Raw genomic sequence first — 256,396 nt, 5'->3', positions numbered from 1 at the left:
AAGTATAGGGTTAGCATGTGCAGTACTTGTATGTGCAGATTTACCTGTCATAGAAGCTCATGCTAATTACATTGGTTTTTGAGCTGCCATGTGATGAGAATTTGAATTAATTACTAATCAGCTTTCTACTGTGACATTTATATCCTATATATGCAGTATATTGTGAATTGGTCCCTAAGCTCAGTAAGTGACAGCGGTACAGAGCATGTGCAGTGAATTAGCAGAAAAGAAGATGGGGAGCTACTGGGGCATTTTCAGAGGGAAAGATCTTCACTGCTAAAGGACTGTGGCTGCCTTGGGCTGGTATAGACACCACAATCATAATGTGTACTACTTATTTTCTTATTAAAGGAGACTTAAACCTTAAAAAAAATTACTTTGATGGGGTTTCATCCATTCAGCAAATTGCTAAAGATGCTCATGCTCATAACCAAAAAGAAGAGTACTCTGATGCTGTTCTGTGCAGACATTCTAGTGTTCGTAGAATGAAAAGGAAGACAATTTTTTTTGAATAAAGGAAAAAACAGCATTATTGGAAGAAGGGGAGAAAATGGGGGCTTATTAAAGGAACTGTTCAGTGTAAAAATAAAAACTGGGTAAATAGGCTGTGCAAAATATATAAAATGTAAATATAAAATATATAAAAAAATGTTTCTACTATAGTTACTTAGCCAAAAATGTAATGTATAAAGGCTGGAGTGATTTGATGTATAACATGTCAGAACACTACTTTTCAGCTTTCTTGGTTTACACTGACTGGTTACCAGGCAGTAACCAGTCAGAGACTTGAGGGGGGGGGGCACATGGGTCATATCTGTGGCTGAATGCTGAGGATCAATTGCAAACTCACTGAACAGAAATGTACCATGTGGCCCCCCTTCAAGTCGCTGACTAACTCAGCGTTATAGAGCTTAAAAAGCAGGAAGTTGGATTCTGGCTGTTTTATTAGACATCTGTTCACTCCAGCCTTTATATATTACATTTTTGGCTAACTAACTATATTAGAAACATTTTTTTATTTTGCACAGCCTATCTATTTACCCAGTTTTTATTTTCACACTGAACTATTCCTTTAAGATAAAGGGTAATGAGAACATAGATGGTAATGGTGGGGAGAATGCAGAAGGAAAAAGTGAGACAATAAGTGAAAGAGGGTGTGAAAGGAATTGAAGAAAACAGAAAGAAGACATGGAAAACTAACAGAAAGGAGAATGAGAGTAAAATGGAGGACGGAAGAGAAGGAGTCCAAAGAAGAGAAAGGGAGGTTTAGTAGGAACACAATATACTGTTTCACAGTACACATATCTTGAGTTTGATGCCATGGAAGGACTCTATGGGACTGAAACCAACCAGCAAATACATCACCCACACCTAATGGCCACCAGTCAAAGTACTTGTTAAGGATCTAGAAAAGCAATTCCTATTGTACCTTCTTTAAAAAAATATGAATATGATATGAAAAAAATCAAAAATTGTCTGAAATATCAACTGTCTGATTATAAACCCTGTTATTGGGAGTAATGCAAAATCAGTAATGAATAAGAAGGAGGAAAAAAGGCAAATACTATATTCATTTATAATTGGAATAATGCAATTAATCATGGAATTAATCATCATCCGCACCCCAAGGTAGAACTCCCAAGTTCACAGAGTTGTAGTAGTTTTAAGAGTTTCCCCTTTCACAGCAGCAAAAGCTGGTTTTGGGTGTGAATGCTGGGTTACAACAAGGTCTTGGTGAAGGATCTTCCCTTTATTAGTTTCACTATCTGCATACTCCATAGTTACCTGAAATCTCACACTCTTGTTGGATTTTATTGAGTAAAGGCAGAAGATCTCAGGGACCACTCTCTTAAGCAAGTCATAGTTTTCAGGTGGTCACATATCAATCGGCATCTGGGGTATTATCACTGTGAAAAGAAGACTGGATGAAATTGTAAAGAAACTAGCATTAATATATCATCTTTGCTTTCTGAATCCCAGACTATTTTATTTTTTTGGACAAGAGTAGAGCTCCATCCAGGACTCATGTACATTGGCCACACTCACAGGATATTTTTTTAATTGTGCATTTTGTATGTGCAAATTTGATTTTCAGCAAATGTTATTATACCTTTAGGTGTCACTTGCCTAAGAATCTATGCTGTGGGCACAAAACTGGCACTTTGCTGATACTGCAGCTGCTTCTGGGCTTCTTTTTGGCCCACCACGTTTTCATAGTTAAATAATTTTGGAAAGACCTGCACTGTACAGAAATAATGGAGAGATGTATTACTCTCTTTTCTCACCTTGTGTATAAAAGTGCACCTTTTAGTCCCCCAAAGATACCTTGGTTTGAGTGGCCTGTATAGGCAGCACTCGCAAACTGCGGGTAATGAGTGTGCTGGAGAGAAAGGAGGATTAGGCAGTGTAGGCAAAGGTGGCCTGGGTTCGAAACAGTTTCCCCTGACGTAACTGCTTTTTATGCAGGATGATGAAAAGTAATATGTTATAGATGCTACAGGGCATTGCACTTACATGGGAGGTATAATACACAAAGGCCCTGCACAGCTCCATGAATGAAGGATTTGCAGAAGTCCTGATATAGGGGGCACAAGCTCTGTAAAATCTACAGGCTGCTCCAAAATGTCTTCATCCAAGAAAAAAAGAAGGGGAGCCTTTACAATGTCACATGTCCCATAGCAACTTGTTTGGATGAAAGCATATCAGATTCTGACAGGGGCCCTATGGAAAGAAAAAGGCAGGTCGCTGTCAAACAGCCCAATACATACTCACACATTCAGAAATATACCAAGCGGAAGTCATTGAAATGGCCCATTTTGATAGAAGAATGTGCAGTTCCTGTGGAACGATGCAGCTTTTTATACTTTTTACACTAGGTGGTGCTATTTACATAGTCACTGCCAGATTTTGCATCTAAATGTCCCTCTCATACATATAACACATGCCTACAGAACACTGACTGTGTGCATTCATAAATGATTTGCTGCTCAACCAGCTCACAGACAAATTTCCCATTCATACTAATTTCTGAAGCTCAGTAATCGGGTTTCATATGTTCCTGAGATAACTAAACCTGACAGTGGACAAGTTTCCTGTGATGTAATATCATCCTAATCATCACAAAACAGCAAACCAAACTCCTGCTGGTCTTTTGGCACTAGTAAGGGCAACACCCTAAATACTGATACCACATTTATACATTCTGTAATAAAGCTTAGAAAAATACTAAGGTTCAGTACCCTTAAGTATTTGAAATGGAATTATGATTTTTTGTTTTAAAAAAAATCATAAATTATGTGCCATGGTATTTAAAAAGTTTGGCACACAGCACAAAATGATATAGCCGAATAAAGGAAAAGAAAGCTACAAACAACCATCCCATTACTAAGCTAGTATATTTAGCAAGGACTGCCACAAATAACTTGCCCACCAGCTAAGTACAGAAAAACAAAATAATCAAAAAATATATGGGAAATGATCTTCTGGATAATGGGATTCCAGATCCCATACCTGTACTTTTGGTGACCTGGATTTCCTGTTCATAGCAATAGTAAGATGGAAATTAGTTCCAGAACGCTCTGTGGACATTCCTTTGATATGCCTGATGGAGTGGCAAAGAGACCAGGTTATCCTTAGCAACTAGGGTTGGTGAAAGCACATGCAACTCTCACTATCCTTCCTACAAAAAATCCCTCTATATCAAATTATGTGTTAATAAAACCCACACATTTCATTCCATTGCACACAAATGTAAATATGTTATATACATCAGTTCTTTCATGTAAACCACTTTAAGAAAGATACTGTAAGTTTAGATTCTATGAAAAACCTGAATGCGCTTTCCCATGTAGACTTTCTCATAGACCTAGGCCAAGTTTTCTTAAAAACCTTTTATAATGCAAAACATGACCTGCTGGTAAATCTATTCTCCTACACTGAAAGGCTACAACGCTGCAAGCAATCTCTGATGTAAGGTTATTTCTATCAAGCCTTTCCCACTGTTAGAAGTTCTGAATCAGGTGGGATTCACAATTACCATTTCTTTGTGTGTGTGTCCCTGGCTCATTTTTCTCCTTATTAATTTAAATCAGCATTTTATAAACAATGTCTTGTACTGTAGGGCAGTGGAATTTCAGACTCTTTGGGGTTTAAGCCCCCTTTGTGGTTCAATAATAGTTAAAGTCCACCCTTGCCTCCCAACAAGTACATGTATGGGACCTTTTATCCAGAATTCTCGGGATCTGGAGTTTTTCAGATAATGGATCGTTCTGTAATCTTCCTACCTTAAGCCTATAACTCTTGTATCAGTGTTAACCTGGATGGGGAGCAAACAGCTCCTGTGGTGTAGAAGTCTGTAAATCTCATTCCTTATGCTCCCATCTTATACAAGTTAGAGGTGAGTGAGGATGTATGTCCATAGCATCATAAGTCACCATAACCCATGTCATCTGCTAAGATAAGTATGATGTTTGAGGCATTAGCGCTCACTTTGGAATGCATGAACCCCAGGAAGAGTAGATCCCGAAATCCAAGGATGGAACTGGATTTCTCTTCTTCATTTTTTTTGATAGTGCTGAAGAATGTCTTACAGGGAGCCCCCAGTTTATGTGTGTTTGTTTCAAAGCTGGAGGGCAAGCTTACACTTGAGTGCATCAGATACTTAGAACCCTGGTCACTGATATAACACAAGCGCATCCCTTCCCCATGCACAGGGTAAAGTGCGCTACTACAAATCGGGGCATTTAACTGAAACAACAGGGGAAAATAAATTTGTTTTAGATGAAAACTATAAACATTCTGCAGTTTTCAAGCATTTCTAGTCAGGTTATCCAGCTTCCAACCTATCTGATGCTCAACTACCAAAGTTCATTAAAACTACAAATTATGCAATAAATCACATAAACACAATACACAGCCAGATTAAAGCAAGAGATAAAGAAATATGCCTTTAGGTATGGCCTTGTCTGTCTGTGCAATAACATGGGCACTATATATCTATAGTGAGTGTAATTAGGGATACTCCTGCAGTGAAGGTCTGTGTAGTACTATTGGTAATTACACATTTGAGCAGATAGCACACCTCAGATAGGGCTCACCTCAAGCTGAATAACCAGTTGGTTAGTGGCCTGACTCAAAGGCAGGAATGCTGAGAATCAGTAGTACCTTTTCTGGAATTATACACAGAAGGATTAGAAAGCCATGCCTTGAATATAAATACAATTTTCCCTCTCCAGCTATAATGAATGCTGCTGAAACTCAGAAACAGCACTGGGACCTGCTGGTTGATAATATATCAATTATCAGCAAAAATCACAAGTTTGCTGATGGGGTCCCAGGAGATGGGAGTGGGTTATGGTTGCCTGCGCAGACATGCCCACCTAATGTGACTGCAGAAGGTGGTTGGCATGGCAGGTAGCTCCTGTGTTGGTTGGCAGGCATTCCAATAAAAAAGGTGGTCTTACAAAAAATGTTTGATAAGTCTAGAGAGAGACAGATGCCTAGAGAGCAAATTTACAATCACAACTGCAGTAGTGGCCACACGAAAAAAGAGTGCAGTTCTTGTGTGAATTGATACCATTGATTAAAGGTACTTGCATTCAAAGCCACTTATTGCACCTCTGCACAGTTGTGCTTGGCGCCATTGTGTCTGTCCTAAGAATTTTGAATTCTGACAGGCTACTGCTTACCTCCATCTTTGGGGTGAAGACACACAGAGCTACTAGTAGCAGCTACTTGTCACCGACACAAAAATAGTCAATGTTGAGAATTTACTGGTAATTGTCTCAATGTGAGAGGCAATTCTAAATATTGTCAATGGCAGGGTATTTTCTGTTGTGACAAGTAGCTGCTACAAGTAGCTCCATGTGTCTTAACCCTTAGGGTAAGGCCAGATGAGGAGATTCGAGGAGATTTTGTTGCCTGGCGACTTATCGCCACGTCTTTTGCGCGACTATCTCCCCGAACTGCCTCAGCGTCTTTTCCCCATAGGCTACAGGCAAAATTGCCTGCGCTAATGCACACGCGCAATGCGTTTTCAATAGTCGCCCAAAATACTTACTCCCCGAATCTCCTCGTCTGGCCTTACCCTTAGGGTTCCCATGGCTACATGCAAACTACATCCCACTTTATTTTTTTTAACATTTTTACATTGGATACAAATGCACCATGCACATATACTCCTCACTGCAACAATTACTCGGGGGAAAATACTACATTCTAGGTCAAAAAACATGGTGATTGGGCTTGAAATTACACTAGTGACTGAGAATGTCCCTTTAGGTGTGGCCCTCCTATACAGGTTATCTTTTTCCCCAGTAATAACACTGGCATCTGCTTTTTCTTACATCTTTTATTTTTTATATTAGATATTCATGGCTAATAGCAACATAATGCATTATCTATAGGTTTGTGTAATTGCTTTATTATTGGATGATATGCATTTCATTATACTCTAGTAATGCCCTGTTGCACTGAATGTTGCAAATCAGTAGCAAATTGAGGGGGTATCTGTTTACTATAATATGAATATTTTATTTGAGAGATTTGAAAAATTATAATTTTGTAGTGTGAGTATTGTGCATTACTTTTAATTGTGCCTCTGGCACACTTTTGGTCTGGTTGTTCCAGTGACTAATAGGAGAATGACAAGAGCCATGCGTCTAGATAACCTGAACTGAATTTACACTGGGAATAATGCTGCAAATTGTGGATTAGCAATAGCCACAAGCTGAAGATGATTGCACTTGCCTTTGTGTAATGCAGGAACCTTAATTTGATGCTGAGTATCAGTGACTGTCAAGGGGGCATGTAAGACAGATGTGTGTCATTAAACATGCCAAGTAATATGTGTTCACTGACCAATGAGGGCTAGTCTTTGCTACCAGTATTCCCTTATGGTGGTCAGTGTGCTGAAGGGAGCCAGTAACAGAAAATGGAAGCAGGCAGGCTTTCTTGTGTTGTATATTTGTGTATAGATTTATTACATAGTACATATATATATATATATATATAGATAGATAGATAGATAGATAGATAGATAGAGATATATAGATATATAGATATATATATATATATATATATTGTGAAAATACTGACTGTCCTGGTTAGCTATGCATAGTTTGGGATCTGACTTTTAACAGCTATCTGTTTTGTGATATGTTTTCATGGAATAAACCACATTTTTCTCCTGATGTGTGCCTTGTGTGTTCAAGTTGCCATTTATGCAGGAGTAAATTTAAAGGGTGCCATACACATAGCAATTACGATCTTTCCTGCGACCATTGGAGTGGTGAGGGTTCTCCTTACAATGTGCCCCCAAAGTCAGATTTCTGTTTACGTTGCATGAAACACAGTGCATCTGGCTGCAGTTGTTTTTAGGCAGCAGCTCCATTCACAGTCTTGCTAATCACAACTGCTGCTTATATTTAAACATATAAATTATGGCTTAAAAGATGATGGGGATCTTTTTTAAGTGCATACAAGCACCCATGGTGGAGGAATATATACACTTGTAACTAGGGAATGAAGAATTGTGTGGTGTATTTAGTGAGATATTCTTTCAGTACTTCATGTTCAATAGGGTGGATCTGCTAGTCAGGTTGTACAAGTGGATTGGAGACTGAAGTCTCAAAGGCTGTGTACACATTTCTTTCAGCACAGAGCAGTCAAAGAAAAAAAGCTAAAGGCATGAGAAAGTAGTGAGAAAAGTTGGTGTTGAAAGGAAGCAATTTGGAGAGCAGAGAAGACAACAATGGACATACAGTATAAAGACACTATGGCTGAGCTGCATGGAGGTACATCTGTCTGAGGGCTTTTTAAGTAAGACGATTTAAAGTTAATATGGTGGTTTATGCAGAGCTGAAAGAAATTTAGTTAGTGGGCAGGAATTTGCAAGGTGGAGTCTTAATATTTGCATTTAGGATGGCCTGTAGATTGGATGCCAATGCTCCTTTAAACAGGCAGAGCAGTTACAGTAGGAAATCAAAGAAAAAGTGAGCCTTCCATAGTCATTATATAAATGAGCAAAGACTTGTTATTTGTTCAATACAACTGGGGAATAAACTATATGCTGTATGTGATATAATTAAGTCCACTTAAAAGTCTTTTGGGGGGAATGTAATCAAAGGCGCAAAGAGAAAAGCAATTTGCACAAACAAGACTAAAAATGTGCATTTCGCAATGTAATATTGTTCCTTAAACGGTAATTGCATTGTAAATTTTAATGCCACATTGCACACTTAACAAGTGCTTGAAGATGTCGTATTCTTTTAGAGCAAACATAACTTTTTCAGTAAGAACTTTTATTACATTCACTGCGCACTGGCGCAAACTACAAATTTCGCAAACCTTCTTCCACTGTCGGAAGAGGTCGCTAAACAGTTTCCAGGTACGCAAAAGTTATATTAAGTTCGCACAGTGGAAAATTTGTTCGCTCAGAGGCATACCTTTTCTTACATATCCCCATCAGTTTTTTTAAACATTTCCTATTGTGAGCCTCACTACTTTATGTAGAGCCTGTTGGGTAGGTGCACAAGTAGATTAAACTTCCCAGTTAGCCAGTAGGACTTATTTACAGCTCCTGCACTATACACTTGTGCTTGTTGCACATTTGATAACAAATCTAGTGTGTAAGGCACAGGCTGCAGCAGTCTGCACTCAAGGGGAATGCTGTCTAAAGCAAGGCTTCACTTTCCATATGCATTCACAAAGCAGCAAAGTTGGGAAAGTCCAAGGGGAGCCCACATCCATCTCATGTTTCCCCCCTTCCAAAGCAGGCCCAGGTTGCTAGGCACTTACAGCCTGGAGCAATTCTTTGAGTTTCATACCAGTGTTGCACATTGCAGCACTGTGTGAAGAACATGGGGAGCAGTGCTTGTGGGAACTGCTGTCTTACACCACTTGGGTCTTCAGTCTGATTCATGCTAGGACTTTTTCTGCTCTCCCTGTGTCTGTGTAGGTTCCCTTCAGATGCACTGATTACCTCTAATATTGCAAAAACGTAAACTCTGGTTTTCAATGTATGGGTGTAATAGTGACTGTAAGCTTCACTAGGGCAGGGACTCGTGTAGAATGGGCAGTCTCTGTAAAGCCCTGGGTAATCACACATGTTGGTGCTATATTTAAAAAAAATATATATATAATAATAGGATACAGTGGCAGCAATGAAGTATGTATAAAAGCAATAGCCATGGGGTTAGGACAGGCACAGATGTGTAAGTTTAAGTGAATTCAGCTGTAAGCAAAGATACCTAATGTTTAGTAGCGTATTATGTACAATGACTTCTCCTTCTCTTTCCTGTTCTGTACATGAAGACAGCAGTGGGAACCCTAGAGTGGGCAGTGTATACAATGGTATTATTATTATGATGATGATGACGGCTTACTGTTAATTGTTCATGGAGTTCATGATGCAAATACATCATTTTTTAAATAGAAAAAGACTGTTTTCAGATATTTTTCAATGTGCAGCTAAATCATTTTACTGTATGCAAGCTACATTTTTAATACTAGTCCCTAAGACATAGCTCACCAGTTGTGCAACTTTAATTTTAAAAAGTTAAAGACATTTATTTATATTCACTTTTGAGTTCCTGGATATTTGCTTTTGCAGTATATATTTACAGGGGCCATAAATTACCATACTTAAATGAACTATGTTAGGCTCTTCTACAGCCAAAAATACACTGAGAGGATTGCGGCAATGAAAATAGCTAGTGTGCCACTGCTGTTGTGTTCAGTAACTGAAGCCTATTTTTAACGAAATGCAGTTCAGAACTATAGCTAATTTAAAGACCAAAAAGTTGTATTAGCTGCAACCTGTCAGTGGTTTAAGGAGTACAATTATAATGGTACCCTTGAAGTGTTGGCAATTGTAATGGCGAAGGATTGATGAATAGCACACTACTTAAATGAGTAATATTTAGGCACCAGGAGTTCTTTTAAGTAAAACATAATTATACTTATTTATAGCACCTAAATGTTGGACATATGAAACAGTGACAACCCTGGCAGTAGACACTAACACGCACACATATATATCTATATTATTTTAAAGTTATAAATATATTGCAATTAAGGTTTAAAAATATTAAAAAGCTCTTTAAAATATTATGGTCAGTGGACATCTGGTGCTTAAAGGAATTGTTCATTGTAAAAAACAAAAAAACTGGGTAAATAGAATGTGCAAAATAAAAAAAAGTTTTCCAATAGCCAAAAATGTAATGTTTAAATGCTAGAGTGACTGGATGTCATAATAGCATAATAGCCAGAACATTACTTCCTGCTTTGAAGCTCTCTTAGGGTAAGGGCACAAGCAAAGATTCGGAGAGATTTAGTTGCCCGGTGACAAATTTCCTATTCTTTCCGAAAAGCCTTCCCGCCATCTAGAATCTAAATCGCCAGACGGGATGGCTCTCGGAGCGCTTCGTTTACCAAAGTCGCCCAAAGTTTCCTCATGAGGCAACTTCAGATGACTTCGGAAAATGAAGCACTCCGAGTGCCATCCCGCCAGCGATTAGATTCTAGCCGGCAGGAAGGCTTTTCGGTGAGATTAGTCGCCCGAAGAAGTGGCGATTTGTTGCTTGGCGACTAAATCTCCCCGAATCTTAGCTTGTGCCCTTACCATTAGTTTCTGAGATAGACATTATGATCACTGTTAATTTGTGGAAGTGTACAGCAAACATTTGTTCAATCACTGTGGCCTCAAGACTTTTTACTCATAAAACCAAACAATTTTCCGTAGCAGTTTGTCCTTGTAATCAATATTTCAGATAATTTCCATGATATTGTGTTGTTGACACCCAGTTAGCAGTTAGGCCAAACTGCACATGCAAAATGGTCAAGTGTTATTGTGTTATTGTGCACTTTTATAACTTGTTACTTGTTCTTTTACACAGGAACAGTTTAATCTGAAACCTATGGTAGGGTGGGCACAGACATGCCACGGGATTTAGTAAGGATTAAAGTGGTTGTTCACCTTTAAATAAATTTTTAGTATGGTGTAGAGATTGATATTCTGAGACAATTTGCAATTCATTATCATTTTTTATTAATTGTGGTTTTTGAGTTATTTAGCTTTTCATTCAGCAGCTCTCCAGTTTGCAGCAGTCTGGTTGCTAGGGTCTAAATTATCCTAGCAACCATGCATTGATTGGAGACTAGAATATGAACAGGAGAGGGCCTGAATAATAAAATGTAGCAATAACAATTAATTTGTAGCCTTACGGAGCATTTGTTTTTTGTATGGGGTCAGAGAACAAGGCAAATAATGAAAAAAAACTATAAAAATACATAATGAAGTGGCTATTCTATAACATACTAGAAGTTAACTTAAAGGGATACTGTCATGGGAAAAAAAAATGTTTTCAAAATGAATCAGTTAATAGTGCTGCTACAGCAGAATTCTGCACTGAAATCCATTTCTCAAAAGAGCAAACAGATTTTTTTATATTCAATTTTGAAATCTGACATTGGGCTAGACATTTTGTCAATTTCCCAGCTGCCCCAAGTCATGTGACTTGTGCTCTGATAAACTTCAATCACTCTTTACTGCTGTACTGCAAGTTGGAGTGATATCACCCCCTCCTTTTCCCCTCCAGCAGCCAAACAAAAGAACAATGGGAAGGTAACCAGATAACAGCTCCCTAACACAAGATAACAGCTGCCTGGTAGATCTAAGAACAACACTCAATAGTAAAAACCCATGTCCCACTGAGACACATTACATTGAGAAGGAAAAACAGCAGCCTGCCAGAAAGCATTTCTCTCCTAAAGTGCAGGCACAAGTCACATGACCAGGGGCAGCTGGGAAATTGACAAAATGTCTAGCCCCATGTCAGATTTCAAAATTGAATATAAAAAAATCTGTTTGCTCTTTTGAGAAATGGATTTCAGTGCAGAATTCTGCTGGAGCAGTACTATTAACTGATTTACTTTGAAAAAAATGTTTTTTCCCATGACAGTATCCCTTTAAAGGTGAACCACCCCTTTAATGTAATGTTTGCTTTTATGCATGTTATCATTAAATGCAAGCTGCTACTTGGTTACTATAAGTGATAGACCTGGAGCAAACATTGCTACTTTTATTTTTTTATTATCTCAGCAGCCAAACGCTGGCGAATTTTAGCTAGCGTTACTTCAGCTGGGCGAGCATTTCCTAGCAAATTTTCGCTAGCGTTCATTTCTGCTTAGCAAAACTTTACTAGCACTCTTGTAAAAGTTGTATGGACGTCTTTAATAGTTATGTTGGTGCAAATACTTGAAGTGGCCTCTTTTTCAAACACATGTCTAATAAGCCATAATAAAGACAGAAGAGATCCTCTAATACCCTAGACATGAGGCCACCCTTAAACAAATGTAGCATGCCCCTCAAATTAGTTTTAAAAAAATTCTTCACACATAAATCTTTAATAGTTTTGACTTTTGAAGGCAATCCTTCTTTAAAAAAAGGAAAATCGCCAGCATTTTTTGCAATGCCATACAGTTCACAAGACTTTAGGGGTGTGAACTGTTAACAATAGAGGTGTTACAGGTGTGACCAATGCAGGAGTTTACAGTCTGAATTTAAAGGGGAACTATCGAAAATATGATATAAGCTTCAGCATTATGAAATAAGAAACTTTCTAAATACAATCAATTAAAAATTCTGTACTGTTTCTAAAATAATCAAGTTCATCTTCACTGTTCCTCTCTCAGCATCTGTTTTTCTTCATTCTGTCTTCATTCAGGAATTGGGTGTCAGATATTCATTGACAGTTAGATCCAATATATCTTATAGGGGTGCTCATTTTGCCTAGAAGATGTTTTAGAGCTCATTCTATTAAAATCACCAGACATGATGTCTTTCTACATGCAGAATTTGTGCAAAAGGCAATTATTTTGTTAGATTTTGTTTGTACTGTCAGTTATTTGAATGACCTCTAATACATCTGCTAGGAAAGGAAGCCCCCCTATACAATATATTGGATCTAACTGTCAATGACCATCTGACACCCAACAGCTGCAAGAAGACAGAATTAAGAGAAACAGATGCTGAGAAAGGGATAGTGAAGATGAACTTGATTATTTCAGAAATGATGCAGAATAATAAAATTCATTGTATTTACAAAGTTTCTTATTTCAGTATGAATCTTATATTAAATTTTCATTTGCCCGATAGTACCCCTTTAAGGTGTAAATCTTAAGCTCAGTACCGATGCCATTTAAATTCACAGCAGGCAGACTTTAATGTTGGAGGCCACACAAGGGGGGTCGCTAGCCAGATGTGGCCTGAGGGCCACCAGTTGGTCAGCACTGCTTTAAGTGATACTTTTTATACTAGGTTTTTACCCTGGCAGAATCACTCCTGATTTGGGCCTTTAGTTCTATACTATGATCATAGTTACAATATACTGTACATTGACAGTTACTGTACCTCTACCATGTCAAGTTCTATTTATATTTCTCATTGTCAATGGACTATCTCAGTCCTATGTTAGATGTTATGATGAATAGAGTTTAAAAAATCACTGTAAGGTGCCATGTAGGAAGAGCCATTGTGGGTAAATGAGATACAAATAGAATTTGTCTGATTTAGATTTAAAACATTTGTTAATGTCCTAAGTTCTCCTCTTCTAACAATTGACAAGATTTAGCTATGTAAAATAATGGCAATATGCTTATGAAAATATTCTGGATATTACTTTCTATAATTTAAACTGCTTTGAGATGGAGTTTAAAGAACATGACACAATATAAACAAACATTTTATATTATTTAGTATGTCAGTATACCATGTAGAGTGGGATAAGCTGATTAAAGTTAAAACACAGGACACCTTGGAAAAATGTATACTGATCACATAAACTTAAGTTAGAACTGCATTCCCTTTGGCTATATGTTTTATTTAGTTTACATTTATTCACAATGTGGCTTAATAAGCAGGTGAGTATCAGCAGGAAGGAATAAGTGGGTGTTTCTTTTATTCAGGACAGAAAAGACAGAGTTAGCATTCAGAAAATACATGGCAAAATCTGCAGAGGTATAACAAGGCAAACTAAAATAGAACAGCCAATGTCTATTGCAGATAAAATGCAAATAAGGGGATTTGGCGAGAATATTTGAAAAAATGATCATTTACAACAGCTATATAGAGCAAGGATAAAAAGTTGCACACCCTTGGGAATTGGTTGCCAAAAGATTTCATAAAACTTTGAATGGGTTTAGTATGTACTGTCTACGATACACCAAGCCCAAACAGTATGATGAATTTTAATGAATTGTACATTTAATTTAAAGAATTAGTCATGTTAATGAAAACTCTGATGCAGGTATAATTTATGGTCAGCAATTCAGAAGGTGTCATGCCACAACTTCACACACTTTCAAATGCAGTAGAGGGCATTGTTTAGTAAGGTACTAACTGCACAAGAGAGGGTGATGTTCCACCTGATACCCAAGCCTGTTTTGCCATCAAACGTCACTATTTTAGTTTTTTTTATTCTTTTCAAATGTATTAATTAGGAAGGCATTAAAGTTCTGCATGTCATTATATACATGCATCTGCTAAATTGTTAATGCTTTTTGTCCTACAAATTAAACTTATTAGCCTTTATGCTCTCAAGCAAGCTTGCTCCTATGTGTTATATGCATACTAGCAGTAGGCGGAGAGAATGCAGCCAGTAGTACTGCAATGTGTGCATCCTATTATTATTAATATAATATTATCTATCTTATCACAAGTCATTTGTGAGTGTTGGAGGAAACTGGAGAAAAGTCTGTCTGGAATCAAATCTAGGATCCAAGTGCTGCAAGGTATCAGTGCTAAACATTGCTCTGCTGTGTTGCCACATTGTTTTCTTCTAGTAAAGACTGTTGTGACTGCAATCTTTGTGGGACCAATACATAGCTTGTTGCATCTTCTTACAACATTTGTAGTCAGATTGGGTGCACGCAAATGATGCTTCTGAATGCCACTTATTCCCCTTTGCTTTAAATGGATGTGATTATTGTCAGGCTTGCCAGACCAAAAAGCAATTAGTAAATTCTGTTGTGAGCATGATCTGCCTGTCACTCTAATGATCCCACATCATTTTTCTGCATCACTTTCAGCCATATCCTTCTAAAACTGACTCTCTCTTAAACTGTGAAGCTGTTCGTCAATATTTATCTTTTCTTGAAGAAATAGCAAAAGTCACTTGGGAAACCCAGGCTAAAGCATTCCTTATCATCTGTTTCAGGAAATCTTGCATCACACTTTAAGAGACATTCCCATTCAATAGTTTTCTCCAGTATAAGTATGAAATTTGGGGACTCTTGGACATGAGGGCCACTGAAATGAAATGGTCGCTATAATTGTACTATATATACCCCTCTAATCGCTGCCATGGCTTACAGTATTGGTGCAAAACTCAGCTGGTAGTCTATTATTTATACAGATTTTTGACCATTTTTGTTTTTTAGAACTTTTGCAACCAGTTGATTTGTCAACTTAGATGGCATAGACACATATTAGCTACTTCCTGGCTGTTTGCTATTGTATTCTGGTGCATAGTTTCACCCATGTTTGTGAAACCAGTTATCCATAAAGCATTCCGTTATAAGCAAATAATTCTAATTTCTAAAAATGTTTTACCCTTTCTCTGTAATAATTAAACAGTGTATTTTACTTGATCCCAACTAAAATGTAATTAATCCTTATTGGAGGCAAAACAATCCTATTAGGGTTATTTAATGTTTAATTATTTTTTTTTAGTAAAATTATAGAGATCCAATTTATGGAAAGATCCCTTTTCTGGAAAACCCCAAGTCCTGAGCATTCTGTAGTATTCTGTACTAGCTTACCTATACTAATTTATGGAGCTTTCTTTTGATAAGCACTAGTGCTGCATGAAAGTACTGGCAATCGAATTGGCTTTGCGTGTGTGTAAAACAGGCTGTTATAATGCTTGATCTGATACAAGGTTCTAAATGTGTCTGTAATTCTAAATGTGTTACACAGTCTAAAACATCAATTATTTTTCTATGCCAGAGCATATTCCATGTTGCTGCAACTCTTTTGAAAGGTTGTGCCGCATATGTTGCAGATTGTTGTGCGTTTCAGTTTGGAGAACATCAACTCTAATATTAGTGAAGAGTGAAGCAGTGGAGTGTTGTGTGGGTGTCTTCTTGTAAAGATGCTGCAGGATTGATGACTCATGCCAGGAAGGATCTATAATAAGTAATGCTAGCCTTCTGCTCATTGTTGTAGCAGCTCATACGCTTACTATATGGTAGTGGTAGACACTGAGCAGCAAATGTGAAATAATAAATGTTGAATGATAGTTAACGATCATTTTAATGCATCCTTTTGTTGCTGTTAACTGATTGTGTTACTTTTGTTTTCCACCTCAAGGAATCTGGTTCTTTAGCTTGTGATTGTGACTCAGACTATCGGCATTCAGTTACCAGGTGCACGGCAAACATTTTCATGAAAAAGTTAAAGTTTTCATTGGAATGCATTCCCTATAAAAGACATGTAGTCTGTAGACATGTAGTCAATGACTTGACTAAAAATCAGTTCATGAGAGGCAGATACATTGTTTCTACTGAAAATTTATATCACCAGCAAGGGACTTTGCTGATTAAGACATTCAGAAAAAGGGGGACATGGGTAATCACTAAAAATAAAAGGAAACTTGGTTGAATGAATAGATCAGTCAGAATTCAGAACTAAAGAAAGAGCAAAAATAGGAAAGGCCTCCATGTGAACCAGGTTAAGAGAACAATTACTATAATATATATATTAGGAAATCTCACAGAATCATAGACAGTATTGTATTGTATAAGGAAACCCCTGTTCATTCAAGAGGGGTAAAACAATTAAAGATAGAATTTCCAGCAGTATTAGAAAAAAGTAAAGAAGCAATGGAAAAATGACATGACATGTCCTAGTGCAGCTGTGGGCACTCTACTAGTACAGGTATGGGACCTGTTATCCAGAATGCTCGGGACCTGGGCTTTTCTGGATAATGGATCTTTCCATAATTTGGATCTTCATACTTAAGTCTACTAGAAAATCATGTAAACTTTAAATAAACCCAATAAGCTGATATTGCTTCCAATAATGATTAATTATTAGTTTGGATCAAGTGCAAAAATTTTGATTATTTTATTATAATAGAGTCTATGGGAGATGGCCTTTACATAATTCAGAGCTTTCTGGATAAAGGGTTTCTGTATAACGGATCCCATAACTGTATTATTAAATGGCAGCACTGTACATATACTTTACAGGGAACACAAATAAAATGCATTGAGTGGGTTGAATTTGATCTGAAATGTTCACATTGTCATGTATATACTGGCCATACTGAATGACTAATCCAGGTAAGAATCAGTGAGTACAAAAACACAAAATAAATATGTAAACCAGAGGATAAACTAAAACAGCAGGAGAGGGAGACAATTTAAATTCTGTTTGCTAAATGTTTTTTTTAATATAAACCAGCTTCCCAGTGAAGGTGGCAGGTTTTTTGACAAATATTATACACATGCTCACCAAGAGCCAAAATCGATTAATAATGATCATAATTGATAGAAAAAAAAATTAAAAAGAAAAAACCTACTTTGCAGAAGAACCATTTTTATATGAAAACATATGTTTCTCCAAAGGGACAAACAAAATATTGATCTTTATTTTTTATTTTGGTAATTATAGGTGCTGATAATGTACAATATATTTTGTTATTGTAGGGCATTAATGTATTAATTCCATGTGATGCTTTGATTACAAGAACTACAGTATATACAGTATATAAAATGTATATATTGACTTCTACATAATGGAGGCTTGTGCTTCAAACTCTCAGCGGTTATTAGGCCAAATTATGTATTTAAGTCTTAGTTTTACAATTGGTGCAGTTTCTGATATGGCTAGACTTTAATTATCTTTACAATTGACAAATATGTGTGCTCTTTATGTACTCAAGCAGGAACCTCTCCTTTTGTCTGCCTCCTGTAACTTCCAAAGAAATCTCAACCATAAGGCTGGCCGGAAGGTATCATTTCCTACTCTAGCATCACACTTATTTTAGTACAATTGTATGTTACATAGCATGCTACAGAAATCCCTAGAGACTACATAAGCATGTGTAAAATATGCTGCATTATATTGTGCTCTGTATTGCATCATACATAGTGAAAAAGAACACTACAAAGCCGATAAAAGTTACCCATTTATGGTAAAAGATCCCTCATCTGGAAACCTGTTATCCTGAAAGCTATGAATTACCGAAAGGCCATCTCCCATACATTTCATTTTAAACAAATAATTGTAATTTTTTAATGGTATTTCCCTTTTCCCCTAAATAAAACAGACCCTTGTGCTTGATCCTAACTAAACTGCATGAATCCATATTGGTGGCAAAATAATCCTATTGGGTTTAGTTAATGTTTAGATGATTTTTTTGAGCAGATAAAGGTGACCCAAATTAGGAAAAGATGCCTTATCTAGAAAACCCCCAAGCATTCTGGATAATACATCCATTACCTATACTTTGTATAATTGTGAACTGTTACCTGTGCTATATTGGTTTCTATATTTATAAAACACCAACACTACACACTAAACAGAAGGAAAATTGACACTGCAAATTAAAGGGATGATTTGTAATATTCACAGTAACTTTATGTTGCAGGACTACATTATGGGCAATGAATACACAAGCCATATGGAATACATGGGGATCTCACAATCAGGCCGCACCCATTCGGACACGCTGAAGTTATCCGATACGCAACAATAGTGAGTGGAATCATCTCCGGGAAACAGGAAAAGCAGCCACTTCCTACAGAGGAAATGTAGGGAGGTCAAGCATTTCTCGCCAGTAGAACAGTACATGCAGGCTTGTTCAAAAGAACACATACTTTCCATCCCTTTCTCTAGTAAACATATACCAGGATCCTGTGAACTCGGAGCTTGAGATTTGAGGTATGCTTAAATACTATTACTGCTAATATTCCATAATAGTACGTATTCACTGTATAGATTTTAGATTAAAACTAGTGTAATGAGATGGTATAAGACTGTTGCTTGTTTTATTGCCTGTATAGTTGGTTTCTCTTTTAAATTAAAAGAAAAACAGTTTTTCTACAAACAGTTTATTGTAAAGAATCCTTTATGTTGCAAAAGAAGCTCCAAAGGTAAGTATAGGACTGTGCTATCAAACATCAGAGAGGCGTATGTAAATGAAGAACACAAGACTTATTCTAACAATATTTTGCAAAATCCTGAGTTTCTATTAGATTTCTGTCTTGGAAAGGGATCTGTGCCAGGGATGTATCAATACATTATCAGAACCATGAGCTGTTTCTGTTTGGGCCTAGGAATCAGGATCCATAGCATTCTGACTAATGCACAATTTCAGTATATATAAAAATATAGTTTTTTCTCCTCTGGTTTGTGTGACTTGGGGGGCAGATATAGATTTTGCTTTAGGTGCCTCAGATTTCTACTTACACCACTACTGTGTGTTTTTAAGGCCCAGTTACATACAGGTATATGTACTTTCTGTGCCTTACAGTTTTGCTTTTTTCTCACTCTACACTTTTGGATAAAGGATGTAGGCTTGTACAGTCAGAAATGTATTTTAGGAGTAACTGAGCTCCATCTGGCAGCGTGGTATTGGCTAATGTTTTCATTACCGAAATCTCAAATTGGAGCAGGCACTCAAGGGCAAAAACTTCCACCAGGCAGATGTTCAAATGTGAAGAAGTTTATTGTGTCAAACAGGCTGTTTGACACAATAAACTTCTTCACATTTGAACATCTGCCTGGTGGAAGTTTTTGCCCTTGAGTGCCTGCTCCAATTTGAGATCTCGGTTTATCCGCCCCTTGTGCTGAGGGCCCAGGGCGGTGCACCTGGGCCACTTCATTGACGTGGTGAGTAACTACTATCAAGTGACCCTACTATATAGAAGCTTTCTTAATGTTTTCATTACCAGCCATATATTATTACAGAAAGGGATAGGTGGATAGGTTTGTTAGTAGGAGTAAAGTACATTTCAGTTGGCAGTCATGTTGCTTACTACAAGTGTTAGTTAGGCTTGTCACATTTTCTGGAAATAAACATCTTTTTGCTGGTTAGGTGGCTTCCTTAGTGAATTTGTGTATTTATGTTTGTGGCAAGCGGTAGTAAAATCTACAGTACATAAAATGTTTTGATATATAAAGTAGAAACTCCCCATTTATATTGTAAGTGAATTGTTAGTGTATAGCCTAATTGAGGAGTATATTTATTAGTATTATAAATTAGAACTACCTAAGTCCAGCCAGAACCAAAACAGATCCTTCTTATCAGATGATCCCTGGACAATATAGTGGGTTTAGGATCCCTTAGCTGGCCTAGATGTATACGAATATAGTGATCTATTTAGGTAGCTCTTTTATATACATGTTTTATAGTTGAATTTTCTGACAAGTTTATTGTACCTTGTAAATGCATTCCCATACTCTAACTACAAATGAAAGAAAATATTGGATGTGAGATAGTTTATAGTAACATACAATTTACACATGTAACTCCTGTGGTGCACATCAGGAAACTGTAAAATGCACAAGGGCAAAGCATAAGGGGGAGGTGGCATAAAACATGTAGTGTGTGGTTCTTAAAGGGATACTGTCACCGGAAAACATGTTTTTTTCAAAACGCACCAGTTAATAGTACTAATCCAGCAGACTTCTTCACTGAAATCCATTTCTCAAAAGAGCAAACAGATTTTTCTATATTCAATTTTGAAATCTGACATGGGGCTAGACATTTTGTCAATTTCCCAGCTGCCCCTGGTCATGTGACTTGTGCCTGTACTTTAGGAGAGAAATGCTTTCTGGCAGGCTGCTGTGTTTCCTTCTCAATGTAACTGAAGAGTCTCAGTGGGACATGGGTTTTTACTATTGAGTGTTGTTCTTAGATCTACCAGGCAGCTGTTATCTTGTGTTAGGGAGCTGCTATCTGGTTACCTTCCCATGGTTCTTTCGTTTGGCTGCTGGGGGGGGGGGAGGGGGTGATATCACTCCAACTTGCAGTACAGCAGTAAAGAGTGATTGAAGTTTATCAGAGCACAAGTCACATGACTTGGGGCAGCTGGGAAATTGACAATATGTCTAGCTCCATGTCAGATTTCAAAATTGAATATAAAAAATCTGTTTACTCTTTTGAGAAATGGATTTCAGTGCAGAATTCTGCTGGAGCAACAACTGATTCATTTTGAAAAATATTTTTTTTCCCATGACAGTATCCCTTTAACCCTTTGCCTGCCAAGCACGTACACCGTACGTTCTGGCAGGCAAGGGCTTTAACTGCCAAGCACGTACATTGTACGTTCTTGCAGTTTTACATGCTGTACTCTGCATCAGCGGCTTTAGCCGCCTCTGCAGAGGTTTAGCAGCATTGACAGCCCCCTGGGCAACGAGGCTGGGGGGCTGTCATGTCGGTCCTGCGACTGGATTGTCGCAGGGCCGACCTAAAAGAGGCAGACACAGCAAATCGCGTGTCTGCCTTGCTGCTCTGCTTCCTCCTGCTCACCTCGTGTTCCAGCGACGCCCACACACTTCCTGCTTGCTGTGAATCTGCAGATCTCTCTTCTCCAGCTCTTAGATCAGCCAAAAACGGTAAGTGCCCTTTATTTTACACACTTGCATACACCTACCTACATTATACACACATACACACATATTTTAGTAAAAAAAAAACAAAAAAAAAAAACGTTTTTTTTTAATTTTTCATTTTCCACTTATATGCACTTATATGCATTTATATACACTTATATGGACTTATATACACACTTATACACACTTATACACTGTCACACAATTCTTGGAAGTGTACACACATGTATACACATTTTATTTTTTTTACTTTTTCATTTCACCAATTTGTGTTTTTTTTACCCATAAAAACTGTTTATTATAGCAGCGTGACTATTGGATAATCGATTTCGGCCACTAATTACGCTGTCGGTGCAGTTATTTTGTTATTTCATTGATTTGCCACAATTTTTGTGGTTTTATTGCAATTTTATCCCTGGATTATTGTTCCTTATGTATCTTTAGTATAGTTTTGCTGTTTGGTGCTTTGGTATATTATTTTACTTAGATTGATCCGTCAGAATATATGCTTTCCAAAAATATATGGTTTTCTGGGGTCTTTTTACAGTTTGGGGGTCTTACGGCACATAACGCACAGTTGGGGCTCTCTTTTCTGCAGCTTAGTTGGCCAGCGTGAAAATTCATATGCACATTTTACATTTGGGGCCGTACACACCATATACTTTGGTAAATCTATGCATATTGGGCATCAAACTATTCAGTAGACCTCTGATGTCCATATTTGGGGTGATTTTTCTTTGTACGTAAAACATTGTGTGAGATAAATGTGGCATACTTCAACATTTTTAGGCGATTTTCAGAAATGTAAAAATCTATGTTTATAAATGTTTTGCAGTTTGGTACTTTGCTGTAGAAAGACGTCTTTATCTTGGTTGTTTTCGTCAGAATGTGTACTTTCCAAAAACATATGGTTTTGGGGGGTCTTTGCTGTTAGGAGGGTCTTGAGGCACATAATATGAAGTCAAGGGTCTATGTTTACAGAAGGCGAATCGGCAGCAGAGAAAACTCATATTCACTATTTACATTTAGGGTCCGCACATGCCAGCTGCCTTGGTATATCAATGCATATTGGGCATAAAACTGTTCAGTAGACCCTTGGCATCAGTATTTATGGTGTTTTACAATTGTATGTAAGAAGTTGGGTGAGATAAATGCGGCCAATTGCAATATTTTTAGGCGATTTTCAGAAATGTAAAAACCGTTGCTTTTATCGCCAAATTTAGGAAAGGCTTGCGACTTGGTACTTTGGAGTACAAAGACATGCATACCCAATTTGGATTCGCGGGAATGTGTAATTTCCAAAAATATATGGTTTTCTGGGGCGAACATACTTTTTTCTACCTTTGCCCCCCCAAAACTATGTAAATGTGTTGATTTTGCAGTACCTGAAATGACAGACTATATGGGGGTCTTCCTTTTGGGGCCCCTATATGCCAAGTGCTTGGGTACACCTATACATATTGGGCATCAAACTGTTCAGAGGACCCTAGGCTTTCATATTTGGGGTGATATCTCTTGATACCTAAAAGTATGTGGGTAATACGATGCTGCAGGGTAGAAATTTTGAGGGGATTTTTGGAAATGTCGCCAAAATCATCAAATTTAGAAATGGTTTGCGGCTTTGTACTTTGGAGTACAAAGACATCCATACCCAATTTAGATTCGTGGGAATGTGTACTTTCCGAAAATATATGGTTTTCTGGGGTGAAATAAATTTTTTCTGCCTTTGCCCCCCCCCAAAACGATGTAAATGTGTTGATTTTGCAGTACCTGAAATGACAGACCATATGGGGGTCTTCCTTTTAGGGCCCCTATATGCCACGTGCTTGGGTACACCTATACAGATTGTGCATCAAACTGTTCAGAGGACCCTAGGCTTTCATATTTGGGGTGATTTATCTTAATACCTAAAAGTATGTGGGTAATACGATGCTGCAGGGTAGAAATGTTGAGGTGATTTTTGGAAATGTCACCAAAATCACCAAATTTAGGAATGATTTGCGGCATTGTACTTTGGAGTACAAACACATGCATACCCAATTTAGATTCGTGGGAATGTGTACTTTCCAAAAATATATGGTTTTCTTGGGTGAACTTACTTTTTTCTACTTTTGCCCCCCCCAAAACTATGTAAATGTGTTGATTTTGCAGTACCTGAAATGACAGACCATATGGGGGGGGGTCTTCATTTTAGGGCCCCTATATGCCACGTGCTTGGGTACACCTATACATATTTGGCATAAAACTGTTCAGAGGACCCTAGGTTTTCATATTTGGGGTGATTTGTCTTGATACCTAAAAGTATGTGGGTAATACGATGCTGCAGGGTGGAAATTTTGAGGTGATTTTTGGAAATGTCACCAAAATCACCACATTTAGGAATGGTTTGTGGCTTGGTACTTTGGAGTACAAAGACATGCATACCCAATTTGGATTCAGGGGAATGTGTACTTTACGAAAATATATGGTTTTCTGGGGTGAACGTACTTTTTTCTACCTTTGTCCCCCCCCCAAATAATGTAAATGTGTTGATTTTGCAGTATCTGAAATGACAGACCAAATGGGGGTCTTCCTTTTGGGGCCCCTATATGCCAGGTGCTTGGGTACACCTATACATATTGGGCATCAAACTGTTCAGAGGACCCTAGGCTTTCATATTTGGGGTGATATCTCTTGATACCTAAAAGTATGTGGGTAATACGATGCTGCAGGGTAGAAATTTTGAGGTGATTTTTGGAAATGTCGCCAAAATCACCAAATTTAGGAATGGTTTGCGGCTTGGTACTTTGTAGTACAAAGACATGCATACCCAATTTAGATTCGTGGGAATGTGTACTTTCCGAAAATATATGGTTTTCTGGGGTGAACCTACTTTTTTCTACTTTTGACCCCCCCAAAACGATGTAAATGTGTTGATTTTGCAGTATCTGAAATGACAGACCATATGGGGGTCTCCCTTTTGGGGCCCCTGTATGCCACGTGCTTGGGTACACCTATACATATTGGGCATCAAACTGTTTAGAGGACCCTAGGCTTTCATATTTGGGGTGATTTCTCTTGATACCTAAAGTATGTGGGTAATACGATGCTGCAGGGTAGAAATTTTGAGGTGATTTTTGGAAATGTCGCCAAAATCACCAAATTTAGGAATGGTTTGTGGCTTGGTACTTTGGAGTACAAACACATGCATACCCAATTTAGATTCGTGGGAATGTGTACTTTCCGAAAATATATGGTTTTCTGTGGTGAACATACCTTTTTCTACTTTTGACCCCCCAAAACGACGTAAATGTGTTGATTTTTGCTGTACCTGAAATGACAGACCATATGGGGGTCTTCCTTTTGGGGCCCCTGTATGCCACGTGCTTGGGTACACCTATACATATTGGGCATCAAACTGTTCAGAGGACCCTAGGCTTTCATATTTGGGGTGATTTTGCTTGATACCTAAAAGTATGTGGGTAATACGATGCTGCAGGGTAGAAATTTTGAGGTGATTTTTGGAAATATCACCAAAATCACCAAATTTAGGAATGGTTTGCGGCTTTGTACTTTGGAGTACAAAACACATGCATACCCAATTTAGATTCGTGGGAATGTGTACTTTCCGAAAATATATGGTTTTCTGGGGTGAACCCACTTTTTTCTACTTTTGACCCCCCCCAAAACGATGTAAATGTGTTGATTTTGCAGTACCTGAAATGACAGACCATATGGGGGTCTTCCTTTTGGGGCCCCTGTATGCCACGTGCTTGGGTACACCTATACATATTGGGCATCAAACTGTTCAGAGGACCCTAGGCTTTCATATTTGGGGTGATTTCTCTTGATACCTAAAAGTATGTGGGTAATACGATGCTGCAGGGTAGAAATTTTGAGGTGATTTTTGGAAATGTCACCAAAATCACCAAATGTAGGAATGGTTTGCGGCTTGGTACTTTGTAGTACAAAGACATGCATACCCAATTTAGATTCGTGGGAATGTGTACTTTCCGAAAATATATGGTTTTCTGGGGTGAACTTACTTTTTTTCTACTTTTGACCCCCCCAAAACGATGTAAATGTGTTGATTTTGCTGTACCTGAAATGACAGACCATATGGGGGTCTTCCTTTTGGGGCCCCTGTATGCACGTGCTTGGGTACACCTATACATATTGGGCATCAAACTGTTCAGAGGACCCTAGGCTTTCATATTTGGGGTGATTTTGCTTGATACCTAAAAGTATGTGGGTAATACGATGCTGCAGGGTAGAAATTTTGAGGTGATTTTTGGAAATATCACCAAAATCACCAAATTTAGGAATGGTTTGCGGCTTTGTACTTTGGAGTACAAACACATGCATACCCAATTTAGATTCGTGGGAATGTGTACTTTCCGAAAATATATGGTTTTCTGGGGTGAACCCACTTTTTTCTACTTTTGACCCCCCCAAAACGATGTAAATGTGTTGATTTTGCAGTACCTGAAATGACAGACCATATGGGGGTCTTCCTTTTGGGGCCCCTGTATGCCTCGTGCTTGGGTACACCTATACATATTGGGCATCAAACTGTTCAGAGGACCCTAGGCTTTCATATTTGGGGTGATTTCTCTTGATACCTAAAAGTATGTGGGTAATACGATGCTGCAGGGTAGAAATTTTGAGGTGATTTTTGGAAATGTCACCAAAATCACCAAATTTAGGAATGGTTTGCGGCTTGGTACTTTGTAGTACAAAGACATGCATACCCAATTTAGATTCGTGGGAATGTGTACTTTCCGAAAATATATGGTTTTCTGGGGTGAACTTATTTTTTTTTACTTTTACCCACCCCAAAAAGATGCAAATGTGTTGATTTTGCAGTATCTGGAATTACAGAACTGATAGCTCAAATGAGGTGTCTACATTTTAGGGCCCCTATATGTCACATGCTTGGGTACACCTATACATATTTGGCATCAAACTGTTCAGTGGACCCCAGGCTTTCATATTTGGGGTGTTTTACATTGATACCTAATGATGTGTGGGAGATACGATTCTGTAGATTGGAAGCTTTGAGGTCATTTTTCAAAAAATTCACCAATTTCTATAAAACATTATAACTTTAGGAAACAATTGCAACTTGGTAGTTTGGAGTACAACGATATGTTTACCCATTTTTGATTCACCAGAATCTGTTCTTTCTAATAATGGGTAGTTTTCTAGGGTAAACCTACTGTTAGTGGAATGTTTGGCCTTGAAATCAGAGTATGCCGTTTGGGGAGCGGTGCTTTGGACATTTGCTAGTGTACTGCTTGTAGATTTTGATCTATACAAGTGAGAAATCTCCATAAAACTATATATATTTGGTATTGCCGCGTTCAGGAGACATAGACCTTTCCAAATCAGCTGTGTTCTCATACATAAAGTAAATAATGTTTCTGATATATGTGATTGTTCTTTGTGAAACATGATTTTTTTCATTTTATTGGACACTTAGAAGCCTATATTTTTTTACAGAAGTAGAATTACACCAAAATTCTTGCATATTTTGAAAGTTCAGGTTGTCCTGAAAAAAACAATATATTGTTTTCCTGGGTAAACTAAAAGACCGCCCCAGGAAGGGCCCTTAAAGTGAAAGAGTGCAAAATATCTAAAAACTGCTTGGCAGTAGATGTTCGCATCTAGGACAAAACGGCTGGCAGGGAAAGGGTTAAACTACCAGTATGAGCATTGCTCAATGGCTGTTCAAGGGCACAGAGAGATTGCATGTAAGCAACAGCTGAAACACAGCAAGGCAAATGTTAGTCCAGATTAAACACTGCTGTAGAATCAATGACTAATACATACTACTCCTACTGCTACTGAAAACCATGCCCCAAGCATGCAGCATAAAGATAACATAATATTATATAATATATTACATAATATTATGTTGTGGTTATTTGCATAGAATCTGTTTTGTACTTTACTGACAAAAACAACAGTACGATATAGAATGTTCCTACTGGTGAGAAGTGTATTTTAAGCACCTTCTACTGTGCAAGCTGGCTTACAGGTAAAAAAAAAGGTAACATCTCTAGTTGTGTCTTTTCCCTGGAGTATATTTTATAATAATAAGTAATTTGTGTCATTGTGACAGTTGTTTCCCAAGCCAGGTTTTCTTTATACAGCCTATAGAACATTGAGTTGGCATTGAGAATCCACAATCATATATCTTAGTCATGTTTCTGTATCACTGCCACTCATTATTCTATATCTCACACCTCCGGAGAAAGGAGTGTCTCTATTCAAATCCTTAATAAATGCAGCTGCCAGTCTTGTACACCTCACCAATTTCTGTTTCTCTGCTATGCTACTCCAAGAGTCCTTACACTGGCTTTTGTTATGTGTGTGATGTCACTTCCTTACATTGGGGACATTTATAAATAATAATAATTAAAATCTATATAGGTTTAAAATAGAGAAAGTATACCAAAAGAAAACACAATAAATGCCATACCAGTGGCATTGTATTGCTGTATTGTTGGATATGTGATATTGGAACTGTAAGATCATATAGGGAATAATGTTAAAAAATATTAATATTAGTAGTTACTAAGACATTCCACAAGTATATAAAATCACTAGACTGTATGACATGACTTACCAGAAAGAAAGTAAGAGTGCTTTGGATACCTTACCATACCTCATACAGGGGGGTTGAGCACTCTATCCCCAAAAGTGTTATTGCACCTTTTCCACAACTCATGGGTTAACTCCATTCTGCTTCGAGGGGTGAAAATTTGCTTTTTAAATGTGTTTTCTTGGTAGTATTTTTTTCTTCCTCTGTCCCTGTTTTGTTATAAGGTGACCTGTAAAACCCTTATATTTTGAAGTAGATAGCACATAATTCTTTAATAATACTTCAAGTAGGAGACATGTGATACAATCAATACCATTAGTAATCCATCATAATGAATTTGGCGACAACTATTGATTAATTCCAGTCTGTGTGAATGTGCATTGTGTGTAACATGGTTTCCAAGATTTTTAATTTTTCACATTTTTAATCTGAAGACAGAACAGTGTTTTCTGGTATGAATCAAATCATTTTATTATGATGATTGACCCCTTAATATTTATAGGGCAGCATGATAATTAGAGTAGGTCTGATTCCACAGGAGCTCACAGAGCAGCTTACCATACATTATATAGATATAATAGTATTTTAACATGATACACAGTAGAAAAAATTATATCAAAGATATTGTGCAACATGATTCATGTGAAAATCTACTTTGGGTTGGTTTAGCAACTCAAAAATTTTTCTTTGTTCCCATGTGAATTTTCATGCTTGTCTCAGCAGCAGTAGATTGTTGCAGTGGCTAGCTAGTTCCTTGATCTTTCCATCTTGATCAGTATCTTTTTTTTCCAGGGACTTTACTAACAAGACAAGATGTGAATCATATGCTTCCGTCTCAAGAGTATTTTATTGATCTCCAACAGCATATATTTTCTTTGTCTTTTATATGTATTGTACAACACAGCACTAAGTAGGATTTACTTCACTCAAAGAAGCTGCAGAAGCTCTTATTGGGCATGATTTGAAGAGCCCATACAAATGTACTTTTCAAATATGGGTGGCTTGCTCCATCATATATTCTTAGATTTTTCACTTTTTGATATCAGAAAGTGACCAAAATGTATTGTATAACATTGTTTTTTGGAATAATCTAACTTCTAGAGTTCTTGGAGTTGTCTTTCTACAGGGTTGGAAATTACCCCAAGTAGAAGTTCAACACACTCTAGTGCTGTTGAGGCAGTGATAAATTCATGTACCTCCCAACTCCCAAAACACTCTAGTCTATATATACTGTATCCAATACAGCTAACCTAAGCAAGAACTGGGGTATAATGCAAGATGCCAGTGTTCCTCTTTTCCTTAGGGTGACTATGTGGGTTTGAATGCTAAAGAGGATGATGTGATGATGACAATTACAAAGCTTTAGAAGGAGGCAATATAATTCAAGGGGATTGACAAATGGGATCCTGGTAGTTGTATAGCTCTGCAGCAGCTGTACAAGAACGGTTCTCTTGATATATAGAGGTTTGTGTGTCTGAAGGAAGAGCTTATTGTAGGGATTCCTATGAATCACCTAGAAAGAAGGAATGATATTGGCAATTGAGCCTAAGCTTCTGACTTTTTTTGAGGCCTTAACAGTCTTGTAACATTACAGTTTGGTTCAGCAATGCATAGTTACAAGTACATCACCAATTAGTTGCATTTGTAGAGGTTGAGACAGCTGTACTTGTTGCTGTTAGTGACCACAATACAGTATGCAAAAAAAGAAGCTCTAGTGGGCACTCTATAAATGTTATTGCTAGTTTGGGGTGGTGCCTCTTGTGCCTAGAAATTGTAGCTGTAAGACAAATTTCTGCCTGTGAAAATCCATATTTCATATAGCGAACATATGCATCTGTTTCATAAAAAGAATTGGATTCACTTTTCAGGACAGGAATTAACAACTGTGTTTTGGCACAGATGCTGACAATGAACAACCATTATCAGAGGTGGCTTGTTTGTAACTTCACACACATTTACAACTTTAACGATAGATGCGTGTGTTGGTTTTTGAATATCCAATGTTTTCTGTTTTCATGTATATAATAGTGTTTGTCTGTATTATTCTCTTTGAATGTGATTGTGTACTGACCAGAGTCCCTGTGGATTTAAAACACAATCCACAGGATGTTTAACAATATGACTGCAGCAATCAGGAACTTCACTAGAGAATAACAGCACTTGTTATATAATCCCACACTATCTTTGGTCTACACTATCCTCCACTTGTAATAATATTCTTTCATCTGTAGGCCCCAGCTCGCAGCCTATAGCACGGCAACCCTGGAAGATCATTTTATCATTTTTATTATTAACTGATCATTTATTTATACAATTCCAGCACTGTACGTAGGGGAATGACAGTAAAATACATAACAAAGCAACTTGCAGTGCTTCTAATTGTTTTTATCATTATAGTTTATTTATAAAGGAACAACAGTTTCTGCACGTCTGTACAAAAAAACAAACATTAAAGCACATAGTGCAGTATCAGAAGGTCTGAAGACTTTTTTTATTTATCTTTGCAATGTAGAAATTTGTCTGTCCAGCAAAATAGCTGCCACTGTAGTTAAGAATGAATGAAGCACCATCTGGTTGTTTTTGAGTTGACTAGAGGTAGGGTCTATGGTATCAGGCTAGAGTATAGCATTGGCTACATTTCAGACAAGGCAGGGCCCACAATTAAGACTGTGAAGATCTCTGTTCAGAATTGTGCAGTTACCCTGAACATAATTATGTGAGGAAGTGCTGTACAAGCCTTTCAGCATAAAACAATTTATTTTATGTATGTTAGACACAGTTTTGATGCAAACCTCTCTCTTGCTCAGATTGGTCCATAGTTGAGTCCAATATGGGATTCCATATGAAAGACTAGCAGCTGGCTACACTTTAAGGGACTCGTTTAAACGTATACTATACCCCCAGAATAAAAATGTAACCGCCAGTTTATATCATATTTAGTGACCTATTAAAGAATCTTACCAAGCTGGTATATAGATATCAGTAAATATTATCCTTCATATCTTTTACCTTGAGCCCCCATTTTATGATATTCTCTGTGCTGCCTCAGAGATCCAGAAACAATGCAGCTCTAACTGTCACAGGAAGACATGTGGGCGTCTTGTCCATTAATTGGCTCATGTATGTATGTATGTATGTATGTATGTATGTGTGCCCTTGGTTTGTTTGTGTGTATATTGAATCATATGGTCTTGAGGGTGGCACTTAGTACTTAAAATGGCAATTTTCTATTAAGGATTAGCCATTGATACATACTATTATGTATCAATCAAGAAGTATCTTCTTACAAAAATTAGTTATTTAGATGAAGCAGGATTTTACATATCAGCTGTTTTATGTGATGTATTTTATAGAGGCCTACATTGTTTGGGGATAGAGTTTTCCTTTAACTAGATCTAGGTGTTATGTAACTGGGTTGCAAAACATCAGATATCCGGCGAATAAGATCCACACTCTCATGTCTTAAAAATAATAAAAAATTATTGTTCAATCACAGACTGACGTTTCGGCCCCCTCCGGGGCCTTCCTCAAGTATATATATGTAGGGACCTATAGGATATCCTATCCCTATAGAGTTAATCCCCTACCTTTCTATCTAGTTTCTCTTATCCCTTGTTATTGGGCCAAGTCTTTCTAACTGGTTAAGTGTAACATCTTCACCTATTGGACAAAGAGTGTAATGACACTCCCCTGCCACACTGCTATATAGTGTTGTGCAGGGAGTGGCCTCTTCCTCTTTGGCTCCTGGTGTCTGTGCTGCTAGGTGTTTCCCATCGAGCCTGGGATCACCAAGGCCCCACCTGATTGATCCTGTTTCACACTGGTGACTGGTCTTTGAGAATGAGATATTCTGCCTACTATTTGACTATGGGAGTGACATCTGTGCATGCTTCATCATCATCATCATGCTATCCTTCCTCCTCTGTGATATGCTAAGTCCTGTTACAGCTCCTGCGTGAGTAAATCTGTGGTCAGTTGCCTTTGCATATTTGTGTTTCCAATAAACCATCTCTCCTGTTTCACTATTTAAGAACCTCCTGGCGTCCAGTTTATCTATTTTAACACTAATTAGCCTGTGGGTTGTAGTTTTACGCCATCTTAAAGGGGAAGCTTCCATTTAGCGAAGGCTCCGCCCTGAGTGTAGTTTCGCAGTGTAACTCATGCTCACTACTTAGCTGGACACCCTTAACTCCTAATTGGCAGGATAGCCCAAAAAAGCGTTGCATATATTTTTTTTTGCAAACACTCCCTTTGTTAATAGTGAATAGTAATAATGAATAAGATAAGTATGTGTCTGCCTGAGGAGATGATGGATGTTGGATGGATGAATAATGTACCTGCATTTCTCTACTTTAATAAAAAATAAATCTAAAATATAATTTGCTTTTTGTGTGGTAAAATTCCAGAATCCAAAATGAGTAATGCCATACCTCTCACTGGTGGTGCACATCTCCTTTCACGACCAGCACAGGTCAATTCAACAATAGAAAAAGCTTAAAGGGATCCTGTCATCGGAAAACTTGTTGTTTTCAAAATGCAGACACCTAGCACACCATGTTAAAAGCAGATTACCCTTTCTATTGTGACTTCATGTGCATTAATGTTTTGGTGGGCTCAATCCATGTTGGCATATAACATGGTGTGCTGTTTGACTTCTTTAGGTTTTTATACTGTTAACGCGACAGAAGTTTATAAGGAGAAAATAATTCATAGATAAAGCTTGAACTGAAATGGTGGCAATTTTCTTATGCACAGATTTCCTGTCACTTAGCCTACTGAATGGCACTTCAGTCAGCCTGTCAGAACCCAAAATGGCTGAGCAGAGCACAATAGCTTTCAGTGAAGTGAATAGCAGTTTCATCATGCTGCTTACTGTGGGCCCTCTGAGACCCAGTGCTTAACGTGACTGCCCACCAACTCCTGGCCTCTTTAACATAAATACTAACTTCAGTGCTAGTCCTTCTCACTCTAGTGGATACCAGCCAGATAATTGAGCCACATATGTCTCTTGCAACAAATAAACTTCTTTATTTACTCCCAGGCAGGCATCTTCTGGTGGTATCAGTAGTAATTCACTCGAATAGCATATGAAGCATAACAGAGCACAGCTTGTGAGTTATGAAAGAGCATGCAGAGTTAACCACACTCTTGTGAATGAATCCCTCGCTGGAGGTGATTTACCACCTTCTGCTAATCCTATTCCCAGTATTGGCAATCCTGAAGGTGGGGTGTTGCTCCTTGGCACCATATCCCGAGCTCATCCTACACTTGTGATTTGATCACCGTGGGGTCCTAACGCCACCAAACTCCTCTATGGAGCAAAGAGCTGCTGAGCTAATTTACCCTGAATCTATCTTTTTCTCATAGAGCATCTATAACCATAAACTGCTCACTAAATGAATCCTAACTAGGCCTAGCAGCCTGCCCAGACTCAAACCCACCTAGTCACTAGGTGGAATCAAGGAAAAGAGCCCTGAGCGTGTGTGCTCTGCCTTTTATTTACCTTAATGCTGCCACCTACTAGGAAAACACAGAATTGTATCAGTTTTACCATCAAAGGAAATAAACACCCAGGGGTTACAGAGGGAAAGCTGCCTGAGAAAAATACAGCTAACTCTCAGGGTTTCTACAAGTGCTGTGCCCACACCTTAATGTTTTTAGGGACCAGCATTATGATATTCATTACACTACAATTTATATGATTGTACTTTCCAACAATGGGCATTTAAGGAATTGGTGGGCAGGGGTAGAAACAATATTGTCGGATACGGTATCTAAAAACTTTGCACACTGCTCTGTGGGTAAGTGCCTTCAGGATTTGCACTCCAAAATGGAAATGAAGGACCTGACCTTTCCCAATGTATGCTGTGATGGGCTCTACAGTACTCTTATCATGAAAGACTGTCTGGTGAGTCCCATAAGTATCTCTCACCCCTACCAGTATCCTAACTGACACATCATTCAGCTGAGGCCACCTTCTGCACCTTGTGTCGGACTGCACCTAGAAGCAAGTGCTTTTAGGATAAGCACTCATACTGTATAGCTTTCCATTTTCTGGGTTCTTGCCAATAACCTTAGAGCTCAGCTCTCAAGTCGTATGTATTTAGCATTCTCCTCTCAGCATGAGGCATTAAGGGACTTTATGTAAATTTTAGCCATGTAACCACACTATAGCCTATGTATCCACGCTGCTTATTGTTCATTGAGGTGCTTGTGCCTATACATGACCCTCTGCATGCTCTGATAAATCCAACATAATTGCAAACATTAACACAAAAGAACACTGGAATTAACAGCTCATTGACACAAGAGAACCCTGAAATTAACACCAGATTTCATGTGCCACTAACTCTAGGGTTCTCTTAGAGCAGGTTGTATCTACACACACAACTGATTGAACACAGTGGATAATTTAAGTCTGCATTGATGAACCTCATGGAAGTTGTGGTACACCCACAATAATGCTAAAATTTGAGGAAACCTGACTGACGACGGCTGTTGGAGGATGCTGGGAGTTGTAGTTTAACATAAGCAGATGTTCCAGAGGTTGGACAGCATGGATTGAAATAGGTTTTTTGTCTTTAGATTGGGGCATTGTGTAGTCTTCATGGCTTATCTGGGACCATCACTTCTCTAACCCTGGTCCTGTCTGAGAGTTGCCCACATATGACCCATATCTGCTATTAAATATACAGTGCTCCCCATTAGGTTCTCTGACTTGCCTGCACTTGTGATTCATCCTTACTGCCCCCCAAATCCCTAGGCCAAGGCTCTATGCTCATATCTCATCACAGGACTGCTCTATTCAAACTGAGAATCTCCAACATGATACACACAGTCCATGCAAACAGATGTACACACAGCCACCCAACATTGCTATAATAATGCCCGTATAGTGCACTTCCCTATATAGTACAAGCTTTTCATTCCCTACCAATACAGTCTTCTTCCTCCATCCCCTCAGCAATTCACTCAATGTTCTCTCTAAACACACGAATAAGCTCCTGACACCCTTGTACACATCTTTCCTGCCTACACAATCAGCTCCCAATAAGAACACACCATTTGGACATTCACACAGTTCCTAGAACACATTCCCTTCTTTTCCCTTCATAGCAATGTTTTCTTAAGTCACATACATTCTAATACATACACCCCCTCTCTGCTATCACATGCAACCTCTCCCCCTTCTGCGCAGCAACATTTTTCCTCAACCCCCAGACGCATACACACATCATCACACTCACTCTCAGTCTAACTGATATCTGCATCACATTTTCACTCCACTCTCACTTTTGATATCTTTTACCATCTCCTTTTAAACACACACCTGCCCCCATTCCTGGCATCACCTTTACTTTCTCTTTCCCCATCTCTCGCTCTTTTTTCTCACAATCCCTATATCCTTATTACCATGGTGATGCCGCTCTGAGCCTCTTCCTGATACCGGAGAGAAGGTAAAAAGAGAGAGAAGAGAATGAGAGAGAGGTAAGCAGAGAGCAAGCGACGGGTAGAGAGGGCATGAAACAAGAAGGGGTAAGAAAAAGGGGAGAAACATGGAAGGCTGAAGGAAAGTACTGCTAAAATGTTGCATGAGAGTACCCATAGACAAGAGAAGACATGCATATGTGATATAGCTTGAGTTTCTGTGCTGAGTTCTAAAGGGAAGCAGTTAATATGTGGCAATAGAGAGAATCATGGCAAGATATGGAATAGCAGGCAGAAGCAGAAAGATCTGAGCGCACCAGATGCTTCTCCTTCTGTCGCACTATGTGGTATATTCTGCATGTGACACTGTGAGATGAAGCACAAACTTGTCCTAATTTGTGTCTACTGTGGTCCTTTACACGCTTGTGCAACTGTAAAAATGTGTGTATGAGAGCATCTTGGCAGCGATTTCTTTTCGTCTGAGTGGGAAGGAATAGTATGTGGCAGTCTTATCTGTGCATGAGGAGGTGTGCAATGCACTCTTTTATCCAATACTGAATTTTATTTGCACACCAACGTGCAATTTTAACTGCAAGTATACAAATTATTTCATCAGTAGATGTTGGTCCACTAAGCTGCTATTATAAAGCATATTTATTCCTCCAGCTTTTAGTAGAACAAAAAAGTATGTATTGAGAAATCCATCCCATTAAGGCACAAATAATCAGATAATAATTGTTTAATTCAAAGGGAATATATACTTTATTAATTATTGCTGGGGACCTGGGGAAATCCAGATAAAGGGGCTGTACACTTTTTTTATATGCAAATAGTATTAACTTTCTGTATGTTTTAAAAGTAGCTACGACATTGCTCTTTGCAGTTATGTCCTTCTCCATAGAGTTGCATGGATGTGTGCATTTTGTTTAACAATAGATAGCATTGTATTGGATTACTGAGCATGGTTCTATCTATCTATCTATCTATCTATCTATCTATCTATCTATCATCTATCTATCTATCTATCTATCTATCTATCTATCTATCTAATCTATCTATCTATCTATCTATCTATCTATCTATCTATCTATCTATCTATCTATCTATCTATCTATCTATCTATCTATCTATCTATCTATCTATCTATCTATCTATCTATCTATCTATCTATCTATCTATCTATCAACACTCAAGTGCTATGGCACACCAGGAAATTAATCGCCAGCGATAAATCTCTGCTTAGGTTATTAATCTTTTTTCCCACCCGCAATAATGTGAATCGCTGGTGGTAAAACCCATGTGTCACTTTAGTCTTCTAAAATCTCTTGAAGTTGCCAAGAGGAAACTTCAAGAGATTTTGGGCGACTGAAGCGACATATGGATTTTACCACCAGCGATTCCCATTATTGCAGATGGGAAAGCTTTTATAAGAGATTAGTTGTCTGCAAAAGCAGAGATTTATTACTGGCAATTAATCTTCTGGTATGCCATAGCCCTAAGGCTAAGGGTAAGGGCACACCTGGAGATTCGGGGAGATTTAGTCGCCCTGTGACTAATCGGCTCTTCTTTGGGGCAACTGATCTCCCGAACTGCTTCCACGTGTCTTCCGTCTGCTTCAATGAAAAAATGCACTTGCTGCGCTTCGATTTCCGAAGTTTCCTTACGGGTAAAATCTGGGCGACCTCGGAAATCGAAGCACCACAAGTGCGTTGGCGCAGGCGTTTTTTCATTGAAATAGACGCAAGACACGGGGAAGCAGTTTGGGGAGATTAGTCACCCAAAAGAAGAGGTGATTAGTCGCCAGGCGACTAAATCTCCCCGAATTGCCAGGTATGCCCTTACCCTAATGGCACATGAGGCCTCCTTATAAAAATCTGCCCACCTTGTTAGGTTAACCCCCACAATACTTCACTGTACCATACCTCCCAACATTTGAAAAATGGAAAGAGGGACAAAAACATCAGCCATGCCATGTACGTGGCAAATTTTGTTTAACCACTCCTATTTTATGGCCACACCCTTAATTACCATGTTCAGTTTACAAAATGTGGCAGGTTATGAAAGTTTGAACACATTTCTGGGAGTTTTAGGGCCATGTTTTATGTATTATAATAGTTTTGCGAATGAAAGTGAAATTGCCCTTTAAACTGCTAGTCTCACTTCTCCCAAGAGACTTGTTTATCTTAAATAGTTAAAATTGTATCTTTGCTCATCTTACATTGTTACAAATGTGCATAAGTGCAGCTGCTCAGTTTTCTGGGCTCTCTGCCAAAAACCCTCTTATTTTAATTAAGTTTCAGAAATGTTGTATTTTTTTCTAGCATTAGTGCAGGAGATCAAAATGAAACTCCAGACTTTTTAATAAAAAATTGGGACTGCAAGCTGAGCTGTCAAAATCAGGACTGTCCTGCAGAAAACAGAACAATTGGAAGGTTTGCTGTACTGAAGGCACAGATCAGCTATTTCAAGCAATTGTCTCAAACACATAGCCATAGTTGAATATATAATTGCCCAGTCAAAGCCCTGATCTCAGTACAGCTGAGCATCTATTGAACTATATTAAATCTAATGTGCACAAGTCATCCAAAAAACTAAACAACCTGGAAATAATCAGATGGCATAATGGAGCAAAATTAATCGCAAACAGTGTTTTCTTCAGTGCATACAAATAAATATATAGAGGGAGAGATTTTTTATTCAGTAGAAGAAAAAAATTAGTCAAAGGCAAGGTATTATAAATGAATGTAAATATGCAGAGAAGGAAGGTTCATGTTTCTGCATGCCCGGTAAAACTATCAGATAATGTAGCTGACTTATAAACATGATATATTTTCCCTTAAAGGGGACCTGTCACCCGACATAAAATCTATATAATAAAAGTCCTTTTCAAATTAAACATGAAAACCAAATGATTTTTTTCATTAAAACGTTAATTTAAAAAGCCCTTTAAAAGTCTCAGCTGTCAATCATGTATTGCCTGTCCCGCCTCTATAACTTAGGCTCTGAAAGAAGGTCTTTAGGAGAAAGTATGGCGTATTATATGAAAAATAAAAAAGGAAAAATAACCCTGCAGTTCCCCTAATACTTTCTTGTCCTGAACATAGGACAGTTTGTGGAGTTTTCAGACACAAAAGATCTGCCTTATCTTGTTTTGCTTTTCTAATCATAGCCTTTCCCATAACCCCATTAACTGAATAAGGAATACTCAACTGTACAAAGATATGCTATATGCTGGATATTTGTTTCTCTTCCATGACAAAGGGTCACCTCTATCTGAATAATTCTTTGACAAATAACTTTGACAACAAACTGGCAGATGTGACCTAACATAAGATTAAAATGAAATTGTAGAAACTTCACAGTGTTTCTTTCACAGTTGTTAAGGTGAATCAGTGACAACAGGAAAATATTTAAGTTGAAGTGTAGAAAAATTCCAAAGTATGCTTTGTAATTATGTTAAATGTACATTTCAGCATGCAGTATGATTACAATGTCTCAGAAAGGCCATCACATTGAATGCACCATAAATCATAGGTCTTTGAATACCATTGACATATTATTATTTGAGTTCAGTCTTCTACTTATCCTTCCCAGTCCAACACTACATAAGTCCTTGTTGAGTATTAAAACTCAGTGAAAAGCAACTGACATAAAAAAGAACCATGCAGATGGCAAGTAATCATGTAGTAACCATGCAGATGGCAGTGGCACACTAACTTATCTCAATTATTTTGTATTACCATGCTTTGGCAATTATCAAGGCCTATATCATGTGTATTTACATTTTACTGTATCAGATGTAGCCAATGGCATTAAAAATATTTTTTTGTTATATAAAATCTTCTGTGCCAATTACTATTAAACAAGTGCAAAGTGCCCATTAGGCTTCAGATCTGCAACGTACCCCTTTATTTTTCTGACATGTTATTGTTCTAGCCTATGCAAATAAAATACACAAATGCATACTTTATGTCACTTGTAAGACTGTAAAGCTTACATGAAACAGCAAGGAATGTATTAGCTCTGGTTTGCTGTCAAGCTACATGTTCTGTCAAAGTATGTAAGAACCACTCTTCCTGAGCCCCTGAGCTTCCTCTGTGTAAATGTGGAACAGGAGGTATGTGATGAAAGCTAGAAATAAAATATTTCAGGTCTTTAGAGGCAGGTACTTAAAGGAGAACTAAAGCGTAACTAAATAAGTAGGCAAAAATGTTTATTATGTACCGTATGTATCATTATGTTTTGGGCTTCTGTACCAGCCCAATGCAACCACAGCCCTTTAGCAGTAAAGATCTGTCTTCAATGACACAGTAGCTCCCCATCTTCTTTTCTGCAGATTCACTGCACACGCTCTGTGCTGCTGTTACTTACTGAGCTTAGGGACCCACTCACAATATACAGTACACATAGAATATAAATGTCACAATATAAGGCTGATTAGTAATTAATACACATAATTACTACATGGCAGCAGAGAAACCAGTGCAACTAGCACCAGTATTTAATAAATAGCCCTGTAGCATCAGCTTATATTACAGACCAACCTCATTTTCTGCTTGATAATTTGTGATAACCCCTAAGCTTAGCTTCTCAACAGCTGCTCAGAACCCACTGAGCATGTGAGTGTCACAGACACTTTCAAAGATGGTGACCCCCCTGTGACAAGTTTGAAATCCTAGCTCATTGTTGCTATTGTAAAACTGAAACTTTAGGCTGGTGCAATAAGTTCAGTATATAAAATATGCCATTTTATTCATTTTTAGGGTTTAGTTCTCCTTTAAGTGCAATGTAGGAAGGTCATCCGAAACCAAACAAATGTACCTTGAGAACAACAATAGTTTAAAAAACAAAAAAAGAAATGGCAGATGTGTTCAGTGGTTCAATAGAAAAACCCAATGGCACACGGGTCTGCTGAAAGACTTGAAGTGTTTATTGCGCAGAGCGGACCCCTTTGTCAAGCATGCTTGACAAAGGGGTCCACCCCGAAAAGTTGCACCGGACTCCGCAATAAACACTTGAAGTGTTTCAGCAGACCTGTGTGCCATTGGGTTTTTCTATTGGACTACTGTTAGGAGGTGGCCAAACCTCCACCTGTGAGCACCAGGCATCTCTGTACCGTCTATTGGGTAGGGTGTGTGAGTTCCTACACCGTTTGTAGATCAGTGGGGTACATAGAATTCATGTCTCCTATTGAAAATAAGACCAAACTTTTTAAAGATAAAATAATTTTTATGCCTTGATAAAACTCTGTATGAAGACTGGGTAAAAACTGCTTGTATGGCTGCTGAATCTTCTTCTAAGATCCTTATAACACTTTACCTTTCCACCAATAAGTTTAAAAAGCATTCACTGAAATTACCTTTATACTCCAACAATTTCTTCCTCAGAAAATGAGCACCTAGAAAACCCACTGCCGCTAGGGTTTCCTCTCCTTGTTATTATTACAACTTGGGTCATTTAACCCAGGGAAAGCAAAAAGAATAGCACTACCCTAACTACTGTTGCTTTATTAAGCCCTTAGGGTGTTACAGTAATACGATCACTTAAAAAGACTAAAAAAGAAAAAGATTGCTGTGTCAAAAGCACATAACCTCAGGATATTGTAATAATATGAATAGTTAATTGCATGATCAGCTGGTTGATAAATTACATATCTTGCATGAACAGAGGTGAAGCATTAATGAATTTATATTCAACCATTTCAAGATATGTAATCTAACGTCTGGTTGATCTTGGAGGAAATGAGGTAGGCTTTCTTCTCTCTCCCTGTTACACAGTCACAGTTCTTCCACCTGCTTCATCTTTATCGTTTCACTACTTTGCAGTTCACTTCATTTGGCTCTTTTCTGTATCATTTGACATATGTCAAATGATACAGACCAACCTCTCATCTTTACAACAATGCTATTTTACTTTCTTATTTAATTGCTCAGACACCTGTAATGCCTATCGGTGTGCCAGGACCCAGATACTTCTGCACATGCGTATCTCTGACATGCACCATCCCACAGTTCTGTGATGTGCAGTGTTTCTTCAGATGTATGTATCATAACCTTTGTACAAATTTTTATGCCAGGGCATCATTTCCTTGTGTCAACCTTGGGTTTGTTATTATTAAAAATATGGGGGAGTCTATGCTGTGGCAGTAGGGTAATAGGGACGTGCCCAGTTCCATGGCACCATAATTCAATTAAACAAAATATTTGCCCCAAAACCCATAACTGGTAAATAATACAAAATTTTTATTCAATATTACTTCATGGCATATTAAAAATGAGTACATACTGACCCCATATAACCCACCTTACATGTTTCGTACCCTCCGGTACTCAATCATAGGTGTTCATGCCTTTTGTATTTAAAAAGTCAGTTTAACCAATATTTATTTTCTCAAGTTGGATTTTGTTATCAAATCCTGCTCACACCTTTGTTTATTGTGTGCCTTTGCCTCCTGACCTAACCTCTAGCTTGATCCTGACTGCAACTCATCCTTGTCTGTACCTTGTCTATCTCTGGAAAGTTCCAAGGCCCCAAAAGATTGTTGGTGAAGACCAGTTCCAGCATGGAAGAGAGCTGGTTTATTCAGCTGCCTCACAGATTTAATTATTAACAGACTGTTAACACCCCTTCCCTCATAAAAATGACTTAAAAATTCCCATTAACAATACCTGCTGACTCTAAGCTCCTTTAGGTGACATCATCCCTTGTATCTCAGTACTCTTATTCCTTTACTCATTCTGGAGGTAACTCCCTAGAACTTATATTCTCTAGATTCTGTTTCCACATTCACCAGCACTGGCCACTTTCCTTGTCAAATTGTATCCCGCTACCCCATCCCACCTCCTCAATTACATTTTCAGGCCCCCTACACAATTTTGTGTGTTTTGTGGGTGTGCTGTAGGTAATCCGCAACCACCCCATGTGGGCCCTATGTTCCCTTGCCCCCTCCTCCACAGGATCTGCCCCCCCATAGTTACATCACTATCCTAGATACACACATATCATGACTTACAAAATCTAGATAAAAAGCATTTTGCATTTATTTATCTACTCTAACATATCTACCAACTACTGTCCTAATTTATCTAATTTACAAGACACAAACCTCTGCCCTTAATGAGCTTTCTTCTACCAAGTTACAACCCATAACAACAACTCTAACCTTGGCATACAACTTAAACCAGAGCTTTCCAAAGATGGTCACAAACTCTTGAGTGCTGCTGACAGAAGTCAGAACTAGAATTTTGCAGGTATAAATCTAGTCCATGTTTCTATATTACCAGCCCTTTTTTCTCAAAACAAGCCTACTTTAATACACTCATAAGGTCTTTAGTGGAGTAATTGCCTTCCTTACTCTTTCTTTTGGATTTCTTTAAAGCTCTGTCCTATGTCCATTTTATCATTCTGTTTGAATGCTTTCTCCCTTGGCCAGTATGTCAATTCATATGGTTTCCACTACCAGGTCTACGATGATGACACTCAAATAAATATATTTCTTTTTGGATGTACATTTTTTTGTCTACGACAGAAACTGTCTTTTTACCATCATGTTACTCATCTTTTACCCATCAAACATAACATCCCAGATGTTAACTATATAACAAATACTAACTATCTAACCAGGGCTAGTGCCTTGGCGTTGCCAACAATATAAAACAGTATAAATGTAAATATAAATAATATAATATTAATAATATAAATATATAATATAATATAAATATATAATATAAATAATATAGAATGAAAACAATATGCAACAAAAATTCTAAAAAAATCTCTTTTAACATCACATATTGACCCATCTCTATTTATCAACCTACCCCACTGAAAACTATAGTCCATAATGCATGCAGTTTTCAGGCACATACACCTCATCGGTCTTTTTCTGCCATGCCATTTCATAGACTGGCTTCCTTACCATTCAGGTCATCTGGCTCACCCGGTATCTCTAGACTTCATTTTTTCTGAAGTTGACCAAAGTTTCCACACAAGGCAACAGTGGGTGACTTCAGAAAAAGCAAAGGTTTTCCCACCAGTGATTTACATTATTATACGGTGGGAAAACATTTTTGGGAGATTGGTCACCATCAGTAGAGAAGATTTATAGACTAATTGGTCTTTGCTGGAGTATACTGTATACATATTTATATATATATGCTGGAGCACTCTAGGTTGCGGAGAGCAAACCATTGATTATGTGACATGTATATATAAAAGCATTTAGCCTTACTTTGGACCTTAGTTTGCCAAAGGGCAAGGTCAACCTGAAATTGCCTACACATATTATGGGAGCCAATAAACACTGTTCCCTGCTGCTGTATAAATATAAGTATATTAAAGACTGAATTCAATTTTCATCATGGCACAAATAATATAACAAAGGGTGTAGCCCAGCAAAATTCCATATGCCAAATAGTATAAAAATATTTCTCTTTGAAGATCAGAAATGAGGCAAGGAAACAATCCAAATGAACAGATGATTCTAAAGGCATCCAGGATATGCAAAGATGCCAAGAGGATATGCAATAATATTCATGGAAAATCTCTAAAGACTGAAGAAAGAAATAGGAGGATGTTCCTGCATTAGAGACCCACAGAAGGTGGGTTGCCAAGTACCTAACTGGCTGATTATCTAACTGGCTGATCTGTCAGAGATATAAATATAAGATCCATCCAGTGTATCAAATATGTATAGCTCTGAGAGATCAACCTGTTATTGTATTCCATTGCTCAGAACTGAAAATAAAGTCAGCTAATGGTCTCTACTGGTATGTGTGGGAGAACAACAACTAGTAAGAAAATGCAAGCGGGTTGTACTTTTCCAAGGATACATACAAATTACTCACCAAAAGAGTGAGTATTTGTTATCCACAAAGGTGGCAATAGGAGATAAGAAGATTAAAATGGAATTGTAAAAATGCCTTACAACATGGTAATTGGTAAAACAAAAGCCACAAAACCCCTGGCAGAGCAATCACTTAGCTGCTGCTGGATTGGTATAATGCTGGATATATTAACACTGAATATAAATGTATTCATTTGGTTTACAGTGATTTGGGTAATGCACTGCCTTCGTGAAATGAGAACTATAGATACAAACCGCCATATTATTTAGCTTTATTTATATAAAGCTATTTATATGTGGTTGTTTTTTTTGCCTAAATAACCCCAAATCTATCTGTTAGCATAAGCAGGGCGGTCCAAACATTAATCATATATACAGTGTATACATTCTTGATATAAGCTTTAAAACCAGTTATGGTTGAGATTCAGGATAAATGGTAATTTAATTTTCTAGGAATTCCTAGTAGTCTTTTCTAAAGTTGAAGATTTGATATGAATATCTACTCCACTCTCCACCCACCGGAGTGGTATGATTTTCTGTTGCTTTTAAAGCAGAGTGTATAAGCTTTAGCATAGTTGCTTTATAAAAGTAAGTTATGGTAAATAGATCTTGGAGTTAAGTTGTGGCCTGGGCTTTTCCCATGTCCACACAAGCCCCACCCATGAGCCAAATGTTTCACCTGTTTCTTTTTCCAACTACTTTCCTCTATTCATAGTTGTAAACTTTATGTCAGGGTATATGTGCATGTTTTGCAATCCTTCCATTGGCATTTATTCCAGTATATAATGGGCCAGTGCCACTCATTCTGTGTTCCCCTGTATATTGTTGTTATAGGGTTGATGTTGGCATGGGTTCAGCAAGAATGCAAGTTATGCAGTCAGAGGAGTCTTCTCACTTGCCACTATGCAGTTAATGTTGAACATAGTAATCTTATGGCATAAGTGGACATAAAAAAATAGAAAGTCACCTTAGGATTTGCTGATTTGTAATGTGCATGTAATTCGTACAAATCAATCTTTTTAATGGAAATTGTCCAATATGTTTGCATTCAATCACAACAAAATGAATCATCCTTAAAGGGGACTAAAACAAATTACAGGCAAATAATTTCACAAGGCTACAATACAGGCTGAAAGATACACAGCATAATGACAATAAGTAAGGTAACAGCCAGCTTGTTATCCCCTGCAGTTTCATATCCCACTGAGTCTTTCACAAGCTTAAGGCCACTAGGCAAACAATTTTAAGGGCTTGTAGCACAAGCTGAAACATGCAACGACCCGATGGACACTAAGATACAGGGAACAGCATTGCAGGTTCAGCTCTTCTGTCATGGGGATGTTGTACTGCAGGGCTGGTTGAGCAGCCCTGTGTCCCAGATACAAAATCACTTGCAGTTTTCTTTTTATCACTTACTGCTGAGCCATTTTATATTGCTTTACAAGTACATAAAAAAGCATGTCTTCTAATGTCACTTGTGTGCATTTTGTATTTCATAACTATTAACTGATTCGCTTGTATGGTGCCCAACCACTCCCACCATGTCATGTTACATTTATTGTTGGTCATTTCACCAGCAGATGGCTTACTCCGTGATTTTATAATAAGCAAACGAAAATATCAGTTTTATATATTTTGGATTTGATATTTTATTTGCTGATTTTAATGAAGCAATACAAATCTATAAGGAACTTAAATCTTTAAATATTGCTTTTCAATTTTATAAATACTAGGAAAATTTTTGTTATTCTATATCGAAACCTCTATACTATTAGTTTTCCTTATATGATAAAATGAAAATGAAAGCAATGAAATTGCAGGTTGCTATGGGTAACTTCTCTTATGCAATTTAGTACCTATGATAGTACATTAGCCTCACTGACAGCAAGGTGGCATTGTGCCAAATTGCCACATTAGCAGAATAAATGGTAGAATGGTTGCTTAACTTTACTAAATGCAATATATAATCTATTTTTCTTCAGAAATTTTAACCAGTCATTATAATGCTTTATGGCAGATTTTTTTTTACAGCTCATGCAGCTTTGGTAACAGTTTATGGGAGGGTTATATGAAGGCTATTTTTACCTATATGTGGACCTTGCTAAGTAAAGGAAGAATTATAGAGGTGTGTATATAGTGCATCAAAATAAAATAATACATATCCAGCTCAAAGTCCAGTAGCTTGTGTTGAATAGTAGGTAGTAGGTATGGATAGTAGACAGCAGAATACAATTGAGTAGCAGATTATAACTGGATATTGTGCACTGCAATGTATTTAACTAGAGCCAGCCCAGGTTCCTTAATCTCAACTACTTTCTATCTTAACATTTAAAGATTTATACTCACTTTAAAGATTGGTACTCAGTTGTAAGTGAACAATTCTATGTTTTGATACCTTTAGTTTGAGTAAGATAATATTTTGGAAGCATGAGTGACCATGTTTGCACCTGCTATATTTTTTTTCTTTGATTCTTATGCTCTGTCAGCTTGTGGCTCAAGGCCTTTTTTGCCATGAACTCAAACATATGTCCACTTGCAACTGTATTTCCTCTGTCAATGCTGTGTATGTCTCTATTCTGTCTATATATGCATTTATGTAAAGCTGTTAGAATTACACCAACTTATTGCTTTGTGTTCATGTTTTTGGTTTTGTGCAGGGCCTTAAACCTTTCATGCGGTATATATATCTAGCCTCCTATTGAGTTTGTGTTTCTATTTGTAATGCAAAATAGCCATAATGAAAGATGGCATTTAGTCTCATGAAGCCCCGCTCACGATGTGTATAAAGAAAACAACTTTATCCATATTATAATCAACCACTGCTTGAAGAGACATACCATGTTCTCCTCCATACCAATAACATATGTTCTGTCTGCTTAATCTGGAATTGATCCAAGGACAGAGATTTCAGCCAAGTTTGCATGCATGATTTGTGTCACTTTAATAATTGACCCCTTTCTTTTTCTACATTGCATTGTTTATTGTTTCTTCTGGTTGCCTGTACAGGTCCATACATCAAAGCCAAACCACATACGTACTGGCTTCTTTCATCTTTCAACATTCTCTCCCAATTCTTCTGACCTACACAATACGCTTCTCAGCTGTCCTCACCAAGAATTGCCATGGGAGGATGCTCGCAGTGTGCTCCATAGTTTATGTGCAATGCTGATGCTAGGTCCAAATGGGACATGACCACTGACATCATTTTTGAGTGAAAAGGCTATACTCTACCTTGCCACATGGAGTGTCAGTTTAAGGTTTCACCAAAAGATTGCAACACTGCTGTTATTGTTAGTGATAGACTATTGCAATGGGTTGGTGGTGGTTAGTGGTCCAACATTTAAATAAAGTTATGGGGATATTGTATGTACAAATTTGTAAATGGGACAGTCGCTTTACACAAAATGACACCAGAAATATTTATATCTTAAGCTGGCATTAATGGTGTGTTGGAGGTGGACAGGAACCTGTTAAGCAGCATAAAGTCTGCTGGTGCTGCTGCTAAGTAATGAGTAGGAGGCTGGCACAACTCAGTTTGTTTGTAAATGGGAGGGCTGGCAGCTTGACTAAAGTGTCATTGTTTTCAATGGAAAGAAGGTAGTCTTGTAAAGAAATCTGCAGATAATAGGGAATAGCAATACTGTCACTGTGGCCGACTCTTTTATAGAAATACCTATACTTTTTGAACAATAATTCACGAGCGTGGGGGTATGTAGTAAATCATTACTTGATATCAGGTTGCTGCCTTGTGTATCATAGATAAGAATCCCAATAACAGACTCACTCATGAACTTCATAATATTGTGGAAAAATTGTGAAAATTCTTGTCTATGTTTTAAGTTTCTTTTGGGTGTCTCAAGACAAACCAAGGGAAAGGGGACCGAAATGTTGAAAAAAATTTTTTACCGTTTTTTCTCCATATTATGAAGTCCAGAAGTATGTCTGTTACTGGCATTCTATACTTTATGTATAGATAACTGTTGCCACATGGGGAAGGCAAGGAGTGGCTTATTGATACTGTCATTGTGTGGGTGCCTCTTCTGTTACTATACAGTATACTGACTTGTACAGTTTATGTCAATATAACTGCTTCTGAATGGTAAAAAGCAGCAGACACTGATTAGAGTGCCACCCACGCCATATATTGGTTAGCAGTGTGCATGAGATACGCAACAGTCACTGTGTGCATACCTTTACTGTCCTGTATAACTAAAAGTATATTTTCTCTGACTTTCAGGAACCAAAGTCCAAACGGCTGTGAGCGGGATCTGCAAGAGGTACACAGCTGTGTGTGTCTCTCTGTGGACTTTATATTTCCTCTGTTGGTATTTCCGTGTTTTATTTTGGCTCAGGAGAGTGGCTTCATGGTCAGTGGGTCAAGTCACATGTTGTTATTCTGTCACGTGTCAGTGGAAAGTAATGATAAGTAGCAAAGGTGAGCGCAGTCCCATTTCTCAGATACATAAGGATATTGGTCCTGCTTAATAAAGTGTAGTTAGATTGTCATGTGCTGCTATAGTGGTAGGTGCAGATTCTGTCCATTTTTTCAGCTGCTGCTACATTGGGTCAATAGATATAACATAGCATGAATCTTGCAACATGCAGTTTCAAACACAAAGTAATTGTGTTGCTGTGCTTATAATATATATATATATTTATATATATATATATATATATATATATATATATATATATATATATATATATATATATATATATATATATATATATATAGTATAGTATAGTACCATCAAATTTCAGGAGCCTGTATAAATTGTAGTTCATCACATTTCTGTCATAATGTTTACTTTAATGAAAGGGCATTTTTAATTTAATCACTTAACCTAGTGCAATCTATTTCTGCAAATACTGCTAACAGCTAATACTGTGGGCCCCTAGGCTAGGCTGCAGTTGGAAACCATTGGTCTAAATACACACATAGTGGGGGACCTATAGTCAATTTTGCAGATGGAGGCTGGGCATAGCATAAACGTAAATAATAATGTGCCATCTGAATGCATCTTTCAAAAAACTATAATAAATGAAAAGTGAATTCCAGTTATGGCTTTGGAACATTGAAGCACCCACGATTTCTGTTCAATAATGCAACTTTATTCCATTTTCAGCAGCAGGAAGCAATTCTCAGAGATTAATCCCACTAATGTGCCTATAAAAAAGAAAATCATTTTAAGATCATTTTTACCTCTATGGGAACCTAAATTCTATGAGCCTCAGTTCACAGACAGTTGCTGCGTCATTAACGGATCCAATCATGGCAAGTGAACTTGATCAAAATACTTGTGAAGGAAAAGGAGGTTCGCCCCCATATTTAGTTGATTTCTATGTGTGCTGCTCCAGAAACTTTCTCTTTTAAAATACCAAAACTCTGATTGCACCCATCACTGTCCTTAAATGTGGCCCGCAATAAACATGCAAAAGATAATAAAGCCTTGTAAGTTACACCCCTGAGAAACATTAATGCAAAAAGAAAAACACAGAACCTCTAAGCCATTATAACAACCATAAAAGCTATTTGCCAGCATCAGCTACCAAGTACTGTGTTATTGCAGTGAGGTTTGGGATGCAAAACTACCCAAAAGGGACAGCAAGCTTCAAAGAGTATATGTGCCTCTATCTTTAAAAATGAGCTTGATGTTAGGGGAACAACTCCCTTGTAGTAGGTGGAAATAAGAACTAGGCTGCTTAAATCTGCTGCTTTCTGTTTAAAACCCCCCCTATGCATGTCCAGTCACAACACAATTTCTAACATGTTAAACTGCTGGGTATTTGCAGGATGAGAGTAAAGTGCAGGAAAGGGCACTAACTTAAGAAAAAAAAATAGGGATATACTCTTCTTGCTGAATGATAACACCTGTGCTACCATTGACAGATGCAGAGGAAAATGCCTGTAGAGAACCAGCAACTACTATGGCATGTAAGAAAACAAATGTTTTAGTTAATGGGGTGATTGGTAGATCCCCTAATTATCATGTACTGTAAGTATTACCACAGTATTCTATAAGCCCCTTGTATTACTCCTAAAATAAAAGCATAAGGTAACAATAAAATAACCACAGGATAGGGCAGTTAGCTGATTATTTTAAAAGCAAGCTAAAAGACAAAAACAGATACATCGAAAACTGTGCTTCTGAGTGTCAGCTGTTTGAAAACTATGGGACCAGGAGGAAAAGATGGGAGGGGGGGGCTACATTCTTACCTGCAGTTCTGCATAATTCTGGAACTGTAGCAGCGGGATTGTTGAAATTATATTTTTATAAACTCTGTTGTTACAAAGTTAAGTGTTAAAAAGGGCCTGACTAAAACGCTGAATCATAAAGAAAGATTTGAATGCAAAAAGTCCAAAAACCTCCCTGCCTCAGAAAAATACAAGAGCACCAAATAGTGTCCCTTGCATAACATATACAAAAAAGATATATGCTAATAAATTTTGCCTAATGTAAATGAAACCCCCGGGAAGCTCTAAATGTTTTTACAGAACTTTCAGCCCACTGGGTAACACTGTGATTTGCCCTAGATGAAGACAGATGTATCTAAACTGGACCTACTTGCTACAGCTTTGTTTTCCATGTTACTATGATGTACAGCCCTATTGAACAAAAGGAGCATAGCTTAAAAAGTTCATTAAAGGAACAGTAACACCTAAAAATCAAAGGGGCAAATTTACTTACCTTCAAAGTTGCACTTTGCCAGGCGTAGATTCGCCAGGGCTGTGCAAATTCATGAAGATCCGAAGTTGCGCACAAGTTGTGCGAAGTTGTGCTAGCGATGTTACGATCAACGGTTCGAAGTTACGATAGCGATCGGAAATTTGCATACAGCACGAAATAGAAGTTTGAATGGACGTGTATGCTGCAGCAAATAATACTGCACAAGCCCAGGGAAACTTAATAAAATTATATAGAGGAGTTCTTATGCCCTACACATGTGCCCACAGTATAGTTTAGGTTCCATATGTTAACAAAAGTAGGGGGGAAGGAGGGTACCCTAAAAAAACGCCAGTGTTTTTTGGGACTTGGAAAAATCTACTCTATTGCACTTCGCCTGGTCAGACCTGGCGAAGTAAACTCTGGCGAAAGAGGTAACGTTCAGAAAAAAAATAATAGTAAATTCGCGTAATTTTGCCCCTTCGCCAGAGTGCAACTTCGCCTTGCGTTAGGCTGCGAAGTTGCGCTAGTCTATCTACTTCGCTAGCGAATTTTCGCCCAGGACACTTTTAGTAAATTGGCGAAGTGGCAAAATGACGTAACGCTGGCAAATTTTTGCTAGCCTTAGCCACTTCGCCGGTTAGTGAATTTGCCCCAAAGTGTTTTAAAGGAGAAGGAAAGCTACGGAGGCATTTTACTGCCAATGGATTAGCTGCAATAGTGGAAGCTAGAATGCTATATTTATTCTGTAGAATGTTTTACCATACCTGAGTAAAAATCTCTAGAAGCTCTCTGTTTGTTTAGGATAGGAGCTGCAGTATTAATGTGGTATGACATCACTTCCTGCCTGAGTCTCTCCTTGCTCTGGGCTCAGATTACAGTAGAGAAGGGAGGGGGGGGGGAGAGGAGCAAACTGAGCATGCTCTTGCCCAGGGCAATGAAGTTTAAGCTGAAGGCAGGAAGTCTGATACAGAAGCCCATGTGTACACAATAAAAGGAAAGAAATGCTGTGTTTCTTTTGACAGGGGACTCAGAGCAGCACTACTTTGGGGGATTACTGGTATATTTAGATGGACCTTTCTGATAAGGCTTACTTAGTTTTTACCTTTCCTTCTCCTTTAAAAGAATGACAATATAATGTACTGTTGCCCTTCACTGGTAATACTGGTGTGTTTGCTGCAGAAACACAACTATAGTTTATATAAACAAGCTACTGTGTAGCCATGGGGGCAGCCATTAAATTACAGTAGACAACAGAAAAGTTCTGAAGAATGCTATTGTATGCTACTGTGCTTATCTGCTGAGTATCCTGTGCTTTTTCTCTTTTTTCAGCTTTGAATGAAAAAGAAGTAGCCTGTGTATTGGTGACATTTGGAGGTCTGTCCAAGTTGCATATTTTATCTGTGGCGATCTTCCTCAGCCTATGGGTAGATTATTACCAGATAAGGAAGTGAGAAGAGCCATAGCTATTCCTCGCTTCTTGTCAGGTTCACTCATTGGTGCTGTCCCCACAATCTTGGACTTCTTCCTTAGACCCCAAAATGTACTTCTCTTGTTGCTTACCTCAAGGTGGCCACATCATGAAAAAAATCCAGCATCCAGATGTTTCAGTGTATGGCCATCTTAGCACAAGGTTAAACCCCTTCATCCAAAAGAAACCTATCTATGCTGGTGGCATTAAAATTTCCAGCACTGCATTCAAATGAATAGAAAAGCATGGTGCTAGGGATCACCAGCAGTGAAAGGGTTAAAGTTATTTTTGAAAATAATGGACATCCTGAATACAAATGCAATTAAAAAAAAAGCAGCAGTATTCTTCTCCAGTCATCACTCTACAATACTAAGGGGCAGATTTATCAAAGGTCGAGGTGAAGTTTCGAAGTGAAAAACGTCGAATTTCGAGCTATGTTTTGTGTACTTCAACTTGGGAATAGTCATACTTTGATTTGAATTTGAAAAAACTTTGAAAGGTCGAATTTTTTTGAAGTACTGTCTCTTTAAAACTTCAACTTCGACCATTCGCCACCTAAAAGCTGTTGAAGTGCTGTTTTAGCCTATGGGGGACCTCCTACAACCTGTATGGAGGCAATTGGGGGAGTTTGGGAGATTGAAGGTCGAAGTTAAAAAAACTTTGAATCGAAGTACGAACGTACGATTCGAAGTAGGCCAAATTCAGCCCACTTCAACCCCCAAAAAACTTCGACCTCCATTCGATTCCATCAAAGCTGGTGTTTTCAGGCATTTCAAATGTCAATACTGGGTCATTGACCAACATCTTTGTAAGAATTACTTTTTCTTGATAGCATTTTTTTCAGTTGAATAGTTTGCAAACAGTACATCAGTAACAATAGTAATACTATTAAAATACCACTTTTCTAAGATTTAAGCTTAATCTTTAATTATCCATCCTCTTATATGTCCCAGGAGCTGCTTACTGGTGATTAGAAGGTCAACAAAAAGTCAGTCCTCTTTAAAACCCACAACCAAGCTTACCTGGTGCGTTGTCATTATAATTTAATAATATAAACCCACACTGCCCCTCTCTGATGTCACCGAAGGGGGCTGGGCAAGAGTGAGTATATAAATAAGCATGCTCCCAGGGCTTTTAACAAAGTCAACTAATGTAACAAATTGTAGCATGTTAAAAAAAAAAAATTAAATAAATAAAAAACAATTGCAAAACATCAGAATTTCCGGGGAACTTAACTGAAAAAATATTTGGAAGATGAAGTACTCCTTTTAGGCGTTTTCTTTTGCTAAAGAGACAGTAGGTCCCATAACAGAGGAAGTTCCCTTACTAAGATTATACAGACTGTATAGTTTGTATCCTGTGCATAGTTTGTAGTCATAAAAGTAAACTATGCAGCACCTAATTGCATCCAGGGCTTACCTCATATTAAATCACAGAACTAAAAGATACACATATTGTACCCGTATTCTGAAAATATTCATTGCCTTTTCGCAAATGTTTTAATAGCAGGAGTTATAAAGGGGTATACTGTGTTTTTTTCTTGCCGTTCCTGCTGCCTGTTTGTTCTGAATTGTTATAGTGTAGCAGGATGACACAGTATAGTGTAACTACATGAAATATGTAATTCTCAATTCACATGGGACCATTCTGTTCAGGGAAGCTCCGATTTCCCTTTCATAACATGTATCTTAGATTAGTGGGATCTTCTTACTGTATAAATAAACCACTGGAGATTACTCCAGTCCTCATTTGGGGTGTCAGACCACCACGTGTTCTATAGTTTGCCTAGTGACTTGCTATCCTAATGAGAGCTGAGCACTGATGGTACAATAGAAAGCTTTAAATAATGCAGAAGTACTCGCATTACCAATACAACAACTTCTCACATCTCCTTTATGCAGATATGCTCTACAGTAGGATGATAGTTTATTCCAACTGTTTATTCCAACAGAACAAGGTTAAGTTTAAGTAGTGATTTAGGAAGTGTTGTATAATATGGCAACAGCAGACACAAAAATATATATAACTATTATACATGGTAAAATGTAAGTAAATCACATAGGCAACAGTACAAGGTACATTAGGAACTCAGGAACTTTGGTATTCAGGAACTTTGTCATTTGTAGGACAATTTGCTGTGGGAGACAAAATACACTGCATGCCATTGCCCTTAGAGCTATATTCTAATTCATATTCACAACTGTTTGTTGTAAATGTTAATGAAAGTTTCAAAAATGATCCAGTGTGGTAAACATGAGTTGATCACTATTTTGCTTTAATTGGCGTAGTGCAGTACCCCAAATCCTTTGTGAAAGATTCTGCCGAATACCGAACTGAATCCAAACCCTAATTTGCATATGCAAATCAGTGAGGGGGAGGGAAAAAGAGAGCCGCGCACGAAAAATGTTTTACTTCCTTGTTTTGTGACGAAAAGTCACGTGATTTTAAGGATTCGGTTCGGCCAGGCACAAGGATTCGGCCGAGTCAGAATCCTGCTGAAAATGTCCGAATCCTGGCCGAATACCGAACCGAATCCTGGATTCGGTGCATCCCTAATAACTACTATGAATTGTTGCATGTACATAGCCACTATTTTCCCAGCATGCCTTCTAATCAATTATTAAAGGTAAATCTATTCCCTTCTAAACTATAGACATAGCAAACACATCACAGTGGTGGATTTATTCCTAGTGATAAAGCTCCCCATAGACACGACGATTCTTCTTTGGTGAATGACCGATTTCAGTGCAGTCCGACCAATCCATCAAATTATCGTGCGGTTAGTGGGATTCGAATGATCATACATCTTACAATTTTTTGGCCGACATCTGTCAGAAAATTGATCGGGCAGGTTTAAAAATCTTTATGGTCCCAGTGCAATCTATCTATTTTTGCAGGGCCAAGCAGCAGTAACGTAACTAGAGGGGGGCGGGCCCTGGCATGGGACGCGCAGCTGGGGCCCCCGCCCCCCTCCGTACGCCCGGAATCGCCTGGAAACGGTTGCGTGCTAGCTGCCGGGAGGGCCAATTGTGTAAATTGGTTAACACAGTATGATAAATAAACCCCCTTAGTGTACAGTTCTGTAAACAGCAGTTTGGGCAGTCTGCCATTTTAGCCAAATACATGGGCCAATAAGTTTCCAATTTGGTCTGGAGTGGATTGAAATGTTTTGATTTTTTTTTCTCTCATCCAAAAACTTTTTACAGCAATTGAAGAGTTTGTTTTTACCGAAATGCATGGAAAATTGTCTACGGTCCATGAAAACAACCAAAACGTGATTTGAGTTTGGTTTATTAAAAAAATTATGTTCTGATAATGACAAATAACGTTCACATTCCTTTGGTATTCATGGACTTCTTTAAAGTGGTTGTTCACCTTCGAGCAAACGTTCAGTATAATGTAGAGAGTGATATTCTGAGACAATATGCAATTGATATTCATTTTTCATTATTTTTAGTTTTTGAGTTATTTGGCTTTTTATTTAACAGCTCTCCAGTTTGCAATTTCAGAAAGTACCCTGGCAAGTCCAAAGTACCCTAGCAACCATGCATTGATATGAAGAGACTGGAATATGAATAGGAGAGGGTCTTCATAGAAAGTAATAAAAAGTAGCAATAAAAACACATTTGTAGTCTTAGCGAGCAATTGTTTTTAGATGTTTTTAGTGGTTAGTGACCTCTTTGAAAGCTAGAAAGACTCAGAAGAAAAAAGCTAATAATTCAAAAACTATAAAAAATAATTAATGAAGACCAGTTGGAAAGTTGTTTAGAATTAGCCATTCTATAACATACGAAATGTTAACTTGAAGGTGAACCACCCCTTTAAATGCTTTGGAATCTATTGAAATAGAATATAATCCTGTTTCAGACATGGGTTCTGTTTATGTATTCTCTAGTCCTAGCAATATAAATACTTAAAGGGGACCCGTCACCCAAAAAATTATTCAAAATCCTATTTTATCACATTAGTCAAGCAAAATGAACTTTAATAACACTATATAAATTATTTGAATCTTGCTTCCTTCAGTCTGGGATTTCAAAATTATAGCAAGCAGGCAGCAGCCATTTTGTGGACACTGTTATTAAGGCAAGTCTTGCATCATCTCAGAATCTTGTTTGTGCACCAGAATGGGGGACCCGATGTCCATCTCCATGCACTGACTACACAATTAAATGTTAAAGAGAACGGAGGAATGTGTGGAGAGCAGTGACATCTAGGAATTGAAAGTAATTGTCTGTCCCGCCTCTATGCCACTGGCATAGAGGAGTGGCAGACAATATTTGATTGACAGCTGAGATTTTTAAATTATCTTATAACAGCTATGAATGCTTTAATAAAAAAAATAAATTGGATTTCATCTTTAATTTGAAAAGGACTTTTATTATACAGATTTTTGTGTCTGGGTGACAGGTCCACTTTAATTAAAAGACTCATTGCTGGTTATTTACTTGTACATTAGTGATGTGTAAAACCTGACCCGCATCTGACCCACACCTGCCCAAGCCCGACTTCCAGGTTCCTTTTATAGACTCGCACCGCCCCGCCGATGATGTCACAAAAGGGACGGGGCGAGCTGGTGCACGGCTATAAAAGCAGAAGCCGGAAGTTGGAAGCCGGCAGTTTAAAGTGGTAGGTGGGGAGAGCAGGTAGAAGAGCTCGACCCGGACATGCCCTCCACCCGCAAATGGGGGGGCCCGAACTCGACCCACCTGCAGCTCCCGTGGGTCTTTGGTCGACCCGCACATCACTATTGTGCATCTATTTAGAACAATACTATTGACACATGAAAAATGTAGCCTCTTAAGATACTAACCTCATCAAAGCTAGATTTGGTTTTGCAGAGTGCCTGCTTACTTTGTGTTCTCCCTTGAAGGGAATTTTTTTTCTCACGCCTAGGTGCACTTTATTTTCTTTGGGTATTGTGAGCACTTCAGTTTAATCCTTACAGTCTGCAGTCTTAACAATTTTCAATTAAATATAGCACCGCGCAGGGTGTTTTTCTTTTGTCTTACAATCTAGATGTACTGTGACCCTACCCTTCCTTCCTCATGCATACACCTTATCCAGTACCTTAAATCACCCTCCTTGCTTCTATTTTTCTCTGAAAAGTATTCTTTACTCAATATGCACCACCATGTTGCCAGTAAATTCAGTTCCAAGATATATTAAGCAGTGTACTTCACAAATTTGTGGTGGCAAACTCCACTGACAATGCAAACTATTCTGTCAGCTCAGTATAAGTCAGCTGACTAACATTCTAAGACTTATTGAGACTGATTTCAGTAATAGTGCTTACTTGTGTCCTGCATGTTGCCTGTCCCCTAACCACCAATCACATAGGCAAGCTCCTACAGCCTAGTGCTAGCCTCAACTCATTATTTTAGCTTCTGCATGAATGTGTGTGGCTAGTTAGATCCTTGCAGTTTATTCAAACCAAACAGGCACATAAACCTCAGTGTCTCAGCCTCTAGGTCAACTGCTTAAGTGTCCCATCACCGCTTTGCTTTTATTCAATATATTTTCCTCAACTGACAACATAATTTTTCACCTGGAACTGAGCCCACTCACCCAGAGTCTGTAATTTTGCTTTCATTCATATTCTTTCATACTGGAATAAGCAGTTTATTATAAATGAATGTACCATCACCACTTTCTTAAAAGTGGGCAATGCTAAACTATAATTCGCAATGCAATAACAGTTTAAGGAAGATTATTATATTGCAAAAGACAAATTTTTATTCTTATTTGTGCAGATTGTTTTGCTTCTTGTGACTTTTATTACATTCCCCCATTAATATGCAGTTACAATGGATTTCACAATGTTTCCTTATACTAAGGGGCAGTTTTATCATGGGTCAAATAGCAAATTCTAATTCTGATTTTTGAGGGTCAGAATTCACATATTTGAATTTTAATCCCCCTATTCAAATGTAAATTGGAATGTGAGATTTATCACATCTCGACCATGGAAACAGTCCTAATTTGAATATTCGTCACCTAAAACCTGCTGAGTTAAAGTACAAGTCAATGGCAGATGTTAATAGCCTTCCTGACATTCAAGGTTTTTTTTCTTGGGTTTGGAACCATTAGATCGGATATTATACATTTATATATTATACAATTTTTTTTCCAAAATGAATCAGTTAATAGTGCTGCTCCAGCAGAATTCTGCACTGAAATCCATTTCTCAAAAGAGCAAACAGATTTTTTTATATTCGATTTTGAAATCTGACATGGGGCTAGACATTTTGTCAATTTCCCAGCTGCCCCTAGTCATGTGACTTGTGCCTGCACTTTAGGAGAGAAATGCTTTCTGGCAGGTTGCTGTTTTTCCTTCTCAATGTAACTGAATGTGTCTCAGTGGGACATGGGTTTTTACTATTGAGTGTTGTTCTTAGATCTACCAGGCAGCTGTTATCTTGTGTTAGGGAGCTGTTATCTGGTTACCTTCCTATTGTTCTTTTGTTTGGCTGCTAGGGGGGGGAAAGGGAGGGGGGTGATATTACTCCAACTTGCAGTACAGCAGTAAAGAGTGATTGAAGTTTATCAGAGCACAAGTCACATGACTTGGGGCAGCTGGGAAATTGACAAAATGTCTAGCCCCATGTCAGATTTCAAAATTGAATATAAAAAAAATCTGTTTGCTCTTTTGAGAAATGGATTTCAGTGCAGAATTCTGCTGGAGCAGCACTATTAACCAATTTATTTTGAAAAAATTTTCCCATGACAGTATCCCTTTAAATAACCTCCCAGTTGAATTGTGAGTATATTCGAATTAAAAAAAAATTCACATGAAATCAGAATTCAACCTTTTAAAAAATGGGCCTCTAAGTTGCAGGTTTATTAAGGGTCGAACAGTAAATTAGAATTTTTAAAAAAAAATTTGGTGTCAAAATTCACACATTCGAAGTTTAATCTCACTTTTTCAAAAGTTAATTCAAATGTGAGATTTATCACATCTCGACCATGGAAACATACTAATTTCAATATTCGCCACCTAAAACCTGCTGAGTTCATGTACAAGTCAATGGCAGAGGGCTGTTGAGCCATTTGGAGTTGTTAATGACCTTCCTGACATTCAAGTTTTTTTTGGAGGAAAAACTCGATTTGTATTCAAATTTTCATGTCGGAAATATTTGATTGAATATTAGGCATTCAATATTTTACTTAAAGGTTAAACTATACACATATAGAATATTCTGACAAGATCTCCCCTTTAACCTAGAAAATAAGTAAAACACAGGGATGCACCGAAATCCTTTATTTTATTTGCCTAATCGCCTTTTGATAAATAGGTGGCTGTTGTTGTACTGCTCAGAATGGCACTTGATTCTGGGAATTTTAGTACCACTACATCTATTTGAAGCCACAGGTCAATAAGCCCTGATATAGGTCACACTGCTGCCCTGTTAATATGCACCCACTTGACCTCTTTTAAATATTACTGCTGTAACTGTAATCCCACTTCTGAAATACTGGTTGTCCTTTCGCTAACCACCTGTCACTTGGCTTTTATGCAATGCTTTGAGCACCCACCACCCCCAGTTGCTGCCAAGCTGCTTTATTACTGCCTCCAAAATGTAGCCAGACATTCTGCATACAGCCAGATATTCCTTCCTTTCACCTCATGGATTAAAATGTGCAGCTCCTAGTGTTCATCTCAGCTTCTTTCAGCACAAGCTATTGCTTCTTATAGTGTTGTGCTGGCTTCCTTCTCCTCCTTCTCAACACTTTATAATAAATCTATACCTGCTCTCTTCTGCATGAAGTATGTTCCCATTCCATTGATATAAATTCTATCTCCCTTTCTGAAGGATGAAATCCATCTCTCTATCTATTTGCACATATAATATGCAAACTGTTTGCTTCCTAGAAACTGTTCTGTCTATCTATTTTAGATATTAGCTATCCCTGCTATATTGAACATGCAATCTATCCATACTTGCTAGTGCAAGGAATCTGTCCTAGTTTATGCATCCCTTTCACCTATTCTTGCAGTAAATCATCATTTATAGAACTTGCATTTTCACTTTATAGAGCATGCAATCACTTCCTACCTCATAATTCTTGCATTTTATATCCTCTTTATGCATCCCCGCTTCCTAGTGTCTGCATGCTGAACATCTGATCTTCTTGATGCCTGTATGCTTTATATCCACCCAACCTAATGCCTGCATCCTACAAATCTGACATTCTTAGTACCTGCATGTTGTATAGCCACCCTTGTTACTGTCTGCATGTTTTATAAGCACCATGCCTAGTGCATGCATGGCATATATCCACCCTGCATGGCATATAACCAACCAACCTAGTGCCTTCAAACGTTATATCCACATTTCTTAGTACCTGCATGTTGTATAACCACTCAGCCTAGATCCTGCATGTTGTATAAATTGCACAGCCTCCTGCATGCAGCATATTTGCATGTATGTCTATAGCAGTGGTCCCCAATAAGTGGCTCATGAGCAACCTGTTGCTCACCAACCCCTTGGATGTTGCTCACAGTGTCCTCAAAGCAGGTGCTTATTTTTCAATTCCTGGCTCGGAGTCAAGTTTTGGCTGCATAAAAACCAGGATTATGGCCAAACAGAGCCTCCTGTACTGCCAAATCACACAGGACTAACAGACAACCAATTATATCCTTTATTTGGCACCCCCAGGACCTTATTTCATGCATGTGTTGCACCCCAACTCTTTTTATATTTGAATGTGGCTCACATGTATAACCAGTTGAGGTGTCTCTGTTTATAAATGTGAAATTGTAATACAACAGTGAGAAAAAAGAGAGACTTATTCCCTAAGTAGTACTGTATATTAAGTACTCCATGGTGTATAACCACCTAACCCATGCAACACATCATGTACCTTAGTTCTGTTCCCTCTATTTCCCATTACTAGTGCCTCAGTCTGTTCACCATCTGCATTTTATTGCTGAATTCAATTGCTTGCGAATTCTTTCATATACAGTTTCCCCATTTTCTAGCTAAAGGTGGCCATACAGGGTAAGATCCGCTCATTTGGCGAGGTCGCCAAACAAGCGGATTTTTCCCTGATATGCCCACCAACGGCAGGGCGATATTGGGTTTATAATGAAGACACTGGGCGCGGACAGAATGAGAGCCGCATCAACTAGGCGATGCAGTCCTCGATCGGCAGAAAAACCAAACCTCCCTGATCGATATCTTGGCCAAATATCGATCTGGAAGACGTATCAGAAGACCTCATACATTGGCAGATGAACTGCCGAATTGGTATAAAGGACCAATATCGGCAGCTTTGATCTGCCTGTGCATGGCCACCTTTATGCAACATATTTCCACCTTCTAGTACATCATCCATAAGGAGACTGGCACACTGTTTTTCTGAGAGTCACATAACTACATGTGACATATAGTAGCTTTCTATACACTTCCCAGATGTCCCGTCACACACACATACATTTATACATGTTGCATTTAAGTTTGCTGACAACCTACCGTAAATACATGCAGATCAGTAAATAATAATTGCTGCAGTGCAGGCGTGAGCAACATTTTATTTGGATGCATTGAAGTATTAGTGGGTAAGTTTTTAAAATACAGAGAGAGTTTATGTCACCATTGCAAGCTAATGACTTTCTGTGGCCCTAAATATGTGGACCCCCGATGACGAGCTGAACATTGCTAAATATTTTAAGGTCCTAGAGGTAAAAGGGTTCATTAAAGCTTTGCAGTTACTTAGGAATTAAAAAAACCCAGAATGGCTTTGGCTGGCGAGTCCTCTCCTGTTACTAGCAGTACTTTCAGGCTAATAATGCCCTTAGCTAACACACACTATTTGTCATTCCAGGCACACACAGTCTGTGCATTGCAGCTCATGCAGTGCTCTTCTCTAAGTTCATGTGCATGCTACTGCTGTTACTACTTCTCTCCCCATTCTTGCAGTTATTGGCTAAGCAGTCTATTCCCACTTCTAGCGTATAGTCTTATCCCACTCCCACTATCCCCTAGCACATGCAGCCTGTTCCCATTCCTAGCACATGCTTTCTATCCCCACTTCTAGCACATGCAGTCTATATGACTCTGTCTCTTTCCTATGACACCTAAGCAGCATGAGATAAGAGGACAATCACTTCTCCCCTATTGTATCAGTAGAGGTTTGTTCCCTCCCCTCCCTATTAAATGCAGGCTATCCTCTCTCGCCCACACTCCCCCTTCTATCTATTACATGCAGTCTCTCTTCTCACCCCCCCTCTCTCCCCCTCTCTCTATTAGATGCAGTCTCTCCGCTCCTCCCCCTCTCCTGCTCATGTTGTGTCTCCGGTTCCGGAGCGGCCCGGACCCCCCCCACCCAGCCCCCCTCAGGGGCCCCCGAGGGACCACGGGGCTCCCGGCACCCCTCGCCTCCCCGGGGGAGACCCAAAGAGCCCGGAATCAGAGAGCCAGTCCCCCATCAGAGGAAGAGACACCCCCACAAGGTTCAGAAGCACCAACTTTGGATATCCCCCTGATTCCGGCAGAGAACCCCAAGGCACAGAAAAACTCGCCCCAGACAGAGATATCAGCGCCCAGATTAAAGAGCGTGAGCTTCCCACCAGCCCTGATAGAAACCACCACATTGAAGACAGAAGCATCCCGATCAGAGACACATACCCCACCTTCGGAGGCAGAGATAGTAGAGACAGGGGGTCCCCCGTCAGTGACAGAGTCTCTGTCAGGTCTGCCAGCGATCTCAAGATCAGAGACAGAGAGCTCACTGTCAGTGACAGAGACCCCCACGGCTCAGACAGAGACCCCCCCGGCCGGCGGATGGAAGAGACAGCGGGGAACGCGGTGATCATCAGGATCGGCATCCCGGACCTGCAGCAAACGGTAACCAGCTCCTGTCTGTCCACATGTCTGTCTGCATGTAGTGTCTGTGTGTGTTTAAATAGCATGCTACCGCTGCAATAGCTAGCTTTCAATAGCTGCACCTGTCTGCTTCTCTCTCTCTCTCTCTCTCTCTCTGTGCTAGTATATGTGCATATATATATGCTATGTGGATTCATGCTACATGAGGATAAGAGCCATCTTATTACATGCTGTGGCTATTAATAATCAATACATCCCATACATATATGATCCATATATCTATCTATCTATCATCTATCTATCTATCTATCTATCTATCTATCTATCTATCTATCTATCTATCTATCTATTATCTATCATCTATTATCTATCATCTATTATTCAAATACCCTTCAATATATGCACTGTTATTTAAATAAAGCTATAGATGTATATGCACATATTTATACATGGAAGAAAATTTTTTAGTATGCATGTTCACACAGAGTATATAGTCATCTGCCATTATATTGCACACATTCAGATGTGTTCAGATCACACACACACACTATGTAGAATACAAACTACCTGCAAAACTGCTTCATTAGCCGGTAATCTGAACAGCTTGACAACATACATATGGCTGTTTCATGTGAATGGTAGGTTCTGCATTGGACTTTTTGGACCCCATTCAGTAGGGAAGACACAGAGACACAGAGAAAAAGACTACTATATATTTGAGGTTAGATGGAGCTCACATTACTCTATGCACAGCCCTCATTACATTCAGCCATTACCTAAATATTATGTCTGATTAAAAATGTGCAGTACATACAGTAAGCCAGTATACACACATCTTCTCTGTATCTGTGTGTGTATGCATATATACCCACACATGTACATGTGTGCTTTAGTATACCTGTGTTTGTGGTAAGTTTAATGGATGGTGCCTTGGTGGGTCTTCTTTATTGCTGTAATGTGGATCCAACTCTTATTGACTGTTGTGTGGGCTGATAGATACTATAGCATAGATGTGTAATTGGTGGTGGTCAGTATGACTCATATTGATTTAGAATTGAATACAACTTTTACAGTGTTACAGGCACAGCTTCTCTGGAAAGGAATTTTTTGGATTGAGTGAGGTGGAGGAGGTACTGCCAGCTGGTCTCCCTGGTTGGGAGGGGTGGGCATTTCAACTTGAAGGTATTTAGCTTTATATCTGGGGACAATATCTGTTTGCTTTCCTAGATCCCTTGAAAGCCTACATAGGTCAATTAGGGTGAGATTTTGGGAGAACACAGTTTTTCCTCTCAAAGATATTATTGGAACCATGGCTGAATTGTTTGTGCATCTATGTTTTCCTTTTTTGGTACCCCCTTTTATGAGCTGCGGGGGGGGAGGCTGAACAGAATACTTACAAAGTACAGAGATGGAGTACTAAAAGCAAAAATCCAAACCGTTATACCATCCCAACAAACCAACCAGGACACTGATAATGTGTAAAACATAGCTGTGATTACTAATGCTGAAATAATTTAAGCAAAAATCAAAATCCATGCTGATCAAAAGAAAATGTGGTATACAATCAAAAATAAAAGGGGTGTATTATAAGAACAAAAGGAGTTATGTAATAAAGGGCACCATAGCAACTAATGAGTAGGAAACATTTACTAGTCACCTGTAGGGCCTTTAATTACACATGGGGGAGCCCATAATACTCTTCTAGTATAGTTAAAGGAAAAATTCAATAAGTTTCTAAAAAGGGCTTCCCTTTTCACTACCTCCCATAAAAGAAACTTGCACTCACATTATTATATGTAAAATGTGAAAGGCAATCTATCCCATTTTTATACATGGGGCAGAGTGCAAAATTAAAAAAATCAGTAACAGTATTGGGCCCCCTAAGACACAAGGCGCAGATTGCAGCAAAGACTCAGATGTTTGGGGATTCAGTTTCAAGGGGCACAAAAAACCTGTAGAACCTGTTGTTCTTCTAGGTACTGTAAATTATTTATCGGAGATTGACCTCCAGTGGGCACAGGAAAAGACCCCTGTAGTTCTTCTAGGTGCTGTTGAAATTATTGATTTAACATACTTAGTATTCTTATTTATACTAATCTACTCTCCTACCTAAATGAATGGTTTATTTAGTAAACGCAGATGTCTGCCCATTATGATTTTCTTTCTGTGTAGGTAGTAGTGACTCATAGAAGTGATAAGAAGTCAGCACTCACCAGAAAGGCACAGTATAGTGACTCAACCCAATGTTGGCAATACCTGACTATTGTGCACAATTCATTTGTTATATTATGGTTACTGACCTTGATGGATGCTTCAGTCAGAAACATCAGTAGCTGCTAATTTACTGGAGATTGCAGAAACTGATATTAAGTACAACATGTACATGTGTAGCTTCAACTACACAGTATGGTAAACACAGTGCCAGGCGATTAGCAGACAAGTAGTCAGCACGACAATCACTTTCTTCCTTAAGCAGGTGCATGTTCGCCAATGGCCACTTTCCACTGGCAGTACTGGTAGGAATGCCAGAACAGCACCAAATACACAGTAGTTTTCGGTAAATAAAGCCTTTATTGGTACAATGGCATTACAGCACCGTTTCAGGCCATGCAACCTTTTATCAAGCTTGATAAAAGGCTGCAAGGCCTGAAACTTTGCTGTAATGCCCATGTACCAATAAAAGCTTTTTTTTTTTTTTTTTTACCCAGAACTATATTTGGTGCTGTTCTAACATTCCAAACACAGTGCCAGGACCAGAACTAGGGGTAGGCAGAAGAGGCAAGTGCCTAGGGCACAACATTTAAGGGGGCACCAGACACGTATCTCTTCCAACTACTTACCCCTAGTCCAGGTCCTATTCTGCACACTATGTGCACTCTCTGGCGCCCCATTCCTGACGTCAGCATGTGATGTAGCATGTGCACGTGTGATGGTGAGATGGCCGGCCGGGTTGCCCAGGGTGCCTGGCCGACTTGGCCCGGCTCTGCACATAGCATGAAGTAGTTGGCCATGATGAACATTTGTATTGTAAATTTTTTGACCCCACTATTGCACAGCTAACATCTTTGAAATAACGGGTAGAAATATAGTTGCTAGTTGTTTCTGAATGTTGTTAGCTGCTAATGGTTTAGATGGAGGAACCTGAAACATATAAATTAATTGCACACAGTAAGCTAGTGCCTATATACTGCGAATGCAAATGATAGTGGCTCGCTCTGTAGATATTTTCAAGGTGAAGTCACTCTCATCGCTCTAATAAGCGATGCGCTATTTATGAGATACAGTATTTATTTTGTTTAGAGGCACTGTACCTCAGAACATGGGAGGAATGCCTTTTCTGCCCGTTGAAGCTAATAACCATATTTGCGATAACTGAAGCACAGTAGAATAATGTGACTTACCCAAGGTCACACAGGCCTAGCTTCTCATGCAGGCAGATGTTTATCTTTTATACCAATGATAAGTTTAAAAAAGTAGATTTTTTTCCCCCTTTTTGCTGTCACTGTGCAATTTTATGTTATTGAGTTTAATTTAAAACTTTGTGAAAAAAGTTCAGATCAGGGTTGGACTGGGGCTGTCTCAAGGGCCCCCCTGCCCCTGCCTCAAAGCCCCCTACAGGCCCCCCACCGCTGCCACAACTGGCGTCCCACAGGCCCAATCCAATTCTGGTTCAGATTACAGGAGGTAGGGCATCTTAAATTTAAAGGTATACTCCTGCCATGTCACCATCTTCTTCCTTTTTGTGGATCCTTTGTACAACCCTGTGCCAAGGTACACACACACACAGTTGAGAAAAATGCCAGCCTTTTGACTCGCAGGTGACTCTTTTGCCTACCCCTAGTTCCAGCCCTGTTTAGGAGACAAAAGAAGATGGTGAGTTACTGCCCCTACAGTAGTACCCTGGGTCAGCTTTCAGCAAATCGGAATATTTGCCTGGGGTCTCGGGTAAGCTATTATAATCACTGGGGGTGCCTAAAAAACTGCCACCCCCCGTGATCAAGTCTTTCCAACACTAAAATGTAGATAGTTTACAGTTGATCTTTTTTGTAATTGTTGTTATCTAGTTGCCCTTTTATTGCCCTTTTATTCTGCCTTTGTCAATCCTGATATATATAAAGGTGGTGCTCACCTTCGAATTAACTTTTAGTATAGTGTGATATTATGAGACAATATGCAACTGGTTTTCATTTTTTATTATTTATTGTGGTTTTTCAGTTATTTAACAGCTCTCCAATTTGCAATTTCAGCAGTCTGGTTGCTGTGGTCCAATTTACCATAGCAACCATGTATTGATGGCCTGAATAGAAATATGAGAATTACTGAGCATTTGTTTTTTATCTGGGGTCAGTGACCAACATTTGAAGGCTAGAAAGAGTCAGAAGAAAAAGGCAAATAATTCAAAAACTATAAAAAAATAAAAAATGAAGACCAGTTGAAAAGTTGTTTAGAATTAGCCATTCTATAACATACTAAAAGTTTACTTAAGAGTGGTGGCAGACGGGCAGATTAGTCACCTAGCGACAAATCTCCCCTACTCCGGGCAACTAATCTCCCCAAATGCCTTCCCACCGGCAAGAATACGAATCACCGGCGCATGGCATACATTTCCGAAGTTGCCTCACGACTTGTTCGTGAGGCAACTTTGAAAAACAAAGCGCTCTGAGTGCCATCCTGCCGGCTATTTAAATTCTTGCCGGTGTGGAGGCAGTTTGGGGAGATTAGTCGCCCGAAAAAGAGGCGATTTGTCGATGGGCGACTAAATCCCCCCCAATCTTCTCGTCTGTCTCTGCCCTAAAGGTGAACCACCACTTTAAAATGCTAGCTGTAGCTCGCTTTACTGAAACTTGGTATCCTGCAAACAGAATAATCAGGAGTATGTTTGTATAGTTTTTATTGTTTTGTATTCCTTATCTTCCTTGTCAGGCTCTCTCCTATTTGTCCTAGTGACTGTTTTTCAGGCCTCTGTCTGGTTTCTATGGTAAGTGGGACCCTAGAAGCTAAATTACAGTTTAAATTCTAAAGTGAAGGAAATAAAAAGTTAAAGCGGCCATACAGTATATGGGCAGATATAAGATGCCAATTGAGCCCTCTGACTGACTCACCTGATGTTATCTGGCTGAAAATCAGTGATATGTCAATTGGACAGGTTTGATTTTCCTGTCGGATTGAGGACCGCATCAGCTAGTTGTTGTGGCTCCAACAGCTCCTATTCCCACCTTAGGTGGACATATTGGGGTAAAGATATGCTAAAGAAAGATACACAAAAGAGCAGATCTTATAGTGTAAGGTCAGCTTTAGTTAACATTAATAATATAAATTAAATAAATAATCTACAATTGTGGATGTGATCAAAATGTATGTATATTTGTATCTATATAGAGCTACTTATGCACAAACCACTGTATAGCAGAATAATAACTTAATAGAACAAATGGGGGTTGTTACAATAATAAATATAAATAAATACAAGTAGCTTACTGTCAAAGAGACATGAGGATGGAGGTCCCTGCCCCATTGAGCTTACAATCTAAATGTGACAAAGAAAACTCTCAGTACTTGGCTGGTATGATTTGATTAACTAGCTGTAAATCATTTATTGTAACAGATGCCATTTGGGATCTCAGAAGAGATCTTGGGGTTAGATGGTCATACATGAGTAGGTTTAAACTGCTGATTCAGCCCCTTCATGCTTATATCTATGGGGCCCACCAATACGCCTGGTTAATAAATTGCAGAAAAACAGGCAAATAACAATCATGCAGGTTTGGAAACCCTGTGGGAAGAGAAGTCCTTTGGCATGTTTATGCAGTCCCTGTCTGACAGATCTCCATAGGCCTCAACGGATGATATGATTGTTGCCCATACTGGACGATGATTGGATGAGTATGATTTGGCCCAGCATTTGGGTGACCGAATTGGACCCAACTCCACTCAACTAATGAGTGGATTTTCAGGGCAGCTTAACTTTGGTATTCTTTGCCTAGAATTGTCTTAGAAGTAAGGATGCTATTTTAATTGCAGGACATTTCCATTTATCAAAGAGAATCAGGGCGACCCATCCCAACGAATATAGGGACCTAAATAGGGTTCTGGTTTATATGTAAATAATGCCCTGATCTAAAATGATTAAAATATAATTAAAATTCATGACCAGTATGGTAGAGAGTAAATGATCTGCCAGGTAGGAAACAATGCCTGCATTAAAAATTGTTCTACTAAACAGTTTGTAACAAGTTAGTAATATAGTACAGGTATAGGATCCCTTATCCGGAAACCAATATCCAGAAAGCTCCCAATTATGGAATGGCTGTCTCCCATAGACTCCATTTTATCCAAATAATCCAAATTTTTAAAAATTGTTTACTTTTTCTCTTTAATAACAATACAGTAGCTTGAACTTGATCACAACTAAGATATAAGTAATCCTTATTTGAAGCAAAACCAGCCTATTGGGTTTATTTAATGTTTAAATAAATTTCTAGTAGGCTTTAGGCATGAAGACCCAAATTACAGAAAGATCCGTTATCCGTAAACCCCCAGGTCTCGAGCATTCTGGATAACAGGTCCCATACCTGTATCTAATGTTGAGTATAAGCCGAGTATAAGCCGAGTTTTTCAGCATCCAAAATGTGCTGAAAAAGTCTACCTCGGCTTATACTCAAGTCAGTGGGCAGTAGCTGAGATTGCAGTCACTTTTAATCATTCCTATACCAACAGTTCACTTGGGGAGAGACTGCAATATCACACAGCGCCCTCTGTTGGTTATATGAAAGAATAACAGTGCGCCCTCTGTTGGTTATATGAAAGAATAACCGTGACTGCAATATCACACAGCACACTCTGTTGGTTATATGAAAGAATAACAGTGCGCCCTCTGTTGGTTATATGAAAGAAAACAGTGACTGCAATATCACACAGCACCATCTGTTGGTTATATGAAGGATTAACAGTGATGGCAATATCACACAGCGCCTTCTGTTGGTTATATGAAGGATTAACAGTGATGGCAATATCACACAGCACCCTCTGCACATGGTAGTGGGACAGTGGGACAATACACACAGTAATCCGTTTGGCAGTTCTCTGTCACCATTAACTTTGCAAAGAAGTCCGGTTGATCGCTGGGGGGTCGCTTTGGTGGAATGTGCGCTGCTGGGAGACAGGGCTGTAATTGTGTCTAGGCTTATACTCGAGTCAATACGTTTTCCCAGTTTTCCATAGGTAAAATTAGTTACCTTGGCTTATACTCTGGCCGGCTTGTACTCGAGTATATACGGTAAGTCCATTTTTATAGTCATTGAGAGGAAAACTTGCAAAGTAAACCCAATAGGGAGTTGTTCACCAGAAAAAAAAAGGCCTTTACCCTTATAGGAGTTACTGTACCACCTGTTTTAAAATATAAATATATTAATATAAAGTAAAAAGGCATGGACACTAGTGCTTTTATTTAGGTCATGGTGACATCTAATCTCTCCAAAAAATCAGGGTGCACATTTTTTCTATGAATCATGTGGCACAAATGACATCACTGTGCTCCACTGATAACTGATAGCATCTCTAAGCACTATTTATAAAGATACATTTTACAGGCTACCTGTGGTTTTTGTTTATTGTAAGTATTCTCATTATGGCTCTTATATGATGCTTTAAAAATTTTTATGACATATTAAATTGTGTTTTACTTCAACAAAATGTTTTCGGAATCTTTTACATTTTATTATCTTTTTAGTTTTTTTGTAATGCAATGGAACGTTTCTATATATGTAGTAATTGTATGGACCTATCACTTTGCAAGTGCTAAGTAGCTATTTTTGGGTAATTAGATTCCTGTATGAAACCATGGCAGACAGTGTCGGACTGGCCCACCGGGATACCAGGAAAACTCCCGGTGGGCCCAGGTGTCAGTGGGCCCTCATGCTGCTAAACATTTGGCCTATTTCATGGTCATTCCCTATTTATATAAGAACAAAGAGGCCAAATAGATGGAATAATAGATTATAGTATGTAAAGAAAAGAGACTAGGAGAATAGAGGTTGAGTGAGGAGAGGAAGAATATTAGTACTGAGAGTGGCCCCCATGGTCTAAGGTTTTTTGGTGGGCCCCTAATCTAAGGCTGTAGGATGGGCCGACACTGATGGCAGATGCTTCGGTTCGGGTCACATATGCAGTTTACCTGCACTGTAAAAGCCTTGTTATATACTGTTCTATCACGTTAATGGTTAACATCAATGATATCTCTGATTATTTGGTTAGCAAAACTGATAATTGCAAAATCCCAGCCTGTAGAGAAAGCAGGTACAATTCTGTAAGGATCCATTATTAAAAGAAAAGGAGAAGTGGGGCACTTTACTTGAAACACTATAATAATAATATTTAAAATTAAAAATTAAAGCAGATGATATTGAACAGTGGCTGGTAGACTGAAAGGGTTACACCTTGTTCCTGAAACACCAGCTATTGAGTTTACAGTTAAAGGACATGTAAACCTACTCCACAAAAATGTAATCAGTGAACAGCCTCTTTGAAATCTTTAGAAACCTGCCACTCTGGAATTTGTTTTGGCTGTTGACTTATGAGCATGCTCAGATGTTCTCAGTTTAGATCACTAAACACACCCTCCAGTCTAACAGCCAATGAAGAGATAGCATTGCTGGTTCCCATAGAAACTCTAGCTGTCTGATCCTATTTCTTTTCTCCTAACCACCTCTACTGAACTCAGCTTAGCCATTACAGTGGTAAACCCCAGCAGAACTTTTTATCAGAGTATGTTGTGCTAGTTTAAGGGCTAGTCCACACAAGGATATTCGGGGAGATTTTGTTGCCTCGTCTTTTGAGCGACTATCTCCCCGAACTGCCTCAGCGTTTTTCCCAATAGGCTACAATGAAAAGTCGCCTGCGATAATACACACGCGGTGATTGGTTTTCTATAGTAGCCCAAAGTTGACAGTAACACCGACAAATATTTTAAAGTAATGAAAATATCATGTACTGTTGCCCTGCACTGATGAAACTGATGTGTTTGCTTCAGAAACACTACTATACTTCATATAAACAAGCTGCTTGTATAGCAATGGCGGAAATAGAAAAAAAGGCTATATGACACAGGTTAAATAGTGGATAACAGATAACACCATTATGTTCTCCAGAGCTTATCTGCTGTCTGCTGTGTAACTTGAGCCTTTTCTCCTTTGAATGGCTGCCCCCATTGCTACGCAGCAGCTTATTTATATAAACAGTAGTAGTGTTTCTGAAGCAAACACAACAGTTTTAGCAGTGCAGGTCAACTCTGCATTATATTTTTATTACTTTAAAATGCTTTAATTTTTTGATGTTACTGTTCCTTTAAGCCTGCATTCTGCATTGCATGAACTTTACAGCATACATGTCCCAATGTTACTGATGATGTGTCAGAGAGAAAATGGCTGCCGGGTGAAAACTGCTATTTGTTTTAGGAAAATTTGATGGTGCTTGCAAATGGAGGTGGTATATGCAGTACAAATGATGAGGCTTGGGTGGGGGAGATATGCCCAACTTATATACATGGTAGGAAAATGTAGGCAAGGTGCTTCAGACTCTGGCTGATAACCTGACATTCCCAACCCATCATTATTTATAAATGCAGCAATTTCTGAGTATCTTCTGAGTACATACTCCCAGTACATACTCCCATTGGTACATACTTCTGAGAATCTTCTGAGTACATACTCCCATTGGTTGTGAATAATGTTTAGATTTGTGCTCTTATTTACTAAATGCTTTTCTAAATTAAAGAGGCCACTTTTTGTATTTCCGGAAAGGAGAAGGCAAACATTTAAAGAATTTAAAAAACTTAAGGCAGGGTATATGCATTTATGAATATTACTTAAATGTAATAAATATTAACTTTTAAATGTACTCATATGAAAAACTCCAAAGTTCCAGTGTGCACGTGTTTTAATATTGTCCCTATCTTTATGCGGCTGGGGTCCCAGTGGGATCTCATTAACAGCCCACTAGATCGATGACTAACAGACTAGTAAGTGATTGGTCAGACAGAACCGTCCCTCACTCCTGCAGAGAAAATCACTAACATCTTCACACGGTATCTGCTACTGAAAATAAAAACATTGGGCAAGCTATATAAAAGTACATAATGGTGTCCTTTTCTGGTGTGCAAATATTTGTTTTGCAGTATTCGCTAAGAAATTATGCACAAAGTTATTCTTTTTGGTATTCAATATAGTGTTATAATTTCAGAAATGCAACTATGATTTCGCATTGCTCAGATTTTTATTTTGGTCACATGTGTGGATGGCCAGATTTGTCTGATATAGAAATACAGTTGGCTCTCGCACACCCAATTAATTAATGCGATGTCTGGTGCTCAGTGGTAGAGGTTCGGCCACCTCACAAATCATTCAAATAGAAAATTATCCATGGCACACAGGCTGCTGCAAGCAAGGAACCCCTTGCACGTTTATTGCGGAAGTGAGCAACGTTTCGGGGTCACACCCCCTAAGTTAAATATCCAATATGGAAGTACTAACCACTGCAGGACTTAGGGTAGAACTACACGGACAACTTCTATGCGTTTTCGGCAGCAACAGCGTCTGCATCCGACAGTCGCATTGTGTCGGATGAACGCTGTGACACTATCCGACATTGCTATTGCTTACCTTATTCTCCGTCGCATCCAATTTGATGCCTACGTTTTAGAGCAGTGCATCGGATCTGCCGCGAAAAGCATAGAAGTTGTCCATGTAGTTCTACCCTAAGTGCAAGATTCAATTGATGAAAAAACTTCTCAAAACATTCAAATTTCAAATTCATTCCAGCCCTAAACTATGCTGCTGTAGAAGTGCTTATAGAGACGTGTACCCAGGCCCGGACTGGCCATCTGTGGGTTCAGGCAAATGCCGGTGGGCCGCTTGCTTTAAAATATAAACAGGCTGCTCACTTAAAAATGCAAATGAGGTCTGTCTTTAAAGGAATAGTTCAGTGTGAAAATAAAAACGGGGTAAATAGATAGGATGTGCAAAATAAAAAATGTTTCTAATATAGTTAGTTAGCCAAAAATGTAATGTATAAAGACTGGAGTGAACAGATGTCTAATAAAACAGCCAGAATCCAACTTCCTGCTTTTCAGCTCTATAACTCTGAGTTAAGGTGGCCATACACGGGCCGATAAAAGCTGCCGACAGACCGAGTCGGCAGCTTATTGGCCCGTGTATGGGGGCCCCCGACGGGCTTCCCCGATCGAAATCTGGCCGAAAGTCGGCCAGATCTCGATCGGATGGGATTAAAAATCCCGTCGGATCGCGGCCGCATCTGTTCGTTGATGCGGTCCCGCGATCCGACCGCCCGTTTGGCGAACGCTAGGATCCGATCGTTGGGCCCTAGGGCCCACGATCGGATCAGCCCGATATTGCCCACCTCAAGGTGGGCATATCGGAGGGAGATCCGCTCGTTTGGCGACATCGCCAAACGAGCGGATCTATCCGTGTATGGCCACCTTTAGTCAGCGACTTGAAGGGGGGCCACATGGTACATTTCTGTTCAGTGAGTTTGTAATTGATCCTCAGCATTCAGCTCAGATTCAAAAGCAACAGACATGACTCATGTGGCCCCCCTCAAGTCTCTGATTGGTTACTGCCTGGTAGCCAAGGTAACCAGTCAGTGTAAACCAAGAGAGCTGAAAAGCAGGAAGAAGTGTTCTGACTGACATGTTATACATCAAATCACTCCAGCCTTTATACATTACATTTTTGGCTAACTAACTATATTAGAAACATTTTTTTATTTTGCCAGTTTTTATTTTTACACTGAATAATTCCTTTAATATGTAAATTAGCTGTCAGTAACAGACACCCACAGCTAAACTAAGATAAACTAAACTAAGCCGATGCCTGTATTTGTTAGAGCACATACAGGTGCTATGGGACGGGACCACTAACTCTGCTATCTACCCAATCTCCACACAGTATGGCTAATCCAACCCTTTACCTATCTAAGATCCAACAAGCAGTGCAGCTTTGCCTGCCCCTTAGGCTTAGCCTTAGTACCCAATTGGAAAAGAGCATACTATACCATTATTTTTGGGGTCCATGCTGTATGGGGCGAGTTCCTGCTGGGTTGATGCAGTTGCATTTTGCTGATCTGGCTTCCCAATCACACAGGCATGGAACTGGGGCCACATTTTTGAGACAGGCTAGATTCTGTGGTTGAAAAAAATGCTGCTTTTTTTTATAAGAGTGACTGAGGGAATAAACTGTAAGCATAGTACTACTAATCCAATGAAAAGAATAGCCATGATAGAAACTAAGGTGAGATATTTGGGGCAAGGGCCAGTTTCAGCACATAGGGTGTATAATAATGCTCGGGATTCTATGCTAATGGGCCCCGCTTGGTCCAGGAAATAAAGCTCTATTTATTAATAAACAATAGTTCTAGTTAGCCTTGTTAACCTTGGGATTAAAAATATTTATATGCGCGTGAATACATGGGCTGCTTTGATACCTTTGCCTGGGCCGCACTGGGTGTACCCTATACAATTCTAGTTATACATTTTTTTGCTAATGTACAAACAGGTGCTGTATTTCCTAGCAGCCTTGTTTCTCAATGTACAGTCTCAGTTCTGGGACAAAAAGGTAGTAGTCCATTGGGATTTTATTAGAGCACATCAAAGGCCTTTTACCTGACATAGGGGTTCTAAATGTTGGTTTCATTATTTTCATATCTCAAATAATCCTGGAATGCATATTTGGGGGAGGGCTAGGAGTTTGAGTCTTTCCAGTAATGTGTACTCACCCCCATCAACACCAGGTTGTGTTCCAGGAACACAAAATATATCTTTTATGTACTACATGCCAGTGCCAGATGAGGGGAAGCAAAAAAAGGATCATAGTGATTTGAGTTATAATGCTATCAGAGAGAAATGCTTCAAGTAGAAACAATATATACCATTCAAGCACATCTGGAATGCACACTCAGTGCAGGACATGCACATGGCACATGGCACCTCAAAACCCTCTCTGTATTCGGCCCATATTGAAACTCTGCAATTGACCTCAGTCAAATCCTCATGCAATTCTCTTAATCCGATTACTTTTATTTTACCATTACTGTTATTTTATTCATGAAGTGCAATGCATGAACTTAATCATTATATGGCTCACTGGTGACACTAACAAGCATCTTATATTCATCATAACCGATACAATATATGTAGCTCCTGTGTTGCTATGTCTAAACCATAATAACCACAATGTATGTTGTACTATTGGGTGCAGTGCATTATCTTAATAAATATATAGCTCACTGGTGACACTAACAAGCATCTTATGTTCATCAAAACTGATACGCTATATGTAGCTCGTGTGTCTAGACCGTAGCAACCACGATGTATGTTGTTCTATTGGGGCAGGGCATAGTGTGTCTCACAAGTGTCACTATATCTAAGGGGTTTTACACTCCAACTGGTGTTGTTTCTAATGTGTTATTAAACATTTTACTAATCCAAAAATTGCAAAAACAAACAAAAAAAAAAAGCATCCTGTCAAAGGAACACATAATGTGAAATTTCCCATTTCCATATCCCAAGTGTCTATTTACTCAATGAAAAAACTAAATATTAAAACAATGGCTATTTTTATCGCTTTTTATCCCAATAATTATGCATTTCCCAGTGATAGATGAACCTGATTAATTTCTCCTTAAAAACTCAATCCATAAAAATGAGGTTTAATAAATAGCTCCCCTACAGTTAGCAAGTTATTTATTTATTTAGCAATGGTCCTTTTTGCCAATAGGGACAACATTGGGTAATCTTTAAATAACTTTGTATTGCAGTATCATTTAATTAAAATAAAATACACAGATTTAGCCAAAAGCATATATATATTTTCTTGGTATACATTGCCTCAGTCTGACTTGCCCCATCCCTGCTCATCATTTCCCATAGCTATAACATTGTTTTATAATCACCATTTTGCCTAATATGCATGGTCTGATGCCATTATGAGCATGGCTAAGCTAATAGAACCATAAATAACAGAACAATAAATAAAATACTTTACAGTTGTTATGACAACTTCCAGTGCTTTTACAAAGCCTGTCTACATAGACACCATTAAACTATGCCAACATTGGAATTCCCATGATTGGTACACAGCACAATTAGGCAGATTCATTTTACGCTATAGTGGTTTTAAGGCTAAGGCCACACTAGGCGATAGCGCGGAGATTTGACTCGCGGCGACTTTTCGCCGCGACTTTTAAGCCGCAATCGCTGGGGAAACTTTTGCGCTGGCGTCTATGGGGAATCGCGACAAATCGCCAGCGTAAAAACACACGCGGCGATCTTTTCTCTACTGTCGCTCGAAATTGCCTCGCTAGGCGATTTCGAGCGACAATAGAAAAAAGATCGCCGCGTGTGTTTTTACGCTGGCGATTCCCCATAGACGCCAGCGCAAAAGTTTCCCCAGAGATTGCGGCTTAAAAGTCGCGGCGAAAAGTCGCCGCGAGTCAAATCGCCGCGCTATCGCCTAGTGTGGCCTTAGCCTAAAATCATATTTTATTTAGATGTTTATATTTTATTGAGTGTGTATATTGATTACTGTGGGAGCCAAATTATTGTACCAAGCTGTAATGGTAGTTACCTCTCAGTAAAATGTTAAAGAGACTATGGGATCTAAAAACATTTTTTTTAAATTTGTTCCAGCAAAGCATATAATTTGAAACTTTTTTCATGTATGCGGCCATCTTTAGGGTTTAAGTATTCAGAATTATCCACCAAAAAAAGTAGTAACCCCACACTATCTTAATAGTTTATTTAATCCAAATTCATTAAAAACAATTGCTACCATTTAGGTGTATCAATTAGTGAAAGTGCTTAGTGCTTCTTATACCGTGCATTAATATGTCATTAAATAATTGTTAACACACAATCAATAGATATCAATTAATTTACAAGTTGATTAAAACCACTTAAGGATTAGTTTCAGTCACCAGTTAAACTCACAAATTCATTAGTTAAAGTGCCCTGCACTGGTGATACTGATGTGTTTGCTTCAGAAACACTAGTATACTTCAAATTCACTTTTAAATTATTCAAGTTACCATCCTCATGCAGTGAAGAAATCACTCTGAGATTGAGACATAACTGTTCCTCTTTTTCAAGGAGCAATCCAAAGATTTAAAGTTATGATTAAAAGAAAGGGGGAACTCAGGCACATTGGTTAAGAAGGCCTATAATAGAGCCCTATTTACCAAACAATCACAACTGTTAAGAATGAAAGAAAAACCTGCAGGACAAGATACAGTGAAATTTATTACGAAATAGTAAACGATGAAAGGCTGGCACATACCGGACCACACTCCAAAAGTTAGATGTAGTAAAAAACTTGTTTATTATAGCAAAAACATCTTGTTGTGATGTTTTTGCTATAATAAACACGTTTTTTACTACATCTAACTTTTGGAGTGTGGTCCGGTAAATTGTTACTTGATTTCCCTCATGAAAGAAATGAGAATATCCACTTATGTTTTCCCTATATATTGACTATTTATAATCCCTATATATTGACTATTTATAATTAAATCCCTGGGTATAGTTTATGAATTAAAAAACAATCAACGGGTATGACAGCCACAATGCCTCAATATGGACTGTCATACTGATATAATTCTATATAACACTTTCCCTTAGAATGGGATGATAGAATCAATGTTGGTAACGCCCCCCAGTTAGTGACGTGATGGTGAGTGACATGGCAAGGAGTTCCTCTAGAAAAAAACTTCATTTAGGAGATTTTGGTACAGCTCCACCTCTACTCTCTATATATAGTCTTATATGGAAGCACTAGCACTAACTATTGAATTTGGGAGTTTAATTGGTGACTGTAACTAATACTTAAGTGGTTTTAATTAACTTGTAAATTAATTGATATGAGTATGAGTGTTAACAATTATTTAATGACATATAAATGCACTATAAGAAGCACTAAGCAATTTCACTAATTGATACACCTTAATGGTAGCAATTGTTTTAAATTAATTTGCATTAAATAAACTATTCAGATAGTGTGGGGTTACTACTTTTTTGGTGGATAAATTGTTGATTAGTAATTACACCTCTATACAATCTGATTTAACCTTAGTGATAATTTGAGGAACAATCCCTGTTTTTTTGGTATTCAGATAGGTGTTAGTACACTGTTGGGGAAATATTCTTGTAAATATTTCTCTGAGCTTTTTTTGATAGAGCATACTGGGATTGAAATTAAAGGTGTGCTTTGTTACTTGAGTGCTTAATGTTATATCTTTTTTGTGTGCTAAGATCTAGAAATTGATCTTTTCAGTTCAATGTGCCTGGCCGTTGAGAATTATTTACTTACCTATAATGCTAAAATTGGACCCTGGAATGTTAGTTCTCATGACCCCCAGTATTGTATGCATTAGATATCTTTTACTCTTAACACACTGGCTTTGCCACTAGCACAAACACATAGTTAAAGGACCAGTAACATAAAAAAAAAAATTGTTTTAAAGTAATAAAAAAATAATGCAATGTTGCCCTGCACTGGTACAACTGGTGTGTTTGCTTCAGAAACACTACTATTGTTTATATAAATAAGCTGCTGTGTAGCAATGGGGGCAGCCATTCAAAGGAGAAAAGGCTCAAGTTACAAAGCAGATAGCAGATAAGCTCTGTAGAACATAATGTTATCTGTTATCCATTATTTATCCTGTGCCATATAGCCTTTTTTCAGTTTCCACCATTGCTACTCAGCAGCTTGTTTATATGAACTATAGTAGTGTTTCTGAAGCAAACAGATCAGTTTTACCAGTGCAGGGCAACACTACATGATATTTTCTTTACATTAAAGCACTTTAATTTTTTGTTGTTACTGTTCCTTTAAGGATGACCTAGCCATGATTGATCCAGCTGACACTTGCAGGGATCAAATGATGTGCACCAGTGCCGTGTTATTCCAATACATTTCTAGGTGATTTAAAATCCCTCAGTGATAATATGACTTAGTTGTGTTTTTCCATTCCATTTGTAGTAAGTCAAGTGTGTTTCTAAGTTCTAATGTTTGGCAGTCCTGTATTAAACTTAATATTTATCCATGGGACCATATTAATTATATATGTACTTAAAAAAAACCTCTTTACTATAATAACAATATTAAAATTCTTTGGTGATATTGGCTAGACAAGGCAGTGGCCTGTCTAAGCACCAAACAGAGCAAGGGTGAATACTGAAGGGGAACTTTAACTGTTCTATCTGTTTCACATGTGATCATTTGTATTATTATTTTTTTATTTCTTATTGTGTTTTATCTAGTTATATATTTATATGCTCACCCAAACTTTTTTTTTTTTTTTTACAATTACAGCATAAACTCCAATACAGTGAGTCACTGGCAGGTTTCACTTGCTCTAATAGTCTGACTCCAGCATGAGAGCTATTTGCAATGCACTAGTGACAAACAGCATGGTTGAGTTGTTTGCAGTACGCTGATGCATGTTAGGTTGGATAAGCAAAGTAATATTAATACCTAGAAAAGAAAAACAATAAGAACCTATTTCTCATTATTATTATTATTAGGCTTAGTGGATTTTTAAAAATACAGGTATGGGACCTGTTATCCAGAATGCTCGGGACCTGGAGTTTTCCGGATAATGGATCTTTTCGTAATTTGGGTCTTCTTGCCTTAAGTCTACTAGAAATTCATTTAAACATTAAATAAACCCAAGAGGCTGGTTTTGCTTCCAATAAGGATTAATTATATCTTAGTTGGGATTAAGTACAAGCTACTGTTTTATTATTACAGAGAAAAAGGAAATCATTTTTAAAAATATTATTTGGAAAAAAAAAGAGTCTATGGGAGACAGCCATTCCGTATTTCGGAGCTTTCTGGATATCGGGTTTCCGGATAAGGGGTCCTATACCTGTATTGCATTTTACAATTGTACAATTTTACAATTGTAATAGTTTCCCATTATGAGTTTACTGTATATTTTTTGACAGAAGATTATAGATAATGTAGAAGATCCTGTAGTTAGTCCCGTACGGAAGTTCTGTGACTTAGAGGCTGATTCATTAACTTTTTTCAATGGTTTTTTTTTTTGGTTGCATGTTTTTGATTCAATTTGTGTTTTTATAAAGATAACTAGAAAACAAGTTGATGTGTAGGCTTTAGAAATCAGGAAAACATGAACATGATCACAATTGAGACAATAAAATTCATAAATTAGTCTTTTATGTGACATTGTAAAATACCACTAAAGGCAATTGACAGGTTTGAAAGTATTAATCAGTCATTGGCAGAAATCTGTCTGTTAGTCTAGAGCAGGACAGAAGCAGTAACCTAACTAGAGGGGGGTGGGCCCTGGTGCGGAACGTGCAGCCGGGCCCCCCTCCCCCTTCGTGCGATATTTTTACGCGGAATCCAGTGGCGCACAAATTCCGGGGGGCCCGGAGGGGGTGCGGGGCCCTGGCCCAATCACACCACCTGCTCCCCCGGTAGTTACGCCACTGGACAGAAAGCTTGTGTATTGTTTGAGCATGTTAAAAGACTTCAACCAGCAGGAGAGACCAATAGATTGAAATATAGTGAAAATATAGTAATTGTTTTTTTTGGTATTGACTATTCCAGTAGTAATATGTTTCTGTTTGCCAATATATATAAATTTTGTTTTCTTACTTTTTATTGCAACGGTTTGTACAGTATCTATTTCACATCTGCATTGTGGTACTAGCACACCCTTTATATGCAGCTTTAATGTGTACTTAATATATCCTTTAAGGAATATTTACTGTCCCCAGGAAACCATAAATGGATTCTGTAATGGGAAAAACATGTTTTTTTCCAAAATGCATCTGTTAATAGTGTTGCTCCAACACAATTCTGCACTGAACTCCATTTTTCAAAAGAGCAAACAGATTTTTTTTACATTTCATTTTGGAATCTGACATGGGATTAGACATATTGTTAGTTTCCCAGGAGCCCCCATTCATGTGATTTATGCTCTGATAAACTTCAGTAATTTGCAGGTTTACTGCTGCTGTACAAGTTGGAGAGATATCATCCCCTACCTTTCTCCCCTGCAGCCTAACAGGATATATAGAGATATACAGGAGATGGGTGCTTACACACCAATATTACAAGTAATAAAATATATACTTGTTGGTTCAGAGATAACATTTTAGATGGTAGAGTGAATTATTTAAGGTGTAAACAATGTAATTTAGAAATAAAAACTACACCAACAAAAAAAAAAGAAAGGAAATAGAAATTAAAATGTGCTACATACAGTATCTAGCTCTGCTTGTGAAGCGGATTCTCCAATTTACTGTATGTTCCCTGAGAAAATGGTGTAGAAATCGTGACTATCACTCTCATTTCTGATATCTTACATATTCTGTCTTTTCCTCTTTGACTGTTTCATATTTATGAGAATATTTCACCAATAGAGCAACCAAATATAAAATGTCTTTAATAATTATGGAAATGAGCTCAGGGAGCTTATTTGCCAGACTTGGTGTACTGGTGCACATGACAATAAGGATGATATTGTTATTATAAAATGTAGCATTTTTCTAATCTATCTGAAAAGGGAACTCATTGATAGACTGATAGAGATAGATATTAGTTTACAATTCTTTGCTGAGGCAAAACAGAGCATGTGCATTCCAGCAATCTAAGAAATGTGGAGATGAAGTCACTCCAGAATATCTTGAAGCTGTATTTCATTCTAATGAATGTCAACCATCTCTACTTATGGCACACCTGGGCATATTTATTGAAGGGTGAAACTAGAACTAACCACAGAGAACATAGGGACATGTTTATCAAAGGAGGAAAGTCAGAGTAAATATATACTTGAAAATGCCATGCCAATTAAGAGTGGTCACAATTGTAATCTGGTGGATTGTGGTGAGTTCTAGTTAGAGGTGATTCTGCACTGTGTGTGTGTGCTGCCCTGAAACACCTTTCAGTTGCCGTTCTTACCTTTCCAGCATCAAATGGAGACTACATGGGCCTCATCAGTAGTGCAGAGAGTGCAATTATATAGTGAATAAAGTACCCCCTCTTGTAAAATATAAGGATATTATAAGTTACCGAGGAGTTTCATGACCGTATAAAAACACTCGGCCTTCGGCCGAGTGTTTTTATACAGGTCATGGAACTCCGAGGTAACTTCTAATATCCTCATATTTTGCAACTGGGGGTACTTTATTAATTATAATACACAATTTTCAATGAGTCATGTGACAGAAATGACATCAGAACTCACCGTTTATAACTGATGACATCAGAACTCACCGTTTATAAGGATATAATTTACAGGATATTCGTGGCTTTTGTGTATTATATTCTACTATACTCTGCACTATACTCTGCACTAGTAAGGCCAAAGTTCATGTAGTAACTGGAATGGCTTTTGGCCACAACTTATCTCATGAAGCTTACTTGCTCTAGTTTGACTCTTTGATAACTATTCACTTATATGTGAAATATCACAGCAAAAACACAAAATTCCCTGTTTCAACTTGACTAGGCTTCAGTGTGCTCCAAGATCTAAACATAACAGGACCCATTTTCATCCACAAGTGCAGTTTTGGTCCCTGCACTCTCCCCACAGTCAGTTATGTGTAAATCCACTTTCATTAAAGGATGTGGCGATTTGTCACCACAACTTTTTTTAAAGCCACCATCACAGCAACTGATCTTGATGATTAGCAGCCATAGGTTAGTGTGCAAGTAGCTGCGAAGAATCTCAGGGCATTTGCAGTATGGCATTCATTTGCCATGATTTGTTTCTAAAGTTGCGGCGACGAATCACCACGGATGTCTTTGCCCTAAAGATACCTGCATCACAATGCACTCCTCACACTTCCCTCTATTTCCCTTCTTGCCTTCTGTTCTGAAGAGTTGCTGTTCATATTGAAACAGGGAAACCACAGAGCTACTGCCACCTCCAGACCAGGTGGTAGCTCCAAGGTTCCCTCAACACCTTGTGTCATGGTTGAGTTCCACTGAAAGGCATTTGTCATATGCAAATAAAACACAAAAAGTGGCATTCACAGCAAAAAAATATCTGTGACGATGTAGTCCTGTCATGTGTGAATGGGTTCTGCTTCTATATTGAGTCTGGAGAAGTAGGGTTGTGCTTGAGAAATCAGGAAGGTAAGTCCTGTCAGAACAAAGTGATGTAAGTTACCAGACACAGAGCTGCTTGTCATGGGAAATGGCATTCTATCTTTATGTCCAAAATAAAACCATTGAGATGATCCTTAGTTGCCTTGAATTTTTGTCTTTGCTTATTCTTGGGATGGAGTTATGTAAAATTTTTGTCATTTGTAATTCAAAAGAACATAAAATATCAATGTATTTAAATTAAAAGTACTGTACATTTATTTATTTGTTTCTGGTTAAAGACCTGTGCACACTGAGGGGCAGATTTATTAAGGGTCAAATAGTAAATTCAAAGTCTAATTTTCAAAGTCTAATTTTTTTTGTGTCAAAATTCATACATTCAAATTTTAATCCCCCTATTCAAATGTGAGATTTATCATACCTCAACCATGGCAACAGTCCTAATTCGAATATTCGCCACCTAAAACCTGCCTCCGTCAATGGAAGAGGTCAATTGAGCCATTTAAAGATGTTATTATCCTTCCTGACATTCAAGTTCATTTTCGGAGAAAAACTTGATTCGTACGATTCCATTCAAATTTTTCTTAAATAACCTCCCAGTCGTATTGTGAGTATATTCTAATTTATTAGAGTAATAAAAATTCACATTAATTCGATATTCAAAGAAGATATGAAGAAAACATGCATGACAATTCTTACTTTTAATTACATTTTTCTCCTTATTGCATTAGGGACTTTACAAACCAAAATTTGATATTAAATTCAGTTCTAAAGCACACTGTGCATCTGCCCACCATAGATAGGCCCAAAGCTGGCAAGCTGGAATGAATGTGAGAGCTGGGGTCATGCTTACTTATGTAGACAGACATCCAAAGATTCTTGGAAGCCAATATGCAAATATTAACCTTGTAATTTTTGGGGATGGTTTATGTTTTATTTCTCTTTATATTTCTCTAAATGCTAAGTTAATATATAAATCACAATGACAAACAAATCACATGTTGTGTATCCAAAGGCAGCATTGTTTTTTCAGCACTTCATATGGATTCTCTTTGACTACCATGATTATGTATAAAGCTCTTCCTTATATATGTTAAAATGCTCATATTTATAAAGTTTAAGTGGTTTATCCAAAACGGAAACACTGAAAAAAGTCAGTAAATTATCCAAATTCAAATCAAGCATTACTAATTGTGATAGTGCAGTGTAATCATATAGTAATGCTGAAGTGGAGATGGGTCTACTGTACTTGCAATTCAAGCTCTAAATAAGGGTTGGGAAATCCTGTTAGAAAACTTTGCCATGATTATTTTCACAGTACAGGAGAATGATGACTTTCTGACCTATAGAAAATAGATGCGAGATGGTCTATAAATATGTTAACAGCCGAAACATGCTGTTAACAAGGATGTTAGTTCCAGTGGCACAGATCTCAGTCAACTGAAAGTAAGACCATCAAAGGGATTCTTTGTGTCACATTGATTAGACGCCAGGTCCCACTGGCAAAGCAGCTTCCTGCTCGATATTACAAATCTACAGGGAACTTATGAAAACCATAACATTGTCCATAAAAGCTACTGTAGCAAACATCCTGGAATACTCCATTCATATAATTTTATATTTCAGTTTTTCAGGAGATGTAACAAATATCTTATTGTTTTCAGGAAGTACAATATACAATGGGTCATGGGCACTGGATATTAAGTAACTTACAATTTAAAAATACTCTTTCCTAAAGTTTTTTTTTTAATCTATTATAATTAATATTTAGGAGAGGGGGCATGATATATTAACATTATTTTGCAAGGTACTGTGATGAGCAGGCTAGCCCAAAACCACAGGACCAGTTTGGGTTGATATCTGAGCATTCACAGTGAGTGTGGGCCAGAATAGGCAATTGCAATAGACAGTACCTTTAGTTAAGGTTGGGCTCCATTTCCTTGACTACTGATTGGTGGAAGGCTAATGTTGGGCAGTGCCTGCATACCTCTGACTTTATCACCAGTGAGGGCAGGTCAGGTACAGGTTGTTTCACTTTTCTGCCTCTGATATTTTACTAGAAATAAAAATTGCCTTTCATGTTTTATTTTTTACCTTTTTTCTAAAATGTAACTTTAAAGTTTAATGTTTCTGGTGTTTCAGTTGGGCAGGTCAGATATCCAGCTGCAGATTCTGAAGTGATACAATTTGCTACATTAGTTAATACATTTCTCAGCAGCATCTGTGTAATATTAGCAGCTATTGTATCAATTATAACAGCTCATTTATTGAATCTCTGGGATTCAGCGCATCAGGGCCAAAAATAAGAAATGAATCAAATTATGTATCAATTTAGAACATTTTACAGAGCCTGTGACCCCCCATTCCATCTTGGGATGGAGTTATGTACAATTTTTGTCATTTGTAATTCAAAAGAACATAAAATATCAATTTATTTATATTAAAAGTACTGTACATTTATTTATTTGTTTCTGGTTAAAGACCTGTGCACACTGAGGGGCAGATTTATTAAGGGTCAAATAGTAAATGACCCCCCATTCCAGAGCCGCTTTAGAAAGACATATGAAAAATAAAACTTTAAGCCTCAGTATTATAAAAACGGTTCTGATTCAAATTCTATATTAGCTTGGTATCTATAACCAAGCTGCATCTTGGCACTCTTCTTACCTTTCAAACCAATCATTCACTGTCTCTTTTGCTAACAAAACCTCATCTCCAGTTCCACTTAGGGGCAGATTTATCAAAGGTGGAATTGAAAATTCGAATTTTTAAATTTGAATTCTGAGTTTATTTTAGTGTAATTCAATTAGGGAATAGTCCAAATTAAATTAGAATTTTGAAAATGTATCATGTACTGTGCCTTTAAGAATTTGAATTTGACTATTCGCCATCCAAAACCTGCAGAATTGGTGTTTTAGCCTTTAGGGGACCTCTTACAATCAATTTGGAGTTGGTGGACTTTTGAAAACCACATTTAAAAAAAAAAACTCGAATCAAATTCAATTACAGTTTGCAGGTCGATCCTTTTCACCCGAATGTAACATTTTTACATTTTTTTACAAAAATTTTGATTGGTCGTTTTTTCTCGAATTTTGAGTTCATAGAAACTCCCATAAACTCTAAATTTGACCCTTGATAAATATGCCCCATACTGAAGGGGTGCTACAAGGCTCTGCACTTGGTCTGTTGTTGTTCTCCCTGTACATTCTGTCTTTGAGAGATCTCATCCTCTCATCTGGCTTTAATTATCATCTGTATGCTGATGATATCCAAATATAATTATCCATCCCTTCATTAACACCCAAAACTGAGACTCATTTCTCTAACTGCCTCCTAGCTACTGTATCTCCAAATTGATGAACCAGCACCAACTCAAACTCAACCTAACAAAAACAGAACTAATCATCTTTCCACTTTACTCACCCATTTATTATCTCTATTGATGACATGCTCATTAACCCTGTCAACTCGGCACACTGTCTTTGGGGTCCGTTTACTAAAGCGAGGTAAATTTGACTATATGTTTCCGAATGTTATCGCTGCGAATATTTTTCCACCAAAATATTCGCAGCGACTAATCTTACTAAACAGCGATGCACTCAGATGTCATTGTGATCAATTGCTGTAACTACGTTAACGAACCAGCTTACGTTAGCGGTAATTATAGTGAGCTGCGAATTTTTTGGCAACAAATTAAGTTTGCAAATATTTATGCTATAAAATAGTCTTGTTTTATGGCGGTTATTATGGCAATTTTTACTGTGACATTTATGGGCAGAAATGCATCTTCAAAACTCATAAACTTTATTGACTGATGATTATACCATCCAACAACATTACCAGAGTAACACTAATCAAACATGTCTGCATCATATAAACTGATACTTCATCCATCCAGTCACAAACCCTTCTGCCAATAGAATAATATGAACAAGAAATCATACCAGACAATCTCTTTGCATCATATAAATGAAATGAAAACCAAATCCCCGCCAATAGGAGCATAAAGTTACAGAAATCAAATATATACAGCCATTAGACCCTGTCATTTCACACAAGAAATCCCAATGTTTGATTGGTTATAAGTAGCCTTGGCATACAGTGAATCTTTGACAGGAGTATCACTAGGAGTGAAGAGACAGTAGTAAGTGAGAGAGAGAGTTGGAGATGGCAAGCATGTCAAGCCCTGACTACCAAGATATCGAGCCCTGACTACCAAGCCAAAACACCCTGTCAGCAATAGCTACAGATCTCTCTCTTGTCAGCAATGGCTACAGCAAATAATGATGGGTAAAAAAAAGTATTATGGGATATTTACCGCCACTATATAGATGGTGATAGAATTTTGCAAATATTTTGGAGTTAATTGTGTCTTTTGCACATTTTGCTGTTTAGTAAACCGGCCATTAATGTGTATGTAGCGCAATTTTCAGCAAAATGCGATAACTGGCGAACACATTTTCATGCGCTAGAAAATTCGCAAGTTTTATTTACCGTAGGTTAGTAAACTGCCGAAAACATATTCAGCGATAAATTTGTCTATATTTTGTGCTTATATTTTACCGCACTAAACGGATCCCTTTGACTCTTTTCTCTCTTTCTCTGCAACAGTATTTTGCACTGAGAAAAAAAATTCAGCAACCTTTATTCCTTATTTAACACAATAGTACAGTTTCTTTCAATGTTTAACCAGACTTCTTTTTCTGTTATGACTCAACTGAAAAGGCTTACCTGCTGAGAAACAAAGACTAAGCAAACAGGACATTGAGCTCACAGTAGCTTTTTGTCAAAAAAAGACTAAAAATGGCCCTTATAGCCTTTGTATAAGAACTAGTACAGTACAACAGCAAAAAAGATATTTGCAGTTTTTAGAATGCTGGACAGAATTTCCATCATACTCACAGCATGGGAACATTACAGCGGCAGAACTGTATTGCCTCACATAACATTTGTGTTCACCACTCCAGCACCCAAATGCAATACTTTGTATATTATAAGATAATCCTTCTTCATACTTCATACATTCTACATCTTGCCTTTGTTTTATTCATATTAAAACAAAGTACCATCTTTACACTCTGTGCCTTATTTTTCCAAATAAGGCCTAACCAATCTATCAGAATGTATTTCTTAGCTATCCTACTGAATTTGACTGCTTGTTCAGAATTAGAATTTTGCACAAAGCTTCTCCTTGAGTTAAATTGAGGTATATGTCCCTCTATACCTCAATGGCTCTTGTTTGTTTTTTATCCCACACCCTGGCTTATCTCTTCAGCAGGCTTGACTGCTATGTGAGCTCTGCTGGAAACCTCTGGCGAAATTCTTATAACGCTTTCTCATTTCTTCCACTGTAAATGCCTCATTCTACTTTCCTAATCTCTTGACTAAACATATTTTCTGACTAAGAACAGTTTATTCTTTAATAAAAATATTGATTTTATATTAATATATAAGAATTGTAGTATTCATAGCATATGTAAATGGGTAAATTTTTATATAAATGCATAATTACAGAGGACACTAAGGGGCCGATTCACTAACTTCGAGTGAAGGATTCGAAGTTAAAAAACTTTGAATTTCGAAGTTTTTTTTGGGCTACTTCGACCTTCGACTACGACTTCAAATCGAAGGATTCGAACTAAAAATCGTTCGACTATTCGACCATTCGATAGTCGAAGTACTGTCTCTTTAAAAAAAACTTTGACCCCCCTAGTTTGCCATCTAAAAGCTACCGAAGTCAATGTTAGTGGGGAAGGTCCCCATAGGCTTGGCTAACTTTTTTTGATCGAAGGATATTCCTTCGATCGTTGGATTAAAATCCTTCAAATCGTTCGATTCGAAGGATTTTATCGTTCGATCGAAGGAATTATCCTTCGATCGTTCGATCTAACTATCTGCGCTAAATCCTTCGACTTCGATATTTGATGTAGAAGGATTTTAATTCCTAGTCGAATATCGAGGGTTAATTAACCCTCGATATTCGACCCTTAGTGAATCGGCCCCTAAGGGACATATTTACTAAAACTCGTTTTCCTATCATCTTTTCATTAAAACAAATCCAACCAAACTCCCATCCATGATCTGTCTTAATTTACTAACAATTCAGATCGAAAAGTGTCCGTGCACAAAAAGTCTCTGCGACAATTCGAATTGTGCGACACTTTGAATTTATCAGATTATAGAATGAAAACCAGCACCAAACTGTCCGAAACTTTTGAGAATCATGAAGGCAAAAACATGTTCCAATTTTTAAAGGGACCAGGCATCTGCCATTGACTTTTACATTATTTTGACAGGTTTTAGATGGAGATTCAAATTTTTTATCGGACTTATATTCTGAAAAAATCTAGTTCTAGTTTTTCTAGGAAAATGTAAAATTTTTCCGTTTAAAAGTCCAACTCGAAAAATTCGGAGCTTACTAAATAACCCCTTAAAAGACAGTTATGACTAAAAACATCAGTGGATGAGGAAAGTACCTTGACACTGTCTAGATAAAACTACAATAGCACTGAGATGCATGAAAGCATTATGCTAAGGCTTTTTAGGTCTATGTCACGCATGGTATGAAAACACTGGTGGTGAAAATGCTAATCTGCTCTTATCTGTCACAAGCATTTGAAGACATTGCCAGTAGGACATAAGTAGGACATATTGTATTATTTCAGTCTGAGTCCCATGTAGGTATTGACACGATAAGGATGAGTAGAGGAGAACAATTCCGCACACCAGGCCGTTCAGTAAAAGTTGAAAATCTTTATTAAATCATGGTTAAAAATACACGCTGTATCTTGCGCTTGACGCGTTTCGGGCTCAGCTGCCCTTAATCATAATGTAGGTATTGACACGGACAGATCAGGGCAAATTAAATTTTTGCCAACAGAGAAAACACCATGTGTGAGATTGTCCCAAATGCATTAGGGGGCGCAAGTGCGAGATTGTGCAACTTTTTGCTCATAACAGAGCACTTGCCTATCAGGACTCATGTAGGACACTGAATAAAGTGCAAGGTACTGGGTGGGTAAGGGTAGGGAGAGGGGACACCTGCATATTGTGTAGTATATTCTAGTTAGCTATGATGTGCTATTATGAGGTAGGAAGTATGCATTTTCTTCTCTTTTCCAAAGTAAGACATTATTAACTTTAACAGTTTAAAGGGATAGTTACCTTTAAAATAAAGTTTTAGTATAATGTAGACAGCAATATTATAAGGCTACTTGTAATATGTTGATATAATGAAGTTGGTCTTCATATTTTATTTATTGCGTTTTTTGTGTTTTTTTAAAATTATAAATCCAGTTTATAATTTATATGATTGCTCTGGTCCCATTTAACTTAGCAAAAAGCCAATTTCTTGAATGACAGATTAACAGAAAGCTAAGCAGCAGAAGTAACAATCAAACTAGCATCACAGGGCAACAGTTTTTTTTTGTTTCGGGGGTCAGTCACCTCTGACATTCAGATAGCATTTTAAATTGGAAACATTTTAAATAAGACAGAGTTGAAAGACAATTAAAATTTTTATTAAAAATAAAAAATGAAGAAAAAGTAAATCTGTAACATTCTACTTGAAGATTAACTAATCCTTTAAACAGATTGTATAATGAAAAGGATACTTATAAAAAAGAAAACAAACTGCCTCGGTTGACGGACGGGCCAGGATTACCAAGTGTCAGAATTACATTAAAATCATTTTATATGCCACTCCTTATTGGAGATTGCTGTATAATATAAAGTAGGATTTTTTTTACATTTGACTGACTGCGCCATGTACAAGTACTCAGTGCCGAACTTGGTCCTATTCCATTTATTTATTAATGAAGATAGATGTGGAAAGTAAAGTTTCCATCTTGGTACGTAACATTAAATTATGTGGCTAATTAACATGAGGATGATATTTTCAGAACTGGGCAAGTATATATCAGATGAATTTCAATGTAGTAAAATAACAGGCTGCTCCTTTTAGAATTAAAGCGTCTGTAAATGGATGAAATGTAATAAACTGGAGAAGTTAGCTGCAGATAATGACATAATAATTTTCAGCATTTACCTGTTGCCTAAAAATATCTTCCCCAACCAAAGGTGCAGGCTAATAGAGCCCCCATTGTGGTGGGAAATAACATTAGTTTTTTTTTTCAACTGCCCTGCCAGCGCTAGGCCACCCACAACGGGAGGGAGCTCCTGCTTCGAACAGCCATGTTGGGTCACATGCATGCACATAATGAGCGAATGCTGCATCTTGCTAATTATGCTCATGTTCATTACAAATTGTGGACATTTCTATAAAGATCAAGGACACCAGGTTTAGCTGCCTTTACCAAGATCAAAGTTGCCCTAGAAAAAGATTTGGATAGGAATGTTAGTAAAATATACCCTGAGAAGTGGCAGAATATGGTAAGCACAGGAAATAGGTTTACCATTTTTCATATATACAGTAAAGTGAGGGCATTGGCCTTAGCAAAGACATTCTCCACAGACCCTGTAGCAAGAGTTACATCTTATTCTGTCTAAGATAAATTGTGCAGTATCATTGTACAGTCTCTCTCAAGCAAAATAAATAGACAATTCATATAATTTACCGCCAGTATGTTTAAATATCTTATATTCTACTAAGTCAAGTTAAGGTGTATTACTTTTACAAAGCCAGTCAGTGTGCAAAAGCACACTGCCACTCTCTCACCATTCTTTATATCCTATGCTTCTTTCATACAATCCTACAAGTGGATCATAATTCCCACTGACTATAGTAGGAAGCACCATGAACAATTTTTGGCTTTGATTGCCTCAGGAAAATGTTTAAGTGGCATTTCTACCAGTCAAATAGAGAGCAGCCAAATATATTAACCTTTACAAAATGTTGAACATATGCCACTGTTCTACTAAACTGTTCACCATAAACCTACTTAAAGATCACCACCTTGGTGCTGGTGGGAGCATATTGTTGTATAGATGCTTTTTACTCACAGCAGCGTGTCCTTTTTAAGTGCCTTACGTACAAGACACCCCGGTTCATCATCTGCACCTGAATTTCGAGTGTAGGTGACAGCTAGGTCTCCAAAACCCTACATGATGCATGTACTTCAGAAAATACTACAATAACATGTATGAAGGTGTTTATTTACATGAATATTTCGGCCCTCACTCCACCTGCGCCCAACTTCCGGGTTCCTTTTATAGCCCTGCGCCGACCAGCCCCACGAGGCGAGCAGGCGCGCTTCTATAAAAATTGAAGTCGGAAGCCGCCAATGTAGGAAGGGGGGTGTGAGGTCGGCCTGAACCCACCCGACCTGCAGGTATCGGGCCGGCCCGCACATCACAATAAAGCACCATTACACACCAATGCCAATAATCCAAGTCAGCGAGGTATTCAGACTACTAAACTCCTGAAATCACCAAATGTGAAAACACTCCAAACACTTTGCACTTTCTTTCAAGTAATCAACCAGCTATGTGTGAACCACAGGAACTTTATGTCACCAGTTCTATGCTCTATTTTGTTAAAGAAGGAGAAAATATTTCTAGTAACTGTACTAGTTTCTTTATCAAAAGATCTCATACCTGTTAGGCACTTCAAGCAATAATTTTTTGGAGGTTAAAAATGTAAAGCAACAGCAACCAGTCTTTGGTATTACTTTTGCTATCAGCATATACTGTATTTACTTCGTGTTTTTAGAGTCATTTTAACTACTATCCTTTTCTGCATCTTTTTTCTCTTTAGCTATTTTCATTTCCAACTTTAATAGCCATGTTCTCCCCATTACTTCTAATTTTTTGGCCTTCTTTTTTACTTGTAACTTTTTGTCATCCACTGTTCTCCCTCTCTTTTGTGCTCTCCTTTGTGCTACTTTTCCTCTTGTTCTTAAATGTATACCTTTCCCATTATTTGTAGCTTTTTATTCTAACTTCTTAATTGTCCCAATCCCATTTTCATGTATGTTTATCTCTTTTTTTCTGCTACTTTGTCACTTGGGTAGTTATTTTTAGGTTACAATTCAATCTTAGACTGTTTCTGTGTGGATTGGGATTTGTGTCGTGTACTTTGCTGTGCTGTATTTGGTAAGGGGAGTATGGGGAAGATGTGTGCTTGATAAGCCTTTAAGAGAAAGGCATGGCACAACAAAAGCTATTAGCAAGAGCTGCCAAAAATGTATTGCCTGGGGCTGCCACTTATGTAGACACATGGATATAGGTGTAATTGTCCACCAAACACAGCAAAGTGTTGCACACAAGAAACCTTAATGTGTTGCACAGTCTTGGATCTGGACAGAGTTATAGGAAATTTTAGTTTTGGTATTTGTATCTTGTCCCCATGATCCCAACCAATATCTATATATATAATGGATATCTGCTGAGAGATTATCAGTATTTTTCCTGGGGGGGGGGGGTCAGCAAGCACAGAGACAGGCCATTATTCATGGTTTACATTTAATCTGTGCAATTAGATACAGTATGTCTGTGTAAAAAAGAGCTTTTTAAATTCATTTCTGGAAGTTAGTTAGACAGTGTTTATGCGCCTTCTAACATAAGTCCATGGAAATTAAATAATGTCCAAAAATAGTTATTATAGTTTCCCTTTAAAACTTCATTAGCAGAAGTGAGTGCAGTATTAGCTAATGGCTTTCAGTGTATGCTTAGATTTATACTTGTATAACAACTGGAGAACAGCAGGTTGGATTATAAATAAAAGAGACCTACATACTGTATTTTGCTTCAACACCCCTGCAAAATGTCTTGGTGAATGTGTTCTATATATTTATTGTCCCAAAATATATCTATATAGAGTACAAGCATAAACAGTATATCTTGTGCAATTTTACATTCAGGATAAATATTTATGTTAATGTGGACTATATACTCTTTTAGGGCACTTGTGAATGGAATAAAAGGACAATTTTTATACTTTTCAATAAATCTAAACCTGTATGTGCATGAGAAATAGCTGAGTTTCTTTGAATAGATACATTAATATACAGTATGTACTGCACATCTAAATATGCTCTAACATACGTAGGAAGATGATTTTTGCTACTTTTCCTAAGAATGAAGCATATTATGCAAATCTTTATATGATGACGTATAATGTATGTGAATGGATTTACGCATGGTCTCTTTTTCATGTAAGATGGTGACGTCTGCTTGTAATTCTGTAAGCACACATCTGTTTTTGTGCACCCTCAGGTGGGATGAGCTATTATTTAAGTATAACAGACCTGCAAGTTTAAGTCATATGTGCAGGATGAAGCATACCGTGTAGAAATTCTGGTGGATATCTTTTTGGTATCTTAGCCTCTGTAGATGCATCTATTTCAGGAGTGATTGATGGATGGGGGTGGGAAGAGAGCAGCGAATTCTTCCTCCTGTTCTCTGTGTGTTACAGAGGCGTGTGAATATGAAGTATGTCATTAAGTCATAATAAAGAGTGTATACCGTGACACACGCTGCTTGCTACAGGAGCATTGTGCTGGTGAGGCTGCTGTTTCCTCAGGTGTGTGGGCGTTTGGAAACCTTGCTAATCTGGGGAAAACTGAGATTCTTGGTTCTGAAATTGGAGATGGTGCAGAGGCTAAATTTTATTGACAGGACATACAGGGATATATTGTACAAGGTAAAGGTTAAAAACATATTGAGCATAAAAACTGGTTTTAAAACAATTTACACTGAAAAAATAAGCATTGACATGGAAGACTAAGAAAAAATTAACACGATCAAAGATATTAGGGCTCATATATAATCTAATCCAGAAGTGCCCATACTTTACTAATGCAAGGTCTTCTTTTAGTGATGTTGTCCCATTATGATCTACATCCATAAAACCATTGTTAGCATTCTGTTCCTCGGAAAATATTACTTACATATTGATTGATGAGAAAATGTATATTAGTATATTTAACAAACCACTATTTCTTAAGTGACCTTAACATAATAACAATCTGAATGAAAAACATGAAATAGGAGGGCGATTTTAGACAAGCTGTTTGTTGTCTTGAGATCTACTGCTCACAAACCAAAGGTCTACTGCAGGGGTCAGCAACCTTTACTATCAAAAGAGCAATTTTGCCCCCGCTTCCACGAAAGAAAAATAGTCTGGAGCCGCAAAATATAACACCGCTTATAATCTTTTAAAAGTTTTAACCTTTTTTTAATTTTAACTGTTACAACAACAAAAGTGCAATGTGTAGGCCTACTTTGAAATACATTAAACACCGAATATCCCTATTAAATGCTATAGACGTCATTAAAATATATGTCACATCCACATCTATAGCCCTCGCACCTGCTGCAGCTGGATTCTGGAGGCTTGTCTCTTGTCTTGAGTGTGTGACCGCGGTAAGGACCAGGCATGATGAATCATCTTGCTGCGGCTCGGTCTTGCCTGGGGTGTCTATCCAACCCTCGCACCTGCTGGCGGCTTCTTGAGCCGCCAGAAGGTGCGAGGGCTGTATAGACGACGTGACAGGCAAAGCCGCAAGACTGAGCCGCAGCAAGCAGGATAAAAAGCTGCATGAGGCTCCGGAGCCGCAGGTTGCCTACCCCTGGTCTACTGGTAGATCCTGATCTAACCCCCTCCCAGAAGCCTACCCAATTGCCTTCAGGCATGCAAACTTGATTGCGATGAGATGCCATTGCATCCCCTGTAGGCACCAAGGGGATGTGGGTCCGGGTGCAATCCCCCTAGTAATGATTCCACTGACGATCTGTTATAGAAAGTAAACCATCCCCACTGTGAATTAGTGTGATATTGACACATGATGTGCAATTGTGGTGGATGCAACTTAGAGTAGATCTGCTTTTACGATCTAATTCTGTGGACAAATGTTGCATTGTGGGGAAATAACAATTTGTGTGATAAGTCCACTTAACATTATGCACAGCATTCATAAATGAGCCTTATTGTAATGAGAATTGAAGTCCTAAAGTAATAAGGCAAGGATTGAAGTGTACACACATATATCAGGCAATAGCAGGGTTGAGAGTGAATAATTGTATCATATGATGAATTAATGGAAGAAGTTACAAGGAAAAAAGGAATACTAAGCAGTAGGAAGAGATATTACAACCATTGGATCCATTTAGGGAATTGTTATATAAAGCGACAGAGAAAGGTAAATGGAGAGATTATGTAGAACAATAAGAAGAATTAAAAAGTCATTCAGATGGAGCAGTGTGAATAATTCTGTGGAACAGCAGGAGCTTTCATTTTAACACTTAACATCTTGTGATGTACTAGCTTCATTTTAAAATGAATTTTAAAATATGTTTTGTTAGCCAACAACTTTTTGTTGTTCAGAATGTGTCAGGTACATTGTGTTTGTACCTAGGAAAACATGAAGTCTAAATTTATAATCTTATTTATAATCTTAATTTGTAACGTTTTTTGCTACAAGGAGACACCATGTTGCTGGCATAGGAGTAGAAAAATATTTTCTCTATATTGCATACTGAGAAGCTGAGTGGTCTCAACTATGGAAAATCTTTTCAGCAGACTATGCAACCATGGATTGAATATAGGTCCCAGAGCATCACTCCCAGACACCTACCAACCTTACAGTGATGGACTCAAAGAGTATAAGTATGCAACACCTTTATAAACATAAGATGTCAGGGCAAATGATGTAAAAAAACATTCTAGTGAGGTAATTGTTTAATCCAGGGGTGTCCAAACTTTTGGCTCGCAGGGCCACATTGGAAAAAGAAAAATTGTCTGGGGCCATTCATGAAATACACAAAAACGTTTGATTTAAGTAAAGGAAATACACAGAAAAGAACTACAATATTAGTTGGATAACCAGATGGAGCTATACACTGGAATATGAGGCACCTGGATATTAAATAGACTTAGTATTATATCATTATTACATACCTCCCAACTGTCCCTTTTTCGGAGGGACAGTCCCTCTTTTGACAGCTCAACCTGCAGTCCCTCATTTGTACTGGAAAGTCCCACTTTTCTCTGCACTGAACAGCCAGAAAAAGAAACAAAGTTTCTCACTTAATTGGCTTTTAGCAGAGAGCCCAGAACAGCTAATAAGATGCAAATAAGATACTTTGTAACAATTTTAAGACAGAAAAACACAGTTTAGATAAGGAGAAATATTTTCAAACTTTCATAACCTGCCAAATTTTGTAAAACAAACATGGTAATTAGGGGGTGTGGCCACAGAAAGGGGTGTGGTCAAAGAAATTGCTGTGCTACGTGCGGGAAAAAAATTTTTGTCCCTCTTTTTACTTCCAAAATGTTGGGAGGTATGTTATTACTAGGGATGCACCGAATCCAGGATTTGGTTCGGGATTCGGCCAGGATTCGGCCTTTTTTAGCAGGATTCGGATACAGCCGAATCCTTCTGCCTGGCCGAACCGAATCCGAATTTGCATATGCAAATTAGAGGCAGGGAGGGAAATCGCGTGACTTTCTGTCACAAAACAAGGAAGTAAAAGATGTTTTCCCCTTCCCACCCCTAATTTGCATATGCAAATTAGGATTCGGTATGGTATTCGTCTGAATCTTTCGTGAAGGATTCGGGGGTTCGGTCGAATCCAAAATAGTGGATTCGGTGCATTCCTAATTATTAATAACTGGGCAATGGGCAGAGTCCCCCCTCCTCCTATATCCATTGCGACATGACGTTTCCTTGGGAACCAAGCTGGGCCGCATTCATATGCATCCTGGGCCGCATGTGGCCCTCGGGCCGCAGTTTGGACACCCCTGGTTTAATCTAATGTTTATTTCAGTTATGTTTTGATTTATGTTTTATTTTTATTTAAATTGTAACTTACACGTTATTATTGCAAAATTGTCAGATGACTGTATAGCTATAGGATCAACCTCATGTAATGTATATGTAATACTATTTTATATTATGAAGATCTGCAAACAAATTTGAATATTGTGACAAGAAACTATGTAAATGGAAAACAGGTCAGTTCAGTTGCAACGGATATGCATTTTCTGGTACAATTAGCTAGCAGCAAGGGATTGGTTATTATTATTATTATTACATAATAATATGCAGTGCTGCAACTAAGACTGCAAAAAAAAAAAAACAATTGTGTATTATAATAAATAAAGGACCCCTTGTTGGAAGTAACCTCGAAGTTCCATGACCTGTATAAAAGCATTTTATATGGCCGTGAAACTACTCTGTGACTTATAATATCCTTATATCTTACAATAAGGGGTCCTTTATTCACTATATATACATTCCCCTGCTGCCACAATACTAGGTTAGAGCAGTAATATAGGAGACAAGTAGGCATTTGTAGTGACAAACACAAGTGACATGACAATTAACTTTCAGTGGTGATGTTCAGGAAAACACAATATATGTCCCTTATTTTATTGTACAGGAATGGGTTCCATTATCCGGGAACCAATTATCCAGAAAGCTACAAACTATGGAATGGCCATCTGCCATAGACGCCATTATATTATATGCAAATTTGTAAAAATGATTTCCTTTTTCTCTGTAATAATAAAAAAAGTAACTTGTGCTTGATCCAAACTAAGATATAATTAATCCTTGTTGGATGCAAATCCAGCCTATTTGGTTTAGTTAATGTTACATGATCTTCTAGTAAATTTAAGGTACGAAGATACAAATTACAGTAAGATCCGTTATCCGGAAAACCCCAGGCCCCGAGCATCCTGGATAACGGGTCTCATACCTGTATTTCCAGAATCTGCTAGAGCATCCCTCTAACATTGTAAGCTAACATCTCTGGAGTATTGGTCATCGTTTTATTATATGGCGTATTCTACGGCTCGGCAGGCTTAGTTAGTAATACTTATTAGGTGTTTTAACTAAGTCAACTGTTCCTTGGGTTCCTGTAGATTATTGATTGTACCGACATGAGATGGTTACATAAGATATTTGATGATATGAGTTTGGAGAGAGCAGCTTGGGTTAATAAGGTTATTGGAGTGGTTAACATAGCATAGATGTAAAAGTCACAAGATTTTCGTGAGATTTGCTGTGTCAAAAGACTGGAAGTGGAGCAATCAGAATGATTTTTTTAGTGTAGTATATGATAGCATAGCACCTACACCATCACCAAACTGATTCAAGGTTTTGATTTCTAGAAAAGGGAATGCTCTTTAAATGTAAATCGAGAGGTCAGGTAGAATCTAAGAACAGTAAGTTTACAGTTTTAATATTGCATCTGATGTTATATAATAAAATAGTCTGTCATCTCTTATTGAAATCGCTGATCCAATCCAAAATAACACTTGGATCATTACCAGGACGTGTATTCTTTATATTAATAACAGTGTGTGTAAACCTGAATTCTTATATATTTTTAGAAAGCGGTCATATCTCCCTCAAGTACTTAGACTGGAACACATTTGAAATAACAAGGTTATTCAAATAACATGGTTTTTTTTGCACAGTAGATCTTGCCAGACAAATTCAGTTGCCTTTTATGAGGAGGTTAGCAGAAACCTAGACAGTGGTGTTGCAGTGGATGTCATCTACTTAGAATTTGCTAAAGCATTTGATACAGAACTTCACAGAAGGTTACTCGTTAATAAAGGAATATTGGCCTGGAACATAATATTTGTACTTGGAAAGAGAACATTTTCTAATTGGACCGATGATGTTAGCTGAGTACCTTGGGGATCTGTCCTTATTCCTATGCTTTATAATGTTTTCATAAATGATCTTTACGTTGACATTGTAACTATAGTCTATGGTGGTTATGTAATAACAGGCACAATGTTTGCTGCAAGTCAAATCACCTATAGCAACCAATCAACAAATAATAATTACTGGTCACCTTTTATGTTATTGGTGCTATGGGTTAACACACACACACACACCACACACCATACACCACACACCACACACACACACCAGATCCCGACAGCATGAGTGCACACTGGGATTTAGTTAAAACACTGATGTTTATTAAGTTACATCAAGATGGTCTTGATACTGGTCCTAGAGGCGGACCGAAACGTTGACCAGTGTAACTTAATAAACATCAGTGTTTTAACTAAATCCCAGTGTGCACTCATGCTGTCCGGATCTGTTAGGCTTTTTCTCATATGAGTGGCACCTGGGTGTCTTGCTGATTCCAGTGGAGTGCGGACTACCAAGGATTTTATATATATATATATATATATATATATATATATATATATATATATATATATATATATATATATATAAAACAAACAAGGGAAAGTTGTGCTCACCACTAAAGCTCCCCATAGACGCGACGATTCTTCTTGCCGAACGACCGATTTTAGGGAAGCCCAACAGATCCTTCGAAATTATCGTGCGGTTAGTGGGATTCGAACGATCGTACATGTTACGATTTTTCGGCCCGACATATGTCAGGAAATTGATCGGCCAGGTCAAAAAATCTTTGTCGGCCCCAGTGCAATCTCTCTATGTTTGCAGGGCCAAGCAGGCAGCTGCACTTTGTTTTACTGGCAAATTGGTCTTTTTAGTTGAGGCTGTGACCACAAAATACATATAGTCAAATACAAGAGTCCTCTGCACTCAACCCATTATCAATATATTTAAGACAGAGACATTATCTTAAATATATTGATAATGGGTTGAGTGCAGAGGCACACACACACACACACATTTTTAATTGTTACAGGCAATGGCCTGATATCCAGCATATTGATACTCCCTAAAATCCTTTCTGTTTGCGTGTCAAAGAGCTCAGAATTGCCCCTGAATTTACTTGAATTGTAATTGACTGAATCCTGCCTTGTCAAACACTGCCCAAAATGTGCCAGTGAACAGTTTGAGCAGTTATCATTTCACCGGTGAGTGCACAGGCATGGTCCAGGGGATTATCATTCAAGTCAAGGGAAGTGCACTTTTGTTTCTGCCCTAAAATTGATTTTAGATATTTGCCCAGCAACGAACTGGATGGGGGTTAGGAGGTTACATGAAAGGAACTTGATTTCTTGGTGTATGTATGTATTTGCTTAATTTAGTAATTTTTGGCAGGAATTATTTTGACTGAAACGTAGAAGGAAAGTAATGGTAATTACAGACCTGTGAGGTTGACATCTGCACTATGAAAACTGATGGAAACAAGAGAAAAGGGAGGAAAAAAGTTGCATAACTTATGAGTAATGATTATTATTATTATTAATTACCAGAGCATACCCAAGGCAGCAGGAATAGAAATGTTTGACAGCATAACTGAATGTGGGATGTACTGTAGCTGTGAATTGTCTTTATTTAACTACATCTGAAACTCTTCCTCACATATCGTTTTTTAGGGAATAATATTCTTGGTGCTGTAAATCTATTCAAATGCATCATTTATTAGTCCTGCTCCAGGAGACTTTTTTTTTTTTGTAACTTAAATTTTTTATTAAGCATAAAGAAAAAAAAATATGGTTGTACAGACAAAAGTTATAACCAAGCAACAAATTCTTACAAATGGTTTGCATTAAGAACGGCTGCCAAAAAAAAAAAAAATGATAAGGTTATTCTAGACATCAAGCGTGTTTTTTTGTATATATGGTATATAGAAGCCAAAGAGACAGATCCGAACCACGAAATACGAGTTATGTGGGTAAGAGAGACCAAATTCAGTTTTCCGAGGCTAATAATTCCCAAGGTGTCCATATCTCTAAATGATGGGGGAGTTTGTTACGTATTTTAGCAATACCATACTCAAACCTCTTATTGATATCTATCCGGCGTCTAATCTCTTCTAGGGTTGGTATGGTGCTAGATTTCCAGTGGGCCGCAATCGTAATTCGAGACGCTGTTAGTATCTGATTTATCAATGCCTGGGCATTTTTGCCCACTCTAGGAAATGGTTTGCCCAATAGGAAAGTACACATGTCCGGTGGAATTATACTCCTCAAAATCTTGCTCAGTAGACCTGCAACTTCAGACCATAGTGGGGTAATTGCCGGGCAAGACCAAAATATGTGTGGTAAAGTGCCTATTTCCCCGCAATTTCTCCAGCATAAGGGAGAATGATCTTGAAAAAAAGTGTGCAGCTTGGCTGGGCTCCAGGAGACTTTTGCACTGAAATCCGTTTCTCAAAAGAGCAAACAGATTTTTAATTTTGAAATCTAACAATGGGCTAGACATATTGTCAGTTTCCCAGCTGCCCACAGTCATGTGACTGATAAACTTCTGTCACTCTTTACTGCTATACTGCAAGTTGGAGTGATACCACCCCTCCCTTTACCCCCCCCCAGCAGTCTAACAACAGAATAATGGGAAGGTAACAAGATAGCAGCTCCCTGACACAAGATAACAGCTGCCTGGTAGCTCTAAAGCTGGCCATAGACGCAAAGATCCGATCGTACGAATCGTGGATTCGTACGATTTTCGGACCGTGTGTGTAGAGTCCCGACATTTTTCGTCCGTCGGAGATCGGTCGTTTGGTCGATCGGACAGGTTAGAAAATTTCTGTCGCCTGCCGATAATATCTCTGCGTGTATTGCCGATCATACGATTTTCAGAGGGAGACTGTCACTAGTGTTGTCAGACATAAGTATCGTACGATTGCTGTCAGGGGCAGAACATTGGGTGATCTGTTCTTATTTGATCGGAATGGTAAAGACTTTGATCTGAATGGTTAGTGGAAGGTCGGGAGATGGGAAAGTCCGATCGTACGTTGATTCGTACGATCGGATCTTTGCGTCTATGGCCAGCTTAAGAACAGCACTCAATAGTAAAATCAAAATGATTTAAATCAAGCAGGCAGCCTCAATTTTGTGGCAAGCTTTGTCACATCACAAAATCTTGTTTATTTGCCAGAATGGGGGACCTGGTGCCCATGCACAGGCTACACAATTATGGCAATGAGGAGGGCATTCATGAGTGCAGAACGGAAAATGAAAAAAGTAGGCAATAAATGATTGGCCGCTAATATTTTTAAATACTTTATAACAGGTATGGGTGCTTTATTTAAAAAAATTATTTTGGTCTCATATATATTATATATTTGAAAAGGACTTCTGTTATACAGATATTTATGTCTGGGTGACATGTCCTCTTTAAAAAGTAGTTTTTGCCAAAGAAAAATCAAATCGGTATATACAGTTACTGTATGTAGTTATTTTGCCTGGAAAAAAACCCAACTGTACCCCAACTTCAACCCATCTGTGTATCCTCCAGCATTACATTGTATATTATATACTACACATATACACATATATATGTTTAGGAAATGAAAGTAGGTGTCAAATGAATGGAATACCTTAATTTCATGCACTTCCCCATGATAAAATAACATTCTTGAACTAAAAATTGCAAGGTTTTAGGAGATAGGCCTGATCTGCATAGATCATCCCACTACTCGCATTCCACTGAGACTGAGCTTGTCCTGATGAAGAATAGAATTTTGTCCAGAGACCGCTCCATCAGCGCACACTTTATTTAGATGTTCAAAACCACATGGCATAATTGATGTTAATGTAATAATAATACAGGTATGGGACCTGTTATCCAGAATGATCTGGACCTGGGGTTTTCCAGATAACTGATCTTTCCGTAATTTGGGTCTTCATGTCTTAAGTCTACTAGAAATTAATTTAAACATTAAATAAACCCAATAGGCTGGTTTTGCCTCCAATAAGGATTAATTATATCTTAGTTGGGATCAAGTACAAGCTACTGTTTTATTATTACAGAGAAAAAGGAAATCTTTTGTAAAAATTTGGACCATTTGGATAAAATGGAGTCTATGGGAGCCATTCCGTAATTCTGAGCTTTCTGGATATCGGGTTTCCAGAAAAGGGATCCTATACCTGTATGTCTAATATTTTGTCTCAGTGTTAATATTAATCTGTTACATATTATGCAGTGCTTTGTGGTGATATCTATTCATTTAAATCAACCACTGCCCCAACAGATCTTACAATCTAATCCCTATCACATTCAAAACACTGTACAGTTGATTTCATCAGAAGCCAGTTAACCTACCTGGGCTAAGATACATAGCCACAGATGAGTGGGAATGAAGGCAAGATATACACCCATTCACTGGCATGGGTTGGGAGTAGCTTTTCATTAGCTATGTTTTATAGTAAAGGTATGGGATCCGTTATCTGGAAATCTGAAAACTCGAAATTATAGAAAGGCCATCTTCCTTAGACTCCATTATAATCAAATAATATTTTTCCTTTGCTGTATCATCATCAATATCATCACATGTAACATAGCAGCACTGAGGTCAATAAAGACACATGTCCATGAAGTTTAACTCTCATGGCATTCTATTTATCATCTGCTTTGTACTGTTAATACGAAGAAAACCCACCCAAAGAAGTTTCCACTTTGCCATGAAAGGTATAAAAAAATTGCTCCCTGACAAATGTAGTAATCGTTGGATCAATAAAGTACAACGTAACCTACAAACGGCAACATTACATTTTCGGCCTCAATAACATGTATTCTACACTCCATTGCAATTATATATTGCAGCTACTTGTATATCCCCCTTCAGAGTATGCATTTCTCAGCTTTACTTTTCTGACTATAAATAGTAAATATACTAAAAGTGAGACCTAATTTGTTCATGCTGAAAATGATATCCTTAGCCACTTGAGTTCTTTGTATGAAACCTTAGTATTTGTATATAGGCTTTAATGTAAAACTGCTACCAACGTCATAACTGCAATGAAAGTATGCCAGTATTTACAGTATATCATTATGCTGAGCCATAATCATTTTTTACTTCCCATAAAAGTATAATTAAAGGGGTTGTGCATTTTTAAATTAACTTTTAGTATGGTGTAGACATTGACTACTTGTAAATGTTTTTCATGTTTTATTGTGGTTTTTGCATTATTTAGATTCTTGTTCTGCACATTTAAATTTTAGAATTTCAGAAGTTATTAACCAGAAAGTAGTTTATATGAGAACATGGGATATGAATAGTATAGGTCTGAATAGAAGTAAAAGTAACAAAAAGTAGCATAAACAATAAAATTATAACTTCAAAGAGCAACAGTTTTTTAGCTGCTGGTGTCACTGACCCTCATCTGAAATTCAAAAACTATTTAAAAAAATGAAGATCTTTTGAAAAGGTGCTGGGAACAGTAACATACTTTAAGTTAACAACTCCATTAATAGCCCAGCTGATATTCTCAGCTCAACAAATGAACAGGTTCAAAAATGTCTATACTGCACTGTATAACAGTCACAAATGGTAACATATATCTCTGGCATTGAGGGCCTGGGTGCAACTACCCTATTAAGGGAGATAAAGTTATCAAATTTTTCCAGAACATGCACACCAGACTTTTCCGTGTAGGATGAATATAGAAAAAGTAGATTTTTAATTATTCATAATTTTGTAGCAAATTGTATCTGGTATCTGTAACCGTTTTGGTCCATTCTGAGGTGGGAGATTTACATCATCAGGCTTTAGCTTTCAGGTCCTAATGTGAAAGGTACATTGTGCAGACCTTTAACCAAACCTGGGGTTTTATTTTTTTGCTTATTTACAGTCACTACTGATGATTGTATGTTATGGTGGAGAGTGGCATGGTATTTATCCATAGCTACTTAATGGGTTGTATTACGTTCTTGTTGATTATTTTGTATTATCTACAAATTCTCGATCAGCACCATTTAAATGGATATCTTCTATAGTTGGCATAGTTCTGGTACTTGTATGTATGTATTTATGTATATTTTTATTTGTAAAGCGCTTCTCGAGGGCAAAGCACTGTACAGCAAAACAATAAATTAGTAGTAACAAACAAGGGGTCATTGGAATAAAAAGTAACAATAAGTGCATTATTTGAAATACAATTCACATAAATATAATTACAATACAGATTAAGTGCTCAGTGTCAAGGAAACAAAAGGCTAGAGGACCCTACCCCGTAGGGCTTACAGTCTAAATGGGAGGGTAACAGACAGACACAATTTAGAGGGGTATTAAGGTGCTGTGGGTTACAGTTTATTACACTGTTATATAAGTGCCAGTTCAGGTGTTATCCAGGTGCTCCAAGAGGTAGTCTTTGAGTTTTGTTTTAAACACACTTAAGGAGGATTCTCTCCTGAGAGATTCAGGAATGGCATTCCAAATGTAAGGAGTCGCAAGAGAGAAGGGTTTGATACGGGGGGGTACAACCAAGCGGTTGCTCTGAGAGGAGCGGAGGTTTCGGGCAGGAACATATAGAGAAACAAGAGATGAGATGTAGTTAGGTGAAGAGGAATGAAGGGCTTTGAAGGTTATGAGGAGGAGTTTATAAGTTATTCTTTGTTTTATAGGAAGCCATGATAAGGACTTCAGCAGCGGAGGGGCCTGTACCCTTTTGGGTGAGAGGAGGATAATTCTGGCAGCAGTGTTTAATACAGACTGTAGAGGGGAGAGATGGGAGTTAGGGAGGCCAGTTAGTAGAAGGTTACAGTAATCTAGTCTAGTATGTGATTATACTTACTTACCAGGGTATCAGGATCAGACAAATCCTTAAGGGAAATGAGACTGGACCTGAAAGACTGAGCTAAGGCTAGAAGGTCAATGTCACGTGTATTCCAAACTAAGACAGTGGGGGAACAAGCAGGTGGGCACTTAAACTTAAGTTTAAACTTAAACCGGATTTCAGAAGACACCACTTATAACTGTAATCCAACCACTGAACTACCAACACTAAAATGTGTCTGTTATCCCAAATGGAGACATAAGATTTCACTATAAACTTGCATGGCTGTCTAACTGATACTGTGACTGGGGGTTGTGAAATTCAGGGCACAAACCAAGAAACAAATTTATTTTGAGCCTGAAATGAAAAAAAATCTTACATGAAGTTGTCACTTACATACACATTTCAAATGTTTACACCAGGTCTAATAACCAGTCTAATAATCAATAGTTAGTAGTTTCTGATCACTTGCGTGAAAGCAATTATCTCATCAGTTGCTGTGATTAGCATACCTGGTGCAAACGTTGTGACTTTTATTAGATCACACCATTGCGTCGTTTTAATTTTCCAGTTCATTTTTGTGCTGAAATATAGGTTACAGAACATGTAGAGTTTTTTTCAACAGAACATTTGCAGCTTCAGGTTTCTATGGCAACTGAGTGAGTGGCAGGTTTAGAAACTATGGAAAGTCTGTTGGACTAGCAGCATGAAACAGAAATTGCTATACTAATGGGGTAGAGATAAAGCCTACGGGAAGCAGAGGAAAAAATCAAGGCAATATTTGCTCTTTAATTTGAGAGATGTTTGCATTAATAGACAACCGTTACTTGTAATAATTATATATCAAGGATTTTAACTACTATTGCTTACAGTCTACGGGGCTATGGAAATAAACCTATAGGCAGGTATAAGACAAGATGTATGTGTACCAGACAACAACCCCATAATTATGTATACATTGAACATTCCGCTGCTCTCTTGTTACTAATTGCACACCTACACTGTTACGTGAATGCTCTGTGCATGCGATTCAAAGGGTTAGAGGAATATAGAAGCAGCTCTTACCTTCCATAAAATGGCTGGATCATGCATAAGAAGTGGAAGCAGGGAGGTCTATGTGGATAGTGTAGCATAACAGGGAATCAGTTGAGGAAAATACTGCAATATTAATGAAATAGAAAATGCTCACAATATGCTTTAGTAGTTATGTATTTATTTTTACAAAAGAGCATACTGTAGAATTTGTTTTCTATGGGGTGCCGTTTGTCCCAAATACATTCTGTATACAAAACTATCCCTAATACACAGAATGAATGTCTCTCATGTTATATAAGTATTTGTGACCATACACAGAGAAAGAAAATATACAAAATACTTATTTCTATTAAAGAATGAGTTAGTGCACAAAAGGATGTCATTATATCACAAACTCCATTCTGTACAGTTTGACAAGCAATCTGTCGCACAAATGAATAACCTCCATGTAACGACACACTTATGTGCAAAGTTACTTACAGAATGAATTATGTAAAAACAAAGTTGGACATAATATATAATAGTGTAACTAACTAGTGCTTGTCAAGCTAGATTTGACTGACAAAATAGATATCTGTGACAGAAAGCAAGATTTTATAGTACAGGATCCATTCTTTCCACAAAATTACAGTTTTGTTTCACAAAACAGATAAAATAACCATTCTGTGAAGCAACACTGTCAGTCACATTCCTGAACCAATAAGAACAAAGCTTATTGCCATATACAAACAAGATGAGAAGTGGCCAGCACTGCTCCACATGGCTAAGGCAAAGTATCTGACCTGCTATAGAGGGCGCCCTCTAATGTCCCCTGTGCTGCTGTGCTGCTGTTAAACACTACAGGTTCATAAATGGAAGTTTTTACAAATGGCTGAGAAATATAATGCTGCACTTATAATGAAAGAAAAGTATGCAAAACTTATATAAATATGATCATTTTAGGTGATATGGCTATTCTTATTGTTGTAACCTGCTTGTGTGGCCATTTTGGTTAAGGGCATTCCTGCTGTTTTGCCATTATCTTATGACTCACTCCTGTTCCTCTTCCTGTCTAAGCTGAGAGTAATAATGGGACAGGCCACACCCACCTGCGATGTTGTAGCTTGTAGTAGTCTCTTAATAATGTGCTTAGCTATAGTTCAACTACTACTTAATAGCTTTAGCCAGAGACTTGGGACTGATCATGTGCACACATACCTCCCAACTGTCCATTTTTCAGAGGGACAGTCCCTCTTTTGACAGCTCAACCTGAGGTCCCTCATTTGTACTGGAAAGTCCCTCTTTTCTCTGCACTGAACAGCCAGAAAAATACACAAAATTTCTGACTTAATTGGCTTTTGGCAGAGAGGCCAGTACAGCTAACAGGTGCAACTAAGATGCTTTATAACAATTTTGAGATACGAAAATAAGTAATTTTAACCGTTTAGATAAGGAGAAATATTTTCAAACTTTTATAACCTGCCAAACTTTGTAAAATGAACATGGTAATTACAGGGTGTGGTCAAAAAAATTTGCCGCGCTACATGACAAAACATTTTTTGGCCCTTTTTACTTCCAAAATGTTGGCAGGTATGACCATGCATTCTGTATAGTATGATGTGTAGGTTATATGAGCAGCCACTCCTGAGTACTGTGTGTAAACAAAAGGGTGTCCATTTAGGCAGGGGCAATTTTAGGGGATCATAATCTATTTATATAGAAGCAACAAGCTGCACAATGCTTTATATTTATTTATAAGAAAAGACTCTAATGATGCCGTCCCCTTACCTGCCCAGTGCTTAACCCTTTCACATCAGAGTGGGTCGAGGGGGGCACAACACTAGAGCAGAGAGCACAACTGTGCCCATGTCACATGCATGTCCAGGGCCGCCAGCAGGGGGGACAAGTGTTCCGGGCCTGAAGGGGGGCCCAGAAGTGCTGCATTTTTCAAAGAGCCGGGTCCCCTTTACGAGTGCCCAAGCCATGCGGCCATTTCGCATATTACAGAATGCGGAAGTGCCGAAAAGACGAAGCTGAAGTCCTGAAGCGGCGAAAAGACCCGAATTCATGAAAGGAGGTGAAGTTGAAGTCCTGAAGCCTTTTGTTTACACACAGTACTCAAGAGTGGCTGCTCATATAACCTACACATCATACTAAACACACTAATGTGTGTGCACATGATCAGTCCCAAGTCTATGGCTAAAGCTATTATGGAGTAGTTGAACTATAGCTAAGCACATTATTAAGAGACTACTACAAGCTAATTGGTGCAAGGTTACAGCTAGGAGGAGACATTGGAGTCTAACTATCATATACAAAACTTTTAACTGACTCTGAGAGTCAGGCAAAGCAGCCAGACAAGCACAGTAACTTCTGGTACATTTAATACAACATCACAGGTGGATGTGGCCTGTCCCATAATTACTCTCAGCTTAGACAGGAAGAGGAACAGGAGTGAGTCATAAGATAATGGCAAAACAGCAGGAATGCCCTTAACAAAAATGGCCACACAAGCAGGTTACTACAATAAGAATAGCCATATCACCTAAAATGATCATATTTATATAAGTTTTGCATTATATATTATATATTGCAGCATTATATTTCTCAGCCATTTGTAAAAACTTCCATTTATGAACCTGTAGTGTTTAACAGCAGCTCTTTTAGGAAAGGTTTGTTCATGTTTATTACTATGCAGCACAGGGGACATTAGAGGGCGCCCTCTATAGCAGGTCAGATACTTTGCCTTAGCCATGTGGAGCAGAGCTGGCCACTTCTCATCTTGTTTGTATATGGCAATAAGCTTTGTTCTTATTGGTTCAGGAATGTGACTGACAGTGTTGCTTCACAGAATGGTTATTTTATCTGTTTTGTGAAACAAAATTGTTATTTTGTGGAAAGAATGAATCCTGTACTATAAAATCTTGCTTTCTGTCACAGATATCTATTTTGTCAGTCAAATCTAGCTTGACAAGCACTAGTTAGTTACACTATTATATATTATGTCCAACTTTGTTTTTACATAATTCATTCTGTAAGTAACTTTGCACATAAGTGTGTCCGTTCATGGAGGTTATACATTTGTGCGACAGATTGCTTGTTAAACTGTACAGAATGGAGTTTGTGATATAATGACATCCTTTTGTGCACTAACCAGATTTTGTTTTCATTCTTTAATAGAAATAAGTCTTTTGTATATTTTTTTTCTCTATGTGCATTCACAAATACTTATATAACATGAGAGACATTCATTCTGTGTATTAGGGATAGTTTTGTATACAGAATGTATTTGGGACAAACGGCACCCCATAGTTTTCCATATATGAAAGCTACTGTTTTTGAGCTTGTCAATGAAAACAGCTTTACCTGCACTTTCCACATGTCGGGGGTAATTTAATAAATAGTTAATTTATTTTATTATTTAGTAGCATTTATTGGTAACCTGCTATGGTTTACTGCACCTTTGTGCCTTAAGTTTTCCCTTTAATATTTTTTTGGAAATACTGAATGAGAGTCCGTTGTATTTAAAAGCACATAAATCTTTTTTCAATATTAAATATGGAGTAATATAGCTTTGTAAGGGCAGCACTCCCCCTTAGGAACATGCCTCGAGTGCACGGCAATAAAGTATACAAGCAAAAAGAAGACCAGCATCACCGAGATAACTTGTGAAATGCTCAAACTTGTATTGTGAAATTACATGCAAGCTGACGTGACATTTCAGTCCACACAGGGAGAAAGGTCCCTTTGTGGACCGAAACGTCACGTCGCTATATATATATATATATATATATAAGCAAAAAGGTAAAAATAACGTGTAACATAGGCCTTAACTTATTTACAACCATTTCAATTAGAGTTGCCATACATTGCTGTATTTTAGAGTTTTCTGGATAACTGATTTCTGTATAATAGATCTTATACCTGTAATTAATGGATTGGGCTTACTTATCAAGCAGAATATAGCTGGAGATAGGGTTGCCATCTGTGTGGTTTTGAACTGGGCATCAACACTTTAAAACATTGAGAAAACTGGATAGAAATCCAGCCGGTTGCATCTAAGGGGCCCGTTTACTAAGGGTCAAAGTGAATTTCAAAGTGAATTATTGAATTCAAAAACTTTCGAAGTAATTTTTGGGTACTTCAATCGAAAAGGCCAAAATTCTATTTGATTTGAAAAAACGTTGAATATTCGACTATTCGAAAATCGAACCTGTCTCTTTAAAAAAACTTTGACACTTCGCCACCTTAAACCTGCCGAATTGCTATGTTAGCCTATAGGGACCTCCTAGAACCTATAGGCAGTATTTGGCTAAGTTTTTAGAAGTCAATGTTTTTTTTGATCGATTTGAATTCGATCGAAAACGACTAAATTCACTCAAAAAGCCAGTAGATGCTTACAATGCACTTTAAAACTTAGACTATCGAATTTCTACAATTCGATGGTCAAATTTCGAAGTTTTACCACTTCGAATTCCGACCCTTAGTAAATGTGCCCCTAAGTGATGCAATAGCCTCACCCTGGAGTCATAACTCCACCTACATCATTGTGCCCACCTCTAATTTCCATATGCTCCAGAAACAGGTTCTAGCTTAACTAGACGTGGCATTTTTGCGGCGTTTTTACGTTGCGTTTTTAAAAAAGAATAGCCAGGCATAAATACGCCACTGAAACCACATGCGACCGTCAACATGCGTTTTTCATGCGTTTTTCAGCACGTAGGATTCTTTTCCCAACATGCACTTCTAATTGTTCTCATTAAGAATTTGGACGCCATATTTAAAATACGCTGCATATTTACACAAAGTGTGGTTTCAAACATGCAGCTCCCATTGAGTCTATTGATTTGGTAGTTTCTTGACGTATTGGTGTTTCTGCTAAAAAAACGACAAAACTGGAGTCGTGTGGCGGATTTCAGCTTGCAAGTGCCCTGTGTGAATTGCCATAGTGCGTTTTCCATTAGTTTCAGTGGTAGTGCAGTTTATGCGTATTTACGCCTGGCTGTTCTATTTTAAAAACGCAGCAAAAACGCCACGTCTGGCCTTGCCGTAAGAATTATACAGCTGTGTGTTTTCACTCACATTTCACTCACAGTTCCCTTGTTATTTCTCCCTGCTCTCCAATCTGTAAAGAAAAAAAGAAAAAGAAAGTCCGACCAAACTAGAATCCACAATGTAAGCTTATTTATTATTTAAAAAGAACGATTTAATCGGATCAGGGACAAGTTTTTCCCCCGAATCACTCCATTTTTTTGGGCTTTTTCCCGAAAAGAATTTTTCAGAAACATTCAAATAGGATAGGGACTTCTCCCATTGACATATACAACCACGGTAGATCTGAGATGCTGGATTTTCGGATTCTGACTTTTTCTATCCTCGTGGGAATAATAAATCTAAATAAAAATTCAGATTTTCTTTATCCGACCTATTGGCGAAATGGAGTTCGCATCATATCTCCTGGATAGGGAGGATAAATTCGGTTAAAATGACAATTTTACCAAAACTATTATATCTGTTTAGAACTCTTCCAGTTTTAATTCCTAGAGCCCACTTGGATCACTTTGAGTCCGCAATATTAAAGTTTGTATGGGCAAAAAAAAACCCCAGGGTGAACAAATCCACTCTCTATCGGCCTAAATGCAAGGGGGGCTTGGGACTTCCTAAACTTTTATATTACTATAAAGCTGCTCAACTGTCTCAGATTTTGACTCTTCACACGGTAGATGACAGTCCTCATTGGGTTTCCTTGGAAGCTACCTTTACCTACCCTGTCTCCCCTGTAGCCTTGATTTGGTGCTCTTTGAAGGCGAGTCCTACGAAAGCCAGTAGATGCTTACAATGCACTTTAAAACTTTGGGACTCATTGCACACGAAATTAAACCTGAGATCTCCTCACACACCGGTGGCCCCGCTATTTGGCAATCCGCCGTTTGCCCCTGGTATCCAGATTTCTCAATTCCAATGGTGGGCCGACCAGAATGTCCGGTTTATAGGTCAACTTTGTTCTGCCTCTGGGCCATATACTTTACAACAACTTTTGGAGAAGTTCTCTGTCCCTGAACGTGAGCTGTTCCGTTTACGGCAAATATCCCATTTTGTCCACTCTCAATGGCACCCAGTTAATAGTCCAGATAAATTTGAAACGTTTTTTGAGAGATGGTGCCTTCGATCCCCTAATCCTCCGAAGGCAGTTTCATGTCTATATAGTAAATTTTTACCCCAAGAGCTACCGTACATTTTAGCGTGGCATAGGGACTTAAATAGAGAATTAAACCCTGAGGACTGGGATCAGATTTGGACTACAGTTCGGAAGTCTTCTAATAATGTGTCCTTACAGGAGGCTAATTATAAAGTACTTTTTCGTTGGTACCTGGTCCCAGCTCGAATCACGAAATTCTCCCCCTCAGCTAGCCCCCACTGTTTCCGAGGGTGTGGGGAAACAGGTACTATGATTCATGTTTGGTGGACGTGCCCTAACGCCCGGAGGTTCTGGATCAGAATTCTCACTATGATGTTTTCTGTTTTTGGGGTTTCCATTCCCAGAGACCCTGGAATAGTTTTGCTAGGCTTACGACCCCAAAACCTAGACAATGCACAGTTTCGTCTTTTCACTTCCATTATGACAGCAGCTAAGAGAACTTTGGCTGGGGCTTGGAAAAAAAGACTGATTCCAATTGATCCAGTTAAAAATAGGGTAGACTGGATGATGTCTCAAGACAAAATGACAAGCATTTTGCTAGATTCTTATGAGAAATTTCTGTTGACATGGGGTCCTTGGTTGGTATATCGACACGGGGTCGATATATCTAATATTCCCTTTTCTCTGTAAATGTCTACCAGGGTATTTTCAAAGTCAGAGTTGAAATCTTGCTTCTAAATTTTATTTTAATTTTATTTATTTACTTATTTCATTTTTGTCCTGTCTCCCTTTTAATTTTTCAATCATTTATGTTGCTGAACGTTTGTTTGTATCATACCAGATTTGTTCTTAAGATTGCAACTAGATTTTGTTTTCAAGATGTTCATTGTTACAAATTGTCTTATATATCAATGTTGTAAAACAATAAAAACTTATTGATATAAAAATTCAGATTTTATACAAAAAAACCCTCAAATTTTTCGAGTTTTTGGCATTTGGACTAATAAATAGCCCCCTAAATGTTATAAACCCTCTACAACTATGGTAAGATAGAGATAAAAAGCTACTAATAATTATAATCATCTGTATGAGGGATTGAATGTTCTTTCCTTGTTTGTGTGGATTCCCTCTGAGGGTTGCATTTTATTCCTGCAGTTCAAAACCATGCTGATTGGCTTGATATCTTCTGATGAAAACCTATGCAATGCATGTTTGTCTGTGACTTTGATACAGAAATTAGGTTGTTAGCACTGCTCATGTGGGGGTTTGACGTAAACAAACATTCTGTAAAGAGCTGCATAATATTTTATTGGTTTATTTATAAAGATATTATATTAATGACCCTTCTTAACTAACTGGGCAATGACTTACTTTCTTAGCACCTACCCTCCATCTTAGGATGAACGGTCCTGTTCCCAACATACATCATGTCATAAACTAGAATCTAGAGGACACTACAAACATCTCTAAAAAAAAGAACATATTAACATGTCATTTCACAGAAAGGCAGAAGCAACCTGGACCTGTAAAACAGAATTCTAATGTGATGAATTTTGCTTGGCTAGACTGCTCAGTGTATTGCACCTAGGATGACTCCTGGATCGTAGTATTCTCCAGCAGCATGACCTTAAGCATGCAGCAATGATTGAGCAGAGTTTCATACTGCCCTGAACCTCCTTGTAGCTTGCCATTTGCTGCATTAAGAAATGATGTAGAAAAACGAAAGGGATTTTAATGTGACTTCTAATAAAATATTTATCTTTTAATCTTTACTGGAGAACCCTGTACAAACTAAAAAAAAATCACTGAGCATTTTGTTTGATGTCAATATCAGTGATCAAGCAGTCCCAACTTAATCCCTGGGCAGAATTTTTTCTTTTATATCTGTAATATCTGTTTTACAGTACATGTTCTTACTGTTCTTGTGCCATGGAAAGGCTATTTGATGCAAGTAGGGTAATGTTGATTATACACTAATTTGTGTATATTCTTTTGAAACAGACATGGCTATATTATAAGATTTCACAGAAGATCACTGGTTTTAATTGAGAACACTATTCTGTTGCCACAGGCAAATATGTAGATTGACATCTTTCTGCGATTTATTATCCCTTAATCTTAGCATGTCTATTAGTAACAAGTAGCTTCCATGGTGTTTATTTCTGCTGTTCATTTTATATAGCATAGTTTAGCAAATGTTCTCATTTCAGTGCAATGTAATAACTATAGTTTGTCTCTTTCTGGTGATCTCTAGAAGTGCCTCCGGCTGAACCCTGATGCCCCAGTGTGGGTGGCCAAGCAGCGGATCCTGTGTACACTAAATCATAGTCTAAAGGACGTTCTGAATTATGGGCTCTTCCAGCCTGCTTTCAATGGGAGAGCTAGCAAATTTCTGGATGAGGAACGGCTTTTGCGGGAATACCCACCTTCTTTGGCAACACCTGTTCCTTACCTGGAGGTAATTCTACTCATTAATCCAGATAGCAAGATTTAAAGTAAATTATTTTTCTTATATAAAATGTTCAGAACTGTATATGCAGTTTAGAACAGTTGCAGATCTAAAAACGTCTCATTGCTAACGCTCTTTGTTTGATCCTGAAGCAAAATCATTCCATTTTCTGGCTATTAATTTATTGGGGTGCACCATATCCTTACCAGGAAAAAATTGTTGTATGAAAGGTAAACTATTCTTAAAGGAATACTGTCATTGGAAAAAAAAATATTTTCAAAATGAATCTGTTAATAGTGCTGCTAGACATTTTGTCAATTTCCCAGCTGCCCCTGGTCATGTGACTTGTGCCTGCACTTTAGGAGAGAAATGCTTTCTGGCAGGCTGCTGTTTTTCATTCTCAATGTAACTGAATGTGTCTCAGTGGGACATGGGTTTTTACTATTGAGTGTTATTCTTAGATCTACCAGGCAGCTGTTATCTTGTGTTAGGGAGCTGTTATCTGGTTACCTTCCCATTGTTCTGTTCTTTGGCTGCTGGAGGGGGAATGGGAGGGGGGTGATATCACTCCAACTTTAAGTACAGCAGTAAAGAGTGATTGAAGTTTATCAGAGCACAAGTCACATGACTTGGGGCAGCTGGGAAATTGACAAAATGTCTAGCCCCATGTCAGATTTAAAAATTGAATATAAAAAAAATCTGTTTGCTCTTTTGAGAAATGGATTTCAGTGCAGAATTCTGCTGGAGCTGCACTATTAACTGATTCATTTTGAAAACATTTTTTTTTCCCATGACAGTATCCCTTTAACAGGAATGCACAGAATTCTGAATTTGGTTCATTATTCACCCAGCATTTGGCCTTTTTCAGGAAAATTCTTGTCCCTAACAGAACCAAATCCTTAAACTCGTGACTTTTAGTAACACAAACAAAAAAGTAAAAATGTTTCTAACCAGGTGTGTTTTTTCCCCTTCCTACCCCTGTTTGGAATATGCAAATTAGAAGTTGAGTTGTGAATCTTTCACAAAAGATTTGACCAAATCCCAAAATAGTGGATTCAGCGTATGCCTAATTCTAAATCTCTACATCTGACTCATAAGAGTTGTCTTACTTGTGTACATTCTAGGGTATATTAGCCAATACATGGACAGCAACATATTTACAGCAACAGTATCCTGTTTCAGATATCATTCTCTAAGCCCCCTCAAACCTGGCATAACCTATTGCACTCAATGGTACACGGTCAGTTTAAGAATAATTTCTAGCTGGAAAAGTGATTCTGGAAAGTATAAAAAGCACTGTCATTCATCTCAATGTTTACCTGTGTTTTCTCTAGCTATTTTCACTCCAGAATTTTATAACCCACTACACATTACACAGTATGACAAAATATATTACATAGCTTTCTTACAAGTGTAAATGTGAATTTAGACCTTGTACTGTGGCAAACAATTGGCAATGTGTAGAGTATAATTAATGTTTTTTTAATATACCTCTTTAAACATATCCTGTAAAGTTCTGTTCTGAAAGGTTTGCTATAACAGTTGACAAAGCTATGAAATGTTATTTAATTTTCTCAGTTTCGGTACAAGAGGAGAGTTTACACACAGACACTGCTGGATGACAAACAGTTTGCCAAACTTCATACAAAGGTAAGCAGAAAGAAAGAACATATTTCAATTACATAAATTACCTAAGAGAAGTGTGAAAACTACTGTTTTAACAGCACTGGTGTCACGTTCGGCACCCTATATCCAGAACCCAAGCTAAGCTCCCTGGTCTCAGCTCTCATTTCTGCCTTTAACTGACGCCTTTCACCTCAGAGAGGAGCCCTCGGATGCCGCCAGGTCTTAATTGAGGAGCTAAGCAAGGGGGACGATTGTCTCGACAGGATACTGGAAGGAAGAAAACCACCAGGAACAGGCAGGCTGGGCCAGCACAAGCAGAGAATCGTCAGACAGGCTGGAATCAGATTAGAGAGCGTAAAATAGTCGGAGAACAGGCAAAGGATCAGGATGCGAGAGATCAGGGTAGTCACAGACAGGCAGGGTCAGGATCTGAAAAGTCAGCATAATCAGGCAGGCAAAGGTCAGGATTGGAGAGATCAGGATAGTCAGGCAAAGCAAGGGTCAATATACAGAAGATCAATAGACAGGATTCAATATACTAAAGCACCTGCACCAGGAACAACTAATTGAACCTAACAACAGGCAGTGTCCTGATATCTGAAGGCCCCTTTAATACATTTTGAATTTCGCGCCATGCTTGATACGGCGGACGCCCCCGGATGCCAAGGGGCGCAAAACTGGACCACCAGGGTAAGCGACTGTTATTACAACTGGTATGTCGCCTCTGCTGAATTCAACAGGCAACAGCTGGTGGCTAGCTGGAGTAATCTACAGTATTTAGGGCAACACTGGGTGACCTTGTTGATCATATGGTCCCAGCCTGTAGTGGCTGTGCCAGTCTGGCATGCAGAAAGGACATCTCTGATCAGTTGCACTAATGACTAACAGAGGCCCACTAGACACCACAGAATTCTGTATGTGATATTAGCATGCCCATGCCATGCAAAACAACCTTTAAAGCTACACTGATACCAATGTTACTTGCCAATTAACTACTCAACTTTAGTGACGATCACTCTGCGTAGGTCCTCCTGGTACTTGTTTGCTGGTCTGTCCCTGCTTGTATGTTGCCTGCCCTGTTTGCTGATCTGATCCTTGTGTTGAAACTTGCCAGCTTAAACCTTTCTAGTATCCTGCCTTTGTATTATTTAATGTTGAGAGTCATAGTGCCATTTAATGCTACATACCAGTGTGTGATTTAAAGAATTAGTACAGGTATGGGACCCGTTTCCAGAAATCTCTGAATTATGGAAAGGCCATCTTCGATAGACTCAATTTTATCGATATAATCCAAATTTTTCAAATTTTATTAACTTTTTTCTCTGTAATAATAGAACAGCACCTTTTACATGATCCAAACTAAGAAAAAAATAATTCTAATTGGAAGCAGAATCATCTTATTGGGTTTATTTATGGGTTTATTTGTCCAAATCCTAAATTTTCTAACTATTTCCTGAAAACCACACCTCAATGACTTTTCCTCCTATTTATCAAGCATGAAAATTTCCTGTGCGGGAAAAGACTCAATAAAAATGTAAAAACATCAGAATCTTATGTTTTTTTTGGATTTGGTGCTCAATAACTTTGAGTTTTTCAGATTATTGCCTGAAAACCATGACATTTTTGGATTATTGAATGAAACCCAGCTCAGATCAGGATATCTTCAAAATATCAACGGGATATCTGCCATTGACGTCCAAAAAAATTGTGTTTTTCCCTTTAAAAGTTTGACCAGAAGAAATCTGATTTTAATAAATAATCCCCACAATGATGTGGGCCACTTTGCAACTAAAGCAATGAGCCATATTTACTGTACTTGTATACATTTTACTTGTGTGAATTTTCTCCTTGTTCTCCTCAATTGGGCACATTTACTAAAAATCTTAAGTATGTTGTTAAGCGGGAAAAGCAGTGAATTCTCTTCTGGCATAAATTCTGTAAAAATGTGTCAATAAATTCATACACTTGTAATTAGAGAAATTTTACATAATAAAGAAATTATATATGCAGGATAATAGCATGGAGGAGGAAAAATAGATAATGAGATGCAAAATTGGTTACCATTATCTTATAATTTCTCTGAACCAAGAGAACATTTTCACGTGCTCTTAGTAAACTGGTGAATAATCACAGTAAAAATTTCACGTGGAGACAAGATGAGAAGTTCCGCCAATGCAAATGGACCCCAGCACTACAAGGCACAAGTGCAAGCTATATATTGCCTCCGCTTCCTATGGGGCCCTGTCCTTACTGCCTCCCCTATGGCTCACCTGTGCCTCTTGACACAGTGCTGCTCTTTCAGTCTGCTGTGAAGAGCAGAGTGCAGCATTCCTGGGGGCACTAGTTAGAGGAGCACTAAGGGACACTTGCGCCTCTGGGAAAAGTAAATGACCCCTATTGTTATGCTGTGTGTATAAAATCATGATCTACTCCCCTGTTGTTTATGTAAACTGGCTGCATGTTAAATGTTGTACATAATCATATGAAATTAATCTGGAATCTTCATTGCAGAATTAAACAACAGTTTGACATTAAACGCTAAATGTGTGCAATGGACAGGTTTGTTTTTAAATGATTATAAAAGGCATTGTATTAAAGCGTGTTTTGATTGCTACATATATTTGTCAGCATAATTACAATGATCATATTCCAAAAATCATTGATCAGTGGTCTTTTCGTGTTTCTTATTGCCTTTCTGGTTGCTATTCCAGACAACCTGAAAACCAAAACCAGGTCTCCTGTCTATTAAAAATATTACTTTTTTTATATTCTCTAGAAAGTGTCTAAAATTAGGGACATTCGCTATAAATATTCAATGAAGCTGAGCTGTGACAGTGGATTCACACTTTGTTTTTTTCCATTTACCAATCTTAAATTGTCCTGTCCTCTTTTTCTCTCTTTTAGGGTAATCTAAAAAAGTTCATGGAGTACATTCAATTACAGAATGTTGAAAAGGTGGCAAGACTGCTAGAGAGAGGTCTAGATCCCAACTATCAGGATCCAGACACGGGAGGTGAGTATACCCATATGTAAAGATGTGTACTTCTTCTCATGCCCAGCAGCATTTTGGGGCATATAGGTGATCACATGAACACAAAAGTAGACAAAAAAGCAAAGTTTCGGGCCACACTGGGCCCTTTATCAAGCCTCTTGCTTGATAAAGGGCCATCATCTACACAGTGTGCTGCAGTTGAACTTGAACTCCATATTTTATATACTGAACTTATTGCACCAGCCTAAAGTTTCAGCTTTTCAATAGCAGCAATGATCCAGGACTTCAAACTTGTCACAGGGGGTCACCATCTTGAAAAGTGTCTGTGACATTCACATGCTCAGTGGACTCTGAGCAGCTGTTGAGAAGCTAAACTTAGGGGTAATCTCAAATTACCAAGCAGAAAATTAGGTGTGCCTGTAATATAAACTGATGCTACAGGGCTGAATTTTAAATTCTAATGCTAGTTGCACTAGTCTGTGCTGCCATGTAGTAATTATCTGTATTAATTACTAATCAGCTTTATATTGCGACCTTTATATTCTATGTGTACTGTATTTGTGAGTGGGTCCTTAAGATCAGTAAGTGACAGCAGCACAGAGCGTGTGCAGTGAATCAGCAGAAAAGAAGATGGGGAACTAAAGGGGCATTTCAGAGGCACAGATCTTCCCTGCTAAATGGATGTGGTTGCCTTGGGCTGGTATAGAAGCCCAAAACATAATTTAAAACCAGGGCCGGGCCAAACCGACTGGGTGTCCTAGGCAACCCGGCCGGCCAGCTCGCTACTTACTGTGTGCGTACCCGAACACGCTCGCAGTGAAGGCGGGAGGGGAGGGTGGGCAAGGGGAAGCAAGGGGGAGGAGGGAGGGGTGGGTGAAGGAGAGGGCAGGAGGGCGGGCAGTGAATGTGGACTACGGGTAGGCAAAAGACGGTTAATAGGTACCTGCCAAGCACCCCCTAATTGTTGTGCTCTAGGCAGTTGCCTCTTCTGCCTACCCCTAGCTCCTGCCCTGTGTACAACATTTCTAGCCTACTTCTTTATTTAAGCTTTACTTCTCCTTCAAAAAATATGGATATGAGCCTTTTGTAGCTGTTATCCTTAAGTGTGCATTACCTAGGCTGTTCACAACATCTGCCATATCAATTTTTAACTAATTTCATAAGCAGTTGACTGATATTTGATTAAATTTTGATTGATTTACTTCTGGGTTTAATATTTTTTTCCCTTGAAGCAGGTAGCTTTGATTTAGTATTTAACATTTAGATCAGTAGTTTTGTTCTTGATTTTCATTTATAATTCAGTAGTTCTGTTTCACTGTTCCTCATCTAGGTCAAACAATTTGATTCAGTGTTTAACATTTCTGGAGCTGTCACTGTGCCATCCTCTTGGGCACAAGAAGGCCAGGTCTAAGTGCCTTAGTATAATGCTGTTTTTGGGAACCTGACATTGCACAGTGTACCTAAATAATTTGGTTCAGTTGTTCCCATCATTAGTTATGATTTTATATTTTTAGCTGATCTAAAAGGTTATGCACAACAAGCCACCATGGAAACAGAATCTATCATCTTGTATGACACTTCATAAGTTATAGTCACACTATTGCATCTACTAATATGTTTTAGCAGGCCTTATATGGCCAACATTTACCCCTAACAAAGGATGCTAAAGCTAATAGGCATCGGTATTGTTTACAGACTAACTGATGTGACGGTATGGAAAGCTGGATGGAGCTGATACGTCAAAAACTTGTCAGAATCTTTGGTGTCCACTTGCAATTTGCATCAGTGTTGTTTAATGAACAAGGACATTAACTATACATGGAAAAATACAGCTTGTTGATTTGTTTTGTTGACAGAATATTGCATTAAATTTGCTCCATGTGTCAAACCCTTTGTCACGGCTGGCACCCAATACCAGAACAGGTGCCAAGTACCCTGGTCTCGGCTCGGCTTCACCAGTAGTGTGACCACCGTTGGGCTTCGGGAGGAGCCCTCAGCTTACTTGGGTGCCACCTGGACTTAACGAGGGGTACAAGGCAAGATGTTCTGGCTAGCAGAGGGGCACGGCAGGTAGCAGAGTCTTTTGGGCCGAAGGTCACGGTACAAATGGAACAGGCAACAGAATCGTCAGACAGGCTGGGTCGAGGCAGGCAGATAACAAGAAACGTCAAACAGGCAAAAGGGTCAAAATCGGGTGATCAATCGAAGGGTTAAACTGTAGAGTAGTCGTAAGCAGGCAAGGTCAGAATCCAGAATTCAGAATAGTCAAAATAGCCAGGCAGGGGTCAAAACAGGAATCAGACAGGTTCAGAAGGAATCAGACAATAGCACAAGGCTCAGGAGCACCAGGAATACAATCCTATCACGGGCAAGGTGCTGTGGACAAGATGGGCTTTAAATAGTTTGAATTTCGCGCCCTTGCGCGCTGACGTATGACATCAGCGCGCCTTTAAATGGAACGCCCTATGGAGGAGCCGGCGCCAGCGAAAACATGCTGGCGCGGCTTAAGAGGGAGGAAGGTGCGGCGGGCGTCCCTGCCGATGGCGTGCGTCCCTGCCAATGGCGTGCTGGACGACCCCGCCGCACAGGTATCCTCACACCCTTATGCCAACAGTTTCAACAAGTGCAAAAGTTAGCTTAGATGTTACTTTATCTTCCTGGATGCTAAACGCAGAAACAGAAGGTTCATACAATACATAGTGCAAAGTGCTTTATGTATGTATTAAGAGACATTCGGGCCCCAAAAGATATGATCAACGTTTGTGTGAACCCACTGAATATTATTGGCACAGAAAATTGATGCTTCAGATTTTTTTTACCAAGCTATAATGCCTTCCCTATCCCTTGGGAAAAAAATATTGAGCATTTAGTGAACATCTACATGAGGTCAACTTGAATTGATTTCTTCCTAAATGGAAAATGCAGTATGTTAAGAAGAGTTGATATTGTATGTTGTTGAATACCAGGTGTCTAGGGCTCTATAAAAGAGAAATTATTCCATAAACCCTTATCTTTCTAATTTGGTCAAAACAATTACATTATCCAATGCATTTTAATTACGGGTACCACAACAGTATCTCTTGTCTTTGCAGTTTTTAAAATTTATTGGAATATCTTGGTGCTTTTTTTAAATTTTTTATATGGCTTGTGATGAAAAGTGCTGCTGAGAAATTTTTGAACTGACAATACCTTTGTTTGTATAATTGAATAATACGATACTCATGCTATTAATGCTCATGTACATTATACATATCTAAACATCTGCAGGATTCTAATGGAGACACATTTACCAATTTCATTTCTTGCTCCCAGGGGCGATCCTGGCCCCTCTGCCGCCTGAGACAGGAGCAGTTGCTGCTGCCCCCCCCCCTCCCCTGGAAATTCGCTCTTAAAGTACCAGGAGCAGCATTTTTGCTGCCCCTGGTACCTAGTGGGGTGCTGCTGCCTGAGGCGACAGCCTCAACTTGCCTCATTGGCGAAGCACCCCTGCTTGCTCCCTTCTTGCTAATATTTTAATTATTTTTCTTTGTTTGATCTGATTCTCAAAATCTCAAAGGAGTGACCAAATATAAAATGTATGCTTTTTGCTTGATAAAAACCTCAGTGGTTGTTGTGGTGTGTCCTGTCAACAATGACATCTCAATCCTTTATCATCATCATTCTCAAAATATTGTTTTATAATACTGTACTTTATAACTAATAGGCTTATTTCTACTCTCAAAGATGCCTAGCCTCATCTTTTCTATGTCAAGTCTCATCTACAATTTGCAGAACAATCAATCTAAATCCCTCCAGAGACAATAAACATACCGAGAAGACTTTATTACTCTATGTATTTAGTGTAATTGGTAAAGGCAGACCCATTGATTTCAAAACCAGCCTCAAGGTCATTAATTGGAGCCCATACCTGAACCCTGAGGTATTCCACTTGTTATATGTGACTTTCATAATGGCTTCCATTATCAAATCTCTGTGGTCTATATTGCAACCAGTTTTCCTACCCAAAGCAACATTTTATTCACTTAATGACACTGTTTGACAGTGTGTAAAATGCATCTGTATTTCAAATGATGTATTGTAGGATTATATAGTTATTAAGTTATTTTAGATTACTCTGTCTTTTGTTGATTCTTTTTTAGAGATCATTTGTCGTTGTATTGGTCAAGTACAGTTAAGATGGTGTTTAGGTATTTTACATAACAGATAATATTTTACATATATATTGTTGCAAAACATTAGAGGTAATTTTTCTTTTATGCGTAATGAAAGAAATTACATTTTAAGCAGTTTTCCAATATACAAATATTACAGATTTTCAATGGTTAGGTATTTGTAAATGTAACTGCTGTTGAAACAATTTTGCAAGGCAACTGATTAAAAATCAAAGCGGTAGAAATTAACAGATTAAAATACACTGCAGTTACATTTACAAATAACTTCTAAAACCATTTTAGATTTGTATTTAATGTATCTTGGAAAGTTGCTTAGAATTATATTTTCTTATGTTATGCAAAAAAAAAAAGAGGCAGCAGTGATACTTGGGCTGGCCATACAGATACATTTTTGTATATATGAGAAAATGGTGAAAGTGCTAAGCTTTCATTTTCGGTCAATTTTATGTAAATTACAGTAAGAATTTCTGTAACGATGAATGTATCAACTAAACGTGAAGATAATAAGTATATGCAAAAATATTATAAGTTCATGCTCTCTGATCAAGCAGATTATACCTATATTTTCAAGTACAAAGTACTGGAAGAGAAAACTGGCAATATATGGTTAAAGCACACCATAACATTCCTTTAATAGTAATCTTATGCTTGTAATAAATTGTAATTGGTCTTGGAGATCTTACCTCCCAACAGCATATGGAGGGGAAAACCTTAAAAGACGTGTGTTTTGATGAGGATACCTTTTTCCCAGGGAATTGCAGCTGCAAAGTGAGGTGCCCACCTGTTCAAAATATCATTTCAGTTTCTTCCTTTAAAATTTTTGGCCTGAAAAGAAAATTATTAAGATGGTGTTATCCAATTTTTAATATGGTATCAATGACTATAGCTTGTTTTCCTATTTTTATTAATCATGAAAAATGAATGTTTTTTGCTGTTGCTTAATCTAAGCAGGAAAAACAGGGAAACTGAAGCTACACCACTGTTTGGTCCTTGCAGTGTAGATAATTCATTTACCAGGGAACAGATAACCCCCCTACACAATGGATGTGTGTTTATGTGTGTACTGGTAAGCGGGTACCAATAGGTCTGAGATTTTCCAAATTTTTTTTGTACTGAGAATAGTTCAAAAAATGAGTTGTGTTTAGTTTATTATGTTTCCTTTACTATTTCTTGTTTCTTCTCTTGTACTTCACTAGCTACCTTTGGTAGTTGATTTGGCAGCTATATATTGACATTGTGGATAGTGATATCATTATTGTTTGTAGAGTGAAAGACAAGCATTTATAAGCTTTTGCTCTTATAGTGTTAGATGTTGCCATAGTTGAGTACAAGCAAGTTACTCTTCATTTACAGGATTAAATGATGTCGTCATATAGCTCTAGATTACTTGCTCACTGCCCTTTTAGATATTTGTATTGTCTGGATATACCACTATACATTTATCAGTTTTCTTTCAATTTATTTAATAAAATACAATTAATGAATTAATAAATTAATAAAATTAAATTAATGAATTAATTAATGAATTAATAAAATAGTTTTAAATATTAAACCCATGTAATTTCTCTTCAACTGTACCTGAGGGCTATGTGTAGCATTTGTTTATGTGCTTTGGAGAGCATGCTGGTTTTATATTGAAGTTGAACTGCCCTGATTTATGGCAAGTTATATTTGTTAATGTGGACATCAAAGGTCTTGGTTACACAACATTACTGGGAATTTTCAAGTCTCTAATCACTTATAATTCATTGCTTATGTATTTTAATTATAACAGTACATGTATGTTGTTTGCTTACTCTTGTTATTGATATTCAGATCAATTATATCCATGTTTAATATTCATAACGATTATGCATGTCAGAATGATGCATTTTTAATTAATGAGTATCAATTTTGCATCATCCAGTTTGCGTGAATATTCTTCCTTGAGTGAAAGCTGGGAAGATTATAGCTTTACCACTATTTTTATTCAATTAATCTGTCACTTTGGAATGTATTAAAGGGATACTGCTATCTATTAATAATAATATATAATAAGGATTTCTGACCAATAGCAAGGTGACAGTTAAGATTATATTTCCATATATCTGTAACTTTTTATGAAGAAAGGGAAGAAATGTTTATAGATTGAAAAACACTGGGTTACTGCACTAACTAAACAAAGCTGTGCCTCTTTCCTGTTTTCTTTAACATATTGGATTACATTATCTATTCATTATTTTTGTCAGAGTTCAAGGACTGGCATCATCTTAGTGGTGTCTGTCTTGTATTGATAAATATGATTCTAAAAATCCTATAGAATGAATAGAACATGGGTGAGTTTTTCTGTTGTAAGTTCTAATCTCACATTTTGATAAATCTGCCCTTTGAAATGTCTGTCTTGACTGCTGATGGTTGACATTGATGCAATTTGTATATAATTACTATTATGTTTACAATATATACAATGGAATAATGATCATGAATTTCTACCACCATTTTCTTGCTGATACTGGGGGGCAAATGTATCAAGGGTCGAATATCGAGGGTTAATTAACCCTCAATATTCGACTGGGGAATTAAAATCCTTCGAATATCGAAGGATTTTGCGCAAATAGTTTGATCGAACGATCGAAGGAATAATCGTTCGAACGATTCGAAGGATTTTAATCCATCGATCGAAGGATTATCCTTCGACCAAAAAAAGTTAGCCAAGCCTATGGAGACCCTGCAAACTAGGGGGTCGACGTTTTTTCTTAAAGAGACAGTACTTCGACTATCAAATGGTCGAATAGTCGAACGATTTTTAGTTCGAATCATTCGATTCGAAGTTGTAGTCGAAGTAGCCCATTCGATGGTCGAAGTAGCCAAAAAAACACTTAGAAATTCGAAGTATTTTTTCTTCTATTCCTTCACTCGAATTTAATGAATGGGCCCCCAAGTGTCCTAATCCAGTGTGACAGTGCATGACATGTGTAGAATGGTTAGAACTGTAATAAATAGGGTATGCACTGCCTGCATTACAAATTGGCTAGGTGTCTTATTACCAGTGACCGTGCACTACAAATGTATTTCTGAAATGGCAAGCAAATAATGAGAATATTAAACATAGCAGGTTGCTCTTTTTCAGGCTCATAGTATTGTAATGCAAATTAGGGCCTCTAGAATTACTTAAAAGCTTGTATCTATAACTGCTTTGTTACCATAGCAAACCATAAAAAACAATAGTGAATGATAACAGACAACTATGAATAATAGTATGACAAGGGTTCATAAAAAATTTAAGGACTCATCTGAGAACCCGAATACTGTATGCAGAGTGCAAAAAAATGCCACAATGTCATTGTTATCATTTTGCAGACTGTGCTTGGGGGCGTGGGTAAACAGCTGCAGGCCTCTGTGCTCCATTTTGCTGCACAAAGACCTGCGACTCCCTTAGCTAATACTCTTCCGACTGTGTTAGTCAGAGCTGGGCAGATCGGGGAGGTACGTAGGCATCAAGTCTCTATTATGTGAGGCATGTCTAATATGATTTTTGAAGACATAAATCCTATAAATCAAATCTGGAAAATGCATGCAATTTATGCATGAAGCCCTCTCTAGAAAATGCAAGATAGATTCTACTCTGATAACACAATAGCTGCTGCCTCTAGTAGAACAGATACAGTATATATCTCCCTCAAGTTTGTTGGATCACTTTTCTCTTCTCCTCTCCCTTAGGTAGTACCTCCATAACCCAGACTGACTGTGGAGGCTAAGTACCCTTTGGCCTTATAATTACACAGTAGCCATTTTAAACAAACACGAAATACTGGTAGTTATATACTGGCACTGCCCCTCTCACAACTGTTGCCTCTAAAGTATCAAGTTTAAATAGGGGGAAGGGGAGCTTCAAAAAGCAGAATGGAAAAAAAATAGGCTTACAACCAATACCTATGAAAAGATCTATGGGTTTACATGCTAATCTCAGCTTTCTTGACAATAAAGCACATACTGTATTTGTTTCAGGCCTTAATAGTGATTAAAAAACACAACTTCTGGCTTTATACCAGGAAGGGAAGGTCCGCTAATATCATCCTCCACAGACTTTTTACAAATCTTTACATTTCTCACCAAGAAAGTACTCCAGAGTAGTGATCGGCGAATCTGTATCATTTCGCAGAAAAATTCATAAAACTCTGGAGAAATTTGTGAAATGGCGAAACATTCACAAAACACATTGAAGACAATGGGCATCAAAATTCTTTTGATACACAACAACTTTGACGCGAGTGACAATTTTTATACGCGCGAATCTTTTGTTTGAATGCATTAAAGTCAATGGACATCAAAATAATTTTGACGCAAGAGACAAATTTAATATGCGCGACTCTTATGTCAAAATGCATTAAAGTCAATGGGTATCCAAATAATTTTGACGCTTAACAATTTTTTTCCACTATGAATTTACGGAGCAGTTTCTTAGTTTACCTTGCTGACCCTAGAGACACCCTAGTCACATTTTTCTAAATTTGTTAAGTCAGTGATTTTTGCAACTGACCCTGAATGAGTCAATTTAGAGTGGGTCCTTCAATATAAATATCCTGGAGTAATAATATACTCTGACCTAGATATGTACTTCTCTTCTAACCTTGACTCCACTGTCTGCTTCCCCTCTCCCAAAACCTGATACAGTGGACCAAGTTCCTCTTAACAATTTAGGGTTAAACTAATATAAAAAAAGGTTTCCCAGTTTCCTCCATAGTTTCCAGTTTTCATTCCTAAGAACTATTTTAAAAAGCTAAATTAAATCCTGATCCCATTTAAATGGAACAATAAAAAAAAAAAATCTAGAATTTTTTTCAGATGAGATTATTGCCAATTCTCTACACACTCCAGATACTGTGTACATAATCCATAAAGGTCAAAACCTTTCATCACCTATATTTAACTCTCATCAGACTTAAAGCAATAGGACTCAAAACTGTTGACCTTTCAAACCTAATGACTTGTCAAATGTGGTGAAGCAGCATAGTTTTCTTGTGATCATATGATAATGTTCTGCCCTGGACTGCATATTAGCACAAGTTTAAGCGAAACTCTGATACCACAAGATAAATGTTGCTGTGTTCTGAATTGGTACCTCACCACTACCTATTTTGCTGCAATCCACCTGTTTAAGTTTACCTATGATATCAGAGCTTTGCTAAATTTGACAAGGTCTGGGTTAATGGTGTGATTTGGTTATAAAAAATTCCCTTGGTTCCACTTCTTCCATCACTAAGAATGAACAGACGCCTAAAAAGATTTTACATGTATTGCATTATCTCACAGATATATTTCTGTCTTTCACTGCTACCACTATATTTGATGTACTGACTATTTATATTTATTTTGTAGATTTATTTGTTATAATTAAATAAAAACATACCTTTAAAGAAAACAAAAAGAAATGAAAGGAAAATACAAATCAGAATATTTTTATGGTTTGTGTTTGAAAGTCAGGAACTTGGTGCTGTTTTGCTATTTCTCTCCAGTTATCTCATATATTAAGATAATGTACCTATTGATGATGGCCCACTAATAACCCTGTGTCATCTGTCTCCGACAGAATGTCCTCTAACCCTTGCAGCCCAGTTGGAGGGTGGAGCAGAGCTGGTAAAATTTTTACGAAATGGGGGAGCACATCTTGACTTCAGGACTCGTGAGGGACTAACGGCTCTGCACAAAGCGGTTCATTACCGCAACCACGCCGTACTGATGGTGAGTGAAATCTAATGTAGTGTTAGGGCAATAGGTGAGAAAGAAAGCCCAGAGGTAACTGAGTATGGTAATACTTTTTGAGATTTATCTTCTGCATGCCCTTTTAATTGTACTTGTCTGTTTACATCTTTGGAGATGCTTGTTAATTCTGCAGTATATACCTATACATTTTCTGTATCCTGATTCAGACCCTCTTGGATTTGGGTGCTTCACCTGACTACAAGGACAGCCGTGGCTTGACACCACTCTATCACAGTGCTATGGTTGGGGGTGATCCTTACTGTTGTGAACTGCTACTCCGAGACTATGCCAGCCTCGGGTGTGAGGATGAAAACGGCTGGCAGGAGATTCACCAGGTGTGTTCTGTGATTTGGTGCCTTAACAAAGGAGGAAAGCAGAGAACAATCAGAGGGGGACAAGGGTAGTGTCATGGCATTGTATAGGACTTCTCAGATGAGCCAAGTAGAGATAAAAAAAAAATTTAAATTAGCATTAAAGACATTTACAAGAGCATGTCCCTCTTGTGGACTAAGAACCAAAACAATTAGCTGTAAGGGGCAACTTAAAAAGCTTACATGAAAGAATGGGTATACGTTCTAACTAGGGATGTAGCGAACTGCCGATTTGGTGTTCGCGAACGCCGTTCGCGAACACCGGCAAAAAATGCGAACGTTCGCGGACAGTTCGCGAACTTCGAACACCCGCTAAAATCGTTCGATTCGAACGATCTAAGGATTTTAATCATTCGATCGAATGCTTTTCATTCGATCGAATGCTTTTCATTCGATCGAATGCTTACAATCGTTCGAACGAATGGAAATCGTTCGATTTTTAGCGGTCGAAGGAATTCGAATGGTCGAATGGTCAAACGATTTGTATTCGAATCGAACGCGAACTCAAAATGCGAACGTTCCCAAGCGTTCGCGAACATCCGGCGGACGCGAACGGTCGAAGTTCGCGCGAACTAGTTCGCGGGCGAACAGTTCGCTACATCCCTAGTTCTAACATAATACAAAAAAAAAGTGACAAGAAGTCTCTGAGAGCTTCTGCAGAGCAAAAGAGAAAAATCGTACGAAACAGAAAAATAAGAAAGACACACAACCACAGAATGGAGAAGCCTTCAACATAATGGCACTCTACTCATGGAATTTTGGTTTCCTTGTATTTATTTGTTCCTACCTCTTTTTTCCCTGATATCCATTTTCTTGTTTTTTCCCTGTTGCTTTTTATTTTTACTTTTTTTTTTTCTGGCACTGCCTTTGGTCTATCACTGGTTTCCGTTCATGTTTTTATGGCGATCTGTTTCATTTTATTATGCTTTATATCATGTTTGGCTCTTATTCACTTTCTCGTAATCACTTACTACCTATCCTGTTTTGCCTGTTTATGACTTCAATTTGCTTTTTGTGACCTTTGGTTCTATGGCTATTCACACTTTATATGTCTATATTTTCATTCTGGCATTTGCTTAATACTTCTATAACCTCTTTCAATTTTTCCTGGTTCTTTGTCTTTAACCATAATTTCTTTCCATGATTTACATATCTTTGCCACATCTCTGACCTGGACTCTTTCTGTCTGTTTCTCCCAACTTTCTGTCTCTATTGGCTTTCCTTGTTCCTCCCCTGTGGCTCTTTCTTGGCACCTTTGCTTTCTCTGATTCTCAGGCTTGTCGGTATGGACATGTTCAACATTTGGAGCATCTTCTGTTTTATGGAGCTGATATGAGATCACAGAATGCATCAGGGAACAGCGCTCTGCACCTTTGTGCACTCTACAATCAGGTGACACAACTATGCATAGACAGCTGGGTCAGACAAGGAAGTATCAACACATAACAATGTGTTTCTAAATGTTCTGAAAAATAAGCACATGAATTTCAGATTTAGATTGGTGGGCAAGGTAGAATTTATTGAGAAGTAATTATATAACAGTAAAAGAGAGAAACTGAAAATATTTCAGGGAAAAAGAACTTAGGACATTAACAAAACAACATGTGAGATACAAGAATATACATCAGGTGACATTCAATTGGTACCTGTGGGAAACAGATGTTAGTTATAACCAGTAGTCAGTGCATAGCATTATTAAGCATAACTATTTAGAGATCCAGGACTTGTTAGCAGTCTGCATGTAAATTAATTGCAAGGAAATATGCATTTTCTAAATAGTGATAGTGAGGTGATGGCAAGGGGAATCTGTGTCTAGTCTGCATGCTAGCTGATGTTCCTGACCTAAATTTTCGCCTCCCAACAGGAGAGCTGTGCTCGGGTTCTTCTCTTTCGTGGGGCATGTAAAGAGATTCGGAATTTCAACAACCAGACTGCATTCCAGGTACAGTAATGAAACTTGAAATAAGACCACTTACGTGTTGCTTTAACAACAGCTAACTATGCCATCTAATCTCAGCTAACACTTGAAAGAAACACGTGGAGGCTCATTTATTGGAGGTTGGATTTTAGTGGTTTTAGAGGTTTTTGAAACCACAACTAAACTCACAAACACTACGACCACAATTGTCATTGAATTTATTAAAAGATCCAAATATAGAAAGTAGGAACGTAAAGAAAAAGCCCTGAACGATTTGCTAAAAAATACCTTGAAGTCCTCTAAAAATGTGAGGTTTTTGGACAATTTCTAGTGGAGAAAAAATCTGAAAAACGTTAAAAGTCCGAAATTGTTTTAAAGTGCACAATAGGATCAGCTCAGCTCCCATTGAATTAGAGGTTTTCATGTTTTTTAAACTTAATAAAACTTTAGATTTAGAGTTTTTAAGAAACATAATTTTTTTGTGAAAAAAAAAAAAAATTCTATATGTTAGTAAATGGGTCCCTTAGTCTTCAGCTAAACTAAATACAACTACACCACACAACCTATCAATGTTCCATGCAACATGAACCTCTAGATATATTCCTGCACTTCCACATATGCCATACTTCCCATGGCTGCACAGCCTCTCTAACAAATCCTTGTGCATTAGCTCAACCCTCTTCCTAATGACCTGTGTAAGTGCCAGAATCTGGAAGACCAGTAAGTGCAGTATCTGGAAGAATAAATAATAAATCACTACTATTGCATTCAGGCCCAGATTTGTGGTGATTTTGTGGCAGAGTTCCCCAGCGTTATGGTGCATGGGCATGCGCTTGCGAGGGGGGGGGGGTTGGGTTGCGAATGGATGGCAGGTGCTCGGACCAGGAGGCCTCAGAGCGACGCAGACAGAAATCCGGCCCTGATTGCATTCACCAACTTTCTGGAGTGCTCTGGATTCTTTACTCTGTAGTAAAACAGTGGCTATATTGCAGCTTACCATGGTCTATGCATAGAAGGTGTGCATGTTTAGCTAGGTTACCAAATAAGTAGACCTTTGAGAAATATGTTTACCCAAATGGTGAGCCAAATCGAGCTGACCTTATTGTTTTGTGTGTGGGCCAGCAATAAGATTGCATCTAATGAGAACAAGATCAGGTCCTATTGTTATAGGATTTGACAGCTTTCTCTATCAATATCTGAACACACTCCAGTCAAATGCAGATTAGTAAATCCATGTTTCTTGCCCTATACACAAACTAATTAGGTGCCAAGTTAGTCAGGTGTGGCCTAGTCATCAACCAAAAATTGCCCACCTGCAAATGACACTAGCTCATCTGGTTGCAACCTACCTACAATAACTCAAGAAAACTGAATTGAGTTTTTAGTGACTTTCTATTACCATGTTTGAATTTTCAATTAATCTCCTTTTTGCCACCAACCTAAAGTTGTAGAAAATCCAAATGCAGTTTAGATGATGTGTTACGATAAAAACATACTGGCACGATTCAGGTTCCTGTACAGATCATATAATTTCTGTGCTAGCAAGCCTTAATTAATTCTTCACTTGAAGATACAGGGGGTTCTGTTTAAATTCTTCTATTAAAATGTACAAGGGCTTTGCAAGCCTGCTGATGAATTATGTGTGTACTAACGCAAAATAAACATTGAATTTTTGGTTACCAGCCTTATAAAAAGATTTTACCAACCTCAAATGTGACAATTGCAGTGGCTAGTAATATCACGTGCTTATGAAGGAATTTGGATAGTAATATAGAGACAATCACAAGTATAACTTTCAGGTCATTTATTCCAGTTACAGCCATGTTTCTCTTCTTCCATTATCTCCCTGTATGTCCTACCATAAAACGCTTTATTTCTTGTCCCATTGGTAAAGCAACTTTTGCCAATTCAAAAAAGTACACATGCATTTCTCCATATGCAGCCCTTTTCTAGCAAGAGAACTCTAATTGACCCCCAGCTGGATCGATTCCTATGCTAGAAGCAATATATAATGTGTATATACCACGTACTAAAGCAGAATACATTTCCGAAAAAACTCAGTGTACTTGCTATCAGCTATTAATGTAGTGTAGTGATGATAATAATTTCATGATGTATACAGCATGTGTAAGCAAAGATTTCAGAATGCTTTGTATTGGCTTAATAACTTGTAAATGCATTTAGAAACACACTGCTTAAATCAGGGCCTTCCAAACTATGAGAGGGGAAGAACAGCAATTAGCATAGGATTTTGGTAAATATAAAAATGTTTGTTCTGTTTACTCTTGGGCCACTATAGCAGGGTGGCTGTTCTGGTAATAATGTATGGACCTCTATTGCACTGCAAGGGTGGGTTTGATGCCAAAAACAAATCTGGCTTTTTGGAAAATTATTTCCAGATAGTTTAGGATGTTACTAAATTTATATACTGCATTGGGGCCCACCACCAAGCCCCCGGGCCCACCATCCCAGATGCAAAGTGCCCTCTAGCCCCCTCTCCAGAGCTGCAACCCCCCTCTGGCTCCCGCACCTATCTTCTTTTTCTTTCAGCCACACTGGGGGCCAGGGAAGAAGTTCGGAAGCCACTTCCAGCTTCCACGCAAGGACCAGACCAGTCCGACACTGTTGCTAGTTGCTCATGCCCTACTGTTTCTAAATACATAGATCTTCACTTCTTCTACAGTGCTTCAGTGTTTCTAATTCAAATTGCTATATAGTCGTAACTGAAGTTGCTTTATAGTTTGTACCTATGCTTTTCATTGGTAGAATGGCTAGTGTCTATATCATTGCGGAAACTTGCTGTGCTTATTATACAGTATATACAGTATATACCTTCACTGAATGTCATGCAATACTTATGCCTTTTGGCAACTCTTTCTGTATACTGTATGTATCCCTATATATTCTGCTATTTCTGCAGTCTTACTGATAATCTACATCTCCTGCTGAACTTGCTAAACTGCTGTGTAGCCATGGGCAGCCATTCAAGTTGAATAAGGCAAAAAGGCAGATGCTTACTCAGCAGATAGTGAATAAACTATCTAGAATACCATCGTTTTACTTCTTACACAGAAAGATAAACAGAGGTGACAGTGCTCTAGGATTACACAATATAATATAAAATATTTTTTACCATGAAAGTTGTTTATTTGTAAGTGTTTGATCAACAAATAAAAACAAAAACATAAAGTTACTAGTCCTATAAAATATTATTGATCTTTCAGTGGATGATGAAATGTTTAACGATTCTATTTAAAAATGCAGACGACAGTTTCTGACCTCATTTAAGCTGTTACCTAATTTAAAGTACTAATTCAGTGAGTCCAGTTATTTCTGACCATGTGCAGGAATTGAATTATAATGGGAGTGGCAAAGAGCCACTTGCCCACATGTCCAAGTGATGAAAAGATTATCTACATCTATTTTGATGGTCCCTTAATCTGGATTATTGTTAGTTTGGTGTTTGCACTTCCCCCTCTCAAACACACAGCCATCTGTTAGCATGTCTTACATACCTGTATGTCCATTTGTGTGTATACATGAAAACATAGTGCATGGTATTATTCATATGTCTTTTAGCACAGTAAATAAGTATTTCATTGTATCTAGTAAAGCAGGACAAATATGTGTTTGAAAGAAATGAGCATCTGAGATCATCTTTGATTAAGTCAAAAATCTAATAGCACACAGAATTGAGCTGTCCCATCATCATCTTCATCACTCATTCTTCATTTACATGCCTCTGTTAAATAGCAATCCCAGCAGCCTCATTCAGGTTATGTTATGAGTGTAACACTTCATTGCTTTCATTGCTTTCTTGTGGGTTGTACACTTCTCTGCCTTTGCCCTTGCTAACTATTGGCCTACCTTCCAGTAAAAACTTTTTGTTTCATTTGTTAATGAAAACATCTAAATGTGATAGTTTACTACAGCATTGCCATATCTCAAAAGGAACTTCTTGAATAGCTGAAATCCATATCTTCTAATTGTATTGCAATTTAATGATGCCGTTTTAGCAAGTAATTGTAGCTGGTTACACCAATTTTTACAGCAGATCATGGAAGAATTTCTCTTTTTCTGTATCTGAGCTTTGTCTGTATAAATTAGGACCACGTGTCTCCCCAGCCCCCTTTAAAGGGGACCTGTCACCCTAAGAAATAATTTCAAATTCTTTTCAATCATGTTAGTTGAGCAAAATAAACTTTACTTACACTGTATTTATTATTTAAATTTTGTTTCCTTCTGTCTTGGAATTATACAATCACAGCAAGCAGGCAGCAGCCATTTTGTGGACACGGTTATTAAGGGAAATTGTGTATCACCCCAAAATCTTGTGTATGCACCAGAATGGGGGACCTAATGTCCATGTGCAGTGCCCTACACAATTACAGAGCCTGAGGAGGGAAGGGGGAATGGGAGGAGAGCAGTGACACCTAGGAAGTGCTGAAAGGAAAGTGAAAGTAATTGACTGCCCCTCCTCTATGCCACGGGCATAGAGGCGGGGCAGGTAATATTTGATTGACAGTTTTGATATTTAAACACCTTTATAACAGGTATGGATGTTTTAATGAAAAATTTTTTGGGGGTTTCATATTTAATTTGCAAAGGACTTTCATTATGCAGCTTTTTATGTGTAGGTGACAGGTCCACTTTAAGACTGATGAAATGTAACCACACCAATGGGATTGCCTTCAGTAGTTGTCATCATCTTCAGTAGTATTGGCCTCAGTAGTTGTCAATATAATCTATATGTCAGCTAGTGAGACAGCTCATTCTGTACCTTGAAATCTATTTGGCATGATTCTGTTGGAGCAGTCATGTCACATCAAGGCAAATGATACCCAGCTATTTGATGACCATCTGTAACTGAAGTATCCTCCCAAGTGTAGACAGTGGAATTGAATCTAGAAAATAATCATTGCCTCTTTTGTGACTACAAATAAAATTATAACTTCATAGAGAGCTGTTAACTTGGTGCCTATCCCCACTATTTTTTCTTTTTTATGTGCTTTCTGGACCACAGATGTGCTTAGGAAAACTGACTACAATGCCCACCCTTCCATTTGTGGAAGTCTAGAACAGGACAGTGATTGGTCTCATTCAACTTCAAGAAGAATTACAGTAATAAAGCAGTGTCCAACCACTGCGAAACAGAGCCACCGATAAGCACTGCAAGGGGAGAGAGCTGCTGCAGTATTTTAGGTACTACAGGAGGAATAGTATCTGCCAGACTGTGGAATGCAATCATAACATAGATTTAAACACAGCAAGCTGTTGTAATCCCTTCCAGCATTGTTACTTATAACGGGAATTGCCAAAAGATGAAACATGAATTAACTATTGCCTACCATAATATTTAGAAAACCACCAATGCTCTGAAAAATTCCACTGTTATGCATTTAAGATTCCCAGGCTTAAGCATTTGCCTCAAGGAGGATTCATTTGATGGGTAAGTTCAAGAAGTCCAATTAAGGCAGTGGATTCTGGACTTTTTCAGGGCAAACCCCCATCAGAGAAACAATATTTGACCAGGTCCCCCTTGGGGAAGAGTGGTATCATCAAGGGGCATACTTATCATTAGAGTTTACCACAGAAAAACTCACTCACTTTTTAACCATTCCTATGGGAATTCACAATTTGATAAATATGCTTTTAAAAATCACATAGGAATGAATAGAAAGTTTTTATTCGGTAAATGCTTGATAAATCTGCCCCCAAGTTTAGAATTGTAAATGGGGTCTAAAGCACCAAAAGTAAACGTTTCCTTCATAGAATTTGGTAGTTTTGAGTATGGGTAAAAAGTACACAGTTACTGCATGACAAAATAAGATGATCAACCTACAGCATAGCCAAATAACTAAGAATATTAATGATATAATATATTTTTTCAGTAGCAATGTGTGCAAAGTGCAGTGCTAATGTGGTGGTGTCAGAACTTTCAGCATCATCAAAAAGGTTTATGCATTATTCCACTTGCACAAGTAGCTATAATTACCACCTGCTTGAGCTGTTGTAAAGTACAAGGTAAGCATGTACCAAAATGTTCTGCACCGTGTACCTAAAACTAAGAACAATCCGACTCCACAACTCTGACTCCACAGCTCTGGTTCTCGGGCCTGATTGAGGTAGGTTGAAGTGTAGCCAATAATTTTTTTCTGTTTAATTTGTTCTGTTTTGGTTAACTGATAAGGCCTACTTCCCAGGGGACCCATTGAAGTAGTGGACTAATATTTGGGCCACCTGGTCAGTAGGGCCCTTCTAACTAACAAGTATTAGACACCATGATTTCTGATGGTGGCCCTAGTAAGTAATCTTTAATAGTGATCTGTTTTTTTTCCAACTCTATGAGAGTTATTTATTAAAGTATTATTTTTTCTGGTCAGACTTTTAAAAGGGAAAAACACAATTTTTTTGTAGAAAAAAAAACTAAAATGTTTTAAGATTTATTAAACCCCTATTGTATTGAAAGTTAAAAAAAAAATTACTCAAGTCAGACCTGCTGAGTTCATTTAGAAGTCAATGGCAGATGTACCATTAACATTTTGAAGATATCCTGATCTGCACCGGGTTTCGTTCAATAATCTGAGATTTCGTGGTTTTGGGCGTCCAATCAAAAAAGTCACAGGTTTCGTAACAAATTCGAAAAAATTGTATGATTTGGATGTTTTCACGATTTCATCGAATCTTTCCCGCACAAGAAATATTCGTGAAATTTCATATTTTGATAAATAACCCACTTAGAGCTGTAGAAATACGTCAAATAAACTGGACTTGCTGTGTTTTTTCCTTGAAGATTTTTCACCAGTCATCCAACTTCAGAATAATTCATCTCAATTCAGAATAACTGTAAATCCTCTGGAATGTTGCTCCTATCAGCATAAACTGTTTATCATAATCCGCAAGGATTGAAGTTAGGTGTTGATTGTATTACATTAAGAAAGCCAGTTGGATGACCTGGATGAATGTGAGTGTTCACAACCCCCTTAGATTTTGAACAAGCTTTCAACACCAACTTATTCATTTGATGGACAGTGGTGCTCTGCTTACCACCATTATTCCAAGCCAACCACAGATGTCATTTCTTGTAATTGAACAGCAGAAATTTAGCAAAGGGACCTGATGAACAAGTGTGTTGTTTACTAGCAGGAAGCAGTTAAAAAAACTGTGGCACCATTGAAATGCAACCACACATTTGTCAGTATTCATCAGATGCAATTTTTGCAGTGCAGTGTGAATATTTGGAAATACATCTTGGTACACTATATTATAACTGCACAACTGGACAGTCCAACTTTGCAGTTTAACTGGAATTCTGATACTGAGTAATGTAACTGGGAACTTTACAAGGCAGAGTAGTGTAACAGGACTACATGGGATGTGAATACATATTAATTTGTCTAAGCTTTCATTGTTCATATATACTTGCATGCAAAGAGGGTGGAGGCTGCCATCTCATGCTTTAGCACCAGAAAGGCTAAGATTATCTCTGCATAGCAAAGTCGGATAATGATATAATAAATAAGAAGGTAATACAAAGGCATTGCTTTACTGGGGATTACCTAGTTAGTTAAGAGAATCTGTTTAGAATGCAACTATTCTCTATCTGCACTATATAACACAACTGTAGTTTGTATATTCATCACGTATATACTTAAGATTGTTTTCAATGCAACCCATATTTCTTGTTGTTAGTTGTATTGAATTTTCATGTTCTCTTCAAAATAACATTTGACAGTTCTTTCTATTTTTCTTCTTCTTGTATCTTCATCTTCCTATTCTTTCCCTTCCCATAGAAGCTGAAAACAGTATGTGCTTTGATCTATTCCACAATAAGAGCTCACAGTGAGAAACAGGATTATTGTGACCTAAAACCTGAAATGTAGGATTGTACTTGTGAGATGGAGACCCCTCACCTCCTCTTCTTAGATGACCCCATTATCTTGGTTTCTGTGTTGAAATTCTCCAATATATGATATTGTAACATTGCTAATGCTTTTGCCGCTTTGCTGTATTGTAGTGTGATTTATTTGGTTTATTACTGTGTAATTGCCTGCTCATGTTGTACTGTGATTCGATGTGTGCTAAACTAAGTATTCCCCTGTGAGGTATTTATACTGAATGTTATATAGCACCAGTACTCCTTCAAGATAAGTGTAGATAACATTAATTGCCAACTGTACTATAAAACAGAATAATGATAAAGTAACCACTGTGGCATCATTTAGAGAAAATAAATAATTATTTTTTAGAGAAAATAAATAATTATTTTTTAGAGAAAATAAATAATAATTTTTAAGAGAAGAAAAAAAACAAAAAAAAACAAGTGAACACCATCATGTATTCTACACCTCTGTTCACCTACTAAAATATATACACTATATAAGCTTTATGAAAGAGGTGTTATACATAAAAGCTATGTGGCCTAGCTGCAGCAAAATCCATTATCTCTATCACACCTGGTGATATTCCTTCAAGGATCACAGTGCGTATTATTGTTCTTTTTGCCCCTGTTCATCCTCAAGAACTCTGCCAAGATAATATTAGCCATTTCCAGTACTAGGGTATGTCTCTAAATCAACCTTCCTCCTCTTAACAAATCTAAAATACCATTTAAGGTAATAAGTAGGATGTTACTTGATTGCCTTACTGGGAGTACAATTGCCAGTTATTTGGCTACCTTTCACTTTTCAAAGCACATGTTTACTTTCTTCCTGTGAAGATCTTAACCAGCTGCTATTAAAGGGATGTATGGTTCCATAGAAAGTTGCCATAGAGTGGACTGGTCAGATGCTGTTTGGGCTGGTAGGGGGCTGTTTGGGCCTCTGCGCACTTGGAATGGCAGGGCCAATTTTGATTCCCAGTCCAGGCCTGACATGCGGTTTCCCTCCCCACCCAGAAGGATTCAGCCAAATCCAAATCCTGCTAAAAAAGGCCGAACCCTGGGCGAATCCCAAACTGAATCCTGGATTCGGTGCATCCCTATCAGAAAGGTCTATATGAATACACCAGTAAACCCTCAAAGCAATTCCTTCTATTGTGTATACATGGGCTTCTGTATCAGACTTCCTGTTTCCAGCATAAACCTCCAGGGCTAGGGCTTGAACATGCTCAGTTTGCTCCTCTCTCCCTCACCCCTCCCCTTTCCCCCTCCCTCCTCCCCTCCCTGCTGTAATCTGAGCCCAGAGCTATGAATGAGCAGGGAGAGACTCAGGCAGGAAGTGATGTAACACCAAGCTAATATGGCATCTGCTATCCTAAACAAACAGAGAGAGCTTCTAGAGCTGTTTACTCAGGTATAGTATAGCATTCTTCAGAGTAAATATAGTCTTATAGCTTGCACTATTGGGGCTAATCTATTGGCAATATACTGCTTCGGTAGCTTCCCTTCTCCTTTAAAACAGTTTTTGTTTGCTTTTGTATTTAATCGTGTATGTTTGCGTAAATACCTATTTATTGTATAGAACCAGGGGCATAACTACAGGGGAAGCCAGCCATATGGTTGCAGGGGGGGCAGGAGTGAAGAGGGCTCAGTGAGGCTCTAAGTAATGAGCAATTCAATATATCATAGTAGAAAAAGTCAACCAATAGTTTGGGGCCCTAGACTGAATTTGCTGTGGGCACGATTACATCTAGCTATGCGACGGTACAGAGCTGTGGAATATGTTGGCATTTTATAAAGTGTATGTGTCGTTAATAAAAAATAATAATAATTATAGGGCTAGGTGTTATGCCTATAAAACCCATTTGCTGTGGTCTTAGCATTTCATAGAACCTAAACGTATGTGTTTCAAGGACAGAAAATCCCATGCATATTTGGTAGACTGCTCAGAATGTAGTGACTTTTCTGTACAAAGTTAATGCTTATATCTGTTACAAATACTGAATTCTATTTCTGGTTTTCACATTCAGAGCATCAGCTCAAACAAAGCAAATGGATGACCTCTAAAGGTAGAAGTAACACACTGCAAGAGCAAATTAACTGGTTCTAAGAAATGATTTTATGAGGATAGATTGATTTAAAGGGAAATAAAAGACAGTTTTATAATGCAATAGAAAAAGTGCTATGTACAGTAAGAACCCTTTACTGGCCTTCCCTCCACTTCTGACAATAAACTTTGAAGTCCAGCAGAATACAATCTTCTTATTGGACTTGGCTGTTGCTCTTGTGAGGCAAAGCAGGGCAGCTGTGCCAGACAAGTAAAAACCATGGGGCATATTTACTAAAGGGTGCAAGTGAAAATTTGGAGTAGTTTCACCAAAAATAAATATTCCCCTCAACATCGCCAATTTGCTAAAAGGAGAATACATCAAGTTTTTGAGAATTAACTTTGCATTGGTGAAAATTCTCTATAGATTGGCATAAATGTACCTCTCTTCTCCAGGTGAACTTTCTCCAGTTCACTAAGAGCACAAGAGTGTATTTTCGCCCAGAGAAATTTCTCCAGGCTCAGGCTGACCAAATACCAGTATAAAGATAGAACAGCCACTTTTAAATCTCATTATCAACATGGCCCTTTCCATGCTAATTTTCTTCATGGTGAAAATTCTCTAGAGAAATTCCTCTTCCACAAGGTCAAGGTGATATGACCAAGCTAGCTTGAGAACAGAATCCATCCAAGTCAGGAGGGTTCTCTGGTGCCAGAGGCCTTAACGTGAACTTCCATTATTTGGTAAAATAATTACCCTGTTATATAGAATATAGAATGGTAATGGTTGTCTAGAAATGCTCCAGAAAATTGTTGATGCTCCTGGTCATATGACAGTCCTGCCTCATACAGATCCTCCATGGCAATTGGAGCTTGTATGCTATTGAATTCAGGATTCTAACTGCAGACCTGATTGAAAGAATAAGGCTATGATGGCAGTTTTCTGCCAGAGACTGTCAGATCGACTTAGGAGCAATTTAGTAGCAAGAGACTTTCCCTAACAGTTAGATGATCCAATTTCTCTGTACATCTAGGTGGATGATTGAAGCAGGAAAAAACATGAAAGTATTTTTCAATACTTCTATATAATGTCTAGCTATCTTCCACAAATTGTCTGAAATTTTATAAGGATCTAAGTGGCTGTCTTGGTCTTGATGTGCTCTAAAGTCTTAGATACCCATCCTCTAAGTCCAGCAAGTTCTGGAAAGATTGAGGAAAACGTCTTTGCACATTAAACTTGAAAACGGTTTCCAACTTCCTTCTCCTAAAGGTACTCCTAAGCAGAGCACAAATATGGTATTGGCAACTGTGGATTGATAGCTATTCATTTAGCTAGGAAGAGTGGCACCTCAGCATAATACTGTCTACCCGATCATGAGAATATGAAAAAAATATTCAGCTTCTAACAAAGCTATTGAATTATTAAATTAGTCTGTCTGATAGTTCTACCTTCAAATTGAATTTGTTGCTTCGTGTAACACCTATCCTTCGTTAATGGCATGCTCTGATAACTTAAACTCTGCTGGTTTCTTCACAACCTTGGACCCATAAAGCCATGGACTTCATTGTTGACTTTATTGTCAGCTTACTCATTTTCTAATTGTCACACTTTCATATGAGTAGCCAATGACATTACTAAAAAAATATTTTCTATACATGCTTACTTGTGCCCTATTGTTTTCTCAGTGAGAGTCAACTGCACTGTCTTTTGAGATTGTCTCAGATAGAGGCTTATAACATGGCCAAACAATATTTGTAAAAGTGTCATATGACCATCTTTCATGGGTAATGTTTGCTCTCAGCATCGAAATGTTTGTACAGTTTGTATAGATTGCACCGTGAATCCTGTCTTTCTCGTACTTGATGCTTATAATTAACAATGTTGCCCATATATCTTCAATCTGGTCTGTTACTAAGAACATTTTGCTGAAACCTTGCCTAGCAAACATTTTGTTGACAAAAAAATGTTACCACATTCTTCAAAGTTGTTAAAGAGAGGCTCTGTATCAAGGACATTCATCTTATGGTACCTCCTCTTAAAGAAAAAGGAAAGTCTTGATCACTGGGGGTTCCAAAGGCATCTCACACTGTCATTGTAATCTCTTACCTGATACCCTGGGTCTGTGCTAATCAATCCAATTTTCTCTTTAAATGCACATTTATTAATGTTTTCCACATTTTTCTTGTTAAGTCTGTGATGTCCAATCAATTCTCTTCCAATTTGCAGCTTCTGCTCCTATTACATCAGATTGTTCAGAGGGATGCTACAATATATTATGCATTGTAGAAGCTTTGATCCCAAATGTTCCTGGAAAAACACACTCATCATCCTTCTTATCTATTACAAGGTTTCTTCAGAAAGTTCCCTATTAAGCAACAAGGGTCATATAGAACTTTGTCTCTAGTGCATCAAGCATGGCATCTAGATGGGCCTTTCCAATCCTTATTTCAATCTCTGTCTTAGAAAATGCAGCCCTAGCTTGGGCAACTTCAGCCTTAGAGCACACACTAGCTGCTGCCAACACTTATGCTTGAAACAGCCAAAGATCTGGACAAATGGCTTGTAACAAATCTAACTTCCAGCTCTTGGGTATCCATGCTATCTCTGCTGTACTGAATCTGTAGTGTCTGTAGACTTCAGGGCTGCTCATGCCATGAGGCAATGTGAGATCCTTGCCTCAAGCTGCAGCGAGCGGGCAGTTACAAGGGGTGGCAAAAAGAGCTGAATTTCCTAGTTTTAACCCGGAATATCGACTTTTCTAGTGCAGAGAGCGATGTTGCCCTCATTGCACTAGTGGTGCTGCCCCCCTTTGACCCGCTCCGACTCAGATTTTTAAGCATGCCTCTGTCAGCAACAGCCCCAGAATCGCCCCTGGTAGACTTGCACAGATTAATGAAACAATTGTGCATGAAGGCATTCCCTTTTCACTATACTGGCCTTGCTTAATATCCTACTAAATTATACTCTCGGACCACAAAGTTATGTTAAAAGTATTAAATCACGGTATAAAAATGGTGTGAAACTGTAAATACAAATTCATAAAGAAAATACAATTTGGCATTTGAAGAAATGACAGCAGAATTATGAAGATGGCTAATCTAATATAAGCAGCATCTCACAATCTGGATGTGCAATGGACTCTATAAACTAACTAGGATAGCATTGAATATTGTGTAGGAATTTGAGACAAGTATGTTGAATACTGAACTGGGGAATCTGGAAGGACAAATCTTGTTTTCCTTATGAATAACTTTAAAACTGCTTAAATGAATTAATGTATATTTAAAAAGCTTCTTAGAGTTAAAATTTCTTTCATTATGCACAATATTTTGTCCACCTCTTATATTTTCAGCTTCCAAATGCTTTCTTTTCATTATGTAATTTTTCCTCTCTTGGTGTCTCTTCAGGTTGCCATTATTGCAGGAAATTTTGAACTTGCAGAAATAATCAAAACTCACAAAGAATCTGACATTGGTAAGTTGCTAAATCATAAGCAAAATTATATGAGGAAGGAATACATACAGACTGTGTTTGACTTCTGAAAGCAAACCCTAAAGCTTTTGGGAGTTGTTAATCACTGTGCTCCTCATATTCTATTTCCTTTATTTGACACTTCTACTTGTTTCCTCTTCTTTCTTTAAGTTCGCCATTTATTACTTTTTCATCTTTCTCATTCTTAAAGTGCCTTTTCGGGAGACTCCAAGTTACACAAAGCGCAGACGTGTTGTGAGCTCTGTGGGTCTCTCATCTCCACGCTTCCTGCAGCGCTCTGCCAGTGACAACAATCTCAACTCAGATGGAGCTCACTATTCCCCCCTGCCCTCGCTCCGTGGACTGCCCACACAGTTGCTTTCCCAGGCACCAGAGGTCTCCAGGATAGTAGCTATAGGGGACAGCAGTCTTGCGAGCACTACTAGCTCCCGTAGCACACACAGCCGATCCCCATCACTGCACCGTGCCAGAGAGGAAAGAGATATTGACACCCATACCCTTCGAAGAGGACGAGGAAAGAGCAGGTAACTGCTCATATGCCTATTTTATGACAATAATACATACATTTTGCATTGGGGACAAACAGTTAAACTGATGGTTAGCAACAGTGGGATAAAGGACATATGTGTGACTGAATTAACAGTACGGTACCTAGCAGATAACACCCGGTGGGACCTGACTGACCAGTGATTGCAGGTAACTTTGGAAGATATACACCTGTTCAAAAACATGGTAGCATAGCAAATATGGTATTTCTGCTAAGGGAGTATATATATATATATATATATATATATATATAAAGTTCAAAGAAATTCAAAGTGTATGAATGGTGCATCATGCATCATGCACGAATAAATACACTTTGAAATATATCTGATGGTCAATGCCGTGAGTGCTTTCTTTGAACTTTTATTGATTTATTGGTCAGCACCCGGCGAGAAAACTATTGAATGGTGAGTGCCGTTTGATCCCATATATATATATATCTATATATATCTATCTATATAATGTTCAAAGTGGACCAGCACACCAAATCTTCAATCAAAAAAGGTTTATTTCAATATCACTCATGTGATTGATTGAAGATTTGGTGTGCTGGTCCACTTTGAACATTGTATACTTTGACTGACCAAGCACCCACGTTCGACCTACAAGGAAGGAGTGCAGGTACTTTGTGAACATTTATCTATCTCTATATATATATCTCTATATATATATCTCTATATCTCTATCTCTATATCTCTATCTCTCTCTCACTCTCTCTCTCTCTCTCTCTATATATATATATATATATATATATATATATATATATATATATATATATATATATATATATATATATATAGATAGATAGATAGATATAAAACTAAGTTTTGTCCTATGAGGACCCAAACTCTCAAAACATCAACATGCACTGCTGCAAATTTCCCTTCCCTTAGGTATGTGTCCTCCTCTGATATCAAGACTTATAACAAGGAGTTCCATAAGTGTCCACAAAATAAAACTGTTATAGAAGGTAGAGGCTAAGGGAAGAATAGAAAAATACAGTTTAACAGACATAATTGGATCTAAATGAATATCACAGAAAGCTGCAGTACAGGGTAAAAACAAAACAGTACTGCAAGGCCGTAGAGCTAGTAGAAGCAGTAGAGTAAAGTAGAAAGTAAAGTAGAAAGACACAGTATAATCTAGGTTTGGCCAAAGTTTAACAACCTGTAGTGAGAGCCATTAGTAAATACCATGCTAAGGAATACATATTAGAAATGTTTACATCACGCTAAATATCTCATTAAAAGAAGGGGAGGGGATCAAAACTATGTCATATCAGTGGCCCCTGTTGGGTAAATGTTAGGGATATACACACACACATTATTGTGGTTTGACTTAGTATCTAATAATATGCCTCTTCTTTTAATGAGTTTATGTTTTGAACTCATAATGAATTTTAAGAAATTAAATAAAATGTATGTCTTACAGGATGCAATGTATAAAACGTTTGAGTTAAAGTGAACAGAGGGGAAATGGTGTGCTGAATAAGTCTGTTTCTTTCTTCTTTTTTGCCATACTTGGAAACTGGGCCGTTAATTATACCTGTGGGTGGAGTGTGCAACTGTATCAAGCAGTAATAGACCTTTGCAGAGAAGTATAAAGAGGTGCTTTCCGAATAAGCAAATTTAAGGGAATCATTCTAAATATAAATTTTTTATTTTCAATGGTTCTAAAATTATTTGTAAAATGTAATTGTAAATGTAGCTGTTTCCCTTTTTGTTCTCTGAATCTGACTCTAACTCTAACACAATAAATTTTAAATCTAAAAATAAAATACAAATTTCAAAAGGTTTGAGAATTGAAATTCTGAGCAATTATACATTATTATATGGGCGAGTATATGTCCCTTTTAATTTAACAAGGCCCTAGAACAACCATGAATTACCTAGATACCTTAGTTCAATTTTAGCTGATGACTTTGTGTGATTGTCTCTTTTTTTGTCTGTTATGTTACCAATAGAAAGCTTGATGTATTTACAATACTTAAAAAAAGCATTGCGATCTCATACTGATAGACCTGCAAGTTAGCTGCAAGGAAGAAATTAAAATGGCTTTATGAAGGACAGATCATGTCAAAACATGTAGTTTCTTTTTATGATATACCTGTAATAAGTAGGAATTAATACAGTGGGATTACAGTAGATCAAATTTGTTTGGATATTTATCTAGGATTTTTGCTTTAAAATGTTTGTCTTGGTAATGCTGTTTGTACATAAATTGGCTAAGGGATCTGTTTATTATTCTGTGTAAAAAGTGAAGTGGACCATTACTGGTGATGCTGATCAGATCTTTGCTTTCGTTTCCTTACTGTTAAAATCGAATTGCTGATTGGTTGCTATGGGCAACATCATTGGTAATTAGTGAACTTCCGGGTTCACTACATGTAACAAACGCATATGGCATGGTTTATTCATTTTAATGTGGAATACAAAGCATCCAGATATTATCGGTTGGTGGTGAGATTTATTATTAGCTTTGCCTGTGTAAGCTAGTAGTAATATATATAAACTATACTGTAGATGGTATTTATGGTTCAACAGCAACAGTTAGAAAGTGTAGTTGTAGATACCATTACTATTCGACCAGAGGTAATGTCAAAAATCACATACATGTTTTTAAGAAATTGGCAACACGGGAGCCTCTTTTTCTGTTGAAAATCAGTTGTAGCATAGCATAGATAGCATAGATAGCAATGTAGCAGTATTATGAGTGAAAAATGCATGTGATTTTGCCCTCCCAAAGCAGAAACAAGCTGTCACAGAAAAAATGCATATAAAGTCTAATGTAGTTCACTCCAAAAATGACGTGCAACAAAAGAATTTTGCAGCACAACAAATGAGTTTGGCCAATTTTTCGCAGTTTACAATTTTTACTTTTTAAACATCCATAACAGATTATATTGTATATTTATATTAGTTACATTTACCCTTTAAATAACTATTCACATCAGCTATTCACCCTCTATAATTCCAATGCTGTTGTTGTAAACTTGACCTTGGAATTCTTCCTTGGTTTATCATTTAAACACACATTCGTTATTACTTTTTGCTGTCCAGCACTCCAGATGTTGAGCAATAAATGCTATCATACACACAACATATTATTATCACTGTGATCAGTTATACACCTTAAATACCAATTAGCTGAAGTACTTGCTACCCGAGTGGAAAAGAAATCTGCATCAAGGAGCACAGATGGCATCCATAGTCTGTTGGAGGACTTTCCGGTCTTAAAAGGACAGTATCCTGGGTCCACAACCCCCTTTCGGACTACACAGGGCCAAACACTGGTACTCAGCACACAGGACACGATTACAAATTTAACCACTGCTTTATTCCTCTGATCACCAGAGGCTTTCTATTCAGGCACACATTACACACATCATCGTTCTTTTACTTTAACATCACAAATACATTTCAATTCCATAGAACCAGTTTTTCCTTGGGGAGGTACACCTTCTTTTAATTTACTTTAGGACTTTGGATCCCACCTAACGGCCATGTGGTCCAGTATATGCTACACCCGTATCCCTCCACTCTCCAATAGTGGTCCAATACCTTCAGGGTGACACCCCTCCACTCTTCCAGGGTAGCCCCTTTTTATCCAAATCCTGGCCTGAAGCCTTGGTGTCCTTCCTACTTAGTCCTAAACTTTCACTGGTTCCCTAACTTCCTCCTTGATGGGGCCACAACTGCCATTACTAAATACCCTCACTGCCTTGCGCACCTAGTGCTCACTCACTTTTTAATCTTTACTGTTCTAACTTTTCCTTGTCTAAGCCGATGGGTCCTCATCCTGCCAGGAGATGTTATTCCGGCCACACCTTCCTATCAGGTTGCTTCACTTGGGCAGTGCACCTTCTTTTATACCCCTCTGTGTCCCACAGTGACCTCTGGTGTCTGGGGTACTACACTTAAAATTAGATTACACAAATTACACCCAACACATTTCACACACATGCACATTTTGTAACACAAAAAGATTACAACATTCCTGCACACAACACTCTTCATCACTTTCCACCCCCTAACAAGTCCACTGACTCATCTCTGAAAAACAACAAATATATGAATATGTTTAAATTGCACATATTCAACTGATTGTGTTATAATATTGGCTTTGAGATCTCCGCTGCCAAGACAGCTGCAGAAGGAGCAGAAATAAAAGCGATCATAAATGCACTGAATATTCAGTCTTTTTTTGGCCACTGAATATGAGAAGTATAAATCATGTGGAGATTACTGGGCACAACCTACTGAGCAAACTATCTATTCTAACTATACTTAAAGGACAAGGAAAGGTTAATACATTGGAGGTTGATGCAATTAATACTGAACAGGAGGGAACATGAAAAAAGATAGCAATTTAATACCCAGGGGATTCCTAATACCTTAGTACCCCCTAGTGTAATAGCCTTTTCTCCTTCTTTAAAGGAAAACTATACCCCAACTATACCCCAATGTGAGAACATGCTTTGAAAGTATGAAAGGCTGAACTACAAAGCTAACAAAATCGCTGAAACTGATTTATTTGACACTGGTGCTTTATTACACCACCTGCAAACAATTAGCAGTTGGCTAACGACACTTGTACACTTATACACTTATGTTAATAACTCAGCCCCAGCTGTGGGGACACAGAATTCTGTTTACTTGGTGTGACTTATGAAGGTGCACTAACAACATAGCACTATGAGCTCTTCAGCAAATCTATTGTGGAATCTTATGGTACTTTGGAATTTGCAGGCAAAGCTGTTACATAGAATTTATAGCTGTCGGGAATGTTGTACATTCCCCTATCCTGTATATGTTAACTTTTGTGTGAAAATCTTAGCAACTGAATATATATATATATATATATATATATATATATATATATATATATATATATATATATATATATATATATATATATATATATATATATTCAGTCCAGATTTTTTTCCAATGGGCAATAAATCAGTCATAAATAGCAAGCCATGGGTAACTGATCATGTAATAATGACTCCTTTGTGCATTGCATGCACTCAGGGTCGGACTGGGCCAGCAGGACATCAGGTAAAAACCCGTTGGGCTCCGCTGGCTCATACCTGCTCCAGCGTGGATGTCAGAGCTGCTTCCTTCCTGAGGGGACGGAGGAAGATTTGCCCTAGGGCAGGGGACCCGTGGGGGTAGCAGATAGGGTTGCCACCTTTTCCGGAAAAAAAATACCGGCCTTCCTATATATTTATCTTTTTTCCCTATTAATAACATTGGGATAAACCATAATTTATACCGATCAGGTGGCAATCCTACTAGTGTAGGGGGGGCGGGGGCCCTTGTGGGGGTTGCAGGCCCATGATATGGCAGCCCAGGTGGGTTCTCATAAGTATCTTCTTTTACATATTCACTTGAGGAAAGATCACTGGTGAAATACAAATGCAAAGAGTTTACGTAACAGCTTACTTCAGAGTCTCTCTCTCTCTCTCTCTCTCTCTCAGGGGCAAATTCACTAACAATCGTAGTTTCGCCAGGCGCAACTTCGCCGCGATTCGCCGCACTTCGCCACACTTCGCCAGGCGTAGTTTCGTCAGCGCTTCGCAAATTCACTAAAATCCGAAGTTGCGCACAGGGGTAGCGTAAGGTTGCGAAGTTGCGCTAGCGTTGATTCGCTAAGTAAAGCGAAGTTACGCTAGCGAAGGCTAATTTGCATAGGGCGCCAAATTCAAATTTCAATGGAGGAATACGTATCAGCACTACAAATGCCTAGAAAACCTTCAATTCATCAAATGAAATTTTTATTTTGCCCTACACATGTGCCCACTGTCTAGGTAAGTTGCCATGAGTCAGGAAATGTAGGGGGGAAGGAGGGGAGCCCCAAAAAATTTTTCGATCTTTTTCAGCCTATCACCCATAATGTAGAAAACACGCCAGCGTTTTTTGGGACTTAGAAAAAAATTTTTTTGAAACAATCCCTATCTACTCTATTGCGCTTCGCCAGGTCTGAGGTGGCAAAGGAAGTCTAGCGTAAAAGGTAGCGTTCAGTACACTGCGCGCGTTAGTGAATTTGCGTAGTTACGTCGCTAGCGAAACTTCGCCAGGCGTAAGGGTGCGAAGTAACACTAGCGAAACTACGCCAGCGTTCGTTAGTGAATTTGCGCAGTAACGAAAATGACAAACGCTACCGAAGTAACGCTAGCGTTCGGCGCTTCGGCGCTTAGTGAATTTGCCCCTCAGTATCTTCCAAGAGTTTGCTGTCAGAGGCTACTCTCTACAATCTGTTAGAGATTAACAGCAGTGATCCTTTTTAAGAAGCTTAGTAGGACATTCCAAACCTACTCTGTGGCTTAAATTGGGGAATGTTGGGGATGCTATAGAAAAATATCTTATTAAAATTATAATCTACTATAAGGTTGAATTTACCAGTATATATGTGCAAAACTAAGTGCACATGCCCCAGACCTAAGAGAACTAAAACTTCTCTAAATAAGTAGGCAAGAAATGTTGTACATTATGTTTTTGGGTCTGTACCAGTCCAAGGAAACCACAGTCCTTTAGCACTAAAATCTGTGCCTCCAAAGATACCCCAGTAGCCTCCCAGCCTATACAGTACACATAGAATATAAATGTCACAATATATGGCTCATTAGTAATTAATACAGATAATTACTACATGGTAGCACAGAAACCAGTACAATTAGCGTCAGCATTTCATAATCAGCCCTGTTGCATCAGCTTATATTACAGGCCAACCTCATTTTCTGCTGGATAATTTGTGATGACCCCTAAGTTTAGCGTCTCAGAATCCACTGAGCATGTGAGTGTGGCAGACACTTTCCAAGATGGTGACCCCCTGTGAAAAGTTTGAAGTCCTGCTATTGAGAAACTGAAAGTTTAGGCTGATGCCATAAGTTCAGTATATAAAACATAGCATTTTTAGCTACATTAATTTTTAGGGTTTAGTTCTCCTTTAAAGCTTAGCAAGCAAGTAACCAGCAGAGTTCCAAAACAAGCAGGCAGGCACACTGGAATACGTTTGTAGATGGATGCAGAGAAATTTAGAAATACAGCGTTAGCATAGAAGATTGTTAATGAATAATATATGAATTTGACTTAGTATTTGGAGTTTTTGTGTTGAAGGTTGTATAGAGATGAATGGTGGTACAGTGAGAAAAAAAGTTGTGCGCAGAAACTTGATGTAAATGTAAAGAATACAGTTTTCAATTACAAGGCAGTGTTTCTTGTGAAATGAATACTAGGTGGCAGTACTTCAAGTCATTGCATTGTTGTATTGATGCCTGTTAAGAATATTTCTGTTAAGGAAATACGGCAGTGTGCAAATGGAGGATAAACATAAACAAATATGGAATATTTTCTCATGAAATCTTTTTAAAATGTTTTTATTTTAGTTTTTGGTGCAAACAACATAACATAAATATAGTTTATATAAACAAAAAGAAGAATACATTTATGTGACCAGTAATGAGATGATGTTCACCATGCAGTACTCCGGAGAGTCACAGGGGGTGGATAAATACTGCAATACTGTTGTTAGGTATGCCTTTTGCAGGGTTGGTTTTGGATTCAAGGATCATGGCATGATTGGCATCTGTTCCAAGCAGTTTGTATTAATGTATTAGTTTAATTACTGGGGGGGGGGTGATTTAGTTAATTGCTGTACACTTAAATTTATTGTCTGTAAGGGGCGTTGTTCTGTCTCATGGACAAGTGGGTTGTTTAGAAGGAATTCTGTGTCATACCAAGTGGTATTTGGGAATTGTTGTCAGGTGTTTAGTTGGTTGGGATAAATAGGTGATACAAATGTTTAAGAATTTTTTTAGTGTTTTGTTCCTTGTTTGTTAAAGTTTGTATCTTATCCGGGTGAAAGTTTTAAGGGAGCCATTGATGAAGAATAGCCTTTGTGACTGCTGCCGACAGCCATGGCTTTCTCTGGATGTGTTACTTGTGTATTTAAGGAACATTTGCTAAAAATGTTGCAAGCTGCTCTGACATGTTAATGTTTTTCCTGTTAGAATTTCCCAGTATCTGGGGAGTTCCCTCTAGAATTTTTGGGTGTAAATACAATGTTTAAAGTGGACCCGTCACCCAGACATGAAAATCTGTATAATAAAAGTCCTTTTTAAATTAAACATGAAATCCAATTTCTTTTTTTTAATAAAGCATTCATAGCTGTTGTAAACTCATTTAAAAATATCAGCTGTCAATCAAATATTGCCTACCCCGCCTCTATGCCTAGGCATAGAGGCGGGGCAAGCAATTACTTTCACTTTCCATTCAGCACTTCCTAGATGTCACCGCTCTCCCCACATTCCCCCAGCTCTCTTAACCATTTAATTGTGTAACCAGTGCATGGTGATGGGCATTGGGTCCCTGTCCCCTGTTGCACAAACAAGATTCTGAGATTATGTAAGGATTGCCTTAATAACAGTGTCCACAAAATGGCTCCTTCCTGGTTGCTATAATTTTGAATTCCCAGACTGATGGAAACAATATTCAAATAATTTACACAGTGTAATTAAAGTTCATTTTGCTTGACTAACATGATAAAATAGGATTTGGAATAATTTTGTTTGGGTGACGGGTCCACTTTAAGATCAGCTCTGGGCTGTAACATTTCAAGCATTTATTTGAAGAGGCTGTACCTATACAGAAAGGAATGGTTTACCATTTGTAAGGTCATCTTTTGTTGGTTGTCCTATGTCCTTACCTGCATCAGTTAGTTGATATATTGCCTGTTTAGCAAAGTGCAGTGGTTCTAATAAAGGAACGACTTCTTGTGTAAGAAGAGGTATTTTTTATAAGGTTTTTGTTGATAATATTGTTAGTTTCTCAATTGTTTTGTAAACCCAGAGATTGCCACGTTTGGCGCATTGAATTTATATGGAGACAAATCAAATCTCCAGCAGATTAAATGCCATGTAGGTGATTTTGTGTTTTTAAGAGGAGTGTGAAGGAGATGGTTCATGCGAAGGCCTTCTGTCAGAGCCTGATCTAAAGTAATCGTGTTGAAAACCAGTTTTTTTTAGATATTTAACTAAAGTAATCGTGTTGAAAACCAGTTTTTTTTTAGATATTTAACAAAATCGCATTTACAAAAACCCAAATCACATTTATAGCTGTTAGCATCTATCCTCTTTCAAAGTTATTTACCTTTTAGTAGTCTAGTCATGTAACAAGTATACAGTAGTATTTGATGACATCTCCACAAATGTTGAGGGGGTTTTGGTGGTGTTATGTACATTAAGCCACCTTAAATTAAAAAGGTCCTTTATGTTTTGAAAAAAAAAAATTGCAAATACATATAATTAAATATGTATTTTTTACTTTTAGTCACATTTTGAAATTATCTTAGTGCTTGCTCATAGATAATCTGACAGGAATGAGCAAAATCAATTAAGGAATGAGAACAAAATATACTAGTCAAGAGAGCCTTTGTGTATTGACTGGGGCAACAGTACTGACAGGACAGTTAATGGGAAGATGTTTATTAATTTGTTGCATGACAATTTTATGTCACAGTTTGTTGAGGAGCCTAACAGAAATCATGCTATACTGGATCTAGTGATCTCTAATAACACAGAACATATAGCAAAAGTAATTGAACCACTGGGTAATAGTGACCATAATGTGATCTCATTTAAAGTTTGGTTCAAAAAACAAATATATACTGGGGCAACAAAAACCCTGAATTTCAGAAAAGTTAATTTTACCTCTTTAAGGGCTGCATTCAGAGCATATATTGGGGCATTTTGTTTTCAGCTAAAAACAGAGAACGGAACAGAAACTTGTTGTTATTTAAAATTATATTAAGTTGTTACTATTCTCAATTTATAAGAAGTAAACATTGAAGCATTAAGAACCACCCTATGTGGCTTAATACATAAGTACAGTAAAGAAGCAAAAGGCATGTAAAAACAAGTCTGTGGGACAGAAGCTGCATTTAAGAAATACAAACACTATAATAAGGGGCAGATGTATCAAGGTTCGAATATCGAGGGTTAATTAACCCTCGATATTCGACTGCCGAATTAAAATCCTTCTACTTCAAATATCGAAGTCAAAGGATTTTGCGCAATTCGTTCGATCGAACGATCGAAGGAATAATCGAAGGATTATCCTTCGATCAGAAAATTGTTAGCAAGCCTATGGGGACCCTAAGGGGTGATATGATTACTATGTATTAATATATTTGGGGGATGATATAATAATCTTGTTAATGTTCTTCTAGCTGACACCGGGCCCCCATTCCAATTAGAAGAAAGGTGCAGTTAAAATATTTGGAAAGGGTTTTTTTTACAGTGAGAGCTGTGAAGTTATGGAATTTCCTCCCTGAATCTGTTGTACTGGCTGATAAATTAGATAGCTTTAAGAAGGGGTTAGATGGCTTTTTAGCAAGTGAGGGAATACAGGGTTATGGAAGATAGCTCCTAGTAAAAGTTGATCCCAGGACTGGTCTGATTGCCATCTTGGGGGGAAATTTACTAAAGGGCGAAGTGACGTCATTTCGGCACTTTGCCGATTTACAACAGTAGCTGGCGTAATTACGCCAGGCAAATTTTCAGTCTGGCGAAAGAGCGTTACTACGCAAATTCACTAAGTTTTTGATTTTACTGACCGTTACCTCTATCGCCAGACTTGCCTTCACCCCCTCAGACCAGGCGAAGTGCAATAGAGTAGATAGGAATTCCTCAAAAAAAAAAGTTGAACATTTTTCTAAGTCCCAAAAAACGCTAGCGTTTTTTCCTATTTAAAGGGTGATAGACTGAAAAAGATTGTAAATTTTTTTTGGGGGTACCCTCCTTCCCCCCTACATTTGATAACATATGGCACCTAAACTATACTGTGAGCACATGTGTAGGGCAATATAACAACTCTATATAATTTTATTAAGATCCCCTGGCCTTGTGTAGTGTAATGTATTTGCTGCAGCATATACGCCCATTGTACTTTAACTGCATGCCGTACGCTAATTAGCCAACGCTAGCGCAACTTTGAACTGCTGAGCGTAATTTCGCTGGCATAATTTCGCCAGTGTTCAGTACCCTGTGCACAACTTCGGATCTTCGAGAATCAGTGTTGTTCAGGCAAATTTACGCCTGGCAAAGTGTTGCGATGTGCGCAAAGCCATCGCTGGCGAATTTTGTCCCCTTGGAGTCAAGAAGGAATTTTTCCCCTCTGAGGCAAATTGCAGAGGCTTCAGAAGGGTTGTTTTTGCCTTCCTTTGGATCTACTAACAGTCTATATAGACATAATCTACTAACAGGCTATATAGACATTAAGATTGAACTTGATGGACATGTGTCTTTTTTCAAATTAACTTACTATGTTACTATGTACTGTATAGGCAAACAACTTTGCATTTTGGCATAATCCAGTGTGTATTAAATATATATATTTTATACATACCTGCAGTGTTAAGATATTGTTTCCCATTTAAGAGGCCCCTTTGATTAAAAACATAAATTGTGTAAAAACTTACACTACTATAAAAAATAGAAAGTGTGAGGTGTTGTTAATTTATAATATTTACAGCAATATCTATTTTTCTTTACTACTTAACTACTTAAAACATGTTTCCTTAAAATGTGATGTATTGTACAGAGTAAAGCAAAAAACTGTATATTGAGTTTAGTTGTGAGAGAGCTTTAGCCACCCATCCCTGAGCTGTTTGTGCTATAGAAGTCCCTGCCCTGAGTGGAGCAACCAGTGAAATATCATCCTTAGGTTTGCTTTGAAGGTAAAATGTTGCCTATATATTGCTACTGAAACAAAGTATCTTCTGGAGAATGCCTCTTAATCAGTCAAACATTGTCTGGTGAAGGTACCTTGGCTGCTCCACTTATTTTATTTCAAGCATGTGCAGGCGTTAAACATCCTCCCTAATTTGTTGAGATGTTTCTTTCATTGGCTTAGCATTTCTATTATCCTTTACACCAGGGAATACTGTAAAGCCTGCACTGTCTTGTTCCTTCAAATTGCAGCTTGACATCTGTCCAAATAGCTAGTTGCCCCTTAGAAACTTCTTCTGTGTGGTCAAAAATATATTTATTTGGCCCTTCAATTATATTGCTTTTGTGCGAACACTAGCATAGTCATTAGAAAGCAAAAGGGAAATGTAACAGCTTCCATATTTTGCATTCATGGCATCGAGTCCTGAGGCTATATTGAGATTGAGTGGCTTTTTCTCTGAACCATTTCGAACATTTACCTCTATTTGTTTTGGTTGCATCCTCTGACTTTATGGTAGGTCACAAAACTCTTTCCAGACATGCAGTCAGAATGTAGTATACACACTCTACTGCAATGTCCTCACAGTCTCAGAGTGAGTGACCACCTAGAGGTCTCTCTAGTAGGATGGTCTCTTTCTCTGTCACAAGCTTGCATTAATATTCAGCTCCCAACACACTCTCCTTCTCTCTGCAGTAATTCAAAATCTGTCAGCCAGCAGAGAGAGGAGGGAGAGAATGAAATTGCAAGAAAGTCACAGTATTGTGTGAGAGGAAGTGGTGATGATAGATGGATAGATAGATAGATAGATAGATAGATAGATAGATAGATAGATAGATAGATAGATAGATAGATAGATACTGTAGATATGGCAGGTGTGCAAAAAAAGTGCTAGTAAAAAATAGAGCTAGAGTAGCTGAACTGGAAGGAAATAAAAGTCAAACTGTGAATTAATGAAGAAGGACATATGGGGGTGTTTGACTATATGAATACAGAGTATCTTGATTCTAATACACATACATGAAAGCAGAGACTGAGGGTAGAAAAGCATCAGAAAGATTTAGGCCGATACAGAAGTGAAGACAGAGAGCCTAACAGCAAGAATGAAAGATAAGGGAGAACAAAATGGAAATTCAGTATAGCAAATGAGGATGAGAGAAATAAATCAGGTGTAGAAAGACTGAGGTAAAGGGAGAACTGAGAAGGTAGCCAGGAGTGATAAATCAACAGTTGAGATGATGCAGGGGAGAGAAAATGAGAGGATGTGGTAGAGAACAGGAGAGAGGAATGGAAAGAGTCAAAGATTAGTCAGGGAAGAATAGCAGTAAAGGAGAGAGAGGCCAGAGCGATAAGGCCATTGATAGAGGGTGGGGGTTGCTTATTGATCAATCTGAAGATTAGAAAGTGGTGGTGGGGAGGGAGGTGGAGGTTAGTGGATCTGGGAAATGAGTAGAGAGATCCAGGGGGAAAGAGAAGCATGAATGGATACCCCCTCCTTCACTTGTCCTCCCTCCTCACTCTCCCCCTCCTCTTCTGCTGACAGTTTAACTGAAACGGCAAAAGAACAGGAAGAACTGCATACAGCCGTGCTTTCCCTTCTTCTCCTCTCCATCTCTTTGCTGGTTCTTCATCGTCTTTATATCCATCATTGTCTTTACATCTGCAGCTTTTCACTTGCCTTTCCCATTATTGCCCTTTTTCTTCCCCTACATTCCGCTGTATTTTTCTTCTCCATCTTTTCACCCTTTTTGTCACAGTATCCTCCAGAACCTCCCTCTTTCCTCTCCCTGGCCTCTTTATTCTAAACTTCTTTTGCACATACCTATTTTTCTCCTCCATATCACCTTGTTGATTTCTTGTTTCCTTTTTAAATCTGTTTTGTGGATTTGCTCACCTGTGGCAAGGGGAAAGGTGATCTGAGGACCCTTAGCTTACACAGGAGCCCTCACTCGGTCTCTCACTGGGCAGCTGATACTTAAACAATGATTTGGCAGCAGTGTTTCGGGACAAACATGGAGACTTCAAGGTCCCCATCAACCGCTAAATGCCACTGTCCTCCTCAGAGCTGAAATGTCTAAGAGACTGTGGGGGGGTAGTAAGCAGCCAGTCAAACAGATGGCATGTCCCATCCCAATCAGCACCATCACTTATGTGTTTGTTTACAGCCCAGGGCCACTGGATATGAGGAGTACTGGCCCTCGGGGCCCCAAAAGGAAGCTGTACAGTGCCGTCCCAGGAAGAACATTCATTGCAGTGAAATCATATGAACCTCAAGGACCTGGAGAGATCCAACTCAACAGAGGAGAGAGAGTGAAGGGTGAGTTTTACACATATAATTGTTCTTCCTATGGGTCATGGAGAACTGCAGATTAATAGACAGGAGAAGCACATCAGCAATGGGATACTATATTCTGAGAGAAAATTAATAAAGCTTCAGTATAAGCCTTACATTTACATAATTTTAGGACCACAGGAGTTTGAACTTTATAACAGCAATCATTTGTATATAATAAAATATATACTCACGTACCAACACATATTCATTTATTATACACAATTATCTCTAATGCCTTGGGAGTCAAAAATACCTACAGTTTTATACAAAGAAGCAGTAAAACTGATGTAACATCACAACTACATAAAACAATCAGACTGATAGGTAAGTGTGGTGTAGAGTCTGGGAGTAGTATGTTCCCCAGTCTTATCTGAAGTGTGTCCTTGTTTTGGGGTTTACTCTCAAAAGTGCCTGTGACAGAGCTGCCTGTGGGATGTATGCTCATAAGACCGATTCTTAATGTAGAACATGTGTATTTTAGCATCTGATACTTGGGGTGTGTGTATTACAGAAAGCCCCACCTGTCATGTGTATGCATTTCAGAAGCCACCCATCCCTGAGCTGTTTGTGCTACAGAAGTCCCTGCCCTGAGTTGTGTGGTTATCAGGAAACCCTTGGCTTTGAGGTGTGTTTAGAACAGATGTACTACTGCCCCTGTGATGTGTATATATCAGAATCCTCTCATCTCATGCGATATGTGTTTAATGATGAGATCTATCGATGTGGGATATGTGTATTACAGAACATCTGAGGTGTGTGTTTCAGAAACCAAAATTCAGTTTATTAAGACAGCCTCTTGCCTCTGAGCTGCATGTACTGTCCAAAATGTAAACTGTTAAGCCCAATGGGCTTTTAGGGGTTGGATTTAGTAACCTGGTCTGAGCTTTCTGTGATGTGAGTTTATTAATCTATTTCCACAACACACTCCTCTGAGGTTTCTTAGTTGAACAGGCCATGGTTTACATAACATAGGTGCAAATATTAAAGCCATGCTAAGACCTGTAATAAAAACCAATAACATAATTGCTTTCGATGTTTCTACTAAACGTTACCTTTCTGGTTGATAGGGGTTGCTGCAAGGCTGCTGACTTGCACCTCTGTTAGTAAATGAGCCCTTGAATGTTTATGTGCACTATGTGATGTTCTTATATGTGCTTTAATTGTTCAGTTTGTGATATGTGGCACTTGTTCTTTTGGAGTGCTGAACTGAGCTGATCTCTTCACTGCTTGTGTTTATAATGCTGTGTGTGCGTGTGTCCTTCTCTCATATGGTTGTGTCTCATTGGCTGTTTTATTCTCCATGCTCCATTCCAGACACACTCGTTCATAATGTAGGTAACTATCATTCTGGCTACCTCATCAATTCTGTCTCTCTCTCATCCTATGTACCTTTCTGAATGTTTTCCCCTGTTTATCCTTTTTCCTTGTGTTATACTCCACCTCCCCTCCTCAGCACAGAGAGCATATTGATGTTATGAAAGAAGACCAGAGGAAAATTACAAATGGATCATGGTGTCCTGGCAGCGCTTTAACATCAGCAACTGTTACAAATAGCAGAAGTAAAAAGTAGTGAGGGACTAAGACTAGTCCAACCACTGTACTCGATAGCCGATTATTATAAATACATTGGTGCAAACGCTCAACCGAAATCTGGCATTTTCCATGTCTCTCTCTTGTTCCTAGTCTGCATTGGCATTGCTGTATAATGTTTGTATGAGTCACTTTCTCACATAACTATGTACAGTATCTTCTGTGTGGAAGTATGCTTCTGTGGCAGCTTCATCCAGTGGCTCATAAAACAAAATGTACAGGATAGGAAATTTCCTCACTGTACAGTTTTTGATATGTTCAGAACATCATTTTATCCTTGGCTTATTTGTATCCATCATTATGAGCTAGTTATAGTGTTTACTGTATCTAGTAGTAGACTGAAACTTTATCTATAGATTTTAATGAATCTATGGACTTAGAATGATTGTTATGGACATTATTACGTTAGTGGACAATGTAATAAGGTGTAAATGTTTTGCCCAGCTTTAATAGCCAATTGCAACCAATTAGCTGACAGATTTGCTGTTTGCAACATAAATACACATACCGGTACCTCTGACTAGATTATTACTTAAAGGAAAACTATACCCCCCAAACAATGTAGGTCTCTATAAAAAGATATTGCATAAAACAACTCATATGTAAAACCCTGCTTCATGTAAATAAACAATTTTCATAATAATATATTTTTCTAGTAGTATGTGCCATTGGGTAATCATAAATAGAAAATTGCCATTTTAAAAAATAAGGGCAGCACCCTGGGATCATACTATTCACTGTACTCACAAATATACCAACAAACCATACTTGTTAGGTCACATGAGCCAATTAACAGACAGAGTTCTGTCTTTTTCTTCAAAACTTCTTCCTGTTACAGTTAGAGCTGTAAAAAAATCTTTTCAAAATGAATGAGTTAATAGTGCTGCTCCAGCAGAATTCTGCACTGAAATCCATTTCTCAAAAGAGCAAACTGATTTTTTTATATTCAATTTTGAAATCTGACATGGGGCTAGACATTTTGTCAATTTCCCAGCTGCCCCAAGTCATGTGACTTGTGCCTGCACTTTAGGAGAGAAATGCTTTCTGGCAGGCTGCTGTTTTTCCTTCTCAATTTAACTGAATGTGTCTCAGTGGGATATGGGTTTTTACTATTGAGTGTTGTTCTTAGATCTACCAGGCAGCTGTTATCTTGTGTTAGGGAGCTGTTATCTGGTTACCTTCCCATTGTTCTTTTGTTTGGCTGCTGGGGGGGGGAGGGGGGTGATATCACTCCAACTTGCAGTACAGGAGTAAAGAGTGATTGAAGTTTATCAGAGCACAAGTCACATGACTTTCAAAATTGAATATAAAAAAATCTGTTTGCTCTTTTGAGAAATGGATTTCAGTGCAGAATTCTGCTGGATCAGCACTATTAAATGATTGGTTTTGGAAAAAAAAATTTCCCCATGACAGTATCCCTTTAATCTTAAAGAAATGTTGCATCTGTCAACACACTACCCCTAGTGCTGGCTTACTCTGACTTCTACAAATATTTGAACACATCATTTGTGTCAAATATCGGAGTACTCAATAAGAAATTCCAAAATTACCACTTCAATGAAACATGTAGCCAGCCCTATATGAATGCAATATTCAGAAATTACTGTTTAGTCTCTCTCTTTAATCTGGGCTTAAACTCACTCCTACTGATCATGTATGTCTTTATTAGCAATTAGAATGGTAGCTCTTCAGGGCAAGTCTTATTATAATTGTATTAATATTGTCTTATCCAAGTTTGCTACTGTTCATCTGAATTGTTATTTATGGAATTATGAAGTGTGAATTAATTCGCAAAACTGTGGTGACAATTCGTTGGCGAAAAATTTGCCACGACAATATTGGCGCTCACATAAAAATTATGTTAAAATGATTCTGATGCCCATTGACTTTAATGCATTTGGACCAAATAGTCACACAGGTTCAAAATTGACGCACATCAACATTGTCTTTACCCCCATTGACTTAAATGCGTTTCCCTAATTTTACATCGTTTCATGAATTTTGCTGTAAATTCACAAATTTTTAGGCGAAGCAAAACAGCACAGATTTGCCCTTCACTATTTATGAGAAATCTGCTCCCAGAGATGTGAAAATGTGGTATACTTCAGAGCCCAGGGAGTGAAGTAACAGTGCCCATTTCCTCTTAGGGAAGGTCTCATCCAGACCAGATGCCAGTAAGTAGATAGAAAACTGTTTATACCAGAGATCCCAAGGCACTGCTGGTTCTCCTGGGTGCTGCAGAAACTTTTCAGGGGGATGCACAGAGGGTTCAGATGTCCTTGTCACCATTGTTATATCACTAATGCGTGCAGGCTGTTATCAATTTACCATCTTTATTTTTGCACACCCAGAGAGAGAGACTAGCTACCAGTCTCCTCCCACTATTCCCAAGGTTGCAATATTCTGACATCCTTCAAAAGCAAGTAACTTTATAAAATTTAACACAGTTTATGCAAATACATACCACTAGCTATATATATTTTAGCATTAAGTTCTCCTAAATGTGACTAGCCAGCCTTTGAATTCTACATAAATTGATGTCACAGTTGAATCATGCTGATCTGTCCCCATTTACTGTTTGCATGTGGATCCTGTTTTAAGATTGCAATGGAACATTTGGATTGGCAAGTATTAGTGGCAGTAACGGAACTTCCCGGCGTGGGGGATGGGTGCAGGCTATGCAGCCAGACCCACACCCCTCTGGAAACAGTGATCACGGTGGATTTGTAAGCACACAAACTGCAGACTGGCCCCTTGTATGTTAATAAACATACTAGTTTATTAAAGTGGACCTGTCACCTACACATAAAAAGTTGCATGATGAAAGTCCTTTGCAAATTAAATATGAAACCCCATAAATTGGTTTCGTTAAAACATCCATACCTGTTATAAAGGTGTTTAAATATCTAAACTGTCAATCAAATATTACCTGCCCCGCCTCTATGCCCGTGGCATAGAGGAGGGGCAGTCAATTACTTTCACTTTCCATTCAGCACTTCCTACATGTCACTGCTCTCCTCCAATTCCCCCTTCCCTCCTCAGGCTCTATAATTGTGTAGGGCACTGCACATGGACATTAGGTCCCCCATTCTGGTGCATACACAAGATTTTGGGGTGATACACAATTTCCCTTAATAACCGTGTCCACAAAATGGCTGCTGCCTGCTTGCTGTGATTGTATAATTCCAAGACAGAAGGAAACAAAATTCAAATAATAAATACAGTGTAAGTAAAGTTTATTTTGCTCAACTAACATGATAGAAAAGAATTTGAAATTATTTCTTAGGGTGACAGGTCCCCTTTAACAGCAAACTTCCCTTTTAATTGATTTATAGCTTTGTTTATCGATACAAGTGGGTTAGAACATTGATTAATGTTATTCTGCTAGGCTGGATTATTGTTCTTTATGGTTATTATTTTGCTTAAGTTTTGTGTTTTTTTCTGTATTTAACCTTTCTGTCCATTTAATCTTATAATCCACCTCACCTACATTTCACAATATTCCTGTGCCTATTGCTTAGAAAAATAATAACTGCATAACATGGCACTCTAATCATGCTTGCTGACTTTTATTTAACTCGTGTGGAGATTTTGGCTTTATTGAAGCCGAATCTTTATAGTGTCATTTTGTCCCACATTAAATATTTGGAAATTGTGTTCTATCTACTATCTGCTGGTACTTTGTTCATTTAAATCAGCAGAGGTTGAAACAGCTGCCTGGGTCATTGATGTTTTTTGTGTGATAAGAAGTAGATTTTGTTACTGTTTCAGACAACCTGTATCCAAGCATAGAGAACACTTGCAATTTGCAGTTCAACTTTTTCCATAAGTTGAAAACTTAAAAGGGAATGTAATATGTTTCCCTAGTACAAAAAACGTTTGCAAAGACGATTGTGAATGTTAGTGTCCATGTTTGCTCAATCTGTGACTGATTAAAGTCCTCAACAACTTCCTCGCAAAGTTTGCAGCCAAATTGTTCTTGCGAAAGTTTGCAATGTATGTAGTTAAATTTCGCAAACACAAACCATTTTTTGTAACAAAATATTAAACTAAACTGCAGAGCAGGTGTTAAAGGCTTGCAATACGCAATTAAGATTCACAATGCAAATCTTTATTGGCAAAGTTTTGCTCTTTGCAAATTTTATTACATTTCCCCCATAGTCTTCTAACTTGAAATTGAGGGGCAATTTAGAAACTTAGATGCTAAAAAAATGCAAGTACAGTAAGCAATTGCAACCAGTTTTCATCTAATGGAAGTTAAAAATAAAACAAATGATCTGGTTGGTTACTATTTGCAACTGCCATTGTGTAAATTAGTGCCTGTGTTATTAAATGAACTCTTCAGTCTTGCTGATAGAATGTTGATAGTAGTTTGATTGATGCTCAAGAATAGATAGAAGAAGAGTCAGAATAAAAATAGTGGTTTGTTTATGAAATCCATTCCTGTGTTATTCTTCATTTACTGTTATAGTTTATTTATAAACGCCAACATATTTCACAAGACTGTGCTGTAGATTGTAGTAAAATATAAATGGTATATATCTATAATAAAGGATCAAATGAAAGAAGCATAAACAATAGGAGGACAAGATAGGAGCTACACACACGCAAATTGCATTTGAAATGGTGCTCTACCCATGTATTAGTTCACAGAGTGTGAAAACAGAGAAATAACATTTTGGGTGTACAAGCATAGCATTAAAGAAGACATAAGGCCACTCCTTCAGGAGTGGAACAAATCGATGATTCAGTGAAGTGCTCACGGACAGGATTTTCAGCCCAACCAGATCTTTAGTCCACTGAGTAATGCCAGTTATAAACAGTAACCCTGCACAATCCTGCCTGTCCTTTTAGAAATACTTTGATCAGTGCCTTCTCGTCTGCTCATCCTCCCTGTCTGCACATCTAGATTTGTACTTCTACAATTCAGGCCTGGACTGGGAGTCAAAATAGGCCCTGCCATTCCAAGTACACAGAGGCCCAAACAGCCCCTACCAGCTCTGTATATGGTAACTTTTTATGGAACGATACAGCAGCCCCTCTGGCATTTGCCAGAACCCACAGATTGCCAGTCCGAGCCTATTCTACATGCAGGGTGAATTCCAGTTGGGTGGCCTACATAGAGTACTTGATACAAAAATACACAAAACAGGTGTATATTGTATAATGAGAAGACTAAGAAGTCTGAAGAAAAAATAGATACGTTTATAGAAACATCGAATGAGAGATCAGAGGACTAAGGGAGGAACAAAACAAGAAGTCAAATGTGTTATGGTGTTAAAGTATTTATTTAGCCAGCTCTTTTGTTTCTACTTACTATAAATTACTTACTGTTTGTGTCCTGGTGCTGCCCAGTAACTCCCGCACTTTCATGTCAAACATTGCATTGCATATTGCTTAAAGGACAACTCAAGTCTAAAATAGAATAATGTTAGAAATGCTGTATTTTGTATAAAAAATATAAACATGACACTGCACCAGAAGCTCAATTAAACAAATGATTTATGTTTTCAAATTTGGCCGCAGGGGGCTGTCATCTTGTAACTTTGTTAAAGGAAAACTATACCCCCAAAATGAATACTTGAGCAACAAATATCAAATATCAAATTAAGTGGCATATTAAAGAATCTTATCAAACTGCCCTTTTACATCTCTTGCCTTGAACCACCATTTCGTGATGGTTTGTGTGCTGCCTCAGAGATCACCTGACCAGAAATACTACAGCTCTAACTGTAACAGGAAGAAGTGTGGAAGCAAAAGACAGAACTCTGTCTGTTAATTGGCTTGTGACCTAACAAGTATAGTTTGTTTAAATTGGCTTGTGACCTAACAAGTATAGTTTGTTTGGTATGTTTGTGTGCACTGTGAATCATACGATCCCAGGCGGCGGCCCTTATTTTTTAAAATGCCAATTTTCTATTTATGATTTGGCACATACTACTAACAAAGTATATTATTAAAAAATGGTTTATTTACATGAAGCAGGGTTTTACATATGAGCTGTTTTATGCAATATCTTTTTATAGAGACCTACATTGTTTGAGGGGTATAGTCTTCCTTTAAACATCTTTGCAATCCCAAGACTACGCACATGCTCAGTGTGGTCTGGGCTTCAGTTGGAAAGGTTAAGCTTAGGGATCGTCATAAATGATTAAAATAGCACAGGTCAAATAATATCTGCCAGAAGCCGAAACAGCAAGACTATACAGACTGTGGATAAAAATCTACACAGTTGTTACAGGGAAACAAAAAAGCTGCTTGAGTTCTGGGAAGTAAGGTGGGGGGGGGGGCTCACCTGTCGTTTGAAAGTATGATTGTTTCCCTGCACTGCAGTTAGGGACCGTCTGAAGCTGCTGTCAGAGCAAGTAAAACGAAGGTTGAATTTCACTGCATACAGTCAGGTTTCTTATAAAAATGGTAGACATTTTTTAATTAAAGTATATAAGACATAGGTTTCTTTTTCAATAAAGAAAGTAAAAATGGGGTTTAATTTTTTTTCCTTTACATACCCTTTAAGCTCATTGTGGGCACACAAAATATGATGCTTTGCACCTGTATTTAATTTCATTTTGCATCCTGATTTAGTTAATATGAACTTGTATCTTTACAAACAACATACACAATGAAAGCTCTGGTGTGCAGAGTTTCAAAGCATGGGCCTGTAATACAGGCTACAGGTTGCTCATTTATACGGAGCATTAAATCTCTCATTTGGAATCTGGGCCCAAATGTTGCAGGTATATATTTGCCTGTGCCAAATTTTGTGTAAGACTTTTGTGAATTTTGTGCATTGGAGTTTTTTCCTTTTCCGCAGTGAGCATTTCAATACCCAATCTAGTGATGCTGACTTTGGCCAGGATATATCATTTACTGTGTTTAAGATACAAAAAAGTAAATATCAGGTTCTGTCCTCTAACAATCTATGGGAGTGGATTCATGAAAAAGGATAACAGAGAACCTAATTGCTTTTCATGTGTGTTAAGCCAAACCTGCAACCATTTTAATGGGAAGGGCATGTACCCAGCTAAAAATAGATCCAACCAATGTACACAAAGTATAGGTTATACCTAGCTATTCATGGATAAAGTTCTTTTTTTACAAAAGTAACATTTATCCAACTATGAATTGTTATTTTATATGCAATGCCTTATTTTAAAAATTGACTTCTCAATAAGACATGAATGAGCTGCTGTATGAGTGTGTCTGTATACAGTACATGGGCATGGTATTAGTAGTTAAAGAAGGGCACAAGTGTGCGAGAAATGTATTTTCATAATGTTATATAATGCATAAAGGAACTGTACTTTTAAATGGAATATTTTATATTCTGGATGATTAACTATCAGCTACAAGCACTTCAGCATCAGTTCTCATTTTCCCTGCCATACTCACTTATATCTTTCAAGTGCAGCATGTACTATATATAGCCCAACTCTATTAATAAGCAAAGGAGAATTAAAAAGCAGTCTCCTTACTTCCCACTTCTGTTCCAGTGCTTTCCTAATCCAGGGATGTTCAACCTAAAGTCTTATATTTGTTGTTGAGCTATATTTTAAGCATTTGTCAAAAGCTGATGGATTCCACAGAATGCCACTTGTAATTGCACTTCAACAGCAGCTCAAGGACCCTGGTTGGACATCCTGGTTTTGTCTAACCTATTCCTTACACCTGATTTCATTGTTCCTTTTTGTGTTGTCTTTTTTTTTAATAATTGCTGAATTTCATGCAAGTGGGTTAATGCCCAATTAACTGGTAAGTGGCATGTACCTTACTTTTTCTCCCAATATTAATTCTTGCCTTTTTTCACAGTGTTGAGCATAGGTGAAGGGGGCTTCTGGGAAGGCTCCGTGAAGGGCAGAAGTGGCTGGTTTCCAGCAGACTGTGTGGAGGAGGTTCAAATGAGACAGCCAGATCCAAGGCAAGGTAAGATAAACTAACCATAATCCATAAGTATGTGTGAACATAATATATATTCTCGTGTGTAGCACTGGTTACATGCATTAGTTTTTTAGGTCACTCTTGGGATTTAGAGTTCAGTTGTAGAGCTGACATTATGAAGAAAAAAACAGTGGCTTGTTGATAGGGTTCTTGGTATAAATAGCAAAACTTTAGGAAAAGATTTGCAGACCTTAACAAGTACATCTTAAAAAAAGAGAAGGTTACAAGTGTATATTCTACCGATTTACTCAAGATTTACTCAACTCTTAAAGGTTCCAACAAAATGCTATTACTCATGGCAATAGAAAAATAAATTAAAATATGAAAACTATTTTAATGCATACAGTATTTCATCTATAAATTATTTATTGGGCCCCATATTTTTCTCATTCCATCTAAAGCACAGTACACATTTGTTCTACCAGATTAAACATGTTCTATCCCAGTACTACACTTCTGTAGGCTAATTTAAAGTCACATACTTTACCATAGAAACCCGTGAAGATCGAACAAAGCGACTCTTCAGACATTACACAGTGGGATCCTATGACTCTTTCACATCACACAGGTAAGATAAGTGTACCATGTTCAGGCAGAAAGAATGGTCACGGTGTTGGACTGAGAGCCACTGTAAAGAAAGTATGGCAGACAGTGATAGAGCAAAAAAAAAGACATAATAAGACATAATAAAGGATAAACTATTTGGATAAGTGGGCTGTAGCCCAAGGTTACTATATTGGCTCCTGGGACACACAGTAATTAGGCAATTGAATACAACAAGAAATAAAAGAAGAAATAAACAATATTGTGCACGCATTAATGACCTAGAAAGTAAGATTACAGAGTGAGGACTAATACAGTATGTGAGAAAAGTGACTTGCAATGTGATTTTTGCAGTGACTACGTCATCCAGGAGAAGGTAGCACGGTTGCAGAAGAGAGAACTGGAGGGATTTGGCTTTGTACTGCGAGGGGCAAAAGGTAAGGACTTTAAAGTCTCTAAAAATAAAGCACATAAAAAATAAAGCAAGATCTGTCTAAGAACCTAAAATCCAGCTATTCATCTAAAGTCAACAGACCAGGAAACGAAGGGTACTTTTTTTTGTGCTGCTTACAAAGTCACACAAAGTTTCAATGACTCAATTGAAGCTTGCTGCTATTGAACCCTTTCTAAGCAGAACTCATCATAGGACATCATTTATTCTGTAGCATTTATGTCTGCCAATGACAGGACTAGTGTCTGATACAACTAGGCATGGTGTACCATGAAAAAGCAGCAGGCACTCACAGATTTCTGAGACAGGCATAGTAAAAGATCTGGAATCTTCATTTTAGGAAAACATTTGACATAGCATGGCCTTATGCGTTTCGTACTCTAGGCATCATAGACTGAACAAACAGATACAAGATAATGAATATATACCCTGATCCCACCAATCAGTGTAAGCCATTAATTAACCAATGGCACATGAGGGGGAGGGACACTAAAAACAACTAAAATAGTCATTACTTTTTATTGGTTAGTGTACCACAAAGTAAAATAACTGATAACAGTGGGTCATTATATCACAAAAAAAAATCTGTATTTCAATTAGAATCCTGTAGTGTTGCTGTAACAGTATAGTATTGTACCTCTTATGTCTTACTAGCAGATTTCTCCTTGGTATAACTCTTGGCTATATAGTGAATTACTCTCACATATCAGTAGGCTGATAAGTGTCATATTAAATTAGGGGCCCGAGCCTTACAATAAAGGGGAACTAGTGAGAGTGAGTGCAGCGGAGCTCACGGGCGCCATCTTCTTCTCTTCAGTAATCTTCGTGTCAGTTGTCGCGAACCGGAAGTTTGCTCCAACTGCGCATACGCCAATACGCCGCTCATCTCATGAAGATTACCGAAGATGGCAACCATAAGCTCCGCTGTGCTCACTCTGCATGTGCGGTCGCTATTTCTAGAGGGGACAGAATTCAGGGGTAAGACTGTGCAGGGGGGAGGCAGGAGGAGGGCCAGTGGAGGGGGGCCAGTGGGGACTTATAACCATAGGAGGTTTAGTTCTCCTTTAAGGATTAAAAAGCAAGCTATGGAATGACATATAATAATATATATAATTATGCTTTCAGAAAACAAAACTAAAATAATTTCATGGTGATTAATGCCTAGTAGCAATATACATATATTTTTATCATAAATGTCTGCTGATGATTGACATACAATTAATGATTTAAAAGAAGCAGTGCAGGACATTCTCACTCTCTGTACATTAGTGTGATTAAATGGTTGGTTGGCTGGTTGAAATAGGGTGTGAGTGTCAGACTGGAAGCTCATGCCTGATGATAAGCATTCCATTCCCGTGGAACGGGTAATTGCTGACTATAGATACTTTGCCTGCCCCTCGGTGCTACATTAATTGGCTATTCCCTAGTAAGTATTGGTTATACCTAACCTATGGACTCTACTGACAATACTTTCTTCTGGGTGCTACAACGTAAAATTCTCTATATTTTTTAATTTAAGTACTTTTATGCACTTTTGTCCTGGGTCTTGCTGAGATCTGTATCACACACTGGTCCAAAAGGCAGGGCTGGCAGGTGCACGGCAGCCCAGTCCTTACCAATTGGCCAAAGGGCAGGGTGTGTGTACCGGTCTACTTTGTAGACTAGACCTTGGACAGAGACTTTAGTGCAGGGATCACCAACCAGTGGCTCGTGTTGTTGTTTACCATTTTTTAATTCCTTGCTTGGAGGATACTTTATTTGCAACAGGTGCACTGCCAAACAGAACCTCCTGTAGGCTGCCAGTCCACATAGGAACTAACAAATACCCAATCACAGCCCTCCCCCCTTGGAGTTTTTCATGCTTGTGTTACTCCCAAACGCTTTTTACATTTGAATGTGGCTCACGGATAAGAAAGGTTGGGGACTAATGCAAGCACAGTGTGGAAAGTGCAGTTTCAGCTGTAACTGGCCATGTTTTTTACCCAAATGTAGCACTTATTCTTAAAATTCCAGCATTATTGCACTTGCAGTGTTTTGTCTGAGGTATCAAGACAAGTGCAAAACTAGCGCAATTGCACATGCATGATTTGATAAAAAGAGAAAAGATTGCACGGAGCTCAGTGTCAAAATGATGGTCACACATGATTCTATAATTTTTTAGGGGCAAGTCTGCTGTGCCTATTAATAAAGTCCAGTGCCGACTTTGGAATTGCCACCTTCATGGTGGTGACAGTTGCATGGTTCTCCTACATGAGGAGGTGCACTTGTGCAATTCATCAGGACTGACCTGGTGACTTGGTGGGTGCAAATATATGCTAGTAGGGGTGTGTACAAATCTTTAATATATAACATCTATACATGCACTACATGTGTTCATCTTTGTGCAACCACAAATGTGTTTGCAATGAACCCTTTTGTTTCCATCCTACTTCCTTTTCTTGGCAATTTGTATTATAATACACTGTATAAATGTAAACAAATGTAGGGGACATGAGGAATCCTTCCCCTGTTTGTCTGCCTGTGACATCATCCAGCCCAGTTGCATGCTGGATAGCGATCTGATTGGCTGGGAACCCCAGTGCATCCTTGGGAGAAAGGGTGTGCCTAACTTTAGAGCCAAATGCACGGGGTCTCCCAAGGGTAGAGCTGAGAGAACCAGCGTGAGTAGCTGTAAGACTGTAAGGTACAAAGAAGAAGCTGCTGAATCTGGGGAGATTGAGCCCAGCCTGTCTCCTGCCAAGCTGCTGCAGAAGGAGAAATGTGCCACTAGTGAGATTGATTCTGCTGCAGAGCTGTGTGTGATCTCCAGTGTGAATTCCTCTGAGAGCACCCCAATGAGTGAGCCACCAAAGGGAGGATACTGGCACGGATACACATACTGAAGACAGGTTTTAACCATTTACCTGCTACGAGAGTGCTGCTGCCAACTTTAAAAGGGAGAGGTACTTTTGGGGAATAAGGTAGCGCTACCTGGGGAATAAGAGCTCTGGGGAAGGAAAATCCTTTGAACTGTGTGGGTATTAACCCCTTCCGGAGGATTGGGACTGTGATATATACCGGGACTGTTTAAAGCAACAGTTACGCACCTAATAATGGTTTAGGTAGAGTCCCACGTGTCCCCAGTGTAGGAGTGAAGTCTGTATTAGTTGCCCAAGTGTTTACTACAGTTTATATAAAGTTTATATTTGTTTATTTGCAAATTGTGTGTTTGATTATTCCTAGTGGAACCCCCCTGAGGTGTGTTCCTCAGTGTTCAGGCACTGCGCTGTAATTCCCAGTTCCCAGTACTTTTCATATGCAAAAGGGACTCAGAGCCCCTGGATTGCCGAGGGTAATTTGCTATTTAAAGAGACAGTAACCAAATTAGTGTCATACAATATATAAATGCCATGTGTTTCGTGGTGACAAGGGATTATTTAGTGTTTTGGACATGCAATCGGAGCCATTGACCTATATTTTGTTAGTATAAACCATTCAAATAACACTGTGAAACACTTATGTGCTTATGTAGCAGAGACACCAATTGAAGAGTTCACACCCACACCTGCCTTCCCTGCCCTGCAGTATCTGGAGTCTGTTGACGTGGATGGAGTGGCCTGGAGGGCTAGCCTTAGAACTGGGGACTTCTTGATAGAAGTATGTATCCTGTAACCATCACATCTTCCCTCTCTTTGGAATTTTAGGTCCCCTATTCAGAAAAAAACTATTTGTTTGTCCTAGACCAGTGATCCCCAACCAGTAGCTCGTGAGCAACATGTTGCTCCCCAACCCCTTGGATGTTGCTCCCAGTGGCCTCAATGCAGGTTCTTATTTTTGAATTCCAGGCTTTTGGTTGTACAAAAACCAGGTGCCCTACAAAACAGAAGCTCCTGTAAGTTGCCAGTCCACATAGGGGCTACCAATAGTCAATTACAACCCTTGCTTGGTACTAACCAGGAACATTTTTCATGCTTGTGTTGCTCCCCATCTCTTTTTACATCTCAATGTTGCTCACGGGTGGAAAAAGGTTGGGGACCCCTGTCCTAGACTATCCTTTTATATCCCAGATGTCCTTAACATCTTCCTGCTTAATTTATTCAGTCTTATATCCCTCCAAATATTCCCTCTGTTTCAATTTTGTAACTCTTTCTTTCTCTTTTTATTTACTTATTTTTATATTTAACAGGTGAATGGGGTAAATGTGGTGAAGGTCGGACACAAACAAGTGGTATCTCTAATTCGACAAGGAGGTAGCCACTTAACCATGAAAGTTGTATCTGTGAGTCGAAAACCTGAGAGCGAGGAGTCTATGCGCAGAAGGGGTAAGTGTACATGGATGGATAAGAATTAATAAGTGATAGAAACCATAAACTGTAACTTACATGAAGTGGGTGGGAGTCTTTACAGGTGTTTTAATGAGTTGTCACATGCATTCTGTACGTAGAAAGTAAAGAAAGCTGTAGCAGTCACCAATTGAAACAATGAACTGAAAAGAACTGCAGGGATCAAATAAAGTTTCTGATGGAGTAGTAAATTTATTGAACTTCTATATTCATAATTTACAGCCAGGGTTTAATTTTAGGAATTTTTCACTTCCCTCGGGAATGTAATATGTTTCATTAGCGCAAAAATAATCCGCCAACATCTTTGTTTGCTTCATTTTTGACTGATGAAAGACCTCAACAACTTCCTTGCAAAGTTTGAGACCTAATTGCTTTTGCGACCGTTCACAGTGTATGTAATAAAAATTTCGCATTCGCAAACCATTATTTTGTGACAAAATATTTAACAAAACTCTCGAGCAGGTGCTAAAGGTTCACAATGCACAATTAAGATTCTCAATGCAATAAAAGTCAATCAACAAATACGTATTTACATTGCAACAGGTGCATTTTTTTTTTGCTCTATGCGATTTTTATTACATTTCCCCAGATATCGATAACATTTCGGCCAGATATCGATCAGGGAAGCCCCAATACATGGGTCAATAAGCTGCCGACTCAGTCTAGCGGGAACTTTTATTGGCAAGTGTATGGCTTTAAAACAATATAACTGATGCATTTCAATTACATGCTATATCAAGTCGCTTCCTGGTTCTGAGGATCCTACATTGGGGCTTATCCGGCACTCTTTACTGGTACTACCCTATAATCATCCCAGTAGTAGTTATTAGTGAGAGGTGTAGGAGAAGCTACATTTCTCGACTCCAGACTCCCATCAGGTACATGACAGTATCACCTCATCCTACAGTTCCAGTTGTTACAGTTCCTGGATCCCCACCAGAACCAAAACTTCAAATGCCTAAGCCGTTTTCAGGGGACAGGAAGCATTTTTATCAATGCCTGTCTTCTGCTTTTCTCCATGAATCCCTGTACGTAAGCTACTGAAGAAGTTTCTGTTTCTAATGCTAACGGACTACTGCTGCACAAATATCGCAGTCCCCTCAGAGAGGAACATGGGTCCAGTGAAGTATGAAACTGAACCATTAACAATAAAGTTATGTGAGCATACTGAAGTCTTGTCCTTTGACGTCTCTACTCCATCTATCCAGTAATCTTGAGGTACTCCTAGTTGTGAATCCACAATCCTGCAATTAACTGGCAACCCAATGAGAGAATGTCAGTCCCATGTGTCAGAACCTGTTCCTCCTGTATCAAGGATCTTCCAGGTCTTTTGGGAGTTAGAGATGTTTTTAATGAGAAAGGGGCTGAGGTTCTGCCCCCTCATAGGATCTACGACTGGCCTATCAACCTACTTCCTGGTGCCAATATCCTTTTTGGCAGGAAATATCCCTTGTCATAACTGGAGATGAAATTCTTAAAGGAGTATATTGATAAGAATCTCCAAAAAGATTTCATTAGTCCTTCAACATCTCCCACCGGCGCAGGAATCTTTTTTGTGGAAAAAAAGATGGTTCCCTTTGCCCATGCATTGACTACAGGGAGCTCAACAAAATTACATTTAAGAACCAATATCCTCTGCCTTTGGTCCCTGAGCTTTTTCAAACACTCCACACAGCAAAAGTTGGATCTTCAAGGTGCTTACAATTTGGTCCGAATAAAGGATGGCTGCTTTCCGCACCCATTATGAACATTTCGAATATGATGCGTTTTGGACTTTGTAATGCTCCCACTACCTTTCAACACTTTGTAAATGATATACTTAGAAATCTTATAGATAATCTTTTGTGGTTTATCTAGATTATAATTTAGTCCTCTCCTCTTCATTATTCGAGCTTTGTGACTATCTCAGAAAGGTATTCTCAAGACTTTATTTGCATCAGCTTTACGTGAAACTTGAGAAATGCAAATTTGAAAAATGTTCTATTGAATACATGGGTTTCAGAATTTCCCTCAAAGGCATTTCTATGGTCCCTCATAAAATTTCTTATATCTTGGATTGACCTGTACTATCCTACCACAGGCGGTTCAAGGCTCAGACTGAATTTGAAGATCTTAAAAGACAATTTACTTCTGCTCCTGTTTTAATTCATCCAGATCTTTTCTCTCTTCCATTCGTTGAGATGAAGGCATCTGAAATCTCTATTGGAGCAATTATTTCTCAGAGAACTGGTTCTACTGCATTTCTTCATCCAGTGGCTTTTTCTCCTGGAAACGTTAATCTTCTAAGAGAAATTATGATGTGGGCGACCAAGAACTCCTAGCAATCAAATGTGCTTTTGAAGAATGAAGTAATTTTCTGGAAGGAGATTATCACCCCACCCCGTTCTTGTGCTTTCTGATTATAAAAATCTGGAATATCTAAGATCAGCTAAAAGGCTCCTTCCAGGCAAGCAAGGTGGGCTTAATTTTTCCACAATTAATTTTCATGTAAATTTCAGGCATGGTTCTAAGGATGGTAAGACGGATACCCTTTCTTGTATGTTCGAGGAATTTTAAAAACTTGTAGAAGTGGATGAAACTATTCTAAAGTCTTTTCACTTCTTACTTTTGTTTTCTGGACTATTAACAAAGATTAAGAATGCTTCCAAGCAAATTCAGTTTAAGGATGCCATTTCCCAACATGCATTGTTTCTTTACAAAGACAAGATGGAATTTCCCGAGATGCACTTTTTCTTTACCAAGATCTTATAGCAGTGCTATGTGTATGGTGTGAGACAAGTAAATACCTTCTGTTTTCAGAAGGCTTCACTTTGCATGTAATTGCTTGCGAAGGGCTTTTTGGCTCCTTTTAACCCATCTCACCCTAACCAGGTTTGGTTTTCTTTATTGCTACTCTACAAGTCCTACCCCTTCAAAAGCTATGTTCTGATATCTTGCACTGATGAGATCTAACAAGATCAAAACAGGCTGTCTGCAAGTTTGGATATATGGCTCTGAACCATTAGGCTGTATCTGTGCTATACAAGCAGCAGTTCTGGATGCATTGTTGGCCAAAGGGATATAAAGGAGTGATTTGCATGTCTCCGCCCATGATGCCGTATGGGAGAATAAAAACTCTCACTTTTGGTATTTAGGCAGTGCTATGTGTATGGCATGAGATAAGTAAATACTTTCTGTTTTCAGAAGGCTTCACTTTGCAAGATCTTATCCTGAGTCCATTCGTATTGAGGTTAGAAGTTTGTTCATGTCCATATACTGACAGTCATTCTGGGATCTCTAAAACTATTGACTTAGCCAGATGTTTCTTTTTTTGGCCTAAACTTTCTAAGGATTGTGTGTCCTTTGTAAAGTCATGTGAGGTCTGTACAAAAATAAAGACTTTTATTATTGTCCTTTGGGTCTGTTGCGACCACTTCCTGTTCCTGAGCATCATTTTTAATCAATCTCCATGGACTTACCTATATCCTCTGTATTTAACACTATATTTGTGGTAGTAGACAAACTTTCTAAAGTGGCTTAATTCTTTCCGGTAAAGGCACTTCCTTTTGTTACTGCTGACATTTTCATCAAAGAGATTTTCAGTTTTCATGGCATACCTAGGGAAATAATTTCTGACCAAGGAACTCAGTTTACCTTTAAATTCTGGAAATCTCTATGTCATGGATTAAATATTAAATTGTCTTTGTCAACTGCTTTTCATCCCCGGACTAATGGTCAGACGGAGATAACCAATCGGATTTTGGAACAATTTTTAAGATGTTTTTCTATGCATTTACAAGATAATTGGAGCACAATTTTAACTTTAGCAGAATTTTCTTACAACAATTCTATTAATTCTACCACAAAGCAAAGTCCTTTTTTTTCTCTAGTTTCTGGTTTTCTAGTTGCTGATAGACTTTCCTTTCTAAATTCTTATTTTAAGATGCTTCAGAAGACCCTTCAAATAGCCCAACTTAGGCTCAAGATATTTTCTGATAGAAGACAAATTTTTCTGTGGGCGATTCAACACAGTACATCAATATGACTATTTCCTCTAAAAAAATGTGCCTAAATGTTTAACGGTCAATTTCAAGGGAACCTGCTTTTAACATCCTTGCCCCTTGTTTACGCAAATCCCATCCTGAGAAACCTGGACTAATGCACGCCTGGAGAGAGCACATTTAGAGGGCGATGTAATGTGCATCCCTGTCCCAGAGACAAGGTGCAATCTACCTACTGTTGGCACTGCTTTTAAGACCCCTAATGCACTAAAATAATGGACTGGAGGGGAACTGTGTTGGTTGTTAGAAAGTGTTATTTTGTTCTAAAGACTGTTACTGTCTGGGGAGATGCTATGGGGTTAAATGACCCTCTTGAAGGCATAAAGCTTAAACTGTTCTTGACAGTTATCCTGGATCAGTGTTGCTTGCTCAAGCTGCTAGTGTTCATTCTTTTGATGAACTGCTGATGTTGCTGACTGTGCCAATAAGCTAGTGCAGCTGGAGGAACCAGCAGGTACCTCAACATATTCTCTTTTCCTCATCTGATGTCCTTGTGCAGTGTGATAATTGAATTTCCAGGTCTGAGTGCTCATCTCTTGATAAGCATTCACTACTTTCTGAAGTAGCATTTAAATCTCTGTCTGGGAGTAAATATGTTCCCTTTCAGTCTCTCTTGTAAATTGATTTATTAGTGTAGCAGGGCAGATCAACAGAGCAAATATGAATATTTCAGTTATCCATACTCAGAATACTGGTATATTCAACAGCCAGACATTACAATGTATGTTTCAGGATTGTAAAGAAAGGCTAGAATATCTTTGTGATTAGATTTCCTTATGCAGCTCCAAAGCCATTCCTTTCAGCTGCATCTGGATAAACTAAATTATCCAAACAAAACATATGCTTCTATTGCCTTTTTTGACATATGCCATGACTTTTATAGGCTTTGCAAATACATTGGTCTAACACAATGCTAAAAAAATCCAGTCCTTCTTATTGTAACACAGAAGTAAGCCAACAATAGTAGGTCATAGAAATACTATTTGGTTGCCTCAGTCAGTGTTAGTGGTTTATGACATAGCATTGTGTAAATAATTTGTATGTTTTTATAAAGAACTAGTCCCAATATAGTACAGTAATAGGATATTCCAAAGAGAAATATTAATATTTCTCATGTATACTGCATCATTTTTTGGTATCTTGTTTATCACTTTTAGAACTCTTCTCAATGATGCTATGAACTGTTTTGTAAACTTAAATGATTTTATGGCAAAGGGGCAGCAAACAACACAAGCTACACCACTGGAAGAGTGTGTTGGCTAAACTGTAAAGTACACCAAACCAAACAGTTTCACCAATCTCTTACAGGGAATTTAATTAATATTAATAAAAAATGAAAAAGTGAATGCCAACCAGTTCAGCGATATCTTACTTATCATTACCATTCTGAGCTGTTTTTTATTGAATCTAAATATGTTGTAGGATACATTGAGAATATGGGTGACATTTTATGATTGAAGTACCTAAATCTCTATTCCCACATTTAATTGTTGGTTTCAGCATTAATTCACTGTTTTATTGAGGTGCTTTAGGTAAATGAATGTTATACCTCAAGTACAAAGATTGCCACCATCATAGATCTTAAAGAATTTCTCCTAAACTGCAAGTTATTCTTTCTGTTAATTTCTCTTTATCCCTGCTTGGCTCAGACATTCTAGATTAGTGCTTTTTAAACATTCTCAGCATATACTAGAGTTTTGCATGTCTTCAAGAAAAAAGAGAGAATTTTGGAAACCTGGTTCCTTTCATGGCTCAGCTGAATGTACAAGTAAAACTAATCAGGGGCGGACTAGGTCAACAGGTCACTTTACTTTGTTACTTTGTTGACCATCCCTGATTTGTATTGCTCATATTAGCTAAGATACTATATGTATGTGGACTGGATTTTATCAAAATACTGATGTCTTACACAGCAGTCCATGCAGCTCATAAGCAGGCATGAGGCTTTAGTAGGAGCATGAAGGGCCTCATCTTGCCACAGAGCTTTTTTTAGACAGCCCTGGTTTGAATGTGATGTCTGTCCCAAATCAAGACCTCACATTCAAACCAGGGCTGTCATTTAAAAACCTTACATCTTGAGGGATGCACCTAATCCAGGATTCGGTCCAGGATTAGGCCTTTTTCAGCAGGATTCGGCCGAATCCTTCTGCCTGGCCGAACAGAATCTGAATCCTCATTTACATATGCAAATTGCGTGACTTTTTGTATTAAAACAAGGAAGTAAAATTAGGGTTTGGCTTCAGTTCGATATTCGGCCAAAATCTTTCACGAAAGATTCGGGGGTTCGGCCAAATTCAAAATAGTGGATTCGGTGCATCCCTAGATAAAACTGTTACAAAACCTGCTACGATATCTGCTTCTGGATGGCAGCAGATCAAAAAACTAAAAGGATGTGAAGGATCATCCACTATACTAGATACCTTACGTAAACGTCTCTTGTTAAAAATCTTTTGAATTGAAGGTAAAACTCTCCAATAATTACACTTGCAGCCTCTTGCAGTCACTAGCACTACAGTTGCCATACCACACCTTGATAGAATTTGTCACTACACTCTCAATAACTCCTCTGTAAAAGGGCACAAGTACAGATCAAGGGAGATTTACCTTCCTCAACTTACTTAAAAAGAAAAGCCGTTGTTGTGCTTTACCAACCAAAGCAGAGGAATTTAGGCTCCATGTGAGTTCATTAGAAATTTCCAGTTTCCATCTAGCTAGTGTCATCTCTCTGACTGTCATGAACCTGTCTCTCTCTGTAGAGCAGCTTACAACCTTTGGCATTAGAAGTGTTGCAGGAGTACATTTGTAGTGCCAAACACCCAGCAAAGCTTGATGGGAATGCTGAAAATTGTAGTTCTGCAGTAGCTGGAATGCCAAAGGATGCATGTCATTACTGCAGATGGTCCTTGATGGCGGCTGTCTTTTTGATTCTTATTTGCTTTTAATTTTTTACCTGTTTTTTTGCCCTCTGTAAATGTTGCAAGCTTTCTATCAATGTTTGGTGTTACCCGTTCTCTCAAACTATAGATGGTGCAATCTCTTTTTCTATGTCTCGATGGCGATCTTTCTCTCTTTCCCCCTCCTTCGAATGCATGAAGCGAGAGTAACCATGGAAACTCAGCAAGAGCTGAGAACTGCATCCCTGAGCTTCTAGGATAAAGGAAGGGAGGGAGAGAGAGAGACACGGATTCACACACTCACATAGAGAGCGAGAGAGAGACATGATGCCCAAAAAGAGCAAGAGATAGGAAATAGAGGAAGGGGAGAAATAGGGAATTTAAATAAAAAAAATGACAAAAAGGGAAACAAAGAACAGATAGCAGGGGGAAGAGAACAGAAATTATCTGGCAGTAGATGAGGGACAAGTGGTGAGCAGGTGCAGGAGACGCAGTGAATCTGCATTATATTTAGGAAGCTCCTCACACTACAGGCTGCTAAAGGCTTGAGCAAAATTAAGAAACTGCACAGACCCTCAACCCCGCATGGCTCTGCCTGGGGTCCTAGTGCCAGGACCCCAGGATGAAGTCACGCCGCAGGGTAGGGAAGCTGCTGGCGCAGTGTGACCCTTCATCTCGAGAGTATGAGGAAATGGTTGTGGAAAAACGGCGGTTCCTTCCAGACCCCAGACGTCTGTTGGATAAGACCTGTAAGGTCACTTCTTTTTTCTTTCCAGCTCCCCCACCACCGAAGAGAGCGCCAAGCACCACACTTACCCTGAGATCCAAGTCCATGACAGCTGAGCTTGAAGAACTGGGTGAGTTTACTACAAATAAGATAAGGGGCGTGACAAGGCTGGATGTTAAACCCTGAATAAGGGGATATTTTCTATATACATTCTGTGTACAAGTGAGTATTACCAGATGCTCACATTATAGAATCTACAGGTAATTTTCGGCTTAACAGAGGGTCAGTATTAGAGACCTGCTGCTTAGAACTGAATAGTTTGTGGTAAGGCAGTGTAATAATGACTCGATTTTGACCAAACCTTTACGCTAGGATAGTGTTACAGCATATGTGTAGGCATTGCAAATGTACAGAAAAAGGTTTCAATGACTGAAGCTGTTGAATGGTGCATTATCATGCAGACCATGCCTGGGTATAAAAAGGGGGAGCCATAATTCTGTGGTCTAGGAGCATGCGTCTCCAACCACACTTGATTTAACATGCCTGGAAGGGAGTGGGAAGTATTAAGGCACTTTATGGTTGATGAGGGTAGAACAGAATAGTTGTTTGCGACTAGAATGAAAGAATTGGAAGGTGATTGTGGCCAATTTTATTTGTAAGGCAACATTAATCAAATATAAATATTGTTATAGAGCAATGTAAATAAAGTTTAAGGACAAATTTGGCATGACATTAGGAATAGGTACAATTTTGCTTTTATGTGAGTGTGATCCCTGGAAATGTGTGGTAGACAGAACAGCCTTCAAAGAAAAAAAAGTGTGGTCAGAATCATACAGTGTGAAATCCTAAGAAAGAAATCCTTTTGATTGTCAATATATTTAGTATTTATCAAGATGAATGTAATAGAAAATGTGGATGTTGGAAAAAAAATGGGTTAATAAGCAGAAAAAAACATACAAAGGCTTTTAAGGCCACCAGCTTTATCTTAATTAAAACAACTGTGTGTAATTTCTACTTTTGCATGAAGTGGAAATGTATATATATTTCTGTCATTTTCAATTTTCTACAAAATATTTTTGGTCAGAATCTTAGGCACCCAAAGCTGGGGAAAGATTATATATTGCACACTTGAATTGAAACTGGTCTAAAACATATTGGCGAGGAGGTTAAAAATAGGCAAAGTGGAATAATGACACAATTATTGAGTTTTAGCCCAGAAAGTTTGGTTTCATAGTTAGAGGTACCTACTGCCCTTGCATGTTTTCTAGATTATTACAGTCCCCTTACTTTAGCCATATGTACTGACATATAAAATATAATTTTGTTTGTATTATTTTAAGTGGGAAATGGAAACGGTCAATGTAAGGTGTTTTAAGTAGCTATACAGAGCAGCATACCTAAGTAGCTATATAGATAAAAATATACAAACATACATTCCTAGGCGGAGGGTGGTTTGTGTGTTTGGGGAGGCTAACAAAAAAAATCAAGGATTACTTCTAAAATTGTTTTTACGTTGTTTTAAATATCCCAATGCACATAAAAATGCATAACCAACATGGTACATATTTCCCACAAAAGAAAGGGCAGGATACAACATCAGCTTTAAATACAATATCAAGAACATATTAGGGTAAATAAAGTGCCAGTTTAACAGATTACTAGCCAGAACACATAGCTTGTACATGGCAGGGTAAATGCGGTGAATATTTAATTTGTATCGTACACCAAGAACTCATGATAGGGTAAATTCAATGTTAATTTAATAAAATCAAACATAGAACACTTGTCAAGGTAATTGCAGTGCCCGTCTGTGAATTATACACCTAGATCACATGGTAAGATTATTACACAACCCCATAGATAATCTACTGGAAACCTGTTGCCAAAGTTAAAAAAAAATCAAGAAAACAAAATAACTTTGCCTTAAATGTTACTTTCTGCTAATTATATCAGACTACTGTTGTTTCTAAAAAAAACAGTTTCCTTCGGGTGACTTAGCCTCCCCAAGCCTTCATTAAATCCGACCATGCATACATTCATACGATTCAAGAAGGCTCACTTATGATAAGCAGCATCAGAAAGGGTCTGGTGGTAGTGTCTGCTTTTTTGCCTCACTATATGTCACTTAAAAGAGAAGTCCTTTTTATAATTAGTTTTTGAATGAAAGATTTGTATTTTAAAATATTCTTCTATTTTGCCTCTCATCTAAGAGTTTGATTATATATTTATTATTATAATACTTTATTTTTATTCAGACCCTTTATTTATATCAGATGACATTTCAAAAAGATGAATAATACAAAAACCACAATTAAAAAAAGTCGAGTTAGAGTACAACAATCTATATCATACTAAAAGTAGCCATCTCACATCATTTACATCCAGTATACTCTATATTAAATGCACACAGATTATAAAAACAAAAAAACAGTGGTGTATTGCCAAACTAGTCCCATGAAACAGAGATCAAATGTAGTTATAATGAGTGTGTGTGCATTTTCTGGTGATAATCATGAGTTGTTCTTTTGAATAGTTTAGTTTGAATCAAGATACGAAATTGGCAGCACTCCCAGTTGTGGTATAAAACCGCCTTTATTCTTTTACATACATCATGGCAACAACAGCAACGTTTCGGACCTACAATGGTCCTTTTTCAAGCTGACAAAAATATAAATGATTATTTCCACAGCTTCCTTATATAGCAGCAAGAATAATGCCCTCTAGTGGTCATAACATATCATTTCAAATACATGTGTCAGGGTTACATCAAGATTTTTTGCATTAGCTACTCAGATATGTATAAATGTATAAAGCTGGAGCTCACTTAGCTTTGTAGCCTATAAACTCCACTTGCTGATTTAGTTTGAATGGCAGTACTTCCAAAGGGTCCTGTCACTGTTTTTTTTATTAGAAAATATTAGTATTTAGGATGCCCCATGCACCAAAACGCTAAAGCTATACATATTATGGTTTTACACTTTGTCATTTTAAGTTTATGATTTTACGTAACATATTAGCGGCCATGTGGCCCAGATTGTATGGAAAATTGTAAACTTGGAAAACCCAATAAAAAATGATTGTTTAAAAAATTAAACATATTAATTGGGATTTGTTTCTCTTGTTCCACACTTGCAGAAAGACTTGATGAAATCTTGGTGGCTTCTGATCCCTCCTTGTGCCCAGAAATTGCTGAAGCTGATTCTAGAGCTGCTACTGTGAAACAAAGACCAACAAGCAGGCGCATCACCCCAGCTGAGATCAGTGTAAGAGATGAGCATTTATACAATTCTCAGCTGGGATCAATGACATTAAAAACGATTTTTTTGTGTTTTTTAATAAGGATGGTTAACAATGTGTTTATCTAGCTAGATTATGATATGCTTAAAACGATTATCTGCAATTTTCTATGATAAGTAGAATCTTACAACACTGAATGATATTAAAATTCACTTTTGATCTTTTAGATTTTAAGTTCTACAGTCTAGGGAGCTCCTTATCTTGTATCTTTTATACTCAGCTTTTATACATTAAACTTATCTTATTACACATTATACTTATCTTTTATACATTAATCTTTAATTGAAATGTACTTTGTATTCATTTTGTATTTATTGTAATGACCCCTATCTAGTTCTATTAATTTATTGTTCTGCACAGTGTTGCATTATAAGTAGTACGATATAAATAAAAATATATACACATTTTTATGTACAAATGAAGGAACTTTGTAGAATATTTGCACAACATTTTTTATTTCTTGAATCTAAGGCCTCCTAAAAAATGAATTGTTGAAATTATATTTAGTCAGAGTTTAAAAAGCAATAATAATCCTGTGATGTTACTACAGTAGGTGTTTCTGGGTAAAACATAGTTAAATCACTTTTTTGAATTATATGCAAAGAGAAGACCTTATTGTTGTCTTTTACTCACTTCTACAGTCACTGCTGGAGAGACAGGGGATTCCTCAACATGCAGTATCCCAGTTCCCCATTGAGAAACATCATTTTCCTCTTCATCATGGAATGTCTCGGACAAAATCTGTGGGTAAGAAACACAACATTATAACCTTTATTTAAAATAAGCTGCAAACAAGCAAGGAATCTGTTGCATCTCAATAAGCAGTAAAATATAAGGGACTTTTAAAAACCACAGTCTGGTGATTGCTATCTGAATGGTGATGGCTCAGTATTCAGATCTCCATCTTTAAGTTAATTTATATAGTTTGAGTAGCTTTTGAGTCCCAATGGGTTGGAATGTTATTATTATTATTTACTGCTTATACTACCAAAAGCTTTCCTTATTGTTAACATTGTTTAGTGCAAAGGGATTTGTGAACAGAATCTCTTATTAGAATGGTTATTCCTGCTACATGTACTTTGCAATTATAAGGTAGTAGATCATTGTGGTTGTTTAATTTTAATCTTGTGTTTCTTACCTTAGGTGAGGATGAGAAGTTATCAGATTATTACTTTGATGGCCGTTTTCCACGTAGCACATCCATGCAGGATTCATTAAGGGAAGGTCCTGGAATCCCACCACCACCACAAAAAGCTGCTCCCCCTCCTCCAACTCCATATTATTTTGACACTGGACCACCCCCAACTTTTTCCCCACCTCCTCCTCCAGGCAGAGGTTATGATACAGTGCATTCCAGCTTTAAACCAGGGTTTGAAGCCAGGTTTCATGGGCTCCAACATGGAATGGGTTCTGCTGAGCTTTTAAGCATGGATCGTGGTCTGCCTCCTCCTGATCGACAAAAGAGAGCTCGCTCCATGATAATCCTTCAGGATACATCTCATCTTCCAGTGGAACCCACAAGTATTTCACGAGCAGGTCCATCTCCTATTCCTCCAGAGAAACTGAAAAGAAGAAGTCGAGCTGTAGAAAATACTTATGCCAACGTGGGTATTTTTACACCAATGAAGCCACAGAGAAAGAAGAGCCCCCTTGTAAAACAGCTTCAAGTGGAAGATGCCCAGGAAAGAGCAGCATTAGCCATGGTAGGAAGCTTTTCTCGTGATCCTTCACCATCACAACGCAGTCCAAGGCAGAGCATGATGGAGCTTGGAACAGCTCACCACGATCCACTTAGTAGCCCTTTTGCAACAGCACTTGCAGGAGTGATGAAGGAACGCGAAAGAAGGCTGGATGAAAAGCGTAAATCCACAGTCTTCCTCTCAGTTGGAGCACTAGAAGGCACTTCTCCATGTCAAGATCTCCCATCCCTGCAGCCTTCACGATCTGTTGATGAGCGATTATTAGGGAGTCGTGACGTTCTCCTTCCATCACCTGGATCCTCATTAAAATCATTAATGTATAGCAGTTCTCGTTCCACTTTCATCCACCCACTAACTGGCAAGCCTCTTGATCCAAACTCACCCCTTGCTCTTGCGCTGGCCGCAAGGGAGAGAGCACTGTCTGCTCAGGCACCTTCTCCACCTCCTCCGAGGACACCTACCCCAGTAAGGAGCCCCGAATCAGACAGAGCTCCTCCACTCTTCCTGGAAATACAAACCAAAGAGGGGGAGATGGGAATGGAGTTGGAAGGGTCAGCATCCCCAATTTACAGTCCATCAGGGGCACAAATTAAAGGTCAGTGGGTAACACCTCTACGCAGAGGTGGAGAAGGTCAACCAGATAAGAGTCCAGAGAGACCAGAAAGCAAGATGGAAGAGCGAAAACCTATGATTCTAAGCATTGTAGACACATCTCAACAGAAAACTGCGGGTCTCATCATGGTGCATGCTACAAGCAATGGGACAGAAGAAAAAGAACAAGAGCCACCAACTACCATTGAGAAGCAAGAAGTTGTACAACCCCCAGATATTGAGGAGAAAGCCCCTTCCAGCTCTTCATCTGACAAGACACTTAACCAGGGAAGCTCAGAAGAAGATGTTGAACCCTTTGGAGGCAACTTGCCACCTGCCATGCTCTCCTCAAGTGATGAGGAGACAAGAGAAGAGCTGGCCAAAATTGGACTGGTGCCTCCTCCTCATGCATTTGCCAATGGAGTCCTGGTCACCAAACTTGGCACCCCCATCAGCCAACTGACTCGACCTGGTACTTTGGCTTTGCCATCTGCCAAGCAAGCCAGCAGTACACCACCCTCAGGGAAGCCCTCGGATTCACCACTTCCCCACCCGGAGTCAGCTACAGATTCAGGTGTGGAAGAAGTGGACACCAGGAGCTCGAGTGACCACCACCTGGAGACCACGAGCACCATCTCTACTGTATCTAGTATGTCCACTCTTTCCTCTGAAAGTGGGGAGCCCACTGACACCTACACCTCGTATGCTGACGGTCAAACTTTTATACTCGAGAAGCCACCAGTGCCTCCAAAGCCCAAACTCAAGTCTCAACTGATGAAGGGCACAGTGACCTTCAGGGACCCCCTGCTCAAGCAGTCCTCGGACAGTGAGCTCATCGCCCAGCAGCAACTTGCAGCGGGCCGTCCACGCTACCTCTTTCAGAGAAGATCTAAGCTATGGGGAGACCCAGTGGAGAGCCGACCACTTTCTCATGGGGGCCCTGTGGAAATAGAAAAGCCGTCAGTTATTGGAGAAATCAGTTCCCGACTCCAGCTGCTGAACAAGGACACACGATCACTGGGGGAGGAGCCATCAATTCCGGGAATGGACCCGGTTAAGAAGTCTCCCGTAGTGGCAGCTCGGTAAGAGAAAAATAGTTAAGAGAGGTCATGTTGTAAGGTAGTGCTAGAATCAATACAATTAGTGAAAAATAATGGACATAATGTATAGAGGGTCTCATTTAATAATACATGTGTCAAGTACAAATATGGATGCTAATCTCCATGCTTTTAACCAACAATGCATCCAACTTGTGCATAATTTCCCAATGTTGATGTTTATTAGCATTTTCATTATTAATTTGAGTATTTCTGGTGTGGATGCAACTGATTTATTTTCAGGGTAATTCATTATGTGCAACACACAGGAGAGCCCTGGAACTCATTTCCTCAAGGCAAGTGTAAATTCCAGGGCTCCTTTACATCCATGTAGCTGGTGCTCTACACTATGCACCTTATGCAGCACAATCACTTTAGTGCAAATATAGACGAAACTGTGTAGGTGCAAGTACGTGTGAACGTTTTTTTAAGGTATGCAATATTGTGCTTTACACTGCAAATTTACATGAACCCTATGGTGGAGAGCTAAAATGAACATAGATAGATAGATAGATAGATAGATAGATAGATAGATAGATGATAGAAGATAGATAGATAGATCATTTTCTTCAGGACAAATAAGACATGTATTAAAAATAAATATTTTAGAAATACAATAATGTGCATCTCTGCCTTTCATACAATCACCTTATATGGGGAATTGCATACTATACTTTACTATATCATATATTCTTACTGCGATGTCCCTCGTCTTTCACTGTTACTACACTACCAGTTCTTTCACTTCTGTCTTCCTTAAAAAGTTGACCTTTTTGATTAAAAACACTGCTTGACAGTTTGTTTTTTTAACCAGACAATTTTTTGTTTGTTTTCAAATCACCTCTTCTTCGGGCGACTAATCTCCCCGCAATGCCTTCCCGCCGCTATAATCAAAATCGCTGGCGGGAAGGCATTGTAGGGAAATTAGTCACCTGAAGAAGCGACTACTCTCCCTGAATCTCCACGTGTGTCTCTGCCCTAAAAAAGTTTCCTTTTAAAACTTTTAAAAATTGTAATAAGGATTTCCTGGCTGTTAGGTGATGCTCTGCAGTCAGAATCAGTTCAGCAACTCCCTGTATGGGGTCAATGACTACAACTGCTAGGTAGAGGCTGTGCCTTAAATGTTATCCCCAAAAAGGATCAACTACCTATGTAAATTAAACTTATCTCGCTGAATTGTTCTGAAATTGTCGCAACCTCACAATTAAAATAGAATTCTAATTTTGACAACGAATCAGAGAATTTGCAGAGCTGTGGCAAAAACTATTAAACGTGGGCTAAAGTGCCACTCTATCATGTGTACTTTGTTTTCTACCAATAGAATGGTTTTCTGTTCCTTGGTATAGTATACAGGAATGGGAAAGCTCCAAATTACGGGAAGGCTAGCTCCCAATCCAAGCAAATAATACTAATTTTTAAAAGTTATTTTCTCTGTAATAATAAAACAGTACATTGTACTTGACGGTCACTAATCTGCATGAATCCATATTGTTGGCAAAACAATCCTATTGAGATGCAAATTGCAGAAAGATGCCTTATCCAAAAAAACACAGCTCCCAATCATTCTGCATAACAGATCCTATACCTGTATTAATCCCTCAGCATAATTGCTATTGACAAATCCATATTATTGGCTTGCTCTTAGTAGACCGCTAAGGCGGTTACGCTAGGCTGTAACTCAAGTCTGGATATTGCTCATGGAGTGTTATTTTTGTGTCTGCATTTTGTTTTTTGTCGATTTTTTAAATACCGGTAGGATAGATCAACAGTGATCCAAATCCTATTCTCAGGAGAGAGAAAAATGAGAGGTGTTTAGTAACACTCCGTGAAGAGATGAGGGCATCGCTCAGTATTCACAGTATGATTCCTGAAGATTTTGCAACTTTGTTTGGCAGAACTCAACTTCCTTTAAAGCATAAAAATAAGCAAATACCGGTCAGCTGATTGACTAACCCAGTGGTCCCCAACCAGTAGCTCGCGAGCAACATGTTGCTCTCCAACCCCTTGGATGTTGCTCCCAGTGGCCTCAAAGCAGGAGCTTATTTTTGAATTGAAGGCTTGGAGGCAAATTTTGGTTGCATAAAAACCAGGTGTACAGCCAAACAGAGCCTCATGTAGGCTACCAGTTCACATAGGGGCTACCAAACAGCCAATCACAGCCCTTATTTGACATCCCCATGGACTTTCTCATGCTTGTGTTGCTCTCGAACTCTTTTTACATTTAAATGTGGCTCACGAGTAAAAAAGGTTGGGGACCCCTGGACTAACCCATATCATGAGGTTTCATTGACTAACCTTGTATACACACTTGAGTTCTCTCATCATACCTGCTTTGTTTAATTGTGTAAAAGTGGAGAGATTTAAACAAAGTAGCTTTATGGTGCCTCCAGGTAATTTATAGGTAGTTCACAGGCTATTAAAGGCAATGATCATTTCCCTGGCCCAAGGGATTAGAAAATTGTGCTAGAAGACTTATAAACAGATGGCTGAGTTCAGCCATCTACTGTATGAAGCATAAGACAAAAATGAAAATTATTTTCTCTGCACTAACTCTGAAAGCCGTAGCATCAGTTTATTTAGAAAGCCTCACTACTATACATACTGACTATTTTAGCCTTATATACAATATGGATCAGGGTTATGGTTTCTTAGCTTTTTGGAAATAGACCTTTATATGTCATTTAGAACCTGCATTTCAAGCTGCAGAGTACAGACAGTGATGCATCTAGATTGTATTGGGCTCTACAGCAAAATAATTTAAGTCTTTCCTAATTTATGGGAATACGACATTTTTACAAATTGAAACTGTTTATCAGTTGGTTTCTTCTCTGGGCTCCCTTTAACTCCTGGCACCCTCAGCATCTGAATACAGAAGCTGATGCACTTGTTTATTTTGTAAATTGGAAGTTGTCTTAAGCACTAATGCAGTGGTTCCTAAAAATGTTGCTTGATCCAATGTTAGTGATAGGGAAAAACAGTCCAATAACCACTGCACTTTTGTAGTGTATATCTTTATATTTCTTTTCAGTCTCTATAACCAGGTCTGTATCTCCTATATAGGCACCCAAGGGTGCCCAGGGAGGCAACTTTAGGTTTTAACTCTTCCCAGCTGGCACTGTTCAGCATTTAGAATTACAAATGCCAATTTGTAAGCAAGTGAGTAGCTTCAGTATGGAAACACTGTAGGTTAGGGCGATCCTGGCCCCTCCGCTGCCTGAGGCTGCCCCCCCTCCCCCGGAAATTTGCGCTTAAAGTACCAGGAGCAGCATTTTTGCTGCCCCTGGTATCTAGTGGGGCGCTGCCGCCTGAGACGACAGCCTCAACTCGCCTCATTGGCGAAGCACCCCTAGGTTAGACTGAAAACAGTATTTATTCTACATTCACATTTGGGGGTGACTGTGTAACCAGCCAGTATTTGAGGTGGGTAAATGATTCCCCCAAGTGCCTCCTACAAGTGGGTATAATTGCAGATATGAGCTAATGATATAATAACTAATGAAGGTAAAATCATTTCTAAGCAAATACAAAATAGCTGAGTATGCAGTCACAACAAGATAGAATTATTGCACATGCATTGTTTTAATTGTTGCCACAAAGGCCTAGATCATTTCCAATTCACGTGACTAGGAAGCATTCCAGAGTATTAAAATCACAAAGATAGCAGCACCAAAAATAAAACCACCTCTATTCCAGCAATGTTTTGGACCTGCCAGGTCCTTTTTCAAGCTGACAAAGATTTTAAAAGCTTAAAAAGCACCTTGCAGGTCCAAAACTTTGCTGGAATTGTCATATGTAAGAATAAAGGCGGTTTTATTTTTGGAATAATGGGAATGCAGCTATTTTTGTGATCTTGAGATGCAAGGTATGTGAAGGTGAACATATTAATTTGCGTGCACACCTTTGGGAAAAGTTTGCAACATGTGCTGCAAGACTGTTGCAACAGCATTGCAGGTTTTGCCAGCAAACCAATTGTCGACAGCTAGCAGTTAAGTTGCTTAGAATTATGTTTTCTTTTATCAGTGGCTTGAGTCTAAGAATTCGTGGTAACTAATTTAAACTAACAATATAATGTAAGAAATGCTTGAGAAGGAAACACTGACAAGTGTCTGTACTGCCACTGCCCAGTGACTTGTGTTTAAAGTAATATAAGCTTCATCTCACTGTAATAACTTTCTAAAGATATTTTTTAATTATCAATTAAAAATTCTGTACCATTTATGAAATAATCAAGTTACTCTTTAATATCTCACTCTCAGTAACCTGTCACTATCAATGTTGTCTTCATGCAGAGGTCTACGTCAGATTTTGATTAACAGATAGGTCTAATATGTCTTTTAGGGGGGCTTCCTTTTCTAGCAGATGTTTTAGATCTCACTCAAATTACAACTCCAGTGCAAACAAAAGCTAACAAAGTAATGGACTCTGACACACCTTGTATGCAGCAAAACAGGATTTGCTTGCAGAGTCGGTTATTTTAAAAGAGTGATCTCTAATACATCTTTTAGCAACCCCCCAAAGTATGTATTAGACCTGTCAGTCAAAAACTGACCATCTACTGCATGGTACAGTGAAGAATATCATGGTTATCGTATAAACGGTACCGAATATTTAATTATTCTATTATATTTATGTTGATTATGTTTGTAAAGTTTTTTTGATTTCAGTGAGATAAAGCTTATATTAAATTGTATACTTTAATGATAGATACCCTCTAAGGAGCTTATTTTTGCTGATATGTGGCCATTGTTGGGAGTTTCCTTAAATGAAAAGGATCTAGGGGTCTTTGTAGCTAACACGTTGTCTAATTCTGGGCAGTGTCATTCTGTGGCTACTAAAGCAAATAAAGTTCTGTCTTGCATAAAAAAGGGCATTAACTCAAGGGATGAAAACATAATTATGCCTCTTTATAGGTCACTGGTGAGGCCTCATCTGGAGTATGCAGTGCAGTTTTGGACTCCAGTCCTTAAGAGGGATATAAATGAGCTGGAGAGAGTGCAGAGACGTGCAACTAAATTGGTTAGAGGGACGGAAGACTTAAATTATGAGGGTAGACTGTCAAGGTTGGGGTTGTTTTCTCTGGAAAAAAGGCGCTTGCGTGGGGACATGATTACACTTTACAAGTACATTAGAGGACATTATAGACAAATAGCAGGGGACCTTTTTACCCATAAAGTGGATCACCGTACCAGAGGCCACCCCTTTAGACTAGAAGAAAAGAACTTTCATTTGAAGCAACGTAGAGGGTTCTTCACAGTCAGGACAGTGAGGTTGTGGAATGCACTGCCGGGTGATGTTGTGATGGCTGATTCAGTTAATGCCTTTAAGAATGGCTTGGATGATTTTTTGGACAGACATAATATTAAAGGCTATTGTGATACTAAACTCTATAGTTAATATAGGTATGGGTATATAGAATTTTAATTAAAATGTGGGAGGGGTGTGTGTATGGATGCTGGGTTTTCATTTGGAGGGGTTGAACTCGATGGACTTTGTCTTTTTTCAACCCAATTTAACTATGTAACTAACTAACTAACTATGTAATTATAATTAATTAATCATTAATCCATTATAATTAATAATTCAAAAGTATTTTTTTTTCTGAGTTTTTGTTAAACATTCCAAATGCTAAAAAATGCACCTAAAAGCTGCCAGTTGCTGATTGCTGAGGTTTTTTTCCAGCACAAAACCTCATGTGATAAGTAAACTCACACATTTGGTCCCCTAGTCTTAAATCTATTGTAATCTATTAAATCTACTGACTATATATACATTATCCTACTGACTGGATAGAATAGAATCTAATAGGTAGACTATGATTCTTTATCCTTAATACCACCAGGTGCCTAAAGATCTTTAGTAAATACTAGGGCCGGAACTAGGGGTAGGCAGAAGAGGCACAATGAGGGGGGCACGGGGCAGGTACCTGCAGAAGGGTCTTCTGCCTACCCCAGGTCCGGGTTTGTGTGCTACCTGGTTCGGCCGCTCTTGGCCCTTTTCTTCCCCTCGGGGCATAACATCACTGCGCATGTGCACAGATAGGAACAAGGGCACCCAGTCTGCTTTGCCGCCCCTGGTAAAGACTATCCAATAGTTAAGATAAAAAAATGCCAGTGAATAATATCAACTATATCCCCTAATGTGCTTGTGTAAAACTTTCATCCACTGGATAGGAAATAGAGCAGCAGTTACTATGGGGCCACACTATTGTAGATATATGAGAATTATTACTCATTTGCCCATACTGAACGCACAACATTTGACTTGCACTGTTGAGTACACATTTGTGTGGATGATTGCTATGTATAAACTATTTGCAGAACACATTTTTGTTTATTCATACCCATCTGATGTTTCGGTAGTTTGACTTTTTTACTAGTCTACTCAATCTAAGGAGTCTGTCATTATTTATTTGGTCTGGATACTGTAATGTTAACATCTCTTTTTCCCATCCCATCTTTCACTCATTCTTTTCCTTTTTCTGACATTCTATATTTACTTTCTGTCTTCACTCATCTTTCACCATCCCTTCAAAATCACCCATTATTGCCCAACCTTGCTTTACTGAAAATCTTGATATTGCATTGCTTATTGTTCCATCACTGTCTCTCCCCTATATCTGGCAAATATCCTTTCTTTGTTTCTTTCTCTCTCTCTTGCTCTCTCTCCCTCTGTCTCCCTCCTCTCTTCTTCTTTCCATACATGTTGACCTGTCTCAGACACTGAGATGTTTGGAGCTGAGCAAACTGCGTAAGTTTTAAGTCCTAAAATTGGGGTTGGGAGGGGGTGTAGAGTCAGCAAACACTAACAAATATGTTTTTTCCCCCTACTCCTGTATCTGCAAGGTTATTAATTATTATTAGATACATTTTTTTAGCAGCTAAACATTTCTTCTGAAGACACTATGGGGCAAATTCACTAAGATGCGAAGTTGCGCCAGGCGCAACTTCGCTGCACTTCGCCAGGCGTAGTTTCGCCAGGGCTCCGAAAATTCACTAAAATCCGAAGTTGCGCACAGAGGTAGTGTAAGGTTGCGGAGTTGCGCTAGCGTTGATTCGCTATATAAAGCGAAGTTACGCTAGCGAAGGCTAATTTGCATACGGCGCGAAATTCACATTTCAATGGAGGAACACGTATCTGCACTACAAATGCCTAGAAAACCTTCAAATCAGCACATAAAAATTTTATTTTGCTCTACACATGTGCCCACTGTCTAGGTAAGTTGCCATGAGTCAGGAAATGTAGGGGGGAGGAAGGGGAGCCCCAAAAAAATTTCGATCTTTTTCAGCCTATCAGCCATCATGTAGAAAACACGCCAGCGTTTTTTGGGACATAGAAAAAAAATTTTCTTTTTTTTAAACAATCCCTATCTACTCTATTGCGCTTCGCCAGGTCTGAGGTGGCGAAGGAAGTCTAGCGTAAAAGGTAGCGTTCATAGTTCTATGACTAAGGGATCATTTCCCGAAACGCGTCAGGACATACAGCAGTAATAAATCTTCTCCAGAAGTGCCGTCTATTTGTTCCTCAACTTATTGTAGCGTTCAGTACACTGCGCAAGTTAGTGAATTTGCGTAGTTTCGTTGCTGGCGTAAGGTTGCAAAGCTAGCGAAACTACGCCAGCGTTCGTTAGTGAATTTGCACAGTAGCGAAAATGCCAAGCGCTAGCGAATTAACGCTAGCGTTCGGCGCTTCGCGGCTTAGTGAATTTGCCCCTATGTATCATTTACTAATATGAGGCATACCTGCAGCTGGCTGCACAAAGCTTACCACTGGTTGCTATAGGTTATTTCCTAGGCACTAATTTGCCCACAGTTAGTAAATGAGTCACATTCTGTATCCTTAGCTTTTTACTTGCATACATGACAACATATAGGATATGCATTTAAATGTAAGGTAGCCATAATAGAAGCAATCATAATATTTGTTTCTATTTGTGTAGCAATATTTATCTCACACAGCACATATTTACTTTTTGGCACATTAAGTTAAGTCATGAAATACATTTAGATAGAAGCATAGTTGCTAAGTTTCACCAGTGCAGTTGCCAGAAGTAACCATTCAGCAATTTGCTAGAACAGTCTACTACAAGAACATTGAGACTGAGTAATGAACTGTGAGGGCATGGAGACTGCTTAGGGGTTGGAACAGAGGTCTGTTAAAAATTTGGGAAGAAGCTTTGAGAGGACATAGAGATCAGCGAGGAAATGAAGAGAGCCACACAAAGGGGCACATTTATTAAAGGGTGAATTGTGTTTTTTTGGCTAAAATCTGCCAAAATAATAAATTCTCAACAAAATCTATTTACTAAAAGGCAAAGAAGACAATATGCTAGCAAAAACCTCATCAAACTTTTGCGCCATTTGACGGGTGAATTTTCACTTAGGCAAACAATCTAATTCCCCTTATTTCAGTCTCCATGACCTCCCTCCATTCTTCTCCAATTATTTCAGCTCTTAATTCACCCACTCAAAGTCTGTCGGTTTTCTTTCAAGTGTAATGACATAAAGCTGTTGGAAGTAAAGTTTTACAGGCTACAGATAGTATATATTTTCATGTTGCAGTTCTTCAGTACTTGCCCCCACTCACTTTTTCTGTTTTCTTCCCTCTCCTATTTTGTTTTTTCTACTTCTACTTTTTATTACTTTTGTCTAATTTGCTTTTAACTTGACTCCTCCTTCCCAACTTCTAGGTTTCCTTTTTTATGACCTATAGTAATTAGAATGCCTCAGCTCCACATTATTTCTCAGCATCCTTCCTGTATGTTCATTTCTTTACTTTGCATTTTTCCTTAATATATCTTACTCTATGCACACATTTATTTTCCTTCCCTGTATGCACTTTTCCATCTATTTCTGACTCTGCTCTAGCCACCGTCCTTCAATATTCTATATATTTCTTTCCTCCCTTCTCCTTATATTTTCTCTTTCCCACACAGCTTGTTCAGCAGTCTTGGAGAGCTGCACACTATTTCCCAGCGCAGCTATGGAACATCCTACACCGTACGCCCCGGGAGCAGACACCCACTGACTCGCCGGTCCCCTAGCCCTGTACCATCTTCCTCTGAGAGAGTGGAGCCATTAGGAGGTGCACGATCTTACACACTTACGCCTCCCACCATCCTGAAGTCCTCCAGCCTTTCAATTCCTCACGAACCTAAGGAGGTGCGCTTTGTAGTGAGAAGTGTAAGTGCCCGAAGTCGATCTCCTTCTCCATCTTCTGGGCATCCCCTGCATCCTGCTCGTCCATTTATGCAGAAGCCCCTCTCACTATGGAATAAGTATGATGTGGGTGACTGGCTGGAGAGTCTAAACCTGGCTGAGCATCGCCTCAAGTTCCAGGACAATGAAATTGAAGGCTCTCATCTACCTGCTTTGACTAAGGAGGATTTTGTAGAATTGGGGGTTACCCGTGTGGGCCATCGTATGAACATCGAGCGTGCCCTTCGTCAGCTGAGCACCAGCTGACCCGGCCAGGAGCTGCGATCCCAACCCCCGGGAGAGCAACTCTGCACCGCTTCAGGGGGAGGAATGACTTTGCATACACAAAGTGACAGGCACTGCCCTGAACACATAGAACAAATACAAAGGGAAACAGACAGCGCTGTACCAATACATACAATTCAACAGTGCCCAAAACATACGGAGCAAAGCTCTTATGTTCCACACATCCAAAGTCCAACACACTGCCCTGAAACTGCACACAGGAGGACAGCACACTGCACTGAGCTCATACCCAGGGGAACACACTGCAGTTCACACACTGTCACAATAACATGCGCAAGTGTAATCACACTTGGCCTTTCACAGGCCGACACACTTACGTTGACACACACTGATACCCAGACTATAACACGCACATTATCTGAGTAAAATGTATTTTAAAAGTACCCACCAACTTACAGTATCCCAACAGACACAGGCATTAATAACACACGTATATGTAGAGCGACAAGTTTACATTTATTGTAGCTCAAAACACACATTCCTCTCCTTGTGCGATGCAATGGGGCCAAGTCATTGATCCCCCAACTTTATTTCGCTCTCTGTGCCATGGAGTGCAGGAGGGGTCAGTCACGGGGTCCCAGGGCCAGGCCACTGTGTGTGTAAATTCCAATTTTTTTTTTAAGCTGAGCAACAAAGGGATCGCAGTCAGACACAGAATGGGGCAACTCCATTCTAAGAGCTGACTCATGGAGAGAAATCCATGGATTGGGCTGGAAGAATCTGTAGGTTTCAGCCACCTCCACTGTGGGACGCTTTTTATGCATCTTTTTAATTAGCTATATATTTGAAGAGAAAATGACTTTACCTATATATATATATATATATATATATATATATATATATATATATATATATATATATATATCCATATATCCATATATATATATATATCCATATATATATCTATATCTAAATATATATATATATATCTATATACACACAATACCCTCTCACTGGACTTTTTATATACAGCAGATTTGGGGATGTTTAGAGGTTTTTGCGTGTCCTGCGCTGCCTCATTTTGGGATTTGAGTTTTTCTTTGGACTTTTTGGTTATGTTTATTTTTGATTTGTTCAAGTTTTTTTAATCAAGGTTCTGAGCGTTATTTGAATAAACCCCTCACCATGCCACCAGCATTATTTGCAATGAGACATGCATATTTATTTATTTTATTTATTTCTTTTTGTCAACATCTCACATAGGGTAATCATTAACTTGGAGTACTCATTATCATTTTATATTTACGTGCACATTGGGGCTCATTAAAATCACCCATCCGTGTAGCCAAATGAAAAATTTGTATTTTAGTTGTGAATTCTATGATCTGGGATAACTCTTTGTTATGTTTGATTGATTTCATCTTTCATTTATTCCAATATTCCATGAGGGTTTTCTTCTGACACTGAGGTAGGGTTTTCCCGTTGTTTAAATCCCTTTCGCTGGACATTTTAGTTAAATATTATGGGGGGAAAGAACATTTGGATAAGTTGTTTATATTTAATTTGGAGGTAATGTTGACTTATTCCAGGGTTTTGTCTATTCAGGTCTTCAGAATTAGCAATTATTTCCTCACTACATTGCTTTTCATGGTTGAGCCGGAGAAAGAATAGACCCCTCTCCTTTGAACAATGTACAGCACCCTGACAAATGACACCCAGAATTCCTCTCACATTGCAGTTATGTCCCAAGATATTGCATGGCATGCAGTAGACTGTTGATATCTAGGCAACAATCTCATGCACTGTCTTGCATATTGTCATCTGCTTGTGGATATTTACTGGAGATGAGGGAGGATCAAGGAGCCGGCTGGGTCCTCTCATGTACTATGTCCCTGTGCTCCTTAGGATACATTACCGGGGGTGACCGACCTGGATCCGGTGTGCCTTATTGCCATGATAATCACTTCAGGTCCCTAGTGGGGAGAAGCAATCTGATGATATCCCATTTCCTGCAGTGCCTTATCGCCATTGTGGAGCTTAGACAAGACCCTCTGACTGTGCTACATGCGCTGCTCTTTTAGAGCAGGAGAATATACAGCCCCCAAGATGGAGCGATCGCTGCTGCTTCTCTGACTGGAATAGCCCATACCCCAAGACCCAATTGAACCTCAAATACAGGGCTATAATCCAGCTCCCTGCTTGCCAGAGGGATTTCACTGAGCCAGGTTACAAGGCAACACAATACAGCATGGAGAGTGGATACAAAAGAATAAAACTGCCACCTTGTTTATTGTGTGAAGGTTAACACAGCAACAGAAATGTGTGTGTATGAACATTTATCAAGTGTATTTTTGAAGCACTGAATGAGCAATATTACACAATTAATGGCTGAGCAGTGTGGGATTATTAGGGTAACAGTGTGAATCTGAAAAGATTTTTCCGATGTTTCAGGCATTGATACTGTCTCCTTTCTGCCTGGTTAGAGTAGAAATCTTCTATCCTGTCCTGCCATGTGCTGTAAACTCAATACAGAGGCTCAGACATCTTACAACCAAGAAACATGGCTTTGTCTTTGTGATTTATGATATCACAATATAACTGCATTGTAAAATATACTATTGTAACAGACCGAGACCCTGCATCATTAAACAGATCTAGTTATGTGCAAAAACAGTCTTTACCTGAAACAGGATATACAGAATCTACTGCGAAGGCAACAGCCATTGATATAACCCATATTGTATGCAACCTCCTCCTCTTCATGCATACTGGGGTTAATAACTAGATATATAGAAATATATATATAATATAAATATATAGTGCGGTTGGAGACAGTTATCTCAAAGAGCCTTGTATAAATTGGCACAGAGATTACTGTACTTGCCATAATAGCTTTCAGGGTTTGGGTAATATATATAAAGCAGGACAGAAAGTAAAAGGGAGAGATTTTGGAAAAGGTGCATGAAAACCAAACGATAAAAAGTTAAAAAAAATAATTTGAAAAAAAAACCATATAAAACATGTAAAACTTCCACAAAGAAAGGTGATAAAATGTCTGGTAATAAAGATGTAAACGAAACAAATATTAATATAGGGGAATATGTGCCAAAAATAGGTATGAACATGCTATAAACGTTATATGTTTCTGTCTTCTATACGCAGCTTCTCCATTGACATGACTGCTGATATAATTCAAAATATATATAATAATTCAAAATCTATTTATAGCCACATTTTAATCTTGAATTCTCCACACGAACTCTTTATGAATATCCCCCCCCCCCATTGCCCTATCATGCCCAAAATTCATTCCCATTATTCTGTAAATTTGTAGCAGAAAATTACTCTCTTCTTTTTCCGGCTTTTCCAAAGCTTGAAGGGGGGGCTGGGTGTTAAGGACTGATTGGGTTGGGGGGGGGGTCTGGGATTCCGCCATGGGGTAATATCATCTGGTGCTAATTAGAGGGGGTGTAGTTTTGCCTGCCCCTCTCATATCTTAATGTTTTTAAGGCTTTCATATGGAGTGTGTGTTCCTACAGAGCATGGCACAGCTAGTAGGGCAGATATTGGGTGTGTTGAACATACAGAGAGCAGGGCTAGAGATGGAGGAAATGGGAATATATATATATATTATGGTAAGTTCAGCCACAGGATATAAGATTTACCGAGTTTTTATTCCTTTTGCTTCTTACTTATGTGTAGATTCCTTGGAAGGGGAACGTGGGTCTCACATTGTGATTTGGGACTATATGACCAAAGAATATATACTAGGGTATTGCTGCTAGTGTCATCACAGGACGTGACGGGAAGTAGCATGAAACTGTGTTAAACCCTTTTGTGGTGCTCAGTCATTACTAATAAATTCTACAGTTTTCTATGCCACACGTCTTTTCCTGTAAGTTTAAGCTTAGGGACTCAATCTTACTAAACCAGCTTCATAATGCTGCTGTGATTATTATGAAGTGATTGCCGAATAAGGGTGCTTTTCTGATCATGGTTAAATAGCAAAGAGCACAATTAATGACATCATTGAAAACTATTAAACTTTGCTCATCTCGGCAACAACTAACACCTACATGAAAAAATACAGACCAAAGCGTTTGTGATACTTTACCAGTTACTGTTAAGTACGTTTTTTTTCCACCAAAACCTTTCTGCAGGTATGAGATCTATTATCTCCTTATTACAATGTCACAGAGGAATACCTGTAGCTTTGATTTATGACTGGTTTGCTTTTCTCTCTAGTAATAAGTACTAGTAATAAGTACTTTGTAAGAATCCATATTGGTGGCAATATAATCCTATTGAATATTTTAATGTTTAAATATTACTTTGAAGCCTTATGGCATGATACCCCAAATTATTGAAAAGTCCTTTATGTGGAAACCCCCAGTTCCCAAGTATTCCAGATAATAAACCCCATACCTGTATAACGGCTAACAGTGACTGTTAAAATAGAAAGCAACTTATAAAGCATACAGTACATGTATGAAACTGTGAATTTATATCCTGTTCTAGGATGAAATTGACAGGAGATAACGTCACCCAATGCAAATTTTTCAAATTCAAACAAAACCTTTAGAATATCTAATCCTTGTAGTAGTACCCTCCTTCTTGTTTAAACTTACAATGCAGAAACCCTAGTAACAATAACAACTAGTACTATAGCCACTTAAAAAGTGGTCACTGTCCCATATATGTGATACTAATTGACTGTAAAGGATTTCTAATTAGCCTGCAGCCCAAACACCATACAAGGTCCTTAAAACAATGCTCCAAAATGACCCGATGCCAAATTCATATCAATAGCAAGTCCTAGTGATTGCTGTAGTTAGCTGTGTTGTGATGATCAGTACTTGACAACATTGCACTTATTTGCCCACTTGTTTGATTTGCAAGATAGGGTTATGCAGAAGCATGGGAATAGTTTGCCCAGTCCAGTTTGAGGACAGTGCATTCTATAAACTTGGGTGCATTTGTACATATTCTGAACCACCCATTAATCTGTGATAAATTAGAAGCAACATTTGGGTATTTGCTTCAATTATTCTAACTGCACTGGACCAGTAAAAGCTAAGGGTCAAGAAGCTACTATTGCCCATGTTCCTGCATAAGCTGCAGTGTACTTTCATGTAATTATAATTCCACATAAAATACAATTTTATTTTTATGAAACCTTAATGTAATCCCCCCCAATGTACTGATAAAAAGTTCTATACTATTAAAATAATACTCATATTTGTAGGTTATGGATATTGACATACAGACACACCTAAGAAATCTGACCCATTTACCATCCATCATATAAAGTAAACTTATAAATGATTGTATTTACGCAGCCAACACTCCCAGCTATAAGAAAGACATAGAGAATCTTTTCCCCGTGGTGTTTACCATTAAGTTTAGAACAGGTAACGGAGTAGCCCCAGTGTCGGTTTCGGAAGATCCATTTTCTGTACTATAGTATTTGTTTTAGGCTCTTCGGTGTATGAGCTTGACAGTTCTGAGTTAATAACTTCTTCCCTAAATAAATCACGGACTGTAATCAAATGGCAAATTTTGGGGGGTACTTTTTATAAAAGTGCCTTCTCCTAATGTTGCTCTATTTTCAGAAAAACATCACAAGTGCTGGATTTCTTGCTGAGTAATTGTCTGTGTAATGTGCAGGGCTTTCAAATGGATGGGTTTCATCTGGGTGGAATTATGATAGAAGGGTGAACCATATAGGTATTGTCAATAGAATATTTAGTAGAGAGTGCCTTTTATGAATGCACATGTTAAAAATCTCAAAATACAAGTTATTTAGGGCAGTGGTTGCTAATGTTTTGTTTGTGTGATGAGAGGCATTGAGAAGGGGTTGTGAGGATGTTCCATTAGGGCAGTGAGGTGGACTTGGGCATTTTCAGCGTAAGGTTGTTGAAGTTAGCATAGTCAAGCAAGCTTTGTCTGGATTACAATGTAACTGTTGTATCTGGACGTTCTTTGGTGCTTGAAAGGGAAATATGATGTGCAATGTTCTCTGTGCTTTAAGGGATGGCAAATGTAGAATGTTCTGTGAGCTGGAAATGTGTGGCATATAAAGATGTCATCTGGGGGTATAAGTTTGCCATACTACCCCTATGAATGTGGGAAAGGACTGAATATATGTGTGTGGAAATGTCCCCTGCAATTACTAATGGGTACAGTCAATGGACGATAAGATGATGTTGATCCTGGGGATTGCAGAAAGTGCTCTAGACATAATTGTGGTAATTTTAAGGGCGGGGTATCTGGGTTACCTCTCTTACCCCTGCATCAGGTGTTAATTAGTGTGCTGGATGACATAATAAATTTATAAGAAATTCTAACTTTGTCAGAGTTTTATTCTTGAAAATGTCAAAAATCTAAATCGCTGAAGATCTGGATCTAAAATGTGAGCTGCACCATGATAAAGGAAGTGAAATGCTGGCAGTATATAGTGCATAATGTACCCCCTATTGTAAAATATAAGGATAGTATAAGTCACCAACGAGTTCCATGACCATATAAAAGCAGAAGGCCGAAGGCCAAGTTCTTTTATACGGGACATAGAACTCCGAGGTGACTTCTAATATCCTCATATTTTGCAACAGGGGCTACTTTATTTATTATAATACACAAATTTTAGTGAATCATGTGACAAAAATGACATCACTAGTCACCATTTATAAGGATATCATGTACAAGATATTTATGGCTTTTGTGTGTTATATTGTGTATTATAGGGATATGAAAATCATTAATATGGAGTATACAAAATGATGGCACCAAACAAAGATGGGTGTTGGGTTTGGCTAAAGCAATCAGAGTTTAAAGCAATACATAAAAAGGAATTGATTGTAGCAAAACTCTTACATCATTAAAAAGTTTTCTTCAACTGCAAGATAAACATTCTAAGCACAAGAGCTCTCTGCACCAGCAATGCAACCCCATAGACCCAGTTGTAGTGCAGAAGACCCCAGGGTATAGGAGGGCCTGGACTGCAGGTTCTGCTTCCTCCATAGCCACTTTACTACAGCTTTAAAATTTGAAAGCGAATGTGGGGGGGGGGGTTGAGCATACATATTGCCATGCGCCTGAGGTGTGCAGCAAGTGTGTTAGTCTGGCACTCTGAAAAGGTAAGTGAGGGAGGATTAAAGGGGTGGCATTAGGCCATCCACCTCAGTTGGCATGGGGTTCAGAAACACCACTAATTGTCTGCTTGTCTCCATGAATTCCTTAGTTAACTCACATGGGGTATATTAGCTTTTTTGGATACACTGCATTGCATTTAAAGCCAAACAAGTTCCTCGGATGCCCTTTGCTGGTAATAAAAAGCTCTTTGGAGGATTAAGAGAATATGTCTTCGGAATTCAGCACAACCCTAAGGGAAATTATTTTCTCCAGAGTTGGGAAATACACTGAATAAAAGCATATCGGAATCATAGCTCTTCATCTAGTCAATATTGGGGTTATTGCACCAGAAATGCTGAAGGCCACTCAGCGGTTGAAAGAATTTTTGTCAGTAGGGGTTAGGTCTGAGTTTTTGCTTCAGAAAGCTTCGCGCAACTATGTCAGACAATATGATCAAAAGTGACAAATATTTACAAATGTCCCAAGTTTAAAAATGCTGGTCCTGTTGGTTTCCTGCTGTTCTCTCTGCAGTCTTCCCACTGCGCATAAAAGTCCCAGGGAAAAGGAAAGGAATTTCCTGTGTAGAGATCAGCGCCTGAGGCAATAGAAATTTAGAAACCAATATAGTGTAATATGTTTACGTAATAAGGGAATCACCCAGTGCTCCAAAAAATAGATTTGTACGGGAGTGCTTCCTCTTCCTTTTGTGTTGCGTGTGCCCCCTTTTTTCTATTTTAGTTTTAATCCTGTGTGTGTGTGTGTGGGGGGGGGGGGGTTGGTAAGCAAAACAGTTGCTTTAATCCCAAATTTAACATCTTTACCGGATGGCCAAAGTGCCTACTCACAAACCACTGCTGTGGTGTAGCACATGTAATGGGTCCTCGTGGCAATCCCACTCTTAGTGCTCAGGTTTCACGGCCTCCAATGTAAAGATAAAACCAAAAATAGTGTAATACTATTTTAATCATAAAACTTCAAATAAAAACAAACATCGCACTCACATTTCTCTTATGGGGTAATCGCATATAATAGTCCCAGAGGGTGATATAGCCGCTTCCACCTTCATAAATTTGCGGATCAACAATCGTTCTCCTGAGTGAAATTTCACCTATTGAAACAGCGAAAAAGTACTCTAGCTCTGAGCTTTATCACTAGTAAATAGGTGATGTCTTTGCAAATTGTCATTTTGGTGAATTTTCGCCAAAAACAACAAAGCGCCCTTTAGTAAATATGCCACATAGACTCCTATTTTCTCCAAATAATCAAAAATGTTAAAAATGATTTCCTTTTTCTCTGTAATAATAAAACAGTACCTTATGCTTTTTCCAAATTATGATATAATGATTCCTTATTGGAAGCAAAACAATCCTATTGGGTTTATTTAATGTTTACATGATTTTCTAGTAGACTTAAAGGACAAGGAAAGTCTAAAATAGAATAATGCTAGAAATGCTGTATTTTGTATACTAAACATAAGCATGAACTAACTGCACCACAAAGCCTAATCAAACAAATAATTTATGCTTTCAAAGTTGGCCACAGGGGGCTGTCATCTTGTAACTTTGTCAAACATCTTTGCCTGACCCTGACCCTGCACATGCTCAGTGTAGTCTGGGCTGCTTAGGGATCGTCATAAACAAAGCTGCTTGAATTCTGCATGGCTGGTAAGTAAGGTGGGGGCTCCCCCTGCTGTTCATAAGTATGATTGTTTCCCTGCTCAGCAGTTAGGGACCATCTGACAATTCCTATCCACAGCAGTAAATAAAAGGAAAATTTCGCTGCATACAGTCAGTTTCTTATAAAAACGGTACACATTTTTTAATTAAAGTATACTGGAGATAGGTTTCTTTTTCATAGTAAGTAAAAATGGGATTTTATTTTTTTTGCCTTTCTTGTCCTATGGTATGAAGATCCAAATAATGGATCTGGAAAACCCCAGGTCCCAAGCATTCTGGATCTGTTCCCAAACCTGTAACTAGTTTGCAGGTATAGGATCCGTTATCCAGAAAGCCTCGAATTATGGAAAGGCCATCTCCCATAGACTTCATTATAATAAAATAATCCAAATTTTTAAAAATGATTTCCCTTTTCTCTGTAATAATAAGACATTACCTTGTACTTGATCCAAACTAAGATATAATTCATCCTTATTGGAAGCAAAAGCAGATTATTGGGTTTATTTAATGTTTACATGAGTTTCTAGTAGACTAAAAGTATGAAGATTCAAATTATGGAAAGATCCGTTATCCAGGAAAACCCCAGGTCCTAAAGCATTCAGGATAACAGGTCCCATACCTGTACAACAAAACAAAACCACCCTATCAACCTCAATATGGAGCAAACTGTAGAAAGGTCAATTTTGTGTAATTTTCAGCTCAGGTGTTTCCTTCCTTTTATATCTAGAAACAATAGAAACATGGGCAAAAAGCAGGATTATCTGAAAGTGCTTAGAACCAAGGAGGATTAAACATGAAAGCAACAAAAAGAATTGCTTAAAAAATGCGCCTTGGGCTTTTCAAAGGTGCTGAGCTTCAATCTGCAAACGGTTTACTCCAATATATATTATAACAAACAAGGGAAAGTTGTACTCATCATTAATTTTAAAACCATTAGGCGGGAGTGCAATGAGGCTGTATTTGTCTATATATATATGTATATATATCCTTATTTATCTCATTCATGTTTCCTTAGGAACTGTGAATTAATATTTAATTACCAAAAGTGTCTGCCAGCAAATTAGGCATGTGTATAGGATTTATCAAATATAGATGATTCATTCCCCCCTCCCCCCTTGAACTTGACAATGTGAAAAGCTTCAATGCATCAACTTCAACAAGAAGCTGTGATTCCTTAAGTAATTACATGTATGTTACATGGGAGGCCCACGCATCATCACTCACTTGTCTACAACCCCCCCATCACCGCTATTCATGCTTGCGCTGGTTACACAAATGATGAGGAAATCGCATCCCCTGATATGGCATCTGCACAGTTTTCATATAGATTGGTTTATAAATTGACTGGTAATTGCCTTTTACAGAGATTTAGAAAAAAGTATTTCTGAGGTTTCAGGAGACGGGTGGGGATCATTCGCAAGCCACAATACAGTATGTTTGGACTTTCCTTGTCCTTCAACAATTATTGTAGTTTGCATGATGCTGAGGGGTTAACACAGATGATGAGTTATTTATCAATACACTCTTTCTACAGAGTCAAGTTCTCCAGCAACGGAACATTTGTATTTTGTTGCCTAGGAAACCTGGCCTTAATAAAACATAGGAAAAGCAATGATCCTGCATTTCCACAATTGTCATGTTATAACCTCAACACAGCACATTCATTTGCTCCATTTTTTAAGTCACTATGATCTGTGCAATTGAGATCCACAGATATCTAGTCTATTCCCGTAGTCACTGTGCTTTAATTAGCTTAAGTGACACATTCATCTACATCTTTTATCAAGGGGATATGCAGTATTGCTTAATTATATATTATATTGATATGTATTAAAATGGGGTGCAGGCTACTTAGATTCTTGGCGAGAGAATAAAATATAGACGAATGACTTTTGTTTTGCCAGTGTATCGAACAGGTAAAATGAATGAGAATAGAATAAAATTATTTTACAGCTCTGCTGCAGATACTGTAAGTTCATTCTTAACCTCAAGCTGATATAGGTTATTATTACTCCTCTGGATGCTTTACAGTGGCTATATATTGTATTATTAAGTGGGTGTAAGTACATAACCCACCCCCAGGTTATTTACCCCATGGCCAAAAAGTCAATGGTCCCACAAGGCATAATATACAAGTGTGCAAAGCTTAAGGGAGTAAGGGAGCCAATTGGGACCAAGTGAAAAACTCTTAGGGGCCAATTCACTAACCGGTGAAAATTCGCCAGCGCTGGCTTCGCACACATCGCAACACTTCACCCGGCGTAAATTCGCCTGGACAACGCTAATTCACGAAGATCTGAAGTTGCGCACAGGGTACCGAATACTGGCGAAATTACACTCAGCAGTTCGAAGTTACGCTAACGTTGGCTGATTAGCATACGGCGTGCAGTTAAAGTACAATGGGCGTATAAGTTGCAGCAAATACATTACACTACACGAGGCCAGGGAACCTTAATAAAATTATATAAAGTTGTTATATTGCCCTACACATGTGCCCACTGTATAGTTTAGGTGTCATATGTTAGCAAATGTAGGGGGGAAGGAGGGTACCCCAAAAAAAAGTTACGATCTTTTTCAGTCTATCACCCTTTAAATAGGAAAAAACTCCAGCGTTCCTTTTTTTTGAGGAACTCCTATCTACTCTATTGCACTTCGCCTGGTATCCGGTGGCGAAGGCAAGTCTGGCGATAGAGATAACGGTCAGTAAAATCAAAAACTTAGTGAATTTGCGTAGTAACGCTCTTTCGCCAGACAAAATTCTGGCGAAAATTCGCCTGGCGTTTGAGTGCGAAGTTGCGCCAGAGTCTATCTCCTTGGCAAAATTTACGCCAGCGAATTTACGCCAGCTACCCTTAGTAAATCGGCAAAGTGCCGAAATTATGTCACACTGGCCCTTTAGTAAATTTCCCCCTTATTCTCACATACTAATTAGATGGCAAGAAGAAGTAAGGCATGGTGCCGAAGAGAAGTATTCCTTTAGTTTTGTATTATACATGTGAAATTGGGTTGTGTAAATGCAGGGCAACACCCATCAAATGTTAACGGGGAACTATCATGGAAATGAAAATTTAATATAAGCGTCAGCATTCTGAAATAAGTTTATCTTCACTATTCCTCTCTCAGCATCTGTTTCTCTTCATTCTGTCTTCATGCAGGAGTTGGGTGTCAGATATTGACAGTTCGATCCAATATATCTTATAGGGGGAGGCTTCATTTCCTAGCAGATGTATTAGAGCTCACTCAAATAACTGATTCCAGTACAAACAAAATCTAACAAAATAACTGTCTTTTGCACAAATCCTGCATGTAGAGAGACATGTGATGTCTGGTGATTTTAATAGAGTGAGCTCTAATACATCTTCTAGGCAAAAGGAGCCCCCCCCCCTCCTATAAGATATATTGGATCTAACTGTCAATTAATATCTGACACCCAACTGCTGCATGAAGACAGAATGAGGAGAGAGGGATAGTGAACATAAACATGATTATTTCAGAAACAATGCAGAATTTTTAATTGATTGTATTTAGAAAGTTTGCTATTTCAGTTTGCTGAAGCTAATCTTAAAGGAGAATTCAACCGTTTTGTAAAAAAAAAAAAACCTACCCCCCACCCCACGTAGACCCAACTCCCACCTCCCCCCCAGCATAGCTGCCCCCCGGGGAAATGCCCCTAACTTTATATTTACCCCTTGGCAACACAGTCAGGCATCGGAGTTCACCGCAGCCATCTTCCGGGTCTGTATATATGTATGTGTGTATATATATATATATATATATATATATTTATTTATTATAACATATAATGATCCAGCTATAAGGTTTTGACATGCCCTGTCACATCAGCCCCAACAGAAATGAATGGCTTGAGTTTATTCAATGTCTCCATGGTGTGTATCCTAGTACTTACATCTTAATTCGTTTACATTTCTAAAGTCTTAGTTTCACATGTCATATACTGTTTAAAAGGTTTCAAAAGTGCCATAGGTTTCAGTGAACTCATATGACACGCATGCCCATGCCACCCTCCAATCAATACATGGGATGGCCTTATTTATAAAAATCTAAATTTTTTATATTTTTTTAAATTAAAAAAAGTCTGACCAAACCAGAATCCACAATTGGACCTTATTTATTATTAAAACAGCACAATTTAAGCGGATTGGGGGACAAACTCAATAAAATTGAGTGAAAATTCGAATCGTATGATTTTTTTCTGATTTTTTTTTTTTCACAAAAACTCCGAATTTTTTGAATTTTTGGGCTAAATCCGGCGCAGACCAAAGAAGCTTCCAAATAGGATAGGGACCTCTCCCATTGACTTATATACAACCTCGGCAGGTCCGAGATTCTGGATTTTCAGATTTGGACTTTTTCCATCCTTGGGCATAATAATAAATAGTTTTTATTTTTTCACTAAAAATTCTGATTTTATAGTAAAAAAAACTTTTTCAAGTATTTTTTTGCATTCAGACTTTAATAAATAACCCCCTAAATGATAGCGGTAATGAAAATGATTGTTTGAATAAAATACTTCACATAAGGTGATTCAGCTCAAACCTTTATTTAATGCAGAAAGAAGATGAGCCATAAAATGAAAAAATAAAACAAATATATTGAAATATAGAGATTCAATTATAATGTGTTCAAAAGATAATGCCTCACCTAACGCTAACATTAAACTCCTCTGCTCCCATCATCATTTAACTCCTCAGTAACCATCACTATAAAGTACATCACTTTCTCTTTATGTCTAGCTAAGTCTTTGAGTAAATGCTTAAAGGAATAGTAACCCTTCTTAGAAAATTAGCAAATGCAATCCCATGACAGATTGTATTGATAAAAGCAAGTTGCAAGGCTTGCCTATATCTCTTTTTCCCAAAAAAATGGTCCCCCTGTTCCTCACTGAAGCCCATCCACTGTTCTGGCAGGGGCCACTCTCCAGAGAAGAGGCTTCTTACTGAACTAAGCTAAATAGGACTAAGAGCATTCCTGTGGTTTTTCCACTTTGTTAATGAACTATAGCCTTTGGCATAAGCATCCGCAGCAAATGTAATCAACCCAAGTAACTTCTTCTTGTTCAGAACACGGATACTTTATTTTAGGTATAGTTTTCCTTTAATCAATAAAACTCCTTTTCCCAGAGTATGGCCCAGATTTACAAAGGGTTAGGAAAATGGAGGAAAAATATATACGCATGCAAGCATGCTTATGCTTTACTATCACATGCCTTGAAAACATATTGCACACCCAGTTTCGACACGAGGTCAGGGTGCCCGTACTGCATCCCTCTAGGCACTGTTAAACTAGAACTACCAGCATCAAGACGTGGTGCCCACTGCTTCTAGATCATTTTAATTACCATTGGTTTACACATTACTGGCAGGCACATTGAGGCCAAGTCAGTACATTTATTGCGGATAGCTGTGTGTTTTCTAGAGATTGAGGAGGAGTTTATACCATAGTAACTAAAACGAATTATATTCTTATGAGATTTCAGCATAAAACCTAGCAGTACTATGAACTGGAGTAATGCAACAAGACAAATTCCAGAAATGTGCACTGGCATACGATTTATTTTTTAGCTTTTAAGTAAATTTGGGCCTGTGTCGTATTGTATTTTATAATTACCTGCACAGCTCTTCAGGAAATTCTCACCTTGTTTGCATTATATTCTGTGTTTCCACCACTCTAGAAATTAGCCTTGAACCATATTAAACCATATTATACATTCCTTTATTATTTCTAATAATATATAAGTCAGAAATAAAATGTCACTATATTCTCTTAGATACCTAAGATGGCTAGATTTTCTCTCCATGTTCACCATGGTGTAGATCCTAGTGTCAGAGCTACAGTAGTAGGAGAATTATATGCAGCTCCTATAGAGGTGAAATCATTTGAAGATTTCAACTGCAGCGATGCTAGAGGGGCAAAATGACCTACAGATCAATGAAAGGAACTGTAGTCTTGTGCAATGAGCTCACCAGTGAGGGTTTTTTTTAAACAATGAGCTGCAGGTGACATATTACACATGGGAATAGTATTGTGAGGAGCTTCCAAACATCACAAATGGAAGAGTAATTAGTGTATAACTTAGCCAAGCTTGGGCAAACAGTTTAACAGGAGTTTAGGAGTTACCAAACTAATAGCAGAGTCATTGTCTATGGTGTGGTGAGGTGCAGATCTGTTTGAGCACAACTAAGGAAACTGCAAAAAAAAAAAGACTTTCCCCAAAGCATTATCAGCTCAAACAAGGACTAGCAGAGTGTGTGTGTATAGCAGTTATGGTGCAATGATCTGCAATAATCTTCAGTTATAAGCAACTGAATCATGGATAATGGTTTGAGGGTTGGTAAGGGAGATGGCCAGTGGATGTTCTTTACATCGTTTGCAGCCATTGAACATGTGAGGGGCTTTAGTGCTTTGTGAGAGTGAAGGAGTGAATATGCACAATATGCTGGTAGGAAGAGGAGGGCTAAATAACAGTAGATACCCTGCTGTTTATAGCTGGAAAGGAAGGGGATTGACAAGCTTTACAGTCTTTAGCGATAAAGAGAAAGGCTAACATGGGATGCTTTTAGTAGGAAACAGATGGGGTAAATGAGAGATGCTTTGTACCACTGAAATAATAATTCCTTACTAAAGGGACTGGGGGAAGTCTAAGTTGAGGGTTCATGCAGGCTCACTGCCCCTGGTGTTCTTGCTAAAAGAGTATGACATTATAAATTATCTCAATATTGCCCTGGATTCCATCTGTTTATTTACAAGCCTCTGGTTACTCCAGATAAATATCTTCTGTTGGACAACTGAACTCCACATTTTCTTGATAAAATTCTTGGAATGCACGTCTGGAAAGGGAAAGAGAAACTGTGTCAGTATATGCTATCAAAATAGTGACGGGCTCAGACAAGTGATTCCAGAATTCGTGAGAAATAACTCACTCCAACTTAATATGTAACAGGTTGTACAATGTGTAGTAATGGTCTCTTTAAATGGAGTGGCATAGTGGAACATATTCAAGGCAAATGTCTACATAAATATCGAGAACAGCATGTCAAGATTTTTGAACCTTCTTACAGAAATCATGTAACTGCTGAACAAGGCTGTGACTCCCATAGATTTTGCCCAGAGGAGAAGGAAAGGCCTCCACTGTACCTGCATGTATATTATAGGTGCTACTATTTCCCTTCTCCGCTATTCATTCCCTGTTACTCCTTTCTGTCTTTCTCTTCTCTTTACTTATTTTCAACCCTTCTCTCCTCTTTTTTCTTTACCCTTTGGTTTTCTCTCTTATCTTTTTTCAAGTATTTTTTTTTCTCATTTTTGCTCTACTCCTATCCTGCTACCCACTTTTCCATGCCTTTTCTCACTCCTTTTAGACCCTATTCTCTCCTACAGTTCCATGATACGTTTCTGCTTCTCTTCAGCTCTCCCCTTCTTAACATGGCACTTTTGCTCACACACTTAGGGGCACATTTACTATTGGTCGAATATTGAGCGTTAATTAACCCTCGATATTCGACCATCAAAGTAAAATCCTTCGACTTTGAATATCGAAGTCGAAGGATTTACCGCAATTCGTTCGTTCGAACGATCGTAGCAAAAATCAAATGATTCGAATGATTTTAACTCATCAATCGAACGATTTTCCTTCGATCAAAGAGCTTATGGGGACCTTCCCCATAGGCTAACATTGGTGCTCGGTAGGTTTTAGGTGGCGAAGTAGGTGGTCGAAGTTTTTTTTAAAGAGACAGTAGGGGGGGATGATATCACTCCAGGTGGTCGAAGTTTTTTTTAAAGAGACAGTAGGGGGGGATGATATCACTCCAACTTGCAGTGCAATAGTAAAGAGTGACTGAAGCTTACCAAAGCACAAGTCACATGACTGGGGGCACCTGGGAAACTGACTATATGGGGCATATTTATCAAGGGTCAAATTCCGAATTGAAAAAAAAAAATTGAATTCAAAAAGACCAACTGAAATTGAGTCGAAGTTTTTTTTTTGGTCGAATAGGTCAGTTTTCGATCGAATAGGTCAGAATTTGAATCGTACGAGTTGGAGGAATAGCGCATCTGATCAAATTAGATTCAAAGTTTTTACAAAAAAAAAAACCTTAGATCTTTCAATTGACTCCAAATTGACTCCAAATAGGTTCTAGGAGGTCCCCCATAGGCTAAAACAGCAATTCGCCAGGTTTTAGATGGTGAATGGTCGCAGTCGAATTTTTAAAGAGACAGTAAATGATAAATTTAGAAATTCGAAGTTTCGCATTTTTTCTAGGTCTTTTGGTGAGGAGTTTATCAGATAACATGATATTTAAATCTCCACCTGTTATGTCCAACACAAAGGCAGATACACTTGGAGGACAGTTAGTAAGGGCAGATCTAGGTCCAACAACTAGTCATGTTCAGATGACTCTGAAGAAACATAAAAATTTTACTTTTCTATGGGTGTGGGTGTAGCCATTATGGTAATGTATTGAAGGGTGCATGGGTATATCACCCACTGAAGGGCACCCGTTTTCCAAAAAAGGGTTTCTACACATGCTCATCCACATATGTAATCTACAGTATCAAATGTCCATGTGAAAAAACATATGTAGGAAAAAACATTCAGAGTGTCACGGATAGGCTGACTGCACATAAGTCAGATTTTAGACTCTGTATCAAGGAGGAGACATGGGGAGATCGAGACAAGGAATTGTTACGTAAAGAGGCACAATACACAAATTAGGAACTATGACTTAATCACGAATAGGATCTAATTCTGTTTTTACTCAAATATATTTTAATTTTGTATTGATCTTATTTCTTGTAGGTTGTCACAGGAACAAATTGCATTTTTTTTCTGCAGGAATAAGTTGTAATCTCTATTGGACATTTGGATACTCAGGTAAGTGGTTGCTTTATGATACCATATGGATATATCTAAATATGTTTGCACTTATAATGGACATTGAAATGAAGTAATGTAATATGAGGTGACACTAGGGGGCAGTGTGCCCCATGGTATATAAGATCATGTGATTTTATGGTGTTTTATGCTTGATAAAGAGTGGAGTGCCACTCGAAACGTTGCATTTTTTAGTGCCATGACAAATAATTATAATAATTGAGATAATTAAAGGCAATTTTAATGAAAAAGAAATTGAGGTGCTGTCACTGGGAAGATACATGTATATTATGGAAGAGCTCTTATGAACAGGTTTTATGGCGTGCACCCGAGCCTACAAGTGAACTGAATAGAAAGTGCGGTTTGATTGGAATTGTAAGAAAAATATTGCAAACTGATTTAAGATTTCACTGTTTATGTCATGCTAAAATTAAGTTTACAGTGAACATTCCTTTTAATTAACGATTTTAAAAAAGAGATGGAATGTTGTTTATTTTAAGTTATGTTAGAAATCAAGTTTCCATTAGAAATATAGCATTTGATGATAGATCCCATTCTGCTTCACTTCTGAGCTGTTACACTAACAGGATGTTATATCTGTTCATCTACTCACCCCAAACACTCTGCCGCACGTCGCATGGAATCCTGGGACACAAAGACGTGACAGGCAAAGCGATTCAGCATAGGATGTTTTGTGATAAAGCCGAAGTAACTTTAAAAAAACAAAATAAAGAAATTGCATTTGAGCACAGGAGGTCTCATTCAGAGAAATGGCAGCCATATGTTTTCAATGAAAAATAACTACAAACAATCCTGAAGATACAAGGGGTTTCTGTGGGAAAGCCATGTGCCCACTGTTCAGAAAAGCATTTAGCCAGTGTCGGACTGGCCCACTGGGAGACCAGGAAAACTCCCGGTGGGCCCAGGTGTCAGTAGGCTCTCATGCATCTAAACATTTGGCCTATTTCATGGCCATTCCATATTTCTATGAGAACAAAGAGGCTAAATAGATGGAATAATTCATTATAGTATGTAAAGAAAACAGAATGGAGAATAGAGGTTGAATGAGGAGATGAAGAAAATTAGTACTGAGAGTGGGCCCCTGGTCTAAGGTTTTATGGTGGGCCCCTGGTCTAAGGCTTTTGGGTGGGCCCCTGGTGTCCCAGTCTGACACTGCATTTAGCAACCTGGGCTTTGCCCAATTTTCCAAGTTGAACCCACATTTAAACCATGAAACTCACCACAAGCTTTGTTTTCAAGGATAGTCTTGCCTTTGACGCTCCATCTCTGGATTTTAAGAACCCACAGAAGTATTTTACTGATCAGTTCTCAATATTTGTAAAGTTTGTAAAAATTACAGGTAGGTGACTACAGTGGTGCTTGAGCCCATTCAAATTTTCTATATCTTTATACTGTGTGTATGTGACCTAAATCATCATCTGATTTTCAAACAAGTCCTAAAAGTAGATAAAGAAAAACTAGTTAAACAAATGAAACAAGAATGATTATATTTGGTCATGTATTTATTGGAAAAAAAAATCCAATAACATACCTTTGTGTGGCAAAGGTAAGTGAATTAGGATTCACGTACTTTTGCTCAGTATTTGGTGGGACCCCTTGTGCAGCAATAACTGCAATGAAACATTTGAGGTAACTGTTGATCAGTCCTGCACATAGACTCAAAGAAATTTTAGCTCATTCCTCCATACAGAACAGCCTCAGCTCTTGGATGTTGGTGGGTTTCCTCACATGAACAGCTCGCTTTAGGTCTTTCTACATTTCAATTGGATTCAATTCAGGACTTTGACTTGACCATTCCAGAACATTCACTTTATTCTTTTTTAACCATTCTATGGTAGAACAACTTGTGAGTTTAGGATCATTGTCTTGCTGCATGACCCACTGTCTCTTGAGATTCAGATAACGGACAGATGTCTTGACATTTTCCTTTAGAATTCTCTGGTATAGTTAAGAATTCATTGTTCTATCAATGATGGCAAGCAATCCAGGCCCAGATGCAGATAAACAGTCCCAAACAAGAACACTCTCACCAGGTTTCACATATGGGATAAAGTTCTTATGCTGGAATGCAGTGTTTTTCTTTCTACAACGTAACGGTCCTCATTTAAGCCAAAAAGTTCTATTTTGGCATCATCGTCCACAAAACATTCTTCCAGTATCCTTCTGGGTTGTCCACATGATCTTTTTTGATATTTTTGGGAGAACAGTGGCGTTCTCCTTGCTACCCTGCCATACACACTATTGCTGTTCAGTGTTCAGCTGATGGTGGAATCATGAACATTAACATTCGTAGACCACTTCTGGATAGGGTAACAACGGTCTTTAGAGAGAGTCTTATATCCTTTTCCAGCTTTATGGGCATCAACAACTCTTTTCCTGAGGTCCTCAGACTCCTCCTTTGTTTGAGCCATAATGCACATCCACAAATGTGTTGTATATGTGATCAGGCTTTGCTGGATCCCCGTTCCTGAAATAAAACAGGGTCTCTCACTCACACCTGGTTGTCATCCCAATGGCTAAAAACACCAGACACTGATTTCACCTTCAAATTATATGATAATCCTAAGGATTTGTTTACTTTTGCCACTTGCAGATCATTTTTGTTGAATAAATACACAAGCAAATATAATAATTTTTGTTTTCTTCGTCAACTTTTAGGACTTGTTTGAAAATCAAATGATGTTTTATGTCACATTCATATAAAAATATAAAAAATGTTTAAGGGTTCACAAACTTTTAAGCACCATTGCTACATACTGTAAGTAATAATAGCAGGAGCAGCAGTGTATGTGGTGAACCTAAGTACTAAACTATCCTGCATATAAGGAGAGAAGCGAGAAACCCTATCAAGCACCCAAACCCTAGGTTTCTCACCAGCTGTTGCGGGGATGACACCCACAGAAGGAAATATTCTTCATTTGGAAAAAGTGACTGCAGCGCTCATCCTGTAACACAATGAAAGGAAGAACATTTTTGTGTGAAAACAACTGTCTAAAATCACAAACAACAGACATGAGTGTGGGTTTACCTATGGGGTAGTGCAAGAGTATATGAGTGTTAGAGGAAGTATAGGCTGATTTTTTAGATTATGTTCTTCAAAAAGTGTTTTGTTTTTTTTTTGTCTGAAATTAGTGAGCAGACTGTCAGTTTGGTGAGTTGTTGTTCCACTGGGTTAAGATTGAAAGATCAATTAGGATCAGATTTAGTAATATTAAACTGTAGATACAAAAATGAGAAGTGCTAAATGTGTTAAATATGCATAAATGGTACCAATGAACTGAAGAATAAATGGTTGAATATTTAAATAGGGATTATGATTTCAATCCTTATTGGGGTTGTAAATTGGACTTTAGTGGACTTTAGTATTAGCAATCCAGGCTAGTAAGGTAAATGTGTGATTCAATGCTGATAAATGTAAAGTCATAAATTTGGCCTTTGAAAATTTGCAGCTGGTCATACATGGCTCTATATAAACTTCAGTCAGCAGCTCAATCAGGCAGGTTAAAAAATCCCACTTAGTAAAAACCCAATCAGCATAGATCTACACTTTTGGGCCAAAATGACTCATCAGCTCATTTTGCCAATACATTTATCCATCACATAGATCCAGAGCTGCCATCAGAAATCATGGGGCCCCGTACAATAACATTTTCTGGGCCCCCTTGTCCCCGCCCCAACATGACCCAAAGCCTCACCCCAGATCCCGCCCACTCCACATCACATTAAAAAAAAGCCACACATTCATCCTAGCTTAAACACCCCCCCCCAACAAGTTATAAAAACAAGTTATACAAAGCCATTTGTGGTTAGGACGTCCCTACAAGTTAACAAAAAATAATTGGTGGCCAGCCCCCCTTCCACAAGTTATAAAATGCTCCCTATAAGTTAAAAAAAAAAAAACATTGCTGGCCAGGGCCCCCCCTTAAGTTAAAAAAAAAACATTGGTGTCCAGGTTGCCTCATAAAACTAACGTAAAAAACATTGGTGGTTAGGGGTTAAAAAAAAAAAAGACCTGTTTTCAGATGACTGCTAGCAGAGCTTTGACATTCCCTCACTAGCATTCCACCTGTCATTGGACACGAGGATAAGCGCCTGGTTGAATAAGCAAGTGTGACACACCTATTGGTCAGTGTGTGGTCTCACACAGGCAGGCAGAAATGCTGTGAGACCTGTGCTGCAGAAATGGCCGCGGAGCCGGGCCTGTTAACTCTTTTCCGGCTGCGGCTTTTGAATATTCGCTTAAAGGAAAACTATACCCCCCAAACAATGTAGGTCTCTATAAAAAGATATTGCATAAAACAGCTCATATGTAAAACCCAGCTTCATGTAAATAAACCATTTTCATAATAATATACTTTTCTAGTAGTATGTGCCATTGGGTAATCATAAATAGAAAATTGCCATTTTAAAAAATAAGGGCCGCCCCCTGGGATCGTAGGATTCACTGTACTCACAAACATACCAACAAACCAGACATGTTAGGTCACATGAGCCAATTAACAGACGGAGTTGTGTCTTTTGCTTCCACACTTCTTCCTGTTACAGTTAGAGTTGAAGTATTTCTGGTCAGGTGATCTCTGAGACAGCACAGAAGCCATCACGAAATGGTGGCTCAAGGCAAGAGATGTAAAAGGGTGATATTTACTTAAATATATATTCCAGTTTGGTAAGATTCTTTAATATGCCACTTAATATGATATGAACTATCTGTTACTTTAATGTTCATTGTGGGGGTATAGTTATCCTTTAAGGAGGGCCCAGAAATCCAGGTAGTGTAGAACGGCCAGGCCCCCCTTCATACTTCCAAGACCGCCGAGCCCGGTACAGCTGTACCCGCTGTTTCCTCCTGATGGCAGCTCTGCATAGATCAACTAAAAGGCAGATTTGTAACCTCATATATTTAGCTGTAGCAAACAATGCCAGACAGGAGCAGGACGTGCCAGCTATATTGAATGGGGTATGGATTAACAAGAGAAAAGGGTAAATCTTTCCTTATACAAAGCACTAAGAGAACATCTAAAAACAGTAGTGCAGTTTTGGTCTCAAAAGGGACATTATCAAAATTAAGAAAGTCCAGAGAAGAGCAACTAAGCTGCCATAAGGTATGAAAGTTCTCAGTTAAGAAAAAAATGGCCAAATAGTGCTCAATAATATGTATAGATACAGGGATCATTACAATAAATGCTCTGATGCTCTATTAACAATTAGATTCCATGCGAGAGTGCAAAAACATACTTTACACTGAAGTTGTGTGAAGCAAAGACAGAAAGCATTGCTCCTTGTTAGAAAATTTTAAGCTACCTGGTCATTAGGATCTTGCCCAATATTTTTCAGCATTTTGTGCTACATCTGATGTGTATTTATCTCATCAATAAAGAGCTTTGTCTTTTGACCTTTAAATTGATTTGCCAAAATGGGGTGGTCTGCTCACTTGAGTACCATATCTACACTTTAACATGCTGATTTGTTTAACAATGACCATGTCACCAAATCTGTCACAGCATGGCCATCTATAGAGTAGATTCTGTGCTAGATGTAATGGGTCATATTTTGGGTTATTGGGACAAACTTTATGGAATTGAGTTTGGCAACTTTCTAGAAGGGTCTAGAATTTTCTGTCAAGCTAGGTAATGGAAACCTTTTCTGAGGTAAGGTATGAAGGTAGAGGAAGATGAGGCTTGCTTATATAAAGGTGTATTGTTCAAATGAGACTGGTATCTGGTTGATTTATGATTGATATGGACATCTTTTAGAGATTATATTATACAGGTATGGGGCCTGTTATCCAGACTGCTCGGAACATGGGGTTTTACAGATAATGAATCAGTAATTTCAGTAATTTGGGTCTCCATACCTATTATCTACTAAAAAACTAAAAAATATTTAAACTTTAATTAAACCCAATAGATTGTTATGTATTCAATAAGGATTAAGTAGGTATTTATCATTACAAAGAAAAAGGAAATCATGTTTTAAGTTTTGAATTATTAGATTCAACGAGATGGCCTTCTCATAATTTGGAACTTTCTGGTAGCGGATTTCCAGATAATGGTTCCCATACCTTTAGTTCACATACAGTTCAACATTTATTAATAAGTGTTATAACTGTTTAGTGATGATAAGTAACATGTAAGCATAGTGATTTCCTGGTTCATAATGTATACCTCTGGCCGGTCATTTCCTCTCAGGATAAGTTTCACCCCACGAGAAGAGATTTCAAGTTCACAGCTGGCAGGGGGCCTTAGGTGAACTGTTAGCTTCCTTGCAGTTGCAATCTGTAGGTAAAATAAAACATATCTCAAGAATCAGGAGTCAAGAGTGAGTTTACTGTCATTTCATCCATATGCGTTTGTACAGTACACAGTGAAACGAAACAACGTTCCTCTAGGACCATGGTGCTACACAACACAACATAGATGTACCGGACAACAGACAAAAAGTGCAAAAATATGCAACTCCTGAAAGACAGGACAGCACAGTGCAGGGACAGGACAAGACAGTGCACACTCAGCAGGGCCATCAATTCATACTAGACTGTTATATGGTGTGTGTAAGGTTATTGTGGGATAAAGCTGTAGGCCTTAGACTACATTGTGTTCTATGTTACCTTCTGCATGGCTGCACAAAGGATGCCATTGCCTTGATGATTTGGTACCTCCACAGATCCCAGAAACTGAGCATCAAACATCTGGACCCAAGGCGAGTTTCCTCTGAGCACTTTAGAAAAACAGGACAGGAAAGAAATAGAAATAAAGATCGACAGTGAAAAGCCCGAAAAATTGAAAACTATTTATACATAATTGAGATAACAGTGCTTTTATAAGCAGCCTCTCATGCAGCCATTACACAACAGTAAGCTTAAACTCTAACACTCTCAAGCTGTACAGAAAGTCCTGTGTATGCACAGTACAAGTCCGGTGCACAGTGACACCTGCAGGCCATTTGTATAAACACCACACAGTCCCTTTTTTGGTTCTTGGCATCCAGCTTTAAGGGAGTGCAGCTTTCAGATTGTTCTCGCTCTCTCTCTCAAAGATTTCAGAGATTTCCCAAGCTGTTTATGCCTGCCCTATCAATTCTGATAAAATATGACAAATTCTACATGACAAATCATGGTTGGTATACAGAACTAACCAGTTGATTTTCTATTCAATAAAGATGTACTTTTTTGGAAATGCACCTTGCTACTTAATTAACCCAAGAAAACGTTCCTCGGAATTGGAAACAGTGCACATAGAACATACCCATATTTTATAGAAAACAACCCACTCAAAATTTTCACCCACAAATGATTGTGGTCACTGGCAAAACACTTTATTCTTTCTTTCTAAAGACACCGTGGAAAAATGGCTAAATTAAGCAAAAGTTCTCTCAAGGTAATTTTGGTCTTACAATCTCTACACTATGGGGAAGATTTATCAGTATTCAAGATTGTGTTTGTGTTTTGAAAAAAATTATTGTGAAAAAATGTGACTGTGAATATACTTCAGAATATGTGGTGAATACTCAAAAAAAAACCTAAAAAATGAAAATCACGTGAAAAAACACAAGTAAAAACCACAAAATAGAAGTCAATGTAAAGTTTCACTGAAATCTGAAATAGCAACATTTTATATTGTTTTCCCTTGTTTACTAAAGAAGCCAGCATTTTAGCCTCTTTGAAAACAAATTGAACAATGTGTATGACTTGTATTTTTCCCTGACAAAACATGACTATTGTGTTCTTTTTTTTTCTTGAATATGCTAGTGTTAGAGAATAAAAAAATCCGGTCTCGTAAAGTCACACCCCCAGATTTGAAAACTGATATTTCTGCCTCCAACTGTGGGGGTTCCCTTAGCAGTTACAAGATTTCGGCCATACTTGATTAACAATAGAGAAGAGGCAGGCTGCAGAGACGGCAGTGGTTGTAAACAAACTTGAGCCAAGGACCAAGGGGGCCAATTGGGCATAAATACTATATTTGTTACTTTCACCAGAAAAAGTAAAAAAGTAAAAAAGTGTTTAATTTCAGTTCACAATCCCAGAAGTAGCAGATGAGATATGTTGGTTGAATGAGGAAGTGGAACTAAAAAAACTTTCAACAAGTCATTGTCCTGTAGGTTCCTCATTTTCCCCTGGACAGTCTTAAGAGTACAGGGATGCAGGACTATCCCCAACCACCACACAAGCGACCATTCATATTATTTTCTTTTCTGCTAATCAAACTTTTTTAGGAAATATTTGTACTTTTTTAAAAAGTGAGTTTAGTTGTGGTAGAAAAAAGGCAATAATACAAATGTTGCCCACACTATTCCCCTGAGCATCACAGCCTAATAAATTAATAAAGGTAAAAGGAGGGATAAAAACAATTACAGTAGCTTACCAACAGTCTCCTTCACAGGACACACAACCTCATGTGCATAAAATGAGGGGAAGATTCCTCGTTCTCCTGTTCTCATGTTGTATCCACGACACCACGATCCATCTTCACACTCTACCAGCAAAGGATCATCTATATCAAGTTCCAGCTCATCTTCATGACGAGGGATGAACCTGTAGAAGAGATTAACAATGACATCACTGCTGACTCAATCAAACAGAAAGTGTAGCATATGTTACAAATGAAGATGGCCATGTGTAAATGTACAACACAACAACAAACAGGCAAACAAACAAATAAATAAAAACAAAAACAGGTGCTTAAAGCTGCCCATAAGAGATAAACCATATTTTCCCAAACACGTTGAAGCCAAAATATAAAGTTATATGATGACAGTTATGCAGTGATTTAATAACTCCACTTTTTTTGTTATTATAATTGCTTTTATTTTCTGTTTGATATTTTACTGTGTGTGTGTGACTATAGTTCAAGACAAATTTATTTAGTGTAATAAATGACAAGTCTTGAAAAAACGCGGTTACAAATAAAGATCTGTGACATGTAATGAGGGGGGGATGAATGATCTTTTCCAACCCAATTTCACATTATTAGTGACTCAAAGGGGATATTCTGCAAAATGACCAATTCATTATCCTTGCAAAGTACACTTTGATAATGATTTTATGAGGCACATTGTTCAAAATTAAAATTCATATTTGCATTGATGAAACTGCCAATTTTTCTGTATTGAGACATCTCTTGTGAGAACACTGTATGAAGGCAACAGTTACGGAGTCCAGGTTATAACCTGCTCTATGAAATACAGTAGCCCAATGGATGATCATATCCCCCTATGGGGTTTATACCCCACTGCTTCATTTTTAGACATTTGAAATCCCTGCTTCAATCTACAGCTCCCGATTGCAGAGATGGCATGTATTATTCTGTATTGTCAGTGTGTTACATTGACCTGAAGGTGATATAGGGGTGCATGTTAGGATCACAACATGTAGCTAACATGAGGCCAAAAATGTTAATTCACTTAAGGATATTGATGATTGACAATGTGCTTATTTGTGCTACACCAGTTAGGAAAACTCTAGTGTGAAAAATAGGTTTAAAAGTGTCCCTTTACATATGCTGCCATTTACAGTGTTTCTTCTCTTCCATTTTACTGCACTGTAGTTACGGTAACTTTATGTCAAACTGTGCCCACTGCTTGCAACATGTAATGGCACACTACTGATGAACATGCATATTTCTCAGCTGATATGCAAGTGGGTTTGGGAGCTCTCTACTACATTCCTATTGGCATTAAATGCCATAAGATGTTGCATGTCTATGACATAGTCTGAATGTAGATATTGTATTACATTTATAGACTCTCTGTTGCTATATGGTGACAACAGTCCCTCACCTGAACACAGCTCTGTGTGTCTGTTCTCGTTCTTCACCATTTATTATACAGGAAAATAAACCAAAGGAATCTGTGCCTGTAGACAAAAATAAATAACTCTTATGATAGACTGATCATTAGTGAATACACAACACATAATAAAGGACTCAAATAATAGCATATTCATATGCATTGCAGCTAGATATATGTCTCATATTTCTGATACTGATTCTAACAAACAAAAGTTACTCACTGGATGACCGCGATGTGCTGTTCACAAACACATTGAGAAATTTCTTGGAAAAAGGCACGTTGGGTTCTGGAGATGAATCTCCCGATGAAGACTCTCTTTCTTGGGCATCAACTTCATCACCAAAATCATCTTCTTCTAAGTCACAGGGGTTGCATGTGGTCAGGAGGTCACTGCCATCACTTAATATGGATGTACACCTTTGAAGACTAACAAGCTCCAGCTGTGTGTGCTCATCCACTACTAATGTGTATTTTACAGAGTCATAAGCTAACGAGTCATCTATGAAACGTGTTTCAGTTAAAGGAGGTTCCAAGAAATTTTCCTCCACAACACAATTCTCAAAGGGAGAATTCTTTAAACTTCTGTAGTAAGGAATCTCATTATCTTTCTCCCCAGGGTACTCCAAGTTAAAGCCTCGGTTGGTTTTAGCTGTGGAGATATCCAAGCTGGTTTGGTTTTGGTCCAGTTCTTGGCAAAGGTCATCACAAAGATCATTGTCCACAAGAATGCCAGAATCCAGATCATGATCAATATCCCAACCTTCTGCTGGCTCCTGCATAGTTTCTTCTCTTCCATTCCATAATTGTTGTTCAGATCTATGTACAGGAGATTGTATTCTGCATTTAGCTGTGTGGGATAATTTCTCCAAGTGAGGTGGTAGTCCTTCAAAAATGGGAGTGACAGTGTCACAGGAGTCATGCATAACATACAATGCAGGGCCTGAGTCTTCCTTTTCCAGGTGGTTTAGGGAATTCTGCAGGGTTTCCATATCGACTAACTCTATGCTTTGTTCTGTTGTCTCCAACTCTGTAGACATATCTTTAGAGACACTAAACTCGGTTTCAAGTTCTGGCTCAACTGCCTCGGGGTCCAAATCAGAGGCAGGTGAAAGTGTGTCGCAAGAAGGGCTGGTCTGCCTCTGGAAACATTCATCTGGGCAGTTAATCGGATATGAGCCCTCGGAAATCATTTTATTTACAAGGTTGCTGAGCAGCCAGGGGGAATCTGAATCTTCACTTAAATCAGCCTCTGATTCTGAGTCTGAGTCATACTCACTGTTTGCATCTGGTTCTGAAATCAGCTTTGGCCCAACAGGCAAGTAGAATGAGCGCCGTAAACTTTCCAGACTGCGTTCTGTGTTTTTTGCTGATTCTTCCTGGGGTGGAGCTTCCTCATCTATATTCCAAGAACTGTATTTTTCTTCCACTTCTTCCACTCCTGGGTCAATCTCATCTTCCTTGTCCAAGAGGATGGCTTCTTTTAAACCTTCACGACCACCATCTAGCACATGGTCTAGTTCAGGATCAGAGGTGGGAGTGCTAGCCTCTTCAATAGAGTTAGTGAGATGAGAAGATCGTCCACTGCTTGACTCACTGGTCAGATCCAACTCTGTTTCTGAGATAGAGGAAATCATATTTCCTACCAGCCTACCAGCTTCACATGCAAAGGCTGCTTCAATCTCCCCTTCTACATCTGAATCAGAGCCTGGGGAGCTAAGATCCTGGCTGCAGTGCCCAGAGGGAAGGAAGCGCCCACGACTTGTCAAATCAGCCTCAATTCCAGGATCTGAAGAAGGAGATGTAGTTTCATTGGAAGAATTGGAAGGATGACCCCGTGTGCTTGCTCTCCTGTCAGGACTCAGATCATTATTCTGATCTCCAGAGGGTGAGGATACTCTCAGCTCTGAATCTCCTCTACCAAAGCCTCCATAGGTAGACTGGGACTGATGGTCAGAGGGGGGCACATAACTGTCATCTTTCATCTCCAGCTCTGTTATTGTGTTGTCACTGTCAGGAACTTGGCAGCTCTCTTGCTCTGGCTGCGTGATCTCGGACTGGGAGTCCAGCTCTGCAGGTTAGAGAAAAAAAGTGATAAGATCTAATCAAAGGCAATAAAATGAAAACCTCCCTTCATTAAGAAAAAGCATAAATGTAATAGATGGTAAACTAAAAATTTAGAACAAAAAAGTATATGAAAAAATAAAAACATACAGAAGCAACAATGTTTTCCATATTATAAAATAAATTGCTAATATCCTCATATTTTATAACAGGGGGTTCTTTTATTTTTTATGATACACAATATTCAGGAAGTCATGTGACAAAAATTACATCATAGATAGAGATAGATAGATAGATAGATGATAGATAGATAGATAGATAGATAGATAGATAGATAGATAGATAGATAGATAGATAGAAATAAAAATTAGTATTTTGCCTGGAGAAAAAAATAACACTCTCACCAGTCTCGTTTCTACCAGGATCTGGCCAGCTGTCTCTTTGAGAAATAAATCCACCATTGTTGTTTAATGTGTCCTGAAGTAAAGAGAAGATGTACGTTCAAGCCATTAGATACATATATTTAAATGCAATTACAGGGCTCATTTATTAATACCAGGCAAAATTGCCCCAGTGTAGTAATCAATGGCAACCAGTCAGCTCTTTTTTTTTTTAGTATTCTACCTGCAGCACACTGAACTGATCTCATTGCTGACTTGCAAAAGATAACTTCACTGAGGCACTTTTATTAATTAATGAGCCCCAGTTTATTCTGTATACCCTTCACATCTCATGCAATATAACAAGACATTTGGGATCATTTACCGATTTTTACCAGGGCAGTAATTAATGTTCAGTAAGCTACACATATTTAACTAGAAGCAAAAATTAGCTTGGTTGCCATGGTTAACCGGACTAGTACAAATCACAGCCATTGTATATACAGTAAGCCCCAAAATTGCCAAGATGCTGAAGTACTGTATATTAAATGTGATAACAATGTATAAACAGATACTATAACATTACCCTGCCAGGGAAACCTCTAGCAGTCAAGTACTTGACAGCTGGCACTACAGATTCTACAATCTATAATAGCTAAGTAGTAACATTTCAGCTCCATTCCTGTATTGTCAGTGTTCAAGCCATTTGCCTCAGGTCCATAGGGTATAATAATTATCTCATAGCCACGGCTTGCTGCTATTAAAGGGGTTGTTCACCTTCATACATTTTTTTCAAATCAGTTGTTTTTAGATTGTTCCCCAGAAATAAAGACTTTTTCCAATTACTTTCCATTATTTATGTTTTACTGTTTTTTCAAAATCTAAGTTTAAAGTTGAATGTTCATGTCTCTGGTTTTTGTGTCTGGCAGCTCCGTAATTCAGGTGCAGACTCTGTTACAATTTTGCAACATTGAGTTGATACATTTCTCAGCAGCATCTCTAGAGTATTAGCAACTATTGTATCGATTCTAACAGCTGCCTGAAATAAAACCCAGAGATTCTGCTCAGCAGGGACAAAGATAAGAAATGTATCAACTAAATGTATCAATTTAGAACAGTTTACAGGGTCGGCGACCCCCCTCCCAGAGCTGCTTTAAAAGGTGAAAAATGAAACTTTACACTTCAATATTCGAAAAATGGTCACATTTCGAAAATAGGAAGTCATTGGAAAAAGTCATTATTTCTGGTGATCTATCTGAAAACAACTAGTTGTTTGAAGGTGAACCACCCCTTTAAGGTTTGATACAAGCATTCAACAGCTGTAGTGCAAAGTTGACCATAATAGAAGAAAAACTGCTGGGGATGTCAGTTGGTTAAAGGCAATTAGTTTGATCTGCTGTCATCACCCATAAAGGTACACATTAAGTAAGCTATCAGACTCATTTGGTTAATTCTTTCTTCAAAACATACTTGGCTCCCTGGCACTCTTGTCGCTACTTCATTGCCCCATTGCCAGTTAGGCCCACTCTAGTCTGGTTGTACCATAGGCAACTGCCTCTTTTGCCTGCCCATAGTTCCATTCCCCTTTGAACCAAATCCAAACCTTTAGAATCAGTTGACTTTAAAGTGAAGTTAAGGAGTCAAAAATACAATTCTAATGTGTCGCTACAATTTTATTGTTGTTGCTACTTTTTATTGCAGCCTTTCATGCAGCCTACTACCTGGTTGCTGTTGGAGCTGCTATACAAAAACTAAAATAACTCAAAAACCACAAGACTAATTGCAACTTGACTACTTCTCTATTACTACTAAAAGTTTATTTTTTTAAGGCAAACAACCATTTTAAAGCTCTAGACAAATGAACTGGTACATTTTTATTTGCTTGTTTTACTACCATTGCCATATATTATTTCTTATTAGTAACATGCCCTCACTTTTTTTTTTTTTTTCATTTTACTCTGTTTTGATTCTAGCATACCTGAGATCGAGGAGCAGTGAATCCCGATCGAGGAGCAGTGAATCCCAAAGTGCTTGGTCTATTTTTCAAAGAGTCCTCAAGCGGGAGAGCAGATGGCCTTGAGGATGGTGGAGCTTCCAGTTGCTTTGTGTTTTCTTGTACTGGAAGTTCATCTTCATCCTCCTCTTCTTCCTCATCTTCCTCCTCATCAATCATCTCAAACTCCTGGAAATCTTCCTGGAAGCTGCAGAGAGCACGAGATGGATCACAGCGCCCAAACCCCAGACCTTCCTGTAAGAAAGGAAAAATCACAAATATTCATCAAGACATTGTTATCCCAGATTTTAATCTACAAAAACTGTATATAAAAATACAGGGACAGTAGCAAAAATAGCATACCCTTAGGGGCCCCTGCTGCTGCCAGGTTTTAAACAGAGCTGTCTCACTTTCCCATTCTGGCCAGAAAAAATCAAAGATGGTTGTGCATTCCACCTGTGTAATGCACAGCCATCTTTGATTTTTTAATTGAAGTTTCCCTGACATGGAAGAGGCAGAGAGAGAGAGACAAGCACAGTAAAAATAAAAGTGTGATATTCAGCTTGGTGAGGTAATGCTTTCAATCTATTAATGCAGTGCCCAGAGGCCATTTCTGCAGTCATTTTACTGGCAAGTCTGGAGTTAATGGCGTGATCATTGGACATATTTGCAGTGGTCTTACTGGCAAGTCTGGGTTTTTTTTTTAAAGTGTTGAAAGGTATACACGCGCTTCATTAGTTCTCCAAAGTAGAGGGGCCCCCAAACTCTAGTTATGCCACTGTACATGAACCTATTATCCAGAATGCTCAGGACCAGAGATTTTACAGATAAACTGATCTTTCTGTAATTTAGATATCTATACCTTACGTCTGCTAAAAATCATTTAAGTATTAAAGAAACCCAATAGGATTGCTTTGCAACCAATGTGGATTTGTGCATCTTAGTTGGAATCAAGCACATGGTACTGTTCTATTATTACAGAGAAAAAATGAAATAATTATTAAAAAATGTAATTATTTGATTAAAATGGATTCTATGGGGCATGGCCTCCCTATAATTCAGAGCTTTTTGGATAATTGATTTCAGGATAAAGGATCCCATACCTGTACAAATTAACTCACAAAAGCTGTAACACAAAATGTTCCCTACAAAGACATTTACACATCTAAACAAAACAGAATGCGCTATAAGAACTTTTGTAGGTGTTTACACAATCAGAACTATAATGAAGTATACAATAAAAAATGCAAACTATTATATTTGGCTCCTTTTCTCCCTGTAACAACAAAAAAACAACCTATTAACAACCTATTCATTTTCATTGGTATGCCAATCTTTTTTTTTTCTTGTGCTTGTAACATGTTTTATGAAATAGATGTCCTTATTTTTGTAATGAGAAGTTATTACAGGGATGGGACCTGTTATCCAGAATGCTTGGGTTTTTCTAATAAGGGATCTTTCTGTAATTTGGATCTTCATACCCTATGTCTACTAGAAAATCTGGTACACATTAAATAAAATATTTATATCAAAAGATATATGTCCCAAGGCTTGAATGCAGTAAAAACAATTAGTTTATTAGTACTCACATATTAAAAAACAGATACATACTGACCCCACATGGTTCACCTTACGCGTTTCGTACCCTCCGGCACTTAGTCATAGGTGTCTCACACATTAAATAAACCCAATAGGCTGGTTTTGTTTCCAATAAGCATTAATTATATCTTAGTATAATCTATTGTTTTATTATTACAGAGCAAAATTTTTTTTTTAATTATTTGGATAAAATGGAGTCTATGGGCAACATTCTTTCTGTAATTCAGAGCTTTCTGGATAACTGGTTTCCGGATAACAGAGCTCATACCTGTAGTGTGCTTTATCTCTCTCTCATTTTAACTCTCTCTTTGTCTCTATTTGCACACAGATTTAATCATGTATAGGAGAGATGCCTACTCCATCAATATTAGAGCCATTATTCCACCTACGTTTTTTGATATTAAATATTTATGACCTGAGTGCAAGATCCCTACTAATTGAAACCAAAAGAATTTTAAATATATCATGCTTTCTAAAAATGGCATAGAAATTATGCTAGTGTGCATACTAGTGATGTGCGGGTCGAGATTTTCTCCAGGCCCGCTCCTGCCCTCTTTTTATAGACCGGCGCCCCACCCACCCCGATGCCACAAAAGGGAGGGGGCGTTGGCAGGCGGAAATCTATAAATTCCGGTGCCGGCAGCCTGCAGTACTAGCGCGCGACCCGAAGATTTTATGCAGGAGTCGGCCCGAACCCTCCCAACTCGGTCCCGTAGGTTTTGGTCCGGCCAGCAAATCACTGTAAATCATACTGCACATTATGTAAAAATGCATACTAGGCATTTTCATAGTTTTTTATGTGAATCGTTTTTTAAATATTGAATTAAAAGCAGCTGTTTGATACTAATATTCCACAGATACTGCTGAGAAATGTATTAACTATTGTATTAATTAAATGGAGCAAATTGCAACAGAATCTGCTCCTGGATTACAGACCTGCCGGACAAACACTAGAGAAAGGAAAATTCAACTTTAAAGTTAATTTTGGGAAAAAGGTAAAAACTCAAAGATGGAAAGCAACTGGAAAAAGTCTGAAATCTAAATCCGAAAACAACTCAACTGAAAAAAGTGATTGGAAGGTGAACAAAAAAAAAACATTATATAAACCCAGTATGAATTTATGCAGCTAAATTACCCTCAAGTACAAGGTGCTGTTTAATTATTATTGAAGAAAAGGAAATCATTTTTTAAAAAAATTTAATTATTTGCTTAAAATAGACTTCATAGAAGGTGGCCTTCCAATGTGAAACTTTCTGGATAACAAACAGGTTACTGGATATGGGATTCCATACATGTAGCAATAATCATCAGTCGGTTTCAAAACTACACATAATAAGGCTGATTAAAGATGTATTGAATTTGAATGTCAGTAATATAAAACTGAAGAATATGTGTTAAACGCACTTTAACCTAAAAAGTCTTGCAGGCTTAAAGGAAAACTATACCCCCCAGACAATGCAGGTTTCTATAAAAAATATATTGAATGAAACAGCTCATATGTAAAACCCAGCTTCATGGAAATAAACCATTTTTATAATAATATACTTTTTTAGTAGTATGTGCCATTGGGTAATCATAAATAGAAAATAGAAAAGGGCCCTCCTCTGGGATCCTAGGATTCACGAAGCATACAAACAAACCAAACATGTTAGATCACATTAAAATCTGTCTTTTGCTCCCACACTTCCTACCTTTACAGTTAGAGCTTTAGTATTTTTTGGTCTGGTGATCTCTGAGGCAGCACAGAGATTATTAAGAAATGGTGGTTCAAGGCAAGAGATGTAAAAGGGCAAGATTTACTTAAATATACAGTATATGTTGTATAGTTTGGTAAGATTCTTTAATATGCCGCTAAATTAGATTTAAACTGTTGCTTAAAGTGATACTGACACTAAAAAACTACTTTTTTAAAATATGAATGTACATTAAAAGTTACCTATAGTTTATGCTAATTGCTTTTTGCCGAGAAGTTTGCTTTTGTAAATAATTGTTAGTTTAGTTCCTAAACCTGACTATTTTGCCAACCTGACTGTCCCATCTCAGCCTGTCATTTAAAGTTTCTAATGCTAACGGACTCCTGCTTCTCAAATATTGCAGTCCCTCGTAGACGAAAACAGGAAGTCAGATAGGTTATGTAAAAGCATTGGGCAAATGCTTTATGGCAAAATTATAAGTAGCATGCGAAGCCAATATTATGATAGATGTAAAAAAGGCATAATTTCTGGTGTTAGTATCTCTTTAAGTATTCATTTTGGGGGTATAGTTTTCCTTTAACTATTCCTAAAACAGACTTAGGCATATGCTTGATACGGTATGACTTTTTGTTCTCTCTCTAAACATAGACTATAAGCAAAATGTGTGGAATTTACTTGTTTTTCTTATAACTGCTCTCTCATAAGAAGGATTGTGAACTAAGGCAGAAACAGTAGGCATCCATTATGGATGTCAGAGCAGTGTGAAAAATGCAAATAATATTAAAGGAACAGTAACACCCAAAAAAAAGTGTTTGAAAGTAATTAATATGTAATATACTGTTACCCTGTACTGGTAAAAGCTGTGTGTTTGCTTCATAAAGACTACTATCAAGCCGCTGTTTAGCCATGGGAACAGCTATTCCAGCTGGAAAAAAGGAGAAAAGGCACAGGTTGCATAGCAGATAAGCACTGTAGAGTACAATGGTGTTTTATCTGTTATGTGCTATGTGCATTTTCCCCTTTTTTCCAGCTTGAATGGGTGCCCCCATGGCTACACAGCAGCTTTGTTAATGTAAACTATAGTAGTCCTGCTGAAACAGATACACAACTTTTACCAGTGCAGGTCAACACTACATTATATTCTAATTACTTTGATCCACTTTCAGCTTTTGGTGTTACTGTTCCTTTAAGTCATCATCTTTTTCTCACCTTGCATCCAGCCCTGCAGCAAATGCCTGCAGGCAAAGGTCTTCTTATTTTGTAATAAATATTCTAAAAATGACCATCTGCTAAAAGCATATGCATCCCAGTGTACAAGCAGTTACAGTATATGCAGCTACCATCAGCATGAAAAAGAAAGGACAATTGAGGACAACCTGTCTGAACCAATTTAAATTGATGTTTTGTATCTTCCCAAATAATTTAGCATTTTTGCATTTTTAGATCAGTTACAGAGCAGAGCCTGTTTCAGTAGAAAAACATACATTCTGCTACTGTAAAATCAAGATATAGGGAAGACGGCATTAGAATGATACAGAAGGAATGAGAACATACAGCATGCCAGTATCCTTTTTAAATGGCACATCAGTAGTATAAACAAGACACAGCTTTTGTCCTGAATTAAGGATGCATCTGGGCATTAGTATAACACTGTCAGCTAATCCTGATCAGTCTTACTTCTGGCTTTTTGAATATTTTGCCTAATTGAAATTGTACATGTGTATGGAAAAGGATTACTACTCATTTTGATCTGCTGCAAGTAGATTAGTACAGCTCTAGTTTAAAAAGGTTTATATACAAAATACTGTTTTTTGGTTACTGCATACTGTTTTTAATTTTTGTGCAACACTATGCTACAATTTTGCTGGTAGTGAGCTCCCTAGGTATGTCTTTCCATACACCCAGCTATAATACAAAGAGAAGATAATTACTGTGGTGCCATCCATAATTGCCTCACAGGTTAATTGCCCCAAAAAGCATTAACCTGTGTATGTGTGTGAATTTCCTAAAAGCCTCTCTTTCCCATACGTCCAGGTCAAGGAAATACAGCTATCCTGGTCGTTTGGTGGTTGACACCACTAAGGTGAAACCAAATCAGTAGTTCAAAATTAAATATACAAATATGATACAGTCACCAAGTTTATGTAAAGGAATATACCAAATCACATACATTTGTGTACAGGTGCGCTCCAGCCTGTAACGCCACCTGAGGCAGAGAGTGAAATTGGGCTCTCTGCGCAAGAAAATCCAAATTTACAGTTTTAGAAACGGAAATCCACTCTTAAAGGAAAACTATACCCCCCAAACAATGTAGGTCTCTATTAAAAGATACTGAGTAAAACAGCTCATGTGTAAAACCCAGCTTCATGTAAATGAACCATTATCATAATAATATACCTTTTTAGTAGTATGTGCCATTGGGTAATCATAAATAGAAAATTGCCATTTTAAAAAATAAGGGCCGCCCCCTGAGATCGTACGATTCACTGTGCATACATACAAACCACATGTAAGGTCACATGAGCCAATTAACAGACAGAGTTCTGCCTTTTGCTTCCTCACTTCTTCCTGTTACAGTTAGTGTTGTAGTATTTCTGGTCAGGTGATCTCTGAGGCAGCACAGATAGAGTCACGAAATGGTGGTTCAAGGCAAGAGATGTAAAAGGGCAATATTTATGTAAATATATATTCCAGTTTGGTAAAATTCTTTAATATGTCATTCAATTTGATATAAACTATCTGTTGCTTAAGTATTCATTTTGGGGGTATAGTTTTCCTTTAAAGTTACCAGGAGTGGCTTTTTTCCGCCCTGGCAACTTCTGGGGAGCTGCCGTCTGAGTTGTGTAAAACGAAATCCGCCTAAACAATTGTGTTAAAAGCTGTATAAAATCCGGATCCATTAACCGGAAAACCCTGGGTTCCAAACTTTCTGAATAACAGGTCCCATACCTGTACCAATATTTGAACCTTTTACACAGAGTAGATAGCATGGACTTAATGTGAAGACTTTTTACTCATATTAGACAAACTTATAGAAACTGAAGAAATATATATTGCATGGAAGCTATTTCTGAGTAAGATGGAGAACTACTTCCTGTTATAGAGACTGGTTGCTAGGTAACTACAAACTGCTGTTGGGAGACTATTTCCAACACCTCAAAGGGGCCTATAACAGCCTAGCTAATCAGCTAACAGGGTCAGACTGGAGCCTTGGGGGCCCAGCGGGGCAGCAAACAAAGGGCCCTCCTCACAAGTCCCTGGAGGCCCCCTCCTGACCTCTGTTACCCTGGCCTGCGATACGCAAGTACGCAGACACAGCAAGATACACGCACAAACAGAGCAAGATGCACGAACATGGCACAAACTTCACGAAACAGCTTTATTTCTTTATGGGGGAGCAGATCTGGGCTGGCATTGTCAGCTAAAGTGATATTCATGCCTTAAATAAAAGGGATTGTGACTAGAAATCAGTTTGCAAAATTGTAAGGATACAGTATAGTATCTTTCTAGTTGTCACGGGCGGCACCCGATACCAGAACAAATGCCAAGCACCCTGGTCTCGGCTCGGCTTCACCAGTAGTGTGACCACCGTTGGGCTTCGGGAGGAGCCCTCAGCTTACTTGGGTGCCTCCTGGACTTAACGAGGGGTGCAAGGCGAGATGTTCTGGCTGGCGAAGGGGGACGGCTGTTAGCAGAGTCTTTTGGGCCGAAGGTCACGGTACAAATGGAGCAGGCAAGAGAATCGTCAGACAGGCAAGGTCGAGGCAGGCAGATATCAAGAATCGTCAGGCAGGCTAGGGTCAAACCGGGTTGTCAATCAAGGGGTTAAGCAGGAAGAGTTGTCGTAGGCAGGCGAGGGTCAGGATACAGAATGCAGAATAGTCAGGAACAGGCTGGGTTAAACACGGGTAATCAAACAGACTAGATTCAGAACAGATCAAACGCACAAGGCTCAGGAACCACTAGAAACAAGTTCTATCACTGGCATCAGTCAGCAGTCTGAATGGGCCTTTTATATTATTTGAATTTCACGCCGCGCGCGCCCTAGAGATTCGGCGCCTGCGGCCTAACGTGCGCCCACGTGATCCGGCGCCTGCGGCCTAACTGAACCCGCACGACGCGGCGGGCGTCCCCGCCCAGGGGGCGGCAGGCGTCCCCGCCGTCCCCCCACTAGACCACCAGGTATGTCTCTTACACTAGTGCTAGTGACTGACAAAATGTTCCTTTATATAGTTGATTACATCATGGAAAAAAAAACAGGAAAACATTTACAAAACATGTTAAAAATCCATGTATTTAAAGAGTAACTATACCATTTACTTTTTATTTAAGGAAAATAAGAAAAGGAAAAATAATTGTAATTATAATTGGTTTGTCTCTTTTTCCTGGCTTCTGTCTGAAATTGCAGTTAAAGCCTTGCCCACATTGCTATTGTCTCAGACTGACATAGCCTTCCTATTAAGTTATGACCCCATTATAAAATGCTAGAAGAGGGAATAGCAAAGTAGTCAGACTAGTCAGTTAAAGTCATGGTAAAAACACCCAAAATTAGTTAGTAATGCCTTTTCCATAGGAGGTATAAGCTGATAACGTATATATAAATATACCAGAGTATGTATTTCCCTGTATTAAGCAATTCAGAAAAATCTGGGGAAAGGTAAATAAGGCTGAAAGTGCAGCACATGCTGAAACAATTTACCATCTTATGTTTTATTAAAAAAAAAAAAAATATTATCTGGTATAGAAAGAGTAGAGATGTAATAGAACATGGGTATTATATGTATCACAACCCTCTACTTTGCAAGTATCCTATTGATGCTGTGCTCCCACCTAACATTGTGGTTCACTAATATGTTTTGCTTGGTATCACAGCTGTTGCAAGCTACTTTCTGCAATATTGTACTAATTTTCTCAACCTGCTACTGACCCATTGTTGTTGTATGAGGCCCTCCGTATGCTGTTGGTTTAGGGGATTTTCTATTATTTATCAATTCTGGCAATTTTCTTTTGTGGTTTAGTTTAAAATCTAAATGCAGCAATTAGTACAAACTTTGAATTCAGTAAAATATAAATATGGTGTATATTAAACTCGAGAAACAAAGAAGACAATTTATATACAACATATATTTGTACAGAAGAATTTCTGTGTGCAGCCAGCCAAGTGTGGTGAGGCCCTGACTGATTTTCACCTAGCTTAACCTACTTAATTCGGCTGTCCGTGTCAGCTGAGTTTGACTTGCCTGCTAGATCAGTGTTTTTCAGACTGTCATGCCAACCACATTTGGAAGAAAGCCCAAGCTGACTTGTAGTTTACAGTATTTAAAGTGCCAAAATGTTGATTTTCACTTATTAATGTTTCTACCTTTTTTGTGCAGGACTGTAAACATGATTTTTATAGTAATTCTTGCACACACAAGAGTTTTCTCAAATGTGTAAGACCTTGGGGTTGCATGTGAGATTCAGGTTATGAAATTAAAAACTTAAATAATTTGAGCTAGAAATTGTTAGCTTACAAAACATTTTGTTTCAATGTTTAATTCTTTTGGTTTAGTATATTTGTGTTGAGTTATGTAATACACATACATGTCCTGATATCAAAAAAAGCATTAATTAAAAACAGACATTTTAAAAAAATGCTCAACAGCATATGAATCCTAAACAATTACAATTGCCTATGTACCCGAGTACTGAGAGAATCATATTTTCCCCCACACATCCTACAAACAAACTGATTAATATCTGATTAATTGATACCAAACTGATTAACTGATGATACATGTTAGCCATACGCCTAGTATTATCTTATTGACAAAAAGTTTCATGTGACATACACAGTAATTAAATTAAAAGTAAATAATTAGTTTAAAGGAAAACTATAACCCCCTATACAATGTAGGTCTCTATAAAAAGATATTGCATAAAATAGCTCATATGTAAAACCCTGCTTCATGTAAACAAACCATTTTCATAATAATATAATTTTCTAGTAGTATGTGTCATTGGGTAATCATAAATAGAAAATTGCCATTTTAAAAAATAAGGGCCGCCTCCAGGGATTGTACGATTCACTGTGCATACAAACAAACTATACTTCTTAAGTCACATGAGCCAATTAACAGACAGAGGTGTGTCTTTTGCTTCAACACTTCTTCCTGTTACAGTTAGAGTTGAAGTATTTCTGGTCAGGTGATCTCTAAGGCAGCACACAGACCATCACGAAATAGTGGCTCAAGGCAAGACATTTAAAAGGGCAATATTTACTTAAATACATATTCCAGTTTGGTAAGATTCTTTAATATGCCACTTAATATGATATAAACTATATGTTGCTTAAGTATTCATTTTGGGGGTAAAGTTTTCCTTTAATAAGAGGGGATCTCAAGGCACTGGGATGCTCCTTGGGGATTCTCACCTACAGTTGCTTATGTAAAGCAGGCAACATTAAAATAATATAATGGTTAGAACATTGGTTGCCATGGAACCCTGCTGACATTGTTACTATTGACAAAATGTGTTGGAGAAGGGTTAGTGTTGCCATGACAACCTGGAAAGCCCTACTAAGAACTAATGGGGAATAGAGAATTGAGATAGGTTTTACATTTTTTCTTGCCTTTAAGTTCACTGAATATAAAAGAAAAAAAAGAAAAGGTAAATTCACCTGGGTATGACAATATGTTAGCATCCTAGTGCTCTTATAATTTACCTAATATCCCAGACTGGCAGTCCAGTGTGCAAATATATGTATTCAAAAACTTACCTAAAAAGGAAGATTCCTGGAAACATGTTGCTGTCTGCCCTGCCATTAACTAACCTGGGCCAGGTACAGTAGGTAAGCAAGCAAATTGGCTAGCTCAAGTCATTTAAACTTTTCTTTTCCTTTTATGCTCTAATTACTATTTTATTAGCTCTTGAACAATACATTTAACACAGTCTGTATACATATTATATTTTAATTACTCACAATTGATCCCACAATGCAAAATAGGAACCATTCATACAGCTTAACGTTAAAATGTTTGTTGCACTCTCTGTGGCCAAATACATTTCAATACTAAGCTGTGTGTGTGAAATTGTATGACTATAGTAATACTATGTCAGATATTCAGGGAACATCTGCACCATCATCAAGGTTACTGCTATTTTGTGTGTGGGTAGGCCACCACAATAGTCACGATGGATCCCTACACTTCTGAAAGTGGCACCCTATTTCTTCTCTGGTATTAATGAAATAACATGGTTTTTTTCATCTGTGATAACTGTGACAATGTATGATGATGCTGAAAATCTATCATACCATCACCATTTAATCACCTCTTTATATGCTTAATAGTATATCATGATTACGATTATAGTTTGAGCAAGTGATTTATTAACACTATCCTAACTTTCAGTAGGATGTGTGACAATGCTTTTAAAACGTTAATAGTGGTTTATATCAAGTCCCATGTATGATAATCCTTACTATTTTTAGGTAAATGGTTACTATATGGAAGTGGCTTATGAACCTTAATCATTGTGGACCACTGTTTTTTTATTCATTGTACATTAGTCACAATGTTGAAGTTACGCAGGGGTTGGATATTCCAACAAGACAATGACCCTAAAGGGAGATGTACAATATTCTCAAAAGGCCGTCACAGTCCCCCGACTTGAATAACATCGAAAATCTATGGGATGATTTGAAGCAGGCCGTCCATGCTCGGCAGCCATCAAATTTAACTGAACTGAAGAGATTTTGTATGGACGAATGGTCAAAAATAACGCCATCCAGAATCCAGACACTCATCATAGGCTATAGGAGGCGTCTAGAGGCTGTTACATTTGCAAAAGGAGGCTAAACTAAGTATTGATGTAATATCTATGTTGGGGTGCCCAAATGTATGCACCTGTCTAATTTGTTATGATGCATATTTTCTATTAATCCAATAAACTTTATTTCACTGCTGAAATACTACTGTTTCCATAAGTCATGTTATATATTAAAAGGAAGTTGCTACTTTGAAAGCTCAGTGAATGATAAACAAAACTCCAAAGAGTTAAGAGAGGATCCCAAACTTTTTCATATGACTGTAATTGACTAGAATACACTTTTGATTTTTACATGAATGGAATGACCAGACAAGCTTGCATCATAGGAGCCAAAGAATATATACATAATCCTAAAAATAAAGACACAAAGGCTAACAATTTTAATGTCTTGTCATTGTTGATCCTTGGACTTATCTGGCTCTACTATATAACTACTTCATACAATGCCATAAGTACCTTGTCACAGTGGTCTGAGTCATAGTTCAATCCAATTCCACAATCATCTGTAATTTCTGATAAATCTTCATCATCAAATTCTTCCAGACTGATGTCTTGTGATGGTCTGAAACACACAAGGGGGAAAATCATGTCATTCAAAACATCAAACCAGGACAGCGATGAAACATGAGGAGTATATTCAACTGAATATTAAAACTTGCAAACGATGGGAGGAATGATTTCTTTGTGATGATGTTGGTCACCATGCAGCAGAAAAAAAAGTAAAGAATTCTACTTCTTAAATTCTGCAACCCACTTCTAAGAACCCTTTATAAAATCTTATATAAATAAGTGAGGCATTTTCAATAAAATCTGGGTCAGACTGTAACAAATTAATCTTTCTTTTTTTGTGCTAAATTATGGGAAATTCTGTTTTTGTAGTAAATGTGTTTCTTTTCATATAAATAATTTTTCCTGCAATGCATGACTAGAATTGCAGAAGGGTTACATATTATATACAGTAGGTAGGAAGGAAAACATTAAAGCAAGGAAGTTCACTTTTAAAGGAATTGTTCAGTATAAATATAAAAACTGGGTAAATTTGCCTTCATCTTCTGTCTCTTTCCAGCTTTCAATGAGGGTCACTGACCCCAGCAGCCAAAATAAATTGCACTTTGAAGCTAGAATTTCATTATTTTATATGACTTATCTTCCTATTAAGGCACTCACCAATTAATTGACCAGTGTTACATTCAAACCACTACCTGACTACTAGTGCCTACCACCTAAATAGCCAGTGAATTTCAACCTGGAGAGCTGCTGAACAAAAAACTAAATAAGTCATGAACCACAAAATATTAAGAAATAAAGATGAATTGCACATTGTCTCCATACATCATTGTCTACATACTAAAAGTTAATTTAAAGGTGAGCTAGCCTATAAGTATAAAAGGAAAAAAATGGATTCTGTCACTGTGTTCTGAGGTAAATTTTCACTAGATACATTACAGTACAACTGAGGCTAGTATATTATGTATGTTAGAATGTTTTCTAACTGCTGTTTTGGGGATATGTTGGTCCCCGGGCCATATATTCAGCATATATGAGTACACAGACCCATGCAAAAAATTTGAATATAAAGATTAGTAATTTTATTCATAGATACTGTATATTACCATGTGCTCAGAGGCGTTTTGGGTGCCTTGCCACCCTGAGTCGGACTTTCTGATGACGTCCTACCCCTCGCACCCGGCTAGTTTTCATCACTAGTGCAGAGAACTCAATTGTGCTCTTTGCACTAGTGATGAAAACTAGTAGTAGAGCCAAAATAACTATTTGAAATTTTGGACCTTAAGGTTACCAGGAGCTGCTTTTTTGACGCTCTTGGTAACTTGGGAGCTGCTGCTGCCTGAGGCGAGTTTCTCAAGTCACCTCATGGCAGCAGCATCCCTGCATGTGATCTAAACAAGTTTGCCAAAGCATGTTATTTCCAAGCAATGTCCTTTTTTTCCTTTATTAACAATGTGCTAATGTGTATATTGTTGAGAATTCATGTGTGCCCTCAATTTGAGCATCTGCAATGGTTGAAACTATATGAATTCACGTCTATTCACTAATGCAATTAGGACCCTTTACTTTCTTGCTACATAGTCTACATGGATCCAAATCCAAAGGAACTGCAGAGTTTTCAAGATAAAGAACACTTGGACATTATAAATAAGTATTTACCATAAAATATACAGTAAATTAGAAAGGCTGGGCAACTTGTACTATTATGAATGGAAGTCTAAAACAGCATCATTATGTGATTTACTTTGACAACAACAGCAGGCTACACCCTGTGTCTTATGAATATGGAATACCTACAGGTGTAGACCTATGCAACTGAAATATATACTAGCCCTACTACCCAACAAATAGCAATGTACAGTATGAAGGCAGTTGTTCAGAACTGATCAGCAGTTTGGTTTTACACAACAATCTAAGAAAGATAATGCATGGTGTTCTATGCACCTTCATTCATTTAAACCCTAGCTGATTTCTTTTCCTTCCATCTATTCACAACCCCAAATTAGCTCAGCACAGTCAGCTTTTTGTCATCCCTTTGACTGAATTCCAACTACTTAATGTGTGTCTCCTCAGATTAATTGGAGTACTGTGATGTATGTTCTGTGAGTGGGAATGCATTCAGTTCAAGCTACATAACAATTATGTTTTTGGTGAAGGGCTGAGAAATGCATTCTAGTAAATACATTTCTTAGCAAAGTCTAGTTTTATGATTATGTAATGATAATGTGATAATTACAATTGTATGATTAAAGGGAAAGTAAAGTCAGTTTATTTAAACATCAGACTTACTATGTACAGATAGAGTTTGCCTGCATATCCTGAACCACAAATGTTATTTTGCAGGATACTCCCTGATTGTACCTGCCATAGTAGGCCTTGTCTTCTTCATTTCAGGAATGTTGAGGAAGCAAACAATGTGGGACAGGTAGGGGAGGGCTCGTGTGGAGGCCTCCACAAATTGCACCCTAGGCACATGTTGTGCTGTCTACATGTACTTTTGTTTCTGTATAGGGAAAAGAAGCTAAGAAGAAAAAGATATGAATGCCACTATTAGGAATATTCTGAAGTTCCCTTCAACATACAGTCTTGTGCTTTGGTGCATTTTCCTGAAGGAAAGGTATATCATTGATATAATCTCTAAGATATAGTTCTTAAGGTGCTGTGTCTAAATGCTATGATATTTTTTTCCAAAGGCACTAGTCTACCTATCCATCATTCGGGGTGCCAAAGTCGTTTAACCTTTACTTATCCTATAAACAGCATCCGAGTTAAATAAAGAAGCTAAGAAGAAAAAGATATGAATGCCACTATTAGGAATATTCTGAAGTTCCCTTCAACATACAGTCTTGTGCTTTGGTGCATTTTCCTGAAGGAAAGGTATATCATTGATATAATCTCTAAGATATAGTTCTTAAGGTGCTGTGTCTAAATGCTATGATATTTTTTTCCAAAGGCACTAGTCTACCTATCCATCATTCGGATGCCACAGTCGTTTAACCTTTACTTATCCTATAAACAGCATCCGAGTTAAAAAGTTAGCAAAACTTTGGGCGTCTTGAGGGATTCAAGAAAATTTAGACAAATTTGCATCAAGTCCATCAAGTGCCTTCACTCTAATGGCAGTTCTAAAAATGGTGTGCACTGTTAAAAATTCTGTATCAAAAATGATGATCTCTGGATCAACACTCCCTTAAAAAAACATTTATTTAGTTAAGACGTACAAATGGTCGACATTTTGTTCCGTAAGAGCTGATAAATATTTTGGCCATGTTATTTTTATGTACATCAATCATGTATTGTCCCATATACAAGTGCCAAAATTCTTCAAGCTGCCCTTCAGCTGATAAAATGAATCATTTAGTTCCAGATATATAACAACTTATCAAAGAATGGTTCTGTGTGCCCTAAAGGAGTGATGCATGTCCTGTGGTGACACTAGTGGTCTTATAGACACAAAATTCATTTTATTAACAGTCCATTCCTTATTTTGGATTTGAAGGGGGATTCTAGGCACCTGTAATTCCTCCCTTGCAGTACATTTCTCTGCAACCTGTAAGTCTTTAGCAACACATTCACTTATGTTCAGCAACACTTACTCACTTTATATGGAAATAACACTTAGTGGCAAATATTTTGGGAATTTACAGTATTTGTGCATTATTGCACATGCATTACTGCTGATTGTGTTTAGCAATAAAATGACCTACATCACTGTTGCTGCTGTTAATAGAACAGCTGGTTACAAAAAAAACAGAAATGTTACTTAGCTAGCAAACACTGAAGGGCCAAACAGAGGTATACTATAATAATAAAAACACAATGTGTAGACAGTTTCCAATCCTGCCCTGCTACTAACTATATAAGTTTTACATTTCTCAAGAAAGCACATACATACAGTAAATGGATAAGAATTTCTAACAGAAATAATTATGTGACTGTTTTTGTACAGTCCTACATAAATACATCTAGGATAGGGGCCTCAAAGCTGCTGTACTATGCATTAAGGTAACTACATCATAGGAGGTTTTTAGTATATTGTTAATTATGGCCTAATATTCATACAACTAACTTGCACTGACTTGCTCAGCCTGTAAGGCCAATGTCCTCACAGGTATAGTGTGATGATCCTGGAACAGGAATTTTGTTTTCTGCTTCATACAGGTCTTTTGGCTTCCTTGGACTGGATAAGTTAGAGATAAAAAAAAGTATTTGCATTACAGGCTAACTAGTGCAATGTATACTACAGTATAAAACACTGCTTTGTAGAAGCAAGTAAACAAACACATTATTTGTTAATGTGTATTTGTTGACAATTTCTGATGTATACATTTAGACAGAATACTATTTTAAAAATAAGGTTGAGATATATATATATATTTGTAAAATGCATAATGAAGCAATAGAATCCTTAATGAATCAGATGAAAATTGATGTAGGGATGACTTTGATGTAGTTGGCCAGCTTAAATATATTGCAATATATGGACAAACAATCCCTGTTTTGTTTAAAGGGTAAGGCATTTTTCAGTAGTAGTATGCACAAAATGTCTCTGTCTTAAATATATTGATAATGGGTTGAGTGCAGAGGACCTCTTGTATTTGTCTATATGTGTGTGTGTGTTTATAAGAAATATGGGTGGAAGCAACAGAAAACAGGAGGGTATTGCTCTATCTATGGGAGTAGTACTTAAAAGGTAAAGGTTGTAATACCAAGGTCGCTTGAGATAACTTTGACATCTTGCTGTGTAAGAAAAAATATTCCAAAGGGTGCACTCCATATGCAGCAAAAAACCATGGATGGTAGTACAAAAATACACAGGACCAAGGACAGCACTCTTAAGACTTAAAGGATGGCCAAACACAATGTAAATGCACAAAAATTAATTTTTATTACTCAACGTTTCGGTCTCACACAGACACATTCTTCTGGAGTGTTGTGTAAGAATGTATATTTTCATACACCATTGGAAGTAAAACAAGAAACATTTTTTTTGGTGAAGTGTATGATCTCTAAAGTATTTGCAGTATACGATTATGATAATGTAATTGTATAGCACAGCATACAACAGATATTACAATATATAATGTGCTTGTTTTTTTAATAAACAGAACATCAATAGCTGTGCATGGCTGGCTCTGACCTTCAGCCCTCCATCAGCAGCTGGACTACAACTCCTAGTATGGACCAACATCCCTTGGTAGTTGGGGATTTCTGTCAATTTTAGCTATCCACAAGATGGGCATCCCTGAAATATATTTCTGTGTTAAAATAGGGTTCAGATTTAATGTTTTATGTGTTATGCCATAAAGAGTGCCACATGGAAGTGGGAACCAGACTGGTCACCTTACTTCAATTTACCATAAACTGCTTATTAACAAACATCACTTTGTAAACACTGAAAGGGAAAGATATTATACGCTGCATGCTTAGTATCATGTTGGCTTGTAATGTCTTATATGGGGTGTCCAAAAGTTCTCAAAGTTCTGTCCTGGAAGGGTTAACAGATCACTTGATGTTTGGGACTGGGGTGGGGGCTATCCATTTAAAAGGAATGCTATTTTACCTCCACTGATTCTATTGAGTCGTCAGATGTTTTACAGATATACTAAACCTATGTAGCTATTTTTGTGTTTTGAAGAGATTTTAAACTACACTATTTTATACTATACAGCAGCACCCCTGAAATAAATAACATTCCATCAGTGGCACATGTTCATCACTTGAATGTGATATATCTTATGCTCAACCGCCTGTTCACTTTCCTGCAATGGTGGTGCTGGTTCTCCGTCGGCCCCGGCAAGGCCCCTCAACAGTAGCAGCAACATCACGGGTCCGCACACACTCTATATATCTGCAGTTGGGGACGTGGCCCCTCCTGATGAAGGGAGGTTGAACCCCCCGAAATGTTGATCTTTGTAGTGATATATTAATAAAAAGAGGGGCCACGTCCCCGACTGCAGATATATAGAGTGTGTGCGGATCCGTGATTTTGCTGCTACATGTTCATCACTTGCCATATGTAGGCCTGCCCATCATTCATGCCTCATCCATTCACTAGAGACCCTTGTGATGGGCTGGTTAGTCTGGTGCATGACTTTTCTCCAGACATTACAGAGCAGCATATGTATACAGCATTTGTTGTTGACATTGGCTACTATTGTACAAGTGCCATAGCTGGGCAGCTCAGTGAGTAGTAGATGAATGGAGGACTGCATTGATTTTAAGACATCGTGTGGGATACATTTAAACTAACTACAGATCTGCAGCGCTACATGAATTTAATTTTGAAAGGTGTCCAGTTTAAAGGGCAAGGTTATTTGAACCTCAGTAGGAATCTAGAATCTAGGCCAATGAGTGCTTGACGGCACAACGCAATGTATTTCCCTGGCTATGAATAATACCACTGCATGCAATTGGGATCTCACCTGCAGCCTGGTGGGGAGAGGGAGTGGAAGGTGGAGAGAGAAAACATATCAGCTCGATCCGCCATCTTCAATAAGAGAAGGGAAGAATTGGAAGCGAATCATACACCGACACACCCTGATAGCAAAGGACGCAGAACAGCCCAGAGGGCAGCTTGAGGGACAGGCCGAGATTCAGCCCAAGGCAAATGCACAGTCTGAAGTGTATAGTCCTGGAGAAAAGAAAAATAGTCCAGGGGCAGCGCCCAGCGACAGCTCCTCACTGTTAGCCCCTCAGGCACGACCACGCATCTCTTGTAGGCAATAGCAGTCTCAAGGGTTTGGTTTGTCCCTGCAGCTTCCGTGCCTCCTTGATTGGGGGGTTCCTGCGGTTCGATGCAGCCGCATCCAGGAGAGACTGCACAAGGCAACAACCAATGCACAGACTGGGGGAGGGGTGGGGGCTGAGAAGAGAGCGAGGGAGAGGAGGGTGCATGGAAGGAAATAGGAGGCAACGATACAGCAGAGTTACATAGGTAGGGGCAGCGAGCGCGCTATCTGATGGGGAGACTAATAATGTACAGCGGAGATCATGCGAGTGGAGCTGTCCTGTTATTGTGGTGCTGAAGTAGGAAAGGAAACCGTACACGCGCCGCATGAACGCGCACACTGAGCCAATAACAAGGCATCGCTAGTATTTCATGGTCATATATTCTATTGGAAAATTCCACTCGAATCAAAGCCTTAACTAGATAAAAAAATCCCTCGGGACATTGTCATTGATGGATATAGTGGCGAATGCGTCAGGATGTTTTGCTTGGGAAGCGCTTGAGTGTCGGTAAATGGCTTCTATTGCTGCCCCAGAAGCAGGAATTGAGATGACGCCATCGGTGCTCATATAGTGTGACACAGGCAGGGCCCCTCTCATTATGTCTGTGTCTTTCTACACCGTTATTTGTATGGTTTTAATCGTCACTAAGGTGTCCATTTTATGTTTATGGCAGAATACCAAAGGAGAATTAAAATAGTATAATACATACCCTATAGTGCTTGGCCTACAGCACAAATTCACCTAAACAATTTCTTCCCCTTCGTGTTTGATAGGTACCACTAATTTTTGCTTTAATTGTAAAGCAAGAGGCAAAGCTGCCATTGCTAGGCCAAAACAAAGTCTTTGCAGCTCAGTTCCTGTCACCTACATATGGTTGAATTGTGTTGGTATTGCCCAATTCTTTTTAATGCTTTTGCAGTGCATTCTGGCAGCAGTAAAGCTGCATCTCATATAAGCTCCTAGAACACACAAAAAATCATTCTAAATATGGGCATTACTCTCAGCACAGATTTTAAATTCAAACATACTGTTGGGGGCTAATTTACTTACATAAATGTTAAATTGCACTAGTACAGTTACCTATTTTAATCAGTCAGCAATTAGTGTAGTTGAAACAACTGCAACATTAGAAAATGGAAGGTACCTGATTGGTTGCTTGAGATTATGGCACTGGCACAATTTTATTACTAATCCACCCCTGTATACTAAATAGAAAAAAGGGGGGGGGTCATATCGTATTTAGAATTACATATCATTAAAGTCTTCTTTAATTCAATTTTCCCATGGAATTAGTAGAGGTCAACCTGTCTGGGGACCAGTCCCTGGTTTGGGGAACTGAATCCTCATGGTATATACCAGTGATCCCCAACCAGTAGCTCTTGAGCAACATGTTGCTCTCCAACCCCTTGTATGTTGCTCCCAGTGGCCTCAAAGTAGGTGCTTATTTTTGAATTCCTGGCTTGGAGGCAGGTTTTGGTTGCATAAAAACCAGGTGCACTGCCAAACAGAACCTCAGTGTAGGTTGACAATCCACATAGCGGCTACTAAATGGCCAATGACAGCACTTATTTGGCATTTTTCATGCTTGTGTTGCTCCCCGTCACCTTTTACTTCTGAATGTTGCTCATGGGTTCAAAAGGTTGGGGATCCCTGGTATATACTATAGTTCAGTGCTGTGCAACTTCTGTAGTACCGAGGGACAGAATTTTTCTGGATGATGTGTCGGAAGGCTGATAATGGAAGCAAGTGTTGACCACTCCCACTTTTTAAAACACACCCAATTTAAACCACAATCATATTATCACAAGAACTTTAAAGACCATAAAAACCAAAAAACAAACAAATGGTTGGTGCTCACTACAGGGACATCACACACCAATCATATGTGAAAGAAGTTACAGTATATTAAGACATTTATTTAAATACACTCTCCACCACTGGATGGCACAGCAACATCCAGCACATAATTAAACACCTTAGGGACCCCATAATAACTATTTTCAAATGTGTGTGGAAGCTGGTGCTCCCCCCTTAATCAGGGCTGCAAGGACAAAGTGAGGTATGTGATGTCTGGTGGGGGAAAGGGGTAGCGTTTGGAGGAGGTGACTGGGATGGGGAACCCCAGGCAGCAGCCCTGGTGGGCACCAGAAACCCCAATCTGAAACTGAGCTTTTAGAAGCTGTAGTTCCTCCCTTAATGTAACATGCATCTTGTTTTATGTGTCTTGTTATAGATACCATACTAAAGGTAAACTTTACCCCTAAACATTTCAAGTCCAACATCTTCCAAAATGGGGGGGGGGGCATGAACCCTTTGGCATAATGCATCCAACACACATAATTTTAAAGGTAATATTCACCCAAAACATGATTTTGAATAATGAAATGTCATTTTAAGCAACTATCCAATATGCAGGAATTACATTTGTCAATACTTATAAAGCTATATTAAAATGATGTTTATATTCTCTGCACTAATGATTCTGAATCCCAAAACAATCTAGAAGACAGCTGATGAATAGATCCTGGAAGAGAACGGACTTCGCCTACATGGTTTCAAAAGTCAGAACCAAAGAACAGAGAGCTAAACAAACACTGATTTCACTGCAATTACATGAAGCAGTGCATGATTATCCTTAATAGGCCTGTATAGGGAGAGATATGCCTGAAGTACCTAGAAACAAAGAGCCTTAAATCTGAAATGGGTTCCTGATTAGAAATTTTAAACACTGATGGCAACACATTTAAAATATAATGGTACAAATGTAAAGTGGGATTTGGCACTTGCAGCAAAGGGATAAAAGTAAGAATACCACAGTCAGTGTTGGACTGGGGCGTCCAGAATTTTCACCGGGCCAATTCCTACAAATGTCATCCCCCCATAAGATCACTTTGAAAACATGTTATTACACATACACAATTATATAAATATAATTATATATAATACCACACAAATATTAATTCATTACAATTCATGAATACAGTGAATATCTACCTGCATATCAACACATTGCATGAAAACAGTTAGATTTTACTGGTATATTGATGTTATTTTTAATTAAACTAGTGATTTCTAATTCTCCATGGTGGCTCAAACTCATTCAAAACCACAATTTACACTCCTTCACTATTAGCCAGACTTCCCATTTCTTTTTTTTGCAGTGCAAATATGTAGCCTCCCTTTACATTAAAAACAATGTCATTTCAAACTACAGGTACAAAGCTTCTTTACAATGTATTTCCTACATAGGTACATTAGCACAACACACTTGCTTAGTTAGTAAGTACAAGGTACTGTATATTATTACAGAGAAAAAAAATATTTAAAAAAAAATGTAAATGTTATGGTTAAAATGGACTCTGGGACTATGGGAGATGGCCTTCCTGTAATGCTATATATATACATACATACATACATACACGGGTATGCATTTCTATAATGTTGGGGATCTAAAGTGTTTTGCAATTTGAACACTATAGCTAAAACTAAAAGTATATTTAAAGATTAAAAAACTGAAATGATTGTTTTTTCTTCATGAATGTATGCCGTTAACATTGTCTAAAAGGCATTGTCTAATTACATCAGAACAGCAAATCAGGCAAGAATGCTCTGAAAGAGTACAATGTGGGAAATAGTAATGTAATGTCAGCTTTCAAAGTATTCTGCATAAGGGGTATGGGATAATAGACGACAGTCGATAGACGACTTTGAACTTTTGCTTCTAAAATATATCATATTAAAGTAAATTTAGCAATGTTAAAAAGATGTAATAGCAGCTTATAAGCACCTACAACAAGCTTTACAAATAATCAGCAAACAAATGGTTCCATGGAAACACAAGGAGCAAATGAATTAGTCACAAGTAATTTTAAGGCTGTGGAATTAAAATGGTATCTAGGGCGCTTATAGCTGCAGTGCTTGCTGAAATGTTTCAATGAGTTATATATGTTATACCTGCTTTAAATGGATGTCAAGACATTCAATGGAAGTGTCATTACTGCAGAAAAATTCTGAATTAACTTGCAGTCACATCAAGAACAACATAATCAAATATTGAAAACACCTAGTAGATTAAATCTTGTGGAAGCATTAAGTAAGCAAAGTACAGAAAGAAAAAACCTTACAGCCAAGTGATCGAGCATGAGTTTCTTAAAGTATGCAATATGCACAAAAAGGGTATACATTTATCCAGAAAACAATCATTAACCTCAGATTTAGCCCTCATAAGCTTTCGAAACACCTCAGCAACACAGAATCAAGCCATCTTATATATATTCACACATTTCTTTATGTATAGCTAATCAGTCCCAGGTATTATTATTTATAATTAGTTCACGTTTTATATAATTGTATATTATACAACCAGCAGGGATACACTTCCTTTGCCTTTCTAAGCTTTAACTTTGTAATTCTGCTAATCAATAATGCTCAAAGCTGAATATCTGGCATTACAGAAATAGAACTGCTGATTTCTGAGTGAATGTATGTTTACTGCCCCATGAAAGCAGAAATATCCACAAACAGTTTCAAAAAGTAGATGCTAGATGACCACATTGATGCAAAGAAGTAATTTGTAGGATTCCTTGAAGGTGACCCATCTAGAGAAAATGTTTTTGTGGTCTATAGAACACACACCCCATATGAGGCTTAACCCCATATGTAATATAAGTCAAAGTTTGTCCAGTAGCAGTAACCCATACAACCAATAAGATATTTAAAGGTGACCAGTAATTTCAACCTGCTGATGGGTTGCTATGGGTTACTGGTTCTGGGCAAACTTTGTGTCTTTTATTACATAACCCCAACTTTGTCAACCGTGAGAGAAATGCTCCCTCAAAAGGCCTGAGGGAACACTCCCAAAATGAACTATCTGAGCTGGACCTGCTCCTACACCTACACTGGTGTAGGCCGGGTTGGATAACTTAAAAGAACGATAACTTAGGTGGATCAAGGATGGCAACATATTTCTCACACTTGAAAACCTGAACTTTAACAGCTATTTGCAAGTTATGCCCCCCATCAACTACACATAGGTATGAACATGAATGTCAGTCCTTTTGCATTTCTTA

General features: G+C 38.1%; 2 protein-coding genes across 8 annotated transcripts; one reads left to right on the top strand and one right to left on the bottom strand.

Moving 5' to 3' along the window:
* The first annotated feature begins 18,658 nt into the window (after positions 1-18,658).
* Positions 18,659-207,386, top strand: LOC108713014 (SH3 and multiple ankyrin repeat domains protein 3). 6 transcript variants are annotated; one of them, XM_041588401.1, is made up of 24 exons: positions 18,659-18,946; positions 48,719-48,916; positions 62,871-63,467; positions 117,368-117,571; positions 119,141-119,212; positions 122,093-122,201; positions 131,922-132,073; positions 132,262-132,429; positions 133,741-133,857; positions 134,330-134,407; positions 147,718-147,784; positions 147,993-148,326; positions 162,243-162,394; positions 171,812-171,925; positions 172,433-172,508; positions 172,838-172,920; positions 176,446-176,570; positions 177,100-177,235; positions 184,967-185,047; positions 188,053-188,180; positions 188,856-188,961; positions 189,358-191,587; positions 198,319-198,349; positions 200,289-200,668. In XM_041588401.1, exons 3-23 carry the CDS (start codon positions 62,871-62,873, stop codon positions 198,323-198,325), a joined length of 5,136 nt encoding a protein of 1,711 aa, XP_041444335.1. In that variant the 5' UTR covers positions 18,659-18,946; positions 48,719-48,916; the 3' UTR covers positions 198,326-198,349; positions 200,289-200,668. The 6 variants fall into 6 exon arrangements, with proteins under 6 accessions (XP_041444335.1, XP_041444336.1, XP_041444332.1 ...); XM_041588402.1 differs by having other exon boundaries at positions 200,535-200,634; XM_041588398.1 differs by lacking the exon at positions 198,319-198,349 and having other exon boundaries at positions 200,535-207,386.
* Positions 207,387-214,394: 7,008 nt separating this feature from the next.
* mapk8ip2.S (mitogen-activated protein kinase 8 interacting protein 2 S homeolog) lies at positions 214,395-251,589 on the bottom strand. 2 transcript variants are annotated; one of them, XM_018255649.2, is made up of 12 exons: positions 251,021-251,589; positions 244,545-244,650; positions 232,972-233,241; positions 231,018-231,090; positions 228,773-230,620; positions 228,541-228,616; positions 227,127-227,296; positions 225,371-225,480; positions 224,928-225,038; positions 221,638-221,708; positions 219,356-219,454; positions 214,395-216,697 (listed from the first exon to the last, which is right to left on the bottom strand). In XM_018255649.2, exons 1-12 carry the CDS (start codon positions 251,083-251,085, stop codon positions 216,625-216,627), a joined length of 3,072 nt encoding a protein of 1,023 aa, XP_018111138.1. In that variant the 5' UTR covers positions 251,086-251,589; the 3' UTR covers positions 214,395-216,624. The 2 variants fall into 2 exon arrangements, with proteins under 2 accessions (XP_018111138.1, XP_041444331.1); XM_041588397.1 differs by having other exon boundaries at positions 231,018-231,094; positions 232,997-233,241.
* Positions 251,590-256,396: the final 4,807 nt, after the last annotated feature.

This window comes from Xenopus laevis, chromosome 3S (assembly GCF_017654675.1).
Source record: "Xenopus laevis strain J_2021 chromosome 3S, Xenopus_laevis_v10.1, whole genome shotgun sequence".
Classification (NCBI taxonomy): Eukaryota; Metazoa; Chordata; class Amphibia; order Anura; family Pipidae; genus Xenopus; species Xenopus laevis.
The sequence above is the reverse complement of the archived record's forward strand: the minus strand, read 5'-3'. Positions and strand labels throughout refer to the sequence as shown.

Bases quoted from the DNA above. Each gene is read 5' to 3' on its own strand.
- LOC108713014 (XM_041588398.1), top strand. From the start codon at position 62,871: ATGCAGTCTCTCCGCTCCTCCCCCTCTCCTGCTCATGTTGTGTCTCCG. The intron at 119,213-122,092 runs GTAAGCAGAAAG...TCTCTCTTTTAG, and splicing joins TTGCCAAACTTCATACAAAG to GGTAATCTAAAAAAGTTCAT. The intron at 147,785-147,992 runs GTAAGTTGCTAA...TCATTCTTAAAG, and splicing joins TCACAAAGAATCTGACATTG to TGCCTTTTCGGGAGACTCCA.
- mapk8ip2.S (XM_018255649.2), bottom strand. From the start codon at position 251,085: ATGGCGGATCGAGCTGATATGTTTTCTCTCTCCACCTTCCACTCCCTC. The intron at 221,709-224,927 runs GTATACATTATG...ATTGTGTTACAG, and splicing joins GAGGAAATGACCGGCCAGAG to GATGAGCGCTGCAGTCACTT. The intron at 219,455-221,637 runs GTGAGAAACCTA...GTTTTTTTAAAG, and splicing joins TGTCATCCCCGCAACAGCTG to TTACTTCGGCTTTATCACAA.